The 279335-nt window shown below is 33.6% G+C and overlaps 1 protein-coding gene, 1 long non-coding RNA gene and 1 pseudogene across 5 annotated transcripts; 2 read left to right on the top strand and 1 right to left on the bottom strand.

Moving 5' to 3' along the window:
- Positions 1 to 40996: 40996 nt before the first annotated feature.
- Positions 40997 to 177225, bottom strand: TECRL (trans-2,3-enoyl-CoA reductase like). 4 transcript variants are annotated; one of them, XM_078002664.1, is made up of 12 exons: positions 176769 to 177225; positions 148353 to 148404; positions 103939 to 103983; positions 98043 to 98146; positions 90473 to 90588; positions 86002 to 86107; positions 81341 to 81413; positions 76151 to 76194; positions 66569 to 66626; positions 58255 to 58340; positions 57829 to 57874; positions 40997 to 43015 (listed from the first exon to the last, which is right to left on the bottom strand). In XM_078002664.1, exons 1-12 carry the CDS (start codon positions 177000 to 177002, stop codon positions 43005 to 43007), a joined length of 975 nt encoding a protein of 324 aa, XP_077858790.1. In that variant the 5' UTR covers positions 177003 to 177225; the 3' UTR covers positions 40997 to 43004. The 4 variants fall into 4 exon arrangements, with proteins under 4 accessions (XP_077858790.1, XP_077858792.1, XP_001110088.1 ...); XM_001110088.5 differs by lacking the exon at positions 40997 to 43015 and adding an exon at positions 56039 to 56992; XM_015138621.3 differs by lacking the exons at positions 40997 to 43015; positions 57829 to 57874 and adding an exon at positions 56039 to 56992.
- LOC144340982 (uncharacterized) lies at positions 173679 to 244903 on the top strand. Its single transcript, XR_013417520.1, has 5 exons — positions 173679 to 173817; positions 238186 to 238310; positions 239122 to 239186; positions 241530 to 241617; positions 244766 to 244903. It is a non-coding gene; the product is annotated as an uncharacterized LOC144340982 (long non-coding RNA).
- Positions 200551 to 203593, top strand: LOC100423783 (dipeptidyl peptidase 3-like; annotated as a pseudogene).
- Positions 244904 to 279335: the final 34432 nt, after the last annotated feature.

The following is a 279335-nucleotide window of genomic DNA, read 5'->3' as shown; positions in this document are numbered from 1 at the left end:
ATTGTAATACTATCATTACTACTCCAACACATTTATATTACACACAAAAAATATCATCCTCATACTTTATTTAAAATCTAAATATGAAACAAGTTCCCCCCATTTTACTCTGTTTTTATTGGCTATTAATAACTTGTGATCACAAATTGGAAATAACTGAAAAAAACAATCCTGTGTATACTCATGCAATAACCTCCTGAACTGAGAAAGATCAGTAACCTCGTCTGTAATATTGTATGTGTGCTAAGCTTAGGCAACTTCTCTTTCCTCTATCCCACTTTAATAAGAGCCAATAAGATGCAGGTAACTGAAGGTTAAATGAGAAGAAAAGAGTAGTGAAAGGACAATGGCGTCACTCTCCACTGCCTTTATGCTATCATAGTATTAAGATAGACTCTGCAATAATCTTTGTAATCATTTTCAAGAAGATTATGCATAAACATAAATATAATGGATAACTAATGGCTTCCCTTAAAAAAGAATCCTTAGCTGTGCTAGACCTCCATCTTTTGAATACTTCTTTTGTTACATGGTGCTGTAAAATTTAATCACAAAAATAATCTAAACACACAGAGTTTTTAACAAAGGAGCCCCAGCTTTGACTGACATTTTGCTTTTTCTGTTCTTCCAGAAGAAATGCTACTCTTGAACATCAATTTTCTTCAGGGGTCTTGGGTGAAGGCTGCTACAATTGAAAAAATAATCTCTCTCTTATGGACTTATTTCCTTCCTAAGCCTGAGGGGAAAAGTAGGAAAGTATTTATTCCTTCTTGAAAGAAAATTTAGTACAAATTTTAAAAAGATAAAATACTGAGAGGGGCGCCCAAGATGGCTGAATAAGAACAGCTCCAGCCTCCAGCTCCCAGCGTGAGCGACACAGAAGACGGGTGATTTCTGCATTTTCAACTGAGGTACCGGGTTCATCTCACTGGGCATGTCGGACAGTCGGTGCTGGTCAGCAGGTGCAGCCCACCAGCAAGAGCTGAAGCAGGGGGAGGCATCGCCTCACCTGGGAAGCGCAAGGGGGAAGGGAATCCCTTTTCCTAGCCAAAGGAAACTGAGACACACAACACCTGGAATAGTGGGGAACTCCCACCCTAATATTGCGCTTTACCAAGGGTCTTAGCAAAGAGCACACCAGGAGATTATATCCCACACCTGGCCCACAGAGCCTCCCTCAGTGCTAGCACAGCAGTCTGAGATCTAACTGCAAAGTGGCAGTGAGGCTAGGGGAGGGGTATCCACCATTGCTGAGGCTTAAGTAGGTAAACAAAGCCTCCAGGAAGCACGAATTGGATGGAGCCCACCGCAGCTTAAGGAGGCCTGCCTGCATCTGTAGACTCCACCTCTGGGGACAGGGCATAGCTAAGAAAAAAAAAAAAAAAAAAAAAAAGCAGCAGAAACCTCTGCAGATGTAAAAGTTCCTGTCTGACAACTTTGAAGAGAGCAGTGGTTCTCCCAGCATAGAGGTTGAGATCTGAGAATGGGCAGACTGCCTGCTCAAGTGGGTCCCTGACCCAGGAGTAACCTAACTGGGAGACATCCCCCACTAGGTGCAGACTGACACATCACACCTCACATAGCTGGGTACACCTCTGAGATGAAGCTTCCAGAGCAAGAATCAGACAGCAACACTCACCGTTCAGCAATATTCTATCTTCTGCAGCCTCCGCTGCTGATACCCAGGTAAACAGGATCTGGAGTGGACCTCAAGAAAACTCCAACAGACCTGTAACTGAGGATTCTGACTGTTAGAAGGAAAACTAACACACAGAAAGGACACCCACACCAACATCCTATCAGTATGTCACCATCATCAAAGACCAAAGGCAGAAAAAACCACAAAGATGGTGAAAAAGCAGAGAAGAAAAGCTGGAAATTAAAAAAATCAGAGTACATCTCTCCCTCCAAAGGAATGTAGCTTATCACCAGCAACAGAACAAAGCTGGATGGAGAATGACTTTGACGAGTTGAGAGAAGAACACGTCAGTCGATCAAACTTCTCAGAGCTCAAGGAGGAACTACGTAAACAGCGCAAATAAACTAAGAACCTTGAAAAAAGAATGGATGAATGGATAACTAGAATAATCAATGCAGAGAAGGCCACAAAAGAACTGATAGAGATGAAAACCATGACACGAGAACTACATGACTAATGCGCAAGCTTCAGTAACCAACTCGATCAACTGGAAGAAAGAGTATTAGTAATTGAAGATCAAATGAATGAAATGAAGCAAGAAGAGAAGTGTAGAGAAAAAAGAGTAAAAAGAAATGAATAAAGCCTCCAAGAAATATGGGATAATGTGAAAAGACCAAATCTATGTCTGATTGGGGTGCCTTAAAGTGACGGGGAAAATGGAACCAAGTTGGAAAACACGCAGCAGGATATCAACAAGGAGAACTTCCCCGACCTAGTAAGGAAGGCCAATATTCAAATTCAGGAAATACAGAGAATGCCACAAAGATACTCCTTGAGAAGAGCAACTCCAAGACACATAATTGTCAGATTCACCAAAGTTGAAATGAAGGAAAAAATCTTCAGGGCAGCCACAGAGAAAGGTCGGGTTACACACAAAGGGAAGCCCATCAGACTAACAGCAGATCTCTTGGCAGAAACTCTACAAGCCAGAAGAGAGTGGAGGCCAATATTCAACATTCTTAAAGAAAAGAATTTTCAACCCAGAATTTCGTATCTGGCCAAACTAAGTTTCATAAGTGAAGGAGAAATAAAATCCTTTACAGACAAGCAAATACTTAGAGATGTTGTCACCACCTGGCCTGCCCTGCAAGAGATCCTGAAGGAAGCACTAAACATGGAAAGGAACAACCAGTACCAGCCATTGCAAAAACGTGCTAAAATGTAAAGACCATCAATGCTAGGAAGAAACTGCATCAACTAACGAGCAAAATAACCAGTTAATATCATAACGACAGGATCAAGTTCACACATAACAATATTAACCTTAAATGTAAATGGACTAAATGGTCCAATTAAAAGACACAGACTTACAAATTGGATAAAGAGTCAAGGCCCATCAGTTTTCTGTATGCAGGAGACCCATCTCACATGCAGAGACACACATAGGCTCAAAATAAAGGGATGGAGGAAGATTTACCAAGCAAATGGAAAACAAAAAAAAAAAAGCAGGGGTTGCAATCCTAGTCCCTGATGAAACAGACTTTAAACCATCAAAGGTCAAAAGAGACAAAGAAGGCCATTACATAATGGTAAAGGGATTAATTCATCAGGAAGAGCTAACTATCCTAAATATATATGCACCCAATACAGGAGCACACAGATTCATAAAGCAAGTCCTTAGAGACTTACAAAGACACTTAGACTCCCATACAATAATAATGGGAGACTTTAACACCCCACTGTCAACATTAGACGATCAACGAGACAGAAAGTTAACAAGGATATCCAGGAATTGAACTCAACTCTGCACCAAGCAGACTTAATAGATATCTACAGAACTCTCCACCCCAAATCAACAGAATATACATTCTTCTCAGCACCACACCACACGTATTCCAAAATTGACCACATAGTTGGAAGTAAAGCACTCCTCAGTAAAGTACAAGAACAGAAATTATAACAAACTGTCTCTCAGACCACAGTGCAATCAAACTAGAACTCAGGACTAAGAAACTCAATCAAAACTGCTCAACTACATGGAAACTGAACAACCTGTTCCTAAATGACTACTGGGTGTATAAAGAAATGAAGGCAGAAATAAAGATGTTCTTTGAAACCAATGAGAACAAAGATATAACATACCAGAATCTCGGGGGCACATTTCAAGCAGTGTGTAGAGGGAAACCTATAGCACTAAATGCCCACAAGAGAAAGCAGGAAAGATCTAAAATTGACACTCTAACATCACAGTTAAAAGATCTAGAGAAGTAAGAGCAAACACATTCAAAAGCTAGCAGAAGGCAAGAAATAACTAAGACCAGAGCAGAACTGAAGGAGATAGAGACACAAAAAACCCTCCAAAAAATCAATGAATCTAGGACTTGGTTTTTTGAAAAGATCAACAAAAGTGATAAACCGCTAGCAAGACTAATAAAGAAGAAAAGAGAGAAGAATCAACTAGTCACAACAAAAAATGATAAAGGGGATATCACAACTGACCCCACAGAAATACAAACTACCATCAGAGAATACTATAAACACCTCTATGCAAATAAACTAGAAAACCTAGAAGAAATGGATAATTTCCTGGACACTTACACTCTCCCAAGACTAAACCAGAAAGAAGTTGAATCCCTGAATAGACCAATAGCAGGCTCTGAAATTGAGGCAATAATTAATAGCCTACCAACCAAAAAGACTCCAGGACCAGAAGGTTTCACAGCCAAATTCTATCAGAGGTACAAGGAGGAGCTGGTACCATTCCTTCTGAAACTATTCCAATCAATAGAAAAAGAGAGAATCCTCTCTAACTCATTTTATGAGGCTAACATCATCTTGTTACCAAACCCTGAGAGGGGCACAAAAAAAAGAGAATTTTAGACAAATATCCTGAATGAACATTGATGCAAAAATCCTCAGTAAAATACTTGCAAACCGAATCCAGCAGCACATCAAAAAGCTTATCCACCATGATCAAGTGGGCTTCATCCCTGGAATGCAAGGCTGGTTCAACATATGCAAATCAATACAAGTAATCCAGAATATAAACAGAACTAAAGAAAAAAAATCACATGATTATCTCAATAGATGCAGAAAAGGCCTTTGACAAAATTCAAGAGCCCTTCATGCTAAAAACGTTCAATAAATTCAGTATTGGTGGAACATATCTCAAAATAATAAGAGCTATTTATGACAAACCCACAGCCAATATCATACTGAATGGGCAAAAACTGGAAAGCATTCCCTTTAAAAACTCGTACAAGACAGGGATGCCCTCTCTCGCCACTCCTATTCAACACAGTGTTGGAAGTTCTCGCTAAGGCGATCAGGCAAGAGAAAGAAATAAAGGGTATTCAGTTAGGAAAAGAAGAAATCAAATTGTCCCTGTTTGCAGAGGACATGATTGCATATTTAGAAAACCCCATTTTCTCAGCCCCAAATCACCTTAAACTGATAAGCAACTTCAGCAAAGTCTCAGGATACAAAATTAATGTGCAAAAATCACAAGCATTCTTATATACCAGTAACAGACAAACAGAGAGCCAAATCATGAATGAACCCCCAATCACAATAGCTTCAAAGAGAATAAAATATCTAGGAATCCAACTTACAAGGGATGTGAAGGACCTCTTCAAGGAGAACTATAAACCACTGCTCAGTGAAATAAAATAGGACACAAACAAATGGAAGAACATACCATGCTCATGGATAGGAAGAATCAATATTGTGAAAATGGCCATACTGCCCAAGGTAATTTATAGATTCAATGCCATCTCCATTAAGCTACCAATGACTTTCTTTACAGAATTGGAAAAAAAAAAAACAAACTGTTTTAAAGTTCATATGAAACCAAAAAAGACCCCATATTGCCAAGACAATCCTAAGCCAAAAGAACAAAGCTGGAGGCATCATGCTACCTGACTTCAAATTACACTACAAGGCTACAGTAACCAAAACAGCATGATACTGGTACCAAAACAGATATAGACCAGTGGAAAAGAACAGAGCCCTCAGAAATAATACCAGACATCTACAGCCATCTGATCTTTAAGAAACCTGAGAGAAACAAGAAATGGGGAAAGGATTCCCTATTTAATAAATGGTGCTGGGAAAACTAGCTAGCCATAAGTAGAAAGCTGAAACTGGATCCTTTCCTTACTCCTTATTTGAAAATTAATTCAAGATGGATTAGAGACTTAAATGTTAGACCGAAAACAATAAAAACCCTAGAAGGAAACCTAGGTAATACCTTTCAGTACATAGGCATGGGCAAGGACCTCATGACTAAAACACCAAAAGCAAAAACAACAAAAGCCAAAATTGACAAATGGGATCTAATTAAACCAAAGAGCTTCTGCACAGCAAAAGAAACTATCATCAAGTGAACAGGCAACCTACAGAATGGGAAAAAATTTTTTGCAATCACTCATCTGACAAAGGGCTAATATCCAGAACCTACAAAGAACTCAATCAAATTTACAAGAAAAAAACAAACAACCCCATCAAAAAGTGGGCAAAGGATATGAACAGACATTTCTCAAAAGAAAACATTCATACAGCCAACACACACATGAAAAAATGCTCATCATCACTCACCATCAGAGAAATGCAAATCAAAAGCAAAATGAGATACCATCTCACACCAGTTAGAATGGCAATCATTAAAAAATCAGGAAACAACAGGTGCTGGAGAGGATGTGGAGAAATAGGAACACTTTTACACTGTTGATGGGATTGTAAACTAGTTCAACCATTATGGAAAACAGTATGGCGATTCCTCAAGGATCTAAAACTAGAAATATCATTTGACCCAGCCATCTCATTACTAGGTTTATACCCAAAGGATTGTAAATAATGCTGCTCTAAAGACACATGCACACATATGTTTATTGCAGCACTATTCACAATAGCAAAGACTTGGAATCAACCCAAATGTCCATCAGTGACAGATTGGATTAAGAAAATGTGGCACATATACACCATGGAATACTATGCAGCCATAAAAACGATGATTTTGTTTACTTTGTAGGGACATGGATGCAGCTGGAAACCATCATTCTCAGCAAATTATCACAAGAACAGAAAACCTAACACCACATATTCTCACTCATAGGTGGGAATTGGACAATAAGATCACATGGACACAGGAAAGGGAACATCACACACTGGGGCCTGTTGCGGGGAGGGGGAGTGGGGGAGGGATAGCATTAGGAGATATACCTAATGTAAATGACGAGTTAATGGGTGCAGCACACCAACATCGCACATGTATACATATGTAACAAACCTGCATATTGTGCATATGTATCCTAGAACTTAAAGTATAATAATAATAATAATAATAATAAAATACTTTTTTTTACCAGATCTTGATGACAAGTCAACATTTTCTCAGCAAGCATTTTTACTGCAACATATGTAATTTATGCAAAGGAAAAAATATAGCAATATTTATTAAGGACATTGTCATATACATATGACAATTCCTTTACATTTTCCTTATTTCCCAAGTTTAAAGAGCAACAGAGAATATTTTGAGAAATTTCTGTGAAACTGGTTACTTTGTTTTTATTTTATTTTATTTTTTGCATTCAGTTTTATTTAAAAAATATTGTATCTACATATTCCTTATCTTGACTTTTGAATAGTTTGGTGCTCTCTTAAATTTTATATACCTTTGACTTCCCCATAATCCAGATTTGGGGTTCAGACACGAATTATTAATACAAAGTAGAACACAACAGGGTGTCTGCTGTTAAGGAACTAAAGCTGTAGTATGCATTTCATTTCCAAATTAATATCCACTAGCCTATAGTCTCTTTCTTCTCACTCTACTATTTATTTTGATGTTCACTTTTACCTCTTAATTTTCATTATTTTCTATCTCCTTTAGTTGGATTTTCAATTCCTGTGCCATTTGCCTTACAATAGTTCATGCTTATAATAATGAGATGTCTTTATCCATAAGATTAACTCGTGTTCTAAATACTATGTTTAAGGCATCAGAGTAGATGTCTTTATGAATAAGATTAACTCATGTTCTAAATACTATGTTTAAGGCATCAGAGCAGATGTCTTTATCAATAAGATTAACTCATGTTCTAAAGACTATGTTTTAGGCATCAGAGTAGATGTCTTTATCAGTAAGATTAACTCGTGTTCTTAATACTATGTTTAAGGCATCAGGGTAGTATCATGAAATTATTTAAGAATAGTTTAATAAAAGATCTTAATTTTTTTTTAATTGCCCAGGAATTTTTTGTTTGTTTGTTTAAGACAGAGTTTTGCTCTTGTTGCCCAGGCTGGAGTGCAATGGTGAGATCTCAGCTTACCGCAACCCCCGCCTCCCAGTATCAAGCGATTCTCCTTCCTTAGCCTCTCGTGTAGCTGGGATTACAGCCATGGGCCACCATGCTTGACTAGTTTCGTATTTTTAGTAAAGATGGGTTTCTCCATGCTGGTCAGGCTGGTTTCGAACCCCCGACCTCAGGTGATCTGCCCTCTTCAGCCTCCCAAAGTGCTGGGATTACAGGCGTGAGCCACCATGCCCGGCCTTGTTTTTAAGTTTTAAAAATTTTATTTAACATTATGATAAAAACTCTTAATTCTACTTTGTAGAAAAAGGGTAGAATAGCCCCTGCTTATTTGTAGTTTTGCTCTCCAGGTTTCAGTTAACCACAATGAACTGTGGTCTAAAAATATTAAGTAAAAAATTTCAGGAATAAAGAATTCATAAATTTTAAATTTTGCACCATTGGGAGCACCATGACGAAATCTCACACCATCCTATGCCATGTCATTCTGTCCTGCCTGCCTGGGACACACATCTTCACCTTGCTCATATGTATATGCTGCATATACACACTGTATATACTACCCATCACTTTAGTCATCAGTATCCTCTGCTCCTGTTATTCAACCATCAACATTGTCATGACTTGATAATCCTGGTCACTCAAAGCTGATAATCTGCCTTTTGACGTATCGTCACAAGGTGCATAGTAGTCTAACACCGTCACCTTACTTCATCTGACCATAGGCATCTGTATTAGTAAGCTTTCACATTGTCATAAAGAAATACTTGAGACTGGGTAATTTATAAACAAAAGAGGTTTAATTGACTCACAGTTCCACATGGCTGGTGAAACCTCAGGAAACTTACAATCATGGTGTAAGGTGAAAGAGAAGCGAGGCATGTCTTTACAAGACAGCATGAAAGACAGAGAGCTAGAGAAGAAGAAGTGCCACACTTTTAAGTCGTTAGACATCATGAGAACTCAGTCACCGTCAGGAGAACAGCATGGGGGAACTGTTCCCATAATCCAATCATCTCCCCTCAGGTTCCTTCCTCGACGTGTGGGATACAATTTGAGATGAGATTTGAGTGACTACACAGAACCAAACCATCTCAGCATTTTGTTATCTCAGATTATCACAGGCCAAAGGGTGAATACAGTAGAATAAGGTATTTTGAGAGAGAGAAAGACCACATTCACATAGCATTTATTATACTAGATTGTTATAATTGTTCTATTTTATCATTAATTGTTAATCTTTTACTGTAGCCAATTTATAAAATAAAGTTTATTATAACTATGTATGTATAGGAAAAAACTATATATAGGCTTAAGTACTATACCTGGTTTCAGGCATCCACAGAGAGCCTTAGGATATATTCCTTGTAAAAAAGGGAGGCTACTGTATTTCATAATTTGATATTTTACATAATTTTATGTAAGTAAAGATAATTTTATTTTTTAAGATTATTCATCAACTATGTAAACCAATTATGATTAGCTATAAGCTGGTTACTATTATTCACATATTATTCAAGGACATGGCTTTAAATCAATGATAATTTGGGATAGTTTTATCATTAAAGTATTGTGATTATGTACATTTATTTTTGCTTTTAAAACTCATGAGAAGAGTAACGTCTTATATAGTATTACACATTTCAATTGCCTTAAAATCTAGTATTAAAACTTAATTATTAGTGAAAAAATACTATACAATAAAATAGATGTTTTTATTAAAAAAACATGGTTTTTATAATTTTCATATTTTATTCTAAATGTTCGTATATGAAGAATACTGTATGATAAGAAAAATATTTTAGGATGAATCCCTGATAAATAAGGAAATAAAAAATAAAATTCCTTATCTATACGGAAGGCTCAAGCTATTGTGTCAAACTGTTCATGGTAAAAGGAGAGGTCATTTTCGTTCATATTTTCTGACAGAATGAGGACATTCCTGTTATCCCTGGTTAGTTGAATAATGTCCCGTGGCATTTTCTCCATTGATACAACGTGGCAATGACAGTCTCATTTGCTGTTTACCCTGACTTTCTTTTTCTCCTCTTACTATATCCCTCTTCTTTCATAAACAGTTTTAAAGTAATAAGAACGTTCCAAACTCCAAAAATAAAATTTTTGTGTTTCTGGCTTACAATTCAAAAGTAAGATAATTACCATTAACATTCCCACTTATATTTTGCTTCAAAATGTGCATTTTAAAAAAAAAAAAAAAGCTATGGATTCTTATAAAAATTATTATCCATTTAGGTAAGACTGGGTTTGAATAACAATTCAATCAGAAATGTACTTTATTTTTATTAAATTTTTGTGTATACAAACTGGATCTATGTCTATTATTTGTGTAATTCAACTATATTTATGCAATTTAATCTATAACAAACAAGCTTCGAGATATATTTGTAAAAAAATGTGAAATCAATATACTAAATAACATGTGTTTTAATTTTCTATTTGCATCATTTGAAATTAACTATCAGGAGTATAAAAAGTAACATTGAAAATCTTATATTTACATAATAAAAGTGAAACCATTGTTTTTACACACAAAAAAATACAATAATTGTTATAGTCTGCTTAGTCCCTACTTCAACTAGATCTATGTTCTTGTTCCACGACCAAGAAGAAAGAGGCAAGTGGACACCCAAGAGTGAGAATAATTGAATTTATTAAGCAAAAGGAAAGCTCTTAACAAACAGAGGGGGTATAAAAGCAGTTTACCAGAAATGGAGCTGAGTTCTGGGTCTTTTAAGAGTTCCAAAGACAAGGAACTCTTCTGTGGGTTCTGCTCAAATGGGAGAGGCAAAATTTCCTCCTAGAGGTATTACACCTGTGTATGCCTGGGATTGACAAGAATGACCTCATCTTGGTTATTACCCATGAGTACCTAAGTTAAACACATGAGGGTGCTGAAACCACAATACTAATATCATGCTAATGACATTATAATGAGTTGGATCAAGTTAATGACATTTAGGTTGATTTATTGTACCTGTACCTAAGTTGCGACTGTCTCTTTTGAGCAACATCTTGGCACAAGGGGAAGTTCTTAAGCATATTTCTTCCTATTAGCTAAACAGGTGGTGTAAATGCTATCACATGGTTGTTTGTGTGAACATTGCCTTTCACTGTCCTTCTCCCTAGACCCTCCATCTCTCTCTGCCTAATCAGCCCCTACCTGCCTCCTCTTTCCTTCTCTGCTCTGGAGTGGTGACCCTAACTGCCATTAGGGGATAAGGGGAGATGACCACTCTAGCTTATTCAAGCTCTGAGAGAGTGTTGTTTGTGTGACAATCAGGGATCCTCCAGAGGGAAGTCCAGAAGGCCTCAGAAAAAGGACTTCTTCATGCATGGTTCCACTTACATCATCCATCTGAAGTTTAATGGTGACTAGGTGAGAAGAAACAAATTTTACAAGAAGATTTAATATGCAGGTTCCAAAAAGTAGAGCTGACATAATCATTACAGGGGTCCTATTAAGGGGAGAAACCATGCCATTGAAGGGAGATATCCTTTAATGGTATTCCATCTATCTCCAGCTAAATGTATCTTAGTGTCTCTGAGTCATTTAGCTCTATGAAGTAGTAGGTTGGCTCTAAACTTAACCTCTCCTGAGGGATTAACATAAAAGCAACAAAAAGTATTTGCTACAGCACATACCCCTCCTTTTACTGCTGAGGAAAAATCAAGGGCTATTCTATTATCCATTACCTGGTTAACAAGTGAGTTAACCTGATAGAGAATAAGACACTGTCTCGAAAATAAATAAATAAATAATAAAAATAAAAAAAATATTTGAAAAAAGAAAATAGACTAAGACCCAGACAAATTTTCAGGTTAAAAGATGGAGAGTAACAGACTGGAAAAAATCTAAAACCTGTCTTTTATGATGTTTATAAGAGACTTCTAGAAGTTTAGCATACAGAAAGCTGGATAGTAAAAGAAAAAAAAAATATTTAGTCTGAAAACACTAACCAAAAGAAAGAAAATGTTTCTGTATTAACAGAAAACAGATTTTAAGCTAAACAAACATTATTGAAGACAAATAAAAGACATAAATAGTTTGGTTCTCTAGGAAATTTTATACATTCTAAATTTTATAGACAAAAATAACAAAGTTGCAACTTATATGAAGTTGAAATGCATAGAGGTATAATACATAAATATGTAATTTCAGTGGAGAACTTCAAAATAGTTAAGTTTTCAAGTTAAATAAGTTAGAATACAAGCAGTTAAAAAAAGTATAAAATAAATTTGAACAGCACAATATACAATACTTATCTAATGGATATTTGTAGAAGATTGTACTCAAGAACTAATGAATTCACATTGTATTCACACTCAGAAACCATTTACAAAAATTTGCCAAACTATTGGCCTTAAGGTATAAAAATGTTAAAATATTAAAATTATCCTGAGTACATTGTCTTTAGAAATTTAGGTGGAAATCTATAGAAAATAGCTAGAAACTCCTTACATACCAGTGAATCAAGAAATACATGCCAAAAAGCCATGGTACACAAAAGCCATTAAAATAACAAATAGAAAATCCTTTGAAGTTAATGATAATAAGAATATTTTGCAGAGAAATTTGTGGAATAGAACTAAAGTAATGCTTAGATGAACAATTTTAGCATTGAATTCTTATAATAGAAAAAATTTTTAAGAAAGATCTATGAATCCATCTGAATACGTTGAAGAGCATTCAATTAAACACAAATAAACTAAAGAAAATAATAAGAATAAAAAATAATAAAACAAAAATTTATTTATTAGAGAAAAATCAACAAAGCCAAACATTGTGCTGTTACATGCTATTAAAATGTACGAACCTCTGGGAAAAGTAATCAAGAGTAAAGAGTGTCCATGGAAATCCCAAGCTAAAAATGAACAAAGTGATTTTCCTACATAACTTGAAGACATTAATACTCATTTCTTTAAGTAGTCTTTTTCATTGATAAATGCATTGTGCATCTTTGATTATCTGTTCATATTTGACAATTTTGAAGATATTTTAATAATACATTTTTAAATTGCATTTTATGATTGTTACAGTTATATAAAAAGCCAATTACGTTTACAGTGCTTTTGCATCTAACAATTCTCTGCAATTTTTCCAAACTTAATTACAAAGACGTTATTATGACTGACTTTTCCTATATATTTAGAAGTTTAGATGGATGGACAAACCAAATCCTGATAAAATAAAAATTCCTAATTTAAGAAAAAATAATTAAAATTCTCTTAACTATTGAAGTTATTGATTTCATGATGAAAACATTTTTTACAAAGAAAAATGCAAATATCAAATGGGTTTACTGGCGGATTGTATTAAACTCTCAAGCAGTAAGTACTGCCAATCTTCTATGAAATCTTCCAGAGCACAGGAGAGAAAAGGAATGAGATGTTCCATAAAAAGTTTTATAAATTTTCAATAAAATTTTTAGCAAAAAAAAAATCCCTTAAAAATTAATTCCTAATATTTGTAATTTGTGTCTGCCTATTTTTCCTAAGATATTTAAAAAAATACATATTTGCAATGAAGCAGATATTTAGTTTCAATAGTTTTTCTTTATTGCTTTCATGTGTTATTGATGTCTACTCTGATTTTTATTATTGCCTTTCTTAGGCTAACTTTGGGGATTTTTGTCTTGCCTTTTCCTAGTTTGTAATAGTGAAAGTTGAAGGCTTCTTTTCTCTTATGTGTTTAAAACTATGAATTTCTTTCTAACTACTGCTTTAGTGGCAACCCACAAAACTGATAGGTTTCCTTTGTATTTTAATTCACTTTCTATTTTTACTTTTGATTTATTTTGATCTATGTACTATTTAAAAGTGTGTTATTTTATTTCTGAACATAAGATCACTTATATCTTTCTAATTTCTTATTAAATCTATTGTGGTCACTGAATGACCTTTGAATTACTTCAATCATTTTGAATTTATTAAAACATTTTTGCTGTTGTTGTTGAGATGGAATCTCACTCCGTATCCCATGCTGGAGTGCAGTGGCATGATCTCGGCTCACTGCAATCTCCGACTCCCGGGTTCAAGCCAATTCTCCTGTCTCAGACTCTTCAGTAGCTGGAACCACAGGCGCCTGCCACCACGCCCAGCTAATTTTTGTACTCTTTTTGGTAGAGACGAGGTTTCACCTTGTTGGTCAGGCTAGTCTCGAACTCCTGACCTCAGGTGATCCACTCGCCTCTGCCTCCCAAAGTGCTGGGATTACAAGCGTGAACCATTATACCCGGCCTAGTCTTTGTTAATTTGATAGAAAGGGTAGGCGATGAAAATGGAAGCAGAAAGCAATGAAAGTATAGGCTAAAGTACAGAAATTTTATTTGTCTAAGATTACATAATACACAGTCAGAACATTGGGGCTGTTAGGAAACGCTAGTAAGTTTTTATTAATTTTAATTAATGGAACTGTGTAAACCTCACAAATGAGGAGAAATAGGAGTCTGATTTCATATTGTTGTATTGGTCATAAGGACAAAGTTACATATAGTTTCAGATAGTTTATTGACTGCTATCAAATGTAATTTAAATGGATTTTGTATACTTATTATCCATAATATGCTATGTAAAATATTTTCTTTTTTGTTATTCATGGGAGTAGCTGTCCATCACTGTCCTGTAGAAGAAAATACTATCTTTTCCCTAATATTTAATTATTGATGGTAATATAGCTATATTAGACTTTGGTTTAGCTGATTTTCTTTTGAGATCATTTCATTTTATGTTGTATTCTCATCTCAAAACTGAATTTTCTGAACTATTTTTTTCTACTGCATATTAGTCTTATGTTTAAGGCTACCATGGTAAAAATTTTAGCTGTGGGATTAGGTATTTTACGTGAACTTTCAAAAATTGTGTAACTTACTTATACTCATTTACCCATTTTATAACCTCCCTTTATATTGACAAGGAAGGGTATAAAATGAGCTATGCATTTTAATTTTGAATAAACATTATATTGTATACTCCAGGGGCTAAAATCCAGGAGGAAAATGGCTTTAGAGCAGTAGAAATATATTGCAAATATTTGTGTACAATGTAATAATAACTCGATTTATTCGTGTCTGTGATTACATAATATTTTCATATATCAGCATTTAAATTTTTAAAAATTCTAAAATTATGTTGCAAGTGAAAATAAAGTCATAAATAGAATGTTTTCCTTAGATTTTGACTTAGTTTTTTAAACTGTCAGCTGGATCCAACTAAATGATTTTATAGTGGTGCTTCTTTTTAGATACAATATTCAGTTTTGGAAGGTTTTAAAATGCTATGAATATCATTACATAATATGTATATGTTATTTTGAGAACATATATACAGATGATGATAAATAATACTTAAGTATTTCACCTATTCAAGGTCTTATAGATGGCGCCAATCAGAAGAATTCAAAACTACACATTTTAATACAAAAAAGGAAACAAATCTCATGGTGTCCCAGCTTTATCATGAAAATTCTTGAATGAAATAAAACACATATTTACATAAATGGTCTTGACTCTTTCAATCACAGATGCCTTGGACTGTATTATGGATTGTAGGTTTTCTAATAAAACAATGTAACATGCTACACTTTCTTTGATGGTCAGATAATTATATTACCATGTAATCCATATATTTAAATATATCTTAATAAAATTTAATTCTATCTTTGTCTAACAACCCATTATAGATTCCTAACATGCTAAAAACCTATTTATATATTTTTTTAATTTTTCACCTCACATAAAGTAAAATTAGTTGCCCTTTGTTTTGTATTGTACATATGTTTTCGGGTTTCATTAAAAATCTAAAAAGAGAAAAAAAGAATCAACTATTTTGATCATATTATTAGTGTATTTTCTTGAATTACGTATAATTTTTATTGGTATTAAGTTTTGCTTCAATTCTCCATATACTCATATGCCTTCATTATTTCTTAATAATATGCTTAATCGACCAGGCGCGGTGGCTCAAGCCTGTAATCCCAGCACTTTGGGAGGCCGAGATGGGTGGATCACGAGGTCAGGAGATCGAGACCATCCTGGCTAACACGGTGAAACCCCGTCTCTACTAAAAAAATACAAAAAAATTAGCCGGGCGACGTGGCGGGCGCCTGTAGTACCAGCTGCTCCGGAGGCTGAGGCAGGAGAATGGCATGAACCCGGGGGGCGGAGCTTGCAGTGAGCTGAGATCGCGCCACTGCACTCCAGCCTGGGGCACAGAGCAAGACTCCGTCTCAAAAAAAAAAAAAAAAAAAAAAAAAAAATATATATATATATATATATATATGCGCTTATTCATAGCATTAATATGCTCAATATATTTTATTTTATGCTTAAACTATATGTTTGTCTGTTTAGTAAAAGAATGCATCAACCTGGGTATATGATAAAAATCTATTTTCTCACTCTTTGCTTTACCATATTACCAATATTTTTTTCTTCATGTATTAAATATGTCAAACATTACTGGCATGTTAAATTTTGCTACCCTGTTCCCAGTCTTCTATTTCAGAAAAATGAGGTATACTCTTTTCTCAAATAATATTTTCTTATTGTTCCTATAGACAAGGCAGTGGGTCATATTATTTTTTTCCATTTTTCTATGGCTGGTCAGACAGCAAATAAACCCATGATGCAAATGAGTAAAAAATATTTTATAATCAATCCAGTACATTGTGATTTATCATTCTCCATTCTGTACTATAAATAAAAACTATAAGACTTGCATTTAGTCCATTTGTAAATTCAGTCAAAGACCACAAGACTAAAAAAATTAATACATAATGTAAGCAAAAAAATAGCAGGTATGAGTTACTATTTGAACAAGGGGAGATAATACATTTAAGTTGTCAATCACTCAAGAATCAAGCTGAAGTCCTGACATTTAGGGTATAGCTTCCATAAATTTCCACAGACTCCCATCCTTTTAAATTTTAATTTAATTTAATTTAATTTTGGGGGGAGGATGATAGCTAAAATTATTTATTTGCCGACAAACAAAATTTTCCTGCAAATACTTGCCAGAACTGAAATATGATTTTCAGGCTATATGAATCCCTCAAGCTGATTCTTATTTCTTTGAATTTCATTCATATAATCTTGCCTTTATTTTAAATTACACCATGTGACTTTCATTTTGGAATCTAGGCTTCTCACTATTTCCCAGATAAAAACATAAAATAAATAGAATCAAAATTGAAATTTAGCTGTAACAACTCAAGAAAACTATAATAAATCATTTGGAAGTTTTAAAAATCCCTTATTTATCTCAAATAAATGTTTTATTTCATTTGTACCCATAATCCTCATGTTTTTTATGCCTAATGTTTTTTTCTGTATTAAAAGCAAAACAATTGATAAATATGTTTTTCAATAACATTTCAGAATTTCATGCAAAACTGAAAAACGATGCTCTGAAAAAAGAAAAAATATGCTGAAATATCATGCATGTTGCTATGTCCTTAGCAACTGAAAATGAATTGTTTTCTTCATTCAATTAAACATCCAGCTTTTACAATCTTGTTTAGAAACCACTGAAACATGGCTTTACGTAAAATGTTTTTTTAAAGAATGGGGGAATATAGAACTTAATATGACAGAGTATTACAGAAAAAGATTCTACTGTAAGTATTTTGAATCTTGGCTTACACAATATATGCCTGGCTGGAGTAAAGAATACATGAAATTAAACATAGTGGTGGATGCCAAGTCAAATAGTTTTTCAATTATAAGCCTTACAATATAAGCTATATTTTGCTTACTTTTTAAAAAACTAAACCATAAGCAATCTCAATGTTCTGTAATCTAAAGTTTCCTTGGAAGTTTATATCATATTGCTACTCATTTGGCATAAAAATGTTAGGGACAATTTTATATTTTCTTCTCTATATATATCACTATATTTGGTTATGTTTACATATTTGCAATTACTGTTAGAGATATTTATTTAGATTTACATACATTACATCTCCATATATTTACTTTGAAACAGAGGTATTTTGCTTCATTTTGGGTTTTTTTTTTTCATCATATCTCTTCCCTGACATGTTCTGACCAACTAATCTTGATAACCATATAATTATGCATATTTCCTTGCTCATTGAAAACATAGTTAGGGGGATTTCTGAGAAGGAAGATCGTGAGGCATATTTTTTGAATCTCTAGAAATATACTCACATACAGCAACAGATCAACTAGGATGGCAAAGCAGCGTGTGCAGATGCACACACAGACACCTTCCAGAAACTATCTAACAAAGTATCCCTATAACCTCCAAATATATCTCGTTGGGCGCAAACCCCCCACTAAAGCGTGACTCCTAATACACCATCAAGGGACTAGCAACTGTGCTGTAGTAGCAGAGAGAGTCCTAAAACATGAATCTCAAAAATCTCAAAATAACCACTCGCTTGCAATAGGAGAGGCCTCTATTCTGATTGAAATCTTAAGTAAACAGGTCAGAGGAAAAAAAAAAAAAAAACTCTCCCAAGTTAAATGGAATTAAATTGAATACTTAACACCCACAGTGCACCATGGGCAGAATATTTTCAAAGAAATTTCACACAACAAGATGTAAATGTTTTAGTAGAATATTATAAAGCAATAAAAACGACCAAACTCTGCAATAGTAAACAGTATGCTTACATTCCTCAGAAAAATGTCTGAGCAAATGAAATCACATACACAATTATATTCAATATGACCCATCCTTTATCAAAAGTTTAAAAGCAGGCAAACCTAATAAATGGTGAAAGAACTTTGAAGAGCAATTTGAGTGGAGAGAATGGAGAGAATGATACAGGCTTCTGAGATGCAGGTAATAATAGTTTATATCATAATCCATGGAATGGTTGTGAGAATATTTTCACTGTGTAAAACATCATCAAAAGTACACTTATGATTTAATTAAGCTTCAATGGTTTACTTGAAAATAAATGCATGAGATGATAAAACTGAGTCAGTATAGGCATACTTCACTTCATTGGGCTTCATTTGATTGCCTTTTATAGATATTGCATGTTTTACCCAATTGTGTTTTATGGCAACCCCGTGTTGAGCAAGTCCATCGACTGCATTTGTGCAACAGCATTTGCCTCTGTGTCACATTTGGATAATTATCACTGTATTTTTAACTTTTTCATTATTGATTATCTGTTATGGTGATCTATGATCAGCTAGCTTTAATGTCGCTATTGTAATTATTGTAATTACATTTAACCAATGTTCTTCAATACCTTTTCTTTCGCATTCATGACTTGGCTGTTTGACACAGGAGACATAGCTTTTGACTTGTCTCAGCTTTCAAGATGCCTTCCTTACTAAGCTTAATAATTTCTGAATTTTTATTTAAAATGAGAGACATGCAATTCTTGGTTTCACTTGAACACTTAAAGGCCATCGTAGAGTTATTGATTTGCCTAATTTAAATATTATTGTCTCTTAGGGAATAGGGAGGCCCAAGTGTAGGAAGACAGATAGAGAAACTGATGGTCAGTTAAAAAATTAGAACAAACACAACATTCATTAAGTTTACCATCTTCTATGGTTGCAGCTAATGCTTTCCCAAAATAATTATAAGTGCTATTCCAGCAAACATATGAGTGATAAATTAACAAAACAGCATTATTGCTAATATAAAGTTGTAGTGGTCTGCATAGGAGATCAAACCGTCCACAATATCCCCAATTAACCAATATTGATTATTCCAATTCCTGGATATATAATATTTTCCCTTTTTTTGATGTCCTTTTCAATTTCTTTCATCATTGTCTTACAATTTTCATTATAAAGATTCTTCACTTCTTTGGTTAATTCATATGTACTTATTTTTATGTGTGGATATTGTAAATAGGATTACTTCTCATTGTTTTCACACTGTTCACTTACAGAAATGCTACTGATTTTTATATGTTGATTTTGTATACTGAAACTTCACGGAATTTGTTTCTCTGTTCTAATAGTTTTCCTTTGGAGTCTTTAGGTTTTTCAAAATGTAACATCATATCATCTGCTAACAGGTGTTTTAGTTTTTTTCTTTCCCATTTGGATGTACTTTGTATCTTTATCTTGTCTCATTGCTCTAACTATGACTTCCAGTATTATGTTGAATAAAAGTGGTTACAGTGGGCATCCTTTTATTGTTTCAGATCTCACTGGGAAAACTTTCTTTTTATCCCTATTCAGTATGATACTTGCTGTGAGTCTGTCATATATGGCTTTTATTATGATAGAAGGAAGATATGTCTATTCTAATCTATAAGAGTAATCAGGCCTTATTGGCATGACCTAATAAGAAAATAAACATGGGCAATCAATTCATGTAAAATTTGTACTGCTAAATAATGGGAGAAAAAATAAAAAGAAAAAATAAAAAAAAAATGCCTAAAAATAAGGACAAAATCAAAACAATAAAAACATTAAGTCCTTACAGACAATACATGTATATATGTGAAATGCATGTGAAGTAAGACAGTAGCCTAAATGTAAAAATAAATACAGGGAAATCTTGAAAATTATTTTTGCAACATAGATGCACAAAATTTCTTTATAATAATATTGTATTTGCCATGGCACAAATAAGGCTTTTAATATAGTAGATTTATTTAATAAATTATATAATTTAGCAAATTTTGTGATTTCTATTTATTTAAGGACACAGTAAATAGAGCTAATGAGGATATGCCTCACAGAGAAAATAATTGCAAGGTGTGAAAATGACAAAGGCACATTGCCTAAAATGTCTGAAAATAGTCAAATGATGTAAAGGCAACAGAGTGCAACCAAATAGAGCATTTGAAACCTTTACAACAAAAGAAAAACAGCCAAATAAAAATAATATAAAACACTGCTCAAACTAATGGGTAATTAGAGAAATGTAAGAATACAATATCACTTATTTATCACTTATTAGGCTGAAAAATATTATAAAGCACAATTAATGCTGACTGAGGACATACAGCACATAGAGATTTCCTAGAGCACATCCTATAGATGTATCTTTAAAAAAAAAAAAATTGCCATTTCTTTTAAGGGACATAAAGATACACTTTAGAGTGAAGAACGATAATATCAGAAGGTTAAGATGCAAGAAAGAATTTTAATAAGTAAATAATGTGTCTATTCATACATATTTAAATGAGATGCTGTATAAAAAGATAATAATAAGTTTAATTAATTTGGTTGTTTTAAAGGAAGAATTTAATTCCTGGAAAAAAAGAGTACGTGGCTGAAGGGAGCACAATAAAACTAGTGGGCTCACAGGTAACTTAGTTATATTACAATATCACCCATCTAGTTTCTCAAGCCAAAAAAATTAAAGTTTTCCTAAATCGCTCCTTTTTTTCTCATATCCAGTCCCTACACCAGGATATTCTATTAACTCTGTCTTCAAAATATATTCAGAACCTGACCATTCTTCACTGTCTTCATTTTCAGCACCTTAGTTTTAGTCACCATTTTTCTGCCCGGATTCCTCTGCTTGTCTCATAATTTATTCCTTCCTCCAATTCTCTTCTCAACAGAGTCGGGAGAGTGAGTCCGTTAAAATAACAGACAGATTATGTTATGGCTTATTATTTTACTCAAGTAAATTCCAAAATCTTACAACACAGTCTAGTTGCATGTTTGTTCTTTGGCTTTATTAGCCACTACTTTTACTCAGGTATGATTACACTTCACTTCAGCCGTGTCAATCTCAAAAGCGCCGGGAGTGCTCCCAAATAAGGAAATTTGTATTTGCTCTTCACTCTGACTGAAAATAATATCCATCTGGCTCAGTACCTCTCATCTATGCCATCTGTGCACAAAAGTTGCCTTTCAATGAGGCCAAACCTAATCGTGTACACAGCTTTGCAGTTGAAATCTATCAATTCTGCCATGCTAGAAAATGTTAATCATACCCATTACCCCATTTTCCCCCGCGCAATTTATCATTCTAATTTACATTTATTTATTTATTATTTAGTTAATTATTATGCTGCTCATTTCTCGTGTTTATAAAATGCCAACTCATTGAGACCAGAATTCTTGTTCATTCTTTTCATTTATATTCCCCAGGCACATAGACCAAGGCTCAGGATAAAAAAGGTGCCCATACATATTTCTTAAATGACTAATATTATACTGAATAATTAACATAATTGATCTACTGTAATTATTTTTTAAAATAAAATTAACAACTAAAAACTACAAATTCTTTTCAAGCATACTAAAGATATACAAAGTAAAAGCAAGTTGGATCATTAAATAAGTTTCATAAATTTAAATAATTGATATTAACAAATTTTGATAGATGTTAATGAACAATAATAAATTTAAACATAATTGTAAATTTGGAAGTTTGTAAACATAATTGTAAACACTACATAAATCAAATAATGTATAGCAATCAAATTGTAAAAAAAATAAGCTATGTGAAAGGACATTACAGTTCTGAATATTCATTCTAAAATATCGCATGATCCAAAGAAGAAGCAATAGTTATAAATCAAATTTTAAAATAATTTGAGATGTTCTACACAGAAAATGTACAGCCTTAAGTGATGATATGAAAAAACTGGAAAGACTAAAAATAAAACAATTATATTTCCTTATTAGGAAGTTAAAAAAAGAATGTAAGAATTATAAAAAGTGGCAAATTTCATTTACCAAAGGTTGTTGAACTAATAACATACATTATTTCAACAATGTAACTGACTTCCTTCTCAAAAGAAGGTGTAGTCTTTCTTTGCTCCTCTTGAATCTTGGAAGAAGTGTGTGACTCTTTGAAACTGGCCCAATTGTCCCATAGAACTGATGTTTATGATTTCCTTTGAAAAAACACAAAGATTGATCCTTTCAGTCTTAAACGCAACTTGTGAAAGTTATGTTTGTCTTATCTGAGTTCCTTTCTCAGGAAATCCATCCTCCTGCCTCTCAGATAATATCAGTGAACTAAAACTGCATCCAGACAATGAGATGCAAGACCCCTCATTTTACATAATTGCTTCACTACCTGTCTCTAATTTCTGTTTTCCTACCTGACCACCTGCTTCCTGCTTACCAATTTCTCTTTTTTACCTCTCTCTAATTCCTGTTTTTCTGCATGTAGCTACATTCCTTCCTTGCTATATAAACCTTTAATTTTAGTTGGTCAGAGAAATGGATTTGAGACAGATCTCCCATCCTCTCAGCTGCAGCACCTGAATAAAGCCTTTGTTTCTGCCAATACTCATGGTCTCAGTGGTTGGGTTTCTGTGTGGATAGAAGTAGGACCTAGACTAAATCCCTGGTCTTTTGGTAACAGATTCATTTTAATAAAGGATTACAGAATGAAGCCAAGTCACTTCTGAAAGTTGCTCATAAAAAGGATAGCACTTCCATGTGGCTTCTCATCCTCTTAGGTAAGGTGCTACGTAAGCCCTCAGCTTAATGTAAGATATCCAAATACCATAAAAACTCCATGCTAGACAAAACACATGTAGAGACTATATAAACAAGAGATGTTCCAGCACTTTAGCTGTCCCAGTTCTTAACTCTCTGACTTTTCCCAGCACTAAGCACCAAACTTGTAAATGAATATTTGTTGAGGTGGTTTCATCTGGCTATCCAGCCAAAACATATTATGCCAAGTGGAGCAGAGAAAAATCTTCCCTGCTGTTCCCTGTCCTAAAGAATGTGTTACAGAATCTGTGAGCATAATAAACAGTTGCCAAGTTGGCCCACACTGGAAATTATCTTTTTCTGAATTCCTCTGTCATGTCTTCACCAAAATAAAAAAGTAAATAAGAGCTGAAAGTCAGAAATAAAGAAGAGGTCATTATTATCAAAAATCTCAGAAACTAAACAGATTGAGAGAAAGACATATAGGTTTCAGTTTGATCCAAAATCCAGATGATCTTTCAAACTACTGATCCTGGCAGCCAGCAGTGAACCCAACCCAAGAGCCAAGCTCCTCACTCAAGTTACCTCAAAGATAGCAACTTACATAGATCTGTCCAGCAGTTTTCATTTCATGGTTTTATCCTGAGAGACAGGCATACACAGGTTCCAACATTTTCCTTAAAACTCAAATCCGTCCAAATACTGCAGTGACTAAGGCTTTTGTTTACCTTTTTCTTCCAATAAATAAATGAGGTTGTTGACTTTGTCTTCCAATTCTTATCTTTTAGACTTTTACTTAGTCGATTCTTTCCACATTTGGTCATATAATGTTTTCAATAGGTCTACTATTCTAATTAAATATTGGATAATACAAGTACAAATGTATAACTTACTATATAAAATATCTATAGCAAATATAAAGCTGCTTTTAACTCTCTAGCTGCTATTAGAAGATACATAATTGGGTAAGAAAGCTTGAACATAATAAATCCAAAAAGCAAACAAGATATATTTAATCTTCAGTTATTTTCATACCTGTAGATTAGGGATCATCAATTTTTATGGGGAAAATAGTAAATATTTTATAGTATTTAAAAATGGACCATATGTCTCTCTTACAACTACTCAACTCTGCTGATGCAGTGTGAAATTAGTCATGGATAATACATGAATAAATGACTTTGGCTGTGTTCCAATAAAACTTTATTTATAAAGAACAGTTTGTAGACTAGAATGATCTATAAACTATATTTTGCTAAATCATTGGCTATAGACTTATAGTCTCTTCCATGTTAGGCCCTACTCTATTTCAACATATAAAATTTCTATGTGTAAAAAACATATTTTATTATACTTTTCAACCTTAATTATTCATTATTTCTTAATTTCTAACACATATATATTTTTCTTTTGTCACTAAATAACTTAGATACTACGCTTCAGCTTTTCACATACTCGACCCGTTTTAAAATAATATCTAATTCCACATATCTACTGCCAAATTGTGTTGACTTATGCTCTCACATTCTCTTGTCCGTCAGCTAATCATATTATATGTCCTCTTGTGTGCATGATGGGAATCTGCTAAATGTGTGGGATCTCTTTATGGTAAAGTGAGAAGGGAAATAGTGGCAAATGAAATACAAATTGATGGAGTCCCATGGTACCGAAATTTAGTTTGCCAAACAAATTTAAGGATTTATTCCCTTTGCTTCTGCTAATAATATAATACTTAAGGGCTGAAAAACAAAAAGAATAAATGAAACTAATGTTCAAAGAGCCTGAAGAATTTATTAAAATTCATATTTTTTTGGACTTCACCTCTTTGAGGAGATGGAACCTTAGATTTATATGGTGGCTCTTAAAAGAAAATAAATTACTGTGACATTCCTGAAACATTTGTAATTGTATCTACAGACAGATTTAAAATCTTTTCATAAAGCTTTGCATTCTGTAGCTGTTGTTGTCTGTTAAAGTCAGAGTAAACACTAGTGACAGCCAGCTGTTCCTTTCTTATACCATGTCCAAACTGCTTAAAGTGGATCATTTGTTGGCTTAAATCCACACACATTATGTATGCCACACAAAACATAAAAATCTTTATCGGCAAATATTACTAATGTAAGTTTTAAATAATGAATTATATTTCTCTCAAGGGAGAATTACTCTTGCAGTTACATTCTTTTTTATACAAGAGGTAAAATATTATTAAATATTTATATCACTATGATTTGACTTTGAACAGTGACTGATTAGAGGAATTTGTTCCTTCTTATGACATGTAATTATTAAAAATTCTAAAGCACAATCGACTACAGAGGTTGGTTGTCTAAGTACACTGAGAATAAATTTTAGACATTTAAAGTGAATGTCAGCCTAATTCCTAAGTAAATAATAATATTTTCCACTTAGAAATTTATTCAGAGTTATTTTGAATTTAAGTTTCAGTGAGATACATGGACATATTTTATTATCCTCAAGTGCCTTAAAATTACATGCATAATTGGGCGTGTAACTGTTTTTCTGGTAGTAAAAAGGTATATGAATATCCATATATTAAAAAATGGAAGGATGAGTCAAAATAAATACTGATGGAAGAATAATTGCTATGATATTAGTATGAAAAATATCACTTTCTTTTTTTTTTACTTCATATAACAGTAACAAGGAAACAACAACATGAAGAGTTTTATTTTGGTAACTTGAACTTTAACAATGGTTGTTTTTGAATTGTAAGTCTTTAAATGTTAGACAAACAATGTTCATGTCACATGAAGAAAGACATTGAATAGAATTTATGAGAAATAACAGCAGAATCATGTTTTGACATTAATTAATAAATTATATTTTGTGATGAATGAAAGTAATGTAAACCAGAAATTTGTATTATGTTTCTAATAATGACCTGTGATCCTATGGTCCAACACAGCTCAAAAATTTTTTTCAGTGTTGTGATGTCATCAAATTTTCCAAAAGTATGTGCCAAATAGCAACTGTCTTTAACTATGCCATTTGTGAAAGCCCCAATTAAAATTCTGCTGGTTGCTTAATTTTGTTGTTTATATGGTTTTTCCCTTAAATTACTATTAAAACACAAATCCAAGCTTTTGGAGTATGTTCAACTAGCAAATAGGTCTGGGCTAGACTAGCGGAAAACTAATAGGGCATATTTCTAATTATCTTTACATAACATTCATGTTAAAATAGAATGCAGTTTCAGAAGAGTGAATAAAAGAAAAGACATTTAACCTTTCTCTATCTTTAGTTTTAATATTCATAAAATCTCTTGTAGCTTGAAAATTTTATGATTTCAGTTTCAAAGAAAGTCTAGCAAATGAACCATAAAAGCAATACTGCATTGATCAGGATAATGGATTGAATAGGATGTAATGAGCATTAGTGATACTTTTATACACTTGCAGAGAAACCAAGCTATTAAAAACCTAAGGTCAATTTCAGCCATTAGCTACTCATAGATATTTTCACTCCTGCCACCAGGTAGATTTCTTTCAGCAGAACCTGGACCTGTGTACTTGAATCAATAATGTTGTACAACGAATACACTTACGTACGGTATCTCATGCTAATGAGACAGACAGCCAATCTTTTCCTCTAGGCTTATTGAATTGACCTAACAACAATACTTGTTAAATATTATAATTGGGTGTATGATCCACTCTTTACTGCCACAGGGCAGGACAAAAATAAAGTTCAGTAGAGATACATTAGAGCAATGAATCTTCTCAAATGAAATAAATATGTGAGTACTTCCATAACAAGACAGTCTTTTGAAAAAGAACTATAGTGAAACACTTGGTTGCATATTCAATATTGAAATGTGAAGGTTGTTTTACATATGAAAGTTCATTTCCCTTTTGTTTATATGCTTCATACCAGAAGAATTGATCCGCTCCTTCTTCAGTGAAATGGCACAATTAATTCAGATTTAGAACCATAATATACAGCTTACAGTTATTAACACATTAAAAGCAGGTTTAAGGATGATGATAAGATATTCCCTCTACCAAAATAATCTGAAAATAAATGAGCAATTAGAATTAAGAAATACAAGCATATAAAACATCCAGAAAAAAAAAATGAGATAGGAATAATGATGACATCCCATCTTTGTCATTATTTATGGTTAATTAGAATATGCTTTTAGATCTCATTTGCCAAAATAGCTTTAGAATATTTTTGCCTTAATACTATTCTTTAAGACCTTTGAGCATTATATTATAACTTTGTGAGGAAGAAGATATGAGCATTGAACTTATAAATGACCACATAAACTGAACATATACACTGATTAATGTTTTAAAATCTTATATCTGTTCATATTTTAATAAAACATCCAGAATATAAAAGCGTAAATTATAGTAACATTTTTATTAGAGAAACTATAATTATAAATAGGCCTTTGAAAAGATAAATGAATGAAAGGGATATATCAGTGCTTTTGCTTTTCACTCTAGCATGCATTTCTAGATTCTATGACTTTTTAAGGAAACTGAAAATATTTTAATTATTTTTATAGTATCTTTTTAGGTGTCTGTTTTGAGATTTTCAGTAAAGAAAACTGAGAAAAATTGCCCATATAATTGCATATTTTAATTCAGATTACTAAGAGTTGCCTGAGGTTTTCTTGGAAAAAAATGGACTTCCTCTTTTAAAACTAATTAGTTCAAAAGCATCACTTTATATGAGAAAACAGAGGTTGAATAATAGTCTTGTTGTAGAAAAAAAGTTATTTAACTAAAATGAAAATTTTTCCTTTGAGTTCAGTGTTTTTTCCTAATTTCCATGTTACATGTAATTAAGAATTTGACCCTTAGGAAGCTGGAAGTGTTATAATGTAAAGTACAATGCCCTGTAAATTTTGTTTAAATTACCTTGGTTATGTTCACATGAGACAAAATTAGCTTGAAATACAAATATATTTGATATAAAATATGTCTTCATTGTTTTCTTATATGGAGAGGAAATTATTTAATTAAACAGGTGGGATTATTTGCATGGCTTACCAGATTCTATTGGCAGAAAAGCAGAATATGGAAGTTGAAGTTTGGGGGGTGTACTGACTTTTATTATGTGGTGCATTATGGTGTAGATTCCAGACACTCTATTTGGTTAATCCAACATTCAATGTTTCAACAAGCAAATTGCAGCTTTCTAGCACTATGGGTTCAATAAATACTTTTATTAACACACTGGGACTACACATTCAGGCAAAACTTCAAAACCAAAAAAAAATGAAGAATAAATAAAGGTTATGTTGATTACATGATTTAGAAAAAAACAGGCTCAGGAGGAAAGACTGAAGCCAATTGGGCTAAAGTCCTAAAAATTTATCAATTGGTAAGCTTAAGTGAGAATAATTAAAAAAAATTAGTATTATTAAGTACCTATTATATGGTAGGTGCTTAGGCATATAAATCTGATTTTATTTAATCTAATAATATTACCATAAATTTGACTTGTTAATTCTCATTTTTTATAAATCAAGCATTTGGAATTCTGACTTAAAGATTATATGAGCTGATTAAAATCAGAGTACTTAAACTGTCACTCAGGGATCAACTTCCTTTTGATTATGATTTGCATTTTTTTTTCATTCTTTCACTTTGAATCTATTTGTATCTTTGGATTTAAAGTGGGTCTCTTGTAGACAGCATACTCCAAGATTACCTTTTAAAATGTATTCTGCTGATCTCTTTATTTTGATTGAAGAGGTTAACCCACTATATTTAAAATAAGTAATGATGAGAGGGGACTTCAGTCATTTTTCTATTTGTTTTCCATATTATAACATTTTTGGCCCTAGTGTTTGGCATTACTATCTCTTTTGTATTTGGTTGATATTGAAGTACAACTAATCTCTTTTTGTGTATTCTATATTGTGTATATCCCCATGTCTTTTTGTATATATTCTATTTATTATTCGTGGATAACATGGAGATTACATTTAAATTCTAAAATTATAATGCTCTAAATTGATATTATACCAGTTTAAGTTCAATAACACATAAAATCTTCTCATTTCATCCTTTGTATTCATTGATGTCACAAATTGTGTCTTTGTACATTGGTGTCTCAAATTATAAACTAAAAATTTTTAATGTGTCAATGTCTTACTTATGTAGAAAGCAAAACATAAAGTTAAAAATCAAAGTTACAATAATATTGGCTTTTAGATTAATGATCTAATAATTTTAATAATGTATTTATCTCTTAAATTATGTAAAAACAAAAAATGTAGTTACAAAGCATTGCTACAATAATGGTACTTTTTATAATTATCAATTTATTTACATTTATTGAGATTTTTATTTCTATATTTGTCTGTGAGTTGCTGTCTAATATCCTTTCATTCCAACTGGCAGGGTTCTAGAATCTCCTGCAGGACAGATCTTTTGACAACAAACTCTCTCTGCCTTTGTATAGCTGATAATGTCTTAATTTTTCTCTCATTTTTGAAGAACACTTTTGCTAAACGTGACATTTTTGATTGGTAGGGCTTTTTCCCCCATTAACACTTTGAATATATCATCCAAATGCCTTTAGTTTTTCAAAGTTTCTAATGAGAAATTCAGCGACAATTTTATTGAGGAGGATCCCTTGTATATGATGAGTCCCATCTCCTTTGCTTTTTTTTTTTTTTTTTTTTTTTTTGAGATAGAGTCTTGCTCTGTTGCCCAGGCAGGAGTGCAGTGGCGTGATCTCCTCTCACCGTAAGCTCCCCCTCCTGGGTGCATGCCATTCTCCTACCTCAGCCTCCCAGGTAGCTGGGACTACAAGTGCCCACCACCACGTCCAGTTAATTTGTTTTGTATTTATAGTAGAGACAGGGTTTCACCATGTTAGCCAGGATGGTCTCAATCTCCTGACCTCATGATCTGCCTGCCTTGGCCTCCCAAAGTGCTGGGATTACAAATGTGAGCCACTGCACCCAGCCCTCCCTTGCTTTTTTAAAACATTCTTTCTTTGGCTTGAGCCTTCAAAATTTGAATATAATGTTCCTTACTATGGGTCTTTTTGAACTCATCCTATTTGGAGTTCATTGAGCTTTTTGAATGCTTACATTCTTGTCTTTTATTATATTTTTGTAATAAACTAATGTTAAATGCTACTGGGTTTTAAATTATATTTCTTTGAAAATTTATAAAATTAAATATGTTTACATTTGTCTCTTATCAATATTATTTTGAATTTTAAATGTCTACCTGAGAAACCCTCTGATTCCGTGGATTAAAGGGAGAACTTATCAATCCAGGACCTTAGAGTTTTTAATGCACACATAAGTTGCCAATAAAAAAAAATGTGTGAATTTTACCTTTACATTTTCAGCACCATTTTGGGGGGAAATATCAAGTTATAATTCTATGAAATACAACAATCAAATGACTTAAAAAGTACACAATGCAGGTAAACTTTCTGAATTGAAATCTTACTGTAATCACTGATAGACTAGAAATGTATATAAATATATTTCCATTTAAATGACTACATTACTGTCCTCTGAATGTAAATGCTGATTTGGCAAATATATTGGTGTGTAATTTTGATTCAATATAGCCTAACACTTTTAGTTCAATGTCACATACATGTATCAGTGTTTTGGCACCTTTCAGCAAACTACCTAGTATATTACCAACTCATTAATTTATTTAATTAATCAAATAACACAACATATGACTATTCTCCTTTGTCAACTTTTCTTTCTGATTCTGTAATTGTTTCTGTGTTATAAGTAGTCTCCAGATTATATATGTCAATGATATATTTGAGTGCTCTAAGAAATAGAACTATATTTCCATTTGCAAAGTATTTCTGAAAAATGATGTTCTCACTGCTTCTCAGGGGTAAACTTCATGTCATCATGTTTTATAATGCATTATTCACAAAAGATAGTGCAGAAGCAGTGTGATCATCCATTACATTCACTCTAACAATGTAAAAATTTAAGATATTTTCTCACATGATATATTTTTATAGTCCACAGGACATAAAACTGCTTGCTTTGGTCAGCATTCTCGAGTAGTCTATTGTACTTGTCCAGATTTAGTGACCTTAAATGGATTGAGTTCAAGTAAATGAAAATGATCACTTTTCTAAACACCTACTGAATGACAGTTCAGTTGTCAGTTGTTTAAAACTGAACTTTTCTTCATGTAGCGCTTGCCAGGGAAAAAAATATATATCTTAATTATACTATTGTAGAATAGAAACTGATTTTGCCTTAGTAAATTTTATTTCAACATTCCAAGTTAAAGATAAGAATAGAAGAAGAAAAGAGCCCTGAAACTCAACTCTTATAGTTATGTCATCTATTGGTTAAACCCTTGTAGTGTTCTGGAATATTTGCTCATTACTGCAGACACAAAGATCATTAAGACTTAATTCATGCCTTCAACAAATGCACAGTATACCCTATCTACTAAGGCAGACAGATAAGAAGTACATATAACATTATATATGGTGTATGAACTGCTATAAAAGTGTATTTGAATATAATAAAGTGAGTATATCTGAGAGCCCAGAAAACACAACAACCATCACTTGCCAGAGAAGATGAGGTATATAAAGAGTCACGTTAGGGAAAGTTTTATAGAAAACTTCACAATTAGCTCACCTTTAAAGATGATTTTGTAGCTTTATGGTTTTGCCCCTTTGGGGATAAACACAAACACACGCGCGCATGCACACACACACACACATTTATTTGCTATGATGGCTGATGAAAATCAGATTAGACAAATGTCTTCGGTGAACATTTTGAATATTAAAGTTGGCCTCATATATTGCTGCTCAGTTGGCTTAGAGATTGGTATAAGGCAGATAATCTTTTTCACTTTCACTTGAATTTATCTTAAATCCATGTTAATTGAGTTGGGCATTCTTAATAAATAGTGACAAGTAATTATAATCAGAGTCATAACATTTAAAAGTACACATGTACTGATTCAACTGTAACAGGACACATTTATTGAAATCAGAGGAGTGGGTTACCAACTGACAGGAGAAAACTGTTATTTAAAACAAAATATGTACAATTGTAAAATAGCTAAAAGAAAAATTTGTTTTCATTCATTTTTGTTCTGTTGTTGCTTTTCGTAAAATTTCTTTGGATAATGATGCCGTTACATGAATAGAAATTATATACATTCAAATGCTGAAAGTGCACCAAAATTAGTAAATAGAATATTATCTGGACAAGTAGAGAATAAACAGGGAAGAAATTTGGAAATGTTTCAATAGATGCTACAGTCTAGAGTATGAAGCAATGAGAAATTCAGCTCTAATTCAGAGCTGCTGTTGTCATGGAGCAAATTTATACCCTAACAACAAGTTCAATTTCCAACCCAGAGTTAAAACTCAGTTTGACAGGATAATCCATAACAATATTGAAAGTGGCCTGATAATGGCATGGGTTATAGGTATATAAATAACTTTTTCATTGTGGCATCAAAAGACAAGCTATAACTGCACAGTGGTACCAACATAGAATGTCATTTTCACTGAACACTCATGGTATGCCCATTGATGGTATTTGTGAAATACATAGTTTGGGGAATTTTTCTAAATGAAAAATTCATGGATACTAACATATTTCCCCCATAAATTTTAAAACAATATTGGTATGGTTTTGGATAACTATTAAATATAGATAAAATATTTTAAGACCTAAATGATTTTGTTTTGTTTATTTTCTTATGTACACTGTAAATAATTTGAGCATAGTTAGAACCAGTTTACTGCTTTGTAATTTACAAAGTGCTATGTACCAAAGTAAACAGGTTAGTAGTTATAATATGGATGGAGAACCACTTAATAACTTTAAATATGGGGGGCATATGTCCAGATTTGATGTGTCTCTTTATCTATCTTGCTGCAAGAATGTCTATATAAACCATGAGTTGTTTTAATAATGCCACAAAATGTGAAAGTTATTAAACTAAAGGTAATAGAAAAAGTAGAGCAATTTATAATAAACCTTTAAAAATAAGTTTTGAGATATATTTTTATGAATAAAGCTTATTCCAGTCTACTACTACTACTAATTATTGACAATGTGATTTTGGACAAAGGTAACTATCATACATATCAGGGATTCTCGATATTGACACTGTTCATATCTTTTATGTGATGAAATCACTCCTGTTGGAGAACTGCTGTTGTATACCCTCTCTGAACCTCAATATCTTCAGCAATAATATGAGGATCTTAAACAGAACAGGTGGTTGGTAATATAAAATGAAAACACATTGCTCCTGATTGTCAATAAATGTTAGTTATTCATGTTATTTTTATTTTATTTATTTTTTATTTTTATTATTTATTTGTTTGTTTGTTTGTTTGTTTTGAGACAGAGTCTCACTCTGTTGCCCAGTCTGGGGTGCAGTGACATGATCTCGGCTCACTGCAACCTCTGCCTCCCGGGTTCAAGCAATTCTCCTGCCTCAGGCTCCTGAGTAGCTGTGATTACAGGCACGCGCCATCACATCCGGATAGTTTTTGTATTTTTAGTAGAGGCGGGGTTTCACCATGTCAGTCAGGCTGGTCTCCTGCTCCTGAACTCAAGATCTGCCCACGTCAGCCTCCCAAAGTGCTGGGATTACAGGCATGAGCCACTGCGCCCAGCCCATGTTATTTTTATTTTTACAATGTATATTAATATACAGATATGGTTTCTTTCCTTTGTAAACATATATATCTAAATTATTAAGATACATATTTCACAAAGAATTACTTTATTAATTATCTATTATTGACATATGTTTTTACCTACCAGTTAAAAAATGTATCAATAGAATTGTGATTATGTAGACATGGTGAACTCAAATGAGTAGATACAACTATGTGTTTTAAGATAATGAATAAAGTAAAGCCCTAATATGAAACAGTATTTATTGTGAAATTGGAAGTCTGTGGATAATACTATTAAATAAAGGGATAGCAATTAGATAAATTCAAATAAGAAGTAAATGTGAGGTTCTTAATATAATCATACTTGAATAGGTAATCAGTTAATGAGAGGTTGGCTGTTGGAGTAGGCAAAGGATGCCAGGAACAGAGGAAGAGCTGTAATATTGTTTTTCATATAATTGATTCTACATTGTCTTTTTGGATCTCAGCTACACAGCAGCCAATTCAATACAATACACTCTGCATGGAGATAAACACAAAGAAACTCCTGTTAGGTCTATTTTCATTCATTATTGGAGGGTGTAACTATATGTTTCATGACTGCAAAAAGTCCCTACAGTAAAATTTCAGTCCAATTTAAATGTATGTGCCTTTGTTAAATTTAGAAGGTCGTCAAAGTTGGGCTTTGAAAATTTCACATATATATATTTCATATATACTTGATATTTTACATTTGCTCAGTTTTATAAAGGTTTTACCTATAGCATGGGAAGACATTTATTTATACAATTTACAGATTATTACTTTATATATATATATAATTGCTATGCAATCTAAGTATTATATATGTGATTTATGAATATTTTTCAAAGATGTTAATTCAAAATATTAAAAAGTTAATTGTAATTTCTATCCAGAGACTACAGAAATAAAATTAAAATGCAGTTTCTTTATGGTAAAAATACAAAGACTTCTTCTTAAGTATGGAGCTGTCAATTATAAATATGAAAAAGGTAACAGTCATACACACACACACACACACACACACACACACAATAATGCTTTTATTTCCATATGCTAAAATTTCAGTTAATTTTTTTTAGTTAGTTTTCACATGGGAAACAGACTGTTCTTTGCAGCATCTGGAGAATATTTCTAGTAAGTCCCTGGCTCGGGACAGATAATCTTGCTGTGATGGTCATTGGTTGTATTCTGTATGACCTGCAGATATCTGAACATCTGAATTCTCTATAAATCTTCAAAAATTATGGTAAAAAGTTAATGTCTAATTTTCACATGAAACTTGCCTTTAGAATTTGGCAATGTTTTATGGCTTCTGCTCTAGACTCACTAGAATAAAATAACACAACTAAAATTTTATGAATATATGTCTCTAAATTTTTATAATAAAATTACATATGAATTAATACTTAAATGCACCTTGATATTTTTTAACTTTTAGGTTCAGAGGTACATGTGCAGGTTTGTAATATAGGTAAACAGAATTACCATACAATCCAGCAGTCCATTACTTGCACATACTCAAAGGAATAGAAATTGTTCCACCATAAAGACATATGAATGTATATGTTCATTGCAGCACTATTCACAATAGCAAAGACATGGAATCAACCTAAATGCTCCTTTATATTTCTAAGTTGGCAATTCTTTCTGAGTTAGGGATTTATTTATTTTGACTCTAAAAATTGCAAATTTATCGATTCTCTTCTTGAAAGTAAAAACTAAACTCAAGATCAAGCGCTTCACACATTTACATGATAAATTTTAATCATAAAATCTGATATGTTATCAATAAAGAGAAAAGCAATTTTACCAATTTCATTTCATTTCATTTATCTCTTGACTGTTGCTTATTTTATTCTAACTTTGAAATTCGTATTGTTACTTAGGCAAATGGTATCCATTCTACTGTTATATCATTTTGAGTAGCTAACATAAATCTTTAATTCTTGTATTTCTGTCTAAAAATCATTTTTGTACACATAAAAAAAGTATCTATTTAATCAGCTATTTTGTGCAAGCCCAACTTTTCTGCCTCATTGTGTAACTTTTCTTTATATGCAAAGCACAGGCCACATTTCAAATGGCTTTTGCATAACTTTCCCATTCCCTTCTATTTCTATTGGGAAAACCAACTGAGATTAGCATTATAATTTTATCCATACATTAGAAAATTAAAATATTATGCTATTTGATTCCTCCAAATTGTGAAAAGTATAAATTATTACCCTATTGTGTACCTGAACCTTATAGATATTAGCAAAATAAACCTGTGTTTTAAAATGCTTATATAAAAAAATTATAGGGGATGGTTAAAGAGATATTTGAGCATATGATAAAAGCAATTGGATTTCCTACCAAAATTTAAATTTTATAGAAAATTTAATTTTTTCAGTAATATACACAAACTTGCACTAACATATTCAAATAGACCAATTATTATTTGTGATTGTAACCAAACAGCTTGGCTTCACACTACATTTTAAAATTTTGTTTTCTTTCCTCCTTTCTCCCCAGTCTCAAGATAAAACTTTGAGACAAACTGCATGTGTGTTTCCTTTCATCTTGAAATACTGCCTCGAAATGTGCTGTGACTCTCTTCCCCTTTCTTTTGTTGTTCCATGCTCCTATGCCTTATGCACATTTATTTACCTAGATACTTGTTAAGCGCACACCATACTCATTTATCCAGTCATATGTTTCCTTAAAAGCTTCAAGGGTCAGATTCTGATATAGACCAGATACCACTGGCCATGAAGGTGCTGGCCTCTTCACCAGAGGAAGCAATAATTCAGACAAACCATTGAATCAGACCATGCCACCTGACCCCTCCTGGCCCCCATCTCTTTTGCATTCTAAACCCTCTCATAAAAAAAAAAAAAAAAAAAAACTGCATTCCCTCCACAAATGGAAGAGTGCAATATTTTCTACTTTTCCTCTTGCTGCTGGCATGGGTAGTAAATTTGCATTTTTTTAATCACACTTCGTTATTATATAGGCCTTTTTCTATAAGTGGTAAGCAGCCAGACCCATTGACAGCTACATGGTGATAAAAATCAATACTCAATTTTACTTTTTAAAATACGTACAAAAAACTCAAATTCGTTGAAGTCTAATAAGCTTATGTAAATGGAGGACACATTATAAACCTCACATATTTTAAGTGCATTTAGAAAGTTTACTATATTAGGCCTTATACTGAGCCATAAAGAAAGTCTCATCAAATTTTTGACAATAAAATAAAACAAAAATAAATTTTGCAATAAAATTAAGTAAAATAGCAATACAAAGTTGTTTAGAACATGTTTTCTGACCTAAACATAATTAGGCTAGAATAAAACAGAACATCTACAGAAAAAAGCACAGTTTAAATAACCCATGAGTGAATCAAGAAATAAAAACAGAAAGTACAATGTAATTTTACTAAAATATAAAATAATAATGAATGTGTTACAAAAACGGGTCCCAATCCAGACCCCAAAAGAAGGTTCTTGGATCTCATGCAAGAAATAATTTGTGGTGAGTCCGTAAAGTGAAAATAAGTTTATTAAAAATTAAAGGAATTAAAGAATGGCTATTCCACAGGCAGAGCAGTCCCAAGAGCTGCTGGTTGCCAATTTTTATGGCTACTTCTTGATGATATGCTAAACAAAGGGTGGATGGGTTATTCATGCTTCCCCTTATTAGACCACCTTGTCTATAAATTAAGTTTGATTTCTTAAAGACAGCACACCATTCCAGTCAAAGCCTTGGTAAAATAATCAGTTTCTCCATTTGTGCCATATTGCACAAGAAAACAGATTCCTGCACTTATGCAAATGACTATAATGACATAAGTTAAAAATATGCACGGCTAGTTCCAAATTCTGGAGAAATTAGGTAAAGAAAAGCAAATATCCTCTAAATTTTGTTTACAGAAATACACTTTACTCAATTGCTATAAACTGTAAATAGCTCAAAGTAAAGGTTTTCTTGACTTTGAAAAACAAAGCAAAGATCAGAATGTATTAAGCAAAGCCACAAATATTACTTTAGTCTTCCGTTGGTTTGGTTCATGCAGTGAACTCCTGTTTTGCTTGATAGTCATGAACATTTCAGCTTTTCATGAGTCCTGAAATTGGTTTTCTCCATTTTGTTTTCACAATTTCCAAAATTATAAGAAACCTACATTTAAGAGTACCTGGTAAAATCCTATAGCTGATTATAAACCACCTTTTGAAGAGGATTAAAACAAGACAATTGTCTGTGAATGAGAACACGTTTTAGGACAACTATAGTGAAAAACACAATTGACAAAGAACTTTGGTTACCTCTGTGGCATACAATGATTTCACATGATAATTATAACTATCGATAACATATATAAATTATATTAGAATTATAAGGGACTTCTATAATTTTGAACACATACCAAAAACATATTTATACAAATACAGCCCAAAGAAAGCCAAATAACATTTTGTATTTGACAATACTTCCTGTATTATTTTTATACCATATAAGCCAAATTTTACCTTTGCATTAGTGTAGTATTAATGTTAAACCCAATTATTAATAAAAACTTACAGACAAATCTATCCAATTTTAACATCTGGGACCATAAGGTAGTATTTTTCATTAACTTTTTATAATCCTTTACAAATTTTTGTCAAAAAGCAGACCAGTGTTGTAAGAAAAAACTGTTAAATTTATCGAAAAACTGAATACTACCCTTTAGCCACTATATTCACACACAAAATTTATTTTGCAACGTTAATCTTTTACACATCATCCCACAACTTGCTCAAACCTTCAGCTTTATCTTATTTAACTTAAAACAATCCTTTAACTCTTTAATCTAAGCCAAAAAAATCATACTCCCATGATTCCCATGCCTTCTTATAATCTTTTACCAAAAGCATATTCTATTTTAATTGCACGCCTTGCATGCAGAAGAACTGTTTTTATTTTTTTTGTTTCCAAAGTTTACTGAAGTCACATGAACTAAAAGGCATTATACTTTTTACTTTTCTGACAATACTTTACTTAAGCACCTACTATTTTTAAACCAATTAAAACTCTTTTACATTAAAAATTACACACAGAACACCTATAATACAAAGAAAGACAGGAGATCCTGTAGTTGTAAGATTTTTCATTTGCCAGTTTTTAAGTCTCTTTTTAAAGCATGCAGTTTTTATGGCCAAATAAGCAGGCGCAGCTGGAAGGTAAAAAAGACCCCCAAAATTAAGGGTATTGTTTTTATACCAGATCTTAGATTCCAAATACAAGGAACCAGCTCATCCCATGGAAGTTTTATCTCTCAGTGTAGGGTGGGAACATCTCCATACTGCCTAGGTGGCCAAGAGCATGCTTCTCTGATTCAAACATGAAGAGCTGAGTAGTTCCTTGGAACTGCCATTAGTTGTTCCCAAAATCATATTTCCTACCTAGTTATTACACATCAAAGTTCATTCATAATGTGAAGTAACTTCTGATACTTCTCAAAGTTAAAAACTTCGGATAATGCAATGCAAAATAGAGCAGAGCCTTAGATTTTGAGAGGGATCTATTCATTTTTAATTCCTGGGGATTTATAAAGAAAACAGAGTCCCCCCCACTGCCAAAACAGGGTCTATGGCTCCTCCTCTGTTTTTCTCAAGAAGCCCCAAGCTGTCAGAACTTGAATATTTGCTTTTAATTAAGCTGACTGTTAACCATAACATTCTAAAAAATGGTCAATATTTCTGGCTTTTGAATTTTACCAAATGTAACCTCCCAGGTGCTCAGAGAAAAGAAAATTCAAGATGTTTCATAGAGGGGAAGAGAATCAACAAATGATAAAGTTCACACAGATATAAACTCAAAAGGGACTCATTCCCTAAGCTAGGAATTGAACCCAGGCCATCGTTACAAAACGACAAAGCCTTAGCTGCCAAGCTACAGCATTGGTAGTTTCCATTTCTCTTCCTAGAAGGAGCCTAAAGCAGCCAGTTTTGAGCTTGCAAAGGCTTTTAACTGGTCAAGATAATTTTTAGAGCTAAATATGACACAAATCCCAAACTTCCTGTTCCCTGGACAACGGAGACCAAGAGAAAGTACCACCAAGTGGTGACAAGGTCGAACTCCCAAGGACATAACTGACCAGTTTGCTGCTTTGTCTTGAACAGCAGGCTTATAAGTGCCATGGGCCCACATTCTAACCTAAAGTACCTCTCTTTCTGATAGAAAGATATGGAAAGACAAATTCGTAGTACAGAGTACTACAGATTCACTACAACTTAAGACCAGCCTCGCAATTTTTTTTTTCTAATAAATCAAAACTTTAAAGAGGAGATAAACAGTGATTATTACCATTCATTTAACCAGTATGCATAGAGCAAGAAGGAAAGAGAAGGGAGAAAACCATTGCCTATGGTGGGGTGAAAAAGGTGAAATGCTTAGGGAGGCCAGAGAAAGATTCACCATTACAATGATGTTGAATTAAAAGTTCAGGCAGCTGCTTCTTGGTCGCTAAGGGATCTTGTCCAGCAGTTTCATCAGCTCTCAGGTTTTCCCTTTTTAGGGAGAAAAAGCTCCTATGTTTCATAACCCTATTTATGCCTAATTCTGTCACCTATAGCCAACAGCAAAGAGTACAAGGCAGATGAATTCAAAGAGAATAGCAGTTAACATCCCATAGCACCAGATCGGTTATTAGCAGAGAATGACTTTACTGAGAGGGAGGCCTCTAACCCCCTAAATCATAGGAAGAACACTAAACTTCCCAAGTTGGGCCTTGAACCAAGGTTTGGTCAAGAGGTCTTGCCTTTTACTGAGAGGAGCGTTTAACCCTCTCTGTTTTAGGAGAGACTCTAACTGCCCTAAGTTGGGCCTCTAACCTAATCGCAATCTTTATCTGGGTAAAAGCACCCCACTTACACAAAGTTGGCCAATTGGTATGCATAAATGATTCCCTTTTGGCTTTGCGGGCTGTATTACTTTGTTTTCACACTGCTGATAAAGACATAACCAAGACTGGGCAATTTACAAAAGAAGAAATTTAATGAATTCACAGTCTCATGGGGCTGGGAGGCCTCACAATTATGGTGGAAAGTGAAAGCGATGTCTCACATAGTGGCAGACAAGAGAAGAATGAGAATCAAGTGAAAGGGGTTTCCCCTTTTAAAACCATCAGATCTCATGAGACGTATTTACTCTCATGAGAACAGTATGGGGAAACTACTCCCATGATTCAGTTATCTCCCACAGGGTTACTCTCACAACTTGAGAGAATTATGGAAGTTACAATTCAAGATGAGATTTGGATAGAAACACAGAGTCAAACCATATTATTCTGCCCCTGGCCCCTCCCAAATCTCATGTCCTCACATTTCAAAATCAATCCAGCCTTCCCAACAGTCCCCCAAAGCCTTAACTCATCTCAGCGTTAACTCAAAGTCCATAGTCCAAAGTCTCATCCAAGACAAGGAAAGTCCCTTCTGCCTGTGAGCTTGTAAAATCAAAAGCAAGTTAGTTACTTCTGAGATACAATAGGGATACAGCCATTGGGTAAATACAGCTGTTCCAACTGGGAGAAATTGTTCAAATCAAAGGGGTTACAGGCTCCATGAAAGTCTGAAATCCAGCAGGGCAGACAAATCTTAAATTTCCAAAATAATCTTCTTTGACTCCATGTCTTACGTCTGGGTCACGCTGATGCAAGAGGTGGGTTCCCATGGTCGTGAGCAGCTCCACCCCTGTGGCTTTGCAGAGTACAGCTTCTCTCCTGTCTGCTTTCACAGACTGGCATTGAGTATCTGTGACTTTTCCAAGTGCATGGTGCAACCTATAGGTGCATCTACCATTCTGGGGTCTGGAGGACAGTAGCCCTCTTCTCACAGCTCCAGTAGATGACACCCCAGTGGACACTCTGTGTTGGTGTGCCCACCCCACATTTCCCTTTCCGACTTCCCTAGTAGAAGTTCTCCATGAGTGCTCCACACCTGCAGCAAACTATTGCCTGGACATCCAGGCATTTCCATACATCTTTGAAATCTAGGCAGAGGTTCCCAAAACTCAGTTCTTAAACTTATGTGCATTCATGGGCTAAACACCACATCAGGGCTGTCAAGGCTTGGGACTTGCACTCTCTGAAGCTATGGCTTGAGCTGTACCTTGGCCAATTTTAGTCATGGCTAGAGTGGTTGAGACACAGGGCACCAAGTCCCTAGGCTGCACACTGCAGAGACACTTGCCCCCACCCAAGAAACCATTTTTTTCTCCTAAACCTCTGGGCATGTGTTAGGAGGGGCTGCCACAGAGAACTCTGACATGACCTGGAGACATTTTCCCCTTTGGCTTTGTGATTAACATTCAGCTCCCCTTCACTTATGCAAATTTCTGCAGCTGACTTGAATTACTCCTCAGAAAATGAAATTTCATTTTCTATCACATTGTCAGGTTGTAAATTTTCTGTTTCCCTTTTAAAACTGAATGCCTTTAGAATCACCCAAATCAACTGTTGAACCCTTTGCTGCTTAGAAATTTCTTCTGCCAGATACCCTAAATCATCATCTCTCAAGTTGAACATTCCACAAATCTCTAGGGCAGGGGCAAAATGCTGCCAGTTTCTTTTCTAAATCATAATAAGAATCACCTTTGCTTTACTTCCCAAGAAGTTCTTCATCTCCATCTGAGACCACCTCAGCCTGGATTTCATTATTGAAATCATTATCAGCATTTTAGTCAAAGGCACTCAACAAGTTTCTAGGGACTTCCAAACTTTCCCACATTTTTCTGTCTTCTTCTGAGCCTTCCAAACTGTTCCAGCCTCTGCCTGGTACCCAGTTCCAAAGTCACTTCCATATTTTCAGGTGTCTTTTCAGCAGCACCTCACTCCCAGCACCAATTTACTGTATTAGTCTGTTTTCACACTGGTGATAAAGGCATAGCCAAGACTGGGCAATTTACAAAAGAAAGAGGTTTAATGGACTCACAGTTCCACGTGGCTGGGGAGGCTTCACGATCGTGGTGGAAGGTGAAAGGCACGTCTCACATGGTGGCTGACAAAAGAAAAATGAGAGTCAAGTGAAAGAGGTTACAAAACTGTCAGATCTCATGAGACTTTTTCACTACCATAAGAACATTATGGGGGAAACCACCCCTATGATTCACTTATCTCCCACTAGGTCACTCTCAGAACACAAGGGAATTGTGAGAGCTACAATTCAAGACGAGATTTGGGTGGGGGCACATCCAAACTATATCAGGATCTCTTTAATTTGGGTTTTTTTTTTTTGGGGGGGGGGTGCCAGAAATATGTTACTGGAAAGGGGTCCTGGTCCAGTCCTCTAAAAAGGGTTCTTGGATTTCACCCAAGAGATAATTCAGGGTGAGTTTGTGGAGTAAAGTTAAAGCATGTTTATTAAAAAGTAAAGAAATAAAAGAATGTCTGCTCTATAGGCAGAACAGCCCCAAGAACTGCTGGTTGCCCATTTTTATGGTTATTTCTCGGTTATTTCTTCATTATATGGTAAACAAGCAGTGCAATATTTATGCCTCCCATTTTTAGAGGATATAGGGCAAATTTCTGACGTCATCATGGCATTTATAAATTGTCATGGCACTGGTGGGAGTGTAGCAGTGAGGGTGACCAGAGATCACTCTCATCACCATCTTGGTTTTGGTGGGTTTTGGACAGCTTCTTTATTGCAACTGGTTTTATCAGCGAGGTCTTTATGACCTGTATTTTGTGCTGAATTCCTATCTCATCCTGTGACTTAGAATGCCTAACTGTCTGAGAATGCAGCCCAGTATGTCTTAGCCTTATTTCACACAGCCTTTATTCAATATGGTGTTTCTCTGGTTTAAACACCTCTGACAAATGCATGATATATCAAAACTTACGGGATGAAACAAAAGGTGTGTTTAGTAGAATATTTATTATAAAATAAAAAATTATAAATGTTAAAAATTAATGATTATTTGTACTTCATACCAAGAAAATTAGGAAGAAAAAGAAAAAAACAAAAAACAAAACAAAACAAAAAAACAGCAAATAAACCCTGAAGAAAACAAAGGGTAAGAAAGGATATAGTGAAATAGTAGAGATCAATGGGGTAGGGTAGAAAAATTAAATACCTATGCATAGCTATATGAATAATATTAATCTTACATTCTTTGAAAGAAAAAAGGAAAAAATAAATACAGGAGCAAATGCTTTATTCTATTTTTTGCAGCACAAAAATTTCAAAATTAATCTGTGCTGTACTATTAGAAATCACATTCATTTTTGAAGGAATTTAATGACTGCAAGGTAGCATGAGGCAGGGGACTCTTTAGGATGCTGGAAATTTTTTTGTTTCTGAAATAATTTGGATAGGCTTAGATCATAAAATTATATTTTATAATGTTAATAGAAAAACAAACTGTAAAATATTTCTAAGAAGTTTTTTTCTGAGCCAATGTGAGTGACCATTTTCAGGGAACAATCCTAAGAGGTTCTGAGAAAGTGTGTGTGTGGCACTCTGGTTACAATTTGGTTTTATAAATTTTAGAAAAGCAGAAATTGTAGGTAAAATAATAAATCAATACATGGAAGGTGTACATTGGTTCAGCCTGAAGAAGGGGAATATGTTCAAGCGGGGGCTTACAGGTCATAGATTGATTCAAAGGTTCTGATTGGTAATTGGTTAACAGAAATAAGCTTTATCTAAAGACTTGAAGTCAGTAGAAAGAAATGCCTGAGTTAAGATAAAGGGAGTTGTGGAGGTCAAAGCCCTTGTTATGCAGACGAAGTGCCATAAAGCCATCAAGCTCTCTGTTAATCTCTCCTAGATCAGGAAAAACATAGAAAGGGAACACCTGGCTGCAATAATGGAGATTCTCTACTAATGCAATTTTCTCCCACAAAAGAGGACCTTGTAGGACCTTTTCAAAATATGCCAAACAGATATACATTGGGGTAAAATATTTCTATTTCCTTCAAGGTCTGCTGTCATGTGATGCTATACCAGAGTCAGGTTAGAGAGAAAGTCACATTACATTATTACACCAGAATAATTAAAAAAAAATTTTAATGAAATTGTATGGTTTTTAGGGTATGACTTAACCCTTGCCATGCATGGCCTTAGGATTTGTTTATAAATGGGTACCTTATTTCCATAAACAGTCTGTTTTGTCCATCTTATTGTTTCTACATTGATGTAAACTCCAAAAGGGAGGGAGTATAATGAGGCATGTCTGAGAACCCTTTTCCAATCAGGCCAGGAACTCAGTTTTTCAAGTCTCTCTGAGGTCCTTGAGGCCAGGAGAGGACCTATTCAGTCAGTTAAGGATGTTCAGAATTGAATTTTTGGTGTACAATATTTATAAAAATATGGAATATTTGATATGTAATTTATATATGAAGCTGATTTTTTTTTTTTTTTTTTTGAGACAGAGTCTCTCTCTGTCACCAGGCTGGAGTGCAGTGGCGTGATCTCGGCTCACTGCAACCTCTGCTTCCCGAATTCAAGTGATTTTCCTGCCTCAGCCTCTGGAATAGCTGGGTCTGCAGGTGCTCCACTATGCACAGTTGATTTTTATTTTTAGTAGAGATGGGGTTTCACCATGTTGGTCAGGATGGTGTCTATTTCTTGACCTGGTGATCCACCTGCCTTGGCTTCCCAAAGTGCTGGGATTACAGGTATGAGCCACTGTGCCTGGCCATGAAGGTGAATTTTATTTTATTTTATTTTTGAGACGGAGTTTCGCTCTTGTTGCCCAGGTTGGAGTGCAATGGCGTGTTCTTGGCTCACTGCCACCTACGCCTCCTGAGTTTAAGCGATTCTCCTGCCTCAGCCTCCTGAGTAGCTGGGATTACAGGCATGTGTCACCATGCTCTGCTAATTTTGTATTTTTAGTAGAGACGGAGTGTCTCCATATTGGTCAGGTTGGTATGGAACTCCCAACCTAAGGTGATCCACCCTCCTCGGCCTTCCAAAGTGCTGGGATTACAGGCGTGAGCCACCACGCCTGGCCCGAATTTTAATATAGTTTTTAAAACTCTTAGAGAATGCTTAAATTGTAAAGTGAAGAACATATGTAGAAATTTAGTTGTATAAAATCATGTGAAGAGTCCAATACATATTATGTTGATCTGCATTTCTTGAACATAGGAAGTATGAGAAAATATGTTTGAAGATAATACCAGGGAAAAAGTAAAGGAGACAGTTTATAGAGTCTGATGTGTTTAATATTTTTTTTTTCAAACCTTATAGTGGAATAGATTATACTTTTACATGGAAATTCAAGAAAACATAGAACAGGAGAAAGAAAGTAAATATATTTGTAATACTCCCAGCCCCAAACAATTGTATATTTTTGGTTATATCTTTTGTGTTATTCTCTTTTTTTACATTATAAAATTAATATAAATAACCATGCCTTTTTTTTTTTTTTTGGTAGTATTATTGTAGCAGGACCAGCTGCAAACCAAACTCCACAGACACCGAGTTAAAGAAGGAAGAGGTTTATTCGGCTGGGGGCATTGGCAAGACTCCTATCTCAAGAGTTGAGCTCCCTGAGTGAGCAATTCCTGTCCCTTTTAAGGGCTCACAACTCTAAGGGGGTGCATGTGAGAGGGTCATGATCGATTGAGCAGGCAGTGGGTACGTGACTGGGGGCTGCATGCACCAGTAATTAGATTGGAACAAAATAGGATAGGGATTTTCACAGTGCTTTTCTATACAATGTCTGTAATCTATAGGTAAGGTAACCGATTAGGTCAGGGGTCGATCTTTAACTACCAGCCCCAGGGTGTGGCATTGGGCTGTCTGCTTGTGGATTTCATTTTTGCCTTTCAGTTTTTACTTTTTCTTTCTTTGGAGGCAGAAATTGGGCATAAGACAATATGAGAGGTGGTCTCTTCCCTTATTATGTTAGGTAGTCAGGCAGACATGAACAGTGCAGGAGAGCCAAATCCCCCCAGGAGCATCAGGCAACCATCAGGTGATGGTCAGGAAGTTGTTAAAACTGTCTGTCTAAAATAATAGTTAGTTGCAGCCAGTGCCAGGGAAAGGCAGTTTCCCAATAGGTAGCAACATCTGAAACTGGTGATCAGCAGCTTCCTGATAAGGCCTCAGGAGTTGGGTGAGTGCACTCGAGCATGCTTACTAACAGAAAAAATAGGAGCATTAAACTGGTATATGATTTTCTCCTAGAAGCACTCAACAGGTGAGGACAGAACACCTCAAGAGATTTTATATAAAATAAATATTTTTCATAGAACTTAAGCATTGGCTTTATAATATATAATTTTAGAAGTAATGAAAATTGACAACTATTTAAATCTACAATTATTTCTATAAAATAGAGAAAAAAGTATTATAAGTTATCTAAACATCTTGCTTTACAGATAAGAAGACTCATGTCTAAACAGGCAAACATACTTATCCAGTGTCAGATAGTTTAGGATAAACTAAATTATCCTAAATAGGATATTGCCTAAATAACTTATTTTTTGAGAACTTTATCTTCTTCTTACAGTAAAATACTTAGATTTAAAAAAAATCTTATTCGAATTATATATCCAACTGTACTCTGTTGTATGAGTCAATATAGTTGATTAGATAAAGCATAACAATTTCTTCTACTTGGAGACTCTGTGAGGAAGTTTGGGAGTGCTTTTGAAAAATGAACCATCTGAAGAATTGGTAGTAAGGAGGTCGCCGATGGAGGAAGAAGGAATTGTGAGTATTAGTTTATCAAAGAAATGAAATCAGCAGGCGGCAAATTTCTAGGCAAATAGGGGCAAGTTTCCCGTGGAACCGCACCTTCTGGCTGGAGACAGCCTGAAATTTGAACCCCAGGCTGCCAGTTCCGCGTAGAATCCACACGCAGAGTGAAAACGCCCTTGATGCCTGTTAGCCAATCAAATGATGGTTTTTCCAGTCCCACTAATGGACCACTCAGCATACCCTTCCTCCAGCCCATAGACCAATGAGCATGTACTTCATTCTGAGCCCATAAAAACCCCCAGACACAGACAGACATGGGAAGTACCCCTCAGAGGGAAGGAGCTACCCACTTTGGGTCTCTTCTCTGCTAAGAGCTATTCTGTCACTGGGTAAAAGTCTTCTGCCATGCTCACCCTCCAGTTACTGGTGTAACCTCATTCCTTCTGGATGTGGACAAGAGCTTGGGCCCCACCAAATGGCGGAGGCTGAAAAGGCTGTAATGCTTTCCTGGCCTTCTTGCTGAGCTGTGAGCAGGCCTAAAAAGAGCTGTAACACATTCCTGGCCAGCTTGCCAAGCTGTGGGTGGTGACACCATCAGTCCGTGAAAGTGAAAGTGAAGACTGCCAACACTTCTGGGGGCCCAGACCTCAGGATTCCCTAAGCCAGAGTTGTAACACTATAGACCTCGGTGGCCACCCCATGTGATGGGAAGTGATGACAGGGCTGAGAAAACCAGGGAGTTCTAGGTGAGAGCAAGGTGACAGGACTGAAAAAGCTGTTATAATCTTAGTCACTTAAGAAAAATTTACTGGCACCTTTTATATCCTGAGCCTTGGTCTATGTCCCTGGGAAATATGAATTAAAAGAATGAACAAGAATACGGTTTCAATGAGTTGGCATTTTAAAAACACGATAAAAGATCAGCATAATAATTAACCAAATAAAAAAATAAATAAATAAATAAATGGAAATTAAAAATGATAAATTCCTGAGATGCTGGAGGTGGGAATGAGAGAGCTGTGGCACCCCGCCCCCCTTGGGATTCTGCAGTTGCTGGCGTCTCCAACTTTTTTGTGTGCCACCACGTTCCCCACATTCCCCTCATCCAGACCCCAGTGTCTACAGCAGAAACTGCTTGCTGTAAGCCCGGTCCAGCCACAGCCTTATACAACACTGGCACCTGTGTAGGCACCTGGAGCTCCCCGCTGCGCCACAGCAGCCAGAGCGCCTTGTTGTGCGGAGTGGCAGGACCCCACACTTGCTCGCTTAACACCCCTGGTAGTCCTGAACTTGGCTCACCCTCCGCAGGCATGGGTTCCGGGCTGTTATCGGGAGCCAAGTGCAACCTGCTGGTCTGAGTTGGGGGAACAAGCTCTGCAGGTGAGAGCAGATCTCAAGCAGAGGCACCACCCGCCACAGAGGTTTCTGGCTGCCAAGAAGTGACACCCAAAGTATTATGTGACAGAAACAACTCTCATTTACAAGCTGACAGAACAATGGGATAAACCAGAAATTATGTACTGGGATTATTGAGAGTACTTCTTATATTTTTAACAGTTTTATTTCTGGCAACAGACTATGGGATTTCATTTACCAAACATGGTATGAAAATGTCTTCTATATGCTCAATAAAATAAATAATTATGCATTTGTTTTGTAAATATTTCTGAATGACTTTTTTCTCGCATTTCAAGAACCATTAGCAAACTAAAGTTAAAAACCCAAATCCCATTTTAGCAGGAACTTTTATCTCAGGAAATGCTGCTGTGTATTTTCACAATCAAACCTCCTCTGAAGGAGGCCTAATTACAGGCTTCATTATGCACCTGGTGAAAATTAACTTTTAAGCAGTCTTTAAAATACGTTTTTAAATTATCATTATGCAAAAACTGCAAAAATACCTGTAATTGTATTTACAAAGCAAAATTGTTATAATCACCTCTGACATTCAGGAGCAACCTCAGGATTTTATTTTTTTTAATAAAAATTAAAATAGAAACCCTCATTACTGATTCACGAATTTTTTTATGAGCACAAATGTTATCATTGACATATGTCAACCGCTAAACTTTAACATGTACTGAATGCTAGTTCCTTAAAATTGACCTTAAATATCTTGGAAATATGTTTAATTACTGGAAGAATGGTAAAGGTCATAAAAAATATTTAAATATCATTATGAATTTTACTATTTTCTTAATGTTAGCTTCTGGAAATAGTACTTTTAGAGAGAAATAAAATCTAACATACACATTTTAAAAATGAGACTATTTTCATTTTGTATGCTTCATTTAAGGAGTAATGTTTCTTAAAATCGATCTGTGTGTATGTCTGTGTATGAGTTAGAGAGTAACATTTTCTTCCACGAGTGTTGCTAAAAAACAAAATGCGCTGTAGTCTATTTTGAGTCACAGCCAAAAACTAAAAATATACACGTAGAAACAGAACTCTTTTTTTTTTTTTTTTTTTTTTTTTTTTTGAGACGGAGTTTTGCTCTTGTTGTCCAGGCTGGAGTACAGTGGCACGATCTCAGCTAACTGCAATCTCCGCCTCCCGGATAGAAGCGATACTCCTGCCTCAGCCTCTTCAGTAGCTGGGATTACAGGCATGCAGCACCATGCCCGGCTAATTTTGTATTTTTAGTGCAGACGGGGTTTCTCCATATCTGTCAGGCTGATCTCGAACTCCTGACCTCAGGTGATCCACTCACTTTGGCCTCCCAAAGTGCTGGGATTACAGGTGTGAGCCACCATGCCTAGCCCCAAAATGCATTTCAAGCCTGTAATCCCAGCACTTTGGGAGGCCGAGATGGGCGGATCATGAGGTCAGGAGATCGAGACCATCCTGGCTAACACGTTGAAACCCCGTCTCTGCTAAAAAAAAAAAAAAAATACAAAAACTAGCCGGGCGACGTGGCGGGCGCCTGTAGTCCTAGCTACTCCGGAGGCTGTGGTAGGAGAATGGTGTAAGCTCGGGAGGCGGAGCTTGCAGTGACCTGAGATCCGGCCACTGCACTCCAGCCTGGGCGACAGAGCCAGACTCTGTCTCAAAAAAAAAAAAAAAAAAAAAGTAACGACTAGAGGTAGAAAAAGTAGAAACCGGAGGTAGAAAGGTTGGGCACTGGAAGCAGTTATGTGTTAATTGATGTGTAGCTGCAGCTGATGCATCTCTTTGTTTTGTTTTGTTTTTCTCTCTCCAGTTATTTTTTATGAAAATACTGGGAAAGACAAGGATGTGGCATTTTTAAAACACTGGGTTTTTTTGGCAAATTGTTTTGGGATAGAGAATTAAATCAAACAATTTTTCCAAAAGTAACTACTAGAATAATAATTAAATTAAAGGGACTCTTGACTTTTTAAATGTTATCAAAATCTAGTATTAGAAAGCTCTGAGGTTATCAAATCTCATATTTCCTCTTATGCTCACAAATTTAAATATTTAAATTACTAGGTACTAAACTCCAAATGGGATGTGTAAAGCTATAATCTGGCAAGAGACCTCCTGTTATGATATTTTTCCACTTTTGCTTGAGATTATTATCAATCTTTGTTTTAAGTGAGATTCATTTCCCAACCTGGTCCAGTCTTTATTTCAGCAGTTTCATCTTCCTTAAGACCCTCTGAACTGACCTATCTTTGGATATGTACAAGAATTACTAACCAAGAAAACCAATGGATAATCTGTGAAGATATCATGGGCATGAATTTACAGAACTATGCATTTATCTGAAGAAAGACATATAACCAGTAATGGTGTATTTTTAGTTTTTAGAATTTTTGTTTCATTTGTTTTGTTTTAATAAATGACATATGCGGCAAAAATTATAGAAAAGAAGAACAAATACATTCCAAGAAATTATAATACAGAAAGGGCCTTAGGGAAGACTGAAAATGGGAATCAAATTCATAATTCCATGATTTTTAAAGAAGCATTTACAGGTTGAGGTTATGTCAATCCATTTATATCCAATGTAACCCAAAGAATAAAAGAACAAAATATGGATACAACTTAATATTGCTTTTAATACATATATTCTAATTGATTTTAATTCTACTGTTTTTTCCTAAACATTTGTATATATTTTTTCATATTAAAACTGTTTAGGATATGTAAGCCAGCCAGTCTTTGACTCCTGTGTTTAAAAAATGAACGGATTTACACATTACAAGAATGCAAATTGTTGATTTGATTCTAATTCAAGGTTTACAGTGTCCTGAAGGAAGAGGACAATTTATGGTTTTGGCGGGAAAAACATGCATACGAAATTAGTTTGATGACAATTATAACTGTATTTCTTTAGGCACAATTACTGAAAAACACTTTTTAAGGACATTTGTCATCTAACAATTATTAATTTGGCAACAGTTAACAACAAAACAACAAAAACTCCAGAATGTTTAAAAGAAATAAAAGAAGCAGAGGCATACTTCCAAGTGTCAAAAAGAAATACGGGATGGTTTGAGCAAAGCAAAAGTCTTCTTGCGATGAGGCTAAAATGTCTCTCATGATAGGAAAAGTTTCACGCTCAGAGCTGTTAATCTTTTTTCATGTTCAAAGACACGCTTATTATAAAGAATATTTAATTTAAGGGATAACAGAATTATTAAGCAAGCAAACATGCAATATTTCAATTAAAGTTGAACTTGTTTTGTCTCTTAAGCAAACTATCTAAAAAGTAGAGACAGGCTTGTACCTTTTTCCTCTCTCACTGATTGCCACATCTGAATCTCAATCTAAGAAACAAATCCATCAATATATAGAGTATAAAATTTGCATGTGAAATAGAAGTATTTTAGAAATGTTCTCCAGTTAATATGGCTTATAATAGCATCAAATGTGTGCCTTTCATAGATGGCAAAACTTCTTGGCCAAACCCTGTATTGCTTTTATGAAAATATCAAATACATACATACCTTATTAAATTAGAAATGAGGCCTATAAGTCACAAAGCATAGAATTTCAAAGTTGCTAATATTATCATAATTTATCGTGACGTAAAAATCACAACTGTTGAAAATACACACACAAGAATTGTAGAATTTGAGAATATATCTTTTATTTGCAGGATGAGAGTGTTAACTCTGAGAGAACACGGTATAACGAAACATATTTAGGACAGCATATTACTTCAACAAATAACCATGGTACTAATTTTATTATTAATTTATGTAGTGTATGTATATATTTTTTTGCATTTAAATTTTTCCTTAATGTTTTTCCTATGAATATCATCAAATTATGACATCTACTATAAATAAATGTCATATTTAATTTTAATTTTAATTTTAATTTTATATTTAAATGTTTTATTTTTTATCTTCTTTCCCCACCAAACACACTGATATATAAATGTAATTAAGACACCTACAACTAATCTCTGCAGTGTTAAATGCTGTTCCTGCAAAATACTTCAGAAGCTAAGATTAAGTTACTTAGATATGTGGTAAAAAAACCATGAATATGTGAGATTATAGAGATTTGTTTTATATTAAAGGAAATGCACAATTTTTCAGCCATCAATGCAAACTTATTATTTATATAAACCTTATATATTAATTTAGAGAGTATCATTAAAGTTTATAAGTGCGCACATTTACACACACACCCATACATATATGCATATGTGTACATCTTATGTATAGTAACTCCTAAAACCTATATATGAAGCTTAGGTTTTAAAGGCTAAAAACGCGTACATGGCCGCTGCAGGATTATACCTGTAGCATTAATATTTATAACAAGATGGTGTAAGTTTGTCAGGCTTTTTATTTTGATGTCTTAGGCAGTGAGACCACCTGGAAATAAAAACGAGAAATACATTTAAAAAAACACATTTCATAATGAAGATATCCTTTAACTAAGGTATATCTGCCAACAGTAAGGGAATAACTGATATGAAAAAAATATGATGGAGCAACTGGCATAAGGGAATGTAACACATTGGGAAGAAAAATGTCTGTCATATAGGTGCCCCATACGTAAAGACCTTCTTCTAGTCCTACAAGAATGTGCAAATTTCCTAAGTTACTATTTGTCAGGATCCAGTTGCAAAAACAGAAACTATTCTTAGTCTTTCAGAAAAGGGACATTTATTACAAGAAGTTGATCATATAGCTGCATTGGGTATATATGATTTAATGCACTGACATTTCTTTTTAAGATAATTAAATGATATCATACAATTTAGCTGAATAGATATTAGGGAATGAGAATTTTATTGTTGTTATTGTTTTCTCCTTAGAAATTTTAATAGTATGCTTTGGGAATTATAAGGCTTTTAAAAGGGCTTTTTGTTATTTCTTTAGTGGCCACATATGTTAGTAATAAACAGTCCCTGCCCAGTGCATATAGACCTACTTTACAATATACTGTCATATATATATATAGTCATATATGTATATATTGTCATATATTTATATATTGTTATATATGCATATAATCTAAGAGCTTTAATAAACATATTTTATTTCATATGTATAATCTGAGAATTGAAAATGCTCCATAGACTAACAAATCTAAAGAATCACAATTAAAAAATAAGAAGAAACTGAACATTTCTTTTAAACATTTGTTTGTTTGTTTGTTTGTTTGTTTATTTATTTATTTATTTATTTTGAGATGGAGTATCGCTCTGTCGCCCAGGCTGGAGTGCAGCGGCCGGATCTCAGCTCACTACAAGCTCCGCCTCCCAGGTTCACGCCATTCTCCTGCCTCAGCCTCCCGAGTAGCTGGGACTACAAGCGCCCGCCACCTCGCCCGGCTAGTTTTTTGTATTTTTTAGTAAGACGGGGTTTCACCGTGTTAGCCAGGATGATCTCGATCTCCTGACCTTGTGATCCACCCATCTCGGCATCCCAAAGTGCTGGGATTACAGGCGTGAGCCACCGCACCCGGCCTCTTTTAAATATTTTAAATAATGTGTACTTTGATTTATACAGGTCATCTCTTTGTCAAGTATGTATGCATGCTCACATACAAACTCATATACACACACGTGCACATAAGCTTTCAGAGAAGATAGGTATTTCAAGATTTAAAAATAAAACAAATTTTTCCACTCTTAATGTCCCCAAATTACCAATGTACTTTCGCTATGCAAGTGCATAAAATCCATTTGAAATATATATATATACTTGTGTATGTGCATATATATGTGTATATATGTAATACATGTGTATATATGTAATATACACATATACACATGTACAACAAATATTTTGAAATATATTTCAGAAGATGTATAAATATAATTTACATATAAATATGAACAGTATATATTTCAAAATATATATTCAGAATGATTATCAAATAATGAACAGAAAATATTTTAATTGTAAATTCCAGTATGATAGCATACAATGTCTGTATTATTAATAAATAAGGTACACAACTAAATAAAAATATTATGCTTATAATACAGGTATAATTTCCACAAGAATTTGAACTAATGACATAATACCTATGACACATCTCACTAAAATTGAACAACAAAAGAATTAAATTGTTGTCAAAATAATGTGGAGTTCAAGTAATTTAAATGTCAAAACTTTGAAAAATATTTACTTTAAAAATCAGATGCTTTTTAAATTAAATTTTATTTTTTAAGCCACATAAGAATTGAACATATTTGGGAGATACATAGTAATGTTTCAATACATATAATTTATAGTGATCAGATGAGATAAATTAGAGTATCCATGGTTTCAAACATTTATCATTTCTTTGTGTTGGGTACAAAATCCCCTTTTAACTATTTGAAACTATATAGAATATAATGTTCTTAACTATAGTCATCCTACAGTGATATAGAACACCAAAAATTATTCCTCCTACCAAGCTGTAACTTTGTATCCTTTAACAAATCTCTCTCTAGTCTCCCTTTGCTGCAGCTTTCCCAGCCTGTAGTATCCTGTTTTATTTTTTACTTCTATGATATCAATTTTTTTAGCTTCCACATATAAGTAATAACATGCAATGTTTAACTTTCTGTTCCTGGCTTCTTTCATTTAACATATGCCCTCCAATTCCATCCATGTTGTCCTGAATGACAGGAATTCAGTTTTTATGGCTGCATAGTATTCTGTTGTGTATATATACCACATTTTCTTTATCCATTCAACTGTTGTTGGACACCTAAGTTTCTTCTATATCCTGGCTATTGTGAATAGTGCTGCAGTAAACATAGGGTGCAAATGTCTCTTTAATATACAGATTTCCTTTTTCCGGTAATGGTATTGCTGGATCATATGATAGTTCTATTTGTAATTTTTGAAGAAACTCCATAGTGTTCTCCACAGTGGCTGCTCTAGTTTACATTCCCACTAGCAGTGTCCAAGAGTTAATTTTTTTTTCTGCATCCTCACCAATTTTTATTTTATTTTATTTTATTTTATTTTATTTTGAGACAGTCTCACTCTGTCACCCAGGCTGGAGTGCCTTGGTTTAATCACGGCTCTCTGTAGCCTTGAACTCCTAAGCTGGAGCAATCTTGAGTAACTGGGACTACCTACTGGCATGTGCCACCACACCCAGCTAATTTTTACTTTATAAAAGTTTTCTTAGAGACAGAATCTTCATATGCTTTTTAGAGACAGAGTCCCGATATGTTGCCCAGATCTCAAACTCCTGGACTCAAGCAATTCTCCTGCCTTGGCCTGTCAAAGTGTTAGGATTACAGACATGAGCCACAACGGCTGTCATATTTTTTGTCTTTTTGATAATAGTCACCCTAATTAGGATGAGATGATATCTCATTGTGGTTTTGATTTACATTTCCGTTATGAATAGTTAATATTGAGTGTTTTAAAGATATACTTATTCGCCATGTATATATCTTCTTCTGGGAAATGTCTGTTCAGATCACTTTTTCATTTTTTAATCAGGTTGTTTCTTTGTTGTGATATTTTGCCTTATGCAAATAGTACTGTGAAGTATTAATGAAGTAAGACAATTTTATTCAAGGACCAATCCCATGCAAATACATTCAGAGCTGTTCTTAGTTAATTGCATTTATAATTTATACTTTTTATTACCATGTGAATTACTCTAAATTTAGTGAAATTTTACTATTTTATATTTTTACTCAGTGTATATACTGTTGCTCATGAATTGTTGGAGTATAATAGTTAACTATCCTTAATTAAGTCTTATTTATTGAATTTATATATTGCCATTTTCTATAGGAGATTTTTTTTTACAATATGAATGGAATCATTGCTGATTTTCTATGAATATATGAACTGAATTTTCTCAGATAAATCTTATGTTTCTTTTGTGCCCACAAAGACATCTGGATACTCATCAGAAGTGTAAAAATTCCAACTAGAAGAAAAAAGAAATAATTATTATTTCTTTCTTATTTCTATCAAATACTTTATATTAGGAAAAGGATCACTAGCATGTTTAGCTTTTAAGATGTTTCCCAAATGTTGCATAATTTCTTATCAATTTTCATTATTCATACCCATTCCCTAGCAATAGCTAATCAATATTGCATGAATGAGTAAACATAGAAAATACATTACAAAATTAAAAATGAATCTACATATTTTACATACCACAACCACAAAATACTCCCAAATAAGGATCTATTTTGTATTTAAAAATTTTCAATAATAGTTGCCTATATGCATATATTCCTCTTCATGCATATAATAAACCACATTAATTGTGATTCAAAACTTTTGTACAATATAACAAAATGGATAAAATGGATATTACATATGTCCTTCTACTAAATGGAAATCATGCAATTCAGCTTCTTAGTGTGTGTTAAAATGCTCAGTATTCAAGATGAACTCTCATACACCGCAACTCTTCCTTTGAAGACAAAACACATACACATGCCTGTGCACATGCACAAGAAGAAGTTTCAAGCGAAATGCATTATTATTAAAACTTCTTCTAAACAAAACTTCATTGCTTAATAAATACATTTGGATTACAATTCCTGGCTTGGATTAAGCAACAATTATACAGAGATAAATAGCAAAAGTACTTCAATATATTTTAATACTGCTAAAAATCAAACTCAATATGAAATTATAAAATCTTTTTGCAAACATGCTATACTTTAATACCATAATAACTTTTTCTCAGAAACCATTTCTTCTAAAGATGCATTTATTTGATTAATTGTCATTAAATCTAGGTCTTACCTGGCAGTGTTTGTGTCATGACTGTGAAACTAATCCATGATCCAATCTGTTATATTAAAACTTAAATTAGCACATACATAAATGTAATCTAGTAATTTCTTCACTTGTGGCTTTGAATAGGTAATTTTAAGGCTTAAAATATTAGAAAACTTATAAATAGGAATACATTTTCAAAAAATAATTTAATTTTTACATATAAAGTCACAAGCAATCTCATAAAATGGGATCATATTTATAAGAAAATGAAAGACTTTAATATTTGAAAAAATTGTGATTGAAATGTTCTATTTTTTATACCATGATCTATAGATAAGACCTCTATATTTTTCTTGTATATATTAGTTTATAATACATATAAATACATAAGCACATTCATTTAGTATATCATGAATAGGATTCAAGGATTTACATACATAAATAACATACCTCATAGGTGTAGTTAGGACATGAAACCAGGAAAAACATCCATGTGAAGGGGTTATAATTTGGACTTGGGAAACAGGCATTGTTTCCTTTTGCAAAGGAAAGTAAAATGTCAATGATGCTACATATTGCAAATCTGATCATATGCTTATTATATAATACTAAGTCCCCAAAATAACTGTGTACCACATGAAATGTCATCATATATTTATAGCAACCTATTTTACAAATTACTCAGAAGAGAGCCAGCTTTAAATGTTATAACCTTTTGACTCAAATAAAATAGCTGTCATTTTCATACCATGTCTACAGCTATGTTGCTGTAACATTGCAGAGAACATAAGGATAATGAATTCTTTAAGATCTTAAATATATATAAATTATTTTTACATTATAATAGTTGAAATAGTACTACATACTGAAATTATAAAGCGTGTTTTAACATTTGCCCACCTCTTCACATTCCCCTTTACTATCAAAGAAGATATATTTGTTTGAGATTATTAAATACCTCGATTCCTTGTATTAAATTGGTGATAATCATAAGGAATTTTATAAAGATGTCATTTATACCAGAAAAGTATGCAAACTTCTCATAAAAGGATTACATTTAATATCAGTATAGTTAATATTCTGAGATATCACATTTCTGTTCAGCAATCAGGATTGATATTTACATCTCTCATTATCCTTCACATATTGTCACTTTATTTTTGTTAATTATTTTTCCCTTTTCAATTGTTTTTAAGAAACATTTTAGATAACAAATTTTTAATGATTTCAAGTTGAACTTGGAGCTGTGACTTTTGTAAAAGTAAGTATGAATTATAAAATTACTGTTTTATTCTCCATACCAAGATTTAATCAGATAACAAATCAGCTAAACTCTTTTCCTTATAACTCTAAAGTCATAATAAAATGTCAATGTGTTGTTTTCAAAATTGTAGCAATTGCTGAAATATCAAAGTTAAAAATTATGCTAAGTATTGTGCAGATTTTACAACTGTTCATAAATACAAATATGTAGGTCTTTCGATATTACTGATTTTTTACAGTATTTATGTAGACACCTTTGTGTAATGTCTGTATATTAATAAAATAAAGATAATTGAGGAATCTACCCAGGTTATAGTCACTGAATTTCAGAGGCAGAAGGTTCAGGGAATAGTCTGCTTTAGAGCCTGTAGTTTATGAGTGTTCAGCCCCTAGAGGTGCGGAATGATCAAGGGTCTACAAATCTACATTTTTTCCAGATCTACTTTGTAGATTAAATAATGGATATGCCTTATGACACAGAAAAATATATGTATATAGATAATATAGTTTCAAGTATACACAGTTGCTATTAACTGTAATATTAAATAAGTTTAGGAGTTACTAATTTAATACTTATATTCTTCATAAATGTTCTCTCAACCTGTAGTTATTATAATAGAGCTTCTATTAAATTAAAGTCAGGAGGTTCCTTACATTAAAATGCTGTGCCACCAGGTTCTTCTTTAGGCATATAAGGTTTACTCCATTGCTTCAGGGAGTGCTACTGGGAGAGAACCTTCAACTTCTGTACTCCCTATAGTCGGAAGCAATCTCACCCAAGGTCACACTCACTGACTTAGCCTTAATACGGTATTTGATCAATATTGAAAATTGATTGACTCAATTCAGGAGAACATGGATTTTTCATACCAGTTTTAGAATGTCCCATGCAATCACTGGAGACTTGTTGAGACTATATTGCTCTCAATTTCCTACCTAAATATGATTTATTTCTTCTATCCATAAAAACCACTCCTTAACAATCTTCTTGCGCATTAATCTCCATCCTGGCATCTGCATTCCAGAAAACCCAGCTTAGATATTTGGCACCAGGAATGGCCCAAAAAGCAGATGTTGGAATGGCATTTTAGAGTTGAATGACTTACCATAAGGCCTACAATATGTACTCCATAGCTGATGGTAGGTGCAGACAGATAACTAAAGGTACAGAGTAGCAATCCAAGTGTAAAAACCTTTTACTACTTGGATAGTGTTATGTTATAGTGGTTGAAAACAATATTCTATCTGGTCTAATACTACAAGTGTGATTGAATGGCTGGACAAAGACATCTAAAACAAACTGATACTTGGCAATTAAAAGGCAGTTGTGAAAGTTAGAGGTCCACCTAGGTAGTGTGCAAAGAGGCCTGAAGAAGGCAAAAAAGCTGAGAAATAGGTCCAGGTCTTAATTGTAAAAGTAGTCAAACTCCAAAGAATATCCAACTCCAATCCAATGCAGATCTGTTAGGTCAAGTTTGTTTATCACACAATCTTGGAATGTCTAGGTTTTCATAAACTCCTTGATCCCGCAGAGGTGGCCCACTCTTCCCTATGAAAGTTGAGCACATCCTTCCTTAAAAGCAACACAGAAGGCACTACACTGCAAGAAAACCCCCTGGAAAATCTCCCCTATCTTTTCTTCTAGCCACTACAACTAGGGTTATATCACAATATAAACTACCTGAGGTTGTTCTGGGGATGATAGAGAAAAAAAAAAGATAATGCCCCAAAGGAGCTGCAGAACCCAGCCAGCGTGAACCAACAAAATTTAGGAGAATACACATGGGATTGGAATCTGAGGGTGTTTGAAAAGAGGGGTAAAGTATAAAGTTGAATAAAGGTTTGTTTATGTTTTTGGAGCACTGTCCTGGAATACAGGAGTAAATATCCTGCTAAGATTGTACAAACACACTACTAATATGTACCTGGAAGCATGAACAAAGCAATGGCCCACAATAAGCAAGAAGAAATGTTAGAATTTTCATGGCAGGCTGGGAAAGAAGGTGCTAAGTGCCTTAAAGAAATAGGAATCCTAGAGCAGATAGTCTAGGCAAGGCTGAAAAGAGAGGACTTCTTTCTATGCAAGGAATTTTTCCCCATTTCATGGTCTCAGGGTTTTTTTTCATGTTCCTTGGGAGAGCCAATATGATACATCACTTTTCAAAACTACGAGGAATATGGTAGTAAAAGGAACACCATCATTACTAAGATTCATGTTGACTTTTGCTGTATCAGGCTGACTGTAAGTGAAGTCATCTTAGAACTGAGATGACTAGTAGTGAATGGGATTAAAGGACACTTCCTCACACCACTCCCTAGAAAATCAAGGCAGTTCCAATTACAGCACTTAATTGTTCCTGAGTCAAAATGAGTGCCCTGTTCATAGGAGGCTTGACCCGCAGAAAGTTATGTTTGACTAATAGAACACAATGTCCCTAGAAGCTAGACAGTTGGATATCCAACAATGCTGTTGCTAAATTTAGACAAATACAATAAACTATAGATGAATAGTTAAGAGATTTGAGACAGCTGGTGCTATGTCAGATCTACTATTCCTTTCCCAGTATTGGAATGTGAATCAGTTCTAAGACTCCAAACTCACTGATGGAAGAATAGTCTGGGAGGAAAGGTATTGTAACACCAAAACAAATGCACATCATAATGATTTCAGTGATCTTTACTAAAAGAACTTTATTGATTCAGGGAACCATATACCAGAAAAAAGTGTCATTTTTACATTTTAAGTACTGTTAGACAAAGTGGGTTCACAAAGGTGGTAATTTATCCAGATCATAAATAAATAATAATTGAAATATATATACTTTGTAGTTTGCACAGTATCTACATTTGCTGAAGCTTTCTTCTAACTGTCATATCCTCCGAGAAAATGTCCTTCACTAAAGGGAACTGCCTTACAAGGTCTTTTTCTTCCCCAGGTAGACACACATCCAACTTATCTGTCTCCAGCCATTCCAGCTCTTGACACCTCTACAGGGTTATTCTAGCTTCAGATACCAATAGAGTTGACTAAGACCATTCTTGTGACTACATCACAGCTCAACTTCCTCTTTGGCATAGTTCTCATTCCTTGCCTCTTTTCCATAATTCCTAATAACCTTCTTTTATACCAATTTCTGCCACCTGAGAATATGACTCATGACACTTTGTACAATCAATATTAAATGGTTCCCTTCTAGACATAAACCATGCCTAAAGCACATCTAATAGATATTACAACAAACTTCAAGTAATATATAAGTGAGGGAATAAAAATTCAAGAGTAGGAGACCCCAATTTAGAGCTGACACAGGAACTGATAAAGATTTTATGTAAGGAAAAAAAATGCATCAAATATGTAGCTATTAATAATTCATAATCAGAAGATGAAAGTTCAATTTGAGAAAAGATTTGGGACCTGATAGATCAGAACCCTGGATAGGGAGAAATTGAATACAATTATCCGAAAATAGTTGAGGCCAGAGGTTGTCATCTTGGAGGACATTGTTTTTAAGAAAGAAAATGATGCCCAGAGAAGTTTGCTCAGAGAGGGAAGGCATCATGTGGAAGCTTAGAAGGGAAGGGAAGGAAGGAAACATGTTCTGGGATTCAAGGAATTTAGAAAACAACGATGTTAGAGGATGAGAAGACACAATGAAAAACCTCCTGTTTCCAGAAAGCACTTTTTTTTTTAAAGAGATTTCAGTAACCTCATCTGTAAAAAACTATGTTATTTTTCTTCAAGGTCAATTCACACATTTAATAATTAATGTAAATCAATTAGCATTTACATGATACTTCTGTGTGAATAAACTAGAAAGTGTTTTTGTTTGCAGACAAAAACTAACCCACCACACGGAAAACAAAACAAAATTTACAGAACACACACACACAATTACCAAAGAATGTAACCATTAAGAAATCCCAAAACTGAAAATTGATATGGAAAAAAAAAACAAGAAAATATAATACAAAATAAGAGTTGACTGTACTCAAGAAATTGTGGACAAAGAAGAAACTTTACCAGTAATATGAAATACATTTTCATTTGCTTAAGGATGTAACATTCAATAGAACAGAGGATATTAAGCAGATGAAAAGAATAGCCAAAAAAAAAGGGGGACAAAGATAGTTAAAGAGAAAGTGATGGAGAAGCTAGAGACAAAAGAAGGAACATAGGTATAGTGTAACCCCCCTCACACTCCACAATGTAATAAAACTAATTTTAAAATTGTAATTTGAGGAAATGTTTTAGAACTTTAAAATAAAAAATAAATAAATAAATAAAGGATTAACCTACTAGAAGAGTACCCAGTGATCCTGGGGAAATTGGTTGAGAATTATCAACCCTTAGACACTCCCTCAAGATTCATAGACTTTTATAATAAAAAAAAGTCACCTGTGCCTTGAAGCAAATAAAAAACACCATTTAACAAAAGAGAGAGAATTAGATTGGCATCTGATTCCTCAAGAGCAATATACAAAGCAAGATAAAGAGTGAATATTAAAAGAAGGCGGCCTTCTTAAATGAACAATTTCAAAATTCCTGGATGACTTAAAATTTTCATTTTCAAATGATGAGACCATATTCCAGATAAATGAAGAAGCTTGAGTTGATTACATTGCTAGTCACCTAGCTAAGACTAAAATCTGTGATATTTAAACATTGGCAATGCTAGCATTTTATTAGATTATATTGTGTTTTGCTTCTCTACTAAAAAAAATTAGACTCTCAGATGTTTTTCACTTGTGGTTCACGTGCATCCAAAGAAAATTCAATGTATCAATGAATTTGGATCAGATAAAAATGGCATTCAACCTCTTAATGAAATATAAGCTTCACTCCATTGCAAATGAGGACCACAAACTATAAGAGCATTGGCCTTACGTGTAATTTTTTTCACCAAGATGAAGCACAGATATTTTTAAGTCACAGTACACTTCTTTTTAAATATGCATATATGTAATTTATAACCAATACTCAAAAAGTTGAGTACTCATCACAATGTTGTATAATGTTGTAATAACAAACATATGCTTATATTCTAGTTTTTTCATATATTCACAATTGTTTCAATATAATAATTTTCCTCTGTAATTATATGTATTTTATTTTATGTAACAATTATTCTGAAAAAATGTTTTATATGTTTCACTAGCCTGCCAGAAGTGTGGAAGGCAAGAAAATGTTAAGAAATTCAGGTTGATGTTGAAACATAATTGAAGAGTCAAATATGCCTTTATGTTTTCAGTTGAATTATTAATAACAAGTAGTCCAAATGATAAACAAATGTTTCTCGTTTCTATTTGATTTTACAATTAAATTATATATTATATAGGGTAAGCAGTTGGGAATCCCTACATATAATTGAGTCTAAATGAGATGACTGATTTACCAAAAATATCTTTAAATAATGGAGACACTGTAAACTTTTTCAAATATATAGGTGAGTATAAAAGCAACTGAGTTTTTGCATTGTTAGAATTTGCTGTTTTATACTGGAATACATTATTAAATAAATGTGATTATGTTATACAACATTTTAATTGGCATTTCTCACTTTATGTTTTTTGCTAATGAGTTATCACTTGCTGGTATTTTTTGTTTATTTTAGTCTACGGAAATGATGTTAGACAAAAAGCAAATTCGAACAATTTTCTTAATTGAGTTCAAAAGGGCCATGGGCCAGGCACGGTGGCTCACGTCTGTAATCCCAGCACTTTGGGAGGCCAAGGCAGGCAGATCACCTGAGGTCAGGAGTTTGAGACCAACCTGGCCAACATGGTGAAACTCTGTCTCTACTAAAAATACAAAATTAGCCAGGCATGATGGTATGCGCCTGTAATCCCAGCTGCTCAGGAGACTGAGGCAGGAAAATCGCTTGAACCTGGGAAGGCAGAACTTGCAGTGAGACAAGATCATGCCATTGCACTCCAGCCTGGGCTATAAGAGAGCGACTCCTTTAAAAAAAAAAAACAAAATGGGTCATGAAGCAGTGGAGACAACTCACAACATCAACAAGACATTTCTCCCAGGAACTGCCAATGAACACACAATGCAGTGGTGTTTCAAGAAGTTTGGTGAGAGCCTTGAAGATGAGGAACACAGTGACTGGCCCTCAGAAGTTGACATTGGCCAATTGAGATGAATCACCAAAGCTGATCCTCTTACAACTACAGGAGAAGTTGCCAAAGAACTCAGTATTGACCATTCTACAGTCCTTTGGCATTTGAAGCAAATTGGAAAGGTGAGAAAGCTTGATAAGTCAGTTCCTCATAAGCTGATCAAAAATATTAAAAAAAAAATCATTTGGAAGTGTTGTGTTTCCTTATTCTATGTAAGAACACTGAACCATTTCTTGATTGGAATTTGATGTGCAACAAAACGTTGATTTTATACAACTGGTGATGACCAGCTCAGTGCTTGGACTGAGAAGAAACTCCAAAGCACTTCCCAAAGCCAAATTTGCCCACTCAAAAAAAGGCCATGGTCACTGTTTGGTGTTCTGCTGCCAGTCTGATCCACCACAGCTTCCTGAATCCTAGCAAAACCAGTATAATTGAGAAATATGTTCAGTAAATCAATGATATGCATTGAAAACTTCAATGTCTGCAGCCAACACTGGTCAACAGAAAGGACCCAATTCTTCTCCATGACAGTGTCTGACTGCACATCGCGCAACTAATACTTCAAGAGTTGAATGAATTGGGTTACAAAGTTTTACCTCATCCACCATATTCGCCTGACCTCTCACTAACTGACTACCACTTCTTCAAGCATCTGGAAAATGTTTTGTACGGAAAATGCTTCCACGATCAGCAGGGGGCAGAAAATGCTTTTCAAGAGTTTATTGAATCCTAAAGCATGGATTTTCATACCACAGGAATGAACTATTTCTCATTGGCAAAAATGTGTTGATTATAATGTTTCCTATTTTGATTAATAAAGATGTGTATGAGACTAGTTACAATGATTTAAAATTCATGGTCCAAAACCACAGTTACTTTTGCACCAAACTAAATATACTACTAACTTTGAAATGTTCTCCCAGGCATTGGTATTTCAGTACCATTGTGTTTTTCAATGAAAGATTACCATTATTAAAAAAAAAAAATTAAAAGTCATTTGAAATAGTGAGACTACCTTAAATATTGTACAAATGAGAGGAATAGTGAGAGTTTAGTAATTTGGATATTCATCAAGTGATTTTATACTGCTTTTGTTCTTATTCATTAGTTCATTTATTTACATATTTAAGTGATGTTGTTTAGTGTATGTGAGGAGGGTGATGGTGTGCATGCACACTTCATTTTAGAAAAATAATTATTAGAGAATATGATTTTGTTCAAATATTTGGAAAAATTAGACATAAAAGGGAAAAATATGGCATACATATTTCTAACTATTGATATTTTGATTTTTAAAGATTTTTTGAAGTAAGATTATAAAAATAATTATTAACACAATTCACTCTAAAGAAAAGAAAAAGAAAATAGAACTAACCTGTGTGATTGGGATGAGACAACATTACATTAATGAAATGATTCCCAGCTTCACAAATCTGCAAAACATTTTAAACATTTTCAGTGTGATATACCTCTGCCTATTAAAAAAAAATGTATTCAAGGGACATATAAACTATGTGTAATACATTAATCCCAAAGATTCAAAAGATATATATTTTATTCTAATCATAAGGAGAAGTACTTTTTAAATTACAACAATGAAAGAAGCTGTTGCTGGCATATATAGAATAAAAATAATTAATCACAACAATTGGAAATTCTGAAGATATTTTTCACACTGTTTGATAATCAGGTTTAAACTGTCTTGTTAATCAGTTTTGTACTTGTTACTATGGGAAGACTTTCAGATCATACAGAGACAACTCTTGCTGAAGACAAATTTGGCATAGGTTTATGTTAATCTCAGTTCATAAACAGTAAAACTCTTTCTAGTGAAATGGTGATTGTTTGATTTCCAACTAATTTCAGTTCAGTTTAGAAAACCTACCGTGAGCAGTGCTGCCACACAAAGAAACCTGCTGCTTATCTGTCAAGACCTCCTGATCATATACACTCTACTAGTTGTCCCTGTTAATAGGCCACTATGTTCCTCCAAGATCAAAGGATTACCACCATCTCCTGAGACTAATAATGTTCCTAGTTTGCAACATGTTTCCTGTGAGGGTAAGACCCTTCCTTTGTCTGCCATATATACCTTATCTGATTTAACACAAGGTATGTATTTGACATATAAATACTATGTTACTAATAACAGAATATATTATTCTAAATCTTTATTGTTTGAAGTCATTCAACTTGTAATATATCCCAAAAGTTGAGCACCCATCAAACTCAGTGTCTTGAATGTTATTAATATCATAAAATATATCTGATTTTGTTCTTTTCAACCATTTCTGTATGTATTTTTCATATATAATAACAGTTCTATGGACTTTAATTTCTGGATGTTTCTCACAATAAACAACTGGTATATATTTCAACACTTTCTAAATTTTAGGGAAAAAATAGATTGAAAGAGAAAATTTAAATCAATTTTCATCATCTAGAACTGTTATGTAAAAATCCTACTTAAAATAACCAGCTTCAATAAATTAATTCACCCAGGATCTAATGTAAATAAATACACCAAATATATTAAATCCGTATTTAAAGATCCAGAAAACAATGCAAATACAAATTTTGTAGCAATATAACTACACAAAATAATTATAGAAAGGCTTTTGGTTTCTTAAGTTATCATTAGAAAGAAAAAGTGGAATTTCAAATTTTCAGGTAAGACGTTTTTAGTTGAAATTTTTACATGTCAATGTGGATAAGTGTGTGGGCTTTTGTGGCGTTAACCTGCATTCACATGCCACATATTTCATTTGCTATGTATGAAAGATTAAGTAAATTTCACATTTGGAATTTCATTTCTTCACTCAAATGCAAATGTTGATTTCTGTCTCTAGAGAATTTATGATGATTGAATGAAGTCAAGTACCCTGCACATCATATTTGCTCAATAAAATTATTGTGATAATTTTAGTTACCAATTTAATCAATAAAAACTTCTGCAGATTATCTTACATTAATCTCACTTCTCTAGACTTCATTCTCACAAATCGTTAGCACTACAAAATCCATGATTACTAAACTAATGGTTTGTTACATTTCTGTTTAATCTTTGTATCTTTTGTACATCTTTCAACTTAGACAGCTTGTCATATTTATTTTCCATCACTCACAGTGCCAAATACAAAAATAGAAACTATTATATAATGTTCATTAAAAAGCAAGTTAAGTTACCAAAATTTGTGAAAAAATGTTTTCAAAATTAAAATTCTTCTGATGAAACATATTTTTTGAGATTATTAATATTTTTATACTCATTCAAACATCAAAATATTTTCTTCTTCCTGCTTATTTATCATAACAAAGCTAAATATTGAAGTGTCAATTGTTTAACCAAATAATGAGCCATGAAAATATAGCATGTAGGTTTTAGTTAGAGACTGGATAGATTTACAATAACACCAAATTTATCATTAGGTGAATCTGCACCTAGAAGAAAATATAATTACATACTAAAATAAAAAAATATGAGAGAAAAAGTAGAAAAAAAAGTGGTAAAGAAGCCAGTTTATTCAACTTGCTATCTGCTTATGAAATGCTTCCATGGTAAGAGTGGGGAGAAAAAAACAACTTTATCTCTATGCTTAGAGATTCTTAAATATCAATTTAGCAACTTCTTAAGGATTTTAAAGAGCAACAATAACTAGTAATTTCCAGTACTGGTTTTTACACCTTTGGGTGAATCTAATACAGCTTGCAATGTTAACTGAATTAGATAAAACTGGTGATATAATTTCCTTTTAGGTAAGGGTTGAGTAAGATCAAGAAGCTCAGTCAGTGCTGTAAAACTCAATGTATTATTCTATTACTGATTATAATTGCACAGCAATTAAATGTGAAACACTGGACTATTTCTCAGCATGACATTTATTTCTCCTGGATTGATGTTTATCTAAATATATCTTCATTTGGCAGACAATAAGTTTAAAAAGAAATTTAATAAACAAAGTTTGGGGCAGATGATATGAAGAAGTTTGATTTTACATTATTAAAGTTAAAATTATCTTACATAATAAAACATGAGATGCTACATATTACCTATGTGTGGCCTTAAGTGATACAGATGATCAAGATATTCTAGACAATAAACACATAATAACGTAATAAAAATACTAAGAAAACATTGCCCAGATAAATTTAGAAAGAAATAGTACTTGAACACTACATGTAAGAAGCAGCATCATTTTCCTACACTATAATAGTGTAACAAATTAAGAATATTAAATGGCTTAATAATTTACAATTAAAAATTTTCAATAATTGCACTTTTAGTCAAAAAATTTAACCTATCAAATAAAAAGGTTTACATTTCCTAAACACACTCACAGAATTATAAGCAACCCAGGGACATTGCCAGAACTGCTTCTGTTGTCAAGAACAAGATAGCCTAGATTTATTATAAATCTTGCTCTACAATGTGAGTATATTTAACACTAATAAGGTGTACACTAAAATGGTTAAGATGCTAAATATTATGTAATGTGCTTTTTCCCCATAATTAATAAAAAAATCCACCAGGTGCTAGTGTTTTAAGTAATAATGAACTTTAGGATGATACATAATAAAATTTTAAATTAACTTTACATTTTTGGGCACAGGTGTGTATTAAAGCAAATTTGAAAATATTTATTTGTACTTATATAAGCTTTATTGAGTAATTTGAATACTTGTTGCTTCAAACTAGCATTCATTTGAATAATAGCAGAATGTTAATGAATGAATAATCCATTCTATTTTCTAGAGTTATCATTATAAGGATAAATATAAAACATAACATTGTCAACCAGTATAATATTGAAGAATCAGTATCTACATACAAAAATAATCTTTTGCTTAAATAAATACTTTGATCAAGAAAGTAAATAAAATAGCTTACTTTTTCAGGACCCTCTATACTCTCATTCTTCTGACCTTTTAATTTTATTTTTAATCAGTACTTCTAAATTTTTAACAATGTTCAGTGTAGGACAGTATCAAATTAATAACCTACAAAGGACTTTTGTTGATGTATATTACTAGAAGTGATGTATTATGGAGCATACTGTGCCTATGATTTTTTTCTAAAAGTACACCCTGTTAAATCTCACTCTCTCACGTTGAAAGACACAGTTGAATTATAATATGTGGGATTTCAGCAATAAAGTTGTTCGTCTTTTACTGTTAGGCATTGTGTTTTGGTCAGTAACCCGCTGTCATTGCGGAATGATACAAATTACCAACCACTAAAGCAAGGGGTCGAGGGAGGACAACTTGCAATGATCCACTTTTACAATATTTAAATATTGTTAATTTTTTACAGGCCTCATCAAATTGATCATTCTCTTCCTTAAATAAATGAAAATGATGTATCAATAGAACAAAACCCACATGTCCTAATATAGAATCGGTAGCCATCAATTAGTCAGGCTCTGTCATTTAGTGTTAGTAAAATCCTTTTGGTTTCCACAATAAAAATAAATAATCCTTATACTGCAATCTCACAATATTTTCATAGGAATGAACATGATCCGTTTTATCTTTTAATGTAACCGTTCTCACTTTTATATGTATTGATATTGTATTATTATTAATTTTAGGCAGGTGCTATATATATATATACACATATTTTTTGAGACAGAATCTTGCTATAGGGATACTCAGGCTAGAGTGCAGTGGCATGATCTTGGCTCACTACAACCTCTGCTTCCCGGGCTCAAGCAATTTTCCTGCTTCAGCCTCTCGAGTAACTGGGATTAAAAGTGCATGCCACCACGCCCAACTAATTTTTGTACTTTTAGCAGAGATGGAGTTTCACCATGTTGGGCAGACTGATCTAAAACTCCTGACCTCAAATCATCCACCCGCTTCAGCCTACCAAAGAGCTGGGATTACAGGCATGAGTCTGTAGGTGCCCGGCCGACAGGTGCAATATCTTATAATTTTATCATTGGAGCAATAAGTAATAAATAGTCATTGTATTAATTTAATTGAAATGTAGACATTGCTATAATGTTCCTAACACTAATACTTTTCATCTTTTTCCTTTGCCAAACATTTATTCACTGAAAGAAAATAGCTTATGATGCATCTTTAGCAAAGCATACTTATATTTGCCTGTTATAGCTAGACATGCGAATATGTCCTAATAGATACCAATGAAGAAATATGTTGTAATAATATACTCATGGTTTGCTTACAAAGGTGTTTCTCTAATAAACACTTGCTTTCATGGACAAAAAAAAAAAAAAGCGTCTGATGAATCTTCAAGAAAGCACACTTACATGTCTTCTAAAATTGGAACTGTAAATCTCTGTAGTATGAACCAATGTAGAAAGAAATGTGATAATAACATACGCTCAGTTTGTTTAGAGTTTCAGTCATTATTACTTTATCTATAGCAACAATAATAGTAATAATAATAATAATAACTATATCTTATGTTTTATTTGTTATACCTGAATAAATACTTCAAAAATAAGGACAATTGTAGCTAAATATATTATTACAAAGTTTCACTTAGGAAATTTATTAACTATTTTGATCTTGGACAATTCAATTTCTACTTTAATAGATCATGCATATCCACATAGACTTAACTGCTTTTGACAATGTAAGCCAGTATCACAATGCTTCAGCATTCATAAATATTTTTTCTTATGATAATTTTTATTACTAAGTTCATACATTTACAGAACTTTTTCAATTTGCACTTTCTGCACCTCTATTATGTCTATTATGAAGCTCATTCATACACATTTCTATGTTTTATACAGACATAATGATAACATGTATTGTGCTTTAAAATAAATACATTTAGTGTTAATTTTGGGTTTAACTGAAAATATATATACTAACCAATATATTTTCACTTTTCAAAGTAAACAATGGTAAGACTCTAAATAAAAGTTCAGATGTTGCATTTATATTCTTGCATAATGTGAAATTATATATCTAAATATTTTAATGTATTTCATGAATTTATTTGTTGCCTGAAACAATTATTTTATGCATAAACTTTGCTATAGGAAATGCTATTATCAATCAATAAAAATAATTCAAATCATTTGATTTTGGAATTTACTTAAGGCTTAAAATTATTTCATCTCTACTATGATGCTCCATTTCATTATCACAACTTTGGGAACACCAGAATTATTTTTTAATTTATAGAGCTCTCATGCAATACTGTATAACACAAAAACATGAAAATATAGCATAAAAATAGCACCATAAAATAAATCTCTTCAGAAAGAAAGTTAGTTTACATATACTAACTCTGCAGTAAATGATGATTAAAAACATACATGATTTTTTCACAGTTCTTTTTACATTAGATTCAATATCACATATTCTAACAAGTGAAATCTTTATAGTTTTATAATCACTGCTGATTTTTATTTAAATCATTACTCTTATATTTCTACAATTTGGATTAAATTAGTCGTAGTTCAAAACAGACAATTATTATAAGTTATAATGAAATGAGTGAAGCACAATATTGCCATTAATTTTATATCTTTAGTCAACTAGTCTGCAAAATCAATCTTTAATAATTAATGATCCCCAAAAATTTAAGTATAAAAGTTGGTTCCTATGCATGTTATTCTTTATATCAGATGCTTCAGGAAATTTGAGATGAGAGCAAAATGGCAAATGATGAAAACACACAGAGTACTAGACTTTGTTTTCAGTCAGTAAGTATAAATCCTTTTATTGGTACCTATCAATGGTAGGTAAGTGATCAGAAAATGTGTCACAACCAAATCTCAGTAGACTGCTGAGAATGAAAGCACTGAACTTTGGCACCCTTTTTTTTTTCATGTATCTTATCCATAAACACCAAATTTCATGAGCAGTTTCTTGGCCTTTGTGTGGTTTATATAGTAAAGGCTTGCTCTCCTGTTTTAAAAGCTATGATAAGTTGTTCCCAGCATCCTCTCCACTAATCAATGACCAGTTCTGTACCCGAGGTTCTTTTCAGCTAAATATTACAAAAAGAGGTGTACCTACTTGATAAAAGCATATTTTTTTCTTCTCCAAGATTATTTGCATTTTAGGAATAATTTTAAAACACGTAAGTGACTGAATAACTAATGAGAACACTGAAGACACAGAGGCAAAACCAGGGAAAAGAGTTATTTTAATTACTTTGTAAGCCATGTCTTATATTTTATTATCAATTCCTCCCACTTCCTTCATTTTGAAGACATTAAGAAAGGGAAGAAAAAGAGTTCGTTTTTGGTAAAATCCTCATTCTGCAAAGAATTGACAAACTTTAACAGCTTCTGGAGAGTAAACATAAAGTTAAGGGGACAAGAAGATAAAGAAAAAAGGCAGGTTCTTTATATAAAGTACATTTTGTTTTGCAATTGTGATTTTGTTATTTTTGTTTGTTGGCTTTTGGGTGTAATTGGGTTCAGAGGATGAGGCAGAGTCATGGAAATATAAAGAGATCAAATTATAAAATGTATTCACAATATTTACATCAGACAAACAAGATTGCATCTAAAATTTGTGTGAAAAGTTATTCTGATGCCTTCATAAATTTGCCTGTATTTGATTCTCCTTAATTTTTCCTGTAGATTTGTCATACCTGGACGTATCTGAGGAATCAAACTTGTGTTGAAAGTTAGAAATAATTTAAACCAAGGGAGAAGTGATAGACTATTTCTTTGAATATAATAGAGAGAGAAAAAAACCTCACCAAAATCGAAGAATTTTCCACAAAATAGGAGCCTGATTTTACAACATATTATGTACACATTGTAAATTATTTTGTTTTCCTTACAATATATTTTGCTTAATATGAATCTAATATGTCTTATATTAGATTCAGTTTCCTAACACTAATATCTTAATATCATATATTATTTGTGAAAGTTAAATATGTCTTAACAGTAAACACTACTAAGAAATTTCAGGACTAACAAGTCTTCTTGATTTCTCATGACAACTCATGTGTGTCAAAAAGTCACAGTGGCCATTCTATCTTATTTCTAAATTTTGCTTTTCTATGGAATGTAACTACATTCAATATTTTCATTTTTAAGTGAAGTTTTCACCTATACTTAATATTATACTATCTATAATTAAAGCACAGGTTTTAATTATATTACTTTCCATTAAAAAAAAATATTTAAATCTAAAGATTATAGAAATTTAAAGTTTATCAAATTGTTAAATCTGTTATTGAAATAGACAATGCTTGTTACATGCTTAAATGTGGAATTAAAGTATCACATTTACCGACTTCATCTCTATTGGACATAGTCTATTACACCATCTATCAGTGTTTGTTTAATTTAGCATCTTGGGCTTTATTAATTTTTGCCTGAGGCTGTATGAAATATACTTGATTAATAAAGTGCTATGTGAAGAGGAAAAAGCAGTAGCTTAATAAGAAGGCAGAAATTTTGAGTCTCTGGGAAAAAAAAAGTATAATTGCAAGCTATTAGAATTTTGCTTATGTCTAATTATGTCTCAATATTTTAAGAAAAATATTATAACGTGTATAACATAACTTTTTAATAAAAGATATGACTTTCATTAAAAGTTTTATTTTATAGTATAGTCATTCACATTTGAGAAGAGGGAATAAATACATACATAGCCATATTATATTGGAGAAAAGGGAAGAAATCAATAATATTATATGAAAAGGGAGTTGTCTTAATTACACAGAAAAAATTATAACCCACATTTTTTTTGAAAAAGTGGACAACATCATAAGGATAAAAAGCAGAGGAATAATCAGATATTAATCTAAAACATACTAAAATTACCAACAAATAGGCAGTTATTATTTTTTTATCCATAAATTTATTCTTCTCTTCCATCAGATTTACTGAGTAGTTAATATCAGAACATTAGTCTTAATACAAGAGGGGTTGTAGTACACTGTATACAACATTGCATAACGCTGTAACAACACATGAACCACAGAATTCCTCTCCTTGAACAGTATGCACTATTGGAAAATTACAAGGCTGTGATATATTTTCAACATATTGTTGAAGAAATTACAAATACATAAATATTCTGTGCCATTTATTGAAACAAATAATGAGTTCCTGCTATGCCAAACTATATGCTGAAAAGACAAAAACAAGATCTGTCCTTTTCAAAGCCAACACACTGGAGTACATACTTACTTAAACTATTAACTAAAGATATGTAGAGAGAGAGAAAGCAAGAGAGGGTCATGTGAGAACTCCTTACAAAGTGTGATGGGTGATTTATGACCTGTATAAAATGGTTAGAAATAAGTTGTTGAACACAAACTTTGCAAGAAATATGAATTCGGAGATGAATTATAGGAGTTCACTAATTTATCAATGACAGGGATGAAAGGAGAACATGAACACAGAATGAAAGCAAGGAGTTATAGAGCATATAAGCATTAAAAAAAAGTGTCAGATGAAATAATTAATGCATTTTAGAAATAATCAAGAGTCTTGGGTACCCAGATTGATTTTCACACAATTTTATCTATATACATGTTTATTTACATAGAACAATCTAAAGAAATTGAATGAGAACAGTTTAGAAAGGGCCAGGTTTTATTAAAAAGGCAAACTCTGTGTTCATCTTGAATTAGTTAAATTAACAATTATGCCAAAGTGTTTTTGAGGTGTTTATCTGTAGGATTTGCAAACAATTTTTGCTCTTTATAGGTTGGTAAATGTGCATACAGTAGGATCACTGAATATATATTTTTCAAATATTTATTATATTTCAAATAATAATCAAACGTTACAGATGACTACAACATTTTGATTATAAAATTTAGAGAGCTAAATACTTGATTATAAAAAGTTATTTTATTTACTTCATTTTATATCATTACATATATTATATAAATATATATCGTATTTTCTACATGGCAAATCCTCAGATACAGTCTGTTTTTCATCTTAATAATAACAAAATTAGAGCATGAATAGCAAAATATATATGTGATACATACCAGAAAATTGATAGCAGATACTGTGATTTGCCTGTTTCCAAATGCTGGAGAATAGAAAAAGAATATGTCATGCAGATACTCATAGTTTGGATTGTCAAACATATAGACATAATTCAGTCAGTATTTATTGTGTATAATTATTCTATAATCAGTAGAACTGTCTAGTATGTAATTCACCTTTTGGGATGATACTTTTGCAATCTAAAGCGTTGACGTTTTTTTCCACATGTACTTTTTTTTTTTAGTATCATAATGATATTTAAATTACAAATGGAATATATTACTAATTTGTATTATTAAACACCTTGAAGGCAGATTTAGTATTTGTCCCATTTAAAAAGCACACTTAAGTATGGCTAAGCATATAATGGCACACAAAATAACTCTCATTTTTAATGTTTAACAATAAAAAGAAAAATGCTGATTACAGTCATTTGTTTTATATATTGGTAACAGAATTATAAGTATTTTATATTTTTATTATACAAAATACATGATGTATTACTTGTCTTACCTTAAAATAAAGAAAAATATAGGTTAAGTTCCAAAGGGCAGATAAAGAGTAATGTAGAAAGCACCATTCAAAGCAATGTTCTAAAGGCAGGGTTGTTCATGGTGGAAACGTTGGAATATTCAATAATAATAAAAATAGAATATTTGATAAACTTATCATCATGTTTATTAAGTTTCATTCCTATCTTCTTGTTTTGTGTATGTGAGCATGTAAATTGTATTTATGTAAACACATTTACATCTACATATAAAAATATTATCCCTCATTTTAAAACGTGCATTTTTCACCTAACAATATGTTTAAAGGTTTTTCAACATTACTAAACACTCATTGTCATAACTGTAATTGAATCTTCATAATAATGCATGACACGGCTAGCTCTTAAAACATTAATTATAGAATGACTGAAAAGTTCACTTTAATTTTATGTGTGATAAATAATACTGCTTTGAACATCTTTATGTATAAATCTTTTACTAAATTCTGTTTTTCTGGGGTAGAAATTTAAAAGTACATTTTGGTTAAAGGTTATATAAGTATTTTTCATAGATAAATATTCATAGAATATGTATACAAACCACATGTACATGAATTGGAAGTTTTGTTTTTGTGAAGTTTGTATATCTAATAGTAAAATAAAATATATTAACAGAGAATATTTGAGAAATAGAGAAAAGTGGTAAGGGCAAATAAAATGGACAAAAATCTCATCAACCATAGAAAGTCAGTGAATATTACAATTTTCCCCCTTGACATATTCATATATGTTACATATTTTTATAATATTTGATATAACAATTGTATAACTTTTCTCTTAACATAATGTTACACCACTTTTGCCATATAATTAAACATTCTGCTCTTGACAAATCACAATTGGTTGATATGCATCTGCATCAGCCATAATTATTTTATTTATACCTACTATTCAATGTAATTTTACTCATTCAACTATAGTTATCAAGAATTCGCATGACCGGCACTGAACTGTGTGCTTGTGATAAACTACAGGAAAAGATGAAGGCAATCTTAATTGAACTTATATTCTGACCTGGAAAAGTACTAATCACATGATAACAAATGGAAGTTTGCAAGATCGATAAGTGCTACTATACAGACCTATGTAGTATTTAATAAAATAACCAAAAAGGATATTTTGTAATATGGGAGATCACGGAGGATTCTTCTAAGTACACAATTAAGCTTTGATTTATAAAAATGGATAGGCATTAATATAAAGAAGAGAGAGTTCAGAGCACATTAGTCAGAGGACAGTAAACATGCGCCTTATTCTTATTTTTAAATGAAAATGAAAAATGATGTGATAATAAAAAGTATCAAGTGAAGAGTCTAATATTTTTCATATTTATTTCCAAAAAAAGTTATAGGTAGTGTAAAAAGAAATAAACTTTCTCTTTACAATAGTCATTATAACACTTATTATTTAATAATATTTTATAATTTCTATAATGTTTCACATTCAGATAGGTAAAAATAACCTAATAGGCCATTATTCTTTGATTATGTTGAGAGTAGACATTTATATATTAAGATTTTTGAACCTATACATTCTGATATGGGGATATTAAAATATTCCTGCCATTGGGCAGTTTTACAATTTTGATAACGTATTTCATTTATTTGTATTTAAATATTATTCAAGAAGTTGGAAAATAAATTTCCTAGTAGAATATGTGTTGGAAATATGCATACAACATGTTTTTCAATTAAGTTAGCTTTTATGTATTAATGTACAGATGCTATTAACTTTATAAGGCCAAATTTGATGAGAATAGATTGTGGTGATAATTGTGATAAAAGTCAAACACTGTTACCAAGGAGAATTAAGAAAGAAATTGGAAAAAGACCGGTTGGCATAGAGCACAAAGAACAGTAGTGTCAACTATGACAACAAAAACAACAGAAAACCAGAAAAAATAATAATCATGGCCATAATGTAAGAAACAATATCCGAAATTAAAGACTTCATTATGTATGCTGAAGGGACATATCTTATATAAAGTGAAAATAAAGAACATGTGATTAAAGATTAAACAGGTAAAATCAAAAAATCCAATATCTTTTCTTTTTCTAATTTTGAGGGTAAAATGAGGGAAACTATGTTGTAAGCATGCATAATTTAATGAAAATTTTCAATAGGAACAACATAAAAATTGGATCAATTTTCTGTTTTGCAACCTTAAGCAGATGGATTTAATGCAGCAAAGTAAGATATATTAAAACAAAAATTAAAGGAATTACTGATTTATGTGAATTGTTTCATTTCATCTTCCTTAAATATGATTATTTATTAAGATTATAAGTGCTTTGCTGAAAATAGCTTTAATATGTACTATTTTCTTTTTTGTTACCTTGTCATAGTTGCTCTATAATTATTATTATATCTTTTACTGTTAAAATAATGTAGGAAGTGCTTTTAAATATCACCTCATTTTGTTTTAAAATGTTTCGTGTGCTTATATTATATTTTTAAGGTTTATTTTATCTCATCTAAAGATAATGTTGTTTGTGCTATTTCTACTTTGTGAGTACAGAATTGAATTTTTATGATGTAATATATAATCAATTTGTAAAATTAAAATAAATCTATTAATTATAATCAAAGTGTTGAAAAGGGAAAATATTCTATCAAAGTCTTAGAAACTAATAAGAAATGAAAGGGAAGGTCTTTTGCCCCACAAATATAGAAAAGGGTGAAATTTTACAAAAAAGAAACAATGAATGGCATAAGCATGGAACAAATTAGAGGGAGTCTCTGGGTCCTGTTATTTGTCAAAAATGTGTATTAGGTATCCTAAGCCCATATAACTAACACTTTAAGAAATAGGAGGCTCTACTATCTGGGTCAAAACTCAAGATAAAGGTGATATGCTTATTTTTGTGAAGGGGATCTCCATGATAATGTCTATGCAGAATTTATGTGTCTGACTGACTGTGGATTGGCTAACCTCTTGCACAGTTTACTGCTATCTGTAGCTACGTTATAGATTCTTTTCCACTTATTTGCTGAGTAAATTTGGAAAATCTGCCTATATTTTCTGAAGTTTAGCTATTCATCTGTAAAGTTGGGATACAAACAGTATAATTTTCATGTGGATTCAATGAGAGAAAATGTGCCAACTGCTTAGCATTTTACCTAATAGGAAGCCTTAACAAAAGTTAATTTATAGTTTCTCTGTTAAAGGAAAAAGCAACTTATTCTGTCATATACTGTTTTAGAAGTCATATTTTTATTTAACATGATTTAACTAAAGCATAATGGCTATAGCTCATGTATATTACAACCATGTTAAGTGTGGACTTCCTAGGCAAGATATTCATTTTCCACTTGTCATCAGTATTAAAATGCTATAATACATTTTCACAGAATTTGAGTCCTACTTATATCTTATGCATTTAAAGATCTTGAGCATAGTGAAATTATCTTTTCATGGCATCATTTTTCTAGCCTTCAATAGGGAATATTAAAGCCACAAAATAATGTTTTAAATTAAAAATATATAGCAAATTTACAGTTATTAACATTCAGTTTTCAATAAATGTTTTACATATATTAACAAAATTAATTACTATTATTATTTTGTACCCAATATGGAAATGAAGAATTTTGCAGAGGCATATCTTATTAACATAGTCTGGAGCAATACATCTATGTGTTAAGGTTATAAAGATAATAAGTACATCTTATAAAATATTTGAAAAATTAGAAGATACAGGAAATTTTCACTTTCAATATTCAGAGTTAATTGTTACTATTAAGACCAGCTGAAGTTTTAATCACTGAAATCAATGACTTCACTTTCCAGACTGAACTAGATTTGTTGATTATAGTGAAGGCCCTGAACATTGTAACTCTATATTACAACTTCAGCCAAGAAATTAAGGAAGTTTAAGTGATTTTCTAAAATTAAAAATAAAGTTTGATTATACCATTTATTTCCATTTATTTTAAACTTTGTAAACACCAGAAATAGCCTGCAAAAATAATTGTCAAATAAATGAGAAACCATTTAATTATTGAGTTTTACATTTTGTGCCTTATGTGCTACAGTAAAAACTGAGGAGAGAAAAGTCCACATTGAAGGAAGAAATGAAATTCCTTGATGAGGGCAACCTTTTTTCTTGAAGATTAAGAACCAAAGAATTAGGTTTCATCCAGTGTACATTCAACCAAATTGTTCATCTGAGTCAAGAGCCAAGATACTTTAGTAAATTAAATCATAAACAGAAACTATTATGTAACAGAAAAATTGTCCCCTATTTTTGGTTGAATTATATTTAAAAGAATAATTAAATGTTTATCATTTACTTTTAAAATACCTGATAGCTGATTAGCATATGATTGTATAATTATATAATAATTTTCTTTTTAATTGTTGCTTTTTTATTTTATTAGCTGTTTTTTTAGAGGTTTACAACCTACTAATGTTTTTGGTGGTTCATGTAGAAACAAAATAAATAAAAATATATGGGTCAAATTGGTCTTTTAGGCCTACATAAACATTTAAAGAAATATGAAAGCAATTTTAAAACAAATTGTTTCATTTTTTACTTATTCCTTTATGCTCTGCTCTTCATATTATGTATGTCATTTAGAATAGAGTTTTTAGGTTGGTCCTTTAGTACAGGGTTAGTTAAGAAGAAACCCTACATACATGGTGGTGTATACAGTGGATGATTAATGTAGTAGGCAATCCAAGAAGTAAATCCCCAGTAAAAGGCACAACTCTGCAAGCAAAACAAAACAATATAAAAGTTAGGAAAAATATGTAATATGTATTTCAATTGTGACATAAACATTTATATTATATGCATGTCACAATTTGAAACCACCCCATACATTTATATTAGACACTGCAGCATTTATACATAAAATGGTACAAATTGTCTAAGCTAAATAAATGGAATGTTTCTTTGCACAATATAATAGTGAGAGAGAAGCCAGGTAGGGGATAGTTTGGCAGGCAGAGAGGGAGGGTCTCAGGAGAGGGCCAACACCTGTGGACTGTGTGCCTGCACTGCCCCTGTTATGCAGTTAGCAGGAGAAAATATGGTCAAGAAGTTCCTGTTATACCAAGATGTTTGCTCAGAAGGGACTTTCCATCCACCCACAGAGGCACAGACAAGGACCGGGGGTGTCCTAAAATGATCCTGACCACATTATAATGCTATTAGCATTGTGCTTTAACCCTCCCCACTCCATGGGTTTCTCTTAGGCACTCATGAGTAATAACCAAGATGGAGTAGCTATAGCCAACCCTAGGCATGCAGGCATGCACAGATGCAACACTCCTGGGGGGAATTTTACCCCTCCCCTTAGGGTGGACCCCACAAAAGACTTCCTTGCCTTTGCCACATAAAAGACTGAGGACTCAGCCCCATTTCTTACAACCCTATTCTGGTCCCCTGTTGCTGCTGAGAGCATTTCTATTGCTTAATAAATGCTACTCTGCCTTATGCACTCTCCGGTGTCCATGTTCCTTATTCTTCCTAGTCATGGGACAAGAACTCGGACCTCACTAAACTAAGGAATAAGGAGACAGCAAGATTTTGTGGGATTGCTCGGGATCATGGGCAGGGTGAATAAGAGAAGACTTCTTTACTTCCATTTCCAAGAGCTCTTGGTTCTCTTTATTATATGAAACCAAACAAAGCACTGGACCTCTGTCAGCTAGTTAAGAGTGAACAGCATGGCTGTTGCTCCTACAAGACTCAGAGGACAAGCTTACTGATGAGGACTTTGTCAAAACTTCTTCATCCATGGGTTTTGGCAATGTTCATTCTGTTCTAATCCAGTTTCCTTTCATGAAGCTCTAGCTGTTGTGTGGGACTTAGAAGGATGTCCTGGGGCAACTGAAGGTGTCTGACTGAAGCTACATTTTGGTGTTACGCAAAGGTCCTTGGACTAGTTCCAGTCCCTGACAGCCCATTATGGTGTTGGATAAAGATTTCCAGTATTTTCTATCACATTTTCTTTCTTTTAAGACTATGATGGTTGTTCTCCCTTCTTTATATTCAATGTTATGTATGTTTTTTGCAAGCAGGAGAGATAATATTATTGGGAAAATTGAGTAGCTTGCTTACTCATCAGAAGTGTAACCCAGAACAACGTCACTTTTACCTGTTCTTAGAACAAGGGATATATGAAGATTTAGAGAGTTTCCTTTCTCCTGTCAAGGAGACCGACTGGCACCGTACAGGAGGCTATTTCTCCCTGAGTGACTATTTTCCTCTCCATTTAGGCTGCTTCTTTTTTTCCATGAGAGATGTCAGCAATGCTCAGTAAGCACAGAAGTGTACACTATGCGAGAAATCAATTTTCTTATTCTAGGAGGCTTATTTGAGGGATGCACACCAAGCCCCAAACTCCTCTCTTTCAAACCTCTGTATGAAAAGGATTTGGACATAAAGTTACAGGCTAACATTCCAAACTTTGTCAAGGTGCCTGATAAGGCAAGGATTTGTTTCTGTGGATCCAGGGGAGCCCTAATTCCCTGGCTACTAGCACACAGAATTAGCCAAGCCAACCCCTACATTTTCAAAGACACCTATTCTTACTCCAAGAATAACAACCCCTGGGCAGGAAGAAGGGACTAGTTTTGGAGGTCGGTCACTTTCATTTCCTTGAATGCTATGATCTGGCTCTGTCCATTACCTATCAGTCAACGGATGCTCCTTAAAGATTTAAGGACACCCACCTCCAGTAATGTTTCTTGCCCCAATTCAATTACTTCAATGTATTTTCCAAGTTTTAAGTGGGAAGCTTTGGGTCTGAAGCCCAAAAGAAGAAATAGATCTGAGGGACCCCAAAGGTAGTCAACACTGGAGAGCTAGGGTGCAGCATAGGTAAGTGTGACTATTCCTACCTTCCAGCCCTCATGGTCTGTTGTTGGAGGTCACACTTGCATCCACAGGTGATGCCTATATAGGTTGCTGGAACCCAGAGGATACAAGGAGGAGGAGAGGAGAAAGGAGATGCCTTTTCTCTCTCTGTCCCACTCCAAGTTCACCCTAAAAGTGGAAGACAGACTAAGGAATGCCTTTTCTCCCCTCTCTTTCCATATGTGTAACAATCCATCGTCAACCTGCACTCCCCTTAATAGCAACCTGGATCATTGGGACTCCTTTTACCCTCAGACTCTAATGTTCACTCTGGGCAAGTCCCAACATCACTCATTTATAGAGGTCTTCCAGAATTTAACCCAGGTATTTAAACTGTTCTAAAAGAACGATATGCTACTCTTAAATCAAACTCTGATGACTGCTGAGAAACAGACAGCCTTGCAAGCAGTAAAGAAATTTGAATATGAGCTTCGTACTCATATAATATCAGAGACAGGAGAGGGCCTTAACCAGTTGGAAAGACAGCAATATCATTGAAGGACCCTAAATAGGATCCTAATGATAATACGGGAGAATGGAGGAATAAGCACTTTCAAATGTGCATACTTGAGGGCTTACCAAAGACTAGAATTAGGACCTTATGAGAATCCCTCTGCCTTTCTGGAACTACACCCTCTCACAGCCTGAAAAAGCCAGAGCAGTTATCTCCCTGTTCCTCCTAATGGTAGTTAGGGTTAACACTCCAGAGTGGGGAATGAGAGAGGAGGTAGATAGGGGCTGATTTGGCAGATAGAGATGGAGGGTCTTGCAAGAGGGACAATGCCTACAAGAACACACCTGTACCACCCATGTTATGTAGCTGGCAGGAGGAAATGTGGTTGAGAACTTCCCCCTATACCAAGATGCTTACTCAGAAGAAACTCTCCAGCACAGGTGCACCCGTGCAGGTGCAGACAAGAACCAAGATGCATACTAAATTGATCCTGATCCTGAACTCATAGTGCCATTAGCATTGTGGCTTAACCTTCCCCCCTCTGCAGGTTTTCGTTTGGCACTCATGGGTAATAGCCAAGATGGAGTATCTATGGCCAACCCCAGGCATGTGCCGATGCAATAACCCCAGGGGGAAATTTAACCCTCCCCTTAGGGTGTAAGCCACAGAAGACTTCCTTGTCTTTGCCACATAAAAGACCCAGAATTCAGCCCCATTTCTGGCAACCCTCTTCAGGTACCCTTTAGCTGCTGAGAGCTTTTCTGTTGTTTAATAAATCCCACTCTGCCCTAACCACTGTCTGGTGACCATGTGTCTTATTCTCCTTGGTTGTGAGACAAGAACTTGGACCTCACTAAACTAAGGCATAAGGAGATGGTAATAGTAGCATTTTACAAATACTATTTTGATATCACTAAGAAAATGCATTTCTTTGCTCCACTTGTACTAATATTAATGGATATTTGTGATATATGTCAAGTTAACAGAATATTTTAGAAAAATTTGATGAGAATTATTTTGTCTAGCAAGTAGTAAATATAAATGAATTACTAAAAATAAAACATAAATTATCAGTTGCATAAGATACACTATAATTTTTCCAACAATTAGTTCATTTATAAAATAAATTATTTGATAATTGATAGTAACACATGTTGATTGACTGGAACGGAAATGACTCGGATTTAGGAGTCGTAGTCTATAATGGTGATCTTGAACTGATTTGATTAATTGTACCATTTTCTATAAAAAAAAAAAAAGCAGGCCTAAATGACTTCTGAGGTCTCAGAATTTCAGAGTTTACTGCTTTATTGCAATGATAACAATAGAATGGCTCTTCTGTTGTAATATTACAAAGCAGATATTTGACAAAAACCAGGAAGTTTTTTTGTACAGACAAACTTTTTTCTGAAAATAGATTTTAAATTGAAAAACAAAATTTAACTTAAATTGAAAATTGAGTTTCAACATGTTGCCTAATGTACTTTTCCATGTCCGTATTTTACATTTTTTCTCATGTTTTGGTAGTTATTTGATAGTTGATAACAGTTGCATTCACAATTTCTAGAAGAGCAAAGACACTAGCATCATATTGACAACTGCCACAATAATGGAATATAGTATCACCATTTTCATCCCACACAGATGTATATTTGTAGGAACATTCATATATGATATTCTTCACTTCGAGTGGCACTCAAAGAATCTGAATTCAATGCTTAGTATTACCAAAATTAAAAGATTCCTAGGAGTATCTAGTTTATCTTGTAATATGAGGTAATGACAAATCTTTCTTTAGTGTTTAATTTGAATTAAATATATCATGAAAAAATGACATTTTAGGAAAGGAATGTTTAAGACATGCTTATACAATTAAACATGAAAATCTAAGTTTTGGAGGGAAACAATGATTAAATATTTTGCAAAGTTTCCAACATATAAAATGTCTCAATCATTATTAAAAATACAAAGCATCCTCACCGTTATCAAATTTTTCAAAGGTGTGTGTCCTGCAGAAACTTTGTGAACAAATAAGGTTTCCAAAAGGTATCGGATGTAGTGTATACAATGACAGAAACAAGCCAAGCTGGAAAAAAAAATAAAACATAATCATGAAAATCCTTTTGAAATTCTGGCTTGTCTCATGCATGGTACATTTTAAATATTTTTTAGTTTAATATTCTAGCTATTAGGAAACATTGTTTCTGGTAGCTAAAACACAAATGCTTGCTTTAATATTTTATTTTCAATATTTTCAAAATTTAGCAATAAAAATAGCTGTTATAAGAGTCTCCATAAATTTACTTCTGACGACACTAGAAATATTTTATAATACCAGTCATAAACTGTTATGCTCACACCTGTCCCCGGAGTAGGTATAAATATAATAATTGCAAATATGTTCATATCAAACTGCCTCGACTGACACAGACAATTTACAAGTTTTAAAAATATCCAAAGCCTACTTGGAATGCATTTGACATTTTATAATATTCAGAATAACTTTTTAATTGTTTGGTTGTCCTTTAGCAAGCACTAAGATTGAGAAAGTTTAAATTGCATTTTCTGTGCAGTAATAATGTAGCTTTGTGCTTTGTTTGTGTTTTGTTTTTTCCTACCTAATATTGTAATATTTTGTCTCTTCGTGTGTTTGTTTGTGTTGTACTCTAAGTTACCACTTCTTCTTATCATTTTTATATAATTATTATCTTAAAAGTAAATGTAAAATGTGATTGATTTACAGCGGTGTATTTTTCTGAATATATTATAAAGAGTGTATTTTTCATTAAAATTTGTACCTATTTTGTTATACATAAAAATGTGAAATCTCAAAACTTTGGTTGCTGTTAAAGAAATCAATACGGATCAAAGATGACATACTTTTTGTGTGTTGTTTGTTTTTGTTTTTAGAGACAGGATCTTGCTATGTTGTTCAGGCTGCAGTGCAGTGGCATGATCATGGCTTAAACTCTCAGGCTCCAGCAATCCTCCCACCTCAGCTTCCTGAGTAACTAGACTATAGGCCCATGCCACCATGCTTGGCTAATTTTTTTTGTATTTTTTTGTAGAAACGGGTTAAACCTTGTTGACCAGGCTAGTCTCAAACTCCTGGGCTCAAGTAATCAACATGCCTGGGGCTCCCAACAGGCTGGGATTACAGGCATGAGACACCACATCCAACTGATGACATACTTTAACCAGTAAAGGTTGAGCATAAAAATCAGCATATCATTTACTCTATATAATAATACAATCAGACATTGAGTTTATTTATAAATTTGGGAGTTGATTTTAGTGGAAATGATTTCTGGTATGAGTAGGGGGAATTTAGGAAAAACAAATAATAAACACTAACTTGGTTAAGTCAGCATCAAATTTATCATTATTCATAAATTGATAAAAACAAAAGTTTTCACCTATTATGTAACATAAATGTTTTATGTGGTGGTGATACCTATAAGTATAATGGTAGAGAAATTCTGAAAAAGGTGAGAGAACAAGCAATGTGAATATCTGGGGGAAGAGCTTTCTAGAAAGTCAGACAAACAAAAGCAAAAGTCCAGATACAAGAAGCTGCCTTGTGAGTACGAGTACACAGAGTAGGTAAGGAAATTGTTATCTCTACTCATTTTATTGTTCTTTTGTAGAAGTAGTTACAAAAACCCTTGAATAGTAATTTTGTTTTGTTTTATAAAAAAGCAGCAATGTAGCAGAGCCCTAAGTGAGAAATTTTGGTTCAAGCTATGATCTGTCTAAGTTCGTACATTCACTTATTTTACATTATACCATGAGAGCATAGAAACCCCATAGAATGTACAGCTAGAAACTTAGTTTATATATATGCCACCATGCACATCACTGCATGGTGATGCACCAAGTTTGATTTTCTTTCAAAATATTATTATTCTATTTAATTATGTTTAACTTCCAAACACTGATTATTTTCTGTTGATTGCTAAATTAACTGTAAAACCATAAATAGGTGTGAATCCGATTCTTTTTCCGAACCAAAATATTGATAACATCTTATTTATTTTAAATCAAGTAAGGTTCAGGATATGAGGGCACAGCACAGAAAAGCACAGCTTCAACTTTACAAACAGCAAAGGAGGCATGGCACTACACCAGGTTTCTGGTTTCTGTTGAATAAGACAAGGAAATGTTCAGGTAACAGATTCATAAGATACTTGATGCGGATACAGTTCCTACAGGAGATATGCCTTTAGTCCCAGTGTGTGGAGGTTTCTAAGAGATCTGAAGAACTTTGTGGTGGTTGGGTCACATATAGAAATCTGTCTTCTATCTGAACTTAGCAGAAAATTATTTTGACATTATAATATGATTCAAAGCAATTTTGGAGAAAACATTTTAATGTGTTTCAACTGGACATGGCATTTAAGAATTCATCTTAAAACAACATCATCCTGAATATTAGGTAACAGAAGCCCTGTGGTTATTTTCTAAATCCCTGCTAGATACCTAAATTTCAAAAGTAGTTTGTGTATCAGCTGTGGAATTACTTTATATAAACTTTGCATATTTGTTATTTGGGAACAATGTGGCACAAATACATTCATCACTGAGATACTACCAAGCATGCTGTATTTGTGTTTAAGAATAGTAAGGCTGGTGCAGTGGTGAATGCCTATAATCCCAGCACTTTGGGAGACTGAATCTGGAGGATCCCTTGAGCCCAGGAGCTCAAGAACAGGCTGGGCAACATAATGAGACTTCATCTCTAAAACTTTTTTTTTTTTTTTTTTAAAACATTAGCTGGTTGTGACAGTGTACACTTATAGTCTCAGTTACTTGGGGGGCTGAGGTGGGAAGATGGCTTGAACCCTGAAGAGTGAGGCTGAAGTGAGCCATAATTGAACCACTACACTCTAGCCTGGGCTACAGAGCAAGATCCTGTCTCAAAAAAATAATAATAATAAATGGCAAATATGAGTCAATTCCTTTGAGAATGATACTAAGAGACCATCCTATACATGGTCTCTTTTAGAAATAATTGGTCATTCCTTTCACTTAAGAAAATGTGAAGAGGTACCTTTCGCCATAACTGTAAGTTTATTGAGGCCTCCCCAGCCTTGCGGAACTGTGAGTCAATTAAATCTTTTTTTTTTCTTTATAAATTACTCAGTCTTGGGTATTTCGTCATAGCAACATGAGAACAAACTAACACAGTAGCCAATCAGGACAAGAAAGGAGGTCCGTGTGGCTGAAGGACTGTAATTAAAGGTAGGCAAAACTTGATTTGAAGTAAGAAAGTTAGGATGAAATTAGTTCTCTTTTAGCATCCATATGACCTAAATACTTACAATTTGCTTCTTAATTCACTTGGAGTTTATTTAATGCGTAAAATTTGTTCAGGTCTTTTTTTTTTTTTCCCAACAAATTTCCCTTCCCACATCCCACTATGGCATCCTGAATAAATATTCTCTTTTGGTTTAATTTGGCATTTATTTCTTATAGAGAGAGAGATTTTCACAATATGCTAAACACCACAATTATATAGAATACTTTGTTTATTGCCTTACTCTTTTTTGGTCATACTTCAAAATGGTATTTAATTTTGGATTTTGACTTATAAAAAGTAACTTGTGGCCGGGTGTGGTGGCTCATGCCTGTAATCCCAGCACTTTGGGAGGCCGAGGCGGACGGATCACGAGGTGAGGTCAGGAGATCGATACAACCCTGGCTAACACGGTGAAACCCCGTTTCTACTAAAAATACAAAAAAAAAAAAAAAAAAAAAAAAAAAAAGAAAAGAAAGAAAGAAAGAAAAAGAAAGAAAAAGAAAAAAATAGCTGGGTGTAGTGGTGGGCGCCTCTAGTCCTAGCTACTCAGGAGGCTGAGGTAGGAGAATGGCGTGAACGCGGGAGGCGGAGCTTGTGCTTGCAGTAAGCCGAGATCACGCCACTGCACTCCAGCCTGGGTGACAGAGCGAAACTCCGTCTCAAAAAATAATACTACTAATAAAATAAAATAAAATAAAATAAATAAAAAGTAACGTGTAAACTTTTTTCTTCCTGTCCATTAGTTAGGTCATTATTTATTTCCTATGCAACATTGCCAAATAAATAAATGTATTTTTAGGGAAGCATTTATATTTTATATCCTATACATGGTCTCTCGATTTTATAATTGTAAACTTCTTTTAATTATATTTCTGAATTTCCCAATTTCTCTTGACAGCTGTGATCATTATTAACATAAAGTACCTCTATTTAAAGGTATATCTAATAGTTTCTAGTTTACAAATCTGGAATCTGCTGTACATACACTATTTGTGGTTATCTAAAATATATTTCCATAAAATTGTATCCACTTTAATCGCATTTACTAACAATCTTTACTAATATTTTACCTGCTTACTAGTTCATCCCCTCCTTAACGTGTATGTTATATGGGTGTGTGTGTGTGTGTGTGTGTGTGTGTGTGTCACTTACTGTACCACCGGGTGGCGTAATCTTCTAGCACTCTCTTTTCCATCATATATACATGGAATCCTCAAATAAAAGAGGAGGTATATTAGCAGAGGTCCTGTGTATTCAGCCAAAAATACCTGAAGATAAAACATGATTTAGATTAAACAATAAAAATTGATGTTTTTAAGGTTCATTTGTGTCTATGAGTATTGGCCTATTGCATAAATTGGTGAAATAGGTGAATTATTTTTTAACTAGATTAGTGATATTGCAAATAACGACTTCCTTGGAAGAACCACGGGGAGAAAGCCTAATACATGTATAGTTAATTTAGAATAAAAATAAATATTGAACCTAATAAACTGGTTTATTTCTTCAGTTATAGTAAAAAGGAGATTTTATTTTAATAAACAAACCATTATTAATGTATTTTTCTGTGTGTTTCCCAGTCCAATACACACTTAATCTTCTGTATAAACTGTCCCTGTCAATAAATTGAATGAGCTAAAGTATCTTTTTTCTTTTTCTCTTTCTTTTCTTCACTACCTTACCCTCCATGGGCCTGTCAGCTTGAATTCATTGATTTGACTCTACTTTGAATGGAAACAATTCAGTCTTCTCTATTAGCAATTTTATACTTTAATTCTAATTAGTCTAGTTGTGTGGTTAAAAGATTTAACTTTTGAGTGCTTGAGCTGAGTGGGGGTAACCGTATTTGTACTATAGAGAGACACTAACAATATTTGGAAAGGTAATTGAAAACAAGACCAAGTGATTGCAAAATATTAATTGGCTAACTGGTCTAAATTTGGTAAATGTTTGATTTTTTAGTGCTAAAATCATGTTAAATTTCCTCTGAAGTATTTAGACAGAGTAGGGAAAGTAATTTACTTTGGAGTGTTCAAAGAGGAAAAAAAAATACAACTTAACAATAATAAAGTTGACTGCCATTAACTATTTTGTCTTCATCTGCTACCACTTTTTTAAGAAAAAATTTAATTCTGCACCTTTACTCAAAAATGCAGTTAGCTGTGCACATTGGTTAGAAATCATGTTCACATCTCTGTTGAGAAGATTGTTGGAATGAATAATATATATGCATGGTTTCATATATATTCACATACATATATGTGTGTAATTATTTAAAGGTTATATATATATATGTAATTACACACAAATACATAAATAATAATTTACACGTGGAGTTTTCTTCAGTTACAATTCTGCCTTTTAGAAATATATATATTTTCTCATGTGCCAAGAAAGATTTGTGTGAGAGAAGTAAAAACAATGCAACTTCTGATCAATTCATTATAAAAAGCAATCTGATAGGAGAGACTGTAGTAATTTATGGCTTACAAAATGCCTCATTATTCAGATATAAAGAAAATGTTTGCCACTTGTGAATGTGTAATGACAGAATGCCAAAACTCTGGAATAATGAAGAGGGTAATTATTTTAGTACAATAAAAATTATAAAATAATTATTTCAACAGCAACTGATCTAGTGAAGTCAAATTTGAGCAAATTCTCTAAGAATACATCAGGAATATAAAATGTTGTGAACAATAGTTAACATGGACCAAGTATCACTCTTTATTAACTTAATAAAAATGCTAACACAGATCTGAAGTTTCTTTGGATGAGAGGAAATTAAACCATAATCTTATCTCAATCATCCCTCAAAAATAATTCAGGAGAGCCTACTAGTATATAAAATATGTTTTAGAAGAATTAATATTTTATAAAGAATATTTTTCTGCTACAATATGGAGAGTTATGAATAATATGTCCTGAAAGCACTAGAGAATGATAAGTAAATTTTAGACAATGCATTAAAAAAATATTTCAGTGCAAATAGAAGAAAGGAGAAAAGATGATTTATTAATCTTAGAAAGTAATCAGAAAATAGTTCCAGATGAGGAAAACGAGGGCTAGCAGACAAATATTAATATGGTCTTCTGAAAATGGAACTGGTCTTTTCTACTAAATAAGGGGAAGTAAAACAAAATCAAAACCAAATACAATCAACTAAACAGATAAGCAGGCATATACAGACCATGTACATCACAAGAACTTACAAAGACTAGAAACCCCCCCATAATACAAAATTCTACTGAAGATTCTATATTCTAAAGAGGCAGATACACCTTTTTCTTATTTTGAAGATAAACACTATATTGAAATTTCAATTTATTTCCGTTATCAAATCCTGTTTATATTTTCTCTTTCAAAAAGTTAACTGTGTTAAACTAATCTTTTGTTTTGAATACAAAATTCATTATTTGTACTACGCAAGCAAGGAAACTGGGAGTCTTTGAAACCTCAGTGGAATCTTCAATGTGATGTATGTATAAATTGAAAAAGGTAATATTCTGCTTAAAAAAAAAATGAAGCTGCAATTGTGAATTGGTTAGAGTCCATGTGCTTAAATTGTGCTTAATGTATTTCATTTTATCTTGAAAAAAAATAGTACTATCATTATTAGGGCATTTTTGGATTTACTATCTCCTTTTCTAAAATTGCTATCAGCAGTTAAAAAAATGTATATTTTAGAATTGTTGAAAACAAAATAAAGTAGTTTTAACCTTAATCTCCTGAAGATAAGGGTGTTACATAAAGTTTTGGAAGCATTTATCAGTTGTAATACAGCAATAACACTTTGTACTTAAGGAATACTGTTGAAATTAGTATCATGCCAGATAAAGATAGTGTTTTTTTGTGGTTTGTCAAATAAATAACATATAATGGAGATTTCTATTCTAGATAAATCAAACACAAAATACTAATGAGTGCAGTGAGAAAAACTGATCAAAATATTTTAAAAAGTTTTTTTCAGTCTTCAGAGATTTAATATCATTGAGGAATTAGAAGGTCAATAATTTTGAAATGGGGAATCCAGAGAGGAGATTGAACCTTGCATATGAAGCCTCATATAAGCCTGATAAGAAGAACAGATTTTTGATGGGGCCTGGGAATGAAAAAACAAAAACAGTTGTTCATCGTCTCCAGAGGATGAAGGTGGCCTATAAAACTGTCTCCACAGATTCTAAAACTCACCCTAAAATCATTTCAATTATTGATTGGATCAAAATGACTTGGATCCAATAATGCAATTCATTCATTTGGAAGATGTTAACTTATCTTTGAAAGAAGATAAAAATCACCTAGATGTCAGTTATCATTAAAATTTTTCACATAAATTTTCTGCATTTAGAAATATGCAGGTATACAAACACTAAACAGACTGTGAGCAAAACCAAGAGAAATAGCAAAAATAAAAATATTGAAGATGCGCACGACAGGAATATCAGACACAAACTTTAACAAAAACTATCTTTTATGTGTTAAAATAAATGAAAGATAAGGTTGAGATTTTCAGATATGTAAAATCTTTGAAAAGAAAAATAATGAAATGTAATATAAAATTTAAAAGAAGAATTTAAAGAGAATAATGGACAAGCAACACTTGAATAGATAATGGTAGCTAATTTTTCAAATTATATGCATGTATGTTTGTGCGCATGAATACACTAAACCACCAGCTTAGATAAAACTAAAGCAAGATAAATAAAAATATAATTATAATTGTGTATATCATAGTCAAATTACTGATAATAAAACCAAACAAGAATTGTTTAGAAAAGACACATTACTTTCAAAGGAGTAAAGCTGACTTTTCAACAGAAACAATGGAATTCAGAAATTAAAACAATAAAATATTGTAAAATTAAGAAAAGAGAACTGCCAACGTAAACTTATTTTTATGTAAAAATGTTCTTTAACGATAAAAGTTAATAAGGACATGTTAAGATAAACAAGAATGGAGATAATTCATCAATGACAGAACTACAATAAAACACTAAAGATGTTTTTCAGGGAGAAGGATACCAGATGTAAGCTCAACATTAGAAGAAATAACTAAATTGCAGCAAAAAGGATAAGTCTAAAGGATAAGGTATTTGTTAGATAAAATTTTAGTAATGTTTTTGCATATAACGTATATAGAAAATTATATTATAACAAAACCATGAAAAATGAGTCAGGAGGAGCTCAAATATAAAGTCATTCAACTTTATATTCAATATTTATGAAATATTTTTACATTAGTAAAATCAAATATAAAAATGTATATTAGCATTTAATATCTCAAGGTTACACTCTGTAATATCTTTGATAACCCCTAGAATTAGTAAAATAGAAGACATAAATACCAAAATAACACAAAGGTAATAGAAAAGAGAGCATGACAATTCAAAATACGGTGAGAAAAAAAGACAAAAAAGGGTTATAGAACACATAAGACAAATTGAAGAAAATTAGATTTAGAGATTTAAAATGTGGAATTTACAATACAAATAGACTATCATTAAAGTGTAAAACATAAAACTATTAAACTCATAAGAAAACACAGGAGAGAAACTCCAGGACATAGAACTAGTTGAAGGATTCTTATATATGAAAGCAAAAGTATAATCTTTAAAAGAAAACCTTGCTAAATTAGACTGCATTAAAATAGAAAACAATTCTTTCAGTGAAAAGTTCTGTTAAGATGATGAAAAGACAAGCTAAAGAATAAGAGAAAATATTTCCAAACCACATATACAAGGAGTCGTTTCTAAATTATATGAAGAATTCTCAAAACTCAACACTGTGTCCCAGATAAATTTTTTAAAAGTTCATACAAATACCTCTAATATTCATTGCAGGTTTATTTGCAATAGCAAAATACTAAAAAACACCCAAATGTAATTCAAAGAGTAAATGATTAAACAAAGCCCATTACATCCATATAACTGAATACTACTCACCAATGTAAAAGAACCAATTATCGATACAAACAAAAATCAGGATGGATTTCAAGGACACTATGCTTACAGAAAAATAAACATCAATCTCAAAATATTGTTTAAATCATTTTATAGAGCATTTTCCATATGACAAAAAGAGGGAGATGAAGAACATGTCAGTGGTTACTTCAGGATAGGAAAAAGTATGTGTAAGTATGCAAAGATAACATGAAGAAGTTCCTTCTTAAGGATGAAGCAATTCTCTATCTTGACATTGGTGTTAGATACATGACCTTATACAAGGGATAAATTGCATAGAATTACACGTTAACACATACACACATGAATTAATACAAAAATGGTGAAAACTGCAAAACTTGAATTAATCAACAGTATTCATATAATTAGAATTGTTGTATTATCATATTAATCCTTTATCTTAAAGTTTTTAGTAAGTTAAATGAGGCAGGATTTTTCTCAATATTTTGTAACACACTGTTGGTTGGAGAAAAATATTAACATCTTAATTTTAACCTTGTTAAATTAAATAGATTATTTCCCCAAAAATCTATGAAATGTTTTATTATAGGAACAGATTTTCATATTTTTCAATGTACAAGAAAGTCATATGTGGTAAAACATTACTTTTGTTGTATAGTTTAGTGGATACAAAATGGGTGTAATTGCAATGTAATGTGTATATTTTTAGCATTTAACAGAGCTGACTCATTTGGAGCGAAAGAATGTGTGATCCATGGGATTGATTTAAAAATATCTAGCCTATTTGCAGAGTTCTCTTTGTCACATAAATGATTTTCCTCTCAAATAAACTATAATTTTCTAGTACAATTGCCAAATAATTCCACTTTAGTGTGTTTTCTTCTCAGTGCTCATGCAAGTGATGAAGTTGAAATTTCTAATGATTTAATGGTTTAATGCTGCTCACCCTGACACAATTTCTGTAAACAGAGTTCCCTTTTTGTCATAAATGTGGACAAAGACCCTGTGAATATTTTAACCTTTGAAGACCAAACACTCTTTTCTAAAATCTCTTTAAGCAAAGGTCTGTAGACATTACATTTAAGTACAGTATTAAAACTTTATTTGCAAATGCATGCATCTTCTATAGGTTGTTTTCTAAACATTAAAATATGCTTCACAAGAATTCATAAGATTCTAAACTCAATCTTTAGTGGTACAAATTAGTACTCAAAAGTTCAATATACTTTGGAAAATAAATCAACAATTTAGTGAAAACATAAAATAGAACTAATTAATTACACAGAAAATATATCTTAAAAGGAATGATTGTTAGACAATATTAACAGATGTAGCAATATTTTAATTAATAAATTTAAAATTAAATTTGTGTTAGATTAAAATTAACAATTAAATATTAATGTATAAATTGTCATACCTTCGTAATACTTACAAAAATCGTTGTTTAATTGTAAAGAAACAGCGCAAATCACTATGAATGGTAATGTCAATTGTTAATTGTGGCAAAAATAAAAGTCATTTTGAATAGAAAAAGATTAAAGGTAATCACAGATATGGAGTGGAATGTAACTGCAAAGAAAAACTTTCATAGTTTAAATAATACAAATAACAGAAGTTTAATGTAATTGAAAGAAAAGGAGCTCACTATTCTTTGTATATCAAAACTATTTATTAATTCTCTCACTGCCTCTGTTACTAAATATCATATTAACATTTCCTTTTGCTGTTGAAGCTATTCCATTGATGTATTCTATTACCCATGAGTGTTTCAATACTGTGCACTAGTAGCAAGTATTTTCACTGCCTCTTAACCCTCCATGTATTTTCAATGTAGTCCTCATTCTTCTAATGCCATTTTCAAATATCATAATTTTAACACCTGCTATTTTCCTCCAAAAACAGCCAAAAGAACATTTTCACAGGCTGAAAGAAGTTTACTTTTTCATAGTCAGTTGCCAAAAGTTTGTTTCTCTGACTGAGAATCTCCTTTTTAACTGTATATTCTATACTCTTCTCTCCAGTGTCAAAAGAGTCTGTGATGTCCCTAGATTACTAGAAGGAAAAGGTAAAGAGATACCATGTAAATAACAAAGCATAGGCAGAGCAGATGAAACTAGCCCAATAGTCCCATAGACAGTTCTTTTTGGATAAATGTAGAAATTGGCCCTTATTACTGTTAAAGTTTGAAACTTGTATCTGTTCTACCTAAGTTCATTCCTCAGGAAAGAACCTTCAGCCCTCTCAAAAGAGTATCAAAGAACTGAAACTCATCACATCACCCCACCAGATGCCTCCTTGTCCCTCCCTAGTACCTGTTTTCTTACACATTGTTACATTTCTTCACTGCTGTATAAATCCCTAGTTTTAGTCAGGCAGATGGATTTGAGACTGAGTTCCTAGCTCCTCTGTTGCAGCATCCAAATTAAGCCTTCTTCCTTGGCAGTACTTGTCATCACTGTCATTGGCTTTCTGTGCAGTTAGCAGCAGGACCTAGACCGAACTCCTGGTATTTTGGTAACAAAGTTGAAGCTCCCAGTCATAGAGTGGATTGACACTTAAAACAACAACAACAACAACAACAACAAAAACAGAATTCATCTTTGTTTTTCAAAACTGTGGTTTTCTATTGCTCCAATACTTGAGTAGACCTTTGGCCACTGGTCATAGTAAGAATAGAAAATTTAAAATACCATTCAGTACATTTTGTTTCGCTATGAGTTTATTTGATAGAAATAGTCTGTCAATGAATTACTTAGAGCAAAATGTGAAGCATGTATGTTACATTTCAAATTGACACTTACTGTGGTCCAGCTGACTTGTTGACCTAGATCTGTAGCATACAGTGTGACAATGGAGGAAGCTGCAATACTTTGAATGGTAATGTAGTCCTTCAAAAAAGGCCCACCTAAAATAAAAACAACAAGAAAATGTTACTTTAATACAATTTCTTAGCATAATGATAAATAATTTCTTAATGTAAAATCAGTAAAAGCTAACAATTAATTTAATATGGAAATTACAATGTAAAATAAATCTTTGAAGTAAAACAAAATGTGAACAATGCCATTTTATAACATATATCTAGCAACTTATCAAATGCACAGTGGTTTCCCAATATCATCTAACCAAAATTTAGACTACCATTAGTTACTATCTTATTATTTCTGAGAACATGTCATATTAGGGCCTAAACAAATAACATACAGGATTTTTTTAAAGTATAATTTTAGGATGGGTGTGAAGGCTCCCATCGGTAATCTCAACATTTTGTCGAGCTGAGGTGAGCAGATCGCTTGAGCCCAGGAGTTCCAGCCATCTTGGTGACATGGCAAAACCCTGTCTCTACAAAAAAAAAAAAGAAAAAAATTAGCCAGCCTTGGTGCTGTGTGCCTGTAGACCCAGCAATTCAGGCGACTGAAGTGGAAGGATTGCTTGAGCCAGGGAGGTCAAGGCTGCAGTGAACTGTGATCGCTTCACTGCACTCCAGTCTGGGCGACAAAGTGAGACCCTGCCTCAAAATGAAAACAAAACAAAACAACAAAAAGTATAATTTTGAGTGTTAGTACAACGACATCTCAACTTATTTCTAAATGATTTTATAATAGTATAAATTAGAGGTGGATAGATGAATGGTCCCTCCAAAACACCAGGAGAATGGCATAATTTATCTTTTTAAAATATATTCTGGATGCTGTGTGAAAAGTAGAAAGAAGGGAAGCGAGGTGATTATTTAGGAGACATTCAAACTTAATCCAGCTGGAGCTGATCTTTTGTTGGGATTAAGGTAGTATTGGTGAAAATGTTAAAATGTATCAATTGTAAATATATTTTGAACATAGTCTGGATTCAACTTCTTAATCAACTGATTGAGAAGAGAGGATTCAGTGAGGTAAAGACAGTTAGATTTTTGGCCCAAGTACTTAAGTGTATTGTAATGGTCATTAACTGACATGAAGAAGACTACAGCAAAAGCAAGATATGAGGGTAAAAATTAAGAGTCTTTAAGGTATTTTAAGTGTGTGGTATCTTTTAGACATTCAAGAAAGAATCAACAAATAGGCAGCAGGGTAGAAGTGTGTATAGATATTTGAAAGTCATTAATATTTAAAACCATGGGGCTTGATGAAATTGTTTGTATATTCAGCATGGAAAGAAAGGAATGAGTTCATGTCCTTTGTAGGGACATGAATGAAGCTGGAAAGAAAGGAATGAAAACACACTAAGGTTTCCAGTATTACAGGCTTTAGACATAGTAAGACAAAGATATAGCAAAGATTACTGAAAGGAGCTACTCATAAGATAGATGTAAAATAAACATAATTGACTGCATTCTTAAAAATAACCACCAGACAAGTCTGGAATTTGTATATGGGAAGATAGTACAAAAATATATTTTTAAGCACTATTTATAAGAAAATATTCAAAAAAACTTAAATATTATTTAATAAGATAAGATATAAATATATTTTGTTTTATTTAAAGAAATGTATACCAAGCAGGAAGAAAAGTGAGTAGACTAGAGCTCATACACCAAAATGAATTAATCTCTCAAATATAATCCTATTATTGTTATTATTATTATTGTTATACTTAACATATGTAATTTGTGATTTATATTATCTACATCATTAAAAGGCATCATTCCAGTCTCTATTTTTGAAATAAATAAGAAAATATTAATTTGCATCTACCATTAGATGATCTTTCAGAATCCAAGATATTTACTTACGTTTATAATTAAAGGACTTTTAAAAGGAAAGGAAAATATATAATTATCGTATGTTACATTTGAAGGCAGAAATTTGATAAATTCACTTTTAACAGCCAGATAATTTAGGTGGTCATATTAATGTATATGGTTCTTTGGGTGCTTTATTGAAAACCATTTTATAGTTATATTTTAGAAATTTCATTTAAATTGATTACTATTTATAAAATACATATATATATATGCAATTACATATAAAGATAATTTTGTATTGCTTTGAAAATGTGAACGTAGTCCTGTGTTTGCCTAAGAACACATGTGTGGTAGGCAGATTTCTTAGATAATTCTCAGGATTTCTGTTCCCTGTATAATCTCTGAAGTTCTACATATGATAGGCTGTTACTCTGTTGATTAAATTATATTGCATGGTTTTTAAAAATGAGATTATCTAGGTAGTCCTGATTTATTTCATGAATTTTTACAATCTGTGTGCAGAAATCAGAGACAGAGGAATTCAGAGATTCAGTGCATTGGGAAGATTCACTGTGCTATTGCTGGCTTGAAGATGGAGAAGGTCAATGTCAAGGGTACAGGTGGCCTTTGAGAAAAGACAGCAGTCTCTAGGAAGTGACAGCCAGCAAGAACACAGGAACTTCTCTCATGCAACTGCAAAGACCAAACAAACAAACAAACATAAAATGCAAAAAGGTGCTCTTGCCATTATTCCATCTATCACGAGCACCCTTTCTGCAGAAAGTAAAAATTGCCTTGCTGAAAGAATTAAATTTATGTTCGAGTGCTATTTCTTTGTGGCACCGGGGAACAAGCATTTTCAACACAAACTCTTCCAATAACACAAAAGAAGATGGAAGTGGCTTTTTGTCAAGAGTCTTCACATGAGAATTCAGTACAGTCAACACTCTCATTCCAGTCTTATAATATCCTAATCAGAGAATCAAGCCATAATGTGGCTTCAATCTAATAAATGATAGATTTTTTAGACTGCTAAATTTGTGCAAATTTGTTACATAGTGATAGAAAATTTTTGCAATATGGATCAAAGTGAAGACTTTGATATCAAAATTGTCAGTACTATTCTGACAATTATGTATAAGAACAAGAAAATGTTAATATGGACAAAAAATTCAACTGGCTTTGTATCACTTGAAAGTGTGCTGAAAATATATTTCCAATTATGTCTATTAGCACACTTAGAAAAGGGGTTAGTTTCTACCCGTCTATCATCCTTGCCAACTTCAAAGAACAGAGATTGGCATTCTATTTTTAAAATGTAGTCCCATCAATATGAGATTTTGAAAAAACGACTTGATGGAATCTAGATGTATCATTAATCATAGCACTCAGACTCAAGAAAAAGGGACCATTGTCCTTGGCTTTCCATGATTACGTCCTTTATCAAAGGGAGAGGAATGTGTGGGGCCAAGAGGACAGGACATGCCTAACTAGATCCCATGACGTATTTTTCTAGATCATGCTTCAGTCACTTAAGGGCCCTGAATTTCCTGACCAAATTAACACAAGCACAACCCAGTCTTTCGATAGTCCCTCCCAAGTATGGGCCTGGAACTGGGGTACACAACCAACCACAAACCTAGTGGTTTGTCAAGACTATTGTATAAAGGATGTGGATGGAGCTTTAATGTATTGCTTGGAAACAGTGATGGAAAAAAATCTATATTTTCTATGTAGAAATCCAATGATTTTAAACATTAGAAATTTTACCCAGTCCTTCCAGGACATTATAAAGCATATGAATAAAAGTAGGAAGATACAAAACATTTTACTTACCAGATTATATGACAGATTTATTGTAAAAATAGCTGAAATTCTTCACCATATCTACACCATATACAGTATGACCTTGTAGTTCTTCTCAGTGATAGCTGTCCTTATATTCCCACTCCTTGAATATGGGCTAACTAGTGACTTGTGGGACAAACGGTCATTTACTAGTTCCAAACCTGGGCTTCAACAATTCTTTAGTATCTCTGCTCATTTTTATACCTCTACTCCCAGCTTGTGAGTAAGTCCAAACTATTTTGCTGAGAGGTGAGAGACCACATAGAACAAAGGGAATTTCATGAAAGTTGTGGTTATTGTAGACCAATCATTCCCTAACAGCCCAGGAGCTCACTGCAGCTGCATGCATGAACCTAGCCAAGTTCAGCTAAATATAGCACAGCTCAGCAGAGACACAGAGCTGAAGAATTGGTTAAAATTTTACCCATGAAAAACAATGCTTGTTATTTTATTTGTGTTTTAAAGATTTCTTTTTTGTGAGGAAACTATAGAAGTTTCTAATATTCATATAAGATCCATGATTCTAGTAAGTATATTTTGTGAGCAAACATGTATAAATATTAAGACCTTGCTTTTTTTGTATTGTCTTTTTTTTCTTCTTAATATTAATAGTTATGACTAAGACTGATGGAGCAACTAGCCTGTGCCAATCATCATATGCATTATAAACATATGAACTCTTAACACTTTAAAAATGATTTAAGTGTTTTTTAAGTTCTGCAACATAAAAGAAGACCCTGTAGGCAAGTAACTATGAGAGAGTCAATCAAATGTAAAAATCTGAATTAATCCAAGTGAGCTTTGGATTTTGATTTCTTTGCACCATATCACACTAAATCAATTGATTCTTTTTTCAAATACATTATTACATTCCTTTTTAAGGACACTTAGACAACTACATTTTACTCATCTCATATCCCACCCTGGTACACTCAACTAGGTAAATAAATTTGGGAGAAAAGGAATATGTCATATTCACCAGAACACTGAACTAACAGAAATTTATCAGTCTTTTATAGTGTCCTTCAAATGGAAGTTACATTTGACAATGTTGTGTGTGACATTTTTTGAGGCTTCTTTGGGTAAGAATCAATTCGTTTTGTATATGTCAACATCCATGTATTGAAAGGCATTCATGTGCTGAAATGTGCTAGGCCCTATGAAGGCAGCAAAAAAAAAAAAAAAAAAAAAAAAGAGACAATAATGTTTTTTTTTTCTTAAACTCTAGGTAGTTGGGAATTTGTCTTGAACATTTGAGCAAAAATAAATTTGAGAGAATCAAAAAAGTGTGGCTTCTAGAAATCTTGCATAGTTGTTTGTTTTGAACACACAGGTCTCAGAGAAAGATTAAATGTTTAAGACAGCAATGAAAACACTCATAACAGTTTTGAGAGACTCAACAAAATAATCATTTGTCTTTAAGTGCATGTAATACCTGAGAGAGGACAATCTAAATATTAGGAAAAACAATAGAAACAAAAAATCAACTCATCATTTACGAAAAATTGAGAGATCGAAATTCCTTAAGAGGTACCTCCTACAGATTTACTATTAAAGGCTTTTACTAAGTATCAGCACTCTATCCTGAAAAAAGTACATGCTCCCCACAGCTTTCATTAAAATTTAAAATTCCAGTTTTAAAATAAAGTCGATGTAGTGTCAGTAGCAGTAATTATTGGTAGGAGCCATTTTTAAGTGCATTTATTGATAAATTTCTTGAGATCATAGAGTTTAAAAATCTGAGAAACTTGAGGTTTAACAGTGGGCATAACGTTTCTTCTCCAAATTCATTAGTTTTGTTCCTTATGTCACTTATTCTGCTTTATAACAGAAAAAAGAAGAAGAAAAAAATGAAAAAAAAAAAAGCATTAACCTTAAAAATATGTTGTGGGGCAGTAGAATGAGAAGGTGACCAGTTAAAGCTTCACAGACAAAAATATTTTAGTTTCGGAATCTGCTTCTAAAACTCACGGACAGTGAATATGTAAAAAATACCTCTTTGAGACTAAATTATTCATTTATAAAAGTGGAGCTCTAGTTTGTTGAGAGAATCAATTAAATAATACTAATATTTATATATTTACTAAGTGGTAAGTGAATGTCAGCTTTTGAAAATAGAAAAAGGATTCTAAATTAAACAAACACATCAGTAAAAAAATGCTGCTTACCACATTCTAGCTGCAAACCAACTCGAGAAGGGTACCACTTTGGACCTATTCAATGAGAAATAACATTTAATTGTCAGAAAAAGTGTAACTATCACTTATAAAACTAACCGTTTCCATAGGAAGACAATTTAGATCCAGGAAGTAAATAAAATAAGTTATCTAGTGTCAGAAATAGAAATAGTGGTTATCTTTTATAGGGTGCTGACTAACAATGATGGATAGTGACTGAGAGAAAGCACGAAGAAAGCTTTAAAAGTGGTAAATTTTTGCTTTTTGATCTTGGGACTTGTTACATAGGTGTGTTCAGGTTTTGGACATACATCAAGTAGTACGACCTATGAATTGTGCACTTCAGTCTATGTAAGTTTTTCATCAATAAAAAGTTTGAACATATTTCATTTAAAATTGGGGACTTTAATCTCATTTAAAATTTGTCTAATATTTGCACCTAAAATTGGGTTATTTTCTCTATCAAGAGTAAATACTAAGATGTCTATCAGAATTACATGTGTCATTGACTTTTAATATTATGAGTTTATTGGTCATAGCAGAAACATCACTTGAAATTTTCTCTTTACACTACCATTAGGAATAAAGAGAACACTAAAGAATTCTATCTCTATAGAAAAATCAAATCATCTTTATTATACACTGCCATAATGAAGAGTTGATTCACAATTATCAGAATATAACTTTATCTTAAAATAAATTCTATACCATCATTTTAAAGTCTCCATTAAAAGTTTACTTCTTAACTTTGAGATTAAATTTTAAACGAATTTACCACATATATAATACATTTTTAAAAAGAGTATTTTTAAAGGAATTTTCCACAATTATCTTCTTTTTTTTTTTTTTTTTTCCAATACATTCATGGGAGAAAGCAGAGATGACTCAGGACTAGAAAGGCATAAATGTACTTCATGGAAATGAGAAACCATGGACAGAGCCTCTATTAGTAGGTAATATATTACTAGGTGAAAGAAAAGAGGAAGGTCAGATGAAAAATAAATGTGGGTAATTTTAAGAATATATTGTATCTTTTACCTTCTAAAGTCTATTATGAGTGGGTATTGTAAATGCATACACTGAAATAAATTTAACTATCTAGAAAATATGTTATTTTCTTAAAGCTAATAAATCAAAACATAAAATTCCATGACTTTCCATAGCCAAATAATTTTATTTGGTTAAAAACTATATTGCTTTGATTACAACTTTTCAATGCATTTACAATAATAATAAATACCCCAAATATAGCCATGATATGAAGTCAAACTAATATGCTCAATTATTAGTACTTTTTAAATAACAAATATTTGAAAGATTGAATATAGTACAATAAATGTTTAAAGCCCACAGAAGGATACATAAAATTATTATTCTATTTTATAAGGGAAAACTGAGGGCTCTACTTTACTATTTTACTATACTGTTGAGTAAAGAGAAAAAGGAGAAACTAAATATGAGGAAAAAATCAGAGAAACACCTTTCATGGGTTAAAGTAAACAAAATATGTTTATATGCTACCTAAAATAATAAAGTTATAGTGTGCTGCTTAGCAACACCTGATTATGCATTGAATGCAACAATGTTCAAACCACTGTGAAGTGTCTGGAAGTCTTAACAGATTTACGGAAATAAAACCTGCCAGTTTATTTTCTGAAATACGAGCACTAAAATGAATTAAATGTCATCTCTTGTAATTTTAAGACCTTACAAAGCTCTTGTTTGGAACTGAACATTAACGACCTCTTAAGGATACTTAATGATTGACAGAATATATATGGTCATTGCTCATGTGGAAATTTAATTCAATATTGATCAAAAGTTCAAATGTTGATAACCTGTAGGGTGGTGTTAAAATTATAATAGGAGTAAAATATATCTGAAGTAAAAAAGATGTTCATTAATGATAAATTTTAATTAATCAGTTGAGCATGATGGTTCACACCTGTAATCCCAACATTTTGGGAGAATACTTGACCCTTGGAGTTCAAGACCAGCCTGGGCAATATAATGAGACTCTGTCTCTACCCCAAATAAAAGTTTAATTAATCACCAAACTTTATCCCATAGAAAGAAATAATAAAGGTGAATACCACTGAATTCATATTAGACCACAGTTGATCTTCACCCCAAATAAAGTGATTAATGGGAGAAAACATTTGAGTTGTCAAGAAAAACAGAATTATATTTGTTATTAACTATATTTGAAGCATGCAGTCAATACAATAAGAATGACAATTCTATTCTAAACAAATACCACATCCTGAAGAATGAACATATTTTGTTTCTGGCAATATAGACACTGCATATAACTAGTATTCCTAGATAAAATATAACTTTTATGCATAGAGATCCCAAGACAAAAAAAGGAAAATCCAGTGACAGGAAATAATCAAGAATCTGAGAAATAATTCAGTAAGTTTTGGGGTTCACACAATTTCTTTGGTTTTCTTGCACATTGGGAATCTACATAAAGCCCTAGGCCAGTACTTGTGATTCTTATGCACAAATAAACATCTTTAATTGAAAGAGATAATTAGAAAGAAATTCACCTCCAATATAGGTAAAATATGTCAATCTCTGCCTGTTCAAAGATAGAAAATATATACCCCTTGAGGGTTTGTAAACAGCCACTGGTGCCATATTAAGTTTTGATGCTCAGGTATATATTATAATATTATTGTTAGGTTTTTGGAATACTCTCATTGAAACTTTAGTAGTGTGCCACTAATGGTGTTCTGAAGCTATAATACTTCTGGGACACCTGGTCCTAGAAAAAATACCCTACTGCAGGACCATCCATTCAGTTTAGGTAACGCAACTTAAAACCCTCAAGTAGATAAACTTACAATTTAAGTTTTAAGAATCATATAAAAACTAATTCACCTTTAGAAAGTGTGCAGGGACATGATAAATAATAAGATTAACTCCAGAGAACATCAGAAATATGGAATCTCACAGAAAGTCACCTAAATCACTTAAAGATGACTGGAAGATTAAAAAAAAAAAAAGAATCAAAAATATTAGAACTGAAAAAACCTACAGGCTTTTTTGAGAAAAGATCAAATAAAATTTATTGAAATAAAACCTTTTGTACCTTATGATTAAAATGTAATGGAATGATGGTGTAGTCATGCAGAACAAACAGAAGAATTAGTCAATGAAAGGATGAGCCTGAAGAAACTACTCAGAAAGCAGAAAGATAAAGGGATTAAGAAAATATGAAAGATAGATGAAAAGAAATAGGGACCAAAATTAAATGATATATGTTCACAGGCATAGACAACAATAAGCGAAAAAGTCCATTAATTGCAATGACAAACCACATATTCCATTTCATCCATCCCTCCTGCTGCAAGCAACTGAGAAAGTATGAGAAAATATTTTTTCAAAATCTCCACAGAGTTGTTAAGAAAAATAAAAATAATTAGGGAACCAAGATCTGGGAGACAGAGGAAGCTCAGAAAGCCAAGTCCAGCAACTACAGCTCCACTCCCCTAAGGTTATCTGTTTATATTGGAAGAAGGAGCTAAGAGGCGAGGAAGCTGAGCAGGGCTTTTCACACACCTATGAGCCTAATGGGACAAAAATCAAACTTTATGCACAAAGAAAAACTCTGGTTAAAGTTCACAATTTTAATCATTACCCTTAAATAAGGATGAATCAGAAATCAATCAATTCTTAAAGGAAATTAAGTCCAATTTTGAGTCATCTCCATCCCTGTTTGAATTAAAGTGATCTGTAACCTCCAAAGTCCAGCCTTACTGCTGGCAGAGGCAAATGTAAATATTCTCTGGAAGGAGATCACTTCTTTATTCAGACCCTATAATTACCTCTAATTTTTTTCATATATAATACCAGACCTCAATAAAATGTAACGAAGAGTGCTAGAAGAAAAGACATGATGAAAAACCAGGGGGAAATTAAAAGGTATTACAGAGTTTCACCAACAATTCAGATAAAGTTTTCATACACAATTAAGAATAACTATGATTGATATTAACATAAAATACAACACAGAATTATTTGTCTGGAAATCTGGAAACTATAGAAAGAAACACAGACATTTTGGAACTGTAAAGTATAGTAAATGGGTTTATGAGATATCATCTCATGGTAGAGAGAAAAATAGTGAACTGGAAGTTGGAAGAAAATATCCCAACTAAAGCAAAGAGAGATAAACATGTGAAATAGGAAAGGTGTATGATATATACATGATGAACAATGAAAAAGTACATCATTCTAATATATGTGAAAATGACATGTGAGAATAAAAAAGTTAAAGAAAAGTAAAAAATCTATATATTGAATGATATGATGGCTGAGAGTTTTCCAACACTGGCAAAATATATCAAGATAAATATTGAAGAATTACTATAAATAACTATATACATATATATAAAATAAAATGTATACATATTCATATATTGATACATATAATTAAAGACATGTATGATGACAAGACATATATACTGAATATATATTTAATGAAAACCAGATGTAAGTGTATAATTATTAAAATGTTTGAAACAATAATAGAAAAATATTTTTAAAAGACAGATTAAAAAATAAAAAATGTCATAAATATTACCAACAAATAAATGGCAATTAAACTAATAGAAGAGTTCTAAAGAGCAATATAAGATATTGGCCAAATAGCTTTTAAATAAAACACTATTGAAATAAAATGTAAAATAAGGACAAGTTTAATTAGACTAACAAGTCTTACTGTCAATAGAACACTTCTTTCTATCATTAGATTAACATCTAAAGGACCAATTTGAGAAAAAGAAATTGATTTCAAGAGAAAGGGATGAGATAAATAAAACAATATTGAGTAAAATTCTGCCATGCATGTGGATAATTCTATATAAAAAAGCAGAATATCTTGTAATTTGATTATATACAATATGATTATAGTGCTACTAATAATGTATGTGCTTATACAAAAAGTATATACAACCATAATATACAAAATGAGAAGTATTCTTTGACTTTAAACCATCCTGAAAATTTAGGTAGAATGTACAAAACAAAATCAAGGAATAGGAAATATTAATTGGGGAATGGAATGCTAAATAGGAAGTGTCATGGCATGAGAGAATGTCCTATGTAAATTGTATTATCACTTTGAATATCTTATTTTTTTAGAATTGTTATACTCCTTCTAAACAGTGGAGGCCTACAGATCTAAGAAAAGGGGCAGGTACATGAATTCTTGTATTTCTTCTTAAGAAATAAACATCAAATATTAGCCAAAACTCTTCCTTGATGTGCTAAAGTTACTGGCTACTGATTTAAGAGTTAAATTAGCTGGATTTATTTTGTTAAAAATGATTCATTTAGTATAGTACTTCACTGGAATTAAATTGACCATTTTATTCTCTGTAAACCATTTCTTTGCAGTCTTGTAAATGCTACCTACATAATTAAGTGATCAAGCCAGAATGAAACCAAGGATGCCAGTGAGACATTTAATGGTTTAGAATGAGATGTATGATAGTGTTTATCTATCTGAAAAATGAGAAAACTGTTTCTGCTCTCATCCTCAACAACTAAATGTGTTTAACATTCAAACCAGCACCAATCAATGTGTATAATTTTGCTGACCTTGAAAAACAATGCAACTGCTAAAGAGTTTACTATTACCAAGTACTCAAATAAGAAAGATAGAATGCTCTAACACAATATAATCAGCAACTGCAGAGAAAGTTTCTATAGGAAAACAAAGACAGGCTTCTAGAAATGGAAAATTTTAAAGTTGCACAAAAACTCTGAATTATACAATAAAACATAGGATGAAGGAAGGATGCATAAAGCAACAAGTTGGTTATTTGTGATACAAAGCACAAAGCAAGAATTACGTGGGGCAGGAATAGGGGCATACAGATTGCAACCAAACTATTTCTTTATGCTCACTGGTTAAAATTTGTAACCAGTTTGCTCACTGAATTACCCACTATTATCTAAGGAAGAAGCAAGATTGGTCATCATATCTATGTCCCCATTTACATTAGATAATATCTGCTGTGCAAGTCTCACAGAGGATTCTTTACCTCAGTGACACTCCTCCCAATTTTACTTTGCAGAAACACTAATCAGACTTGATTGTCCACCTCGTCATACCTTATGAGATTTTCCAATATACTTTAAGGCAGGGGTCTCCAACCCCTGGGCCACAGACCGGTCCTGGTCCATGGCCTGTTAGGAACCTGGCTGCACAGCAGGTGGTGAGTGGTGGGCATGTGAGCGAAGTCTCATCGGTGTTAACAGCCATTCCCCATTGCTCACATTACCATCTGAGCTCTGGCTCCTGTCAGATCAGTGGCAGCATTAGATTCTCATAGCAGCACCTACCCTATTGTGAACTGCGCATGAGAGGAATCTAGGTTGCATGCTCCTTATGAGAATCTAATGCGTGATGGTCACTATCTCCCATCACCCCAAGAGGATACTGTTTAGTTTTAGGAAAACAAGTTCAGGGCTGCCACTGATTCTACATTTTCGTGAGTTGCATAATTATTTCATTATGTATTACAACATCATGATGATAGAAATAAAGTGCAAAATAAATGTAATGTGCTTGAATCACCCTGAAACCAGTCCCTACCACCTCCAGTGTGTGGAGAAATTGCCTTCCACGAAACTGATCCCTGGTGCCAAAAAGGTTGGGGACTGATGCTTTAGGGTACTCATGGCCTGTCTTCTAAATCATCAAATTCCACTCCAGAGATTCCTTCATTGTTCTGCTATAATATAAAACTTCTCTTCCTCTTCTTCAACTGGTATTTATACTTCATAATAAACTCACATGATTGTCAGAAAGAGTATTAGGAGTCCTTTTTCTTATTAAATACTGCTTTAAAAACATTTGTTTTCAATTTTCCTTGTGGAATGCATATCACTAGACTTTACTATCTAATATTATTTATTCTTATTGCTATCTCTAATGTTCTTTCCACATAAATCACTGATCTTTTTAGCACAGAACATCCTCTCCTCCACTACTTACTTACCAATGTTGGTGATTTGAATATCACTTTAATTTTCTGCCCTTTAGGTCCTTGATGTACTCAAATCTGAAGATTCTCTGTTCTGCAACTCTTTCCCAGAGTCTTACACAAAGAAATGCACTATGCCCAAAATAGAGATTTCAAATATCTTCTCATAATCACCATCTCTCCTTTCTGCTTATTTACACTAATAATTCTCTCTAAAATATTATTTGATTTTCCAAGAATTATTCTACTATTTTCACTATCATAAATTCCTCATTTCTCCTAAATTCCATGCTATTCTGGACTCAATTCTAGGATCCATTACAAATCACAACCTGAGGAACAGACCTACTTTGCCCTGTTCTCCCTTGGTCTCACTATTGGCAACTGTAAACTTCATTTTACTCAACTATTTGACTTTCTGAGTTACTGAATGACTCTATACAGAGAGAATTTTCCTGATACTGATGGCAGCAGCAGGTCATCTGTAGAGGTTGTCGCCATCACACCAGCTGCAGTAGGGAGGTGAGGCCAGGACCGCATGCTCCATCGAGCTGGCTGAAGCCACTCACAAGCGGGAGTCTCACCCCTTATGAGTAGGGGCAGGAGTTCCCTGGGTTCTGCTGCAGCCATCCAAACTGCGGCCCCAGCCTCTCACTCCATGGAGCAGGCAGGACAATCACCCCACCGGACACAGCTGCAGCCACCCAAATCATGGCTGCAGGCCCAGGAATCTCTGCACTCTCAGAGGTCTGGGGAGGCCCCATTGCCTTCACAGGCTTGGAAGTGTCTGCTCCAGCTGTCTGGCTTCTCTCTGCTGTCAGTGCCCACTCCAATTTCAGAGCAAAGTTGGGACCAAGCCTGGGCACTGTGACAGCCAGTCTGGGTTTGTGCACACTTGGAGCAGTGCTGACACACCAGCCCCCTCCTGCCTGCTGCTTCAGCCCCCTCTAGACTTTGGGCACTGACAAGCAAGGGAGGGAAGCCAAAGGGGTGCTGAGGGCAGCTTGGCAGTGGCCTGTAGATGCCCCTTTGCATGAACAGCCTGAGCACCATAAACAGCAGTAAGAAGCAGACAGGCTCCTGGGCAGAAGTGGCCAGTTCCTGGTAAGGCCCCATCTTCAGGCCAGGAAGTGCTTGAAGGATGGAGACCCGGCTGCCACTCTCATAAACTGGAGTGTGAACTTGTGGTGCCTTTTCTGGGCCTTCCCTTGGCTGCCCATATACTTCCTTCCCTCTGAGGCCCATAAAAGCCCCAGGCTCAGGCATTGCTGAGCAGAGGCAGGAACTACTAGTTGCAGAGAGGAACAACCCATTCCAGGACCTCCTCTCTGCTGAGAGCTGCAGAGACTATGGGACAACCTGCCCATGGAGAGGAGCTTCCCACTCCAGGGTCTCCGCTCTGCTAAGAGCTGAACACTTACTTGTTGGGACACCCTGGCGGCAGAAATGAGCTTCTCCCTATGGGTTTTCTCTGAGCTGTTTTAGTGCTCAATAAAGCTCCTCTTCATCTTGCCCACCCTCCACTTGTCTTCATACTGCATTCTTGCTGTTTGCCAGACAAGAGCTCAAGACCCACCAAATATTACTAAGGCTGAAGGTGAGGTAGCTAACACCTGTAATCTCAGCACTTTGGGAAGTTGAGGCGTGTGGATCACCTGAGGTCAGGATTTGAGACCAGCCTAAACAAAAACCCATCTCTACTAAAAATAAAAAATAAAAATAAAAAATAGCTGGGAGTGGCAACACAGGCCTATAATCCTAGCTACTTGGGAGGCTGAGGCAGGAGAATCACTTGAACCTGGGAGGCAGAGGTGAGGTTTCAGTGAGCTGAGATGATACCATTGTACTCCAGCCTGGGTGACAAGAGTAAAACTCCATCCAAAAAAAAGGGAACTTGAAACATGTCCCTTTCTTGCCATGTTGCAGGTGAAGAGAAGGAGAGAAAAGTTGCAGCCCTTTAGGGAACCCAGACCTGGGAGCTTCCAGAGCCAGGTCTGTGACTCCCTTTTTGGGCCCCTGTGGTTCCTGGCATTTCTAAGCTTCTGGGTGCCACCACATTCCCCGGTGACAGGTGGGGAAGCAGCTTGTGGTGTGCCTGGTCCAACTGCAGCCTCACAGAGAGCTAACACCCATGCTGGCACCTGGAGGTGCCCACCCTGTGGCAGGAGCCAGCATTCTGACTGTGCAGTGGCCTGATTCAACACCCACTCACACACCCCTTGTCACTCCACACCTGACTTCAGTTTCCCTTGGAGGCGTGGGATGCAGGCCAGTAGCATGAGCTGAGTGCAGCCTGCCAAGCTGAGTGGGCAGAATGAGCCCGGCAGGCCCAAGGAAAACTCAGGCAAAGGCATCACTAGCCACAGGTTTCCGGCCAGAAAAACAACACCCTAAAAATTTCATAAAAATACTACCAGATGGAGCAGATCCTGGTATTTTCTCCCTGTTATTGTTTCCCCACTTCCCTGTTTTTGATCTTTATATCTGAAACTGCTTATGTCTATTAAGATTTTTAGTGTACGTTTCTCATTACTGTTGTGAAATCTCCATGAGAACAAGTACTCTTGATCATTTTAATCACCACTAGTACATGCAGTGATTAGAGGATTGCATGACACTGAAGAATGTGTGATGTGATTTTGTAATATTTAAATAAATATATAGCCTTTCTTAGAAGAAGACTTGGTAGTAGTTTTATATGTGTGTGTGTGTGTGTGTGTGTCTGTGTGTGTGTATTTATATTTTTTTATACCATGATTTTAGTTAAATAAGAGACTGTTACTTATAATCCTTTCCCTCTCTGAAGAGAAGGTAATTGCTGCTTAACTGCCAAAGGCTGTCCACATTCAATGTACTTAAAATCTGAAATTAAGCTCTGTTGTTGTTTTATTATTCTCAGGTAAATTACTTCCATGAATCTTAGTGTTCTCATCTGTGAAACAAACAGTAAAAGCAAAACTAAATGGAGGCCACAAAATATCTATCTATTCAGGACATTGTGAGGAATAAATGTAATATTATGTCAAATTACAAAAAAAATATTAAGAACTCATTAAATATACTATTAAATTATAGTTTTAAGGCAACATTAAAAACTTTTGGTCATTTGTACAGATGGAAGCATTTCTGCTAAAACATGGTATATGCATTCCTGAGACATGTTTTCTGAAAAAATACTATGAAAATACAGGGTTATAAAAATATAAAGTTAGGGAAAGATTAATTAAAATCTTTACAACTGTGTGTTGTGATCACTAACAAAATCAGCAATAGTCATAACAAAATAATAGTACAGTTAAATTTATGTTTCTAATAAAAAATTCAACAGAAAATATAGTTTGCCTTATTTTAAAAAGGAGGAATAAAGGATGATGAAAATGTGTGTAAGAATGATTTTCCAGTGATCAAATTAACAAAGAAAAAGGGAAATTAGACAAAATACATTACTAAGAGCACCTGGTCAAAGGAGCTTGGTAACAAATAGATATTCTGATACAGTGTATATTAATAGCTTATATCTTTCCATGTTTATGTTGTATAGTTTGTGCTCAGCTACTGTTACTTGGTGGTGCAAAGTGATACCATGCTCAAAGAAAGGTATATGAACAATTGTAAATTCCACATCATACTGATATCATTACCCTATTTACCAATTTTGCATGAGTTAATTAAAGTTAGAGAGACAAATAAAGCAAACTATATAACCAAGTAAACATATTCTTATAGTAAAATGTAGTTGTTGCTCAACAGGAAAGAAATCAAAGAAACATTTATAATGATATCCTTTAAAGTATTAAATGGATATTTATTTACTCTCACTAAGAGAAACATGCTCACACACACAGACACACACACACACACACACACACACACACACACACACACTTAAATCATTCTTTCCATGCAAATTTAATGCTTTAACAGAAATAAATTCTGGTAAATAGAATTTTATTCATCTCATTCAACCTTGTTATTGGGAAAATATTTTCTTGCTACAAATTATTCAACAGTTAAGTTTCAACTCATCAAAGAATGCTTTTCTTTCAAAATCTTTCTGGTTGATTGTTGATACTTCAGTTTGCCAAAAGATTAACCTCAATTACACACTTTAGATCTACAGAGAGAAAAAATAAAGTATGAACAAAATGTCATGGCTTGTGGAGAACATTTTATCCTGCTTTCATTTGTAATCTATTGAAAACTTTTTTTAAAAAAAATGCCTGAAAACATAAAATTTGTAAGAAATAAATACTAATAGATGAGAGGAAGGGGTCTATCCCTGCCCTCCCCCACAGTAATCTGTGAAATATCTGTGAAATGTGAAATAAGTGAATCCAATATAAATGAGGTAGGTTACCATTTGCATTGATTTTTTTTTTAATTGTCAGCATTTAGAGTAGGGAGTAATAGGACAAAATCATAGGAAAAAACTCATATATACACACACATATACATATGTTTTATGTATATATAGCTCCATATGTAATATATTTATACATATAAGATAATACAAATATAATCTATATTTATATCTCTATATAACCTATGTCTATATCTATCTATAAGACTCTCTAGGCCGGGCGCGGTGGCTCAAGCCTGTAATTCCAGCACTTTGGGAGGCCGAGGCGTGTGGATCACGAGGTCAGGAGATCGAGACTATCCTGGCTAACATGGTGAAACCCCGTCTCTACTAAAAATACAAAAAACTAGCCGGGCGTGGTGGCGGGCGCCTGTAGTCCCAGCTACTTGGGAGGCTGAGGCGGGAGAATGGCGTGAACCCGGGAGGCGGAGCTTGCAGTGAGCCGAGATCACGCCACTGCACTCCAGCCTGGGAGACACAGCGAGACTCCGTCTCAAAAAAAAAAAAAAAAAAAAAAAAAAAAAGACTCTCTATATATCTATCAAATTTTATTGATATATGTTAGATGAATAGATAGATACAAAGACATGATATTTGATGTTACATTTGTTTAGTTTTGATATAGGAGTCTGAAATTCCTAGTACATTTTGAGAAGCTCTGTCCTTGTGAAAAAGACACAATTTATGACATTTTATATAAATTATGGAAAAGGCAGCATCTGGAGTTATTTGCATTCAGATTGGAAAACAGACTGAGGTGAGAGACTTCACACTTGCTTACGATTCAAATGAACAAACGTTAATGGTGAGTGTTGAAAATGGCACCTGCCATTTAATTTAAATTTAAAACAAAGTGTAATTTAAAATTAAGGTGTAATTTAAAACAAAGCTCCTACGTGAAATATAACGGCTTTAAGGCTTTGAATGAAACTAGACAGTAAATGCACGCTACCAACCATAGCTCTCAGCAAAGAAGAATTGCTAAGAGAAAACAGAAAAACAAAATGGCAATCCGAAAATGTTTCAGAAAGATTTTTATTCTCCATCTTGTTTTTAGTTTGTCTGTTTTTGTTGTCGTAAACAATAAGACATTTATTCTTTCACAAACCAGGCCAGTGTGAGACAGGTAGCTCTTGACGGAGTGACACAGAGGTTAAATGAATCCATCACAAGTCAAGTGAAATTAACATTGCCCATAAAGAAGTTAAAGGTTTTCTAAGTCAAAAGCAGACCACAGTTAAGGTCCTGTTGAACCTAATGCCTTTCTCCTGTGTGGATTAACTGATATAGAAGAACTGAATGGTTGCAGATAATCTTTTCCACTTCGACTACACATTGTATCATCTTCTTCCAGTGTAATAACACTCCCCATACTGGGTGCCTCAACAGCAAAACAAACAAACAAACAAAAAACATTTATTATATCCCTCAAAGTATTCAGTGGATTTTTATTTACTGCCACTGAGATAAACATGCACACAGAAGCACACACACAAGAATATAAACACAACACACACAAATACACACAGGCTTACTTAAGACATTCTTTCCAGACAAACTTACTCTTTAACAAAAATGAATTCTAATAAATATAATTTTATTCATCTCATTAGATGTTGTTATGGGAAAAATACTTTCTTGCTACAAAATATTCAACAGTCATCTTTCAACTCATGAAAAAAGCATCTGTGACTTTTTCAGGTGTACGTTGCAAGCTGTCAGTGGATCTACCCTTCTGGGGTCTGGAGGATGGTAGCCGTTTTCTCACAACTCCACTAGGCAGAGCCCCAGTGAGTACTTTGTGTGGTGGCTCTGACCCCACATTTCCCCTCTGCACTATTTTAGAAGAGGTATTTCATGAGAGCTCTGCTCCTACAGCAGACTTCTGTCTGGACATCGAGGGGTTTCCATATATCCTCTGAAATCTAGGTGGAGGTTCCCAAACCTCAGTTCTTGATTTCTGTGTACCTGCAGGCTCAACACCACGTGCAAGCTGCCAAGCCTAGGGGCTTCCATACTCTGAAGCCTGAGCTGTACACTGGCCTCTTTTGGTGATATCTGGAGCTGGAGCAGCTAAGACATAAGGCAGCAAGTCCTGAGACCGCAGAGATCAGCGGGGGAACCTGGGCCAAGCCCACAGAACCATTTTTTCCTCCTAGGTTTCCAGACCTGTGACGCAAGCAGCTGCTGTGAATGTCTCTGAGATGCCCTGGAGAATTTTACCCATTGTCTTGGTGATTAAGTATGACTTTCCCTGAACATGAGTTGCCTGGTACTGCAGCACTGGACAGCAAGTTTCTCCCAGTCTCCTGGATATGAAGGACTTTTTCATATGTTTGCTTTTAGGTTCTTTACAAACTAAGCCCTGTCCTTACTTCTGAAAAATTTATCGCTACTGTTTTGCTTCTTGCTCTGGTGAAAATTTTGCTGTACTTGAAGCCTGTTCTATGTGTGCCTACATCTGTACAGTTTCTACCCAGAACTGGGTTATTTGATATTCAGTCAGGTGAAAAATATCCTTTAAGTCAAGGACAAGTGTCTCACAAGAATGGGCCATATGAATGCACAGATCTGCCTTTACAATCCTGAATTGCGACATTCTTATATAAATAGTCTGTTCAAAAATTTGCCTCCTCATCTTCCACTCCATGCCATCAATGCAGTGAGGCCGCAGTGCAAAATAATCAGCATTCCAACATGATACAGGAATCTTTGAGTCACATAAAAGAACACTGACTTATCTGGAAAAAAGTGGATGGACATATCCTCAAATACCACACAGCCCTTCCTAGAGTTCATAGGTATTTCTATGGCATGGGAATGTGTACAGCTGCCCATGTGACAACTTTATTCTGGGATATCTCAAAATAAATGTGTTCATAAATTTAATGCCCAATGTCCTTAAAATCTAGTCCTTTATAACTTCCTATATTAGCTCATTTTCACACAACTTTAAAGATACTACCCAAGACGGGGTAATTTATAAAGGAAAGAGGTTTCATTGACTCACAGTTCTGCATGACTGGGGAGACCTCAGGAAACTTACAATCGTGGCAGAAGGCAAAGGGGCAGCAGACACCTTCTTCACAAGGTTGCAGGAGAGAGAAAAAGAAAGCACACAGGAAACTGCCATTTATAACGTCATCATGTCTCATCATAACTCATTCACTGTCATAAGAACAGTGAGAAGGAAATGGTCCCCATGATCCACTAACCTCCCTCTCTATATATATGGGGATTACAGGTCCCTCCCTTGACATGCAGGGATTACAATTAAGATGAGGTTTGGGTCGGGACACATAGTAAAACCATGTCATTTACCCCATGGCCCCTCCCAAATCTCATGTCTTTTCACGTTTCAAAACAAATCATGCCTTCCCAACAGTCCTCTGGCATTTTGGCGACAGCCATTCATCAAGTCTCTAGTAAGTTTCAAACCTTCTCACATCTTCCTGTCTTCTTCTGAGCCCTCTAAACTGTGTCGAGTTCTACTCATTATCCAGTTCCAAAGTTGCTTCCACGTTTTCATGTTATGTTTATAGCAGTGCCCCACTCCGGGTACCAATTTACCGTAGTAGTCTGTTTTCAGACTGCTATAAAACAGTACCCAAGACTGGGTAATTTATGAACAAAGGAGTTTTAATTGAGTCACGGTTCCACATGGCTGGGGAGGTCTCAGGAAAGATACAATCATGGCAGAAGGCAAAGGTGAAGCAAGGACCTTCTTCATAAGGTGGCAGAAGAGAGAGAAAAAGAAAGCACAGAGGAAACTGCCATTTATGAAACCATCATAATGGCAGAATAAGATGAAACCATCTTGCGAGAATTCACTCACTATCAGGAGAACAGTATAGTTTCGAGAAAGCATCCCCAGGGTCCCATCACCTCCCGCCCTCAACATGTGGGGACTACAATTCAAGGCAAGATTTGCATGGGTACACACAGCCAAACCATATAACTTCACCATTGCCATTCTTCCAGATATTCTGATAGGTAAATGTGGAAAGTTATTTCACTCTTTAGTTTTGATCCTACCTCCATGCCACATCGAATGCAGCAGGAATTCTTTTTTCCAGCACTGTCATTTTGATCTACCCAGAATCTGATCACTTCTTTCTCATCTACTGACATCACAGTGGTTTATACCCCACTTTAGTCTCCTAGAGTCTATTCTAACATATTCCTTTCTGTGTCCCTGTTTCCACTATCTTCCCCAATTCTGGTCTGTTCTTTGTCTGAGCAATCTTTGGGGTTTTTAAAAAAATTGTAGCTCAGAACATGTCTCTTCCTGTATACAATTTCACATGGTTTCCTGTGACATTGACCACTGTACATCCTGGGAAAGTGATGCTATTGTCAGGGAAAACATCCAGTGTCCACTGCACAGGTAATAGCATGGAAGAGATCCTTCCTCTTTGTTCCAGTTACCTCAGTCTTGAGAACATCTTGGATTCTTCAGGATACAATGTCTGGTGCCTCCAATCAGGAGTACAGATTCAAGAGAAAACAAAATTGCAAAACTCCATCTTATGTTCAAATGCAATTCCTTTACTAGAGGTTTTTTGGAAATTACAAAGAACAAACAAACAAAAACAAACAAACAAACAAAAACACTAAAGTTCTCATAATTTTTTAAAATAAAATGTGAAAATAATTTATAAAAACTTTTTTTTTTTTTTTCCGGTCAGATGGAATTTCACTCTTGTTGCCCAGACTGGAGTACAATGAAATGATCTCGACTCACCGCAACCTCTGCCTCTTGGGTTCAAGCGATTCTCCTGCCTCAAAGTCCCCAGTAGCTGGGACTACAGGCATGCACTCCCACACCCAGCTAATTTTTGTAATTTTTGTATTTTTAGTAGAGACGGGGTTTCTCCATGTTGGCCAGGCTGCTCTCAAACTCCTGACTTCGTGATCCACCTGCCACGACCTCCCAAAGTGCTAGGATTACAGGTGTGAGCCATCTCCCCTGGCTTATAAAAACCTTTAAAGAATAAGCATAGCAGGATCCCATTGCTTTGATTTTGCTTTGAAATATGGCAGAGTTCGATTACCCTGAGTGAAAAATCCAAAATCCTTGAAGACATTATTCCTTAAGATGAATCTAGATTCTAAGCTTTAACACAATTGCAAATGCTGTGTGAGATAAACAAATTATAACTCAAGGCATAGTTTTAAATATTCATATAACTTAGCATATAGTTATTGAATATAATTAATTTAATTGAGAACTATGGAGTAAGTCTTAAGAATATAGCACATTATGTTGTGGTGCACAGCCAGGCCTTGAAGAGATAATATAAGAGTTTGACCCATGAATTGAATTCCAACATTTCCAAAAGGGTAATTTCATTATAGAAATAAACAGCTTTGTTGAATATACACGAAAAATAATAATGAAATTTACACGCGAAGAATAATAGTGTGGTTGAAAACAAAAAGACTATTTACCAACTTAAGCAGATGCTAATTAAATTCTCAATGATATTTTTGTCAGAGTTGATTTCTCAGATAATAAATGCACTGCTTATGAGAAATTATAAAATATTTAACATTATTTCATGATTCATGCTTAATGAATACAGAGTGTGCTTTTCTGCATTTTAATATAAGGAAATAACATCTGTCTATTGACAGAAGCAGTGTTGGGCATTTACTTAAAAAAAATTATCAATGTCTCATAAAACTGTACCTTAATGTATAGGTAAATTGAATCAGAATACACCCTTTTAGTTTCAACTTATTCCATACAAATATTGTCATGGATTTATTTTCTCAACATGAAAAATAATTGCCAGAATGGTAGTATTTTCATGTTTTATTTAGCTTACAATATTGTCATTGTAATGCTTTCAGAAAAATGTTCTGTGGATCTCAGCTCTGAATGAAGTAGATAGAATAATGCAACCTATTTCCCTTAATAAAAGTTCAAATTACATAACTAGGTGTGAAGGTTAATTTTATCTGATGAATTGCCTGGGTAACAATTCCCAAATACTTGGTCAAACATGATTCTGGATGTTTCTGTGAAGGTGTTCTTGAAGGAGATTAACATTTTATTATATCTTATTCTTGGCAAGTTTTTATTGACTAATATTAAGATTATATAAATTAAGAGATTAACATTTAAGTAGGTGGACTTTGAATAAAGCAAATTGCCATTTGGAATGTGGTGGAGCCATATCCAAATGATTGAAGGCCTCACTTGATAAAGACTGATCTCCTTTGAAGAAGAAGAAAATTTTCCAGCAGATTGCCTTTTGACTCAAACACCAGTTTTTCCCTGAGTCTCTGGTCTGCCCACCTATCCCATCAGTTTGGACTTGCCAAGCCTCCACAATCACATGAGCCACTCTCCACATTCTTTTGGTTCTGTTTCTCTAGAAACTCCAACTAATTTAATAAATATAGTAATATAGTCAGGTTGTGTGAAAAGTTTTATAGAAATCAGTGATTGTAATAATCAGTTTCAATAGTTAACATTTTAAGCTGATAATTTATGTAAGTACCACCAAGTAAAATATGGATTATGGTGGATAACATCAAAGTGGGAACTGGAGGTCATTATAACAAGTGAAAAAAGCCAGACACAGAAGGACAACTTTCACAGTTCTCACTCATATTTAGAAACTAAAATAGTTGATCTCATGCAAGTAGAGAGTAGAAATATACCAGAAGTTGAGAAGGGTGATTGGATGGGAAAGGGGCATGAAGAGAGACTGGTTAATGGATACAAATATACAATTAGACATCAGGTATAAGTTCTAATGTTTGATTGCAGAATAGAGTGATTGTAGTCAATAACAGTGTATTGTATATTTCAAAGCAGTTGGAAAAGGGAACTATTTTTTTTTTTTTTTTAACAGAGTCTCACTTTGTCACTGAGTCTGGTGTGCAGTGGCCTGAGGATGGCTCACTTCAGCCTCAAGCTCAAGCAATCCTCCTGTTTCAGCCTCTGGAGTAGCTGGGAAAGAGACACATACCACCACACTTAGCTAATTTTTAAATTTTTACAAGGATGAGGTCTCACTATATTGCCAAGGCTGGTCTCAACTCCTAGGCTTAAGTGATCCTTCCACCTCATCCTCCCAAATTTCTGGGATTAGAGGAGTGAGTCACTGTGCTCAGCCAAAGGGATAACTTTAAATGTTCCCAATACATATTAATAGAAATGATGAATAATGTAATGTATACCCTAAATACCCTGACTTGATCATTACAAATTCTATGCATGTAACAAAATACCACATGTGCCCCATGGATATGTAAATTATTATGAATTGATTAAAAAATTTAAAAATATTGTATATGACAAACATTTTTAATAAAAAGAGTAGCAGTCTAATTGCATAATAAATGGTATATGTTATTTATGGAGGGCATTTGTGAACTGCACTTTATAAATTAGTCTATTGCAGTAGAGAGTAAAACATACCTAATACCAATCCATCGAATGCCTTAAATCTTACTAATTAATCTGCTCAAAGCACTGACATCAGACCCTTATTGAAAAATAAGCATTTGTGTTAAGCATTTGGATCAAGGCCTAACTAGTCCTGAAAAGAAAAATTGAACTAATATTGATTGCCTTATCATTTTCCAATTCTTAAGTTAAAACTATTTTTGTTCAAATTCTAAGACAAATATTTAAAGAAATATTGATGAATGGTATGATAAGCTAGTGGTTTTCTGGTGTCAAGAATAATAAAGTAAAATACACAGTTTATTACTTAAAATACCTGAGTCTACCAACAACAGACACACAAACAATTCAAAGTACAATATTAGTGCATTGATGAATAGGCTGTACAAGCACCAAGGCAGATCAACAATTTCTCTTGGAGCAGCTAGGATAAGAAATTAATATTGAACAGAGTCTTGAGTCATCATTAAAAAACAATTATTATATTCCAAATCTGTCCTGAGAGAGGAATAGATAGATAGATAAGTGGATAGATAGATTAGACAGATACATAGCTAGAATATAAATTTTATAGGAACCCTGCATGATTCATAATAATATTGCTTTTCTCCAATGAAGATGCTGAGCTCAGATAATTTCAATTACTTTTTCACCAAGAAAGAACAATAAAGGGCAGAAAATTTTATGGTTACATGTGTCACCAATATCTTATGTAGATTTTAATTTGTATGTGAATTCTGGCTAACTTATATGTCTTTATTTTTTAACTATTGCATCCTTCCTCTACAGTAAAATTGGAGCTGCTTTAAAAACAATGTACCTAGTTACTTACTCATTCCAAACTTATGAGATTTGATTTTTGGTTAGCAATGACAAAATGCCATTTAGGATTAATTTTATATTTAAAACTAAATATGCAGTTAATTTTAGTTGATGCTAAAGATAAAGAGTGAGTCACCATTCTTCTGTGTTCTCATCTAAAAGTTGAATTTAGTTTCACAGCATAAGAAAGACTGGATGCATGGTTGCTGATTTGAAGATGAAGGCAACACGATGAAGAGAAATACAGGAAATCTTTAGTAGCTGAGATTAGTTTCTAGGAAGTTACTGAATTCTGCCAAACCCCTTAAGGGACTGGAAACAGATACTTCCTCATGATCTCCAGGTAAAAGCAAACACTTTATTTCAGCCTTTTGAGATCCAGAGCAGAGGAACCAACAAAGCCCATCCAGACTCAATCTATAGAACTGTGAGATAATATATTTCTTGTTTTAAAAAGCTAAGTAGTACAGCAGCAATTAAAAAAAAAAAAAAAGAAAGAAAAGAAAACTAATATAATATAGCTGGTGTGGTGGTGGATGTCTGTAGTCCCAGCTACTTGGGAGGCTGAGGCTCCAGAATCACTTCAATCTGGAAGGTGGAGGTTGCAGTGAGCCAAGATCACCCTACTGCACTCCAGCCTGGGTGACAGAATGAGACTCTGTCTCAAAAAACCAAAAACAAACAAACAAACAAAAAGAATTAATACAATAAAGTACAAATGTTTAAACAAATTCAGTGATAGTTAATATTTAAAAGGATTTGACAAACTCTACATTATTTCATGATAAGAATTCTCAATAATTGAGGCATAGAAGCTATACACCTCAGCACAAATAAAGGTCATGTATGACAAACCCACAGCTAACATCACATTCACTGGTGAAAAGTCAAAAGCCTTTTTTCTAAGGTCAGGAAACCAGATAAGGGTACCCACTCTTGCCACTTCAATTCAACATAGTATTAGAAGATCTAGCCAGAGCAATCAGGCAAGAGAAGGAAACAAAAAGCATCCAAACAGGAAAGGAAAAAGTAAAATTATCCCTATTTTCTGATGACATGATCCTATACATAGAAAACCCTAAATATTTTACCAAAAAAACTGTTACAAATAATAACAGATACGGTAAAGTTTCAGGAAAAAAAAAATACAAAAATCAGTAGCTTTTCTATGCACTAAAAATGAACTATCTTAAAAACAAATTACATGTCTTTATTTTTAAATTGTTATTGTATTTATTTATTCTTAACAAGTACAACTTGAAAGAAATCCTAGGAAGAAGTGTTTTATACACTAATATTTTCAGAAAAAGATAAAAGCTACTCGGAGGTACGTATTTATTACCATTTTTCTTAAATCATTTTTATAAGCTGTTTAGTTTTGGAGAATGCTAATGCTCTTTCAGAACATTGAATTATTAGCACATTTCAGAATTTAAATATAGGTTAGAAAAATTTGTTCCTAAACATTCATCATAATAAATACACCAAAGTTTTCTTTCAGGAAATTATTATTTTTTTTCTTAAAAACATATTTAGACTGGGTGCTGTGGCTCACGCCTGTAATCCCAGCATTTTGGGAGGCCAAGGTGGATGGATCATGAGGTCAATAGATCGAGACCATCCTGACCAACACGATGAAACTCCATGTCTCCTAAAAATACAAAAATTAGCAGGCACGGTGGCAGGCGCCTGTAGTCCTGGCTACTCGGGAGGCTGAGACAGGAGAATCGCTTAAATCCAGGGGGTGGAGGTTGCAGTGAGCTGAGATTACGCCACTGCACTCCAGCATGGTGACAGAAAAAAAAAAAAGGCATATTTAGATCCGTTCTTAGACCTTAGTTTATAATAAGTGAAAACTAAATACAGTAGAAAAATACTTATGTATAATTCATAAGGGAGAGTGTTTTGTAACACTTACATGATGTACTTAGAATTGATTTAATACATGCTTTGCTTAGTAAAGAATGATGAAAATACCTGGGGATATTTACCCAAAGACTCTTCTCAGTGATTCAACATCAGTATTAGGGATTTATGTTGTAACCAGCTGAAAAGTATGTTCTTAAATCTGAATATTCTCAGTTCAGAAAGCAATATGTTCTACAGATACTTTGCTGAAGAAGAAACAAACACAAAAACAGAACTCTTGCATTTTACCTCTCCATCTCACACAAACAACTCTGTAGCAGAAATGTGTGAAGCTACCATTTTCATTTTAAGAGTCCGAGACAAATGCGATGACTTTAAGAATAAAGAAGCTAAATCCATGTGTACTATCTTCTTCTAAAAGAAAGCTTTATTTTAGTCATGTATATGCTCATGCACATACATATCCAAACATTCACACATACCTCATGTAAGCCCTTCTATGTGTTTAGGCATATGCCTAAGAAAATATCAGATTCAAAGTATGCTCTTGTCTTCGGTGCTCATTATTTACAGTGTAGATGACCAATATATCTCTAAAGGAAGTATAACTTGTTTTGACATTTTTTACTAATTTTATTTATTTATTATTGTTTTTACAAATGGAGTCTTATTCTGCTGCCCAGGCTGGTGAACATTTTGAACTCAAGTGATCCTCCTGCCTCAGCCAGAGTAGCTGGGATTACAGGCACAAGCCACCACACCCAATGTAATACTTTGTTTCTAAATCACAAATATTTATGCTATCTGACTAGTTGTATTTTTCTAATGATGAGTCATAATAATTATGTGGTAAATACAGGTAAATAGTGTATAACTATTTTTCTTTAGTAAATTACAGTTTAACAGTAGGGAAAGCTGAGAAGTGAAGATATAAACACAGAATAATGTGAGAGGTTCTTGGAGAGTAATAAATACCATGCTGTTAAAGTAAAAATAAAAAAATTCAACATAGTTAATACATAGAGTGTGCAGATATTCTGAGGGCTCATACATCATAAAGAGCTTCAATTTGATGCTAGAGGTAATAAAGAATGGATAAAATAAGAGAATGGTGCAATATATGAATAAGGCATCCAACAGGAGATTAATATAGGTATACAGATTAAAAGGTATGAAGACTTGAACTGTGATTGTTATAATTAAGGTAGTATACTGATGGCAGATATAGTATGGTATAAAATTGATAAACTGAGTGGATATATAATTGGATAGAGAATGTAAGAGAGACAGTAGTGTTTATAATGATACATAAATTTCAAGATGGAGTATTTGAATTAAATTAGTATTCATTGAATAAGTAAAAAGAAGAAGAAGCTCAAGAAAACATGCTGAAGTTGAAGTATCTGTAAAATACTAATATATAAGATATCGAGATGACACATTGACTGATTAATGTACAGTAGAAAGTTCCAGGAATAAGATAGTTTTGATTTCATTTTTCAATTATTTTACACCATGATATTTTTTAAACTATGTAAATGTTTGAGAGCACATCAGAAAAGAAAAAAAAAGGTAGAATTAAAAGGGAAGATTGTTGAAGATGGAATCTAGGCAATCCCAACATTTAAGGGACCAAGAAAATGATAAGAAGCCCTCAAAGAAGTCTGAAAATGAGAGGCCAGGAGAGACAAAGTATACACTAGAAATCAAGTGAGAAGAGACAGCAAAAATCAAACAATAAAACAAACAAACAAAACTAGTCAAAGAAAGGAATGTTATGCCATGTCAAATGCAGTTGAAAGCTCAAGGTAGACATGCTCAAATATTTACGGATTTATGCTTTAGCACAAAAGAAAGTGCTGATGACCGTAGAAACGTCATTGACATACTGACAAAGAGCACCATTTTGAGGTGAGTGTTAAATGATGGATAGGAGAGGAAGTGATGACATTGCTCTCAGTGGTTTGTAAGTTGGAAAAAATTTGAGAAAAGAACAATTTAAAATGTAGAATTTGAAGTTGCAGAAAAAACAAGATCAAAGGAGGAAATATTCTAGGATATGGAGAGGGAAATCATATCACAAATAGATAATCATGTACAGAAAGATTTGCTTATCCTTCTTTAAAAGTAGAGAAACAGAGGATGGTCAAGTAATATAAGAGAGGGGAATGAAATTTTTGATAAACTAGGGGACAAATCTCTCTTTTACAATAGGAGAAGTAGCTTGAATAACATGACAGATTTCTGGAAAAATTGTCCAAAATTTCCCAAAAATGGGAGACGTAGATAATCTTTAAAGATATTGCTAAAAACTCTAAGTGATATAGCAGAGAATGGACAAATTCACTGGAGGGGCATGATTGTTCTGATTTTCTTTAATAGCGCTCTAGTGAAGGAGATTTTATGACAGAGAAAGAATAGGGTTAGATGGAATGGGGCCTGAGGATTGCATGGTAAAGCTAAGCATCTGTATTGACCAACTAGTAACTAAGCAGTTGAAAAAATATAAAACAAACTAATCTAGGTGATTAATCTGAAGAAGGAAACATTCAATGGAATGGGGTCTGAGGTTTGCACGGTAAAGCCAAGCATCTGTATTGACCAACTAGTAATAGAGCAGCTGATAAAATATAAAATAAACTAAGCTAGGTGATAAATCTGAAAAAGGAAACATTCTAGGCAATACATATCTATGAGCTCTAGAAATCGGGAGTCCTGGAGCCAGAGAGTGAGACAATAAGAATGACAGATGGTCAACTGGCTTTGTTCAGAGTTTCAAATAATAAAATTCAGTTTTAACTAGTGAAAACAATCATGGTGTGGATAAGTGAGTAAGTAAACTATTTTCCATTAGCAAAAAGAACCATAGTGTGGATAAGTGAGTAAGTAAAGTAAAGTCGAAGTGAATATTCCAGGAAAGCTAATAGTTTTGAGATTCGCATACTGAATATATCATCATTTTAGAATTATAATTTCACTAATTTTCATTGTGACATCAAAGCTTAGACTGGGGAAATCTTTAAGCTGCATTTCAGAGGCCTCTAAGGAAACAGAGAAAAGTTGGATAGGTCATTACAAAACAAAGAAGAATGAAAAGTAATATACTAGAATGATATGAATCTCATAGTAGGTGGAGTTTTTATGAGTGAAAACTTAATGTGTTAAAAATTAAAAGGAAATTAGATGAATGATGTACTGTAGATTGTCAGAAAAAATGTACATTTCACCCTAAAAGTATTCGGTGAACATGAAGATGTTGCTATGGAATTTTCTACCTAAAATATTTTTCTATATTAAGTTTTGTACTCTCCAAATTAAAAAAAAAAAAAAAAACATTAGAAATGACCCATATAGGTTTTAGACTCAAAAGATTATGTAAAATGTAATTAAGAAGTTTTATTATTAAGAATAGGTTAAAACATTAATTATAAAAATATTTTTGAAATATATACGTGGTATGGAGTTTCTGAAAACAATGAAGGTACATTAAAGAAAGTTGGATGGAGAAGATTAACTCACAGAGGCATTTGATAATTTTCTAAAACCAGATCATCTCTATACATTCTCAACTCTATAGTAGAAAAGGTAAATATTTTAATTATATGTTTATTTTATCACAATGTTCTACCATGTAATTACACACACAAATACATATAAACTAGCACTCATAACTGAGACCTATATGTTAAAATACAGAGAGTTCTTATGTAATGCTATATAATACCACCCTCCTATGAGTTAAATGATACTATGACTAAAAGTTCTGTCAATGTAAATTTATTATAAGAATAAATTACCACATTTCAAGATGTAAAAAATAATACTCATTGAAATAAGTCATGAAAAGATAAGAATTCTATACAGCATAATATTGGATAACTATTAAAAATGAAATATAACTGTATTATATAAATATTTGGATTATAATACTAACAAAATAATACATTCCTGAGAATGTTTGGTATCCAAGTTTACCCTGAAAAATAAATAGATGTCAAGAAGTTATCTGATCACAATTTAATTATCAGGTAAAAAAATGGAGAAATCACATTACAAAATAAATGATTGTGGAAACAATTTTTAAAGTAGAATTAATTCTCTGATATTCAGATATTATTTTGAAAACAAAGAAATTAATATAAATTTATCTGAAAAAAGCTGTCATGCAAATTCATTAGTAACAATTATAATAAGTTTTAAAACTATAAAAAGAAAAATATAACAAAAATTGAGATTAATTTTATTCATTTCTTATGCCAAAATAAATTATAGATATTAAGAAATTTTATGTAGAAAATAAAACTAGAAATTAAAAGCGCAAATTCCATTTTAAAAATTAGATGATGAAAAATTATTATTTCTAAATAAGCCATACAAAACCCAAAATGTAAATTATGTAATAGATAAATTTGGATGTTTAAAATTCATTTTTTTTTCAGAAGAAATAGAAGAGAAAAGTATCTGTGACATGTATATTAATTCATAAAGACATTATATATTAGGAAGAAAAATGAAAGCATCCAAATGAAGAAGAATGTGGGTAAACACCATGAACATGTGATTTCTACAAAATCTAAATAGAAATAATAAGAGTGTGAAAAAATGTATTCACTAGTAATCCAAAATAGAATCTAATATTAAATGAAGTCTCTTTTCCTCTCATCAATTATTAAAAATTACTAGGCCTGTGAATATCCAGTATTATTGAAAAAATGAAAAAAAATACATTCTGAATTATCATTTTAGGACTGTAAATTGGCAGATAAAATTCAGCAATGTATGCCAAACGTTAAAATGAGCTTATTTATGACAGCATTTATTTTGCATCATTCTTACAAAAACAACTGAAGAAGTTTGCAAGGATAAATAAGCCTAGCGAATATTTAAACGTATGATATATTATAAATGTTTAGGAAATATTTTTCAATGTCCAACAAATATTGTTAAATAAATAAACAATCATTATATTGCTTCATAATGGAGACAGTTAGAATTTCTATCTACAGGATGTATATTGCACATCAAGCAAAAGTATATTTCCAGTAATATTGATTATTTGGATCAATATATATTGATATGGAAATACATATAGAAATATTTTGATAGGAAAAGGTATTGGAGAACAATAGGTAAAATTTGTGTCTAGCAGAACAGAGAAGTCATCTTATTAATGAAAATGCTAGCAGTAAGTGTATAATACTTTATTCTTTGTAATTTTTTGTATTTCAGGAAATGTATTTGGTATAGATACCTTATTATATTGAAAACTGAAGCCATTATTATCTTGCAAAAATAAAATCATTGTGTTGAATCTGATGCCTTCCCAACATAATATGTACAAATTGAATTTTAAAAATTGTTTTTATAAATGAGGCATTGACACAATATTATTTTTGGAATAACAGAAAATATTGAGATACAATATAGCACGTCTGAAATTAGCAATAAGATTCTGTATATTTTCAAAAGATTTATCACAGGCAGAATCTAAATAACTTTGAATATGTCCTGTTTTAGGAAACATGAAAAATAAATATTTTAAATGAACTATATTGATGAGAATATCCATAGGAACCAATAATTTATGATATTTTCTTGCACTAATGAAGTATTATTAATAAAGCATTTTAAAAGCTCATGTATTTATTTTTAGATTGTTTACATGGAATTCCATTGTGATGTGTTTTATGGTTTTCTGAAAATATTTTTAAAGAGAAAAAAAGATTCTCTAGCATTTTTATATTACTCGTCATACACTAATCCTGTTAATGCATGCAATTAAATCAGAAATACCAGCTGTTGAAAGAAAAGGTATGCATGCTTATTAAAGTTTGAGAGTCTTTCTTTGATTATAGTAACAATATTTTTATTGTCTGTGTGTGTTTATGGACATATTTTTAAAAATTATTATTATTGAGGGCATTCTTTAGAATGTGATGACTACTTCTTCTCATCGTCCAGATATCTATCTCCCATTGAATTGTAAATAGTATTACACTGTGGCATATTCAAATAGAATAAATGATTCTGCTATAAATAGACTATATTTTCAAATAGTTATTGCATTTGTAATGTGTTGCTCACACTCAGATACTGCTAACCCAACCATCTAAATGCTTGATGATTATTAAAAAAAAAAAAAAGTCCATAATATCAGGCTTCAAAAACATCACCATGTGATGAAAGATTAATCAAAATAACATTGACATTGCACAGTAGTACACAGTTTTAATGCTGTGCCATAATGAGAAACAAAACCATTCATAGCCAGAATCACATTTCATGCACTTCAAGAATGATTAGTTATGACAGTTTTATTACATGAACCTTAACTGGCAAAATAGCTATCCCTTAATAAGAGTTTGATCTCCTACAATTTTATAACCATATATCACATAGGTAAATAGAATTCTCACCATTTATCAGAGTATCCGATTACATTAGTATATAGCAATATACATTTGACTATATTTTAAAGTAGTAACAGTGAAAATAGGTTCATTTGCAATGCCAAATATAGCCTGAATAGTATATGTGTTATTTTTATTGAAGAACAAAGAAAATACAGGCTTCAGCAAGAAATTTAAGTGATATACTTAAAGGGCCTTTTAGTGAAACTGTCAAGAATCAGAGACAAGAAAATTGTATTCTTCTGTATATCATTAGCTGAACTTCAAAACAGAAAACGAGAAATCTTACGAAACCGTATGTTCAAAGTATGATTTATTCGTACAATTTTTGACTGATAATATGTCTTACATCAGATATATTTGAAATGTAGATTTCTCCCAAAATAGTATTATCTTAGTATGGTTGCAGCTCTTGATAACATTATGGGATAATGGGAGATAAATTGAGTGGGAGATACACACTTAATTTTAATTATTTTTAAATCTCAGCTAGTCACTTTAGGCAAACAAATCATTAATTTATCTACAATTTTAAAATTTAGTAATAATTTCTTCAGAATTACTTTTTTTAAGATTTGACAATTCTTTTCATTAATATGTTTAAGTTGTTGAACTATCAAGTAGATTAGCACATTATAAACAGATCTTCAGAAAGAAGGCAGGCATTGAGTGTGGGCAGAGGGAGGATACAGATCCTGGGTTAAAATGGGAAGGAACTCGGAACCCTTCATGGAGTTGCCAAGCATTGGGACTCATTCCTGGCCCTGAATGGCTCCTGGGGAAGGCGTGAGTGCAATAGGTGTGGAATGGCCTACTCTCGCCATGGACTTCTGGAATCCCAGCGGTGAGAGACTGTATAATCTCCACGGACATCTGAGCTCACAGGTAAAACTGCCTGGAGAATTGGCAAAGACAGAACTCCAACCTGCACAGGGCACAGAAAGTTTGGTGCAGGAGCAGACACAGCGGAGCAGCCATGGGCACCCATCCCACAAGGTTCAACATAACAAAGTGGCTTTAGCCTTTGTTTGCTGCTGGACTGGACAGAGTGGGGTGGCCTTGTCCATGTGACAGGGCCAGTCTGATCTAAGCACCCCTTTGTCTGTCAACCTATCCCAGTGTCTCAGCATGACTGCACTCACTTGCAGCACAGCCTCAGCTTGTCAGTGGTCACTGCCATAACTTTCACCAGCCAACCCTGACTATCTATCAGAGTGCTTTTGCAGACAGACCTCTGCCAGCATGCACCCACCCACACACCAGTGCACACTCGCCCACAGCTTTCCGCCTGCCACTTTACTGACTTATATGCATACACGGACCCACAAAACACCCACCTGATGAACCCGTCATCATCACACCAATGTACAGGTGTGCGTATATCCACAGGTTGTCCATATGCATGGACCTTCTGCTGTCACGCATCCAAATGTGCAAGGGCCCACTTCTATCCTACTGAAAAATTTTTCATGCACCCCCATTAGAGTGTTGCTGCCAGAAGACTGGGAACATCTTGACCCCTCCACCACAGCACACACTTAATCTTGAGAGGTCAAAGAACAAAGCTGCAGGCCTGGGCCCAGCTCTCCAGCATTAGAGCATGCGGCCCAGGAGTGCTGAGCTGAACCTACATTGCCTGAAAGCAACCAGAAAGAAAATCAGTAGACTAAACCCAACTTATTCCATAGCCAAACCTTCAAGGTCACCAAAGAACACAAAAGCAAAATTCCCTATCTGAGAGACAACTTCAAAGATTAAGGAAACATCAGCCCACACAGATGAGAAAGAACCAGCACAAGAACTCTGTCAATTTTAAAAGTCAGAGTAACTTCATACCTCCAAAAACCTGCACTAACTCCCCAGCAATGGTTCTTAATCAGGCTTAAATGGCTGAAATCACAGACATAGAATTCAGAATCTGGATAGAAAGGAGGCTCATCAAGATACAGCAGAAGGTTAAAATCCAATCCAAGAAAAACTAAAATGGTGCATGTGTTAAAAGATGACATAGCCGTTTCAAGAAAATAACAAACTGAGCTTCTGGAAATAAAAAATTTCACTACAGAAATTTCAAAATGCAATAGAAAGCATTTGTAATATAATTGACCAAGCTGAGAAAAGAATCTCAAAGCTTGAAGATCGCTCCTTTAAATCAACATAGGCAGACAAAAATAAAGAAAAAATAATTTTTAAATATGAGCACAACCTCAGAAATGTGAAATTATGTAGAGACCAAACCTACAACTTATTGGAATCCCTGAAAGAGATGATGTGATGGAGTAACTTGAAAACATATTTGAGAATCTGTCCACAAAATTTTCCCCAACCTTTCTGGAAAGGTTGACATGCAAACTCAGGAAATTCAGAAAACCACCAAGGGATGCTATTAAAAACAACCATCCCCAAGACATAGAGTCATCAGATTCTTCAAAGTCAAGCAAAAGAAAAAAAAAAAAAAATTAAAGGCAGCTACAGAAAAGAGGCAGGTCGCATTGAAAGATAACCCCATCAGGCTAAAACCAGACCTTTCAGGATAGATTATACAAGCCAGAAGGGATTGGGGCCCATATTCAACACCCTTACAAAAATGAATTCCAACCAAGAATTTAATATCCAGCCAATTGAGCTTCATAAGCAAACAAACAATATATTTTTTTTTTCAGAGAAGTAAATGCTATGAGAATTTCTTACCATCAGACTGCCTTACAAAATGTTTTTAAGGGAGTGCTAAACATGGAAATGAGAGACCATTACCTGCCACCGCAAAAATACACTTGAGTATATAGTACATTGACTCTAAAAGCAACTGTACAATCAAGTATACATAACAACCAGTTAACAACATGAAGACAGGCTTATATCCTTAAATATCTATATTAACCTCAATGTAAATGCTCTAAATACACCATTAAAAATCATAGTGGCAAGTTGGATAAGGAAGCAAGACCAAACTTTAGGCTATGTTCAAGAAACCTATCTCATGTAAAAAGACACCCATAGGATTAAAATAAATGAATGGGGACAGATATATCAGGCAAATGGGAAAAAAAAAGGGGGTTGCTGTTCTAATGTTAGGCAAAACAAACTTTAAAACAACAACTATCAAAAAGGACAAAGGAGGACATTACATGATGGTAAAGGATTCCATTCAAAAAGACTTAACTATCCTAAATATATAATCGCCCAACACTGTAAACACCAGATTAATAAAACAAGTTCTTCGATTTTTATGAAGAGACTTAGATAACCACAAAATAATAGTGGAAAACTTCAACACCCAAATGACAGTGTTAGGCAAATCATCAAGGTAGAAAACTAACAAATATATTCATGACTTAAACTCAACACTTTACCAAATTTTTTGAAATGCTTGTTCCCCAGTGCCATCAAGAAATGGCACTTGAACAGAAATTTAATTTACTCACCAAGACCACTTTTACTTCCTGCAGAAAGGGTACACTCGCCAGCAGTTTTGCCATGAGAGTACACCAAACAAAAGAGACAGGGTCATTTATAACCTGACGTGTTCACCCTACTGCTATGTCTGGTTTCCATTGACTGCAACGGGACCTCACATTCTGTATTTGTCCCAATTGGCTAGCAACTTAGAACTTCTTAAAAGAGGCAAAGGTAGAGGAGCACAAAGGAAGGAGGAAGTAACTTGTGGAATGCTGAGAAAGGTAAAAACATTTTTAAGTAACGAAGAGGAACAGGCTATGACCTAATGCTCACTTGGACAGTATAAGCATGCCAGGGCAAATATTTAGGCTAAATTGTGGGAGATAAGAACATAAAGCACATTGATTTCTTTATTATGGCTAGCAGATATTTAAGAATGCTAGCACAAGTCTTTTAATAAATTTTGTTTCTAAGAGAAGTTACTATTTATTCCTAATTAGACAGGAGGAAAGTCTTTGAAGAGGAAACTCTACTTTAGTTTTTACAAAATGAACCTAACAGATATCTACATAATATTGCACCCCCCAAAATACACATTCTTACTTGCACACCACACATAATCTATGATCACCCACATACTTGGCCATGAAGTAATTCTCAACAAATTATGAAAAACTGAAATTATTCCAGCTACACTCAGAGTACAGCACAATAAAAATACAAATCAACACTAAGCAGATCACTTGGAGCCATATACCTACATAGAAATTAAGCAATCTGCTGCTGAATAGCTTTTGAGTAAATAATAAAATTAGGGCAGAAATTTAAAAAAATCTTTGAAACTAACAAAAACAAAGATACAACGTACCAGAATCTCCAGGACACAAAGAAAGCAGTGTTAAGAGGAAAGTTTATAGCGAAACATCTACATCAAGAAGTTACTAAGCTCTCACATTAACAACCTCACATCTAGAGAAACTAGAAAAGCAGTAGCAAATCATCCAAAGCTAGTAGAAGGAAAGATATACACAAAATCACAGCTGAAATGAATGAAATTGATACGTTAAAAACCACATAAAAGATCTATGAAACCAAAGTTTATTTTTTGAAATAATAAATAAGATTGATAGACGGCTAGCTAGACTAATGAAGAACAAAAGAGAGAAGTTCCAAACAAACACAAGCAGAAATGATATAGATAACATTACCCCAAATAAACACAAAAAGAAACTCTGAGAATATTACAAACACATGTATGCACAGAAACTAGAACACCTAGAAGAAATTAATAAATTCCTGGAAACACACAGCCTCCCAAGATTGAAATTGAAAAAAAGAAGTTGAAATCCTGAACAGACCAATAATGAATTCCAAAATTGAATAAGGAATAAAAAACCTACCAACCAGAAAAAAACCCTAGCCAGACAGAATTGCAGCCAAACTGTACCAGACTTTCAAAATGAACTGGTACCAATGCTACTATTTTTTTTTTAATTGAGGAAGAAGGACTCCTCCCTAACCCAGCCTGTGAGGCCAGCATTATTCTGATACCAAAAATCTGGCAGAAACAAAATAAAAAAAGAAAATCTTAGGACAACAAACCCGATGAAGATATATTCAAAATTGTCGACAAAACAGTAGCAAACTGAATTCAGCAGCACATAAAAATTGGCCATAATAAAATAGGCTTCACAGGATAATAGGTAGTTCAAGGTACACAAATCAATAAATGTAATTTCTCATATAAACAGAACTAAAATCAAAACTCACATGATCATCTCAATAGATGAGAAAAGGCTTTTCATTAAATTCAGTACTGCTTCATGTTAAATACACACACACACACACACACACACACACATAAAAGGAACATACCTCAAAATAATAAAAGTTATCTTTGCCAACATTATACTAAACAGGCAAAACCTGGAAGCATTCCACTTAATACCGAAAACAAGACAAGAAATTCTACTCTTACCATTCCTATTCAACACAGTACTGGAAGTTCTACCCAGAGCAATTAGGCAAAATACATTTTAAAAAGACATCCAAATAGGAAAAGAGGAAGTCAAACTATCTCTCTTTATAGAGGATGTGATTCTGTATCTAGATAACTCCATAGTCTGGGCTCAAAGGCTACTAGAATTAATAAACCACCTCAGCAAATTTTATAATACAAAATCAATGTACAAAATTCAGTAACATTTCTACACACCAATAGTATTAAAGCTGGGAGCCAAATCAAAAATACAATCTCATTCATAATAGCAACAAAAATATAAATACCTGGGAATACAGTTAATCAGAGAAGTGGATGATGTCTACAATAAGAATTACAAAACACTGCTGAAGGAAATCAGAGATGACACAAAAAAACAAACAAACAAAAAATTACATGCTCATGTACAGAAAGAATCAATATTGTTAAAATGGCCATACTGACCAAAGCAATGTACAGACTCAATGTTATTCATTTCAAACTACCAAAGACATTTTTTCACAGAATTAGAAAAATAAAACTATTCTAAAATTTATGTAGAACCAATAAAGATTGCAAACAGCCAAAGGAATCCTAAGCAAACTAATAAAGCTGGAAGCATCACATTACCTGACTTTAAACTATATTACAAGGCCATAGTAATCAAAATAGTATGGTACTGGTACAAAAACAGACACATAGATCAATGGAACAGAATAGAGAGACGAGAAAAAAAGCCACACAAATACAATAATCTGATCTTTGACAAAGTTGTCAATAACAAGGAATGGAGAAAAGGACTCCCCGTTCAACAAATGGCACTTGAATAACTGGCTAGTCATATGCAGGAGATTGAAACTGGACACCCTTCTTTCACTATATACAAAATTCAGCTTGATTTGGTGAGTTGAATACTTAAATGTAAAGATGGATTAAAGACTGAAATGTAAAGCCCAAACTGTAAAAACTCTGGAAGACAAGATAGGGTAATACCATTCCAGACATAGGAAGTGGGCAAGATTTCATGACAAAGATGCCAAAAGCAATTGTAACAAAAGCAATGATTAACAAATGTAATCTAATTAAACTAAAGAGCTTCTGCACAGTAAAAGAAACTATCAACGAAATCAACAAACAACCTACAGAATGGGAGAAAATATTTGCAAACTATGCATCTGACAAAGGTCTAGTATCCAGCTCCTAGCAGGAACTTAAATAATTGAGTAAGCACATAACAAACAACTCCATTAAAAATGGGAAAATAACATGAATAAACATGTAAAAGATGATATACATGCATATGTAAAAAAAACTCCGTGTCACTAATCATTAGAGAAATGCAAATCAAAACCACAATGAATTACGATCTCACACCAATCAAAATGACCACTGTTAAAAATATAACAGATGTTGGTAAGGTTGTAGAGAAAAGGGGACACATATACACTCTTGGTGGTGATGTAAATTAGTTCAGTCACAGTTGGAGTTTTCTCAATGAATTTAAAACAGAACTATCGTTTGACCCAGCAATCCCCTTACTGTGTACACACCCAAAGGAATACAAATCATTCTACCAAAGAGACACATGTACTCGTGTTCATTGCAGCACTATTCACAATAGCAAGGTCATGAAATCAACCTACGGGCTCATCAACAGTGGACTGGTTAAAGAAAATACGGTACATATAATGCCATGGAGTACTATGCAGCCATAAAAAAAATAAAATTATGTCCTTTGCATCAACGTGGATGGAGCTGGAGGCCATTATCATATATAAATTAACATAGGAACAGAAAAGCAAACACTGCATGTTCTCACTTATAAGTGGGAGCAAAGCACTGAGTACATATGAATATTAAGAGAGGAACGATAGACACTGGAGCCTGCTTGAGGGTGGAGGGTAGGAGGAGGGTGAGGGTCAAAAAACTACCTATTCATTACTATGTTCACAACACGGGTAATAAAATCATTTGTACACCAACCCCAGCAACAGGCAATTTACTCATATAACAAACCTGCACATGCATCCCCTGAACCTAAAAGTTGAATAGAATAATAAAATAAAATTCTCATAATTTTAAAACTAATGCAATCATTAATACATTCCAGAATGTCTTTCAATTTGTGCATGTATGTGGGCAAAAAATCAATACAAAATACAAATACAAAAAGTGTCATGTATCACATAGAATTTTCATCACTTATATGAATATCTAATGACATTAAGTATGCAGCAAAATAAATTTGACCAGCATTTTATTGTAGTCACACTGAGTAGTCAATTTTTTTATGTCAAATAAGAAATTTTTTGTTACCAAATAATAATGATCTTCAAAACTTTAATGATCTTTTGTCTAAAATTGAAGGATAATAACAATATATGGTATAAAATTGTCAAAGAATGTATGTAGTATGCTAAATAAAAAGTAGGAATTTTTAAAATGTTTTCAGTCGTAAATTGGTTGAAATATGATTCATAAAAATGCTTCCCCTTTTGCTGAGATAGTTATTTTATGTCCATGGAAGATGCTGATGTATCTCTTTTGTTGTGCTCAACTGTGGGAAGGGAGTTAATAATTCAGTTTGTTTGTCTCCAGTGGGCATGTTTGTTAGGATTTCCTCCATAACCAGGGCATCAACACTAACAGGTTTTGTTAACATATCTCAATCTTGAAAAATACATATACTATGATAAAACTGGTGATATTGCTGCCCAATAATAAAAGTGCTTATTGGACCTTCCTGACTAAAGTTCCTAGAAGGTTCTTAGAATGACTACTTGTTTATATAGTTTTCATAAAATGTAACCATGTCTGTTACCAAAAAATGAATATGAATAATTTGGCAAATTACCCCATTTCTCCATCTAAAATGTTGACAAGGCTCATAACTGTTTGTTTGTTTTTCTTTTATTTTTGTTTTTTGTTTGTTTGTTTGTTTTTGTTGTTTTTTTTGTCTTGCTCTTGTCACCTAGGCTGGAGTGCAATGGCACAAACTTGGTTCACTGCAACCTCTGCCTCCCAGATTCAAGCGATTCTTCTGCCTCAGTCACCTGAGTAGCTGGGATTACAGGCGCACGCCACCACACCCAGCTAACTTTTGTATTTTAGGTAGAGATGGGGTTTCGCCATGTTGCCCAGGCTGGTCTCGAACTCCTGACCTCATGATCCGCCCGCCTCAGCCTCCAGAAGTGCTGGGATTACAGGCGTGAGCCACTGCACCCGGCCCTCATAATTGTTTTTTAATCCAACAAACTATAGGGAGAATCTTAGGTACTTTTTGAGTTAGCAGTAGAGGAGATTTTATTTTTTTAAAGCATTCTGCCACTTTTTTTTAATTGGTTGCATTTATCACTTTTCTGGCTTTTTTTGTTAAGAGTTCAGGGAATTCCACAGCCTTGTCCAGGGGGCTACTTCCAAATTGCTCAGAGAACACTCATTATTTTCTACTATATGTGATAAATCCTCCTGCTCCGCTGTCTTTGTCCTGAGTTACTATCCTTGAACCTTTCAAAGTTTAGCACTGTTTATGTCTCCCAGCATTTTGGCAAAGATTTATATGCATTCCAACCGTCACAATAAATTATATACCCTTTCTTGCCTGTTAATTTCATTGGTTCTTAACTTTGCTTTGTTCACCAAGGTTCTTTCTGGGAACTGCTTAGACAAGTATTGTGATAGATAATAAACATCACTAAAACTTTGAATGGTGTTTTCAACTAATAGATAACATCAAAGTCATGGGCAAAATGGTTTTGCTTTTATTGTTCAGAAACTTTTATGACACAGAGTCAGTGTACAAATTATACTTCAGCTGTTAATCATTCATTGACTCTTTCAATTTATATATTATTATTTTTTAGATCAATCTCAAAGGAGAATAATTTATTAGCAATTTTAAGCCATATTTGCACTCTTCTTCTATGTTCATATTAGCTGTTGTTTGTATTAATAGTTTCGTAGTTTTTTCTTACACTACCATATGACCTTAGACAGGGATTTCAGTTATTGTAACCAATTGTGAACTATGTTCAGATTTGCTGTGATATTATTCACTACAAAATTTCTAAAACAAACTTTGCAGTTTTCTATTTGAGAATGAGGATTAGTAAGTAACCTTCTCAAGTAAAATAACTGGATACTACTGGGACTTCTGCCTGAAGAAATTAATGAGAATTTTTCAAGAAAAGAGAGGAAATGGAGGCTAGTGGTTATAGCACAGGGTACAGAGTCATGCTGCCTGAGTTTAAATTCCATCTTTGTCACTGATTAGCTGTGTGACCTGGGACAAGTTATATAATATTTCTTTAAAGATTTTTATCTGAAACATAAAAATTATAATTGTACCTAAGTGGTCATAGTATTGTCACAATTATTTTCAAACTATACTACGATAGAAATATTTTAGGTCCTTGGCACATAATAAATTCTGAAAAAAAGTTAATTGTTATTATTATATATGCTAATGCAAAATAGAGTAGGACATGTAGTGATATTATAAGACATTATATTTGACAACAAGTGCTGCACTTTGTTATTAACTATAATTTTTAAATTATATAGAAAAAATGAGAGTACAGATTGAAGGAGTGAGGAAAATTCTCTTAGCACAAAGGCATATGTATCTTGATAATTAAGTGAAGGTTTTTAAACAGAGAAAGATGATTCTTACTGCTATAAAAAAGATGTGAACAAACATGGAAAAAGGTATAGGAATACTTTGCATAAAAGACAATTTAAAGAAAAATTTTTTAAAAGTAGTTCAAATGGTCAAGAAACCAAGAAATAATGATACTCTAACACTGGTAGAAAATAAGAAATTTAACAAAGAGAAATTAATTTGAAGAAGAAATATGGATGTTAAGTATTAGGAGACAATTTTTTGGATATAAACTTTATAGGTTTTAGAAATAGATTCTCCATGCTGGGAGCGGTGGCTCATGCCTGTAATCCCAGCACTTTGGGAAGCCGAGGCGGGTGGATCACGAGGTCAGGAGATCGAGACCATCCTGGATAACACGGTGAAATCCCGTTTCTGCTAAAAAATACAAAAAACTAGCGGGGCGTGGCGGGAGCCTGTAGTCCCAGCTACACAGGAGGCTGAGGCGGGAGAATGGCGTGAACCCGGGAGGCGGAGCTTGCAGTGAGCCAAGATCGTGCCACTGCACTCCAACCTGGTCCTCAGAGCGAGACTCTGTCTCAAAAAAAAAAAAAAAAAAAAAAAAAAAAGAAAAGAAATGGATCTTCAATAAAAAATACATTTCACCAGATGAAGAATGCCAGTGAAAGCTAAAAGAGTTATATTTCTGAGGGATAATGTTTGAAAAGCACAGGAGGCTAATAATTTCTCAGAGACATTTAGATTTAAGAAAAGAAGGAAGAGCAATAACAACATAAATTTCACAAGCAGTAAGTTTTTTTCCTATCTTTACCTTTTCATTATTATCTCTAGTTATCTTAAATGCAAGTAATTTTTATCAATTTGACTAATATGTTACTAGTCCACACAAAATCAGAGAGTAGAAAAATTCCATTTGTGTTATTTCTGATGGTTCCCTCTATTTAATCTTTAGTCATCCTAAACAATTTTGATAATATAGAAAGAAATGTGATCTAGAAACCCTAAAAAGTACTTACTACTTAAAATTATCAAAACGTTTAATAAAACTTTTATCTCAAGTAAGGATCCACAATGTTAATGATGAATTATCCAGAAAGAAAACTATTAATCATGTGCTTAGTAATATGCTAATCTAAATTAAAATATCACATAGTTCATACTGTACATTTTGTATGAGCTTTGGCATAAGCTTTGAAAATAGATTTTGATATAATTTTGAAAATATTTAATACAGGGCATGATTTGCTACTGCATGAAGATTGAACCTCATTCAGTATGTTCCCAAACTATTTTTTTACCCAACTTCCAACCTGTGATTTTAATTGTAATTATGGTGTTTACCCACATTGAATAATCACAGAAGTGGTCATCCATTATAACTGATGAATGACTAGTTTATCTGTAGAAACTATATATGCTATTTGGAGTGCCATTTAGGGCATCTTATCTTGTGAAAACAAACCGCTTTTAACTACAAACCCAGTAATAATAATATATAATTACTTTTACATTAATTACATTGTAATTTAAATTGTAAATTATAAACACAATTCAATCATAAAATACAATTAATTTGCCATTATAATTAATTAAATTATATTATAACTAAATTATAAAGCAATAACAATTATAATTAATTACATTTAATCAAAACCAAATAATTACAATAAAAACAATCAAATAATAAATAATTAGAAATAATTTTACAAACTCTTTTGATACAAAATTCTACCTTTATGCATGTTTGTACAGTGATATTTCTGAATCTCTGTTAGAGATTTCCTGGCTTACAATCATTCGTGCCCAGTTCCTATAGAAAACATTAAGTAGACCTTCGCTTTATCAATTTTTCAAAGTATTTACATAAATATATATTTTATTCTATATATGCAAAATACTACATTCATCTGCTTTTCTGTGGAAACCTAGACTATAGGAATTTTTCACTTTTCTTTGCAGGCAGAAACATTTTTCTCATTCTTGCTCCAGCTAGCCACTTTATAAAAATCAACTGTTCCGTCATGCTTATTGAAGCTCTTTTCTACTTACATCTTATCTAGATAAGATACTGCCCAATTTATGAGTAGCTAATAACCACCAATTATGTCTTTAAATGTAAATTGTTATGATTTTGTTTTTAAACATGCTCTCGTAAAGTCATATTTTATCCCAACAGAAAAGTAGGTTATTTGTTGAATTGGGTAACAATAGAAATAGAGTGGTAGTACTCTGCCAGAATAAATAATAAAGACACACAGAAGTTTTTTAAATCTCTTAAAAATGTTTAAAAATATTTACACAGTTTTAGTCAGAGTGTCACTGGGACTAATAATTATTTATTTTTCAGCTAGGTTTTTAAAATAATGAACAATTCCTCTATGGAATACTTATGAGCAAATGAACCTGAATAGAGCATGATATAAGAGAGAGTAGCGTGAAAATTTTTTAAGCTCTCTAGAAGAGACTTGAAGATGCAAACAAGAACAATAATTACACGTGTTAAGAAATAAATAGATCAAGATAAAGTCCACTTGAGGATTTGCAGCTGGGGACATTTCATGCATTTTTGCTGCATTAAATGAGAAAAACATAAGAAATGAGTGAAATTACTTGTTTGTACGTGCATGCATATATCTAATTTATAGTTTTATATGCTTCTATTTTTCATGAAAAACATTCGTCTCTCCTTGCCTTAGCAGCTAACTCATGAATGTGGTTTTCTCTCTTTCTATTTCTTCACCAGTCTGATTGCTGTGGCATTACTAGGGTAACCTAAGAGATTATTCTTATAACAAAGCAGAACTTAAAAATTATAAACCTTGGAAGAACGTTGAGATTGTGATTGTAGAGAAAAGACATATTACAGTAAACAAAATTCTAAAATAAAGCAAAGAAAAATGTAAAGCTGAAAAGTCTGAGAAATCGTAAGAAGACAAAATACCAGGATTAATCAAAACACCTAAGAGAACAAAAGATAGACATAAAAGACATATAACAAGAATTCTGCCTTCAGGAAATAATGTCTTCTGAGAAGATATATATATTTTTTTTCTTTCCAAGATTAAATTCCCACTCCAGGGCCTGAAAACAAACAATGTCAGAAATGTCATAAAAATTAATTTGGTGTCAAAAAGTAAAGTTTTTAAAAATCTGACAAATGTGGCTTTGAACGTATATGATTAATCTCTTTGGTGTATATTTATGTACTTTAATAAGTATCCAATATTATCTAATTTTAAAATATGCTGAAAAGATAAGATCCTAAGGCCATTGTGAGAGAAATTCATTTTACTGATGCCCATATGTTCACAGATTTTTCAGGATTAGCAATATTTTTCAATGTCTTTCAAAAATTGGCAAATACATTATTTTAAATACTTTATATAATGTAATGCAACAAAAAGTGTTTTTGTGTATCTTCAATTTGTAAAACCTAAAGATCAAGAAAATTTTGAAATACACTATGATATATAGGAAAATGCTGAAATATTATTTTTATATTTTACATGATTGAAATCTCAAAATAAAGATACTTTTTAAAAAGTGAAAAAAGTCACAATTTAAGTAAAGCTGTTAAAGATTACTACTTACAAAGCGAAATAAAATAATAGCTATCAATAATTATTGTCCTGACACAGCTATTGAAACTAACTATACTATTGTATTGTCAGCTATCCACTTTTGCAACAGGACATTTCTAGGATATTTTTGTAAGCTGCTTAACTTCAGTTTCCTAATTATTAGAAGCAGGCTCTAAACCACACAAATACAAACAGCATTCCTTTAAAAGTTTAAGATTTCAAGTAATTGCTATGTCTATTAGTTGACATAAATTATTATAAAAATAATACTTTTGGCCGGGCGCCGTGGCTCAAGTCTGTAATCCCAGCACTTTGGGAGGCCGAGACGGGCGGATCACGAGGTCAGGAAATCAAGACCATCTTGTCTAACACGGTGAAACCCCGTCTCTACTAAAAAATACAAAAAAATAGCCGGGCGAGGTGGTGGGCGCCTGTAGTCCCAGGTACTCAGGAGCATGAGGCAGGAGAATGGCCTAAACCCGGGAGATGGAGCTTGCAGTGAGCTGAGATCCGGCCACTGCACTCCAGCCTGGGGCAACAGAGCAAGATTCCGTCTCAAAAAAAAAAAAAAAAAAAGAAATGCTTTCTTTTGTCAAGGTGACTGCACATTCTTTTACATATAAATTCAACTTTAATTCATGTACTCATTTTCCAACAATATAAATAAGATTTCGTTATTTTTGTTTTACATACAATTATCTTGTTACATCTTTTTACTCTATATTAAAGTCATTTTCAAATGTCTTCCTACTTACTACTGTAATCTAAACTTTCTGGAGACACTTTATTAGATTGAATTGGTCTAAGTCATTTCAAAGGTGGCAATTCAATTCAATTACTAGCTTAATGAGATCCATGTTTTATGCTATGATAGAAATAACTATTAAAATAAACTTGTTTTAAGTAGAAATACAGCAAAAATACTTATAGAGATAATCAGAGTAACATGGCTCATATAGTTTATGTGATTAGATAAAAATATGAGTTTGATGAAAAGCTCAATGTATTAGAAAATACTGTTATAAAAATACAGCTAACAACTATAATGCAATAGTTAGAAACTTAATCCACTATATTTTTCATATATATATAATCCACATATATATATATATATATATATATATAGAGAGAGAGAGAGAGAGAGAGAGAGAGAAATCTTTTTGGCTTTGTTCTTTGTCCCTTACTATAATGCTTTTCTGGCTCTTCAGCATAACCAGTTCCTATATCACTTCATGGCAAAATAAAAAATGTCAACTTCCTCGAGAATTTTAAACTGAGTAAGCGTATTTCAAACAATTCTATTCCTTCCTGTATAGGCTTTCCGTTTAATTACAAATTTTAAATAGATTGTACTCAAATGTTTATAAATTTTAGGTACATTGACTATTTGCAATTTATTTCTGCATTCTTTAGATGAATATATTGTCTTCCACATAAGACTATTTTGACAATTTATGGCATGTTTTCTGCGTTTACTGAATTAGTCTTTATGTTTGGCATAATGCCATATGTAGAGAAAGTACTCAGTAATTTACCTGTTTGTCCTAAAATAAAGTAATATGAGAGCTCTACTTATTTACTGTGAAGTGTAATTAATTTAATGCATTAAATTGTGAGTTTCATGATTATTTTCACAAAATACACATTGTTTAAATAATCTAAAATATTAAAAATGTTCCCTAGCAGAACTCATAGAATATAGAACACCAAATGTGAACCGTTAGCAAAATTCCAGGGGTTCAGTCTTGGTCTGGGTGCTCATAGCACGAAAGCCAGTGACTGAGACTATATGTGTTGCCAAAGAAGAAGGCTTTAATTGGGTGCTGCAGCCAAAGAGATAGGAGCTGTCTCAAATCTGTCTCCCTAACTGACTAAAACCAGGGGTTTATATAACAGGGAGGAGATGTAACTGTGTAAGAAAACAGGAACTATGGATGGGAAAGGACACAGTTATGATGAATGAGGGGCCTAGCATCTTATTGTCTGGATGTGATGACCTGGTGAGTTTTAGTTCTTTGATACTTTTTGAGTGGGCTAAGGAACTCTTTCCTGAGGAAGGAACTCAGATAAAATAAAAGTATCAAGCTTTAAGAACAGAAGGATCAATTTCATTGTTTATACAAAAATAACTGTCTATGGGACTATTGGATCAGTTTCAGAACTTTAAATAATAGAATTTTGGTTATCATGGTCTGCCATTGTATTCATTAATTTCAACAAATGTGCCATTCTGTGAGGGATATTTATAATGCATGAGGCCAGGCATGTGTGGGGACATGGTTATATGGGAAATCTCTGCACTTTCTATTTAAATTTTTTCTATGAAACAAAAGCTGCTCCAAAAATAAAGTTTGTAAAAACAATATTTGTCAATAATTATAGACATTTTTATATTTAACATTTGGAGTAAAGTTTATTGAGAAAGTGTAAAAATAAAAATATAATTGAAATACATCAAATATAAATATTTTTAAGTAAATAAGAGACTAATTCATTATGTAAATTTATTAATAAAATTAAACACCATAATTTAGATGAATAGTGTGAAGGATTTCTATGTGAATGATACTTGACCAGTATAAATACAGGAAGTAAAAATGTGCCTAATATTTTGCTTAAATAGAAATAAATACTTGTATCAATTAATGTCTTTAGTATATACAAAATTTCTCTTTATAATACAATGAAGTTTAAATATAAATTAAAAACAACTTTGTGAAGAAAAATTTAAAATGCTGGCGATTAAAGGGTCAATTAGGTCAATTAGAGTTAATGCTAGAATATTTATGCCAAAGGAATATTAAGCAAACTATCGTTTCTGAGCTCCTTGTAAAACAATGGTTTCCATACACTCTATCATATATTGCTCTTATAGAAAAATTAAAACCTATTTGAAAATAAAGCACTGTAATATAAATTCTAAATAATATATACAACTTACATGCTTTGTGAAACTTTTGCTTAACATCATGAATAGTAGATGATTGTGTCACCTGAAAAGGAAAAGAAAATAGAGTTATTTTTAAACACTGTTAATTTGTTTTCTATCCATTTAAGGAAAAGAAATTTTAAATATATCCTAAAATTCTTACACAATAAGAATTTTTGCTTGGTTTATCTCTTTTTAGTGATTACTATTTTGACAAACTTGAAATGTTGCAATCAGCAAAAATATAATTAAAAAAATGTTTGTATACAACGGTAATAGTTTTAACACATTAATTCAATCCAATTTTTATCCCTAAGATATATTTTTGAATTTTCTTTGTCCAAAATATTCAGTGTATTTTTCCACATCTCGTAAAACTATCAATTAAAAATATGTCTTAATGCACAGGAAACTGAAATAATGTATAGCAATAGTACCTGAAGATGTGAAGTTAATTTATATGGATAAATGAGGGAAGTGTTTACCTCTGAATATCATGAGACAAAAGTAACCTTAAGCCCCCTACTGACATTATTTAAATCCCCAAATAAAAGTACTAAATGTCCATTAAAATGCATGTGAGATTTTTTTTTATTCCTTAAGTACATAGTAATTTGTCAAAATATTTGGTTCTAAATAACTAAAACGAACTCTATAAATTAAAAAATGGATAAAATATTTTTATTCTTCTAAATTTGAAAATTATTGAGGACTAAAGTTCCATACAAACACTTCAAGTCATCACAATACTTTTTTGACTTTCTGAATTTATCTCAAAAGACATTTTCATGATAATTCAAGAAAATATATTTCTTTTCCCTGAATAAGCATATGATACTAGTGAAATTTATTATAATCATATGTTTACATGATTTATTTATGCTACACTAAAATCCCCTTATAGCTGTTTTGAAAGGGTTAAATGAAAAACTCATAAAATGTTGGTGCATAATAGTCCATAAGATCCATATAGTTCTTAATACTGTTACATTATGTTTGATGTTTTATTATTCACTGAAAGTATAACAACAAATACATCTATTTTTACATATCTCACCCTCTACTTAACAGGATTGTGGCTAAGCATTCAGTATACTGTTCAGAATTGTTTTATGATTTCCTGTGTGTATATTATTTACTAAATAAGAGAGTTATAAGACTTAAACCCTAAAAAGTAATAGGAATTCCAATTTGTGTTATTCTGTTAATAGCAAAATGGTCCTAAAACATTCTGTGTATATAAAATTATAAATATTTCATGGCATTGCTCTTCTCTGAAAAATGTTAGAAAAAAATTTTAAAACAGTTTATAGGGAGAGTAATATGTATTTATATACTTTTGCATATATTTTAATTTTGGTTATTAACCTTTAATATTTAAATTTAATTTTTAAAATATTGTTTTAACAGTGTCCATTGTTTCATCTCAATGTTTCTTATTCATTCAGCACCTTTATATGTTGCTTTTTCTGATAAAGACTGCATGATATTCCCTAGAGTAACAAATATTTGTCCATTAGTCATATCAAGGACCATGTAATTTTAAATAAAAAATAATTTTCATGATCAATAATCCCTCAATTTGGGTTTGATATGTGTTCATCTAGCACTTTATGAGGGCCATTATCTTGTATTATGCATTGGTTGCTCAATCTATATGGAGCTGAGGATAATGACCTAGTATTACTGTTGTTTTGTTTTGTCATGTAGTACACCACAGAGCATACAATAAGTTTTAATTAACTTTTATAGAAGTCAGAAATAAAGCTGTGAGTGCAAACATGTAAAAACAAAGTAAGATAAAAGTTTCTTAATCTGATATGCAAAAGCTGTATGCCATTCTCCACACCAGAATAATGCAATTGACAACCTTCTAATTTGGTATATGCATTTTACTTTGAATTTTCTTATTTTCAAGGCTAACATCATTTTCCTGAAAGAAACCTTCATGTGTAATAGGGATGTATTATAAGCTCTTAACATTTTAGAAAAAATTCATTTGACTTTCATGTGTTAGAAAAGTGCTGATTTTGAATAAATCCTTGAGAACTGCCCTTTCTGCAGTAATTTTGCACAAAAAAAATCAGAAAAATTAACTACTAAACGATTCAGACATGTATTCAGTTAGGCACAGGATTGTGCTTTTCTGCTCTTTTCAGTCCTTTAGTTGTACTGAAAGCACAAAGAGAGGAAAATATGATAATTAACTGAGCATATAAGAGCTTCTGATGACTAAATTGATGTCTCAGTGGCTTCATCAGGGAGTTTAGTTATCATAACCTCCACTTCTTAGTCAGTTTTACAACATCTTAAAAAGGATAAACTATCATCGTGATAATTTATTCATTTCCATAATTATACAGATGGGAGAATGTGAAACTCTACATTTGAAACCTTAATATTCCCTTCATTAATGTTTATTTCTCTTAAAAGAAAATGAGTCTTAAAATAGTGAGTAGGGAAGTCAAATGATGGTAGTTAAACCAAAAATTTACTTCTAAATTTTAGCTGATTATAGTTAAAATTTGAGTTATTATTACTTTCTCTACATTTAAGTTGATGAAAACAAAAAAGCTTTTTTCATTCAAGCATTTAATCTAGAATTTGTTTGAATGTGCCCAATATGCATTTACTAGTTTTTCACAGAAACCTCTTTTTATAATATTGCTTCTTTTTAAAACCATATTTTAGCCACTTTCACAGTAAATTCTTAAGATGGACAGATGTCTCCAAAATAGTGCACATCCTGATTAGAGCAATAAAAATTAAATTATAATGAAAAACAGCAACCACTTGACATTCATTTGATGGGGTTGTTGTAGTATAAAAACCTAAATTTGTCAGTAAACTTTATTAAAACAAAGAACTTGTCTAAAAGTAAATGTATAGAAATAAAACCAAAGTGAAAGATGAACTGATATAAATAATTAGATATAGTGGTGTGAAAATGCAGACACAGATACACAGAGAAATACAAAATGTCAGTGCAGGTTTCCTACCTAAACAGAGCTGTTCTTCAAGACACAAGGAAGAAAATTGCCCAAAAAAATCACATGTTAAGCTGATTAATTCAGGAAACTGGGAAAAAAATAGCTTTGAGAATTTCCATTAGAAGATTTTAGGCCAGACTTGGTGGCTCAGGCTTGTAGAATAAACTCTTTTGGAAACTAAGGCAGAAAGATCACTTGAGTCCAGGGCTTCAAGACGAGCCTGGGCAACATGGCGGAAATCCTATATCTCAAAAAAAAAAAAAAAGAAAAGAAAAAAAAAATTAGCAGGGCATGGGGGATGTGTCTGTAGTCCCAACTATGCTGGAGCCAGGGTGACAGAGCGAGACCCTATCTCAAACAAGCAAACAAACAAACAAACATAAAGAAAGTAGTAGATTAGCAAATAGAATGTATATTTGCATATTTTATTCAGAATGGACAAGGATTTTCTCAGTAAGCAAATGTTATTTTACTAATAAGTAACCTTAAGATTGCTCAGATAAGTAAGCAATATATGGAAAATAATTTTTATACATTCAAAATGTGTTCAGTATTTTGTAGAATAGCAAGAATTTTCACTATGAATAAAACTGACAGTACACAGTGAATCTGAAAAAATATGAGTTTTAACAAGGTTTAGATGTTTAAATTTAACTGAATTATACTATGGTTTCTCTTCAGATCGTATAAACCTTTCGCCTTTTAAATTTAACTGAATTTTATTTATCTAAGATTGAAATGTTTTATATTATATCAATTTCATTTATTTATAAACTAAATTATTTAAAATTAGCTCCTTGTTAAGTAAAACGATATGTGTGTGTGTGTGTATATATATGTGTATGTGTATATATATATATATCTATGCATACACACATATCCTGCTTTTGTATCATACAAAATGTTTCTTTTTATATTGCAATAACAATTTGGTTAATATCAATTATGCCTTTTCTATTGAAAAATAATGTAAAAATTAACATATAAATTGATTTTCTCATATTATTTACCAAAGAAAGTTTATCTGAATAATGCTCTTTTATATGAAAAATTTTATTTCTAGGAAATTATGTGTAAATTTTACTTAGAAGTACAGCCTAAAACATTACTGGTCTGTTATTTATGTGTGCGCGTGCACACACACACGCACACACACTTGACCCTTGAACAATGCAGAGGTGCCAACCCTCCATGTACGCATATTTTAAAACAATTTGTATTGATATCTAATAATTATACATATTTATGGTGTTCATGCGCTATTTTAATACGTACATAACTTGTGAAATGACCAAAACAGTATTTAGAATATCCATCACCTTAAACACTTACCAGTTATTTGTGTTGGAAGCATTTCAAATCCTCTCTTCTAGCTATTTTTAAATATACAATATATGTTAATTGTTAATTATAGTTACCCTACTATGTTATCAAACAGTAGAAGCTACTTCTGTTATCTAACTGTATGTTTCTACCCATTAACTAACCTCTCTTCATTCCTTCACTGTCGTTCCCAGCCTCTGGTATATATACTGTACCTTCACGAGATAAACTTTTAAAGTGTTAAACTTCTTTTTAAAACACGACACATGAATGAGAACATGCAATATTTGTCTTAAATGCCTGGCTTTTTTCACTTAATATAATGACCTCTAGTTACATCTATGTTGTTGCAAATAATAATTGATTCTATAGCTTGGTTATTGTGAATAGTGTTTCAATAATCATGAGGATGCAGGTATCCCTTTGATATATTGATTTGCTTTGCATTGGATGAATACCCAGGGTGGAAGTCTGGAATTTATAAAAGTTCTATTTTTGTTTTCTGAGACACTCTCTACTCTTTTCCATAATGTCTGTACTAATTTCATTTCCACTGATAGTGTATAATAATTTCCTTTGATCTACATCCTCACCAGCATTGGTTTTGTTTTTGTTTTTCCATAGTAACCATTCATACTTGGGTAAGATAATATCTCGGTTGTTGGGCAAGATAATATCTCATTGTAGCTTTAATTTGTATTTCCCTGATGTTAGTGATGTTGACTGTTATATATCTGTTGGCCATTTGTATGTCTTCTTTAGAGAAATATTTATTCAGATTATTTGCCCAGTTTTCCGTGGAATAATTTGTTTGTTTGTTTTTATGCTTCTGGGAATTGAGGTATTTTAGTTCCTTATTTAGTTCTGAATAATAGTCCCTCATCAGATGAATAGTGTGCAAATATTTTCTCCTACTCTTTTGCCTCTTTACACTATTGTTTCCTTTGTTATGCAGAAGTTTATTATTTTAATATGTTCCCATATGTGTATTTTTGTTTTTGCTACCTATTCTTTTGAGGTCTTAGTTATTATTATTATTATTTTTTGGCCTAATGTCCTGAAGCATTTCTCCTATGTTTTCTTTAATCAGTTTATGGTTTGAGGTCTTAGCATTTAAGTTTCCAATCCATTTTCAGTTGTATTTTAGTGTTTGATAAAACATAGGTGTCTAATTACATTCTTTTGCATGTGGATATCCAGTATTGTTAGCATCATTTATTAAAGAAGTTGTCTTTTCTTCAATGTATATTGTTGGCTGGCACCTTTGAAGACAGTCAGTTGACTATAAATGCAAGGATTATATCTGGGTTCTCTGTTCCATAGGTCTATGTCTATTCTTATACCAATGCAATGCTGTTTGGTTACTATTGCTTTGCGGTATATTTTAAGTCAGGAAGTGTGATGCCTCCAGCTTTGTTCTTTTTGCTCAGTGTTACTTTGTCTATACAGGGTCTTTTGTGGTTCCATATAAACTTTAAGATTGTTTTTCTATTTTCTAAAGAATGTCATTGGTATTTTGGTAAGAAATGTATTGAATTTGTATATTGCTTTGGGTGGTGTGGTGTGGATATTTTAACAATATAAATTCTTCTAATCCATTAGCATCAGATGTGTTTCCATTTGTTTGTGTGCTCTTCAATTTCTTTTATCAGAGTTTTGCAGTTTTCCTTGCAGAGTTCTTTCCTCTTCCTGGTTAAATTTATTCAGAGTTTTTTTTGTTTGTTTTTGTTTTTGTTTTTCTTTTATTTTAATTAATTAATTAATTAATTAATTTTTTTGGTGCCTATTGTAAATGAGATAAAAATCTTGATTTAGTTTTCAGCTAGTTTCTCATTGGTGTATAAAAATGCTACTGATTTTTGTATGTTGATCTTGTATTCTGAAAGTTTACTGAATTTATTTATCAGTTCTAAAATATTTTTGGTGGTGGTTTTATGTCATTACACATATAAGATTATGCCATCTACAAAGGACAACTTAACTTCCACTTTCCAATTTGGATGCCCTTTTTTTTTTTTTTTCCTTTTTCTTTCCTGATTGCTCTGAATAAGATTTCCTGTAGTATGTTGAATAAGAGTAGGTATCCTTGTCTTGTTCCAGTTCTTAGATAAAAGACTCTCGTTTTTTTGCCATTCAGAATGATGTTAGCTGAAGGTTTGTCCTATATGCCCTTTATGTTGAGGGTTGAGATATGTTCATTCCATACCTAATTTGTAGAGAAGTTTCTTTTTTTATCATAAATGGATTGTGCCTTGTATTGGATGCTTTATCTGTATCCATTACAATAATCATATGAGTTTTATCCTTCATTCTGTTGATACGATATATCATATTTATTGATTTGCATATATTGAAGTATACGTTTATTACTGGAATAAATCCCACTTAATCATAGTGTATTATATTTTTGATGTGTTGTAAGATTTGCCACCTGAGCCAGCATCAGCAACCTGCTGGGGTCCCCTTCCATGTTGTGGAAGCTTTGTTCTTTCACTCTTCATAATAAATCTTGCTGCAGCTCCCTCTGGGTCTGCACTAACTTTATGAGCTGTAACAGTCACTGTGAAGGTCTGCAACTTCACTCTTGAAATCAGCGAGACCACGAACCCACCAAAAGGAATAAACTCCGGACACATCTGAACATCTGAAGGAACAAACTATGGACACACCATCTTTAAGAATTGTAACACTCACTGCAAGCGTCCGCGGCTTCATTCTTGAAGTCAGTGAGATCAAGAACCCACCAGAAGGAACCAATTCTGTACACACTTTGATCCTTTCTTTTTTTAATTATTGTCATTGCAGTTTGGCTGTTTTCTGTAGTAGTAACATTTGAGTCCTTCCCTTTCTTATTGTGTCTGCTCCACATGAGTTTTATACTTTTTTTGTATTTTCATGATGGTAGATACTATCCTTTTGCTTTCACATGTAGGAGTCTCTTAAGCATCTCTTGTAGGACCAGTCTAGTGGTAATGATTTCTTTCAGTTTTTGCTTATCTGGGAAATACCTTATTTGTCCTTGATTTTTGGAGGATGACTTTGCTACATATGGTATTCTTGATTGTCAGTACTTTTAATATGTTATTCTATTCTCTCCTGTCCTTAACAGTTTCTGCTGAGAACTTAGCTGTTTGTTTGATGAAGATTCCTTTATATGTGACTTGATGCTTTTCTCTTGTCTTTTTTTTTTTTTTTTTTTTTTTTTTTTAGTGTTCTCTCTTTGTCTTTAATTTTTGACAGTGTGATTACAACAGGTCTTAAATAATATATTTTTGGTTGGATATATTTTGGCATCTTTAAGCTCCTGTTTCTGGATGGCTACATCTTGCAAGATGGGACATTTTCAGCTATTATTTCCTTAGGTGGAGTTTCTATACTTTTGTTTGTCTCTCTTCTGGAACACTCAAACTTTAAATATTTGGTTGCTTTATGATGCCCAATATGTCAGGCAGGCTGTCTTCATTATTTTTTATTATTTTCTTTAGGTTCGTCTGGGTTATTTCAAAAGACATGTCTTCAAGTTTAGAAATTCTTTCTTTTGCTTGATATAGTCTATTGTGGAACCTCTCCTTTGTGTTTTTATTTAATTAATTGAGTTCTTCAGTTTCTGAAGTATAGTTTAAATCTTTTTTATTATATCTATCTTTTTTGTTAAGTTTCTCATTAGATTATAATTTTTTTTTTCTAATTTATTTGTATTGTTTGTGCTCTTTTATAAAATCTCACTAAGCTTCTTTAATATTATTTTGAATTTATTTTTAGGGATTTCATATATTTCTTTTCATTGAGATCTGTTGCCAGAGAATTATTACTTTTCTTGTCATGATTTCTCGTTTTATCTTGTTTCTTGCCTCAATATGCTGATATCTGCAGATCTGATGTAACAGTTGCTTCTTCTAATTTTATGGATTGGCTTTCAAGGAAAAAGAATTATCCTGTAGATGTCCTTATAGTGTTGGTTGGACAGGGCACTTAGTCTTTGATTCTTGTGTGTGCAGTATCGTAGTCTCTGTATGATTTACTTTGTAATCATCATCAGTATTGTCTGTGTGGTACTCAGAGGCTTAGGCTGCACTTGTAGGTTAAGGCTGTGGTGAGACTTTACTGGAAATTAGAACATCAGGTGGGTAATCCTTAGACACCAGTGGTGTCAGCAGCAGGCTATGTGTGCCAGTCATTGGGTGCCCAGGCGGTGTATGCAGGCACTAGTGTTCCAGGTGGGATGATTCTTGGGCCTCTTGGAGGCTTCTCATGTGCTTACAGTGACAATATTTAGCTGGATAGGCAGGTGGGTACTCAGGCCTCTTGCTTTGTGGTGTTCATGCCAGCCCTGTCTGTGGACCAACCCTGAAGACCTCTGGTAGCATGCACAGGTGTCAGCAGTGGTGGCAACTGAATGAATGGGCCAGTCCTGAGGCCCCAAACTGACATATTCAAATGAGTGCTATTAACTGTGGTGGTGGCAGGCTGGGAGGGGCCATCCTCAGGCTTTCAAGAGGCACATGCAGGCACTGATGGAGACAGATGGAACAGGTGAATCCTCAGAGCCCTAGACAATGTGTGCAGTCATCAGTAGGCTAAGGGCTCATTCTCAGGCACCCTAGAATGCATTTATAAGTACTGGTGGTAGTGGGTGGAGGGGTCAATCCTTACACCCTTAAATGATGCATGCAAGCATTGGTAGGGGCAGTACCAGTTTGTATGGACCTGTTCTCAGGCCCTCTGATGGTGTGCATGGGTACAGGTTGTAGCTGGTTTATCTCCATACCCCTGGACATTGTATGGGACCCTGGCAGCATGAATAGGCCAGTCCCCAGGCTCCTGGAAGTTATGCATGAGTGCTTGTGGCTTCAGGCCCCTGGATAATGTGTACAGACACTGGAAAAGGTGGTTCCAGTTTGAGTGGGCCTATCCTCAGTTCTCCCCAATGTTATCTGCAGTCATAGGCTATGGTGGGTGGAACAGGCCTCCAAACGGTATGCTCACATCCAGCAGTGGTAGTGGTGGGCAGTGCAGACCAGTTCTCAGGCCCATGGATGATGCACACATTAAATGGCTGTGGGTGGGGTGGATTTGCTGCCAGGTTTTCCTGGATGCTATATGTGGGTTCCAGGGACAGACAGATGGGTGGGTCAATCCTCCAGTTCCTGCACAATCCTCATAGAGGCTGGTGGCTCTGGTGACCAGGTGGGCCTGTCCTCAGGCCCATGATGGTACATATGCTTACTAGCTGTGGCAGGCCAGGTGGATTGATCCTTAAGCTCCCGAACAGCGTGTTTGACCAGCTGTGGAGTAGCGTTGGTGTGTGAGGCAGGCCTGTCTTCAAGCCCCAGGATAGCATCCAATTTTGCCAGTCCCCAGATACCCTGAAGCATGCAGGTTAGCAGCAGCCTGCTGCTAGGAAGGTGAATGTTACAGTGTTGCAGTGGCTGCAAACGGGCAGCTCTCAGGCTTGTGGGAGTGTGCACCTTAACTCTCTTTGTCCTGACAGCAGTCTCCTTCATGCACTACACCACCCTCCTGTTTCCTGGGATACAGGACACTGCATAGGCTGTGTGTTGAAGAACCATCCGAGCTGCTGTGTCCATCTGGTGTCATGTTGCCATAGCTTTCTAGGTGGATGTGAGGGGATGTCAGTGGGGCTCTAGGAATGTGGAGATGCAGGGGTTGTTGGGTCCCAAGGCAGGATACAATTTATTGGGAACTGAGCTCTCAAAATGGAACTGTGCAGCAGTTAATTTGAGTCTTAAGAGATGTGTGGAATCCAATATGAACTCCCTCTCTGGAATAATGCCATCGTGTTGACTCCAAGTAGCTCCTTATACTAGTCTTGGGGCCCGTGAGGGCTGAGGGGCTATCCCAGGGCTAAGATTAAAGGAGCCCATGGTGAAAATGTGGACCATTGGGAATCTCTTGCTTACCTTTTCCCCACACTTGGCTGGGCTTCTTGCTTTACTTCCTCCACCTTTCATGATTCAGAGCTTTCATGCCACTTTCCTGCTGAATTTCAATGTTCTCTCCTAGATGCCCTATTCAACCTGTGATCACCTATCTGCTTTGTGATTCAATCCTTCCTTGTGTAGGAGGCAAATGTCAGGAGCCTCTAGTCAGCCATCCTGAAGCCCACATATAACTTTTGATTCCCCAAAACCTTGATTACTAATAGCTTACTGTTGACTGGAAGCCTTACCAATAATGTAGAATCAATTAGCACATATTACATCTATATAATTATACCATTATTAACTATTACAATGCATATAATATGTATTATATATGGTATTCTCAAAATAAAGTAAGTTAGAGAAAAGACAATATTATTAAGAAAATTATAAGGAAGAGAAAATATATTTACTGTTCATTAAGTGGAAATGGGAATTCATGAAGGTCTTTATCCTCATCGTCTTCATACCAAGTAGGCTGAGGAGGAAGACAAGGGTTTGGTTGTTGTCTCAGGGGTGATAAAGGTGGAAGACAATCCATTTATAAGTGGACTCATGCATTTCAAACCGATGGTGTTCATAAGTCAACTGTATGCATATATATGTGTAAGCATAGAGGACAAAGTATGGGAAGTGATTTTTGGATATGTAGTTTTTCCTGTGTAATTTTTCTTTTGCTTATTAGAAGATTTATCTTTCATTGTCTTTTAAGTTCTATATTTATGATAGAAAGTAATACTTATGCTGTTTTTCAGGGTTTATATTTAATTAAGAATTACTATTTCAAGCCAAAATGTAAGCCTGTTACTCAGGCACAAATTATTAAAATCAATTTGTTTTGTTTTACGTTATTTTATAATAAGTTTATTTTAGAGCAGTTTTAGGTTCACAGCAATGTTGAACAGAAGGAACAGAGATTTTAAGGTATTCTTTACCTTCATACATGCATAGCATCCCCTATTATCAACATCTGTCACCAGTATGGTACGTTTGTTACAACTAAGAAACCTACAATGACACATCATAATCCCCAAAGTCCACAGTTTACAATGGGGTTCACTCATGGTGTGGTACATTCTGTAAGTTTGGACAAATTTATAATGACATATATCTACCATTATAGTATTATTCACAGTTTTTTCACTGCACTAAAAATCCTCTGTGCTCCACACCCCATCCCCACTGGCAACCACTAACCTTTTAGCTGTCATCATTGTTTTGCCTTTCCAGAAATCATATGGTTGAAATCATAGTATGCAGCCTTTTCAGATTGAGTTTTTTCACTTAGTAATGCACATTTAAATTCCCTCAATGTCTTTTCATGGGTTAATAGCTTATTTCTCTTTAATGCTGAATAACTTTCCACTGTCTCTGAGTAATAGTTTATCCGTTCACCTGCTGAAAGACATCTTGGTTGTTTGCAAGTATTGGCAATTGTGGATGCAGCTACCATAAACATCTTTATGCAGATTTATGTGTGGACATAAGTTTTCAGCTCATTTGAGTAGATATCAAGTAGAACGACTGTTGTACTGTATGGTAAGAATATATTTAGTTTCGTGAGAAACCATCAAATTGCCTTCCAAATGATTTTACCATTTTGCATTCCTAAAAGCAATTAATGAGAGTTCCTGTTGTTCCACATCTTCCCACCATATGATGTCAGTGTTCTGGATTTTGGCCATTCTAGAAGGTTCACAGTAATATCACATTATCATTTTCATTATCATTTTCCTGATGATATATAATGTAGAGTATCCTTTTGTATATTTATTTACCATTTGTGTATCTTTTCTAGTGAAGTGTCTGTTAAGTTCTTTGGTCCATTTTGTAAATGGGTTATTTGGTTTTTAATTTTTCTGTATCTAGTGATAAAACTATGCAATTTTTTTTTTACTTTCTCTTGGTGATGTGATGAACCACATTAGTTGCTTTTTAAATGTTGAACTAGCCTTGCACAAGTATGATAAATTTTAAGAGTTCTTTCTATATTTTATATGTATATATATAACATATACATATGTGTGTGTGTGTGTGTGTCTTTTATCAGATATGACTTTTGCAAATATATTTTCCAGTTTGTTTCTAGTCTTTTTATTTTCTTGGCACTGATTTGGTACTGATTTTCACAGAGTAGAAATGTTAATTTTAATGAATTCCATCTTATTAACTTTTTCATGGATGATACCTTTGGCATCATCTCTAAAAGGTCTTTGCCAACGCCAAGTTCATGAAGATTTTGTTGTTACACCATAACAGTTTTATAACTTTGTGTTTTACATTTAGGTCTGATATTCATTTTGAGTTAATTTATGTGAAATCTGTAAGATGTGTCCAAATACTTTTTGTTTTTTTTTTTCATATGGGTGTCTAGTTGCTCCAACACTATTTGATGGAAAGACTGTATTTTCTACATTATGTTGCCTTTGTTCCTTTGTCAAAGATCAGTTGACTGTATTTAGATAGGTTTATTTGTGGGCTTTCTATTCTGTATCATTGATATATTTGTTTTTTCTTTCACTAATATCACATTGTCTTGCTTACTATAGCTATAGAGGAATCCTTGAAGTAATGTAACGTCAATTCTTCAACCTGGTTCTTTTTTGTCAATATTGTTTTAGCCATGCTGGATCTTTTGCCTCTGCATATATACTTTAGAAACAGTTTGTTAATATGCACAAAATAACTTGCTGGGATTTTAGTAGGGATTGCGTTACATCTGTACATCTATTTGGAAAGAATTGACATCTTGAAAATACTGAATCTTCCTATCCACAAACATAAAGTGTCTCTCCATATATTTAGTTCTTCAGTTTCTTTCACATCCAGAGTATTTTAGTTTTTCTCATATTGATTATGTAAATGTTTTGTTAGACTTATACCTAAGTATTTTAATTTTAATTAGTAATGTGAATTACATAAATACAAATAAATAAATATAAATAATGGGAATAAGTATGCATAAATAACAATTACACATGATTATTTTATATATAATTTTGAATTGTTCTTATTCATTATTAGGATATACAATATAGTAATGTGATTGACTTTCATATATTAACTTTGTATCCTGAAACCTTGCCGTAAAATGCATCGTAATTCAGGGGTTATTTTTGTTTCGTTTCACTGTTTGTTTGCTTGGGATTTTCCAGGCCAATTATTTCAGATATTCTGTGCAGACAAACATGCCATTGGCAAAGACTTTTAATTTTCCTTGCCCATCTGTAAACTCTTTATTTCCATTTTTTTACATTAGCTAGAACTTCCAGTAAGATGCCACACAGCAGTGGTGAGACTAAACATCCTTTCCTTCTTTCTGATCTTGCTGGGAAAATTTTGGATTTTTCACTATTAAAAATGATGTGACCTGTAGGTATTTTGGAGATACTATTAAGTTGAGGAAGTTCCTCCTCTATTCCTACTTTATTGAGACTTTTATTATGGATGAGTGTTGGATTTTGTCAAATAATTTCTCTGTGTCTATTGATAAAATTGTGTGATTTTCTTTACTTTATCCTGGTGATGTGATGAACCACATTAATTGCTTTTTAAATGTTGGACTACTCTTGCACAAGTAGGATAAATCCCACTTGGTTGCAAAGAATACTTCTTTTTATACAGTGTTAAATTCATATGCTAATATTTTGTTGAGAATTGTTACATCTATATTTTTGAGGGATGTTGCTCTGTGATTTCCTTTTCTTATAACCTCTCTGTTTTTGGTATCAGGGTAATGTTGCCATTACAGAGTGAGTTAGGAAATATTGCACAAAATGGTTGTAGAGAATGGGTGTAATTTCTTCCTTAAATATGTGGTAGAATTCACCAATTAATTCATCTGGTCCTGGTACTACTGTTTTGATAGATTATTAATTATTGATTCAACTTTTAAAATAAATACATGCCTATTCAAAAATGAAAGATAATTTAAATTGTTCTTGGAAACTGAAAATTGGTAACAAATTAGGTTATTTTAGCAAATATTTATTCTATTCCTCCTCTTTATTAGAAAGGGAGGCTGGTGGACGTTGGACTTAGCTTGTTGGTTTGCTTCGGCCAATGGAATAGAAACAGAAGAAGTATGTCCATGTTAAGCCATGCTTTACAAAGCATTATAAATTTTCATATATCTGGGAGCTACTGACTTCTATTTTATGAGTGTATGTTCTCAAAGCTGCTGCTTGTTATTTTTTTAGATTTGTCTTTGTATTTGCCTGTTACAGGTCTCACCTATCTGGCTTAGAAGCCAGGCGACTACAATTATTCCAACTGAACAAACAGGTTGATAAAATTTGCATGAAAAATTGAGGCTCCTAACATAGTTAAAGTGAATGAACTTTAGCACATGAATTTTGGGGTAAATATTTTTGATGCAAAGAGGCTTTATTTAACGTTACAAGGTTATAAATGTTCAAATCGCTGTGGTCCCTCTCTGGGCGTTTCTCTCAGAGAGAATATTTTGTATTTTCAGCATGTCAAAGTGGAGCATGATCATGTAACTTGATTGGCTTGTGAAATGTTAAGAGGAAGTTGCAAGTTTAGTATCTAAGCAGAAGTTTTAAGAGCCATTATGAGTTCACCACATTTGTGTTCATTATACTTGGAAACTGAAAATAATAAAGACAAAAGTTGTTTAATTTAATCTGTTCCATAATAAATAGGTCTTTGAGGAAAGCTACAGTTCATCCACTTTGGACATGTCATATGAGAGAGGATTAGACTTTTGTTATTGCACATTATTGATTATTTGGAGTCATTGCTTATTTTAAACTGAGCAGTCCTCTTATTAATTGTATATTGTTTAGATGTTCAAAGTGGTGTGGTTTTTTAAAAAGATAACTAGATTAAATCTATTGACTTAAAGGAACAGCACGTCCTGTATCCCTGAGAGATAACAGATTTAAAATTGATTTCAAAATTTTAGAGCACTTCAAATTTTGAAGTGATGGTCATATATTTCTTTTTCCTACTTAAAGATTTATGTTACAGATTTTAAATGTGGCAAATATGAAATGAGTTTCAAGCAAAAATAATTAGGGAGGAAAATCAATTTTAGAAAGTTCATATCACTAATGAATTGTTTGACATCAAACCACAGAGATAGAGGCTACAATTATTTCTGCATCATTGGCTCACTGTCCTCATAAATGCTACTACATATTGCCAGCCACTAAAAATGATTGCATTACTTTTTAAATTTAACTATGTGGATTACATGCTCTTGGAAGAATTTGTCCTCAACATATAAACAAATGCAGAGTATCTGACATTATAGAGAATGATGAAAAATTTATCATTTCATATGCCTGAAATTCTAAAAAAAGTTTGTTGATTAAATGAACCATGAAGGTTCAAAACATACTTGAATTGCTTTGGTAATCCTATGTAAAAATAGCTTATGTTTTATCAAGGAAGTTGATCTCACTCATTCCTATTACTTTGAATGTCATATATTTTCATATTTTCAAGTGTATATTACCAGCACCAACTTGTTTTCACAACTGAAAACTTACGCATACAACTGGATGTTTAACAAGTCTGCATGATTGTCTCAGAGTAATTTCAAAGTTAAATGGCCAGAACTGAGTGCTATATGTATTAGGCAAAAAACTGTGTCTACCCCATTAATAACATCAACACTCAAACAGTTTTTAATCCAGAATCTTTATATCAACTGTGACAATTCAACTTAATTATCTAAGAAACCTCGTCATTCTTTCGATACAACTTTATATATTTAAGATAAGCCCATTTCTGCTGTCTTTATTCTCAATATTATTGACTAGAGATCCTACTATATAGTAGGTACATTCATTGAAGACATTAACATAGACTGGTTATATTAACTAATACAACCAATTTATTGAATGGTCTTTTGTGAACAATAAAACACTTTATAAACATGCTTCTCATTTTTAAATGAAAGAGATGACATTGATATACAAGCAATAATTTAAGAAGAAATATGTTACAATGATAAAGAAAACTGCTCTCACAGTCTTTCTCTTTGTTATAGGTTCTTCTAATGATTGAAGGATATTTAATAATAAACTGACAAAATTACAAAAGCTGTCTTTAATTTAAATTTAATTGAATACACCTGCTAGAATAGTCTAGGTTGTGTTGCAAAACTCAGTGGCTTAAAATAGCCCACGCTTATTTTCTACACATACTACTTATACATCACAGATTGACTGGTGTATCTAACCTGCATTCTCCTCACTTTAGAATCTATACTGACAAAGCAGAAGTCATCTGCAACATTGACTGCGTCTAAGACAAAGGCTAAAAGAAAGGGTAATTAAATTAGCTTAGGTTCTTCCAGCTTTGGTCTGGTAATAAATGTAAGCCTTTCACCCATATTTCATCAGCACAAAACATGTTACTTCAGGAGGTAGGTGAATTAAATTCTACCATGTTCCTGTGTGAGAACCAGTTACAAACCATAATAAAAATAGTAATATTTGAGTCTACACTTCTGATCATCGACTATTTAGTCCAATCTCCTTTACATTTTCAAAATACACATACCATATCCTCAAGAAATGCCAAACTCCTTCTAATCATGACATTGAGCTCAAACACTGGACTCTCTGAATGATATAAGATATGCCTATTTAACGTAGCAACCTATGAACTAAAAGACATTATCAGCTTTCCTAGAGCCCATTTCCTACCCCCAAGCATTTGGGGAGAAAGCAATGATTTTAAAGCTTATAAAGTAATTTTTTTTTTAGTCGAGGCTGATAGATATTTTGACTTTAAGACTTAAACTCTGCTTTTATATTTATTGTCTGTCACAAGCTTTTATATAAACTCTTCTCTCCTGAAATGCATTGCCATAAGCATCCAATTTATATTGGATACCACAGGTGGTGTTAACAATTTTTTTTCTAGATCAGCAATTTCATCAGGTCTGTGCTGTACTTTATAAGTTACTGTACACAACACTTTACAAAATACCACAGCATGACCTGGATTTTCATCTTTCCAGCTTCTGATGTTTTTCTCACTACTCGACAATGAACCAGTAAGCCATCTCTCATCATTTAAATATGTCCTACAGCACTACCTCATTCCTAGCACCAAGTTATATACTAGTCACTCTGCTATCCTGCTTAGTACATAACTTGGTGCTAGGAATGAGGTGGTGCTATAGTGTCGTTTGTGCTTGACTAACAAACTCGGAATCCCAGAGTCTGGAAACAATAGTGATTGGTTGATGACGCTACATTTCTACCAATAGTTCAGTCTTTTTCTGTTACTAAAATCTGTGATATAATTGATAGTAAACCTATTACCTAGAAGACTTTTGGCATTTAAATTAGAGGGGGAAAATATCCCAAATTCTCCCTGACTGAAATCTTTGGCAAAAAAGGACATGGATCACTGAGTTTTACATTTTCTTATTTTCAAAAGCACATCATGTGATCATATCCAACTCCAAAGGGACAGAGGTGATTCCAAATCCAAATGTGATTTTGACTGCAAAAGGGGGAACATGAATTCCTTCCATGTGTATGGAAAGATAAATAATGCCTTATCCATCACAACCTTGTAATCAAAGAGATGTTCAAGTGGAAAAGTTACTTTCAAAATATTATAATTTTACAAATTCCTCCTTTTAAGAGGAATTAAGTTGTTTTGATTACATCGCCCTCCCAAGGACATTAAAATTGAAAATAATATAAGGATATTTTAGTTTCTTAAAATATATTTTATCAGACTTAGAGTTCATAGCTTTCCCATTTCTGCTTCTGTATTGAGTAGGGATACTATCTTATAGAAAATAAATATAATGAATCTAATATATTTATTGTTAATGCATCATATATGATTGTGTTTAGAAATTATAGACTCAAGGAATAATTGTTAAAATTAAAAAAAAATTATTATCTGGAGTGTTCAAGAAGATCAGAGTCCCAGTTACGATTACAATATTTTCTCTGAGTCTTATATAAGAATCCATCATGCATATTATTTTTCTCTCTGAAGTGCTAGCTAGATAAAAACATGATGTTACATATATATTTTAAGCGTTATGTATATGTCTAAATATACATATATATAATGCTGTTGGAAAATCTAGACTTTTTTGGAGTAGGAAAATATGATAAGAAATGTAATTTAATTTTTCCTTCTTCAAACAAAATATGTTCTCTCCATCCTTAACCAAGACATTCATTTCTTGGGCAAAATAAGATAAATAAAAATGGTCAGCTCATCTAATGTTAAAAATATACTATCAACTATTTTGTTATGTGAATTATAATGTCACTTTCATTACCAACATGACCTGCTATCTACAGTGACTATGAAATCATCATTGGAGATAATAATAAAAATTTCCTCTCCACTGCAGTATGGCAGGTAGCTTAGCCTCTGCTCCTTATGGTATAGAAGAGGCAACTATCAGACATGATGATAGCACCATTTTTCTCATTGTTGTGCAGCTAGATTTTTTAAACAATTAATTTGATTAGAGTGTTGCGACAGTAGAAAGCTTAATCTTCCATAGTTGTAGTGGACATACACTTTCAGAATGTATTCATTCCACAGACTTTAATGTAGAAAAGGCAGTCATAGGCACTAGTCCAAGAATTTTATCTTTCCTTAAAAATTTAGTTCACATACCATTCCCGTGGCTTAAGATATATATTTTACTTACGTTTTACAAATGAAAATACTGTGACCCAAGGTGGATATGAAGAAGGTTAATAATAATTAACAAGGTTATTTAACAAGGTCACATAGTTAACAAGCTAAAGATAGGATTTGAACACAGAGTGTTTCCATATTTGTCCTTAACCACTATACTATACTACGTGATGGAAGAGAGTAAAATGGAAATAGGAGGAGAAAATTTATTCAGCATTTACTGTGCAGCAGGTACTACTTTGTATATACACAGAAAAACATTTTATCATCATAAATAACTTTGTGAAGTAGGCAACATTGAGCTCTTTAAAAGATTAAAAAAATTTTGAGATCATGAAATGTAAATATTTTCCTAATCTTACAAGTCAACAAATGAACAAACATGATAATTTTGTTTTGTTTTGTTTTGTTTCTTTTTTTTTTTTTTTTTTGAGACAGAGTCTTACTCTGTCACCCAGACTGGTGTGCAGTGGCATAATTTCAGCTTACTGCAATCTCCGTCTCCTAGGTTCAAGCGATTCTCCTGCCTCAACCTCCGGAGTAGCTGGTATTACAGGCACCCTCCTCCACACCTGGCTAATTTTTATTTTTCGTAGGAACAGGTTGGTCAGGCTGGTCCATGTTGGCCAGGCTGGTCTCGAACTCCTAGCCTCAGGTGATCCCTCCACCTTGGCCTCCCAAAATGCTAGGATTGCAGGAGTGAGCCACTGCTCCCAGCCAAACATGAATTTTTTAAGCCCTGTAAATTAAATATTTTAGCCAAATTATATTTAAATACTTAATTGATCACATACATGGATCATTAACCTAAGTTATAAAAGTTACTTAACATTGCCATAAATAACTGCTCATTTATTAAATGCTAATTTTGTGAGGAAAGAAAGTTGTCACTAGAAACAGAAGCTCAGAACCCACGACTGTATTCTCTCCCTTGGACACCTCTGGTTGTGGAAGAAATTTCTAAGCAATGAAGTGTTGAAGATGTACACTGGCTACTTCTCATAGCCTAATTTCAGATTCAGTAGCAAAGGAATAACTCGAACTTAGAACTTATATTTAAAAGTGAAGCAGAGCCAAAATGTTTGCAAAAAAAGTAGCTTGGCCATGTGGCACAGAAAGAGTTTTTTGAGAAGGAATTCAAGCAGACTACTGAGCAACCACTTGCTAGAGAAATTTGTGTAACTAAAAAGAAGGCAAGTGCTGATCGCCAAGACAATGAGAAAAAGTCCTGGAAGTCATCTTTTTTTTTTTTTTTTTTTTTTTTTTTTTGAGACGGAGTCTCGCTCTGCCGCGCAGGCTGGAGTGCAGTGGCCGGATCTCAGCTCACTGCAAGCTCCGCCTCCCGGGTTTACGCCATTCTCCTGCCTCAGCCTCCCGAGTAGCTGGGACTACAGGCGCCCGCCACCTCGCCCGGCTAGTTTTTTGTATTTTTTTAGTAGAGACGGGGTTTCACCGTGTTAGCCAGGATAGTCTCGATCTCCTGACCTCGTGATCCACCCGTCTTGGCCTCCCAAAGTGCTGGGATTACAGGCTTGAGCCACCGCGCCCGGCCGGAAGCCATCTTAAAGATCTAAGAGGCAGCCCCTCCCACCATAAACCCTGAGGCCTAGGAGAACAGAATGGTTTCCTGGGCCAGGTTTTGAGCCCTGCTGCCTTGCCTAGACTCGGGACAGTGCTTTTGCCTCCTGGCTGCTGAAGCTTCAACCCTGGCTCAAAGGGACCTAGGTACAGCTTGGGATGCTGCTTCAGCGGGTGTAAGCCATAAGCATTGGCAGCTTCCATGTGGTTTTAAGCCTGCAGGTACACAAAGTGCCAAAGTTGAGGCTTGGGAACCATGGCCTAGATTTCAGTGGATATATGAAAAAACTTGGGTGTCCAAGTAAGAGCCTGATGCAGGGGTGGAACCATCATGGAGAACCTCTACTAGGGCAGTGGGGAGCCATCATGGAGAACCACTACTAGGGCAGTGCAGAGTGTGAAGTTGGAGTTTCCACACAGAGTCCTCACTGGGGCACTGCCTCATGACATTGTGAGAAGAGGGCCACTGTCCTCAGATCCCAAGAAAGATATATCCACCAGCTTGCACTTTTTGCCTGGAAAAGTTGCTGGCACTCAATGCCAACCCACTAGCCTGTTAGAGCAGCCATAGGGATTAAACCCTGCAAAGCCACAGGGGTGGAGCTATCCAAGACTTTGGGAGCTCACTTTATCAAACCAGTGTGTCTTGGATGTGAGACATGGCATCAAAGGAGATTATTCTAGAGCTTTAAGATTTAATGATTGTTTTACTAGGTTTTGGACTTGCCTGGACTCTGTAGCCACTTTCTTTTAGTGGGTTTCTCCTTTTGGGAATGAGAATGTTTACTCAGTGCTTGTACCTCCATTGTATCTTGGATGTAACTAACTTGTTTTTGATTTTACAGGATCATAGGCAGGAAAGACTTGCTGTGTCTCAGAGAAACTACAGACTTTGGGCTTTTGAGGTAACACTAAAATGAGTTAAAAATTTAGGGGATTATTGGGAAGGCATGACGGTATTTTGAAGTGTGAGAAAGGTATCAGATTTTGGGGAGACCAAGGGCAGAAAAATACAGTTTGGGAATTTGTTCCTGCCCAAATCTCATGTTGAAATGGAATTCCCAGTGTTGTAGGTGGGGCTTGGTGGGGAGGTGATTGGATCATGGGGGAAGATTTCTCATGAATGGTTTCGTGCCATTCTCTTGGTACTGTCGTTTTCATAGTGAGTGAGTTCTTGCAGGATCCGATTGTTTAAAAGTGTGTGCCATCTCCTCTTTCTTCCTCTTTTCTCCTGTTTTGGTCATGTGAAGTACCTGTTCCCCCTTAGCATCCTGCAACAACTGGAAGCTTCCTGAGGCCTCCCCAGAAGCAGATGCCACTAGGCTTCCTGTATAGCCGGCAGAACTGTGAGCCAATTAAACATCTTTTCTTTATAAATTACCCAGTCTCAGATATTTCTTTACAGCAATGTGAGAATGGCCTAATTCAATAAATATAAGGGAAAACATAAGTTTGCTCAATGTCACAACCTGGATAAGTGTGTGAGGTGGCTGAGTGTCTTAAAACCTAAGCAGATCCCAACACCATCTTGCCTCCCAAATGTGGCAGTCTTGAACAAGCTCACACAAGATTTCTTCTTCCTTTTACAGAACTGTCTTCAGGGTTTCTACTACACATTTTATCTTCTACATAGTTGACAGATTTAATTTCTGAAAGGCAGATCTAAAAATATGGATTACCCTATTCAAAGAAAAATAGTTTAAACACCCTACCAAGGCAATCAGACCCTCTCTCATCAGTCCCAGCTATACCATTTTAATCTCAGTTTGCTCCATTTTGAAGTATCAAACCAAGTACTTAATTACACCAGCCCAAGAGGCTTGGCTTACTACTTTCTTGCCTCTTTTTTCTTGGATATCCTAAATTTCTTCCTGGGTTGCTCTTTTGACCTCAACCAGGCTAATGTTCTATACTATGTATTTTTTAAGATCCTTTCAAGTGCCATCTTCCGCTAACCAATTCTTTGACTCTCATACTCATACCTAAATTTCTTCTACATAAAATAATTATTTCCCCAGACTTCTCAGTATAATTTGTGTTAAACTTGTGTATGCTATTTATTATATTGCAATTTGTTTTAAATGTGTTATCTGTCTTTCCCATTAAATTCATGCATTTTAAGGTTAGCAAATACATTTCATTATAAGCTTCATGTAATCTAAACTATTTGAATAACAAAGCAGGCATAGCTCTCTCAAATGTGCATGTCTCTCTTGATATAGTCACCACTTCACTGCTAGTTTCCATAGACAGATATGTTATTTAAGCTTTATGTATGTTTTTAAACAAGTGTTTCCAGTATTAACTTTATTCATTCAATCTTGATTTAATAGGAAATAGGTTTCCTTTTAGTAAATTATTTTAGCCTCAGGCATATCTCCCAGTTATATTCTTCTTATAAACTATCTAGGACACACATAAATATAACTTCTCCAGGAAAGCCTTCCTGTTCCATAAAAAATGAATAAGAGTCAGAGACACCACGCCATGCCTAAGGAAAAAGAAATCACACTCTCAGATTTATGTTAATATACTAGTCTTTCTGAATTCAACTCCCATATGCTTTTGATTAATTCTTATATCATGAAACATCATAAGAAATAGGAAAAAGAAGACTGAAGGGGCATGCGGAGGAGGAAAAAAGGGGCAGGAATGTGAGGAAGAGGCAGAAGAGCAGATAGAGGAAAAGAGAAGGAAAAATGAAGAGAAAGACAAAAAAAAAAAAAAGAGAAGACACTGTCATTTGCATGTACATGAAATTCTGAAAACTGCCATGTGGCCATTCTAAGGCAGATACTATTCCCATTTTACAGATGAACAAACTAAGGCATAAATATGCTAAGTATCATGTACAAGGTAAAGTATTAAAATGGAAATGTCAAAAATTAAGAATAGTCAAAATTTCTAAGGTTACAAAGGTACAATTGGTATGCCCTCTTACTACCCTATAATTGTTTCTACTGTTTTCTGAGGATAATTGTTATTTTTATTATTAGAAGCATTAGAGAATTATTGAATGCTTTATTTTCTTCATAAGAAAGATTTAAAAAGCTTTTGATAGTTTTGACCAAAACAAACTAGCAAACAAACAAACAAACAATAGGAGAAAGAGAGCTCTTGAGGTCAGGTTACTTGGAGAAAAGATTGAAGAAATTAGAATGAGATGATATTGGAAACATTTACCATTTCTCATCTCAGGCTCTTAGAATTCTTGCATGCTCTTGAATCAGTCATTGACTTATCAGTAGATAAGCTTGTGACATTTTACAAGAAAGAAATGAGACAACAGCAGGCAACAACTGGAAATGATTCATTGTTATATTTTTAAAATTTATTTTTCCTACAATCTCATATTTTTAATGTTCCAACAAATACTTGAAAAATGGTATTTAACAATTATTTTAAATCTGGTCTCCATTTTGTTATCCATGATTAGTTATTTTAGTCATTCATGGAAACTAACTAAATGAGCTAAATAAATATTCCCATCTGCTTTATGAAAATCACATTAAAATTGTTATCAGAACATGACTGTCTATTATTGAATTATGCACTAACACAAAGTTAAATTACATGTATTTGTTTTCAGGATAAGCTGGCGGGAATTTGAGCATTTAGTAAAATGGTTTGAGAGAATGTCTTTTTCTGTGAATGTATGAACAAATATTCTAATAATAATTTGATTTGATGTAGAAAATAATAAAATTTATTTTCAAATATTATACTCCTCCACCTCAAAACTATCACTACTGAACATGAATGCTGTGTGAAATTCACATACTTCTTGAACAGGAGTGCATTTATTCAACACATATTGGTTAAACACTTTCTTTGTGTTAAACATTGCTGTTAACACAGAAGATACAAGTGTGTAAAACAAACAATCTGATATTTTTGTGCTTATATACTAAGAGTAGGCCAAATAATGAACTAAATGAAGAAAGAAAAAATAAATAGTAGTTTAGTTGGCAATAAGTCTAGTTAAGAAATAAAACAAGGAAACATAATAAAAAAATGTTGGCTAGCTTTGCTCTCTTAGTAGTCAGGAAAAGCCTCCAAGAAATGTTAACAGTTAAGACCTAAAGAAAAGCATTGACTAGTTTTGAGGAGCGAATGATATTATGTGCCAGGATTTAACAGACTAGTTCTTGTTATTATGTAGCGGATATATTGAAAGTGATAAAGGCACAAGTAGGGGGAAGATTCAGAAGCGCTACAAGTAGAAGGGGTGATATATTTTGAAGCTATTGACAAGAAGATGGATTGTATGTGGGGTATGAGATTAAAAGACAAGTCATGGTTTCTCCAAGTGTTTGGCCTGAGCTATTTGAAGGATGTAGTCATCACTTATTGGCTTAAGTAGCTCTCTGGAAGATGTTTGGGAGAAGACCAAATGGTCAGTTTCAGAGATATTAAGTTTGATATGCCTGGTAAACATCCAGATAGTTCAATAGATTCAATCGATATATAGATATGTAGATTTACAGTCAAAGCAAAATAATAGGTGACAATATATAAAACCACTAGGAAGATTTTTTTTTTAATTATGAAACTCAATAAAGTAAATTATTGTAGAGGAGGAGAAGTTGTGATGACTCAGTTATTGAAAATCCATTCCTAATAAGTCAGATGAAGAATCAGCAATAAGGAAAGGGAAAAGCCAATGAAGTTGGTTAAAAAACGTATATATTCTCCTGGAACTCAAATAACAAATGCTAGTTAAGGAGGAGGTGATTAACAGTGGAAAATGTTGTTGATATACACAGTAAGATAAGACATGAGAATAGACCTCCGCATTTAGTACAGTATTTGCCATGCTTCACTGGTGACCTCAGTAAGTTCAGAATCTGGGAACTGATAGAAGCGAGTGCCCAAATGAATTGGGACTAGGATACAGTGAGAAGAGGCAAATGAAAGCTGATAATATGAATACCTGAGGAAAGTAATGAGAGAAATGGGCAAAAACTAGAGAAAACAGCAGAGGTAAGAGAAAGTTTTTTGTTTGTTTGGCGTGTGTGTGTGTGTAATTATGTAAAAGAACATGAAATATATTTTCTTTCATCCGAGGACTTTTCTGAAAATTTTTATCTCATGCATATTGTGAGTCTATACTTTGTCCATTTTAAAGTTTGAGTAATAAACCTAAAACAAAGTTTCTGTTAGAACATATATTACTAAGATAATACATCTCATTTAAGATATTTGAAAAATATTATATCTATCCTAAGCATTATAACAAATCATGTCAAAGAATAATTAAATATTAAGAAGTCAAATTTAAATTCTGAGCCAGTTATCAAAAGGCTCAGAATTTATTATTTTTATTTTTTTATGTATATTACTTTCTCCAAATGATTATTAAAAATAAGATGATAATAATAATTTTGTCCATATTATGGTCAAGGCACTATTCTAAGCATGTTACATGTATTATCCTTACTCTAAGTTTCCAAAGTGAAATTTATTAACTTTATTGATGTGATTTTATTAACCCATATTCTAAATAGGGGTCTTTGGCATCAGCAATTCAGTGACTTTCTTAATCCTTGATAGATACAAATGATGTAACAGGAATTGAGTCCAGATATGCTTAATTCCAAAGTACATGATATGTGATTTGTACCACTTTACTGCATAGTAAGTATTGAAAGACAGGCACTAAGTTATAAGCGACATGTCTTTTGTACACTGGGTAGAGCCAGGTACAATGAAGCGTACTTAATATGATCTTACTATAAAGTTGTTAATTTGTCTAAGAAAAGTAACATCAGGAATAATAAAAATGTAAAAATAAATCAGTCTTTTTTATGTTTACAAATTCAAAATGTTAGAAATCACTAAGCAAAAACAAAAAAATTAACCTAGAAAACTTTTTTCTCTCAAGTGTCTCACCACTCTTATGAAACAGTTTATCAATTTACAAACTAAAACAAGACACAACAAGATGCAGTTCTACTCAGACGTCAAAGATTTGAATGCAACTAATTGCACATTATATAGGGCTGATTGTGCAATAAAGGATTAGGAACAATCCAGTGTTAATCCTCTAGTTAACCTGCTAAGTTTCTACAAAGATATGCCACTTGAGATGCAAATGTCAGGACTATCATAGTTCGAACATTAGATTCCGATGCAAAATTGCAAAATTCTCATCTCTAAATAATGAATATTTAAATTTCATTTCTTCTAAATGTTTACTTTTTTTCACAATTTAATTAACACCTAAAAATGTAAAAATCCCTGTGTTACCTTCAAATAAAATACCAATAAGAAAAAATTTAAATGTATGAGGCAAATAGGAACTCATTGGCATGTGTGTGTTTGTGTGTGTGTGTGTAATTAAGTAAAAGAACGTTTAAACATCATTAGTTTTTCATTACTTTAAGGTGGATTGCCTGCCAGGGTTTACACATGTCAGAAAGGACACAATAACTAGTGTCATTTTAGAATTGTAGTCCTTGGAAATCCTTGACTTATTTGATTTTCATTCCATTTGTTGCACTGTGTCCTTGGATTTAACTGTGTTTTTCTTGTAAGATTTGTGTTTTTCATAATGGAATATTGTAAACATTAGCAACTTCTGAAGGGTAATTTTATTTTTTTAATTTTTCTTATGATATTTAAATATTAAATACTTAATATGATATTTAAATATTAAATATTTTGTATGATATTTAAAAATCCCAAAACTTCACTTTGATACAAAAAGAAAAGTAAATTATACAAGTCTTGAAACTAATATATCAAAATTCTATTTTCTGTGATATATATTCATCACTTATATATGGCCTCAGTAGAACTATAGAAAAAGCATATGATTTAAAACTGTACAGAAATGGTTTTAGATCTTTTAAGTTCTATTAACGACCTGTATGCACTTAAAAAAGGTCTTAATCTTTCTTTTCCATCTATAAATTAGAGTTAATATAACTCAATTTATAAGCTGCTCATACTGTTATAATTACTGAATAAGAAATTATATATTGTGTATTTGTCAATTATTAAGGAAAAGACTAAACAGTTTTTTTCCTTTCTTCTAAAGACCTAGATAAACATGGAAAAATGGAATGCGTGATTGCATTTTATTTTTAGGACACAGCAACAAAAATGTATTCAACATTTTTTGTAAAACAAGATCAAGCTCTATTTTATTACCTGTATAAATACGTCTTTCTCATATTAAGTTAAATTAATAATACTTTTCAAATTTATTAGAAACTGAAAATGCTTGGAATACTATTTATGCATATGTTTATCTAAAATATAAACATATATTTATAATTTAGTTTTCTAACCTAAGAAGAGTATATTTTCTCCTTCCTTAGTGCAACATCTGTGAATGTGGATTTGGATGAGTAACATTTCAAAACATAATTTTCAAGAACTTAAATACTGTTTTTGAAGCAAGTAAACTTTCACAAAAAGGTAGTCACTTTTTAAGAAAAGTAATAAAATCAATTCAAATTAATGCTTAAATGATGAAATTTTTCAGACATATTACATAGTATTTCTAACAACTACTGTGGCTTTTGCGTACTATTTTCTATAGACACTAATTAACTCTATGACAATTTGTATATACAACGAAGTACACGAAGACAAAAACCTGGAGATATTTTCCGTGTAAGAAAATAGGTTGAGCATTTGTAATTTTACCTGTGGACAATGGTCAATGGCAGCATAAAATTCACAGACCAATGACAGAACCTCATTATTATCTACCATTCAGTTAATTTAAATTGAGTATGAGAGATGCATGGAACATCTTCTATTAAAACAATGCATAAAGTATGCATGCTCTTCACCACAAAATTAAGGTAAAAGTCAGAAATGTATTTTAGAACAGTTGTGTTAGAATTTAATCAAGCAATCAATAATATTTGAGGCAAAGAAGAAACACTTAAATAAACAAATAAATAAAAAAATAAACTCACCTTATCCAGAATACATATCTGTTTCCTTGTTTGAGCATCAAGTATTTCAATCTCAAAGTGAGTTGTTTTTGAATGTTTGACTGCTGGTGTTGGTTTTAGAGGGCCCGCTGAGAGTACAAGTTTTGACAAAAAGTGAAAATTTCTCATATCATCCCTCAGTATGAACCGTGTAGCTCTTTGGGAAAATAATCCTCTCTTGCGTTCTGAAGCGAGGGACTTCTGCCTTTTGAACATTGTGTGAACTAACAGGAGGGTCTGTCATGTCAGAAGTGGACAATTGTGAGTGTGCTCCTTTTGCACCAGTTAAATACTGCTGGAGAACCTTCGAAAGGTCAAATGGTATGCCATTCCAAGAGTTCAGTTTTATTTAGCAGGCTTGAAAACAATGACTGATCTTATTTCTATATATAACACGCTATTGTGATTTGCTGTGTAGCGTATTACTTTACCAGCAATTGAATTATTTCTTGCTTTCTCCTTTTATCTCTGCTTTGTAATATGACTACTCTTATCTGAAATTCCAAAGCAAGAATAGACAGAGCATTTTCATTATCTCTGAGTTCTGGATGCACTAATCTTCAAACACACACACACATTTACATTGAGATGTATTTAACATTAGCAAAGTGCTCTCTTAAAGTTAAATTTTTAAAAGTCCTAGTACATTACTACATAACATTTAAAAAATGCTACCTAAGGACAAGAGAAGTGGCATATATATGTTTACATATGTTTTATATATAAATATGCTATATGTGCATGTGCATTTAAAGCATTCTAAAATGAAAAAATATTTTTATCAGTACTAATTATAATCCCAACTAACTTAAAATAACTTACACAATATAAAATGATGAATTCTTCACTTCGTATAAAGATTGGAAAGATAGCAAACTATGAGATTAGAATTTGTAGAGAAACTTTTTGTAACCTGGGGAAAAAGAAGCAAGCATTATTTTAACATTGTATATCTTTGGAAATCTATTGAACTGATATACAAAATCTATAGTAAGTACCACATTTTCCACAACCCTATGTTATGGAAAATACAGATAGCCTCAGAATGAAAAATGAGATCTGGAAAACATCCTGACAAAAGAGCTTTTAGAAAACCTCCTAGTGCTCTGAGATATGTAAATCTGATAAAGAAACAAATGAAAAGAAATCCAAAATACATTATCACTGATTCAAAATGATTTTAAAGGAAAATATTCTTAAATGTAATTTTCAATGAAAACATAAAAATAAAATGACACAAAATACATAGAGGAGGAAACCTGTTATCTATCTGAGGCTAATCTTTACTTTTAAAAACAACTAAAATAATGTATTCATTTATAATTTTATTACACATTATGCCCTAGAGATTCACTTTACACTCTTCAGTTATTGTGTTCACACTTAATATTTTATATTACATTACACTCAATATTTTATATTTTCAAAAATATAAACAATAGGGATATGTGCATGTTTTTACATACTTTGTGGGCACACAGTGTGCAACTTTATCATCTAGTTGTTCAGCACTTCAAACCTAGAATCATCTTTAAATTCTCCATTTCTCCCACACCTCACATCTAATCCATCAGAGATCCACTACACTGTGTGTTCACAGTTACAGTCCAAGCATAAATCTTACCTGTATTGCATATCCAAACTGCTCTTCCTACCCCAACACTAGTCAATCAATAGTCTATTTTTAACACACTAGCTGGAATGACCTGACTCTATATTAAGTGGGTAACTTAATCTGCTCAACACATTGCAGGGGCTTTCTATTTTATGTTAAAAAACAAAAAACAACAAAAAAAAACACAAAGATTTTTGCAAAGGTTTGCAATGTTCTGCATCACCCAGCTCCCTATGACATCTCTGGCCATATCCCCTAACCTAGTTAAAGCATTTAGAACAGTATCTAACATAGAGTAGATGATCCATAAATTGTATTAAATAAATTAATGAGCAAAATGTATAATTTGAATGTGTAGGCAGAATGATGTAGTGCTAAGTTATTGCATTGTATTGAAATGATCCAAACACTATTTACATAATGTTTCTCCAGATATATTTCTTATTTAAAAAAAGGAATAGTTAGCCAGGTGCGGTGGGTCATGCCTGTAATCCCAGCACTTTGGGCGGCTGAGGTGGGCACATCACAAGGTCAGGAGTTCAAGACCAACCTGGTCAACATAGTGAAACCCTGTCTCTACTAAAACTACAAAAATCAGCTGGATGTGGTGGTGGGCGCCTGTAGTCCCAGCTACTTGGGAGGCTGAGGCAGAAGAATCGCTTGAACTCAGGAGGTGGAGGTTGCTGAGAGCTGAGATCGCGCCACTGCACTCCAGCCTGGATGACACAGCAAGATTCTGTCTCAAAAAAAAAAAAAAAAAAAAAAAAGAGAAAACAAAGAAAAAGAAAAAGAAATAGCCAAAAGAATTCAGAAGCCAATCTGAAAGAGCTCTCATAGCCAAATTTTGAATAATTCAAGCAACAAAACAAGTACTAATAATAATGGGTTCAAATTCAAAACAATATACCTTGGAGTTCATACCATTATAAATAAATGATTGAATACATAATAAATAAATTAATAAACAAAAAAGAATCAAGAGCAAGTCTTCCTTACACAAGACTTCCAAGTAATTTATGGATATACTATCTCCTGAATGTGGGCTTCAATTAGTGACACATTTGCCAAAAATAAGGAAGGAAAAGGGAAAAATAGACACTTTATAGAGGAGAAATCCAGAAAGCAGATAGCATCTTAACCACTTGACCAAGTCTATCATCACCATGAAAAGTCATGTTGCCATTCATGTACCCATTATATCATGAAATGAGAAGAATGCTTCACTCCTGTAATATTCCTTCAAACCTCATTATCTCACTTCAACTATAAGAACACATCAAGGACAAATTGAGGGACATTCTACACAATACGAGACCAATACTATTCAAAAGTGGCAACAAGATAAAAAATCGAGAAAAATTGAGACTGTGACAGATCAGAAAAGCCTACACGGGGACACTACTGGAACATTCTATGTGCTATCCAAGATTGTTTTCTGGAACCAAAAAAGAATGTTACTTGGAAAATCTGCTGAAATAAATATAACATCTGTGGTTTAATTAACAGTATTGTATCAATGTTAATTCTGAGTATGGTAAATCTTCTATGGTTATGCAATATGTAAAATTAAGGTAAATTGAGTGATGAATATACCAAACTTTTTACTTTTTTAAACGTCTGGTAAAATCTTTCCAAAATAAAAGGTGTAAACTAAGCACCCACCCACCAAAATCATAACAAAAACAAAGAATGTAGAAAGAGACAAAAAGGTTGGGGGGCGAGTATCACTGAAAATAGGAAAATTGCTCACTTAAGTTAAAAATTTTGAAGGGAGTACAAATTTCAGTTATTATGCTACTTATAATTTTATTATCTATACATGAAGCAGTTTTAAAAATAAAATCTTTGTTATTTGCTAAGGTGTTTTATACGGTTTTTGCTAAACATATCACAATGAAAATAACACTGAATTAATACTTGTATTATACTAGATAATAGATATCATTTGGTAAACTATATTACAATTTAAAATATATTTAAAATTTAAAAAACACACACATTAATAAAAATACACAGATACAAGATAGAATATTTATTCCAGTTGCATTTAGTTATTAAAAATACTGAACAGAAAAAAATTGTATTATATTACCTTCATATTTTTTATATTTTTTGACAAAAAGCATTCCAATTCAGTTTAGTCTCCATTTGAGGTGTTACTTCTTTTCGGTTCATTTTTAACATTAATAACGTGCTTAGAGCAGTTTTAATTTACAGAAAAATTAAGCATAAAGTACAGATTTTCCTAATAATCCCTTGCACATCCCCAACACCAGTTTCTTTTATTATTATTTAACACCTTTCATAGTGTAATACACTTTTTATAGTTGAAGAACCAATATTAATATATTATTATTAACTAATTTCACTAGGTTATTTTAGGTTTCACAGTTTGTGTTTTACTGTTCTATGAGTTATGACAAATGCATAATGTATCCACCATGACAATACTACACAGAATAGTTTTGGTGACCTAAAATATTCTGTGTACCAACTCTTCATCCCTCCTTTGCCCCTCCAAGCCCTGAAGATCACTGATGATTTTATCATCTTCATAGTTTTGCTTTTCCCATAATATCATTAGTTGGAATTATATAGTATGTAATGTTTTCAGACTGGCTTCTCTCACTTAACAATTTGCATTTAAACTTCCTCCATGTTCTTTCACAGCTTAACAGCTCATTAATTTTTGTAATTGTTGAAAAATACCTAGTCGCATGGATATAGCATATTTTGTTTGTCCTTCCTATTGAAGGAAACCTTGGTTGTTGCTATAAGTATTTGTGTGCAGTTTTTCATATGAATATAATTTTAAATTTATTTGGTAAACAGCTATGAGCATAATTGTGGAAATGAATGGTAAGCATATAGTTAGCTTTATAAGAAACTGCCAGCATGTCTTTTAAAGTGGTTGTATCATTTTGTATCCCCCGCAGCAATGAATAAGAGTTGCTGTCACTCCACATTCTTTCCAGCATTTGGTATTGTCAGTGTTTTGGGTTTCAGCCACTCTAATTGATGTTTTGTGGCATCTCTTGTCTTATTTCTTAATGACATGTGATATTGAATATATTTTAATATGCATATTTGATACCTGTACAAATTCTTTGGTGAGGTGTTTGTTCACATCTTTTGTCCATTTTGTAATTAAGTTGTTTTGTTACTTTTGAGTTTCAAGAGTTCTTGCTACATTATAGATATAACTCCTTCATCAGATATATGTGTTACAAATACAAACTTCCAGTCTGTGGTTTGTCTTTGAGGACCTCACAATAAAAATTATGCTTTTAATCTGTGCTAAATGCTACCCAAATATATGTTGGAACATACTGCACCTGGGGATGGGTGGGTGAAAGAGAAAACAAAATAGTACTCTCAAGGCAAACCACTTGTCCTTTATTATTTTGTGTCAGTGTTCATGCAAAAATGTTACATATTAGATAAAAATAATTGGAATTCAGAAAGTTAGTAATGAGGAGATTTTCAAAATACTGTATACATCAAGCTACATTATTCTTAGACATAGGCAAACACATAGGTAAGAAAGATATATATAGAAAATGGCATTGTTTACTGGAAATTGTATGGATTCAAGAAGTTTTTTTTTTCCTAAAGAGTTATATGATCTCAAGGTTTCTATTATCTGTCACATTTTATAACATTATGAACCTTATAGGACTTTTATGAAATCTAACAAGGAAATTCATATAAAAAGATATTTTTTAAAACAGAAGACTTTCTATATATAAACTTATGTATATAAATATTTAGTTATATATACATATGTAGAATATGTATAGAGATATGTATATATAAAAACACATGTTTATATAAAAGTATATATACATACATACATATATATATAAACAGATCCATGTTTTTCAAATTAGATTTATGTGTCTGTCTTCACCCCATCACCCTGCTCAAACATTAAAATTATTCCTGTTCTCTCTCCTTCTAAATTTAAATGGTTATAATACATGTTTACAGGGGAATGAAATTTACTTAAAATATGTATACTAATAGGCAAACAGTTTAAATGGGTTTGGGCCTTGATTCCCAAAGACACAATCTTGATTGCCATGACCCTGGATGCTGAAATCTCAAAAGATAAAAATTCCTACAGTTTAAATGCCTGGAAATCAAAGTCCTGGAAGATCAAAATCCCAAAAATATAATTCCGAAAAAAGTATTTAAAAATTATATAAAATATGTTTATTAATAGGTTTACTTCAGAAACATTAAAAATATGAAAGAGGCCGAGCGCGGTGGCTCAAGCCTGAAGCCTGTAATCCCAGCACTTTGGGAGGCCGAGACGGGCGGATCACGAGGTCAGGAGATCGAGACCATCCTGGCTAACCCAGTGAAACCCCGCCTCTACTAAAAAATACAAAAAACTAGACAGGCGAGTGGCGGGCGCCTGTAGTCCCAGCTACTTGGCAGGCTGAGGCAGGAGAATGGCGTAAACCCGGGAGGCGGAGCTTGCAGTGAGCTCAGATCCCGCCACTGCACTCCAGCCTGGGCCACAGAGTGAGACTCTGCCTCAAAAAAAAAAAAAAGAAAGAAAGAAAGAAAGAAAGAATACTTAATGGGCTACTTTATATAATAAATTAGGAAATAATGACGTACATATTTTTATGAGTATAGGCACTGGTATACTAAGAACCGTCACATCAGTATAAAGTATGAGCAGATGAACCATATTCACACAGAAATAGGTCAAAAAGTAAAATGAACCATATTCACACAGAAATAGGTCAAAAAACACTACAGTTGGCAATTTTGTGAACCTAGATTTTTTAGCTTTTAACTGCAGTAATTTAAAGTACCATAATGGACAACCTAATTGTTCTAATAAGATTGACCAAAAACTGTGACAGGTGCAGTTACTTAAGGAGCTAAGATCTTGAGAAATTTTATTGTGTGCAAATGTAGATATACAAAAGTGACACTCTGCATTTACTGAGGAAATTTCAAGGACTTTCTGTACTTGCACAACACTAACACACACAGTCAATGTTGTGATAATACACTTTCATGAAATCACATTTGCAAAAAATGCATAAAACAAATTAGAATTATCTAAATATCTTTACACAATATATATCCCCCCAGTATTGAGAATTAGGCAAAGATGAAATACATAGCATAGCAAATCGGTGCTATGTTTGAAGAGGAAAAGGTTATACGTGATTAAATAATTTGGCAGGGAAGATTTCTCGTATTTTTTGCCTGAATTTTTACTTCTGCATTCTTTGAAACACTCACTGTACTTATATTTGGAGAGAGGTTGTGATCTACTAAATCCGTAAGTATATGCTGCACATTTGAATATCTGGTTATTGCACAGCCACTGCAATGAAAAAATCATCTGCCTTAGAAACACTGATAATAATGACCTTTAAGACTCCATATTTCACCATTAAGTAACCTAGTAAACTTAATTTTAATAGCACTTTTGTGAGAGAACAACTTTACAAGTCTCTTCTATTGTGTTGTAAGAAATACAGTAAGAAGGAATAATATTTGGCTTCCCCAATACCAAATCTATATTATTGCTCTCCAGAGAGAGAGAATCAATAGGATATGTATAGAGATAAATAAAAGAGGACTTGATAAGGAAGTTTACTCATACTATTATTGTGGTTTGGAAGTCCCACAACAGGCCGTCTGTGAGCTGGAGACTCTGGGATGTCAGTAACAGGGCTCTCTCCAAAAGATGGAGAGCCTGAAGATCTGACCTCTAAGGCAGCAAAAGAAAAGTCTGTCTCAGCTCTCAGAGAAACATCAAGTATCCTTATGTATTCATTCTCTCTGGGAGCACAATTGATTTGATAGTTCATGCCAACATTGAGGGGAGATCTATTCCACCTGATCCACCCAGATTTACACACTAATCTGCTATGGAGACACCATAGAGTCACACACAAAATCATATTTTACTAGGTTTCTAGATACCCTTAACCCAGTTGACAAAATTAAGTCCACAAGTTGAACCTTTGTCAACCTTGCCACCATACTCATCTCCATAAATCATACAATTTCCAAATAAAGACAGTAACAGGTAGTAGTTTAATCTAATATGATGCCACTAACATGATGCAACTATCTTGCATACAACTGAAAATGCACTAATCTCTTACCTAGGATTTAGCATTCAGGGTTTCAACATTTAGGATTTTAATCTTTCGAGATTTAAGACACTAGGAATTTTAGACTTTGGAAATTTTTATCTATGGGGACTTTTTAAAATCTTTTGTAATTTCAGGATTATGGTGTTTAGGATTGTATCCTTTAGGTTTATCATCGGCACTGGGTTCTAACCCAGGTCAATTGACTCACAGAAATATCTTCAAGTACATTATCCTCTTCGCCCATAAATTTATAGTCTCATTTATTTTCCAGTTACTTTTTTTTTTTTTTTTTTTTTTTTAAGAAAGAGATGGAGTCTCACTCTGTCGCCCAGGCTGGAGTGCAGTGGCATGATCTGGGCTCACTGCAACCTCTGCCTCCCGGGTGCAAGTGATTCTCCTGCCTTAACCTCCTGAGTAGCTGGAATTACAGGTGCACACCACCACGCTCAGCTAATTTTTGTAATTTTAGTGGAGGAGGGGTTTCACCATGTTAGTCAGGCTGGTCTTGAACTCCTGACCTCGTGATCCACCCACCTTGGCCCCCCAAAATGCTGGGATTACAGACGTGAGCCACCGCACCTGGCCGAAGAGATCTTAATGACACAGAAATAAACTATGTTCTGAATCTCAAGCCTCTGAAATATTTAAACAACAACAACAACAACAACAACAAACTATTTGAGCAGTAACATTAAAAGCACCAGTATTAACATTTCAACTAATACATAATAATTACAACATTAATTTGGTTACTTGAAGTATATCCCTGGTAAAAGCAGAAAAGGGAGAAAAGGTAAAAATAATGTTGTTACAGTGACAAAATATCAGTTTTAAAGTTTTGAACAACAAAGCAGAATTTGCTAACCTAAAATGATTATCAATAAGAAATAATAATAAATCAGTTAATGTTATTATACATAAATGATATTGCTCTTCTAAAAACCACAGTGTAGCTGCAATGTAGAGGAAAGCGCTCCGCAGTTAAAAGTCAGATGTGGGAATTATTTTTCAAACTTTGTCAATGTGTGATGTATGATATTGAATAAACCCGGTAACCTGGCTGAACACAAATTATCTAAGTCATAAAATGAATTCATCCTCATCATGATTTCTAATGACTCTCCTATGATTTCTAATCAATATTTGAAAATGTGTCTCCTATTTAAAATCAGTGTTAGCAAAAAAAGTTAAAACTACACAATAGATAAAATCTGCACAGAGTTCTTCCTTCAGAAGATTATTGTACAAAGTAATATGTGTAAAAATATACTATGATATTCTATGACCTTATTAATTATTAATACACCAGATAGAGGTGGAAGGATCTTTACTTAAGACTATGGTAAAATTAAATGGTTTCCTGTAGAGAAAATAAATTGGACTGAGATTTAATCTTTCTTTAAGAAAGTTGGGAAAAATGGTCTCATCTTGTGTGTACAAGAGTCAAGTTACTTGTAAAATTAACATATGTATGGAAAAGGGGAAAAAAGAGGGAACAGAACTTTATCCATAGTCAGTTTGAACAAAGCCATCTAACTTGATTGTCTTTTGAAAATTTATATGAATATTTTAAAAAATGTTTTCTTTGAAGTTTATACAAACTCCCTACAAAACATTCAGTCTGTCTTTAACTCAGTCCTGCCTGCTACATTCTCTTTAATTGCATGCTATTTTTTTATTAGGGCAGTTGGCTCTGCCTTCTGTGTTCTCCGAATCATTCCTGGAGAGTTTCCAGATCATTCCACTCTGCCCTTCCCGAATCTGAGCCTTGCTATTGCAGTTGTTCCCCTCTTTGTGTTGGCACATGCTGCCCTTTATTTTGAGAGTTGAGGGCATGCCTATTTCTTCTTTGCCTTTCAGGGATTTCTTGTCACAAAGAACTCCTTTACCAACATTGAAAGAACTTACAAAAAAAAAAAAAAAAATCCCCTTGCTCGAGATCCACACACATAGAAACCATACTACACATTTCTTATGTATCTTGACTTCTAAATAGTTTGGCAAGTTGTGGGAGAATTATAACCCCAAAAAGTTAAGATTCAATTTGAGAATCAATAATTAAGTTTTTTTTTTTTAATTATATGTAGCTTTTTTTTTTTTTTAAATGACAGTGAGGGTATCAAGGACAGTACATTTCTTCGTTTCATAGATATTCATGAAAACTAAAAATACACTGGGCAGATAAGAATGAAACAGTACAGAGTGAGGGAACTGACATTTCTTCTCTATAATTTAAAAAATCAATAATATTATTTTTATTCATGTCTATATGCACAATCAAATAATTTTAGTAATATGATCTTGGATGTTTGATGTATATTTTTTCCTAGGAGCAGAGAGATTCACTATCATTATATTGACTGTCATCTTGCCTTGTGACTCTGAGAATAGTTTATTTTTATTTTTAAATATACTTTATGCCACAAGATTTGCATAGATCAATTTACATTTTAAAAAGTTATGTCTGCATTGAAGTACTTATTCACGTAACAATAGCTAAGGCTCATGTGAGGCTTATTATGGCCGAGGCAATCTATGCAGTGCTTAACCACCTAACAACTCTATAAGGTAGCTATTATTACAGATGCAGAAGCTAAATGTTAGAGAGTTTGAATAACTTAACCAAAAAAATAATAACATTAAAAAAGTGGCACAACTAGTCATGAAGAAGTCTAAGCTGTTAATCACTTCACAGCATCACCTCTCATGACCACAAAAATACACACAGCTAAATACATATGCGGATGTCCATTATTTATCATTACAGTTAAAGTTATTCTATATAAAAATATGCATACATTATCGATATAATTGTAGGTCAGGCGCAGTGGCTCACGCCTGTAATCCCAGCACTTTGGTAGACTAATGCAGGGACATCAGGAGGTCAAGGGATGGAGACTATCCTGATCAACATGCTGAAACCCCGTCTCTACTAAAAATACAATAATTAGCTGGATATGGTGGTGCATGCCTGTAGTCCCAGCTACTCAGGAGGCTGAGGCAGGAGAGTCGCTTGAACCTGGGAGGCGAGATTGCAGTGAGCTGAGATCGCGCGCCACTGTACTCCAGCCTAGCGACAGAGCCAGACTCTGTCTAAAAAAAAAAAAAAAAAAAAAAGATATAATTGGGACTGCAAAATACAAAATAGATGCACACATTTTTCAGTGGCAACTTTTAAAACCCAGGGATCCTTCACACACAATGTCTTCCATGTGTGAGTATCTTTGTGTGTGTGTGTGCGCACGCTTGTGTGGGTGCGCGTGTGTGTATGATTACTTACGAACTTATAAACATTAGTGATGCTTTTGGCAAGTTTACTCTTAATGAAATAGAAAAACACGATGCTTCTTGACGGGTGCATAGGGTCATGTTTCTCTAGCCTTCTAAATTAATATCATAGGTCACTTTTTCCACAATTCCTACATCTCAACCATTCTGGGATTTACAGGGCCTTGGTTAACAGTTAAATCCAGAGTTAGACAGTTTTCTTAAAGATTGATGAGCACTCATACAGGTTCATTATGTTTACTACATAAGGAAATTAAATCACACTGTACTGAACAGCAATTTACTGTAACAATGTATTTTGTTTTTTAGTATTTGACATATTATATCTTTTATAAATAAGATTGTATTTTTAAAAATCTTAGGATTTACCTTATTTCATCTTGCTTTTAAAGAGCACAGCACAGTACCTTATGCATAGTATGGCCAACTTCCAATAAAATTTAGTGAATAAATGTATAAATGCCAACATGAAAATTATGCTTAAGACAATGTAGTAAAAATATATGAATTAAATGTAGTTTTATGTTAATAACTACAGTAGTTATCAGAATTGAATTAGAGTCTATGTAGGACCAGAATATTCCTATGATTTCATAAGGAAATGAAGATCCAGTCAAGAATATTCCTACCTAGATTTGGCTGTGTTTGTCTCCTGGCAGAATGGACAAACAATAGACATAAAAAAGAATCATATATACGGAAGATAAAAGTCTAAGGTATGTTTTGTATGTCCATCTGATTATAAGCTCAGACATGGTGAACAAAGGAAAATATTTGTTATAGAATGTCAATTAATAAAAAACAATGGCATCTCAAAGACAGCATTTTGCTACCACTGTAGAACAATTTTTTCATGCAAGATTATTCAACGGATCACAAAACAAGATATTTACATAGTTCCAAAATATCTTCATGTAGTATAATTACTATTTACTGAGGAAAAAATGGGAATATCATTGAAATCTGGGGGCCACAAAAATGACCATGTGATTTATGTTAACATTAATAAGCATAGGATAAACTGGTATCTTGTATCCCTTGATATAATTCACTGAAAAGGATATAATATGAATTCTGTGTCATTCTTGTGAAAAATAAAGTTTACTCTAAATATAAGGAAATGTCAGATAGTAGACAGGCAACTGGCCTAAATTCTCCAAAAATTGCAATGGATAAGACAAGTAAATAATTATTTTATACTGAGAGACTAAATAAATATTAATAATATTTATAATTAGATCCAGGGTCAAGCAGAAATTTCTGTAATGCTATACAGAATGAATTTGAGGTCATTGAAGTAAGAATTAACTATATATTAAATAATGTCAGTGTATAAATATTAATGTTATTATAGTTATGCTGAGTTACTTAGGGAGATATGGCCCTGACGTCCAGAACTAAATCTCAAATAGTTTGGGAATAAATAATATATTCATAAATGTCAAAAATGTGTCAGGGTTAAGGATATTAACCTGAGTTAAAGATATTCACTTTGCTTTCATGCTAACTCCTTTTTCAGCTTGTAACTGTTTCAAAATAAGACACATTTATGTTTACAAATGAAGAGAACCTCATATACAACATTCAAAAGGGATGAAAGTAAATACGTAAGTAGAGAAGCCCGTAGTTTTCCATGTTTTTCTAATTTGCAATGATATCAGACACAAAAAATGTAGGAATCTAGAATTTTACTTTCTAAATCATAACACCTCATGGCTAACCTTCAGAACAAGGAGTTTCACTGTAATGACATTAAATGACATACTGTCATCTGTGTAGTCTACACAGAAAGGGCACTCAATCAAGTCTGAAAAGGAATAATCACCATAAAATTATTATAAAGTACATATTGCAATAACTAACACCAGGAACTATGAGAAAATGCCATTAAAATAATCACTATTTTTCTCCATATTTTAGAGTAATTTCTCATAACTTTTCTTTTTTTTTGTAAATATTAGTAAATCTGCAGGATAATTATATTAATACAAACACCCTAAAACTGAATTGCAAATATCATGTAGGTCATTTGCTAAGTGACTGATAAATGTCAGTGTGCTTATTATATAACTCTAATTGATATACTACAATGTAATATATCTACACATATATATTTTTTCATTAGTATTGTTTTAACTTTATTCAAGTTGATATGACAAACAAGTGTTATTTCTATGAACTATTGTGTTGATAAATATTATCATTATGCTTGTTAACCTTAAAGTCTCCAAGCTGAAAAAAAAAAAAAACACTGAAAATTAAATCAAAACTATTAAAGGTTAAATACTGATGAAAAAGAAATGGTTAAATACTGATGAAGAAAATGTGTGTACATGCATATATTAAAATATTCAACTATATCAAACTATAGATGAAAAATTATTTCTTAGTAATAAAAGTTAACAGAAAATTATCTACTATAAAGTAGTTTATCTTTTGTTCAATATGTATAGGACCATACTTTGTTTGGAAAGAGCTAACCCTTACATTAGACTATGTGGTCCTATACATCTGTATTTAGATGAACATATTTGAGTGTCTGAGGATTTCTCTTCTACATTCTACTTTAAATACATTTATCCCCATTCCTTTTTCTCAACTGTTGAATTTTTTTTTTATATTTCGATAAGAAAATATAGGCAATCATAAGAGAAGTTTCATATATCAATAAACCTGAAGCTGTGTTCATATAGTCCTTGTATGTACTTATACCGCAGAGATGGACTATTTTCCCACCTAAAGTCAGAGCCTCCAATTATAAACTAAATCCATTTTCCTTGTGTCTGAGAACATTGCTCCAGAAATTACTGCCCTCTTTTCTGTGTTACTTTTTAAATTTTTACTGTAGTATTAATATCAACTTATTAATGAAACTTCTCTTTATTCCATATTTTCTTCCAGCTAGGTACTCAATTTTATTTTTCTGTTTATAAATAACTCACTGCAAATTTTATGAAGAATTCTTGTTCAATTTCCTCTACACTTATTTCCTTTTGGCCTCATTTTTACATTTCTTTTTTATGCCCAATTATTTCTTTAAAATCATTAATAGTTAGGACGGATGTGGTTGCTCATGCCTATAATCCCAGCACTTCAGGAGGCCGAGGTGGGTGACTCACCTGAGGTCAGGAGTTTGAGACCAGCCTGGCCAATATGGCGAAACCCCGTCTCTACTAAAAGTACAAAAATTAGCCGGGCATGGTGGCACATGCCTGCAATTCCAGCTACTTGGGAGGCTGAGGCAGGAGAATCCCCTGAACCTGGGAGACAGAGGTTGCAGTGAGCCAAGATGAAGCCACTACACTCCAGCCTGGGTGACAAGAGTGAAACTCTGTCTCAAAAACAAACAAATAAAAAATCATTAATAATCATTCTTGAAAATAAAATTCTATATTCTAAATTTTCAATTTTTGAAGCAGACTGTAGCATTTAACCCAGTCAGTTACACTGCCCTAAACATTTTCATCAGTTGGCCTCTGGGAATGTCTCCCCTGGTTCTCTCTTTTATTACTTGCCGATTCTCATCAGAAATGTTTTCTAGAATTCTTCCTGAACCCTTAAATGCTGCTGCTTTTCCTGCTGAGTAGTCCAAAAAAATCTTGTTTTCTCTATCCACAAACAATGTCTAAATAATATTTTCCTGTTTTATAGCTTTTCCTTTATTCAACAAATACTTATGTACCATCTATTATGTGACCAGCAGTATGATGAGTGGAAGAGATAGATCAATTAACAAAATGAATAAACATCCTGCCTTCTGCAGTGTTCATTCTATTAAACGCAGAGATATACAATAGGTAGAAAACTGTACTGTGTATTAGAAGGTGATGATTACTAAAGAGAAAAATCAATTCATTGTGATTTGAAATAGAGTTGACATGGAAGACCTTGAGGGGCAGATAGTATTTGAGTAAGGAAACGGAGTAGGGAACAATGGATTCTTAGGAAGTCACATGACTTTAAATATGGCTTCTGTATGGGGAAACAAATTCCAATTTTGTTGGTCCAGCTTTGGCCTGTAAACTGCAGGCCTATGTCCAGCTATCTACTTACACCTCATGTAGATAACTAATTTAAGAAGCGTCTCAAGCAAAACAGGTCTAAGAATAAAAAAATAAAAAAACCACTTCATTTTCTTCCAACAATATTCTTCCCAACAGCCATTTATATCTTAATTCTTAAATGTAAAACATTCTAGTAAATGAATATTATTGTAGTTTTTTCTGTATAAAATTATTGTAGTCAATCTTACCTATTCCCTTTTTCATCCACTCCATAACCAATCTATGTAAATGCTATTGGCTTTTACACTTACATATGTAAATGCTATTGGCTTTACATTTAAAATATCTGTAGTCTGAGCATTTTATAACCTCCACAGAACCCACTCTGACCCAAGAGACCACTGTCTCTCATTTGAATATGGCAATAATGTTCAAACTGCCATCCCTGCTCTAATCTTACTCCCTGAAAGCCAATTTTTACAGAAACCAAATTGTTCTTATCACCCTGAGAAGTAAGCACCAAGATTATATTGTACACTACAGAATCTTCTCTTACTAGGGCTCCAATCCTCTCATGTCTCTTCCCACTGTTCTCAGTTGTTCTACTCCATCACGCTGGCCTACCTGTTTCTAGAATACACCAACCTTCTCCTCTCAGGTTTGCACTTTGTTTTCACCCTTCTTGGAGGGCAGTTACACCGATTTTTGAAAGGTTACACCTTTTTGTCAGGTCTCTGTTAAATATAACATATAGAAACAATTCTTTTGTGAGGAGCGGCCAGCAGTGGCCCGAGTGAAATGAGTCAGTCCAGTTCCCACCCATGCAGAAGGGTCAAGGTCAAGGGAACAATTGTGTGTCATCTCTCCTTCCACAGGTAAAAGAAGACACATAGGGGACTAATCAGTCTCTCTCAGCATATCCCCACAATTCTGTCTTTATTCTTTTTTACTTATTTTTAGCACATACCACCATTTGACACGTTGAAGATGCCTTGTTTGCTTGTTTGTTTGTTTTGTTATCCCCACTCCCAGTGGAAGATGAGCTTTACAGAGTAGGGATTAGTCTATTTTGCTGTTGTATCTACAACACCAAAAATAACTGTCTGGCATGTGATAGGTATGTGAGAAATATTTATTGAATGTTTCTGAGTGAATTAAGTATGAAGCAAAGCAGACAGTTTACATGTGCTGCAGTTCATTGTAGCTGAAAATAGTCTAAGATTTAGTTGTTGAAAATATCAGAATCAAAAAGGACAAAAAGACACAGTTACATATCTATTCTTTATATCAAGAAAAGCTCTCTAGACCAGAAACTATTCCTGTCATACCTCTGATCATGTTCTCAAGAGTTTCCTAAGATTTTTCGTTGTTGATCCTTCAGATTTAGAGAAGAACATAGAAGTACTAATATTTTTTGGCTTCAATCTGAACCGATATCTTGAATTATTAATAAAATGAGTGAGAAAGAGCATGAATACAGAAGATGATGGTTTTCAGAACAGAGACAAACAGCAACTAGCTAGTGTATTTAGCAACTGTTTACACTTTTTAAAACTTATCTTTCACAATTCTAAAAAATGGCTTATAGTAATAATAAAATAGTTTCTTCAGTCACATTATACATATATAATACAATGCATTATCTCTTACAGTCTCCCTCATTTTTCATTAACCCACATCATAATTATATAGGAATACTTTCATCAAATTTCTAAATATTTATCTTTCTCTCTAATTAAAATCAACCTTCATTATTCTTAAGTATTTCATATTTTCCATATTAATGATATTAATATGTATTGGATTGACAAATCTAAATAATCTACTCATCCAGTTACTCTGATAAAGAATAATACTGAAGGGAACATTGACATAAAAACACAAAATTCATATAAAAAGGAAAGTAAATATACTATTAGATGTAATAATTTACACAGGATATGAAGCACTTTCCCTAACACTAAAAAATAATATCTTATATTTTTTAGATGTCAATATTATATGTTTAGAGTTAGAAACTAATAATAATGGCTGGTTCAGAAGACTGAGATGGGGAGTTTTCACTTTAATATTGCTTTCCATTAGGTACTCAGCTTATACTGGTTTTATGATATATACTGATATTATGTTACATAAAGTGGTTTTACATCAGTAAAATAACATATTCATCACACATGCATGCTCAAAATCACATATTGGTGTTACACTACTTTTCAGTTCAACTTCATAACGTTTATCTAATTTTTAAGATGAATTTTTAGATAACTAAAGTATTTAATGGTCATTTATATTACTTTTCAAAAATGTATCAATTATGTATCTAAAGAGAATCCAGGAAAAGATACTTTAAAGTCCTAGGATCTTGCTCTTCTGGTTCAAATTTCATTAAGAAAAAAATAAAATTTCTCTTTCAAAATTTTGCTTAATCATTAAACTTGGTTTCACACTCATTTCAGTGACTATGTTTTGAAAAATTGAAATAAATATTTTTTTTCTGCTTTTCTACTTAATAATTACATACACTTTGGAGACTCAATCTCAAATTGAAACAAATAAGTTGACTCTTTAATTAGTTCTTTGTTGCTCTCGTTAGTCATAATCTTGAATTATTTGTCAGATCACGTTGCATTTTTGAAGGCTCCATTGGAGGAAAAGCTCCCAGAGCACTTTTGTTTTTATTGTGTCATCATTTTACCAAATGCCTCTCATGTGCTATGAGATAATGCTTGTTTAATATAGAAGAATAATTATGCTCTTGTTTCTAATTATGCTAATACAATTTCAAAATATATTTTAGAAAGCTTATAGATTTGTACACATGTCACTGAGGTATACCAAAAAACAAATAAAATTGACGTATTTTTTGTAGTGCCATTTTATATACCCCTGATAATCTTACTTTCTTTTCAAAACAGTCATGCGTCATTGGTTTTCAGTGTTGCTAATTAGAACTGGATACTGGAAAACAGTGTGATTAAGCACACCGGGCTTGACCCTTGGTCTTCTGAGGACAATTCAATGACTACCTGATGAAAACTATTTCAACCCAATAACTTTGCTAAATAGTAGAAGTAGGAAGAGAAGTGAAAATACACTTTTTAAAGGCAAAATGAAGGTTTCCCTATGTGGTGAAAGATGTATGTTAAGATTTAACCCTATCAGGCACCAATCTTTGTGCATGTGCATATTTTTATAGTTCTAGTGGATATAATATTGGTGTATGTAGTCATGCCTATGTAAATATATATGAAAATGTATATATTTAAACATGTGATTATGTATGCCAGTTTCATCAATTTTATTTCTGAAATATATTATGAAAATAAAATATTGTATATAATATAGCTTTAAAGTTTGAAGAAAGTTAATAAAATAAGACAAGTATCATGACAGAGTATTAAAAGATAACATTAAAAGTCCATACATAAAAGCGTACTTTTTGATCCTTCAGTTAATAATTTTTTTAGTTTTGGATTATTTACCCTAAAACAATTATTTTGTGGGGTTTTGAGGGCCCCTTTTTATATGTATCTGAATAGTGCTTTTACTTCTTTGATTTACCTATTTTCCAAATATTCTATTTTTGAGATTCAGATGTATTCATGCATGTTATTAGGAGTGATTACAATAGAAGAAAATATTCACTGATTATCAGACCTAACATTCCAGACCATATCATTTCATTTAAAATTTATATAATTGTGGTTAGACATTTAATTTTTTATTGTATGTCTGTCAGTTTTTGTTTTTTTTTTTTTTTAAATTTCTGGGTTTTGTTTGTTGCTTTTACCAACAATTCTGCAGTAAAAAATTATATGCATCACCCTTGGTATCCACATGAAGTATTCCGTTACATTAAACTCCTAGAAATACAATGACTGTCACAAGTGCAGGTGTGCTTAGTTGTACTGGACAATGAAAATATTTTCTCAAAGTTATTCCATAAACTTAAAATTTCAAGAGGAGTGTCTACAATATTCATTGCCCCAGAAACTTTTCAGCACTTGATATTGTTAAGCACTTTTTCATTTTTTTCCAACACGATATAGGTAAATGTTTTCCAACTCTGATTTTAATTTTCATTTCCCAAGTATTATTGAAGTTTTTCACTTTTGCATAAATTCCATGGTATATTTATTTCCATTTAGTTAAATGAGTCCAAGATTTTTGTTTGTAATTTTCTATTAGATTGTTTGCTCCTTCAAATAATTTGTATAGCCTCTTTACTATTTCTGTATTTAAATCTTTATTGATAATAAATATTGTTAATACATTCCCAAACTTTTGAATTATTTATCCTTTTTTATGATGTACTTAATAACAAATATCTTAATTTTAATGGAGTCTAAATTTTCAGACTTTTTCTGTGTCTAACTACTTTTTAATCTTAAAAAAAAATGTATTTGCATAACTAGTAAAGCTTTTCCTCAATATTTTAAAGGTTTTCAAATTTTGTCTTCCAAATGTAACCTCAAAATTCATTAGTAATTTGTTTCTTAATGTTATAATCCAAGTTTTATATATTTTTTTCACATGAATAACAAATGGATCCAGCACCATTTACTTAATACTCAATCATTTCCTGCTAATATGCAATGTCAGCTTTGTATATACAGGGTTGCCATATAAATGGTGATCTGATTGTTGTTTTTTATATATTACAATTAATGAATTGCCCATTCCAGTACCATTACTAATGGAATTTTACTGCTACAGCTTTATAAAGAGCCATGACTTTAAGGAGGAGAAATAAACCCTTCTTCATTGTTCTGTAGGTTTAGCTTTTATATGTTTGACTGCTTACTCTTTTTCACTAATTTTAGAAATTATGCTATCAAGTTTCCTGTAAAAAGTATAGAAAATTGATTATCCTTATAAATTGAAGAAAACATTTTAATTAAATTTAATAATTTTTGTGATTCATATTTTTCTCTGAATTATCTTCAGATTGTTATACCCTATATTGCTTTTCTTTTATATTTTGCTTGTTAGAAATTATATCTTAATTTTAAAAAGAAATGGTGATACAAAACATTGTAACTTTATTCTTTCTGAATCGATATTAATGATATGTTTCTCAATACTATTTTATTTTTATTTCACAAGGGTTTTTCTAAATTTTATAGAAATTATTCATATTTATTTTTGAGACAAAGTCTCACTTTGTCATTCAGGCTGGAGTGCAGTGGAATAATTTTGGCTCACTGTAGTTTTGACCTCCCTGGATTAGGTGATCCTCCCACCTCGACCTCCCAAGTAACTGGGACTGTAGGCACTCACTACCACCACATCTGGCTAATTTTTGTACTTTTGTGAAGGTGAGGTTTCATCATGTTTCCCAGATTGGTCTCAAACTCCTGAGCTCAAATGATCCACTCACTTCAGCCTCCCAATATTCTGAGATTACATGCATGAGTCACTATGCATGCATGTAATTAAAAATGTGTCAATTTTTAATAGACAAATAATAATTATGTGTATATATATAATTATAAAAAGGATTAAAGGTAATTGTTGGTGAGGACTCAGTTTGGATATTTTCAATTGACAATTCTTTCAATTGAACAATCTTGATTTCAATTTGGTTGAAGTGATTGGCAAACACATCTGTTGAGTTATTACTTTTTAGATGCACTATATTTTAGTTCAGAATATTTCACTGATTGTTACAGTTGCAAACTCATAAAATGTTTGTCGTGTAAATTCTTTTACCTTTTTTGTAAAGAATTTATTTTACTAAATGAATCATTTATTTCAAAAAGACTTAAATATTTGGATATACTCTACAATATGTGGATTTCTACTAATTTCAATATTTAGATGAAACATGGTATGGTTTGGCTCTGTTTCCCAACACAAATCTCATGTTGAATTGTAACCCCCAATGTTGGAGGTAGAGTCAAATGGGAGGTGATTGGATGATGGGTACAGATTTTCCCCGGCTCTTCTCATAATAGTGAGTAAGTTCTCACAATATCTTGTTGTTTAAAAGTTTGTGGCATCTCTTCATCATGCTCTTCCTCCTTCTTTGGCCATGTAAGACATGTCTTCTTCCCCTTCCTCTTCTGTCATGGTTATAAGCTTCCTGAGGCCTCCTGAGTCCATGCTTCCTGTACAGCCTGCAGAACTGTGAGCCAATTAACCCTCTTTTCTTTATAAATTACCCAGTCTCAGGTAGTCCTTTATAGCAATGTGAGAATGAACTAATAGGAAAAATTGGTACCAGGAGTGGGGCATTGCTATGAAGATACTTGAAAATGTGGACGTAACTTTGGAACTGGTCAACAGGCAGAGGTTGGAAAATTGTGGATGACTCAGAAGAAGACAGGAAGATGAAGGAAAGTTTGGAACTTCCTAGAGACTTGTTGAATTGCTTTGACGAAAATGCTGATAGTAATAAAGACAATGAGGTCCAGTCTGAGGTGGTCTGCGATGGAGAAGAACTTATTGGGAACTGAAGCACAGGTCACTTTTGTTACTCATTAGCAAAGAGGTTGGAAGCCTAGAAATCTGTGGAACTTTGAACTTGAGAGAGATGATTTATGGTATCTGGTGGAAGAAATTTCTAAGCAACAAAGCATTCAAGATGTTATCAGACTGCTTCTAAAAGCATTTGCTCATATGCATGAGCAAAGAGATTATTTGAAACTGGAAGCTATATTTAAAAGGGAAAAGGAGCATGAAAGTTTGGAAAATTTGGAGTCTGGCTATGTGGTAGAAAAGAAAAACACATTTCCAGTGAAAGAATTCAAGCCGGCTACAGAAATTTGCACAGGACAAGTCAAACGTTAATAGCCAAGTCAATGGGGAAAATGTGTTGAAGTTATTTCAGAAACCTTTTTGGTAGACCCTCTGATCACAGGCCTAGGAAAGAATGGTTTCATGGGCAGGGGGGCCAAGGCCTCTCTCCTGTGTGCAACCTTGGGATTCTTCTCTCTGCATCCCAACTTCTCCAGCTCCAGCTATAGCTACAAGGGCCCCAGGCACATCTCAGGCTGTTGCTGCAGAGGGTGCAAGACCCCATAAGCCTTGGCAGCTTCCACATTGTGTTAAGCATGTGGGTGTGCAGAGGACAACAGTTGAGACTTCAGAGCCTCTGCCTAGATTCCAGAGGATATATGGAAAGAACTGAATGTCCTGTTAGAAGTCTAATGCAGGGGTAGAGCCCTTATGGAGAAACTCTACTAAGGCAATGCAGAGGGGAAATGTGGGGTTGGAGCCCTCACACAGAGTCCCCACTGAGACACTGCCTGGAAGAGTTCTGAGAGGAAAGCCACTGTCCTCTGGACCCCAGAATAATAGATCCACCAACAATTTGCACCACGAGCCTAGAAAAGTCACAGTCACTAAACATAAGCCTGTGAAAGTAGCCATGGTGACTATATCCTGTAGAGCCACAGAGGCAGGGCTACCCAAGGCCTTGGTAGCCCACCCTTTGCATCATTGTTGCCTAGATATAAGACATAGAGTCAAAGGATATTATTTTGAAGCTTTAAGATTTAATGACTGCCTTGTTGTGTTTCAGACTTGTGTGGGGCTTTCAACTCCTTTGTTTGGGCTGATTCCTCCCTTTTGGAAAGAGAGTATGTATTCAATGCCTGTACTCCCATTGTATGTCAGAAGTAACCAACTTGTCTTTGATGATACAGTCTCATGGGTGGAAAGGACCGGCCTTGTCTCAAATGAGACTTTTATTTGGGTCTTTTGAGTTAATATTGAAATGAATTAAGACTTTTCTGGACTGTTGAGAAGGGATGATTGCTATTTTGAAATGTGAGAAGGACATAGGATTTGGGAGGGTCCAGGGATGGAATAGTGTGGTTTGACAGTGTGTCCTCACCCAAATCTCATATTGAATTTTAATCTCCAATGTTTGAGGTAAAGCTAGGTGCAAGGTGATTGGATCATGGAAATCACCAAGAACAGCAAAGTGTTTCCCGTTACAGTTCTTGTAATAGTGAGTGAGTTCTCATGAGATCTGGTTGTTTACAAGAGTGTGGCACCTTTCCCCTCACCCTATTCCTCCTTCTTCAGTCATGTAAGATGTGCCTGCTTCCCATTTACCTTCTGTCATAATTGTAAGTTTTCTAAGGCTTCTCCAGCCATGCTTTCTGTACAGACTGTGAAACTTTGAGTAAATTAAACCTCTTTTCTCTGTAAATTAACTGGTCTCAGGTAGTTATTTACACTAATGTGAGAATGGACTATTACAACACATAAGTCTCTTCATATTTTATGTAATATTATTTTTCTCTACAAAATAAACCTTTATTGTGATAGTTTTGTACCATTTTCAGCTTCAGAATTTGGACTCTGAATACCCTCATGTTCGAAGTTGCCCCCGTAACTCATGGTTCCATGCGGAATTCTGCTAGATTCCCTTCCCACCAAAACTAGCCTTCTGCCTGGAAAAAGCTGAAGTATTCACATTCTTAGCCAAAGTAAGAACCAGAAAAACATCCAAGACAAAGAAAATGAAAGTGATTACTTCAACTTTGAGAGTTTCTCCTCTCTTTGCAAATATATTCATTTGATTTCTCCTCATTTCTTCTATAAAAGTCTGATGTCTTTGAAGACAAGATGCCTACATTGTAAATTACTTTTCTGATTATTCTAAGTGTAAGAGTTAGTCTGACAAAATACACTATACTACCCCAAAGAAGAAATCTCAAATATGATTTTTAAAAAATAAACTAAATAGACTTTGCGAACAGAGCAGCTGCTGCAGCAGGGCCTATGGAGGACACCCAGTACATCCTGCTCAATGAAATCGGCATGTCTAGCATGGAATGCCTTGAGGCCTTCTGCCTCCTGTCACCCACAGAGCACCTCCTCTATTCTCACCACTTTACCCATGCTACCTGGTACAGAGGCCTAGATGTGCTGCCGTAGACCTTCCTCAAGGCCCCCTTCACCTATTCTCTGCTTAGTCACCTCTTCTGCTCCCAGGACCCCAACCAGCTATGCCAACATGCCCTGGCCGAGGGCCTTACCGAAGAGGAGTATCAGGAGAAGCTGGAATGGGTGATCCTAGGGCATGAGACTGCTCAGGGGCTTCTGGAAGACCTGCGGGGAGCTTATGTTCTCTTTGGAGTCAAGGCTTCAACACCTCGGGCTGGAGAAGGAGAGAATCCCCACCTATTTCTCTGGGAATTGTACCATGGAAGATGCAAAACTGGCCTGAGACTTTCTAGACTCACAGAACCTCAGATCCTACAACACCTGGCTCTTCAAAGAGGTGGACAGAGAAGGGAAGCCCCACTATGAGGTGTGTCTGGCTTCTCAGCACAGAGCCTTCCCTGCACTCCGAGGTGACTTTCAGGCTCAAGAGTTACGAATTCTGGGGAAGTCCTTTCCAGGTGACCCCGGGGGACTATGTGCTCATCCCCCAGGAGGTGGTGGAGCAGCTGGAGAAAGCCAAAGCCTACGCAGCCAACAGCCACCAGGGGCAGATGCTGGCCCATTATAAATAGTGCTTCACCCAGGGCTCCATCAAGGCCCACAAGAGGGGGTTCTGCTTCTGGAACCAGCACAAAATCCCCATCGTGGAGAGTTACATCGAGTTCATCGAGAGCTACCGAGTTCATCGAGAGCTACCGTGACCCCTTTGGTTACCGAGGAGAATTTGAATACTTTGTAGTCGTGGTGAACAAGGCCATGAATGCCAAGTTTGAGTGGCTGGTGGCAAGTGCAGAGCAGCTGCTGAAGGAGCTTTCCTGACCCCAAGTCTTTGAGAAGGACAAGTTCCTCACCTCCAATTTCACCTCCCTGGATGTCCTCACCTTTGCTGGCTCTGGCATCCCTGCCTGCATTAACATCCCCAACTACCATGACCTGAGGCAGATGGAAGGTTTTAAGAACGTATCGCTTGTGAACGTCCTGGCTATGGTCTACACCACGCAGCAGTCTAAGCTCACCCTCCTTGAAGAGGATGACGAGGACTTGTACATCCTCTGGAAGGGGCCCTCCTTTTATATGCAGGTGGGCCTGCATGAGTTGCTGGGCCATGACAGTGGCAAGCTCTTCGTGCAGGATGAAAAAGGAGCATTCAACTTTGACCAGCAGACATTGATCAACCCAGAGACTGGTGAGCAGATTCAGAGTTGGTATCTGAGCAAGGAGACCTGGGACAGCAAGTTCAGCACCATCGCCTCCAGCTACAAAGAGTGCTGAGCTGAGAGCGTGGGTCTCTTCCTCTGTCTCCACCTGCAAATGCTGGAGATCTTTGGCTTCCAGGGGGCTGATGCGTAGGACGTGATCTATGTGAACTGGCTCCACATGGTTCGTTCCGGGTGGGCTACTCCCGCTGGGGTTCCACACACCTAAGGCCTCCAACTGGCAACAAGCCCATATGCAGGCCTGGTTTGTGATCCTGACAGTCTTGCTGGAAGCTAGCGAGGTACTCATTACCATCACTCCTATCACAGGCTCCGATGGGCACCTGGATGCCAGGGTCCGCCTCCACTGCAGCAAGATCCGGTCTGTGGGCAAGCCTGCCTAAGAGCGCTTCCTGCAGAGACTTCAGGTGCTCAAGTCCACAGGGTTATGTGGCCGGAGGGTGGGCCCTGCACGAGGGGAATGCGGCCCCCCAAGTGCTTCCTCACCCTCAGGCACAGGGTGCTGCTGCCTAAGGAATCTCAGAACTCATCGTTCATATCCAGAACCTAAAAGAACTCAATCAAATTTACAAGGAAAAACAAACAACCCCATCAAAAATTGGGCAAGGGATATGAACAGACACTTCTCAAAAGAAGACATTCATACAGCCAACAGACACATGAAAAAATGCTCATCATCATTCGCCATCAGAGAAATGCAAATTAAAACCACAATGAGATACCATCTCACACCAGTTAGAATGGCAATCATTAAAAAAATCAGGAAACAACAGGTGCTGGAGAGGATATGGAGAAATAGGAATACTTTTACACTGTTGGTGGGACTGTAAACTAGTTCAACCATTGTGGAAAACAGTGGGGAGATTCCTCAAGGATCTAAAACTAGAAATACCATTTGACCCAGACATTCCATTACTGGGGATATATCCAAAGGATTATAAATGATGCTGCTATAAAGACACATGCACACGTATGTTTATTGTGGAACTATTCACAATAGCAAAGACTTGGAATCAACCCAAATGTCCATCAGTGACAGACTGGATTAAGAAAATGTGGCACATATACACCATAGAATACTATGCAGCCATAAAAAAGATGAGTTCATGTCCTTTGTAGGGGCATGGATGCAGCTGGAAACCATCATTCTCAGCAAACTGTCACAAGAACAGATAACCAAATACCACATGTTCTCACTCATAGGTGGGAATTGAACAATGAGATCACTTGGACACAGGAAGGGGATCTTCAGACACTGGGTCCTATTGTGGGGAGTGAGGGGGAGGGATAGCATTAGGAGATATACCTAATGTAAATGATGAGTTAATTGAGTGCAGCACATCAACATGGCACATGTATACATAGGTAACAAACCTGCAGATTGTGCACATGTACCCTAGAACTTAAAGTATAATAAAAAAAAAGAAAGAAAGAAAGAAAGAAACTCATCGTTCAACCCGACACTTGCCTTAAAGGCTGAGACGTGCAGCTTCTGGAATATGAGGCCTCAGCTGCTGGCCACATCCTAACCTTCTCCGAGCGTTTTCCAGAGGATGGACCTGAGTTGGAGGAGGTCCTCACACAGCTGGGCACAACGGATGTCCAATTCTGGAAGAGCCCCATTGAGACCACATCTGGCCATGCTTGAGGAAGATGTGTGTGGCCTCTCCCCCAACTCCATCAAACCAAGGCTTAAGGTGACCCTCCATTTGCTGGTATATTTAGGGGCTAGGGGAGGGGGAGGAGCAGGAGTTTGGACCTTGGTACTACCTTAGCTGAGGGTGGTGACACTAACCCCTTCCATTTGTCAACACTTTCCAGCTTGCCAAGTGGTTCCCCTCTGTGATTTCATTTCATCTGCACTGCCATATGTGGAGTGAGCAAGACAGGGCTCACCAGCCTGCCTACCAGATGAGGAAATGGGAGTTCTGAGAAGTCACTGGTCTAGATCTTGCAGGTGGCTCGTGACAGCTAGGGTTCAAAATGTTCTCACCAAATCTAATGCTCCTCACGTATTAATTTTACAAACAGACAAATAAATATTGGAGACAACCATCAAATAAATAAATAAATAAGCTAAATAATTTTGACTGATTTATTCCATTTACATTCATGACATTTCTCATATATCAACATCATATATATGGATTGATTTCACTAATTTTATATTTTGTTTACCCATTCTATTATTAACAGCTTTCTTGATATATTTGTACCCTGTTCTTTGGATATTTTAAAAAAATATTTTATTTGGCAGAGCATGGTGGCTCGCGCCTGTAATCCCAGCAATTTGGGAGGCCGAGACGGGTGGATCATGAGGTCAGATCGAGATCATCCTGGCTAACATGGTGAAACCTCGTCTTTACTACTAAAAAAAAAAAATTAAAAAATTAGCCAGACATGTTGGCAGGGGCCTGTAGTCTCAGCTGCTCAGGAGGCTGAGGCAGGAGAATGGCGTGAACCCGGGAGGCAGAGCTTTCAGTGAGCTGAGATCGTGCCACTGCATTCCAGCCTGGGAGATGGAGCGAGACTCCGTCTCCAAAAAAAAAAAAAAAGAATGAAAAAAAAAATTATTTTTCCTTAGTCCACATTACATCATATATAGATGTATTTTTCTATTTTTTGGTAGTTAATTCTAAACTTTTAGCACTTGTATTCAATATGAAGTGTCCATTATCCGGTATGTTTTTCTTCAGTTCTGAAACAATATAATAGACCTGCAGAAATTATCTAAATTTTCAAACATTTACTGTTTCCTTGGATCATTTTTTCTCAGATTTATTAGGTTATTTTTTCTCATTTCTTGAATAAATCCTTTAGTTTTCTGCAGGGGCACCCTGCTTGATCTAACCCTTTAGGTTTTATACTGGATATATTGTTTATATTAGAAACATTTTACCTTATTCTTCTTAAACGAATTATGTTGTGGTTGCAATTAAAATTAAGTTATTTAGGCTGGGAACAGTGGCAGACGCCTGTAATCCCTGCACTTTGGAAGGCCAAGGTGGGGGAATCACAAGGTCAGGAGTTCGACACCATCCTGGCTAATATGTGAAACCCTGTCTCTACTGAAAATACAAAAACTAGCCAGGCATGGTGGTGGGCACCTGTAGTCCCAGATACTCAGGAGGCTGAAGCAGGAGGTCTCTTGAACCTGGGAAACAGAATTTGCAGTGAGCTGAGATCACACCACTGCACTCCAGCCTGAGCAACAGAGCAAGACTGTCTCAAAAAATAAATAAATAAATAAATAATAAATAAATAAGTTGTATGAAGATACCACTTTGCTGTTCCTGCTTCCATTATTTCTATTAAGCTATAAATTGACCATCTATTTTCATTTTTCTCAAAGTAATTTTTGCCTTTTTAAGTTTTTTGAGACAGGGTCTCACTCTGTCACCCTGACTGGATTGCAGTGGCACGATCTTGGCTCACCACAACCTCTGCCTCCCAGGCTTAAGCAATTCTGCTGCCTCAGCCTTCTGAGTGACTGGGATTATAAGCATGTGCCACTACCACCTGGCTAACTTTTGTATTTTTAGTAGAGATGGGGTTTCACCATGTTGACCAGGCTGGTCTTGAACTCCTGACTTAAATGATCCACCCACCTCGGCCTCTGAAAGTGCTGGGATTACAGGCGTGAGCCAGTGTGCCCAGCCCCAATTTTTGTCTGTTCTTTCTCCTCTTTGTCCTTTTTTTCCTTTCAGGATGCTTTAAAGATATCCTGTTTACCTTTGGTTTTTGAAGTTGCTCTAAATATATCTCTAAATCTATCTGGCTGCAAATTTCATCTTATCATTCTTGGGAATCACTGAGTTAATAGAATATAATAATTGATTTTGTTCAATCATGTGTAAGACAACCATTTTCTCCTTCAAATATTCATCTTTATGGGTTAACTTTCTTTGGATATAATGACCATTTTTAATATATAATTATAGTTTAGGTTCATTTGAGCAAATTTTAGAATATAAGAAGTTCAACCATCTTTTTTTTTTTTTTTTTTTTTTTTTTTTGAGACGGAGTTTCACTGTTGTTGCTCAAGCTATAGTGCAATGGTGCAGTCTCGGCTCATTGCAACCTCCATCTCTTGGGTTCAAGCAATTCTCCTGCCTCAGCTTCCCAAGTAGCTGGGATTACACATGCACGCCACCATGCCCAGCTAATTATTTGTACTTTATAGTAGAAATGGGGTTTCACCATGTTAGCCAGACTGGTCTCAAACTCCTGATCTCAGGTGATCTGCCCACCTCAGCCTCTCAAAGTACTGGGATTACAAGCATGAGCCACCATGCCTGGCCTCAACCATCACTTTTAATCACAATTCCAAAAATCGATTACTGCTAACATTTCAGTGTACACAATTGTCTATTTTATTTATGGCATTTTAATACAAAAATATTTTAGGCTATATATAAAAATATATTTTAGGCTATATATTGACTAATATATTTGCAAATATATGTGATTTTACAATAAAACTGTAGTGATTCCATAGTATTACATGTAAAAATCTATTTAATCAAGTATCTTTTACATCCTTAAATCATTTCCAGCTCCCTGCGTTAATACTTTATTATTAAGATGTGATAATGATTACAAGAGGCAAAAAATTCTTGCCCTCGTAGAGCTTACAATCTATTTGGAGAAAACCAAAACTAAATAACATAAAATAGTAAATATTTAATATTTTGTAATATCATAAATGCTAGGGATAAAACTTGTAAGTAAGACAGTAGATACAGATTATCAAGGTTTGTTGTGTAAAGTATTAATTAGAGTATCTAGGAAAGGTTTTCGTGAGAAGATGTTTTCATGAGGACCTGAATCAGACACCACTCATGTGAATACCTGGAGGAAAACCATGCCAGAAAGAGAACCGCATGTATAAAATTCCAAAGTGCAGCATGCCATGGAGAAGAAGCTCGAGTGCTGGTATGATGTAGGAATGAGGAGAGCATTTGGGACTGGCATCAAATGACTGCAAAGGGTCACCTTATACTGAAATACAGAAGTCCTAGTAAGGATTTACCTTTTACTGTGAAGGAAATGACAAGTCTTTGGGTGATTTTGAAAAGAGTGGCATGACCTGAATTAATAATATAATGTTGGCTTCTCTATTGAAGACAGACTGAAGAGTGTACAAACATAGAAATAGTGAGATCAGTTAGGAGGTTGCTTCTATGTTCTAGGCAAAACATGATCAATTTATACTGGAAAGTAGTACTGGGGGTTGTGTGATATGGTGAAACTCCTGAGCAAAAGTAAACAGGAATTGCTGACAGTCTGGGTTTGAATAACTCAGACTAGGAAAAGAGAATGTTAAGAATGAGAAAGGAAATATCAAGAGATCATATTCATATGTAAGTGTTATTCATATTTCTACTTAATTATAAATATCTGAACATGAAGTGCTGTGTCAAAAGATATATACATTTAAAGTATTTTTCTATTGTCAAATAACTTTCCAGTATACATTCTACTAAATTATGCATTCCTGAGCAGCATATGTAACTATTTTACTTCAAACTCTTGAATACTAGTATTGCTCTTTTTCAATTGCTGTAAATTTTATGACTAAAAGTACATCTGAACATTGATTTAATATGCTCTTTAATTAGAATAAATCAGTTGGGTTTTAAGCAAACTTAATTAAAAATACTTGAGTAAAATACCACACAGTTTGATTTCTCCCTGCTCTCTATATTAATCTTTATTATAACTTGCTGCCCATGTTTTTCATTTGTCATTTCCTGCCTACAGGACATTTAAATTCTCTTACAAGTTTTGGGAATTCTCTTTTCTTTTACTTGAACATTGGAATCTGAAAGGATAATATTCTCTGTATTTCCATTGTTTGGCAGACAGGAATTGGTAGCCTACATTTTTTGAAATGGTCTCTCTTGCCAATAACTCGGTTTTTGATTGAGTGACTCAGATGGAAAGAGAGAATAAGTTGTATTTGCAACATGTATTGAACATGGTATATATAAGCATGGGTAAGGACACTTGACTAAGTGCTTTAAATAACGAATTTCTACAGATACGCTGAATGTGGTCCTATTTAAAAGCTACTTTTCCAGCCTTTAGCAATTCTCTTCCACCCTTCATATTTATAAAATAAACCCATTCTTTGCTTCCTTCAGCCTGAGTTGCTAATATACAAGAACTCTGACTGGTAATAACTGCAGTCTCTTTTAAGCTCAGAATAATTTGTGCACATTATGTTGCTTAGTACTTTAATAGAGTGAGAATATCATTATTTGCCTTTCTTTGTGGTCCAGGATATGTAGTGCTCCTGCTCCCAAATATCACCAGGTGTCTGAAAGTGAGCTAATTGCAACGTTGGCATTATCAGTACTGCACAGAGCCCTCTTCAGCATTGCGTATAAACACTATCCTATAAACCCCAGCAAACCTTTGTTCTTTGCAGTTAGCCCCTCGTTTGCTGATCCTGCTCATTGCCTCCTTACAAAATATTTTCCTAGTTTCTCTAATAAATCTACTTTTCTATAAGTAAAACTGTCTTGGTAAATTATTTTACCTCCGCACCACCAGCCCAGAGAGTTGTCACTCTCCCATGACAAAAAATGCACAGGAAATTTAAAGTAACTAATAACCCTTCATATATTTTATTTAAAGATTACTCCTCAAGATTTTTATCCTTGTCATTTGCACTCTTTCTGTCAGAAAAATAGTTAAGGAATATCAAAATCAAGTCTTGTGTGGGAGGTTATTTTATTTAGATTATTTTGGGTTATTCCACATATTTTCAATGACAATTTCCTCAGTTTTAATTTCTTATTGTAAGGTATATGGCATATGTACATGAAAAATTTGCATAGAAATTAAATGTTATGATTCATGTGGATCAGAGTATCTCATTGTTTCCACAAAATATTTTTTTCCATTATAAAATTTTATATCTTGTATTGGTAAGTACTATTTCAATTCCAAGTGACTAAAACCAACTTTAACTGGGTGAGACCTAAACAAGCAAGCAAGCAAGCAAGCAAACAAACAAACCACCAAACAACCTGAGGGGTCAGGGTAATTTATGGTTGAGATGTCCTGTAAATGAGAGTTGAGCAGGAAGCTTCTGGATAAGAAAATTTGCAGCTGAGCATCTAACATCCAAAATTAAGGCTGAAGAATGTTTGGGTTTTGGGTTTTCCTATTCACTTGGGATCTCCCCTCCTTGCTGAAGGCCTTTTCACTCTCATTTCTTGCTACACACAAGCTTTCTATATCTGATGGAGAATTGGTCTACCAAAAGCTGGCAATATTTAGAGGTCTAGCCACTTTGAGAAGCATACAAATCAATTATCCCTTGGCTTTCAAAGTCAAGAATCCTGAAGAAAGAATAAGCTCTGCTAATGTTCAGGAAATATCACATGCATATAAAATATTTTTAAAGTTTTGATGTTATCTATAACTTAGTAAATCCATAAATTATTATTATAATGCAATTACTGTTAAATTGTTGTGTCTCTAACACTATAGTGTAACATTCATGCTATGTATTTTAGGGAGGGCCTGAGTGTGAATTTTCCAATAGATTAGTAAAAAAGAAAATTTCATGAAATACTGCTCATTTTTTAAAATCCTATAAATGCTTAATATAGTGTCTAGCACAGAGAAAATTCTCAGTAAAATGTAGAAAATTCTGAATAATTAATTTTGCTAAATGTCAACAATTCAACAAAAAATTGATTTTAATAATACTGAATATAACCTGGTTAGACCTCATTCAAGCTTCAGCTGATTATACATCCACTTGTATTGTATTCCTAAAAAGTTTTATCCAAAGTTTTGCTTTTTCTGTCTGCATTCCCTAGAATTAAACTTCTCTGTTCTCAGACTCTGAAGGCTGGGATTAAGACTAAACTTATTTTATTGAAAGCAGGTGTATTCAACTAATTGGTTGGATCAGAGATGTCGATGAAAAGAGTAAAACTCTGTAAAATATTTGAAGAGATTTACTCTGAGACAAATATGAGTGGCCATTGCCCATAACACAGTCCTCAGGAGATCTTGAGAACATGTGCCCAAAGTGGTCCAGGTACAGCTTGGTTTTATATATTTTAGGGAGGCACGAGACATCAGTGAAATACATTTGAGAAATACATTGGTTTGGTTCAGAAAGGCACGACAACTAAAAGCAAGGGCTTCCAGGTTATTAGTAAATTTAAATATTTTCTGGTTGACAATTGGTTGAGTTTATCAGAAGACCTGAGATTAATGGAAAGGAATGTTCAGATTAAGATAAAGTATTGTGGACACTTAGTTTTATTGTGCAGGGGAATTTCTCAGATAGCAGACTTCAGAGAGAGAGAGAGAGAGAGAGCATGTTGTAAATGTTTTTTCATCTGACCTAAAAGGGTGTCTAGTTCTTAGTTGATTATCTCCTGGGTCTGGAAAGAAAGGAACATAAACAAATGGGGAAGGGGATTCTCTATAGAATGTGAATTTTTCCCACAAGAGACTTTACAGGGCAATTTCAAGGTATGGCAAGTCCATTCTACCTATGAAAGTGTAAAATAAAAAGCAAGTTAGTTATTTCCTAGATAAATGGGGTAAAGGAATTGAGGAAATATAGCCATTGCAAATGGGAGAAATTGGCCAAAACAAAGCATCTAGAGGCCCCATGCCAAGTCCAAAATCTAATATGGCAATCATTAAACCTTAAAGTCCCAAAATAATCTCTTTTGACTCCATGTCTTACATCCAGACCACATGGATGAAATAGGTAGGTTCACACAGCCTTGGAAAGTTCTGTCCCTGTGGCTTTGTTGGGTACAACTCTCCTCCCAGCTGCTTTCTTGGCTAGCACTGAGTGTCTGCAGCATTTCCAGGTGCATGGTGCAAACTGTTGGTGAATCTGTCATTCTGGGGTCTGGAGAATGGGTCCCTCTTCTCACAGTTCCACTAGTCATTGACCCAGTGGGGACTCTGTATGGGCGCTCTGACCTCACATTTCCCTTCTGCACTGCCCTAGCAGAAATTCTCTGTGAGGGCTCCACACCTGCAACAAACTTCTGCCTGGACATCCAGTAATTTCCGTGCATGCTCTGAAATCTAGGTGTAGGATCCCAAATCTCTATTTTTGGCTTCTGTGCACCTGCTTGCTCAACATCATGTGGAATCTGCAAAGGCTTGGGGCTTGCACCCTCTGAAGCAATGGCTGGAGCAGCTGGGATGCAGGGCTCTCAATCCCTAGGCTGCACACAGCAAGAGAGCTTTGGGCCTGGCCCAAGATCATTTTTTTCATACCAGGGCTTCAGGACTGTGATGGGAGGGGCTTCCATGAAAGTCTCTGACATGCCCTGGTGACATTTTTCCCATTGTCTTGGTGATTAACATTTGGCTACTTTTTCCTTATGCAAATTTCTACTGCAGGTTTAAACTTCTCTTCAGAGAATTGGTTTTTCTTTTCTAATGCATTGTCAGATTACAAGCTCTCCAAACTTTTATTCTCTTCTTCTTGTTGAATGCTTTGCTGCTTAGAAATTTCTTCTGCCAGATATACTAAATCATCTCTCTCAAGTTCAAAGTTCCACAGATCTCTAGGGCAGAGGGGCAGGGACAAAATGTCACCAGTCTCTTTACTAAAACATAGCAAGTGTCACCTTTGCAATACTTCCCAACAAGTTTCTCATCTCCATCTAAGACCACCTGTGCCTGTACTTCATTGTCCACATCACTATTAGCATTTTGGTCAAAGCCATTCAACGAGTCTCTAAGAAGTTATAAACTTTGCCACATTTTCTTATCTTCTTCTGAGCCCTCTAAACTGGTTCCAAGCTCTGCCTGTTACACAGTTCCATAGTCACTTCCACATCTTTATAGCAGCACCTCACTCTTTGCAGTACCAATTTACTCTTTTAGTCCAATCTCACACTACTATAAAGAACTACTTGAGACTGGAGTAGTTTATAAAGAAAGGAGGTTTAATTAATTTACAGTCCTGCAGGGCTGGAGAGGCCTCCAGAAACTTACAATTATGGCCGAAAGTCAAAACTGACACATCCTTCTTCACATGGCAGCAGGAAGGAGAAGTGCCAAGCAAATGGGAAAAGCCCCCTGTAAAACTGTCAGATTTCATGAGAACTTAATATCACCAGAACAGCCTGAGGGTAATGGCCCCTATGATTCAATTACCTCCCACTACATTCCCCCATGACACATGGGGACAATGGGAACTACAATTCAAGTGGATATTTGGGTGGGGAAACAGCTAAACCATATCACTATTACATTGTTTTTCTACTATGTCATTTTGACTGATCTAACAAATAATATAGATATAATAGCAAAAGATGCTATAACATTTTCTATCTTTTAGAATGATTTACAAAAGTCACTATTTTTTACCTACTATCTAATTTTTTTTTTACCCCTTGAAACCAAATTTCTAAAAATATTGTCACAAACTTTCCTTATTTCTTCACCACCAATTATTTCTTATATCTACTCTAATTAGACTTTCATGGATACCACTGCAAACTTGAAACTTCTTGTCAAGATTGCAAGCACATTCTATATTGCTAAATCCAATACAAAACTTTTAGCACTGAAATTTTTGATGCTTACTGAAATTATCAGGAGCATCACTTCATTCTTCTGCATAAATTCTCCTTACATGATTTCTGAAATATCATTCTACTTTGTTTTTTTCCTATTTCATGGATCACTTCCACCCAGCTTCTTCTGTAGGTCCTTTTCTAAATTTTCATGATTTAGACCTAAATATTAGAAATGGCTAGAGCTTGAGAAGAGATCTTTTCTTACTTTATTTTATACTCAGCATTCTGTGAATTTTTGGAGTCCCATGGATATAAATATTATTAACATCCTGAGGATTTCAACCTTTTTACCTTCAAACTATACTCTTGCTTGAAACTCAGGTTTATGTGTCAAACTGCACACATGACATTTTCATTTAGAAGCTATTTCAGACTTAATAAATGCAAAACAGATGTTATGCTCTCTGTAAACTCTACTCATGCAGTCTGCCACTATGATTGATACAAACTGCATTAACTAGTTCCTGTGGTATGCACACGTATACACAAAAACACAATTCCATCACTCCTTCACTGCCATGTGGAGATTAAAAGATCAGTCTCCATATAGAAGTCAGATTTTTCAAAAACAAAGTCAAACTATATCAACAGTCCTTATAAAGCACTGTGATGGCCTCTTATCTTATTCAAAGCATATTTAAAAATCTTTATAGTGGTCTACAAAACTTGATGTGATCTTCTCTACACCACTGTATGGTCCTCTGCCTTCATTTCAACCTTTATTCCTATTGCTTATTCTCTTCCAGTAAAAATTGGTATTGACCATACTATTTTCTCTATATAACCCCCTCCTTACACCTCTGCAAATGCTTGCTCTCACACTTCTTTCTGTTTTTTGCTCTAATATGACTTTGTCATAGAGGCTCAGCCTGATCATCCTCAATAAAATAATCCATTGCACCTAAAATGATTTAGTTCTCATACCAGACATCACATAACTACAAAGCATATAAGCTTTATTGTTTTACTTTTTGCCCCAGCTGAATGTGAGGCCCAGGATGGCAATAACTTTATTTGTTCTTAATATTGATATATTCTTGCACTAGAAATATCAACTAACACACAACAGATGTTCAAGAAATATTGTTAAAATGATGGATGATTGGATAGGCAAAGGGATAGATGAAGAAATAGGTGAATGGTATATTGCGCTATCAGAGATAGAAACCCTTCAACCTGCTCCACAGATAAAACACCAAGGAGGAAGTAAAACTTTTAGAAATACTTGGGGGATTTGAAATATAAGATATTATGCCAATTCCTAGATAAAGTTCCAAAATAAGGCAAGATTCCAGAAATAAATTGGTTTGCATTTATGAAGGTAGATATTAACTTCATAGGATAACAAGTGATGAAGCAGGAGGAAAAATTATTTTAAACATAAAAGTAGCATAGAAATAGTAAAGAGAGCTGATGGATCTGAGGTGCATTAGGAGGAGGAGTAGTTATAAGGGAAATTCCACTGAAAATTGAATGAATTAACTGTGAAAGAGAGAGTGGGGAAAAGGAGGTAATGAATTTCTCAGAGAATCACATCAGGGGTTGATAGTAATAAATATAGCTGAGACACTTTGCCTTCAAGCTTTGACACAATAAAAACATATTTTCCAGGATATAAGACAAAATGACTGGCAAAGCCTTTTCGTTTTTAATCTCTTCCTGTCAAATTGCAAAATGTTGATGAGAGGCCTGGCTAATGAGAATAATTTCAATTAGCTTGATATAAACCCCCAATTCTAATTGATTTTATGAAACTACAAGATTAAAAATATAATACTACCAATGGCCACATGGAGTGGCCACTGTGAAGACACTAGCTACAGTAGGGGAGATGTGGCCAGGGTTGTGTGCTCCTTGGGCCTGCAGGAGCCGGGAACAGGTGGGAGCCTTGGCCCCTACTGAGTTGGCAACGTGGGGATCCCACATTCCTGTGTGCAGTTGCAGCTGGCCAGCCTCTGCTCCAAACACAGTCATCCTTGTGCTCTCAGAGGCTTAGGAAAGCTCCCTGCCACTGTGGGCTTGGAAATGCTTGCTTCTGCTTCTCCTTACTCCCAGTGCCCACTCTCATTTCAGAGCAAAGTTGTGGCCAAGTCCAGGCACTGTTGAGACCCAGCCAGGTACGCACATATTTGGGATGGTGCTGACACACCAGCCCCTGCTGCCTTGGCCCCCTCTGGACTTCAGGTGCCAATAAACATAGGAGGCAGACTGAGGAGGAGTTGAGAGTGTCTTGGAATGGGCTTGCAGAGACCCCTCGACATGAATAGCCTGGATGTTGTGGATGACTTATTGATGGCCGCAGGAGAAAAACTGGATCCTGGGCAGAAAGAGACAGGTCCCCTAGGAAGCCCCACTTTCAAGTCAGGGATGGCCTAAAGTCTGGGATCAAGGTTGTCATTTCCAGATGAAGTCTGACCTGGAGTGAGAACTTACATAGCTTCTTCCCAGTCCACCTATTGCCACCAATGGCCCAATCACCATGTAGTTTCTCTCTTGTGAGCCCATAAATACCCCAGACTCAGCCAACCTCAAACAGATATAAGGACTACCAGCTGCATAAAGGAGCTATACACTGCAGGTCTCCTCTAGGCTTAGAGTGGGACATATGGACAATCTGCCTGTGGAAAGGAGCTTCCCACTGCAATTCTCCTCTCCAGACACTCATCTGGCCACTCGTTGGGATGACCTGCCTGCAGGAAGGAGCCACCCACTATGGGTCTCTTGAGAGCTGTTCTGTCACTCAATGAAGCTCCTCTCCACTTTGCTCAGCCTCCAGTTGTTCATGTACCTCATTCTTCCTGGATATGGGACATGAACTCTGGACCTGCCGACTGGTGGGACTAAAAGAGTTGTAACACAAATAGGGCTGAAACATGTCCCCCTGCCTGCCATGTTGTGGGTGATGAGGAGAGAAGAGATGCAGCCCTTTTGGGAGCCCAGACCTAGGGACTCCCTGAGCCAGGGCTGTGACACCCTCTTTGGGGCTCTGTGGTCCCTGGTATCTCCAAACTTCTGAACAAAATCATGTTCCCCTCATCCAGAACTGGGTGCCTGCAGCAGAAGCCATGTGCAGTACATCTGGTTCAGCTGTAACCTTGCATGGAGCCAGCATCTGTGCTGGCACCCTGAGCTGCCTGCCCTGCCAAACAGCCAGCATGCTATGTGTAGTAGCCAATCCCTGTGTTTGCTTGCTCATACTCTCCTTGCTGCCCCACACCTAGCTTGCCCTTGGTAAGTGTGGGATCTGAGCTGCAAGCCAAGTGCAGCCTGTCAGGCCAAATGGGTAGAATGAGCCCAGCAGGAGCAAGCAAAACTTAGGCAGAAGGTGCCACTGGCCACAGAGGTTTTCAGTTGGCAAACAGACACCCGAAGGATCCCATGACACTACTATTTAAATTGATCACATGACAACTAATATTTTTTCTCTTATATTTAAACCTCTCTTCTGACAGTTTGCTTAAGTTAATAACATTACTTTTAATACCATGGAAATATTTGACTTTTTTCCATTTGTCTCCTTTCTGAATCACAATGATTTCTGTAATGGATTTAAAATGAGTCATATTCATAAGTGAATCAATTATTTTAAGAGATATTTAAGAGAAATTACGTTTAGAAATTAGTTACAGAATCTTCTACAGATTTGAATAGGGGCTATTTTATTAGATTATCTCAAATGTATATATTTTTAAAGAGTATGCAGGAGTTCAGAAGATAAATAGCCAGAAATGAGTGTGTCCTTACAAATATTTTTCTACCCAAAGGAAATTACTAGGTAGTTTTATCTGGCAAAAGAGTTAGATAGACTAGTTTACCCACATACACAGAAAAGTTTTTTGGACAAGTAAACAGTACTATAATTTTCATCAAATATTTTTTCAACATTGCTAAATATATGAGATACTACTACTCTCCCCATTTTAGAAACAGTATTTTCTCAATTATACTAACAGCAAAGGTGTTATAATCATACTATATAGTGGTTTTCAACACAATAACCATTCTTTAGTGATAATAACCCTGTCACCTTGAACTGAACAAGATTTTGTCCAGAACTGTTTGATTTCATAACAGCAGAGATAGATGGAAAAATTCAATGAATGTTATCTGACTAAATAAATGAACTTCTCATTTTCAGATCTATACAAAAATCCCAACTCATATCAGATAAAAATTAAAATTGTGTGCAGAGGGCAAAAGGGCTTTTGATTCATTTTATTTTTATTGATTAATAGATTTCTCATTTTTGCCAGGAGATTGCTGCAAAATTGCAATCTTTGTGAGTAATTAATTGGATAGTCTTATTGTTTCCCTAACCAAAATGAACAAATGATACCTACATTTAGGTAGGATAAATAGGCTTCTCTTATCATCTTGCTAACATTTTTCCACTATTTTTATTTCAATTAACATGCAAATGAAAGTAGCTTCCCTAGTATTACAAAACAGATTTTGGAACAAAAGAGAGAGATTTTTAGCGACTTTCTGGTGTGCATGAGAATCAATTAATTTTTACAGCTTAGAGAAAATAAAGGCAATATTATGCATTTCCTTGATTAGTACAAAGACCCACTAGCAGTTTAAATAAAATTAGTTTACATTAGATTTATTTACAAGTGTTATAAGATAAATTGCCTGTTGTCTTTTACTAAGCAAAGCAATATATAGCATTTTCATTTAAAATATTTTCCTAAAATATATTGATGTTCTTTTAGAATATACAAAATAAAATTCCTGAGTTAATTTTAAAAAACATATTGTCTAAAATTACCGAGGAGGCTCTATAGAAAATTACTTATCTATGGCCGGGCGCGGTGGCTCAAGCCTGTAATCCCAGCACTTTGGGAGGCCGAGACGGGCGGATCACAAGGTCAGGAGATTGAGACCATCCTGGCTAACATGGTGAAACCCTGTCTCTACTAAAAGTACAAAAAACTAGCCGGGCGAGGTGGCGGGCGCCTGTAGTCCCACCTACTCGGGAGGCTGAGGCAGGAGAATGGCGTAAACCCGGGAGGCGGAGCTTGCAGTGAGCTGAGATCCGGCCACTGCACTCCAGCCTGGGCAACACAGCGAGACTCCGTCTCAAAAAAACAAAAAAAAAAAACAAAAAAAGAAAATTACTTATCTATTACCTAGTCATTTCCAGTAGCTAATACATTTCCATTAAAACCTATTTTGAGCATGTGTATATGTTTGTTTTACTGCAAATGCCTTTTAGTTTCTTATACATATATAATATAATTTATTCTATATTGTAATTTTTAGTTTTTTTGGTTACTTAGCTAGAAACGTTGTAAACCATCTGTTAAAATCCAGGTGAGCATTTATTTATTTATTTATTTATTTATTTATTTATTTATTTTAATTTCCAACTTTTAAGTTCAGGGTTACATGTGCAGGATGTGCAGGTTTGTTATACAGGTAAACGTGTTTCACAGTGGCTTGCTGAACAGATCATGTCATCATCTAGGTATTAAGCCCAGTGACCATTAGCTATTCTTGCTGATGATCTTCCTACCCCCAACCCTCCCCTTCTACAGGCCCCAGTGTGTGTTGTTCCCCACCATGTAGCCATGTGTTCTCATTATTCAGCTCACACTTACAAGTGAGAATATACAGTGTTTTGTTTCCTGTTCTTGTGTTAGTTTGCTGAGGATAATGGCTTCCAACTGCATCCATGTCCCTACAAAAGACATGATTTCACCTTTTTATGGATACATAGTATTCCATGGTATATATGTACCATATTTTCTTTATACCGTCTATCACTGATGGGCATTTAGGTTGATTCCATGTCTTTGCACTGTGAATAGTGCTAAAATGAACATACATGTTAATATGACTTTATAATAGAATGATTTATGTTCCTTTGGGTTTATACCCAGTGATGAAATTGCTGGATCGAATGGTATTTCTGTCTCTAAGTCTTTGAGGAATCACCACACTGTCTTGCACAATGGTTGAATTAATTTACACTCTCACTAACAGTTTAAAAGCATTCCTTTTTCTCCACAACATCGCCAGCATAAGTTATTTTTTGGCTTCTTAATAATGGCTATTCTGACTGGTATAAGATGGTATCTCATTGTGGTTTTTATTTACATTTTTCTAATGATCAGTGACATTGAGCTTTTCTTCATATGTTTGTTGGACACACATATATTTTCTATTGAGAAGTTCCTGTTCATACTGTTGCACACTTTTTAATGAGGTTGTTTCATTCTTGTATATGTGTTAAAGTTTCTTATAGATGCTGGATTTTAGACCTTTGTCAGATGCATAGATTTCAAAAATTGTTCCCTATTCTGTAGGTTATCTATTTGCTCTGTTGATAGTTTATTTTGCTGTGCAGAAGAAACTACAGAAATTAAGTTAGACAATCTAATTTAATTAGACCTAATTTGTCAATGTTTGCTTTTGTTGCAATTGCTTTGGGGATCCTTGTCATGAAATCTTTGCCCTGGCCTATGTAATGAATGGTATTGCCTAGGTTTTCTTCTAGGGTTTTATAGTTTTGGGTTTTACATTTAAGTCATTAATCCATCTTGAGTTGATTTTTGCATATTGTATAAGTAAGAGGCCCAGTTTCAATTTTCTGCATATGGCTAGCCACTTCTCCCCACAACATTTATTGAATAGGGAATCCTTTCCCCATTGCTTGTTTTTGTCAGGTTTATCAGACACCAGATGGTTGTAGATGTGCAGTCTTATTTATTGGCTCTCTATACTTTTCCACTGGTCTATGTGTCTGTTTTGTACCAGTGCCATACTGTAAATGTGATTCATCACATAAACAGAACTAAAGACAAAAATCATGTGATTATCTCAATAGATGCATAACAGGCCTTTGATGGAATTCAACAGCCCTTCATGTTAAAAACTCAATAAACTAGGTATTGAAGGGACATAACTCGAAATAATAAGAGCCATATCTGACAAAAACACAACCAATATTGAACTGAATGAGCAATAGCTGGGATCATTCCCCCTGAAAAAACAGCACCAGACATGATGCCTTTTCTCACCACTCCTATTCAACATAGTAGTAGGAGTTCTGGCCGGGGTAATCAGGCAAGAGAAAGAAAGAAAGGATATTGAAATAGGAAGAGAGGAAGTCAAAATATTTTTGTTTGTAGACAACATGATCCTATATCTAGAAACCCAATCGTCTTGGTACAAAAGCTTCTTAAGCTGATAAGCAACTTCAGTTAACTCTCGGAATACAAAATCAATGTGCAAAAATTGCTAGCATTCCTATACACCCACAACATGCAAGCCAAGAGCCAAATCACAAATGAATTTCCATCACAATTGTTACAAAAAGAATAAAATACTTCAGAGTACAGCTAACAAGCCAAGTGAAAGACCTCTTCAAGGATAAATACGAGCCGCTGCTCAAATAACTCTGAGAAGACATAAACAAATGGAAAAACATTTTATACTTGTGGATAGGAAGAATCAATATCGTGAAAATGTCCATACTGCCAAAAGAAATTTATAAATTCCATGTTATTCCCATTAAGCCACCACTGACACTCTTATAGAATTAAAAACACTATTTTAAAATTCACGTAAAGCTAAAAATTAGCTTGAATAGACAAGGCGATCCTAAGCAAAAATAACAAACTTGGAGACATCACTCCACCCAACCGCAAACTATACCACAGGGCTAGAGGTGAGTATTTACTTGGAAACATTAATTTTCTTTCTATTTTTGAATTAGTGACATTAAAATATATTTATAATAAATATTTCTAGTAATTAATTGCAACAGTTAGAATTAATATTGCAACAGTTAAAACTAAAAAATTGATGGTGCTTGACATTCTTAATGAACCAAACGACCGGGCGCCATGTACAGGCTCAGGTCTGGAATCCTAGCAATTTGGAGGCTGAGGCAGGTGGATTGCCTGAGTTTGGGAGTTCGAGAGCAGCCTGGGCAACATGGTGAAACCCCGTCTCTACTCAAACACAAAAAATTGGCCGGGCATGGCAGCATGTACCTGTGGTTGCAGTTGCTCGGGAGGCTGAGGCAAGAGAATTGCTAGAACCTGGAAGGCAGAAGTTGCAGTGAGCTGAGATCGCACCACTGCACTCCAGCCTGGGTGGCACAGCAAGACTCTGTCTCTAAAAAAAAAAAAGAATGAAACATAAGTTTTCTATATTTAAAATTCTCCAGGTTACATGAGATTCATGCAGTGATATGTGCAGAAATTATAATACACCTTTGGGCCATATTTAGAAAGATGAAGGTGTCAAAGAATGAAAATTTATTTGCACCAGAACTAATTAAAATAGACGCTTCTGTTAAAGGATCAGAAGTGATTATGGCTATAAATACAGTAGTAGATGTTCTATGATCAGAGCTCTAGATTAATAATTGAGGTATGGGGTCCCCGGATTTATTTCACTTCCGATCCACATTACCAAATAATAGGCCTCATATAAATGCATTTCAAAAGCATGCGAAAGTGATTGAATGAAAGCTTGCAGATTGATTTCTTCATACAATTATATGAAATACAATTCTGAAATCATTGTATCTCATACTTATTTTCATTTTTTAATTGTTGTAGACAAAATGGAATATATATTGAATACATCTGTAATTGTTGGAAATACAATTATATTCACAAATAATTTGTATTATTTGTTAAAAACAAAAGCAAAAACAAAACCTATCTCTCATTAATACATTGAAGTTTAAATGTAGAGCCAATGTACCATAAAAGTTGTCATCTATTCCTGGTAAACTAACGCAAAAACATAAAAGTAGATAATGAAAAAAAAATGGTGCCCCATATTGAAGTCTCTGGAGGAAATATTAAGACTGTGGGTACGTACTCTTGGATTAATATTCTCAAATTATTAATAAACAAAAAAGGATTAACCATTACTTGATGAAGAAACATATTTAATTTCCCATTTAGACAAGCAAACAAGAATAAAAATTCAGAAATAGAAATAAATTTTTAGGAGCTGAACTAACTTTTGGGATTGCCTTTAAACTGTAAAAAAATTTTAATTTTATTTTGCTTGCTTATTATTGACACTTTTGATTGATTTATATGATTGATTTATATTCAGCAGCTTTATTATGGTAGAGAATAACAGACATTATGGCTGTTAGGAAATGCTAGAAGTTAGATAGATGGCAGTATAATTAATCGTGGTGATCAAAACCAAACCAAAACAAAAACAAAAACTGTGAGATAAGGCTTCAGCCTAAAGTTAAAGTAACTAATAGGGAAAAGATAGCAAGAGCCAAAAAGACTGCCAGAACCATACGAAGGTCAGGGTTCTGAACAAGGCTATAATTTAAAGAAAAACTGAAATGTAAACCAGAAAAGTGAGACAAGCCTCAGTGCATGTATCAGAACTAAATGGCAGGCCTCTGACTTCCCTGGGTCACCGCTAAGACATTCGATACCCGGTCTGTTACAGAGAGGCTAAAGCCATCTATAAACCAAAATCACACCACAAAACCAGAACGGAGTTCCTGACATACTCCTTGCCTGATCGAAGTTGTTTAAGGGACTTGGAATGTGTGAGCCAACTTCAACTTTTCCTGTTTTCCTTAAATCGAACAAATAACTCACAAAATAGTCATTTGGTTTGGATTAAATCAGCATTCGGAGTTCCCCACCAGTATCCAAGTGTGATCTGTTAAGATTTTGAGTTTAGTTAATTTGTTTTTTCTTCAGTCTTTAAAAAATAAATTGAAATAACTTTTGGTATAACTTTTCAAATAAATGATTTATAAATGATGGACCAACAGTACTTGTATCATCAATAATACCATCAATAGCAGCACCAATACACCATTCTAAATGAGTAACTTTTTCTCTAAAAAAGAAATACATATTAAGGCTTCTCTTAATTGTCACATAATTACACAGCACTTGTGTTTTATTTTATCACATTGGCTTTCACATTTATGAAAACAAAAGAAAATATTTCAAAGACTCTTGATATACAACTTACTTCGCAAGAAAATGCAAACCTGTCTTTATGGGAGTTTTGCAACTTTTTTCTTTTCTTTACCTATTGACCTGCTGGGAAAGATCTATCACATTCTTGCATTAATCTCTGTGTGATAGCACCAAGAGAAAACTGTTCCTGGGATACCAAAGCAGTAACTAACAGTTGCCAAGGCAAACAGGTAAGCAGACTCTCTCGAAAGGGAGGACTAGACACTCGCCATGCTTGAAGAGCAGCATGTCAGTCAGTACCTATCCCTGTCCTGAGATTTTAAATATGAGACCTTCCAATTAATTGTTCAATCAATTTGATTCAATTGCAGAATGAAAACAGCAGTCCTTAACAGTAAGCTGGAAAAAAAAAAAAAAGAAGCTTATTTTCTTTGTCTTGATAACTCTGATCAAGATGATAATTTGACCACATGCATATCTCCTTATTTCTTTGAAATTCATACAGAAGAGATCCTCAAAATAAACAAATACAAATAAGAAACTAAACAAAATGAAGTAAAGAATCTTCATCACGACTAGAAACTAAGGGTTAGAATCATAGTCTTTTCAAAATCCTTGATGACTGTTTTTTTTAGAGAGCCCACAGATGGGACCAAACTAAAAGAGGTCTGTGTAAAATAGAGTGATGAACAAGGAATAAATATGAGGAGCATCCACTCTAATTCAATCAGTTCATAGGATAATCAGGTGCACACTACATGAGTCCTTCTCCAACTCTATAAACAGGTAGTAATTGGCTTCTACTAGCATTGATGAGAAGATTGTCTTAACATTTTATTGTGTCGAGCCTCTTCTGGCAAAGGCCAGAGGTTACAGGATTTTTTCTTATTGTGAAAATCATACCAAATTCAGAGAAGTAGCAGAATAATAAAACTGTATACTAACTGCTTACAATAACACAAACTTTTGATTCAACTTAGACTATTTAGTCTCCTAACTAACATTGTGCATTTATAAGAATACATATTCAGGGCACCACCTCGATGTTGGCATAAAATTTTGAGCAGAAATTAACAAAATATCAGCCAACATCATGCCAATATCCACCTGACTGTAAACCAACTCTGAGTAAAGACCAATCTTTGTGTTTGAGTGGCAGAAAAAATCAATGGAATTTTTAAAGACGATGGTTCAAAAGCACATATTGAATTGAGATGACTGACCATTTGAAATAAAAATAATAAAAGTAAAACGTTTTTAAATGACTAATTTCAGAAAATTCAAGGCACCTATAAGCAAAAAGAAGCTGTGTGCAAGCATATGCGTATACACACACACAGATTCAGATCCCAAAGTAACAATAGTATTATCATCACATAGGAAAAATGTAAACAAAATATGTAAATGGTAGTAATATAAAATTACAAAACATTGTAAAAGTTAAGAAAAAAGTTAACTCATTTCATGTAATGTAATGTTTCCTTCTTTTTGAAAGACACCAATATTCTACATAACACTAAAACTATAGAGCCCCAGATTTAAAGATGTTATTATATCATCAATTATAAATGTATCTTGTATCAAAATGTTATTTGCAAAAGTATCTTAGAATCAGTGTAATACAGTAATTTTGTCAATATGCCAGTTTTTCCAGGATGGAGTGACATTCTCATAATTAGATCAACTACTTTAAAGTTATGTTTAATAATAGACATATTATATATAATATAAACACATATGTATTTGTTGGCATATGAGTTCAATTAAAACTCCAGATGTATTGATATCAGAAACATTCTTTTGAAAGAATAAATTATGAAATAAAATAAAATGAGTTTCTATTCAGTTTATATAGAATAACAAAGCAGGTTTAACCTAGTAGATATTAAAATATATACAAGAACAATTATAGGAGGGGACTATTGGAATGATAGCATCCAATGAATAGCAAAATAGAGTAAAATCAATGGTCATGAAATAAAAATAGTGAGTATAAAAAATGAATACACAAGCAATTTACCAACTTTCAGTGAGGAGTACAGGAATCACTCCAAAATATGCCAAAGGGGGCTTCACCCGAAATTTTAGAGCTATCATGGCCAGTGGCAATATGTCAGAGGCGAATAGACTTTTCTGAATATTCCATCCCACTTTATTTTTCAAAATTAGCTATAGTAACAAACACTTTTTAATCCTTTATTATAAAGTAGGGGGACTATAAAATAGTCTGATGTTAATATGCAGGATAGATAACTCACAAATTCTTAAAATTACCAAAAACTCAAATGAACATGCTATTCTTTAATGGGAAAAACAGATTGAAAATGCATGTAAATACTTTCTAAAATGATTTCAAATATAGCAAAAAAGTTCAATGCATTGAAACAAAATGTGTTTCATTACTGACATGTTACAATATGTGTATGGAAATTCCCTTTCATATAACTAAACCTAGAAAGAGATTCAAAGCGTAAAAATTCAGATGCTGTAAGTCTTAAATATAGGAGATTTGGAACCTTGCGAAATGTTTATAAGATCATCTTACTCGAAAAAGTAGACAATTAAACTAATTATAAATATTAAATAACCAACTTAAATAGCATAGGCTTTATAGATAATTTGTACTGCATCAGACAATTCAAAAATAAATATTTAAAATATAGCATATTTGTTATATATCTCCTAAAATAATACAAAATAAACCAGTAATCATATATGAGGTCTTTTACATGTGAATAATTTTAATGCCCTCCAAAGATCAACTTTATCTCAGATAAGTTTACTTTTATTATTTCGGACCAATTTAAATTAGTGAGAACTGCTTAATAATATCAACTACTAACAAAGCATTTATTCGCCATACAAAATCTAAGAGATAAAGAAATATATTGAGTAGATGTATAGGAACAAATGCAGACTCTAATCTATGTTTTAAAATTGCAGTCTATAATCTCTTTAAGTTATATCTTTTTTTTATATATATTTCAATCACAATTATAGAAAGAAATAAAAATAAAATAAGGAGGAGGCTACCAGAATTCAAACCCTCATTCAACCGAGTTGCCATTACAGGACATGTTTTTTCAGAATACGATAAATAAATTAGCACTCAATTATGGTTATTACACAACCACATACACACATGCATGCACACAAACCTGAAGGCACGTTCCTTCTGCTGCGATGATAAGCAAGTTAATCCATCTCACTAGGTGACTGACACTTGGCTCTACTCACGTGCCACTCATAAATGAGATTAGAGCTTTAATAAAATATTTTAAGATAAATGAAAAATTCTCCATATGGATTTATCTCCAAGAGTGAGATGTCCATACTCAGAAGATCAGCATTAAGTATGAAAAACTTTCTGAATTTGATTTTGAAATAGGAAGAATAATCAGTTCAAATTGTGTTCATTTAATAATCGGAAGTCATTATTATTTGTTATTACAAAGGAAAAAATATTTCTAAGGATAGAAGTGTGTGAACATAATGAGGATTACTAAGAAATAGACACAAAAGTCAAATTACTGCTAGAAATGTAGTGAAAGTAAGCACGTTTCAAAAAACAAACATCGGACTGGCAAGAATTTGAAAAGAATTAAAAATACTAAAAAAATCTCTTTTAAAAGACATGACTAGATGAGGCAAAAGTAATGGGTGTTAGAGTAGCCTACTTGTTATTTAAAATAATCAATGTGATATCTATGAATCAGTTAGATTATTTTGTATGAAGAATTCAGAAAATATTTAGGGAATAGATATAAAAATGTCTAAAAAAATGGAAAATAAGTTCCACAAAAGCAGGCCCAATAGTTCTCACTTATTTAAACTATCAGTTTATGCCATCTAATCTGGGATCACATAAAACTTAACAAAGACTAGGTTTACTCATAATTTATCTCATATTTTTTGACCATATGATATTAATTTATAATTTATATTTTCATATCTCAGCATTAACATAATAGTTGATCAATAATCTTTCACTATTTTCATGATATTAAAATGTTTTACTTCAATTTAAATTATGTGTGATTAATAAATGTTTTTTATGAATAGATTATTTTAAATATTTGACAATAGGAGAATAAAAGTATAAATATTGATATTTATTGAATGTTTATAATTTTTGTATTAACCAAAAATATGAATAAATTATGATTATTGTAAAAGGAAACTATCAATTCAGAAACTGTTAAGCCAGGTTCAGGCTCGTCTGTCTTTTCTAAAATTATTTTTATCAAAGAAAATGGAAAAATGTCTACCAATTATAAATGAGAAAAGTATAATCTCCAAACTTGCTAAAAACAAGTTGCCTTTACATAATGCCAATGAGTCATTTGTTCTAAAATAATTATTGGCCTAACACATATATAACACACATTATTCTTAAAATAGTTAATGTCAGATATATAATAGTCTATATAGTACAGTCCATGCCTTATCCAGTTGCCCCAATTTACTCCCTAGATTAGTAAATTATATGACTACTTTAATTTTATTGAATATTTAGAAAGATAAAGTAATAAAAAGGAAAATATATAAATGCAGCATCTTTATTAGTTAAGGTAACACAACCTGTCACATTCCGGGACAAGTAATAGAACAAAAACACATAATTTCTGACAAAATGTAAATATACATATTAGGCTATTTTGATTTCTACAGATTAACAGCAAAGTGATATGAGTTCTAAATGTTTTGAAAGAAAAAGGAAAATGTATGGACTAGCAAGCATCATGAGTCAGCAGAAGTAACAAGGGGTAGAAATACATGACAGAGACTTGGATATTCAATTACATATAGAATATATAAAACAAGTTGAAAAGAGATAAACGTAATACTAGATGAAAGATCATTTTAAAAATGTGAGCAATGATCAAGAGACCTTAAAAATTAACAAATTACTTTGAAAAGAATAAAGAAGATTTTTCTATACTATATTTACATATTTTATACTTATTCATTCATTTATAATTATTCAAAAGAATGTCTAAAAGAATAAAGCAGATGCATTCAACAAGAAAATTATAAATTAAAGTATAAATTTAAGTCAATAATAATTATAAGAAATGTCAATGTAGATTACAAAATTGGGTAAAAATCTTAGTATGTACTATTTACTTAAAAGGTATCTAAAAATAAGGATATGGATAGCTTGAAAGTTAAAGGTTGTAAAATAATGTGCATGGGAAAACTGCAAACTAAGAAAATATATGAGGTCATGTTAATATTAAAAATATGGAATTCATTGAAACAACATTATTAAACAAATAGGTACCTAATACTTTATAATGCTTAATTCAACAGTAATGATGTTTCAAAGTATACATGCACCTAATAATATACCATCAAGATAACACAGTTTTAAGGTAATTACGCATACCAGTTGACAAATTCCCTGTCACAGTTGAAGATTTTAAATACATCTCTCTTGTTATTCAGCAAGTTAATCAGTCCAAGTAGTAACAGGGTTAGAGAAAGTTTGAGTGACGTAGTAGGATCCAATACATACATACAAATGTATGTACATATATGCATAGAAAGTTTTACATAAAAACAATTTGAAATTATGTGTACTTTTGAAGCACAGATGGAACATTTGTGAATATTATTTATTTATTTAAAAAACTAAACTCTAGGCTATAAATAAAATCTTTGTAATTTTCAAAGAATATGTAGCATTCCATGATTTCTGACCACAATATAAGCAGTATTGAGATCAATGGTCAAAGGTTTGCTGTTTGAAATATATTTCACTTTCATGGAGAACATTATTTTTTAAAATACTGGCCAGACATGGTGTCTCATGCCTGTAGTCCCAGCTTGCTCAGGGGGCTGAGGCCGGAGAATTGTGTGAACCTAGGAGGCGGAAGCTGCGGTGAGCCCAGATCACGCCACTGCACTCCAGTCTGGGCAACAGAGTGAGACTTCGTCCAAAAAAAAAAAAAAATTGACCAACATGAAACAAAATCACAAATGAACAGCTTAATTATATTAATGAATAGGAAGACGATAGAATAAATGTGTAGAAGTCCTCAAAATTTGTCTATGAAAACCATGTAACTTCAATATATAATATCAACCCAAATTTTACGTGAAAACTGAGTTGATTTTCTAATTTACATAGAGATTAAAGGTTTTAATATAGAGAAGATGGAAAAAAATATGGGAAATTATCCTACCATGTATGAGCATATGCTATGGTAATAGCGATTAAAACTCTATGCCATAAGCACCAAAGTATATAGCAAATTGATAAAAGGACACATAGAGTGAATAAGCAGACTTATAGCTGTAACTATTAATAAAAGGGTACATAACATTGAGAAGCAGACCCATAACTATATAATGTGATGCTAAAAGATGATCTCTATGAAAAACGATAGCCATTGAACTACATACACAAAAATTATTTTATATTGATTAAATACCTAAATGTGAAAACATCTTTCTTAAGCTTATAGCATATATCATAAGGGATTTTTATTATTTTGAATAGCAAAAAAAAAAAAGATTCTTTTATAGGACAAAATAATTGCAAAATAAATATAAGATGGATATATTACATAAATCCTTAAAACTTGATAAAGATACATCATAAAATGTGAAAGAAAAATATAACAGCAAAATATTTGCCATATATATACACCTATATATATACACACATACATATATATATATATATAAAGAGTTACATATCAAGTCAAAAAAGAAGAAAGAATATCCACACAGAAGGGAAATTCAAAGAGGTAGAGACATGTATTATCCACACATACATTAAAAAATGTTCAATATCACTAACAGTCAAGGATAAAAAAATTGAATTGTAGGCACAATTATAAACCATTTAAGGCTCAGAAGATTGCCAAAAATTAATATTTGCAATCTCAAATGGTGGTAGTAATGATGAGAAATAGGAAATAGAATATATTAATACTTTTCTAAGCATGTAAATTTCCACTATTAAATTGATAACTAATTGACATCATTAAATAGGGTAGAAGATGTGTGAAAATTAAGACCCAGCTCCACTCTCAGTTATTCTTGGCCCTAGAGAAATATTCACATATTTACATGAGAAGAGCTGGACACAAATATTCAGAACCTCATTACGTGTTGTGGTCAAAAACCTTTCTCAATAAGAGTAAGGACAAATGAATTATGGTTTGTTTATATAATGGAATATTATTAAACCATGAAAATAAATGAACTGGAACAAAACAAATAACAAAGATTATTGTCACAAATATATCAAACCATACAAAAACAGCAGCAGCAGCAAATCACATAGCAAAAGAAAAATTAAAACACGTAGTATAATTATCATTCTTATGAGTTTTTTTAAACATCCAAAGCAAAACTGTGTATATTAGTTAGAGGTACACACATGCAGTAAAACTTAAAGAAATGCCAATGAATATAAGTTGCTACTTCTTAGGTGACATCAAGAAGAAAGGAGAAAAATTATGAACAGTATACATAAGGGTTTTATTTTTACTATAAGGATGTATTCCTTATGTATACTAATATGTATATGAGTGTTCATTATTTAATTTGATATACAAATACATAATATATAGAGATAATGTATTCTATATTACTCTTTTATGCCTAAAGTCGCTTATTAAATTTTAAAATAGAAGTCATACAATCTTACTGACTGAAAGAGAATAAATAAAATTATTTTATAAAGTATACAAAGTAAAGACTTTAAGAACTTGGAGTTAAATGTTCAGCAGTAGTAATTATCTGTGCTGGACAAGTTACTTAAATTCTTCAAATCTCACTTTCTTAATTTGTAAATCAGGGATAATAACAGAATCTGCTAAATAAAGGCTTCAGATTAAAGCACAAATTTAGGTAAACTTTTGAGCTTGAGGCCTAGCACATAGTATTTGCTCAAAAAATGTAAACTGTTAATCTCACTATTATCAATAGCATATAATAAATATAAATATAATTTAAAACTGTCTCTAGTAATAATAATATAATTTAAACAAATCAGAAAAATAGGAAAAATGTTGCTTAGAAAAATTTTAATATGAGTATATAAAAAAATTAAAATATGGAGAGGAGACAAGAAATAAAGTCCCACATTTTTTAAATGTCCCTCTAAAAATAAAAGATAGAAATGCTCCTTTGCAGCCAATTCTCAATGTTGGTTACAGTTTAAACTCAGTTACTTTTATTTTAATCTCAGCTTACTGTAGTGAATTCTTGAACAGAAGAAAAGATTTAAGTTGTCTGTCCCAAAAACGTGGAAATAATATGGGGTAATGATAAATATGTGGTTACTTATCCTTCCAAAAATCATATTGGAAACATATGCCATTCTAGATTATATCTGTGTGCAATGCTTCACAAATTATCAATATCATGGAATATTTTTCTTAGAGTTATCATTAACTGATACCACATTTCCAGAGAGTAATTTGGGTTTATATGCCACTTGTTACATATAAAGTTGTTAGAAATTTGGTAGTGTTTCAAGAGTGTTATTACTTGAATCTAAAGATAATTTCTAAGTCAAGGATTGGAATTACCTGAGTGCCTAAGGAGTATTTTGTTCCATCTTATATTTTATAAGAAGATTATCTTAAAAATTCTTATTTTACATAATTTTATTCCAACTAATTTAAAAGAATTAGTTTCAGGCCTACAAGGCAAAACTGTCTTTGGAATTCAGCTGAACTTCCAGATACTGTTTAAATAACATGAAAGTAATTATATAAATTTTAATTAATAAGGAATCATGAACTTTTTCTATTTTTCTTCCTAAACAAGCAAATGCACATTGGAAGTATATGCCTTTTAGAAGGATAAAATAACTTTTGGTAAATTATTTGATATTTTAAATATATGCCTGTGGGTAAGTCAAAATGGATCTCTTTATAGATTTCAAAATGACTAATATGGTGATGTGAATGTTAAACAATTATATGTTGTCTTATTTTTATTTTTAACCAAACTTAATTTAATATTTGAGGGACTGTAGTAAATATTTTTTCAATGGAACAATAAATATTTATATATTATTTTATTCCTTATGTTTACTAATATTACTAATATGTTTACTAATATTACTTATATATATTAAAAACATAAGTGATAAAATAATATACATTAAATTAAGTTTGTTAAAAATAAAAATAAGACAACACCTAATTGTTAAACATTCACATCACTATATTAAATAGTCGTTTTGAAATCTATAAATAGATTCATTTGTATACCAAATAATTTACCAAAAATTATTTTATCCTTCTAAAAGGCATACAGTTTCAGTGTGCATTTGCTTATTTAGGATGAAATTAGATTATATATACGTTATGAAGTAGACAAAAATATATATATAAAATCTTTGACATTTTATAACAGAAAAATAAATGTATTAATATATATTATTTGAAATGATATATATGCTATGAAGTAGAAAGACAAAAATACGTATAAAAACTTTGACGTTTTGTAATCTTTTCTGAAACTTTGAAATTAGCATTTCCCCTTACTAGTAAACTGATAATATTTGAAATTCAATTTCACTGATTAAAAAAATGGACATAGATGAAAGTTAGATTTTTTTTTTTTAAGAAACGTAATCCTGCTTGGCTCTTTGAAATATTTTTAGTTGAATTATTAATTCCTTTGTCAACAATAGTAGTCAGTATTGATAATAATAGGGCAAAGGATATGAACAGACACTTCTCAAAAGAAGACATTTTTGTAGTCAACAGACACATGAAAAAATGCTCATCATCACTGGCCATCAGAGAAACGCAAACCAAAACCACATGCGATACTGTCTCACACCATTTAGATTGGTGATCATTAAAAAGTCAGGAAACAACAGGTGCTGGACAGGATGTGGAGAAATAGGAATGCTTTTACACTGTTGGTGGGACTGTAAACTAGTTCAACCATTGTGGAAGACAGTGTGGTGATTCCTCAAGGATCTAGAACTAGAAATACCGTTTGACCCAGCCATCCCATTACTGGGCATATACCCAAAGGATTATAAATCATGCTGCTATAAAGACACATGCACATGTATGTTTATTGTAGTGCTATTCACAATAGCAAAGACTTAGAACCAACCCAAATGACCATGAATGATAGACTGGACTAGGAAAATGTGGCACATATACACCATGGAATACTATGCAGCCATAAAAAAGGATGAGTTCATGTCCTTTGTAGGGACATGGGCGAAGCTAGAAATTATCATTCTCAGCAAACTATAGCAAGGACAGAAAAGCAAACACCGCATGTTCTCACTCATAGGTGGGAATTGAGCAATGAGAACACTTGGACACAGGGTGGGGAACATCACACACGAGGGCCTGTCATAGTGTGGGAGGAGGGGGGAGGGATAGCATTAGGAGATATACCTAATGTAAATGATGAGTTAACAGGTGCAGCACACCAACATGGCACATTTATACATATGTAACAAACCTGCACGTTGTGCACATGTACCTTAGAACTTAAAGTATAATAATAAACAAATAATAATCTTTCCAGTTTTATGTTACACTTACACTCCCTCTTTCACTTCCGTAGTCTTGTGACTATATACCACCTTTACCAGTACTACACTGTATACTAATTTTCCTCATAGGAATGTCATGGACTTTAGAGAAAGTTCCATTTAATGACTGTAAAATTTTATATAATCCCTTTTAGAAAATCCCAACTGGCAACAGACTCTAATGGAAATGACTGTTGTACTGATTAATCATTATGAAAAGAATTTATAAAATAAAGGTGCATTGATGCTGCTGGTATGTTTTCATTTTAAATATAAGGAGATGAATCTACTCAACATTATTGTAGTAACTATAACATTCACCAGAAATTACAAATATAATTTTTAAGATATTGATGTTTTAAGCCTCAAAAAGAATGTAATGTAATTAGAGCTGCAATATATCTTAATTGCAATAAAAGAATAATTGCTTGAAAATAAATTTCAGTCTTTAATTGAAAAGAAAGAACCAGATAGTTTGTCTTTGCAATTTTGAGGAAGGAGGCATTTAATTAAATTCCACATGCATACTACTATCACCATATATAAAAGAATCAAACATTTAGTGATGATTTTAAAAATATTTTTATAGTTTATTGCATTTGAATCAGGCAGTTTATATATTTTTTTAAAAAAAATGTAGTGAGCAGGCACATCTTTTGGAACAATTTTTACGAGGGAAACATTTGTATTAAAAATAGATACTTCTTTCTTTGAAATAGTGAAGTTTGGATACCACATTGAAGATGTGAACATAAAGGTATGTGTAGAGTATAATTTATGTTTATTAAGTACCTGTTATGTGCCAGTCACTGTTCCAAATATATGTTATGTTTTCTCTACCCCAGCCTTCACCACAACACTCTATTTACCTGTAAGAAATCAGATTTTGACAGATTATAGACACAAAATTAGTAAATAACAAAGTTTGCTAAATTCTCAATGCCAAGACCTTTGTATAATATGCCATGTTCTCTCAAATTATTAAAATTATTAAGATGTGTGAATAGACTGCACATGACTCTATATAATAAATTGTATTGCAATATGGGAACTTCTTTAAAGAAAAACTCATCAGAAAACTAAGAGTGAGAGTGTGGGACAGAGAACGGGGATCGTAAGAATATTTTATTTTACCATTCTATGTAACACATGGCTTTATAATAATGATTTGAAGAGATATGATATGTAATTTAGCACCTTAAGCTTCAACTTGAAAACAAAGTATATGCAGAAACATGGGTTATAAAATGTGCCTTTAATAGTCAATAAAACTAGCAAGAGTCATTGCTTATTACCTGATAGCTAGTAGGTTTTCAAATTATAAAACTCATCTGTTACACTCCACTTAGCATATCTATAACTTTCCAACAAAGGATACAATCTTCAAGCAAATTACTTTAATGGGTGAAGGATTAAAGGCTAAAACAAGAGGTAGTAGAAGAGAAAGTGAAAGACAATTGCATACTGTCTATTAAGACAGAGAAGGAGATCACCTGGAGGTGCAAATCTGTTTTCTCAAACGACTGAATTAACAGCATATATAAACACTGAAAAGCAGCATATATGCATAACAGCATATATAAAAACTGAAAATCAGCATATATATATATATGCTTTATTAATGGCATATATAAAAACTGGAAAACTGAAAAATTCAGACTTAGTTTCAGATGTAGTCACAGATATTTTTATATTTGTAGTGAGTATTTATTATAATTAATGTAAAGCAACATGCAGAGACCAAAAGAGTGATTGTCATGATTCACTGAAGCAACTCTATCTACATTCATACAGAAATATGTCTCACTAATTATGTATCCGTACTGGAACAAATCTTTTGAAATTCTTCACTCACTTTCAACACTAATATTTACTTTTTTATTCAGTAATAGTTTTTAAAAATGTACTAAAACTTTAATTACACATTTGAGCAAGCTTGTAACTTATTGGACATAGTGTGGAAAAAAATATAGTCTAGAGCACAATAAAGTCAAGAGTACAAGAGAAATGGTTAAGCACTAATATTATGCTTTAAGTGGCAAGTGAGAATTAAAAAAAAAAAAGAAAGCAGGGTCTGATCCTGTCACCCAGGCTGGAGTTCAAGTGAGAATTTTTTGAGTCACCCTGCTGTGACGAAGTTGTCATCTAGTGATAAAAATAATTTAAAAGGGAACAATTTGATACTAGTGTAGGTGTTGGCAGTGTTAGAACTTCTTATCGTTTTGAGCCAGTGAAAATTGCCAAGACTAAAGATGAACAGTTACTTGAAATAGATTGTTTCTGTAGGATACCGAAATATTTAGTAGGCTCCTCAGTTTGACTACTATATTACACTTAAAAAGTTTAAGTGTATATTTTGTGTCAAGATATTATCCTTGCAATAATCACATTTTTCTCTTTATTGATTACTTAAACACTTTTATTCATATGTACATTCTTTCCATCCAACTCCAGTACATGATGTTGGCTTTTTAGTTAGAGTTCCTCTATGTTAGGAATTCAGAGCCTCCTAGCAGGGTATCTTCAGTGTTTCAAAATCCTTTGACAAGATACAATGGCTTTTACTCAAAATTATCTAAGGGTAAGAATATATTATCAAAAACATGGTAATCAATGTGTCTTTTTTGAGCATTATCATATTGTTTTTTTAATCATAGGAACCTTACCTCTTCTTGTTCTCAGTCCTAATATGGAAAGAAGAGAGTTGAAATAACCAATGAAAATGACTAATGGAATATTCTTTATATTTTTTCATAGAGAAAGGATATGAAATGATGTCTGATGGCAAAGGTAAATAAATAGAATTGAAAGTCGATGGCACTGAAGGAAAATTGAAATTAATCTTTTCCAGATGAACCAAAGATACACATTTAGAAACCAGAAGTTGCATTTATATTGATATATTTTTCCAGGTTTGAGAAGTTCTCTGTTATTATCTCTTTGGATAAACTTTCTACCCCTAACTCTTTCTTTACCTCCTCTCTAAGATCAATAACTCTTAATTTGTCATTTTGAGGCAATTTAGTATATCCTACAGGAGTATTTCATTGTTTTTTATTTTTCCTTTTGTTTACTCTGTGTATTTTCAAATAACCTGCCCAGTCTCACGAATTCTTTCTTCTGCTTGGTCAGTTCTGCTATTAATAGACTCTAATGCATTCATCAATATGCCAATTGCATTTTTCAGCTCCAGAATTTCCGCTTGATTCTTTTGAATTATTTAAATCTCTCTGTTAAATTTACTTGATAGGACTTTGAATTCCTTCTCTGTATTATCTTGAATTTTTCTGAGTTTTCTTAACACAGCTAGTTTAAATTCTCTATCTGAAAGGTCGCATATCTCTGTTTCTCCAGGATTGGTGCCTTATTTTGTTCACTTGGTAAGGTTATGTTTTCCTGGATAGTGTTGATCCTAGTAGATGTTCTTCAGTGTCTGGTCATTGAAGATTTAGGTATTTATTGTAGTCTTCACTGTCTGGGCTTGTAGGTGCCTGTCCTTCATGGAAAGGCTTTCCAGACATTTGACAGAACTTAGGTGTTCATCTAAGCTGGGGGCTCCACAAACCCAGTAACATTGTGGCCCTTGCGGATTCGTAGAGGTACCATCTTGATGGTCTTGGACAAGATCTATGATAATTCTCTGGATTACCAGGCAGAGACTCTTGTCATCTTCCCTTACCTTTTCCCAAACACATAAAGTCTCTTTCTGTTCTGAACCACCTAAAGCTGGGGGTGGCATTACAAAGAACTCCTCCCTGTGGCCACCACCACTCCGCTGCCCTGAGTCAGACCTGAAGTCAGCACAGCACTGTTATATTATATTCAAGGCCTGTTATATCAACTCCCTGGCTACTGCCTATGTTCACTCAAGTCCCTGGAGCTCTACAATCCAGTAAATGGCAAAGTCAGTCAGGCCAGTGTCCTTCCCTTCAGGGTGGTCATGCCCCCAGACCCTGAGTGGATCCAGAGGTGCCCTCAGGAAGTCTGGGACTTGAATTAAAAACCTTAGAAATCTACCTGGTGTTCTATTCTACTGTTGCTGAACTGGGACTCAAACCGCAAGAGGCAGTCCTTCCCACTCTTCCCTGCCCTTCCAAAGGCAGAGGAGGATCACCCTGTAGCTACCACCACCCAGGCCACTAGGACTACTGCCAGACTACCTCCGATGTTCCTTTAAGGCCCAAGGGCTCTTAAATTGTCTTGTGGTGAATGCTGCTTGCCCTGGGACTCAACCTTCAGTGGCTTCCTCCTGTTTCAGGGAAAGTCCAGAAATGCCATTCAAGGGTCAAGTCCTGGAAGCAAGAGCTCACTTGGTGCTCTATCACCATGTGGCCATGCTGGTACCCGAGTTGCAAGACAAAGTCCCCTTTATATTTTCCTCTTCTTTTCTCAAGCAGAAGGAGTTTTGCCCTACACCTAACACAGTTAGAAAATGTGCTGAGTCTAACTTGAAGTCAGCAAGTCTCAGAGGCTAACCCAAGGTCCTAGATCTAGTAACTAGGTGTCACTGCTGATTATTTAGGGCCCAAGGGCTCTTCAGTTAGCAGGTGATTAGTGCTGTCAGGATTAGGTTCTTTCCTTCAAGGCAGTGGGTTCCCCTCTGGCCCAAGGATGTGTCTAGAAATGTCACCTGGAAGCAAGGCCTCAAGACTCTGACTGGTGCCCTATACTGCTACGGCTTAGCTGGTATTCAAGATGCAAGTCAAAGTCCTCCCTATTTTCCCTCTCCTCTCCTCAAGCAGAAGGAAGGGGTCTCTTTTGAAGCCAGGAGCTGTGCAGCCTGGGGTTAAGGGAGGGACGAGGCCAGCATTCCCATGGCTGCACCTACTTATGTCTCAGTATATTACGTGTCTCCTCAGTCCACTGTCTCTGGGCCTCATTCAGCACTAGGACTGGCCTAAGTGTTGCTGTCCTTATGGCCTATACTGCTTTTCAAGTTCATTTAGAGACACAGAGTTCTTTCAAATTCTTTTCAAGTTCATTTAGAGACAGAGCACTTTAGCTCAGGTAACAAAGTTTGCAGGAACTTAAGTTCTGACCACTGTGATGGACTAGTTCTGGCTATCAGTGATTTAAAGGCTCCCTCTATAAGCAGATGTCAGCTGAGTTTGGACCAGTTTTTCTTTCTGCTGTAACAGAACGGCAATAAGCTTAATGCCTCACAATTGCTGTGTTCTCTCTCCCCCAGCACCCAGTGACACTCTCTGCATCACCCTGTGGCTGCCAGGAGTGAGGGAGGCATGGCATCAGCAATTCTGGATTGTTTTATTTATCTCTTCAGTGACTCTTTCAGTGATATGAAGATAAAATCAGGTACTATGGGGACTTAATTGATTTTTGGTTCTTATAAAGGGGTGTGTGTGTGTGTGTGTGTGTGTGTGTGTGTGTGTGTGTGTTCTTCTCTGTAGATAGTTGTTAAATTGGTGTTCTTTCCTGGGGAGGGCGGGGAAGGGGAAGGGGATGATCACTGGAGCCTTCTTTTCCACCATATTGCTCCTCCTCTGAAGTGGTATTTATATTGATATTACTACACTCATTACAGGTAGTTAGACAGCCATGAGCGGGACAGGAGAGGGCTCTCCCCCACCCACCATGAATGTCAGGTGATGGTTTGACAATGATCACATTGCCCCTCTAAAAGTGATAAATTGAGAGCCTGCACTGGGAAAAGCCATTTCCTGATGGTCCGCACCTGTACCACTGAAGTGGTAATTGCAAATGCCAGGGAGAACCAATTTCCTGGGCATACACATTAAGAGACAAAAAGGCAGAGTCTGACCTTTCAGGGCACATCATTGGAAAAGGTAAGAAAGCCTCAGGCGGGCATGCGTACAACTTCCTAAACACACTGCTGTACTCAGTTCCCAAGGGTAAGGAGGGCACTGCACATGCGGGCAGTCCATCCAAAGGGAAGAATCATAGGAAAGTGGTACAACACGTCAGAAGAAGGCCAGTCTGTAAAGTGCTGGACTCATGGTTAAACACCTCACTTATCCTTCAAGTGGCCCGCTTGGGTCGCTTCCAAGTGTACTTTCCTTTCTTTCCTGTTATAAACCTTTCTAAAATAAACTTCCACTCCTGCTCTGAAACTTGTCTCAGTCTCTTTTTCTGTCTCATGCCCTAGTCAAATTCTTTCTTCTGAGGACGCAAGAATTGAGGTTGCTGCAGATCCATATGGATTTGCTGCTGGTAAGTCAGATACCTTCCACTGGTAACAAACTTAGTCCCAATTCTTCTTCTGATTTTATAGTATAATTACCTTGTTACTTCATGATTCTAATGAAAATTCTGAATACACGCAAAATTATTTTCCTTCCCTCAAAAATTACCACTATCACAACCTAGCAAGAACATTTTCCTCCCATATTTTCTAACTGTCATTTGAAGACTGAAGCTTTCACCTTTTTATCTAGAATAAAAAGATAAATGATTGGTTTTACTTCAGGAAACTTGTTTCTATAGCTATTTTATTCTCTAAAATTTCTCTACTAGGTTGATGGATTTTTTCAAATCCTCAGATGTAGCCCCCATTAATGATTATAAACCACTTACATTTTCTAAAGTGGGTGAACAAGTGGTACCTAATTTTCTTTAGGTTTCTCACATACATTTTCAACAACATCTTAAAATTTGTGGTAAGTTTAATATTTTTTGAGGAAATTAAAATAAAATTTACCGGATATCTTCATGATTACACCTATTGGCGTAATTTAGCTGATATATCATTCTTAAAAACAAACTTATCATGTCACTTCTAAGCTTTGGCTCAGTCCTGTAATTATGTTTTCAAAGCACTCAATGAAAAAAATGCACATGTAACAGAAAGAAATTTACAGACATTTTATTTGTCTCTACATAACTCAAAGGCAAATTACACATTTAATGTTAAATTTGAGATCTTAAACATATTGTGAATAGGCCACAAAACAAGATAAATTTAAAAAAAACCATTTCCATTCAGTTTTACATGGGACATCTGACTCCATAGTAGTCTTTATCATTTATTTATCTATAAATTCTAATAGATTGTCAAGTAAATATATTCAAATATATTCAATTGTAATTGAATTAATTCAAATAATTTAATTTGGAATTATTCACAGATAAATGTTGTATCTCAATCTTTAAAGTATGCAATATTTTGAGAATTTATATTAAGCTCTACTGTATCAGGGTTCAGTCAGAAGAGCAAAACCAATGGAATGTATATACAGATAAAATGTGGCACCGTCCAAGGATTTGACCTTTTACAACTGTGGGAGCTAGTCAGGCATTCATTGTAAGACTGCTGTGTCCATGACTGATTCTAAACCCTGAAGTCTGTGGCAGATAGTGAGGAAGAGATGGATATATGTAAAGCTGGAAAAGAAAAAAGACAAGCAGGAAATCATAAGAACAGACTGAAACCCACATCCGTTTTTGCTACCTCTCGATGATGTATGGATGTCCTGCAGGAGAAGCTAGACTTCCTCCCTATGATGCTACATACTTGCCCCAGAAGTTGGAGAAAATGAAGGAGGATCTAGGGTTGGTGGAGCAGTTGCAGGCCTGGCTGCTGTCTCACACCAAAGAGGTCAGCCAGTAGTTGAGTAACATGTGTGGACCACAAAATCGTTCTTGCTTCATTTCGGACCACCAGATCTCACACAAGAAATTATTAAATACAACTCCACTACTTAGTAGGTAAAAATGAATATACAAGGTTTAGATAAGCATGAAAATAAAGATAATTATGGTTTTAATTGATTGAAGGAAGGGGTAAAAAACCTCCCTTCTACTACAAAGAATAAATTTAAGTAAAAGAGAATCTGAGAAGCTAAGCATAATGTAGCAGAAACTTTATTGCACATATCTTAAATGATCTGTAAAATAAATTCCAAAGTTGTGATACTTCATAAATTCATAATACTCTATAATTCATACCTGTCACAGTTAATCATTTATCTTTTTTTTCAAAACTAGAACATAACATTTACTGTATTTTTATATTCAGATAGCTAAATGAATATCTTAGGTTTCTTGGCCTAAAAGGATGTCATGAAGGGAGTATCTATTATTAACTGAGTACTCACTATATGTACAGTATTTGATAGGCATCTTACAAAGTTACTGGTAAAATAAAAACTTGTGTTTGAGTACAAAATGAGTGCCCCATTTTGTTTTGTGTCCCTATACCATTACAAATATTTCATTATATTAATAAATTCTCTATACTTGGGAAAATTGGGGGGTTTACCAAGAAGATACCAAAATTTATCTTGTAATTCCAATACTTCCTGCAAACCGATTAGAATAATACCTAATTAAACATATCAATATTGAAAATGTTCAAAGTTCTTTCCAGTGCTTAGAAGGAACTAAGATCAAATCATATCAATGTCTGAATATGCCAGTTGAGAGCTCCAATATTGATTCCCACTGATAATCCTCAATGCATAACTAGGAATTCCCAAAGTGAGTCTAACATGAACTCAGAGAGCAAAGTTAGTTTCTGGCTGGGTAATTGCTAACTTCAATTGCTTTTATTTTTAGTACTTCATCTCTTCTCTGTCCACTGCTGTCCTGAGATTTCCTGTCAACGCTCACCCTCAGTGCACTCCTCTGAAGTGAGTCCATCAAGGTAAAGCTGTTCTCTGCTGAACTCAATAAGAGACACCCTCAGGCTGTTGCCTCCAATTTTTATGGGGCCAAAAAGCCAGGAAATCTCCTGTAAAGACTTTTAAGCAGTTGCAGGAATTCCCAGGAGCTTTTTCATAGAATTCATGAAGTGACAAATGAAATTACACAGCAAATGTCTGTAACACAACACAAAATTTAAAAAGTTTGTATATATATTTTATTTGGCAAGAAAAAGTTGATAAAGCACCAGTGATATTAGAGTTAATATTTCACTCAGCAGAAGTTAATACAATGTGTAATTTGAAATTCTGTATTAATCACATTTGAAATGCAAATTTCTCATTTTTATTTTTAAAAAGTTATGTTTATATTTCACTGAAGCTTACTTAATGAGTTATACATTTTAATTGAATATGTATTTATCTTTTAGACTCAATTAAAATTAATTGACTACCTATATGGATGATAATTATTTAAGAAATTATTACTCTTTACAAAATTTTTTACTGTTTATGACATAATTTACTATGTCATTTTTATATTCAATACTATGAATTTGTGATATACAATTTTGTTATTAAAACATGTGTTCTTTAAAACAAAAACCAGCCCCCATTCATAAAGCTGAATGGAAGAGATACTAGTTCAGCTGAACAATAGTAAGCTGCAATGATGATAAGAAAAGTAATAATGTAATAATTAATATTTATATGGTAAATTCAATGTGCTGGGAACTATTCTAAATAGCTCACATATATTAGCTGAGTATTGCCATTTAAGAAAAAGAATTAAAAAAAAAAAACTAAAAAACAATGCTGAGGCCCAGAGAGGTAAAATAATTTTCCCAAAGTCACCAAGCTGTGAAGTGGAACTGTAATCTGACTTTAGGTACTGTGTGAATTTAACTACTGTACCCCATTGTTTAATAAATATATTAAAACAAGTTAAATGATACTTAAGTTATTTTAAATTATGTATCTTAACATGAAGTATAGGAAGATGTTAAAATTGCCAGGCAAGAGTCATTTTTTAATTAGTCTTTGTATCTTCAGTGCCTAGTGAATCACTTTAGAGTGGTGTCAGGAAAACTAAACCATTCTGTTCTTTTTTTTTTTTTTTTTTTTTTTTTTTTTTTTTTTTTTTTTGAGACGGAGTCTCGCTCTATTGCCCAGGCTGGAGTGCAGTGGCCGGATCTCAGCTCACTGCAAGCTCCGCCTCCCGGGTTCACGCCATTCTCCTGCCTCAGCCTCCCGAGTAGCTGGGACTACAGGCGCTCGCCACCTCGCCCGGCTAGTTTTTTGTATTTTTTTAGTAGAGACGGGGTTTCACCGTGTTAGCCAGGATGGTCTCGATCTCCTGACCTCATGATCCGCCCATCTCGGCCTCCCAAAGTGCTGGGATTACAGGCTTGAGCCACCGCGCCCGGCCCCCATTCTGTTCTTAGGGAGTTTTAATACAGGGAGTAGAGACAAACACATGTTTTGGAAAGTTGATGGAGAAAAGGTTCCAAAAACCATTGTTAGAAGCATGTTGTTCACAGGTTCTACCCCAGAAATTGGAGAATCTCTTAGAGGTTAGTGTGCCTCCATTACTGTGTACAACTGGCAAGTCAAAAGTGGGTGGTTCCCAAGAACATTCCCTAAGAGTAGCCATGTGAATCTTGCTTACAGACTTCAAGCATCTGCTCCCAATGATCTCCGGAGAATAATGGATTTTCAGTTCTGCCTTGCAGATCTTGTGCTAGTTTCCCTCATAGAAAACTTATAACAAAGATCTATGTTAAAGGATATTCTGAGAAATAATTCCAGACATCACTGCTGTGAAATAAAGGAGAAGGTGAAAGAGGATATAAGAGGTATCAAGTTGATAACAGGTAAATTGTAATATCCATAACCTGACATAAAATAAACCTTATGCATTAGTCAGGCTTCTCCAGAAAAACAGAAACAACAGAATACGTATAGATACAAAGAGATTTATTATGAAAGGTTGTCTCAATTATTGTGAAGAAGTCCAGATTCTTCAGGGTAGTCAGGCAGCCTGGGGACCTTGAGAATAATCGATGTCGTCGTTCAAGTCTGAAGGCACATTACTGACATTATTTCCTCTTCCTTGGGTGGGTTCAGTCTTTATTCTATGAAGACCTCAACTGATTAGATCAAGTGCACCAACATTATGCAAGGCATTCTACTTTACTCAAACACTACCAATTTAAGTGCAAAAACATATTTTTATAGACACATCTAGCATCTAGAATAATGTTTGACCAAATATCTGGGAATTGTGGCCTAGCAAGTTGACACACAAAATCAGCAATCACATCCTTCACAAATAATTTTAAAGTTAATAATATAATAATAATGAGTGTTAAATCCAACTATTTTTATTAATTAAACATTGTAATATATACATATGGCACACATGTATATATATGGCACACACACATTATATATAGACATATGTGTGTTTTCTGTGCCTTTGCTGCAAGCTTCTATCTGAACAGATTTATAGCCTATATTTACACATGGAAATATAGAACAGCTTGAGGTTGTGCAAAACAAAAACCTCAACATTTTTTCACATAAAAAAAAATCTTTATTATGTGTCAGTAAAATTCTTAATTATCTTCATACTTTTATCTAGTTCATACTTGGTTTTGTATGGAGACTTCAGAAGATTCTGTGCGGATAGGTGTTTATGGAATAATGGAACAGAAAAGAAAACAGGATCTGATTGAAATTATTGAGTACCATTTTCTGATCCATTCTATTTTTGATAATGTGATCACATGCTGATTTGCAAATTTCTGTTATGTAGAAGTAGAATTTAATACTTATAATTTTTAAAGTAATTGCATATTTTCTGCATGAAAAAGATCATCATAACTGCTCACTTTCAATCAATATTTATTGAACCTTCATAGGATGCATTAAAAAGACAGGCTAGAGATTATATGTTTAAATTACTAATCAGTTGGATAATAAACTTTTTTTGTTATCATTATTATTGTGTGTAATAAATAACAGAAAATAGTGGATTTTAAGAAAAGAAAATAAACTTGCAACACTACTGTAAAGGCATCTGAACAGCACGCATAGACATTTTGTTTAAAGAATTTTTCTGAATGTGTTTCTTCATTTTATTCATAGGTTCTATTCAAGTAGTGAAAAATTATGGCACCAATATCTGTCATTTATCACTCCTGGAAGCAGTAAGATGCAGCTTCATTTGTTGAAGGTCGGGGATATACTGACTTGTTGCTAAATATTAGAGAAATGCACTATGACAATAGCGTATGAAATAATACAGATAGTGTTTTTTCTGTGTCTAATGTGTCTGTTTTCTCATTTTAATTTATGTTTTCATCTCTTCAAGAATCTGCCTATATCCTACTCTTCTTCCATTTCCACACTTTAAATAAAAAACAGGATAGAGTGGGAAGAACATTCATGTGTCTGCAAACCACTCCTGCCATATCCATACTTCATTGTTTCTCAGTCATGAGTGTTATGACCAAATTTAGGGTTCCCTGGGACTCAGTTTCTATGCAAAAGGATAATACGAGTAAATTTTCCAGCCTCAGTAGTTGTTCTATACAAGAGGAAATCTGAGAATTTTTCTCCTTCTGTGACATAGGAAGTCGAATATAATATCATCTATAAAATTATATGATTAATTGAAAATGGATCAGAATGTTAAAAAAAAAGGTCAATTTATCTCTTTAGGGTAGCTACTTTTTGATAATAGGTATATTTTTGTCACAAATACATTTCAACAATTAGGAATTAAGACTTATAGAGGATATAGAAAATGTGTGTATTTGTATAAGTGTATATGCATATATGTATATATTCTTTATATATGTGTGTTTATATGTGTGTATGTGTGTAAAATCCTATTGAAGGAGCTCAAAATATAGTTTAGAAAACATAAAATTAAAATGTGAAACAACAGGGTACAATGGCACACAGTATATAAGTAAGCTGGAACATGTTTATTAACGGAGCCTTCAATCAGAAATAGTCTGCTGTTGTTTCTACTTCCAGTTTTATACATTAATGGATGCTCAGGGTATCTCAGTGTCAGTTTTCTTAGAGAAAAGCATTAGTTTGAGAGAACCAAGTGCCATAAATATGTTGTGAAGAGCTAGAATATCCATGACATGTCTCCTATATCTCCTATATTATTCTAATGAAAAAATACATTATAATAAAATGTAATGAGAGCAAGTACATGTGTTAATACATAATTGTTTATTGACAAGTATGTATAAGCATAATTTTAGGCCTAAATAATGGAAGAAAAAACAATATTTATTTAATCACTTTACTGAAAGTTCATATACTATAACCCTAAAAAGTCAACAAGCAAATATTCATATATCTAAACAAGGGTCCCCAGAGAAACTGGATTCACCCCAGAGAATTCAAATGAAAGTATTCCATCAAAGAGATCCCTTTCACAGAGATAGTCAGGCTTAAGGAAACAAGGAAGGGATTGTGAGGTAATCAATAATTAGCAATAGCAGAAAGCCAAAACTATCTGAGGGCTGAATGGACAAAGGAAAGGAAGGAATACTGAAGCTCACTGAGAACCAGGACTGTGGAGTAGGGGCTGCAGTCTAGGAAAGACACAGCCACTGCTAGAGATGCTATGCAAAACAATCATCTGACACAACAGGCTAATAGTGCTGAGAGGAGCAAAAATGTTTTTTTAAAAAATTAAGAAAAGGAACAATTAAACAAATTTAAAACACGTCTGTCTTCTCTGTGCATCCCATCATCTGTAGGTGCTTCCCACTGCCTGAACTTCCAGGAAACCAGCTAATCAGGAAATATATTGGGGGAGGTTAACAAATTTGGGCAAGAGCCCATTACCATCAAGAGACAAAGCTGTTTCCTGAACAACATCAGATTTACACAAAAGCTCATTTTTGTAACAATAATGCTTTGTTGGCCGGGGGCGGTGGCTCAAGCCTGTAATCCCAGCACTTTGGGAGGCCGAGACGGGCGGATCACGAGGTCAGGAGATCGAGACCATCCTGGCTAACACGGTGAAACCCCGTCTCTACTAAAAAATACAAAAAACTAGCCGGGCGAGGTGGCGGGCGCCTGTAGTCCCAGCTACTCGGGAGGCTGAGGCAGGAGAATGGCGTAAACCCGGGAGGCGGAGCTTGCAGTGAGCTGAGATCCGGCCACTGCACTCCAGCCTGGACCACAAAGCGAGACTCCGTCTCAAAAACAAAAACAAAAACAAAAAAACAATAATGTTTTGTTTCCTCTCTTAAAGTATCCATTTACCTAACGAGGCTCCAGGTAGTTTTAATTAATTTTATAATTCTAACTACTGCTCTCTAACAGTTTTTATTAATTTGGAAGTAAAAAAACATACAGTCTCATAGATGACAGTGTGTGCTATTAAATAGAACTTCATGGACTCTAACTATGATAATCAATTCTTTTTACTATAACCTGTAGCCTATAAAACATTTGATTGACAATACAAAAAGAAAGCTCTATAATAGAGGGACGTATGGTTTCAAGAACCAATGATTTTCTGTCACCTGGACAATGGTGCTATCCTTGGGTGCTGACTAGGCTGTATTCTGAGGGAAGCCAAATCTGAGTCATAGTTTAGCGTCAGGATGTTTAAGACCCTACTATCAACATGTGTGGGAAAAAGGGAAAGAAAACTAGACAGGGCAGACACAACTGCCTCAGCCAACCCTCCTCAGAAGCTCTAGAGTAGAAATGGCTCATCTAACCTGTCCTGGGCTGAGCAGGAATGAGTAGCCCTTATAAATGCCTCTTTTTTCCATTTTTCTCTCGTTTCCCCTTCCTCCAACCTCAATTAATCATGAGTTATTTACCATCCTAACAAGGAAATGGCTTTGAGCAAGGTCTCTCTCAGCAACAGAGGCCATCTGAAAGTGTTGACGTCTGAAGGCTCTCATCAGACAGCATTCTGTGAATTAGGACAATATATTCTTCTTTGCAGAAGCCTCTCCATTGTCCCTCTTCACATTCATCACAGATGCATTTTCTCCTGAGATATACAAACTAACTTTGGCAGTAATTATGAGCCTTATTTTTCATTCTTTCTGAACTTGAGTAGATTTGTTTTTCTAGAAGTACCAGATCATATATGTCTGCACATTATTTATGTCCACTTAACCTGTCTCCTTTCTAAACTTTACCTAATTTATTATACATATGTCATTCTTTCAGGCAATTTCAAATCAGTTTTTGAATTCTTACTCAAATACAGTTGCCAACTACAAAAACTCCTCTTTTCTTTCTGCCTTTATAAACACCAAAATCAAAGGGAAAAAAAAAAGCTTTCAAATTTACTCTTAACATTCTTCAAAATGCATGATGGGTTTGTGGTAAATCTGTGATATTTCAGACAAAACTTCACTTACTGGCTACAGCAGCTGAAAATGAAGCAGAAGGCTGTTATGATCATTGGACCCTGAAAATCCCATGCACCGTTGTTAAAACAACATGGTGTCTCTCTTTGGAAAAAGCTTGCACTTTTCTCTAGCCAGCTAAAACAGAATGTAATTAGGACAGAGAATGGAAATCTGAAGCTCAAACAAAAGGCTGTATTGTTATGAAGTTAAAAGGTGAGTTTGTACAAATATCAAAAACTAATTAAGCAGAACAGGTGATATTTAACTACTTTGAGACTTCAAAAAAGGAAAATTGATTTTTGTCTCATTGGATTAAATTACATTTTCATATTGATTGACACAAAGCGCTTCTGTTACTTCTCTTGCAGACAAGGTAAATACACTAGCTGCTATTTATTCATGAAACTCTGTCTCTCAAAATTTCAGGGAATGTTATTCTAGCATTTTATTATAGAACAAATATTCTGACAGATGATGGTATTTTGGAAGATAAACAGAAATATACATCCAATCACTTCCACTGTGCAATTCAGACCTAAAAAGTAAGGCATAGAAGTGATAGAACATATTCACGGGTCAATCTTTTCTATCTGATAGAAAAGATTAAGATTTCTATCTGATAGATTAAGATCAATCAAATCAATAAAACTTAATTAAATTTTGACCATTAATATTTTTGACAGTCCCAAAACTAAAGTATTGACTAAGTACTGCTAGTAGTTCAATTATCATTTCATTTACTTCCAGGAAGTTATAAAATGATTAAGAAAAAAAAAAGATGTTAGAAGCTCTATAGAACCATTAAGCTACAAGAAAGTTAAGAAAAGTTTCTTTAGAAAATGGGGCAGGGAAAAGCATGAAAATATAGAAAGAATATTATTCTCTGAATCACAAAATACTCGCCTCCACCTACAGAAAGACACCAGTTTTAAATAGTTTGTCTTGTTTTGCTTTGTTTTATAAAGTAAATAATGTGGTCTGGCGTGGTGGTTCAGGCCTGTAATCATAGCACTTTGGGAGACTGAGGTGAGAGGATCACAAGATCAGGAGATTGAGACCATCCTGGCCAACATGGTGAAACTCCATCTCCACTAAAATACAAAAAATTAGCCAGGCGTGGTGGCACTTGCCTGTAGTCCCTGCTACTCAAGAGGCTGAGGCAGGGGAATCTCTTGAACCCGGGAGGCGGAGGTTGCAGTGAGCCCAGATCGCGCCACTGCACTTCAGCCTGGTGACAGAACAAGACTCTGTCTCAAATTAATAAATAAATAAACAAATAAATAAAGTAAGTAATGTGATAGAAATGCTTGGAAGGAGAAGGGAGGTTCAGTGAAACAATTAAAAGTTAACCTTTAAAAACAAAATAATTGCATGGTCACTGTTCTAGGCCTTTATTGTGTTGATAGGAGGCTAAAAGAGTGTGGAAATTCTCGGGACAGTAAAAGGATTTGTAGAGTCTCTGTGGGATAAGATCTGGAGAAGAAATGGAGCACATTTAAAAAAAATGAAAAATAAATACAAAAATGAACACAAAGTCTCATAAAAAGATCAGGGCTATCATAGGGAATTGTTTTAGTGTGTTTTGTATCCTCACTTTCCTCCTCAAACTAAAATATCAAATGGCTTTCCTTTTTTCCTTAAAGTTTAAGAAGCTTAATATGTTCTAAAGGTCTTAAATGATTTCACACCTAACTACTTTTCTGATCTTATTTCCTATCATTCTTCAGAATGGCTCATTCTGCTCTAGCCACACCAGAATCATCACAATTCTGTGAATATTCCAGGTATACTCTAAACTCAAGCCTGTTGCAAAAGCTGTACCTTACATTCCAGATATCCACATAGCTTGCTTGTTATTTCCTTCAGCTTTCTGCTGAAATATCAAGGGGAACTTCCCTGACAACCCTGTATCAAATTTCACCACCCACTGTGATCTGTTTAACCTTGTTTTTATTTTTTTTCCATAGCTATGGTCACTTTACTATGGTCATTAAGGAAGGTTCAATAAATATATACTGAATGATTAAATATATCTCAGTACATCCCTACAAAAATCGTTAAGATAAAATAAACTTTCATTGTGGCTTATGAAATTGGGCATCATTTATGGTATAAAATGAAACACTTGGTAGAGCTCTAAGATAAAGCAGGGTTACAGGTAACAGATGCCTCCATGGTAATTATTGAACTAGTCAGTTACTCTGAGACAGCAGAAAAGCATCTCATAGAATTATATTTCTGTGCGAGTGAGATACAGAGAAAAGAAAGTGAGAAATTTCAGGGACTTATTATTTAGTAAAATGATGGCAATATACTATAAAGGAATTTTGTTAAATTCTCTACGTTGGAAACTATGTCATATGGTTCTGGTGCATGGCTTTATGATGATTTGATGTGCCTGAAAGATAGGCAGTAAGGGAACCAGAGGCCCTAGGTAGATCAACAGTTTATCAAAGGTATTCTGCCTCACTGATGAGCTTTTTTAAGGAGCTACAGAGCAAATAATTAGAACCTTAAAATGCTGGAGAATATCAAATTTCCTATATTTAATAAGGAATCATATCTGGCACATTCCAAACTGTTTTAGAAACTTCATGGGTAAAACAAAGCCAAATATTTACTACCTGTCTACATTTCCTACTTTTCAAGTCTCTCTCTCTCAAAAAGCATTTTTTAAGGAAAATAAGAACAAATCTAGTCTTAATATTTTTCTAACTGTAGAGGAATAAACTTTTCCTAGAAATATAGAAGACACTGAGGGAATTCAATATTCTCTTTCAGGTCTGTAACATTTATTCAATAACAATGGAAATGAGAACCACTAAAAAGAGAGAAGACAGTTTGTTCCAGGCCATGCCACTAAATCTTTGGTTCCATTTATTAAATAAAGTGAAAAAGCATCTAGTTGTTCTAGACCATTATTTCTTAAAGAGCACAGTGTTTTAGAACAAATATGTAAAAGGGATTTAATCCACATCTGAACCTGAAATCAATCTTTTGATGTGAATGTCTCTGTTTTTCATTATTTCTGCATAGATTTTATCAGAGTTTGTTTCACATTTGGTGATTTAAAAACATGTTGAAGTGTTGATTGAATAAGTTAATACATGAATTAGTGTGCTCACTGGGCAAAAAGCATATTTTAACTTCTGTTATACTTACTAATAAGAACATTAAAAAGTAGGGAGACCATTATGTCCTTGTGACAAACTAAAACAGGACTAAACATCTTGGTTACTTTTCTTGAATTAAATTAATACAAAAGTTTAAAATGATATTTAAAGTTACATTTTTCAAATCTTTTTAAAATTATTGTATTGCTTTTTTATTTTTAAGTTCCAGGGTACATGTGCATAATGTGCACGTTTGTTACATAGGTAAATGTGTGCCATAGTGGTTTGCTGCACCTACCAACAAATCAAAAGTGAAGTGATTTTCAAATTCCATGTTATCAATTTCCCACTATGATTATGTGTCATAGTAGAAAAATTTTAAAGTTACTAAAGAGTAATCTAAACCAATATTGTTTCATAAAATGTTGTTCACTGGCCACATCTATAATGTACAACTGTGGAGACTTTTAAAAATGGTGAAGTTAGTCCAACCCCACAGCTGGCATGCTATCAGGACAAAGATTTTTGACAGATTGGGCACACAATGTCCATATCAGAGTTGCTTGAAAAAAAGAAAAATGATTTTTACTCATCATATGGTTTGACATGGTCATAATGTTTCAACATAATGTATGGGAAGAACAGAGCACTCTAAGTAAATGCTTGTATTAGTACGTTCTCATGCTGCTGATAAAGACATATCAGAGACTGGGTAATTTATAAAGAAAAAGAGGTTTAATGGACTCACAGTTCCACGCGGCTGAGGAGGCCTCACACTCATGCAGAAGGCGTCATGTCTTTCATGGTGGCAGATGAGAGAGAATGAGAATGATGTGAAAGGGGTTCTCCTTATAAAACCATCAGATCTCATGAGACTTATTCACTATCACCAGAGCAGTATGGGGGAAACCCCTACATGATTCAATTATCTCCCACCAAGTCCTTCCCACAAAAAGTGGGAGTTATGGGAGCTACAATTCAAGATGAGATTTGGGTAGGGACACAGCCATATCATATCAATGTTGCATCCCAGAGTATCATAGTTTTTCACATCTGGTTGGTTAGAACCTGTCCCATGGCCTCACATAACTTAAAGGTGGTAGAAGAGTATACTTATGCAGGCACTTGGAATAAAAGAAAACAACAAAACGACAGAATTCAAATCTCTGAGTAATGGGGCTAAAAATCTATTTTAAATGCTTTTAACAAGTTCAATAAGTATGACAAAATTTATAACCACTACTCTGATTTAACTTCTGTAAATGTTAGAGAGGTTTTGATTTGAACTATTGTATTTAATTCCTTTACTCATTTAATTTAGTAACGTAATTGAAAATATTTGGTTCTGATTCAGTTTGTTACATAAATATAATACTCTCCTAACTTTTAAAGTTTCCATGAATGTAACCAAAATTAATATATACCCTTTTCCTAATTCAAAATATTTATCATATAACATCAACAAAGCATTGCACTTATTAATATTTCATTCTGCTTATTGACTGTCTGAAAAGATGAAGTAAAAAAGTAAATGCCAGGGGAAATATATTCCTGTTTGTGACGTTTCTGAAAAAGTAAGCTATTTTTGAACACTGCAGTATTTGATGATATAGTCATCTCAACTGCCACAGCCGGTTGAAAATCTCATTCCCTCCATTTGGAGACTTCTACATTTATGTTTACAGAGTTGTCTCAGGAGCTAAAATGAACAAGAAACTATATATACACACACACATGTACAACCACAAACACATATATGTATGTGTGTGTGTATATATATAATTTCTTAAACCTGAATATTAAAACTAAATAGACCTACCAATTAGGCTCAATAATAAATAAGGTCCTTTGATGATTTAACAAAATGTGTAAGATAATATAATAGTTATGCTAATAAGCAAAAAAATGTGAAACAATTTTATGCCAATCAAAAATGAGCCTCATCTAAATCTGCCATTATCTTAGATGATTATGAGAAGAAAACATAGTATGAAACAGATTTTATGTGAATTACCAGAGGGGATTACAAAACTCTGTGACTTGAGGCGTTTCTCTCTTCTCTGTGAGAGGAAAAGCACATCATACTGATCTTTTGATTGAGCTATTTGACAAGCTAGATGGCAGGTCACAGCTGAAAAGACAGCTCGTGTTAGGCATTACCCATCACTCATATGCCAAAATATATTGTGAGCTCGACTTTGCAATGTTCAAGCACATGCTGATCATGGTCTGTATCTAATGTCATATCAGAAAATAGAATAGGGTGTTTTCATCAAGCAAAGTTGAGTAAGTCCACATATTCTATGGGATATTTTGTGTTATATTGCCAGAACCAGTACTTTGACTAATACCAACAATCAATCGAATAATTCAGATACATTTAATTTGAATTAAGAGAGAATATTGAGGTATCCAATTTAATTGATATAGTTACCATAATGATTGTCAATTTTCCACCTCAGTTTATTACTGTATGTGAGCAATTATAGCTCAGTGAACACTAATTTCTTAATGATGAAGATTTCTTAATGATGAATACACATATACAGAAAGAAAGAAAGAAAGAAAGAAAGAAATAAAGAAAGAAAGAAAGAAAGAATGAAAGCAAGCAAAGAAAGCAAGAAAGCAAGAAAAGAAAAGAAAGAGAAAGAAGGAAGGAAGGAAGGAAGGAAGGAAGGAAGGAAGGAAGGAAGGAAGGAAGGAAGGAAGGAAGGAAGGAAGGAATTGGTATGTAATACTATTTTTTACTAAAATGCATAATTATTTTTATCCTCTACATCTTGCTTGACAGTTTTGGTGTATTACCTGTATTGACTATTTTCTTACCTATTTTCCCTAATATAGGACAGAATGAAAAGGATCTTTTAGAGAAAAGTGTTGCAAGGGATGTTTGATTATTTTACATAGAGTAGAAGAAAACCATAGTTTATAAAGGATACAAATGTTATTTATAAACTAGATTTTAAACAAAGTGATTTATTGCAAATTATTTCCTTCTACAGGTTATCCTGAATGAGGTTTTCAAGCACAAACAAAGGTAGAAAGAATGAATGTTTTTGAAACTTGACATTTCAAATAAATATATAAATAGGCTGTCATATATTGTCATACCTTGTCAAAATTAGAATAAATAGAATCCTATTTTATGCCAGACACGGAGATATAATTTAAATTGCATATGGAAACAGGAATATATATTTATCTTTTTATAATCATTTAATAAAAAATGAACGATTCTTTAACTTACCATTATTTACATTTTAATTAATGTTTAATGCAACTACCAGACATTAATTCTATGTTTTATTTATTACACAGATATACATGCCATCAGTGCATATATATTTTACTTATTATGAAATATTATTGTTTTATATGTCTAACGAAAGGATCCACTTAAATATGTTGAGTAGATGATAAATTAAAAAATGTATGTAGCTGGGATAGACAACTGAATGTTATAATTAGTAAGAAGTTGATAACATTAATTTCCCATCCATAACAATTACTAGTACACACTAAAACCATAAGCAGTAATGTTTGATTTATAATGTAGTTACTTTGCGAGTCTATTGGAGAAATTAATCAAATCATTTTATCACCACAAATCTGGAATATTTTGAAAAGGTGTTAGAAATTTGTATTTAGTGGTAACACTTTTTTTTTTACAGTCACAAGATTTAAAATTAGCTTGTCTCATTCATGCACATCGAAACAATACTCCCTTCAGATGATAGCATCAAGAATAATTCTTTGTGTGTTTAGAATAAATGTCAAGGTTAATTTGGGCTGAAATATGCATGGCCCTCATTAATGACTTTCAGGAAAACTTTAATGTGATGAAATTTCTTCTGGGCAAGCTGTACATTGGAAAGGAGGTTTAGAAGTCCTCAGAGACATTCATCTATGTCACTGAATTCCATTCCTATTACTCTAAGAAACCATATTGTTTTTAAACCTCCTTACTAACTTTGATACTCACCCAAAATGAGGAAAACATTTAGTGATAATGTGAGTAGACAATAAATAGTATATTTTAAAAATACTAGCAACTATTTACTTAAAGTGTTTTTCTCTTTTAAAGCTAGTGTTTTTGTTATTATTACAGAATTTATATATTCCCTGCTGCACTGTCATATTCAAATTTGCAGAGGCAAATAGTAATGCAAATTTTTAACTTAAAAAAATTAAAAATTCAAGTTAAAACAATAAAGAAGATTTAACTACAGAAAATTTCTAAGAATAGTTCCAAAAACTCCCAAATACACTTCATTCATTAAGGTTTTCCTATTGTAAATGTATTGTCACATTTGAATTATTATTTTCTCCTGCTTTCTCTCTCATCCTCACATTTGTGTTTATATGTAAATACACACACAGTCTCACACATATATATTATTAAGAACCATTTGAGAATAACTTGGAAACATCATGAAACTTTCCTTTTAAAAACATCCATGTATATTTCTTAAGACAGAAACATTGTTTATATAATTGTAATAAAACTATCAAAGTCAGGAAATTTGACACTGATGTATTACTATGATCCAACATAAAACTTTACTCAAATTTTGCCAATTTTGCCCCCACATTTTTCTCCTAGAACTTTCTGATCCAAGATCAACTCAAGGATACACATTGCATTTACTTTTTATGTCTTTTTAGTCCTCTATTAGTCTGAGCTGATTTATCAGTCATTCTTTGTCTTTCAAAATTTCAAAACTTTTAAGACCATATGCCTGGAAAATGCCTCTCAGTTTGTGTTTGTCTGATGGTTCATTAGTTTTTGGCTTAGCATATGCATTTTAGACAGTAATATTATATAAGTATTCATCTTCAGTGCAATATATCAGGAGGCATATGATAACCATTTGTCTCCTATTAGCAATGTAAACTTTGAACACTTGTTTAAATGGTAATCTCCAAATTTCCCTCTGTAAAGTAACTATTATTACTTGTATAATAACTAAGTAATTTGAGGGGGAGATATTTGTTGATAATGTAAATAACCTGCCCATTATCAAAATTTTATTCATTAGTTTTAACATCTATTTTTGCCAAAGTCTGCTGTTGCTATGATTTTTGCATAATGGCAATTATTTCTTCCATATTTATTAATTGTTAGTCTGTTGTAAAAATATATTATCCTTCTTTTCTATTTATTTTTTACGTCTTGCCCAATGCATTTTACTTAATTTGGTGAATTAAAATCTATTACTGTTAATATTTATGTTTATTCCCAAATTATTCCAGTTTAATCAATGTGAACCCATACAACTTTAAATTTTCGACACATGTTTATCAGTTTTTGTATACTTTATTCTTCTGTCACAAAAAGATATTTCAATCTTATATAAAGCACTTGTTTTCTTCCCCAGTCCTGCAATCATCCATTTCTCTAAGAAGCAATGATTCTATATACCAAAATATTCAGAAAATGGTTTGTTCAAGTAGTGTAATTTTTAAAATGTTTTTAAAAATTCAAATTTATATACTTTAGAAAATTTGAGGGACATAATATTACCTATGTTTGCAACACAAAAATATAATTTAACCTTGGGAAATATAAAATATACAATATTTTATTATAAAGCAAGATTTTTTAACACAATGCAATTTAGAAAACTATATATAATATACTATTAAAAATAATAATGTTTTCTCAAATGTACTGACTAGTAATACCATAGTGAAAGGTGACTTATAATTTTCCAGGTAAATTTGGAAAAGTAAATATTTAGAGTTAAGAACAACAATACAAATATTATTTAAATAGAACTATGTATATCCCACCAAGGGAATCCAAGAAACTTGAGACTTGGCAGTTCACAACCTCATCTTATCTAGGTATGTCATATTATAGTCAAACTCAAGTCTATACTACTTACCTCAGTACTTGAAATATGCTAAGTATGCATTAATCCACACTTAATGAATAAACAAAGAACTCACGTTATAAAGGTAAAAAGGGTAGATAAAAAATATTAAAAAAAAAATAGAGGAAGAAAATTTAGCCACTTCTCAGCAAGATTTTCACCTTTGTTGAGGAAGTACTATGACAAGTCAAATTTGAAGTAGATGCTTAGTCTCAAAGACTAATCTGATATTTTGTTTTCAAAAAGGAAATTACTCTAAGAAATAGGAAGAATATAACACAATTCTTGGTAAGGAGAAAAAGTTGGTCATGATGGATAATGCGAAATATATGGCCTCAAAATCAAGTACTTGAAAATCAAATAAGAAAAGAAAAAGTATTATATTTGTGTTGACATATACATTGGTTTGTGATGAAGGATTAACATTTTATCTGATTAGAAAACAGGAGGAAGTCAGCATAGATTAAAGAGGTTTTACAACAAGAATGCATAAAGCATTAAATCATAAGATAGATTTCAGAAGAGCAAATATTTCAGTGTGTGGATTAGTATGTTCTTACACTGCTATAAAGAAGCTACCAGAGACTGGCTAATTTATAAACAAAGGAGGTTTTATTGACTCACAGTTCCACATGGTTGGGGAGGCTTCAGGAAACTTACATTCATGATGGCATGGGAAGCAGGCATCTTCACAAGGCAGCCCGAAAGAGACAAGAGAAGGAGCTACCAAACACTTGTGAAGCCATCAGATCTCACAAAAACTCACTATCCCAAGAACAGCATAGGAGAAACTGTCTCCATGATGCAATCACCTCCCACCAGGTTTCTTCCTCAATACCTGCAGATTATAATTCACGATAAGATTTGGGTGGGGACACATAGACAAAACGTATCTGCGTGTTTGTAGTTTTGGGTGCTAGGATACACTGGAAAGCTGGATTGATTTGAATTTTACCCTGTCATTTATTCAACTGATAACTTTTACTGGGTCTTTGATTCTAAAAACTTTCGTTAATTGTATTTCCCATTGTAAGAATTGGAAACATTTTGAGTCCTGTAAAATTGTTTTAACCAGTCAGTTTATTCGTGAACCTATTCATCTTTTACAACACCTTGCCAAAACAGTCATTAATAGCCAGCACACACTACCAAATGTTATGTTTTCTAACTATTCTCTTAGAGCTGTCAGGCAAGCAAAAACATTTTTCCACCTCTAAAATTATTGCAGATGATAGGTTTAATAAATGTTATATCACTGTGTAGCATGGATCTCCAAGTTTCTAGCCTGTGTTATTAGTTTCCTAGGTACATGTTGCCTAAATGCTAAGCCATTGTTAAATATTTTAGTTTTTAGTCAAAATAGTACCTTATTTTATATCAGTTTCTTCACCAGTCAAGATAGTCTAAACTATGTTTCTAATAGTTTCACATATGTTTCACAGGGATCTGGATACCTCAATATTTTCTCTCTAAGATGTAACATTTCTTCCCTTTAAGTATTGCAGATAGGACAAAGAAAGAAGTGGTGGAAGATCACATAAGACGTTTTAGAATCTAGCTCAAGGATTGGTATACACCATTTCTTTTCACATACCATGGAGCAGCAATACTCACAGAAATATTTATACTGCAAATAGGGAAAAAAGTGTCCTGTTATTCTTAAGAGAAAATGAAAAACTATTTGGTGACCTGAGATCACTTCTCTGAAACTTGAGATAAGGAAAAACATTATTTAACTGCATGTGGTATACAAGCAGTAATTGGTGCTTATAGAGGAGGGACTTAAGATAGGAGAGAAGAACAATGAGGACATTTGTGTCATTATCTGTATCTAGACAAAAGTGAAATACGATTGAAACTAATGAAGAATGGAGATAATGGAGGGTAAATCCCACATAGAAGTTCTATCATCAAGGAATAATTATTGCATTAGAAGACTGAATTAAAATTTATATAAAGGAATCACAGATCTATTTTCAATTTTCTCACCTGGAAGACAAGGTAAATAGCTTTCCTGGACAATATATAAGATATATCCTATCTTTAAATGGATAAACTTTAGATTTCACCTGTCGAATTTGAATTGCCTATAAACTGTCTTCATAACAAACTGGCAGTGGGAATATAATTTTGAAATTATGGACACAAAAGAAGCTAAAATCATTTACATACATATAAATATTAGCTATAGCGTTATAAATGACACAATACACTTTATATATATTATATATATTATATATATATATTCATCAAATATGTACATAGCACTGTATTCCAGGTATGGTAATAGATATTAGAGATTCAAATTAAAAAAAAAGGGACCCCCAACATAGAGGATCTCATCTCTACAGCTAAAATTAAAATAATGTAAAAATAAAAATACAGTCTAATACATACTAAATAGAAAACCATTATTATTGCATTTACATAGGTAGATTATGCACCAGATAAATATTAACATTGGGGCTCATTCTACATTGGTTTTACTTTATTTAGTGTGTATTTTAAATTAACAATTGTAAAATTTGCAACAAAATAAAGCCATATAATAAAGTTATCACTGAGTTATTTGCTTGTTTGTTGAATACTTTGGGAGTTGCTTTTTTTGCTATTGCTGTTCTTAATTTCCTTTTTTTATGGAATAGGGATTCACAGTAAAGAGATTTATTAAATATGGGTCACAAAATAAGACATTAAGAAACCTGCAGTAAGGACCCTAGGAAATTCCAGGATTTAGATAAGACAAAAGAGATAAAGAGGGTGGAATCTGCAGAAGTGATCAACCTTAGATTGTTACTAATCAGTTTTCGAAAGAACTTCACTGTAGTGCAATTTAGCCTAATAATAGGATGTTGATGATTAAACTGAAAATGATAAAGAGTTGCAGTACTTGTAGATTACCTAGTTTGCTGATAATTAAAATAATTTGAAAGTAGGTAAAATAAGTCAGTAGCTAGAGGAGGATATAAATAAATTAAATGTGTATGCAATTATTTTCTATTACAATGAACTCTCGAAGCATCTAATTATCTTAATAAAAGCTATAACAGGCATCATGCCTGTAATCCTAGCACTTTGGGAGTATGAAGTAGGAGGATCACTTAAAGCCAGAGGTTTGAGTTATAGTGAGAACTGGGCAACATAGAGAGAACTGGTCTCTACTAAAAATAAATAAATAAATAAATAAATATCAGGTGTGGTGTGCACCGGCTTGAATCCAGGAGATAAAAGTTGCTATGGTCTGTGATTGCACCACTGCACTCTGGTCTGGGTGACACAGCAAGACCCTGTCTCAAAATAAATGAAAAAAAATAATTTAATAGACCTACCTTTTTGTGAACAGTTAGTCATTGTGAAGTGTTTAATTATATAAAGGTAGTTCTAAATTCTTATTGTTATTATTGTTGATCCCACTCCTAATATCTCAGGTTACACAATTAAGTTTATAGATCTCTTTGTTAATTTTACTTCAGTTTTTCCAAAATTAAATCATTTATGGTAGACCTTCTTGTTGGAGAGTTGTTCAGTACTTATTCAGAAGGAATTCAAACTGAAGACATTTGGTGAAAAAAAAATAATTAATTGAGAAATCTATGAGCCTATTTAAGTAAAATTTCTATTTTTCTAAATTTAATTCTCTGGTCATTGATTTTATTAATGAAATATTAAATATTTCCTAGGATTAAAGGCAAGACAAACAATTTATGCCTTTATGAAAATATTCAAGCATATTTAACAATCAATGGTATAAAATTTGCATTTCTAATCTGTAGCCTTTCATTCTTTTGGCCTCTCCAGTAGAAAAGTATGAATTATGTCACTGACACTCTGAAACTTATCAGAATAGAAAAGGGCAAGACACCTTCCCTATCTAATTAATGATGTGTGTGTTACACTGACATTGAGATGAGGTGTCTCTCAACAAATTCCTTATGTTTTCTCTGCCCATCTGGGAGTTGACTTAGCAGATAGAAACCTGTCACAAAGTGTTAGTAAAAGAGCAACATACAGGAAATTCTGAAAAAGAGAACACTGTTTTATATAAATGCATGAATATTTCATAATGAATATTTTTTTCTCTGTTATTGCAAGGCAATTCAATGCTTGAAAAGATTTAGGTACATTCAATAAGAGTCAGGAGAGCAAGAAAGTGAAATGCGGTGATTTATTTATCTAGATTAGTCTATGGTATGTATTTCTCAAAGAAGAAACAACATTTACTATTAAAACACTTATGACATCGAATAGAGTTCTATTAAATGCCTTAAATTATGTCACAAAAATTTTTCCTTATAATTCTGATTATATCTTCAATCATCCTAAACTGTATCATTATCTTTCACAAATGTCTGTAAGGATGTCTTATTAAGAAACACTTGTGAAGTACACAGTCCAGAGACAGAGACTTGCTAAAAGAGTGAAATCTAATAATAGAACTATAGAAAGCTTTTCCTTCCTCTAACCTTACCACTATATCAATGAAAGCCTACTTACAACAGTTATTTTTACCACATGCATTACATCCAGCTATCAAGAAAGAATATAACACATACCAAAAAGTGAAATAAAAATAAAAACAAAAGCCCCTACAACTTGAAGAAATAGAGCAAGCATCAAAGTAGACATGTCAGGGAGCTTGAAACTATCAGCTCCAAAATTTAAGACAATTGAAACTAATGTTTTAAAGGCTCTAATGAGTGAAGTAGGCAGCATGAAAGATCATTGGGCAATATAAACAGAAAGATATAAACAGAAGATGGGCAATGTAAACAGAGATGGAAATCCTAAGAAAAAACAAAATGAAATGAGGGAGATCAAAAACATTGAAATGAAAATGAAGAATTCCTTTGATAAACTTCTTAGTAGACTGGACACAACTGAAGAAAGTATATTTGAGCTTGAGGATATATCAACAGAAATTTCAGAAACTGGAAAGAAAAGACAAAAAAAAAAAAAAAAAACTAGAAAAAAATAACTAACAGAATATCCAAAGACTGCCAGAACTACTATAGGTGTAACAGGAACATTGAAAATACAAGAAAGAGAAGAAAGAGACTAAAATACAGAAGAAATATTTGAAACAACACTTACTGAGAATTTTTCCAAATTAATGTCAGACACCAAACCACAGATCCAGAAAACTATGAGAAAAAACAAGCGGGATAAATGCAACAACAAAAAAAAATACACCTAAGAATATTATTTTCAAATTACGGAAAATAAAAATAAAAAATAAATACTCTCGAAAGAACCCCAGGGGCAGTACAGAACACACACCTTACCTATAGAGGAACAAAGATAGGACTTGCCCTCAGAAATTATGCGAATTAGAGGAAAATATAATAAAATATTTAAAGTGTTGAGTGAAAAAGAAACAACACCAGTGTAGAAGTCTGTGTTGAGTAAAATTATTCTTCACAAGTGAATCTAAAAAATAAGACATTTTAGACAATCAAAAATTGAGGCAATTTGTTGCCAATAGATCCACCTTGAAAGAAATGTTAAAATAATTTCTGTACAGAGAAAAAAACATATAGGTTAAATAAATAATTGATAACCTTCCAAAACAGAAAGTACAAAGCCTAGACAGGACAACTGGTGAATTCTTTAACAAACATTTAAGGAATAACTTATTCAAATTCTCTACAATCTCTTTTAGAGAATAGAAACAGAGTGAATATTTTCTAACTCATTCTAGGAGGTCAGCATCACCCTAATACCAAAGCCAGACTAAACAATTTCAAGTAAGGAAACTACAGACCAATATCTCTCAAAAACATAGATATAGAAATTCTAAACAAAATATTAGCATATTAAATCCAACAATTTCTAAAATATTATGCAGCCCCAATCAAGTAGGATTTTTATATATTATTTTAAATATTTGTGACTACATAGTAGCTTGTATATTTACAGGTTACATGAGATATTTGGATACACACATGCAATGCACAGCAATCACAGGTTGAATAGAACATCCATCACATCAAGCATTTACCCTTTGTGTTATAAATGATTCAATTATACTTTTCAAATTATTTCAAAATGTCCAATTAAATTATGTTTTACTATAGCCACTGTTTTTTGTTTGTTTGTTTTTGTTTTGTTTTGTTTTTGCTAGTAAATACTAGGTCTTAGTTATTTTAACCATTTCCCCTTACATTCCACTCTCTGGCTATACTTACCAGTCTCTGGTAACCAACCTTCTACTCTCTACTTCCGTGAGTTTAATTGTTTTTATGTTCAGCAACCAAAGAAACGTGAGAAAATGTGTTGTTTGTCTTTCTGTGCCTGGCTTACTTTACTTAACATAAAGACCTGCAGTTCCATCCACATTGCTGCAAATGACATGATCTCATTCATTTTTATGGCCAAATAGTACTCCATTGTGTATATGTGGCACATTTTCTTTATCCATTTATCTATTGATGGACAGGTAGACTGCTTCTAAATCTTGGCTTGAGAATAGTGCTGCAGTAAACATGACCGTGCTGATATCCCCTCATTATACTTTCTTGTTTTGGGGTATATACCTGTAAGTGGGATTGCTGGATCATATGGTATCTCTATTTTTAGTTTGCAACGAATCTCCAAACTGTGCTTCATAGTGGTTGTACTAACTCACATTCCCACCAACAGCAAACAGGTGTTCTCTTTTCTCCACATTTTTGCCAGCATTGGTTATTGCCTGTCTTTTGGAGAAAAGCCACTTTAACTGTGATGAGATGGTGTCTCGTAGTTTTGACTTGCATTTCTCTGATGATCAAAGATGTTGAGCACCTTGTCATGTTCCTGTTGCCATTTGTATGTCTTCTTTCGAGACATGTATTCAGATTCTCTGGCCATTTTAAATCACATTATTAGATTGTTTTCCTCTATTTTTGTTTGAGTTTCTTATATATTCTGGTTATCATTTCCTTGTCAGATGGGTAGTATGCAAATATTTTCTTCCATTCGGTAGGTTACCTCTTCATGTTGCTGATTGGTTCCTTTGCTGTTCAGAAGCTTCTTAACTTGAGGCCAGGTAAAGTGGGTCATGCCTGGAATTTCAGCACTTTGAGAGGCTGAGGCAGGTGGATCACTTGATTTCAAGACAAACCTGGCCAACATGGTGAAACTCGGTTGCTACTAAAAATACAAGAAAATTACCTGGGCATCGGGGCACAAGCCTGTAATCCCAACTACTTAGGAGGCTGAGGCATGAGAATTGCTTGAACCGGGGAGGCACAGGTTGCGGTAAGCTGAAGTCATGCCACTGCACTCCAGCCTGGGCAACAAAGCCAAATTCTGCCATTTAAAAAAAAAAAAAGGCTTCTTAATGTCTTAATTTGATTTGGTTGCCTGCGCCTGTAAGGTACTGCTCAAGAAGTCTTTGCCGACTCCAATATACTGGAGAGTTTTTCCAGCATTTTCCTTATTGGTTCATAGTTTGAGGTCTTATATTTAAGTTTAATCCACTTGGATTTGATTTTAGTATACGGCAAGAGATAGAGGTCTAGTTTTATTCTTATGCATATAGATATACAGTTTTCCCATCACCATTTATTGGAGAGACTGTCCTTTCTCCAGTGTATGTTCTTGGAACCTTTGTCAAAAATGAGATCATTGTAGATGTATGGATTTATTCCTGGGTCGTTAGTTCTCTTCTGCTGGTCTATGTGTCTGTTTTTATGCCCATACCATGTCATTTTGGTTACTATAGCTCTGGAGTATAATTTAATGTGAGGTATTGTTTTCCCTCCAGTTTTGCTGAAGATAGCTTTGGCTATTCTGGGACTTTTGTGGATCCATATAAATTTTAGGATTGCTTCTATTTCTGTGAAGAATGTCATTGGTCTTTTGAAAAGGATTGCATTAAATTTGTAGATTGCTTTGGGTAGTAGGAATATTTTAACAATATTGATTCTTTAAATCCATGAACATGGAATATCTTTCCATCTATTTTCTGTACTCTTCATCATTTTAAATTATCTTCTCGCGGGCCAGTGTCACCTGAGTTTATTCCAGATTGCTTTCTGCTATGACAGGGCAGCATTGAGTTCAATGCAATGTCTCACAATTGCCTCACTCTCCTTTTCCAAAGCACTCAGAATCTCTCTCTGCACTGTGCCCCTACTGTCAGAGGATGGGGGAGGGATGGCATTGGAAATTCAAGAATGTTTTTTATTTACCTCTTCAATGGCTCTTTTAGTGATATGAAGTTGAAACCGGGTACGGTGAGTGCTCACCTATTTTTTATTTTTACAAAGGTGGTTTTTTCGTGTACACAATTACTAAATTGGTATTCTTTCAGGGGGATGATTGGTGGAGACTTCTAGTCTGCCATTTTGCTCTGTCTCCAAGAATCTCCAGTAGGATTTATCTCAGGTATGCAAGGCTAGTTCAGCTTTTGAATATCACCTAATGGAACCCATCATACCAACTGTCTAAAACATAAAATTTACATGATAATAAGAAGAGATACAGAAAAAGATTAGCAACATTTAATACTCATTCATGACTAACAACTCTCAGAGAATTACAAAGAGTGGAGAACTTCCTCAATTTGATAGAAAATATCTACAAAATCATACAGCTGACATCATACTTAATGATGAAAAACTGAAGCCTTTCTCACTGAGATCAGAAGTAGGGCAACAATGTATCCTCTCACTGCTCCTTTTCAATATGATATTGGATATGATATTGGAAATAGTAACTAATACAATTACACCAGAAAAGATATAAATATTTGGAATAAATTAATAATATTATATTTGTTCACAGAAGACATGATTGCATAGGTACAAAATCTGAAAGAATTGACAAAAAAGAAACTATCAGAACTAAGAAGCAATTATAGCAATATTGTAAGATACAGGGTTGCTTTCCTATATGCCAACAAGGAACAAGTGGAATGTGAGATTAAAAACACAATACCATTCACATTAGCAACCAAAAAAATAAGATATAAGGTATAAGTCTAACAAGATAGATACAAGAACCATATGAGGAAAATGAAAGCACTCCCATGAGAAAATCAAAGAAAAAGTAATAAGTGGGGATATAGTTTATGTTCTTGAACTCCAATCAGAATCTCAGAAAGTCACTTACTGAATATGGACAAACTGATTCTAAAGTTTGTAAGAGAAGACAAAAAGACTCAGGTTGTCCAAAACAATATTGAAGTACAAAAAAAAAAAAAAAAAAAAGATGTAGAACTGACACTACCCAATTTCAAGGCTTAATATAAAGCTATGCTAATTAAGCCAGATTAAGCCAGTGTGGTACTGGTGAAATAATAGACAAATAGATCAGTGGTACATAGCATAGAGCCCAGAAATAGACCCATATAAACACAGTCATCTCAGCTTTGACAAAAGACCAAAGGCAAAACAGTATCAGAGGTCGCATTTTCAACAAACGGTGCTGGAATGACTAAATATCTACATGCAAAAGGAATAAATGTAGACACAAACCTCATACCCTTCCCAAAAATTTACTTAGAATAAATTATAAAGTTAAATGTACAATACAATGCAGTGAAACTTGTAGAGTATATGACATTGGAGAAAATCTAAAACTAATCATATTTTTGTCATAAGACTATACAATCTAGCTTTTTGGTATTAAATGAAAGGAGTTCAAAATATGTCTACAAAAAAACTTGCAACCAATATTTATAGTAGCTTTATTTATAATTGCCAAAACATGGAAATAACCAAAATGTCCTTCAATAGGTGAATGGATAAATAAACTGTGATACATCCAGGTAATGGAATAGTAGAAACATAATTACACACATTACTATGTGAATAAAAGGCTACATACTGTATGATTCCAAACATATGATATTTTAGAAAAGGAAAAACTATGGATACAGTAAAAAGATCAGTGGTTACCAGGGCACTAGGGGTGGGGATGAATAGGTAGAACATTGAAGATATTTTATGCAGTAAAGATGCTCTGTATGACCCTATAGTCATGGATATATATCTTTATATATTTGTTCAAATTCATAGCATGCACAACACCAACAGTGAAACCTAATGTAAACTACACGGACTTTGAGTGATTAGGATGTTTCAGTGTAAGCTCAACAATTGTAACAAATATACCATTCCGGTGGGGGATGTTAATAATGCGGGAGGTTATACCTGTGTGAATATATGGGTTATCTCTATACCTTCCTTTCAATTTTATTGTGAATCTAAAACTGTTCTAGAAATATAAAGTATTTAAGAAATACTAGCTTTTATTCGGCATGTTCATAGATAAATCTGTACATGTTTCCAACTTCCTAGAAAATCCATCCTACTATCGCAGTAAATTTTGGCCCATTTAAATTCTTTATGATAATGTTTTGTTCTTTACCTGTTACAAAAGAGGAACCACATATTTTATATGATTTAATTTGTTTGATATCACTTGTAAAACACTCAAAAGTAATTTAGTAGAAATAAATTTTTGCTTTGGCTTAACAGAGTATATTGACACTATAATTTCTAAATTCTTCTGAGTTCTGGAATATGATCTATAGGCTACTTCACATACATCCTCAATCCCATGCATTGATGTCTTCCAAAAATAAACTAACAGTTAATGTCATGATCTCTATAAGAACTATTGTATTCTGTCTGTATATAATTTTATAAACTGCTTACCTTATATATAAAAATTCAATATTTTAACATTTTTAACGGAAAGATTCATTTTTGTTTTCTTTTCTTTTTCTTTTTTTTTTTTTGAGATGGAGTTTTGCTCTTGTTGCCCAGGCTGGAGTGCAATGGCGTGATCGTGACTGATTGCAACCTCCGCCTCCGGGGTTCAATAAATTCTCGTACCTCAGCCTCCCAAGTCGCTGGGATTATAGGTGCACACCATCACGCCTGGGTATTTTTTGTATTTTTAGTAGAAAAATGGAGTTTCACCATATTGGTCAGGCTGGTCTCAAACTCCTGACCTCAGGTGATCCACTCGCTTTGGCCTCTTAAAGTGCTGGGATTACAGGCATGAACCACCACTCCCAGTAGAAGATCCATTTATCCACAGAGGTCAAAAGAGACTTCTCTTCTTTACCACATACTATATATTGAAGGTGAAAGCTATCGAAATGGAGGAGCTACAGTTATCAAAGTCCATAAGACAATTAAAACTTTAACAAACAAATATAATACAAATAATTGTAAAATTTAGTGTCTTTCAATCAACAAAACTGCAAAATATATCCAGTCAATCACAATAATCCACTTTTCCCAATTGCACATATTTCCACAGTTTTTTCATTTGTCATAAACATAATACATAGTAGTTATACATGGGGTTATACATGGGGAACCACTTTTATCCTTGTCTTTAAACGTGAACTATTCCATGTCCCTTACTTCATACTGAACTACTTTTAATTCCAAGAGTATACTATGTCAAAAATGACTATAAAAACTCTTATTCTCTTAGATAAGAAGGAAAAATTTGTAGGAGGATCCTTGAAAGAATTAGAACTAGTTTTTGAAATCATATTTGTTTTGTTTTTGGTTGGCCTACAAGGGCCAGTGTGTCAAGAAAATGTGTCTCTGTGGAATGAGAAAAAGTTCATCTGAATCCAATGAAACAAGGAACTCAAATGAAATTGTAGCATGCTTCTGGAGTTAATTCACAGATAATAAAGATAATGGCATCGAAATCTTGGGTTCTAGTTAGGTATTAATAAAATAGTGTTGAACACTTTACTTTCTAAATAGAATCTTTTCAAGACGTTCATATTTTTCTTCTTCGAACCTTTTATGATTTAGTAAAAGGTTCATGATTTACATGGTTTAGTAAGACTCTTGGCTTATTTTGCCCATTGTTTTAATTTCTAATTTTGTATAGATTATCAGATTATGTCAGCTATGCCAAAAAGAAACAACAAAATGTGCTTAGTAGTATTTATTTTTAAAAATGTAAAATATTTAAAACTTTTGTTTTTAACAGAATTATTAATATATAATACACATAGCATCAAAGTCACCATTTTAAAAACTAAGTGATTTTTAGTATATTCAAAGTTGTATGAACATCAATAAAATATAATTTTAGAAGATTTTGGTAGTCACAGAAAAAAACTTTATATCTGTTAGCAGTCAATCCTCATTTTCCCCTTCCCCTGGTCTCTGGAAACCACTAATATACTTTCTGTCTTTACGATGTGCTTATTCTAGACATTTCAAAAAATGAAATTGTACAATATGTGATGTTTTATAGCTCACTTCTTTCACTTGTTGTAATTGTTTTAAGGCTCATCTAAATGGTAGAATGCATCGGTACCTCAATCCTTTTTATTGCCGAATAATATTATGTTGAATAGATGAAATACTTTTTGATTACCTATTCATCATTCTATGGTTATTTGTTTTCTTTCCACTTTTTGACTACTGTGAATAATGCTGCTGTGAATATGAATGTACTTCTTTTTGTGTGGACATAAGTTTCACTTCTTGTTGCTATATACCTAAGAGTTAAATTGCTGAGTCATATAATAACTCTACAGTTAGCATTGGGAAAAAAATGAAAAGTTCTTTTTCATAAAGGCTATCTCATTTATCATTTTCTTTCCTCAACAGCAATTTATGAAAGTTCGAATTTCTCAATATTCTTGCTAACATTTGCTACCCTCTATCATTTTTATTATTGTCATTTTAGTGTGTGAAATAGTATATCATTGTAATTTTTATTTGCATTCCACTAAAGAATAATGACCTTAAGCATATTTTTCTGTGCTCATGAATCATTTGCATAACTTCTTGGAAGAAAATGTATATGTAAAAACTTCGGTAATTTTTAAGTTGAGTTATCTACCTTTTAATTGTTGAGTTGTAGTATTTTTTAAAATCACAATTTTAATTGGTGATGGAAGGGGAAAGTTTAGTAGTAACAATAAATTAAGAGATCAAATATAAGAATAAAGCAAAATAACTATTATATACATATTCTGGTAAATAAATGTGGACATTAATTAATTTGCTCAATAAGCAGTTACAGAGTACCTTCTGTTTCCAAAACATTCATGTTAGCCTTGAGCTTACAGCGGTGATATGCCTTTTAGGGCTTCCATTGTTGACAAATAAGGATATGGATTAAAAGTATCTATTCTGTTGCTAATAATCACCTAGTAATAAACAACAGCAACAACAACAAAAAACGTTGTCATGAGAAAGAGTATCTAATTAGGTAGATAAAACCTCTCTGTTGAGATGACATCGATCTGAGATTTTAAAATAACAACCTTTTAAAGAGGCAGTGTAGACCATTTTGGGCATTAGCAAAAGCAACAAAAGGTACTAAGGCAACAAAATGATTGATAGGGTTAAGGAAGAAAACTAAGAAGGCTGGTATGGTTGTAATTTAGATTTAGTGGGGAATAGAGAAAATAAAATATTCAAAGGAAGATCATATAATGCCTTGTGTGCTATGCTTAGGAATTCAGATTTTCGTCCATTAAATTGTGTGAGAAACAATATTAAGACATTTTAAACAAAGGAATAAAATTTCCTTGCGAAAAGATCACCTTTTCTATAATTTGGCAAATGGTTAAGGGAAGAAAGAAGTAGAAGCATAGAGGTGATGAAGGAGGTTATATAATAGCCAAAGAAGAAGATGTTGCCCAAGACTCTGGTGTTAATGATAACAGCATAACCTCGGGGACAGATTTGTAAGCTATTTTGGAGGTAGAGCTCATGGACTGACTGATTAGAGGATAGTGTGAATGGTGAATGAAATGAAGTATTCTATATGAATCCAATTAATGTTGCTTGTATCTTTTACATATATATATATATATATATATATATATATATATATATATATATACACTCATTGCAATCTCCTCCTCCTGGGTTCAAGTAATTCTCGTGCCTCAGTCACCGGAGTAGCTGGGATTATAGGCGTGGGCCACCTTGACTTGCTAATTTTGTGTTTTTAGTAATGACAGGGTTTACCATGTTGCCCAGGCTGGTCTCGAAGTCCTGGCCTCAAGTGATCCACCCACCTTGGCCTCCCAAAGTGCTGTTATTACAGGCATGAACCCCTAAGCTTGGCATAAAATATATATTTTATATTGTATCAGAGTGATTATTAGTGGTGCTTTTTACTTAATCACGGGAAGGAAGATACTTAATGTTGACTTAGTAAGGAAGGTGATTTTCTTCCATGAAATCATCTTTCAATCAAAAGCCTGATAGAAATACAAATTGGAAGACTACTTATATATTACCTAGACAGAAATATTCTAGACTAACATCTTCTTCCACAAATTTGGAATTTTTTTTGTGTATGCCTTCAGTTAACCATAACTCATCCAAGAAACTAAAGACAATTCTACATCAGAGCATGTAATATTCAGTATGGTCTATTTAAATTATTAGCATAAACTACTTAAATGAGGTAGGCAGTGGCCAGATTGATGTTCAAACTCTACTTCTGTAATTCCTAAATGTTTAAGTATTGTGGACCAGTTTTCTGCCCAAAGTGCCCCTGGAAAAATAACATAGTAAATGATCGAGGGGGGGAACATGGAATTCCTCAAACCTTTGTTTTCTTTAATAATCTTAAACTCTTGGCTTTAATGCCACCTGTGATACCAGCTGATATGACAAATATCACATTATATAAAAATCTAATATGAATTAAAATATCATATTATCTTCACATATCTGAACCATAATCATATTTTCCCAGATGTCAGGAAGTATCTGATGTTAGGAGTAGCTAAATTTACTCCATTTGTATCCTTCTCCTTACTTGCTAGTGACTCGACAAGCAATTTTATCAATGTCAAAGTATCAGAAATAACCAATAATTGTTGCAGTCACTGGAACAAGAGCTCTAGAGCCCTAGTTTCCATCATCACACCATCCACTGAGCTCTATCTTGGTTACATTCCTGGTAACAAATGCTTAAAATGCCACTTAATAAGAAGAGAATTGTGCAAAATTTATACTGAGAGTATGCTAAAGCAACCATAAACTGAAACCTAAATTTGCTGCTTTGTGGAAAATATGCCTGTTGTCACAAATCTTGTATTAAAAATTTGTTTCCTCAAGATCATTTTATTTTCTATCAAACCTATGAAAGACCCAAATTGTCTGTAAGAGAGGTTATAGATCAGATATAAGGTTTAGACTTAATTCTGTAATATCTGTGCCATAAATCAATTATAGAATATTCAGAATAAATGGGGAAAAACATTTTTTATTAAGCCGAGTTGGAAGTATTTTGCCACAGTATTCTCATCCAACCCTACTGTATGGATTGATTAGATAATTGGATTTACCTACATCACTATTTTACAATTTACTTGATGTATCTCTGATAGTTATTTCTTCTTCCTCAGACATTGCCATGCATTACGAACACTACAGATATTCCAGGTCCTATCTAACTTGACTTAAATTAAACTGAATAAATATTGGGCAAGATGATCAGATATATTATTCAGTGTTTTTAAAAAAGATACAAAAAAGTAAAACAGTTGGCAAACTATAGAGGAGAGTTTTCTTTTCATTCATAAATTTTTTTTGTTCAGTCATTTTTACTGATTTGTGTCTCAGAAGCAGAGCCTATTTGCTAGAACACTTCTTTATCATAAGCAACAGAAATTCAACACTAGTTCAAGCCATATACATACACACATACTGATTTGTGTGGTTGGGATTTATTGACTTACATAACTAAATTGGAAAAAAGGAAATGATTCCCAAGTTCAGAGACTTGAAAGCCACCATGACTCTTTCTATCACTTGATTGCTTGTTTCTATCTGTTGGCTGCATTCTCTTCTATTGTAGCTTTTATCTATATTGATAGGCAACTGCGCAGTGAACACGTGGTTGTTGTAAGAAGGAATATACAGCCAGTGAAACTTAACTATTATAATCATGCTATTTAATTATTAAAACTGAAATAGTTATTTCTCCAAGTTCCATTTAAAAATAATCCTGGAATAGGACTTTAATTCACTTTGTGTCATTGCAGTCCTGAACAAAACCTGTGGCAAAAAGAATGAAATATTAACACTGGTTTAACTTAGATGATGTGCTGACAATTTATACCCAACCATAAGATGAAGAACAAATGCAATCATGTTAAGAAGATATCAGCTCCTATTTTACAAATGTCAGATTTGTCAAATGAAGAAAGTCAGTTTCTCTAAAGAAGAGAATCTGAAGTTTCTGGAGAACTGGTGATTGTCACTGAAACCATTGCCCTGTTACTAGAGCACAGATTGTTGGGCAATAACAATAATAAATGTTCACGCAAACGGTTGGCTGTCACTAATAAAGAAAAAATATTGACAATCTCACAGAAGTTGATCACTTCAGAACACTTGATGCAAACCGAGAAAGAAAAAAAAAAAAAAGTAAGTAAATAAATGAAGAGATAAAAGGGGCCTAAACTAGATCTCTTCCTCACAAGTATTAGTCACTTACATTAGTAGGTAGAAAATACTTTTAACATTTCATATAGTTCTTAAAATATAAAGGGATTTTATTTGCTTAGCCAAATATTTTGCTTCTGTTGTGTTTGAGATACTTCTTAGGTACTCTTTCTGACGTGGACGTCAAAATAATTTTCATACCTAGATTTAATTTGAAGTTTCTAAGTCTGCCTAAAAATACTGATTACCTAGACTCTCTACAGCACTTTTGGAAGGTGAAAGATAACTGTATTTCTCTCTTACAGATGGATGACCCAGAGGCAGAGAGCTTAAGTGTCTTTGTGAAAAAACCATATAGTCATTCATGTGTAGAAGCAAGCGTTTACTGTAAGCATGGCCACTGCCTGTTTTTTTAACCATCAGCTTAACTGCCACTCGTTAAGTAGAAGAGGTAGTGATCTATGCCCTCTATTTCCTGCCATTTAATTACCTGGAATCGGATTGGACTCTGAGACCATTGCCTTGTGAATTTATTTTTAAAAGGTCATATTTGAAAGATTTTACAACAATCTAAATCATGTATAAGAACCTGTTTTGTATTTGGGATAAATCTATGTCATTAAGAGAAATAAAGCTCAGGTAATAAATGTAAGGGAATTTGTACTTGGAACATGTCTGAATGTCTTGAAATTGATTTCACCAACAAAGTAAAATATCTAAGCAAATTCTTCTTAAAAGAAAAAATATGTTAAACACATTAAAAAGAGCGTTAAATGTCCGTATTCAAAAGTAAACTTCAAATGAACCCCTTATAAAACTGTAAGAGCAGACTTTTAAATTAGACTATCATTAAACAGGTGTAACAATTATATGTGCCAATACTGTAGTGTTAAGACAGTTTACAGACCTACCATGAAACTAGGATACAGTAGAATGGCAGACCAATGAACTAGGAACTCTAGAGGTAACAATGAAAGACAGCAGCATTAACAATATAGATATGGTTTTCATATCTTTGATTCAGAATTGATTCTTAACTCCAAACCCACTAATTTAAAAAGAGAGGAAAGCCATTCAACACAGGCTCCACTATAATTGCTTATTTTCTGATTATAAAAAATATTTTTGTTCATTTTAATCTAAGATATTCTCAATAATCAATGTGTTTATAAAAATGTCCATCAAGATATAGTGACTAAAATGCTAAATGTAACTTTACATATTAATGGCATCATTCATATATAAAACGGTAGCAATTATATCTGAAAGTATAAAGAGTTAAAACATAATTTGATGTTAATTTAAAATAAGCATCATTTTATGTCATTAAGTTGATTAAAGTATTGATTTTGAAATTAAGAAAAAGGAACACCTATGTTCAACACTAGGATCTGCCATTTGCAAGCTGTGTTACATTGAGAAAGTTGATGAACCTCTCTGAGCCAGGTTTCTCATATGTAAAATGATAAAAAGATATGGTATTATGAAAACTGATTATGAAATATATGTAAATAGCTTCCATAAATCATCATGTATAGCGGACATTTGTGACTCCTAACATAACGTTTTGTTCTATTTTTGACTCACAATAATTGTATATATTTATGTGGTAGAAAGTGATATTCCAAAACATGTTTACAATTTTGTAATCATCATCTCATGGTAATTAGCATATACATCACTTTATACATATTTCACCTCTTTGTTGTGAGAGTATTCAAAATTCTCTCCACTGGGTATTTGAAATATAGATCACCAATGAATAAAGTTTGAGAAAATAGGGGAATATATTATACAATGCGTAAATATTAACTACAGTCATTTTATTGTACAATGGAGTGCCAGAACTTATTTCTCCTAATTATAAAACTGTACTTCTTGATCAACCTCTTCCTATTTTCCCTTCATTCTCTGTTCTCCCCAATGTCTGGTAACTAATATTCTTTCAAATTTTATAAGATCAATTTTCTCCAGATTCCACATATGATTGAGAACATACGGTATGTGTCTTTCTGTGCCGAGCTTATTGCACTTAACATATTTTTCTAGGCTCATCCACAATGTCATGAATAACAGGATTTCATAATTTTTGGGCTGAATGGTATTATATTGTGTACATATTCCACGTTTTCTGTATCCATTCAATCACTATTGGACACTTGGGTTGAATTCATATCTTGATTGTTGTAAAAAATGCTGTAATAAACATGGAAGTGCAGAGATTTCTCTTTGACATACTGATTGCATTTTCTTTGAATATATATTCAGAAGTGGGTTTGTTGAGTCATATGACATATCAATTTTAAAATTTATGAGGAATTACTGTACTGTTATTTGTAATGGTTGCACATTCCACAGTGTATACAAGTTCTCCTTTCTCACAACCTCACCAGTATTTTTTTGGTTTTCTGTTTTGTTTTGTTTTGTTTTGTTTTGTCTTTTCCACAGTAGCCATTTGAACTGGGGTAATGTGATATCTCATTTTGTTTTTGATTTGTATTTTCCTTATGGTTAGTAATATTGAGAATTTTTTTGTATCCTTGTTAGCAATTTGTATGCCTTCTTTGAAGAAATGTCATTTTTTAGGTCTTTTGCCATTTTTTTAATCAGATTACATTATTTTCTTTTGCTATTGAGTTTCTTGAGTTCCTTATAAGTTATACATGTTGGCCAAGCGTGGAGGTTCATGTCTGTAATCCCAGCACTTTGGGAGGCTGAGGAGGGTAGTTCACGAGGTCAAGAGATTGAGACCATCCTGGCCAACATGGTGAAACCCCATCTCTACTAAAAATACAAAAATTAGCTGGGTGTGGTGGCATGCACCTGTAGTTCCAGCTACTTGGGAGGCTGAGGCAGGAGAATTGCTTGAACCCGGGAGGCCAGAGGTTGCAGTGAGCTGAGATCACACCACTGCACTCCAGCCTGGTGGCAGAGTGAGACTCCATCTCAAAATGAAATGAAATAAAATAAAATAAAATAAACAATTATACGTACTAACCTTTGTCAGATTAATAACTGGCAAATATATGTTTTTCTGTTCTCTAGGTCCTTTCTTCACTCTGTTGACTTTTTTTTTTTCTGTGTGAAAGTTTTTAGTGTAATTTTGCTTATTTTTGCTTTTGTTATTCATGCTTTTGAGGTCTTGTCTAAAATATTTTTGCCTAGACCAATGTCATATAGCATTTGTCTTACATGTTTTTCTAGTAGTTTCATTATTTTTGGTTATACATTTAATTTTTTAATTCATTTTGAGTTTATTTTTATATATGATGAGATATATTGGTTTAATTTTACTCTTTTGCATGTATATATGCAGTCTTCCCAGTGTCATATATTGAAGAAATGGTACTTTTCCTATGTGTGTTCTTCTTACCTCTGGCAAAAATAAGGTGACTGTGAATATGTGGATTTATTTCTGGGATTTCATTCTGTTGTTCTATGTGTCTGTTTTTATGCCAATACCATGCTGTTTGGGCTACTATAGCTTTCTACTATATTTTGAAATCAGGTATTATAATGGCTTTATCTTTGTTCTTTCTGCTTAAGATTGCTTTGGCTATTTGAGTTCTTTTGTGGTTTTCTAAAAATTTTACATTTTTTTTCAATTTTTGTAATATTAAAATTACATAATTTAATTTAATATTAAATTAAAATAATGTAGTTTTTTTCTATTTACATAATATTACCATTCTGATAAGAATTGCGTTGAATCTGCAGATCACTTTAGGTAGTGTGAATATTTTAACAATATTAACTTTTTCAATTCATGAACATGAGGTGTATTTCCATTTATTTGTGTCCTTTTCTATTTCTTTCATCAATGTTTTATAGTTTTTTCTTTGTTAAATTTATCCTTGATAGATTCCTTTCCTTGGTTAAATTTATTTCATGTATTTTATTACTTTTGTAGCTATTACAAATAAAATTGGTTTCCTCATTTCTTTTCAGATAGTTTGTTATTGGTGTATAAAAATGCTACTGATTTTTGCATGTTGATTTTGTGTCATCTTTATTGTATTTGTTTATTAGTTCTAACAGTTTTTTTATGGAGTCTTTAGGTTTTTTATATATAAGACTATGTCATCTGCAAACAGGCATTTTATTACTTTTTTATTTTCAATTTGGGTGTCACTTCTTTTTCTTGCCTAATTGCTCTGACTAGGACTTCCAGTATTATATTGAATAGCAATGGTAGAAGTGGGATCCTGAATCTTGTTCCAGGTCTTACAGGAAAAAGCTTTCAACTTTTCCCCCTTCAGTATGATGTAGGCTCTGGGCTTATCATATATGTTCTTTATTTATGTTGAGGACATTTCTTATTATACCAAATGTGTTACAAGTTTTTATCATTAAAATGTGTTAAATTCTGTCTATGCTTTTTCTGTGTCCATTAAAATGATCATATAATAGTTGTCCTTCATTTGTAGTGTATCACATTTACTGATATGTGTATGTTAAACCTTCCTTGCATCTCTAGGAAAAATCCCACTTAATCACAGTGAATGATCTTTTTAACATGATGTTTAATTTGAATTGCTAGCATTTTGTTGAGGATTTTGCATCTGTATTTGTTAAGGAAATCGATATGTATGCACTATTCTTTGTTGTTGTTGTTTTTGTTGTGTCTTTGTCTGGTTTTGGTATCTAGGTAATGCTGGCATTATAGAATAAATGTGGAAGACTTTCCTCCTTTTTAGGTTTTGGAATAGCTTACAAAGTATTAGTAATAGTCTTTTAAAAGTTTTTCAGACTTCAGCAGTGAAGTCATCAGGTCCTGGACTTGGCTTGATGAGAAAATTTTAATTACTGCCTCAATCTCGGTACTCCTTGCTGGTTCCCACAGATTTTCTATTTCTTACGGAGTTAGTCTCAGTAGGTTACATATGTGTAGAAATTTATTCATTTCTTCTAGGAAATACAGCTTGTTGGTGTATAATTGTTCACAGTAGTTTCTTATGATTCTTCGTATTTCTGTGGCATCAGGTGTAATGTCTCCCTTTTGATTTTTTATTTCATTTATTTGAGTCTTCTTTCTTTTTTCTTAGTTAATTTAGCTAAAGTTTTACCAATTTTGTTTTTATTTAAAAAAAAGCCATTTTTTTATCTTTTATATTTTTTGGTCTGTAGTTTATTTGTGCTCTAATCTTTATTATTTATTTCCTTCTATTAATTTTGTATTTAGTTTTTTCTTGCTTTTTTTCCAGTTCCTTGAGGTATAACATTAGGTTGTTCATTTGTAATATTTCTTGTTTTTGATGTAGTCATTTGTTGCTATAAACTTCCCTCTAAGGACTTATTTTACTTTATGTCATAATTTTTGGGTTGTTGTGTTTATGTTTTTATTTATCTCAAGAAAATTTTAATTTATCTTCTAATTTCTTCATTGTCTCAGTGGATGTTTAGAAACAAGTTGTTTATTTCACATGTATTTGTACGGTTTCTAAAATTTTTCCTGCTATTAATTTCCAGTTTTATTTCATTATGGCTAGAAAAGATAATTGATATTATTATGATTTTTTAAAATTTTCCAAGACTTATTGTGGCCTAATATATAATAAGTTCTGTATAGTCATCCAAGTGTATTCTAGAAAAATGTAAATTCTGAAGGTATTGAATGGAATGTTCTGCAAATATCTGCTAAGTCCATTCAGTCTGGAGTGCCTTTTAAATTCAAAGTTTTCTGTTAATTTTCTGTCAGAATAATCTGGTTATTGCTGAAAGTTGGGGGTTTAAGTACCATATTATTATTGTTATCTATCTCTCCCTTTGATATACTAGTGTTTGCTTTATATATTTAGGTGTTCTGATGTTGGATGTGTATATATATTTATGATTGTTTTCTTCTTGTTGTATTGAGTATCTTTTTGTTATATACTGACCTTGTTTGTCTTTTTTTCTAAGTTTTAACTTAACGTAATTTATCTGAT

Source organism: Macaca mulatta, chromosome 5, assembly GCF_049350105.2.
Source record: "Macaca mulatta isolate MMU2019108-1 chromosome 5, T2T-MMU8v2.0, whole genome shotgun sequence".
NCBI classification, from domain to species: Eukaryota; Metazoa; Chordata; class Mammalia; order Primates; family Cercopithecidae; genus Macaca; species Macaca mulatta.
This window is presented reverse-complemented; position numbering and strand designations above follow the sequence as displayed.

What these genes read in the sequence shown, in the direction of transcription:
- TECRL (XM_001110088.5), bottom strand. Translation starts at nt 177,002, where the DNA reads ATGTTCAAAAGGCAGAAGTCCCTCGCTTCAGAACGCAAGAGAGGATTA. An exon ending in GCAAAAGTTTCACAAAGCAT is followed by an intron (nt 103,984 to 148,352) that starts GTAAGTTGTATA and finishes CTCATTGAATAG; the next exon opens with GTCCAAAGTGGTACCCTTCT. An exon ending in TCCACTGTATACACCACCAT is followed by an intron (nt 76,195 to 81,340) that starts GTATGTAGGGTT and finishes TCTATTCTCCAG; the next exon opens with CATTTGGAAACAGGCAAATC.